Source organism: Pristis pectinata, chromosome 23 (genome assembly GCF_009764475.1).
Source record: "Pristis pectinata isolate sPriPec2 chromosome 23, sPriPec2.1.pri, whole genome shotgun sequence".
NCBI lineage: Eukaryota > Metazoa > Chordata > Chondrichthyes > Rhinopristiformes > Pristidae > Pristis > Pristis pectinata.
In genome coordinates, this window is record NC_067427.1 from 18,197,552 (window position 1) to 18,441,344 (window position 243,793).

General features: G+C 41.8%; 2 protein-coding genes and 1 long non-coding RNA gene across 12 annotated transcripts; 2 read left to right on the forward strand and 1 right to left on the reverse strand.

Annotated features, from left to right (window-relative positions):
• Positions 1-102,656: 102,656 nt before the first annotated feature.
• LOC127582243 (uncharacterized) lies at positions 102,657-201,289 on the reverse strand. 3 transcript variants are annotated; one of them, XR_007958088.1, is made up of 6 exons: positions 200,992-201,289; positions 200,101-200,515; positions 192,937-193,015; positions 183,246-183,450; positions 123,866-124,006; positions 102,657-102,802 (listed from the first exon to the last, which is right to left on the reverse strand). It is a non-coding gene; the product is annotated as an uncharacterized LOC127582243 (long non-coding RNA). The 3 variants fall into 3 exon arrangements; XR_007958087.1 differs by lacking the exons at positions 102,657-102,802; positions 123,866-124,006 and adding an exon at positions 182,127-182,316; XR_007958089.1 differs by lacking the exons at positions 102,657-102,802; positions 123,866-124,006; positions 192,937-193,015 and adding an exon at positions 182,127-182,316.
• On the forward strand, positions 178,761-220,516 carry asb6 (ankyrin repeat and SOCS box containing 6). Of its 6 annotated transcripts, XM_052037387.1 has the most exons (8): positions 208,187-208,279; positions 208,978-209,066; positions 210,174-210,347; positions 211,087-211,262; positions 211,832-211,938; positions 214,781-214,889; positions 214,987-215,073; positions 218,510-220,516. In XM_052037387.1, exons 3-8 carry the CDS (start codon positions 210,226-210,228, stop codon positions 219,190-219,192), a joined length of 1,284 nt encoding a protein of 427 aa, XP_051893347.1. In that variant the 5' UTR covers positions 208,187-208,279; positions 208,978-209,066; positions 210,174-210,225; the 3' UTR covers positions 219,193-220,516. The 6 variants fall into 6 exon arrangements, with proteins under 6 accessions (XP_051893348.1, XP_051893342.1, XP_051893346.1 ...); XM_052037388.1 differs by lacking the exons at positions 208,187-208,279; positions 208,978-209,066 and adding an exon at positions 178,761-178,775; XM_052037382.1 differs by lacking the exons at positions 208,187-208,279; positions 208,978-209,066 and adding an exon at positions 208,003-208,100 and having other exon boundaries at positions 210,146-210,347.
• Positions 220,517-226,719: 6,203 nt separating this feature from the next.
• ntmt1 (N-terminal Xaa-Pro-Lys N-methyltransferase 1) lies at positions 226,720-238,351 on the forward strand. 3 transcript variants are annotated; one of them, XM_052037152.1, is made up of 4 exons: positions 226,720-226,848; positions 231,239-231,450; positions 232,668-232,920; positions 237,384-238,351. In XM_052037152.1, the coding sequence occupies exons 2-4, from the start codon at positions 231,289-231,291 to the stop codon at positions 237,638-237,640; spliced, it is 672 nt and encodes a 223-aa protein (XP_051893112.1). In that variant the 5' UTR covers positions 226,720-226,848; positions 231,239-231,288; the 3' UTR covers positions 237,641-238,351. The 3 variants fall into 3 exon arrangements, with proteins under 3 accessions (XP_051893112.1, XP_051893111.1, XP_051893110.1); XM_052037151.1 differs by having other exon boundaries at positions 226,823-226,958; positions 237,384-238,292; XM_052037150.1 differs by lacking the exon at positions 226,720-226,848 and adding an exon at positions 229,739-230,168 and having other exon boundaries at positions 237,384-238,292.
• The last annotated feature ends 5,442 nt before the right edge of the window (positions 238,352-243,793 follow it).

A 243,793-nucleotide genomic window follows, 5' to 3' on the forward strand; every position in this document is an offset into this window, starting at 1 on the left:
AAAAATTGTCACACATTCAACAAAGATACTAAATTTTGCTTACATTTTGCTCTTTCCACTTGTTGCAGATCTTTAAAAACTCCAGCAGGACACTTACCCCTGCCTCAGTAGAATGTTACCAGGAAACATTTACAGGAGAGGTTAGAAAAGCTGGGATTGTTAAAATGAGATTTAACGGAGCATTTGAACTCATGAGTATTTTTGATGGGAGGGTAAGTAACCCAAAGCCAAAAACATAAGATAAGATAGTTTCAAAAAGATACAGAAGTGAAAGGGGGAGAGTTTTATTTACAAAGCAATTTGGTGGAAGCAGATTCACAGGTATCTTTTAAAAGGATTTTGGTTGTATCCTTAAGAGAAAATTGCACAGCTATGGAGGAAGAAAAGGGAGATGGGACTAAATGTGCTGCATCTAAAGAGTGGGCACAGACACAATGAGTGGAATCACCTGCGCTCTATCATTCTATGAGTTGAGGCTGATCCTCAGATTGTTGAAGCTGGTTTCTCATGTCAACTATCCTTTTCTGCTCAATATTTTACGAGTACAGCAACTCTAGATCCATGTTTCTTTACCTTTTTCTTGTGCCTCTGCTGCTTATGCTGCAAGTGCTCTCCAAGCTACTCTCACAATTTGAATGTCTCCCTGTGCCTCAATGGCCACAGCTTGCACAGGACCTGAGGTGTTGTCTGAAGAGAACACACTATATCTTGTACTTTTCTGTTCAACATTCTATATTTGCTTTGTTGATTGCTGTTTTACCATGACTGGGTGTGTTGACTGAAACCTGTAAGCTGTCTTTCAAGTTCACCTTCAGCCTTTTTGCTTGCACTTTGCTGAGGTAGTGGCTCAGACTTTGCCAGACTTTTTTCCCACCCCCAGACTCAGAGTTAATTAGCAGGCAAAGAGCTGCAGCATGCATGAAGAGAGAAGAACAACAAGGGTGAGTATTACAGATAGAACTGATATAGAGGAGAAAAAAGAAAGAAATGGGAAGATGAGAAATAAAAAAATAAAGTGAAGAGGTAGGAGCAAAAATCTGAAAAGGGAAAGAGAGCAAAACAAAAAAGGAATTGAGCATTTTATTCCCAAAAATATACCTTATAAAATTTGCAAATATATATTACAGGACATTAATACATCACCATTCACAAGATAAGATATATTGTTTCGTTTAGTTACAAGATTTACTTTATAACAGTATAACAATTTTCTTTTCACATGCATTCTATGAGCAGTAAGTCAAATTGGATTTTACACATGTTTCAGCTCCTCAGTGTGCAGTGGGCTGTAAACTTTGGCCTTTCTATATAGAGCCTTTGCAGTGGCTGCATTAAGCTTCAGCCTGTCACTCAACATGTAGTCCTGCACGGATGGAGCAGGTTTGATCTGGATGAATCTTCAGACCCAGGGCAGATTAGATTCAATTGGTGATGATCTTGGACAAAATCTTCTAATCTATATTAAGCAGTGAGATGGGTCACCAATTTCCAAGTCCTGATGCAGGGTCTCGACCAGAAATGCCAACAATTCATTTCCCTCTACAAGTGCTGCTTGACTTGCTGAGTTCCTCCAGCAGCTTGCTTTTTACTCCAGATTCCAGCATCTGCAGTCTCTTGTGTCACCATTTTCTCATCTCTTCCCTCTTCTTTAGTTTGTAGATGAGATGAGTAACACTTCTTCATGGATCTGACATACTGCCAGCCAGTAGTATGGTGCTGAACACAGGCCTGGGCTGACCCGGTCCCACAGAGCCAGTAGAACTCAACCAGCAAGCCATTGCTGCCAGGAGTTTTATTTGTCAGGAAGGAACAGGTAGACCTAGTCATTTCCTCCAAAGTTAGTGGGCTGCCGATTCCCCTGCATTCTGTCATCTAAAACCTTCAAAGAAAATGACAGGAAATTCCAGGAAGAGGGCATTTTTAAACGATTTACGATACATACTCAGTCTGAAACAGAAATGGACCCTGCATTTACTCATTGGTTCTTCCTGCTTACTTCCTTAGGTTCAATGTGAGAATTTTTTTATTATTTATAATCCAAGACCTGAATGCCTTCAAAAATATGTTTTTGTCTTGGGAAACACAAGAAGAGTTCTACTGGTCCATTGTTGTCCAAAATTTTAGACATTTGGGAATCCAAATATGGATAATTGCATTTTTAATTAGTAAAATAAAAAATGCAGTAGGCTTCATAAAAGGACATATGATCTCATTCTTCTGTTACCATTCAACATTTAATTTCTGTGCATTTGTGGGTGAAATGAGGAGGAGAAAAAGCTGAGTCTATGAGTTTCTTTGTGTATGTATATTTTTCTTTCTTCATTAATGTTTATTGGTTATTTGTTAACATGCTTTTTATCATGTGTGAAGTACTGGACTTCATCAGGAAAACACTGGCAATACTGTATGAGTGAAGCTGTGGCTATGGTCAGTTATGCAAGTCAAAACACCCACTCCAACCAGCAACCAACTCAACTAGCAATGCACAGCTCCAGCAGGGCAAGTCTAAATGCAGAGCAGGAAACAGGTGTGAGTGAAGAGCAATGTGGAAGGAAGATGTTAAGATGTGCAAGGTGAGTCTGGATGAAGAGCAGAGGTCACGTCTGGCTTGCTAGTGGGGCCTAGGTCTGGAGTGACTTATCTCTGCATTCACTCTGATGAAGTCCACGCACAGCTCGCAACTACTGCAAAAAAATCTCTAAGAAATATGTCCTGTGCTTGGTAAAATCCTGCCTAAATTCTGAACCTTGGTCGAAGAGAAAAGCTGCAAAACTGATGATAATTTTTTGTTCTGCAAATATTCTGTAAATATTGCTGCTTCATGGGAACCGATGCAGAAATGAAGAGGTGTCATTGTGATATGATAGACCAGTTCTCAACATCTGCATCTGGCTATTGTAGGAACAGTTGTATCTGTATCTTTCCTATTCCTACCGCAAATATGCCATAGTATTCAGAGGTTTGTTATGTGCATGAACTCCCACACATCAAAGCCACATTCAAATCTGTTCAAAACAGCATCTGTATACAAAACAGATTTAGTTTTATTTATAACCTTTGCTCAGTATATGTATCTGCCTACTTCTTTCCAGTGTGCTTCCTTTTGGTGCCAGTTACAGTGTTTGAACTCTTAAATCCAATCAAGTGCATCTCTGGGGGGGCTATCTAAATGACCAGAGTGGATGAAATGAGTGGTTACAGTGTCCCAGTTTGAACTCCTTGGGACTGAGGTGCTATCCATCTTATGGCCACTGAGCACTGCAATGGATCTCATCTTAGATTCACTTCTTGTACACTGCTTGGACAGCATGCAGTGTACAAGCACATGTGTGAGCATCTGAGGAACTGGCAAGAGGAAACATAGATGTTGCTTCCCCATAGACAGCACTTTATATGAGCACATTTATTCTGCACAGCAACTATGTCTGCAGGCGTGACTGGGCTGCTCTCTGGACCTGTTGGGTTTGAAGCAGGAAGGAATGGGTCTTTTCATCTGACAGCTCTGCATTTCACGACATTTTACACTCCATTGTCTGTATTATCACTCTCAAACTGTCACCATAAACCCATTGACCTCAACTTGTCCCCACAGCAACCTTGGTCTCACCCTGTCACATATAGAATCAGAATCAGACTTGTCACTGACTTGTATTATGTGAAATTTGTTGATTTGCAGCAGCAGTACAGTGCAAAGACGTAGTCCCTTTGTCCAAAGTATCTCTTCCCCCACCTTCTCTGCAACTTGTTTTTCTCTCTTTCCTGGTTCTGTCTAAGAGTTTCTGACCTGAAATGTTAAATCTGTTTTTATTTCAGGATTTTTCATCTCTTTGTTATTTGCTCTTTGGATGTGATTGTCATTGGAAAAACAGTTTAATGAACTTCCCTAATTTGCCTTGGAAAAGCTGTGTGAGCAACATTCAACTCTCAGACTGCTTTTAGGAAGGCAATTCGATGATTTTGACCTAGCAACAGTATGCCAATTTTTAGATCAGGATAGTGTATAATGTGGAGGGGAACAAGCAAGTTCTGCCATTCCTTGTGCCTGCTGCGTTTGTACTTCCTGCTGGCAGAGATTGTGGAAAGTGCTTTGGAGACTTGCTACAATGCATCTTGTTGATGGTAGACACCACAGTGAGAGTGCCAATAGTGGAGGGGTGAATATTTAGATTATGAATGGACTGTTAATCAAGCAATCAGCTTTGATCTGGGAGTCAGATGGTAGTGGTGATGACTGTCAAGTGAATATAGTTGGACTGTTTTGTTAGAGATTAACATTTTCTGGCACTTGCATGGAGCCAATGTTACTTGCCATATATGAGTTGTCCAGGCCTTGCTGCATGCAGACATAAACTGCTTCATTATCTGAGGAGTGGAAAAGGAACTAATGTTGTGCAGTCATTAATGAATAGTTCTGACTTCGTGAAAAAGAAGAAATTTGACAAAGTGGATGAAAATGTTTGGGATAAGATTGTCCTGCAGAAATCTTTCAGTTATCTTCAGGGGCTGCAATCATGAGCCCCCAATGATCAAAACCATCTTTCTTTGTGCTAAATATGACCCCAGCCAATTGAGAGTTTTCCCTTTGATTCCTACTTACTTCAGTTTTACAAGGACTCCTTGATGACACAGTCAGTCAAATGTTGTGGTTTCCCTTTTGTTTTCAATTTTATCAGTGTTTGGGCAAAGACCTGCTAATCTCTTGATATAATAGTCTTAACCTGTAGTCTTCAGCTGCAGGATCCACAGTGCTCTTGAAACCATGTGGCCCTGGCAGAACTCAAATTGGACATCATCTGGCATCCAAAGCTTCAATGGCAGTGGCGGAGGCCCAGCCAAGAGGGGTTCTTTGGTTAGCAAATGCTTCCAAACTAACTACCCACCAACCCATGGAAGAGTGCGGTTCCCACATTGGCTTCGTCAGTCACCTTGGAGCCCACAGAAATGAAGTGTAAGCAAATCATCCTTGATCATGAGGGACTGAGTGAAAAGAAGACTAAGGAGTATATTTTCTGGAAATTTTGATTGGCTCCTCTTACTGTGCCTGGCATGGGAGGTTTATTAAACTTTCCCTGGCATTATGTTATACATTGGGTCATGAAAATATTATTCATTGTTCTACATGTGGTGCATTTAGTATTGGCTGTAAAAGAGTGACTGTAGCTTAAAAGCTGGAATCTCATTAAACAGTGTCATGGAATCAGATACTAGGATTTCCAGTGTCCCATGTTGTAAGGGACGTCCCATAGCTGAAAGGAAAGTTTACTATCCTATTGCCATTGATTTCATGCCAACTTTCCTGTAAAACCAATAGAGGCTATGGGCCAGGAATCATCAGTACAGCCACCTCGCATGAAAAGGAGCAACTTTTAACATCGTCACATATTTAATACTGATGAGCCGGAGGAGCACTGTGGAGGCTGCAGTGGAAAACTTGGGTAAGGATTATCACATCAAGATATTAACAGGTAAACAGAGGAAAGGATTCAGTATGTTCTCAAAGACTTCTTGAAAAACCTTCTTTGAAAAAGCATCCCTGGCTTGTGACTATCCAAAACGGAAGAGGAGCATTGTGGATGACATTGAGAATTGAAGGTCTATTCTTTGAGACCACACTGAAGCTCAGCATAAATGACAGAAGGAACGCTCCACCTCTGAAACTACCTATCCCTAGCCCTGGCAAGCACCTTCTGTTCCACTCATGGTAGCTTCCCCACCAGCTTCACCACTCACTTCAATCCACAGACCAAATCATCATTGATTCCAAGGACTGACTAATAGAAGAGACTTAATCAGTTGTAAAGCTCTTTGGAATCTCCTGAAACTGTCAAAGCAGCTATATAAACACCAGTTCTATTTTATTTCTTTTTTCCTGTGTCTTGGATATTTAAAGTCATCCAATATTATTGCCCTATTGCTTGTACAGGTAGTTCTGCGATAATGTGATAGTTACGTACCTAAGAAACCTCACCTTAAAGAAAGTTACGTTATAACAGAACAGGCTATAGTTGCACTCAAAGCACAGATTTAAACAGATTTTCCTGATCACAATTGCAGTATAACCAATGCGACCCGTGTAACGCAAATAGTGTTCCCTAATCTATCAATCATGTTACAACCAATTCACATTATGGAAACACAAGTTACAGCAGAACTACCTGTACACTTATCTGTGAACTGTCTCAGATTTGCTCTTTCTTATCACCACTGGTTAGTGAAAATTGCATGGAATTTTCCTTATTTTTCAGTGCTCTCCTTACAGATTCTGGCATAAGCCCCAGAACAACTTTACATTTAGTTCTGGAATAGAATCTGTTACGAATAAAGCTACCATCCCTAACTTTCTCTTCCTGTTTCCCCTGAAAATGTTACAGCATAAGCAGGAGTATGTTTCTAGTTCTGTCAAGACCTATGACATCTTTAATAGTTATAATATAATTTTCCTTATAATGGTAATGCATTGAGTTCCTCACTTTTGAATGTTTTAGCATTCTTTCAAACAAGCCACTCAATCTTTAATTCCAGCTTTTGAAATATTCATCCTTACTTTTTCTCCTTGTATTTTAATTTTTTAGTTTTTTTATGCTCCGGGTTCTTTAAATTGCCCATTACCTCATGGTCTTTAGGCAACATTTTCCTACTATTTCAGTTATACCCTGCATTATTCCAAACTGCTTCTCCTTTCTTGTCTCAAAGTTAAACTTCCTCCTTCCACATTAGTTTAAAACCTGTTCTGTACTTTGCTAACTGTCTCACCAAGGACATTAATGCCACTTTGATGCAGCTGAAGGTTATCAGTCTGGTTCCAGGACTCATCCAGATGTCCCAAGGCTGTGACTATACCCCAGTACCAGGACTTGTGCATTAGTCTTGAAATCATGCATTGATCCAACTAATCTTACTTCTCTTAGCCTCTAATACACAGTATAAGAAGCAATCCAATAATTACCACTCTTGAGGTTTTGGTTTGTGAGCTGGTACCTTACTCTTATACACAACATTGACTACTTTTCAAAGGACTTCATTGACTATAAAATGTTATGAAAGAGCCTGAGGTTGTGAAAGGTGATGAATGAGTGCAAGTTCCTTTGTTTATTTAATTATTTCATTCTCTCATTCTTTCTTTTACCTTGCACTGAATTTAATTTACTCAGTGTATATCCAGATTAAGAATATAACCCTGATTCTAGAGTGAAGCTTTTTACCGATGCTACAACGTATAATATTAATCTGTTATTGGGACTTGACTGGCTTCATTTACAATATAACTAGCATTGTTCCAAAATGAAACTATTCCATATCAAGCAAATTGTAAATGTTATGACAGATTGCAATTGCATAAGAAAACGTGAAGTCTTACCAGGAAATCATCTCACCTTTTCTTTCTTATCCTCTATTTAAAGTGTGAACGTAGTGGGATCATTTGAATAGCTCTGCAACATCTCCCTCAAGTCTTCATTCTTCAATGATTGTCACAATCCAGCCTGAGAAATCTATATTAATTAGGCTGGGGTTGGAAGGGATTTTTGAAAGTTAAGTCTAATTTAGCTGTACAGTAAAACACACAAAAAAAGGAAATTACTTTGATGGACAAGGATTTACTCTAAGTATCTGCAAAAGACAGTCACAGGAGCAGAAATCAATTGATTGCCAAGTATTTATTTGGTTGCTGAGAATGAATTAACGTAGGAAGCTATATAAAAAATCTTTGAAGATGATCATCTCTGTCCGGTAGTACACTTAACCATAATACCTCAGAACAGCAGATTTCTCCCTGGTTACCTATATATTTCTTACGTAATATTTAAAACATCTGGTTTATATTGCAGTAAAAGTAGTTATATAAAATCAAGTTCTTTTTCTGATTAATCAACAGCATTACAATACATCAACTTAGTGCCCTTACTCTTTGCAAATTGGCTGCCATGTTTGCCTATATTGCAACAGCAATTACATTTTTTTAAAGTGCTTCATTGGCTTCAAAAAGCTGTGGTATGTCCTGAATTTGCAGAAGATCCTATGCAAAAACAAAATCTTTCTTTATTGCTTTCTTGTTAGGAAGTTTGTGTGGTTACTGGAGTATCTGTTTTGATGCGCTATTGTTCATAATTTGAGAGTGGACTGAGTGACAGCCAGCAATAATGTGATGAAGCCTCCAGGAATATGTCCTACTCAGGTTGGCAACACTAGTTAAAAGGAGTTGGTCTTCTGTGTTTGTATTCTGGCTTTGGGTATTACACAGCAAAGGACCAATGCATTGATGAGAACAATTCTTAAATTGCAGTGTCATAGTCACCAGTTACATTCTGCAGTACACAAAATGGTTGAGATGGTGTGATTGTGTTTCTTCCACTGGATGGTAAGAAGCTTTCAGGATAAAAAAGGAGAAAAGCTAGATTTTAAAATTGGTAATAATTATGGAGACATGCATACTTTTAGACATTTTCTGCTTTTTATTTAAATTACAATTTCTGGATAAAGGTTTTAGTAATACAGAATGAAAAGAATATGAAAGTTGGAGTTGAAAACATATACAATCATATAGGCAACGTATACCTTGTCCTAATTACAAAGTAGCCAAAAAAGCTAGCAGTGTGTTTATTTAGCTGCACATACAACCTTCGGATGTGACTGTAGGTGGCTCCTATTTAGTGTGTCAGTGATAGGATTGAATTGCAAGTGAGATGGGTAGAGGTAAAAACAGATGTAACTGTACACTGTAGAAGCATGCTAGTATTTCACCAGCAGCATTACGTCTGGGAAACAACTAAGCTGCAAATGTGGTTGTCCTATTTTTAACTGCCAGAATCTGCGGAAATCTCACTCCTAGTAATTTCAGCACTGGGGTGCGTTGTTGTAAACTATTTTATAAATCATGATCGTCTAGAAATATAATACTACATTACTGTGGAGCTGTGAAAATTGCATGATGAGCTTTGATTGTCCAACTGAAGGATCCTCACTAAAGGTATGATTACACTGGAGCAGTACAGCTGGAGGCAGAACACATTCCCTCCTTTGGCTGCGCTTTTCAATGAAAACAAGCTGAGATTTGGGGAACTGAAAGGAAGGATTTTGGTTTGCGAAACGGTTGCCAATCAAGATTGGTACAACATGATGAGCCAAGTAGCCTGTCCAGGGCTATACTGTTCTATGTTGTTCAACCCTCTGTTAGATTTGCCCTGGGAACTCCAGGAATTAAGGATTAATCTCCTGCACATTGTTGCAAACAAACCACATGATAAATCATAGCCACATTAATGAAAAAACTTCTGTAATTTCCTCAACATTTTTGTTTATTAGTCCTAAAAGTACTGGAGATGGGGAAAAGGCTGTTTGACCTGACGGCAGGCAGTGATGTGATGAAGCATTCAGGAATACGTCCAATTAAAGTTGGCAACTCCTGGATCTAAAGGGAGTTAGTTTCCTGTGTTTGTATTCTGGGTTCAGGTAATACACAGCAATATATTGTTAAGAACAATTCTCAGTGTGCAGTGTCAAAGCAGAGAAGAGTGCATGGAACTTTTCAGAGGTGGTCTGTTTTCTTGGGCAAAATGTCTTAATTGGTCATTCCACTCTCAAATATTTGGAGTGAGATTCACTCATCTTAATTCAGAAATCTAATCCCCTTTAAAATATAGAGACACAAGAAACTGCAGATGCTGGAATCTGGAGCAAGAAAAACAAACTGCTGGGGGAACTCAGCGGGTCAGGCAGCATCTGTGGAGGGAAATGGGCAGTTGAAATTTTGGGTTGAGATGCTTCATTTGGACTGAAGGATAGAGAGGAGGGAGCCAATATAAAGAGGTGAGGGGAAAGGGTGGAGCAAGAGCTGGCAAGTGATAGGTGGATCCAGGTGAGGAGGGGTGATAGACAGATGGAGTCAGGAGGGGGTGGAAATAGCGACAGAGACTGGGAGGTGATAGGTGGAGACAACAAAGGATTGCAGGTGATGGAATCTGATAGGAAAGGAAGATGGAATATGGAATCAAATAAGGGATATGGATTGGGCAGATGGGAACAGAGGGAGGGGACCCAGTGGGAGGAGTATGTGGGTGATGGGCAGATGGAGGAGGAGAAACAGGGTGATAGCAGGCTGAGCGGTGATTTTCCAGTTTCCAAGTTCTCCAATTTCAGGTGACCTGCTCCTCCTCTGTCCCTTTTCTCTCTCTTCCTTGTCTACCCAGTTCTTCCTACACCCACTCCAGCCACAACCCTCCCCCCCCCCACCACTCCCTTGTCACCCTGTTTCTTTTCCCTTCATAGGAGGAGCCTGTTTGACACATCATGCTAGTGTCAGCTTTTTAAAACAGCTATTCAATTTGTTCCACCACCTCTGCTCTTTACCCATAGTCTTTCAGATTTCTTTCATGTGTACATCATTAGGCCATGTGGAATTTTCTACCATCATCCTTTATAGAGGGTGGCAGAGGGAATTCCTTAACAAGAGGGGCCCCAAACATGCATTTTATTCCTTTACAATGATGCATTAAGAAAGTGACTCATTTCAAACCATCATCCTGGTTGAGTGTGCAAGATGCAGCCCTGGGTTAAAATGACATTAAACAGTGAATGATGTGAGCAGTCCCTGAATGTTATGGAATGTGCTTGGTTGCCATTTTAATTTACTGCATGCAAGCAGGGTTAAACTAATGACTTCAGTATCATAGTAAATGTAAGTAAAATAGTTTTCAGTTTAGTACAGCATGTTTGACTGTGGCTCATGCATTTGTCCAAGTGAAACATACACCACCGTGTATTTCAGTTTCATGTCCATTTTCAGTCTAGTTACAGCCCTGTAAGGTGGGTAAGTTTAGTTGGCATGCATTTCCTAGCACTTCAGTTCCAGAGATCCATGTGTGTGTTCCATACCTTCTCCTTTGGCAGTGTTTAATCCCTGATTTAGCAAAACAAGATGTGAGAAAGTGGTTAATAAGAAGGGGCAAACAAAATATCATCCAAGGTCCCTGCTTTTGCTCCTCACTGGGTACTCTTGCTGGGCTTGATGCTTCCTACCACTTAATGGCATTTCAACACTCACTCTAAGCTTTATAAAATTTTAGAAGCCAAGAGGGGAAGGAAACAAGGAACAATTTTTGACTTTTTTTTAAACTGTAGGCTCAGTTTAAAAGTAGCTCAGTAGCTCAGTGCTCTGATTTTCTGGCACAGGAACAAACTTGGAATAACTGACACAGCCAAAGGATTTTTGCAGCTTTGGAATCATGAGTATACCAGGAGGCCATTTGATCTACCAAACTTACGCAGGCTCTTAGAAAGAGATAACCAAGTAATTCCATGCCTCGACTCATTTTCCATGTGAATATTTTCGTTTTAAGGTACTTGTCCAATTCTTTCTTGAAAGTTGCTATTGAACTGCTTCTGCCGTCCTCTCACTTGTACCCAAAAATATGTCTGCTCCTCTCCTGTCTGGTTCTTTGGCCATTGTTATTAAGTCATTATTCTCTGGTCTCTGAGCCTCCAACCATTGGAAACAGTATTTCCATCTTTATTATATCTAGGTGATTTTGAATACCTTCATTAAATCTTCCTTCAGCCTTCACTATAGTGAACAATCCCAGCTTCTCTGGTCTCCCAGTGCAACTGAAGTTCTGCATCATTGAAACTAGAAGTTAAATGAAGAGGGCCCAACAAGGCTGTGACTTTTCCAACACAGTTCTGCCATAATTACAATAAGAGTCCAACAGAAGACTTGTAAAATAGCCCAGGACACAAACAGAGTAAACTCTGACTTATATTGGGATATCAAGGGTAGAAGATGGGTACTCCCAACACTGCAGTTCTCTTAGGTTTGGCTTCTCAGTCCATAAGACCAGAAGACATAGGAGCAGCATTAGGCTATGCGGATGATCGAGTCTGCTCCACCATTTGACCATGGCTGATTTATTATTCCCTCTCCACCCCATTTTCCTGTCTTCTCCCTGAAACCTTTCATACCCTTACTAATTAAGAACCTATCAACCTCCGCTTTAAATATTCCCAATGACTTGGCCTCCACAACGGTCTGTGGCAATGAATTCCACAGACTCACCACCGTCTGGCTAAAGAAATTCCTCCTTATCTCTGTTCTGTGGGGCCCAAAACTGCTCACAATACTCCAAATGTGGTCTGACCAACGTCTTATAAAGCCTCAGCATTACATCCTTGCTTTTATATTCTAGTCCTCTCGAGATAAATGCTAACATTGCATCTGCCTTCCTTCTACTGACTCAACCTGCAAGTTAACCTTTAGGAAATCCCAGGTCACCGTGCACCTCCAATTTCTGAATTGTCTGCCCATTTAGAAAATAGTCTACGCCTTTATTCCTTCTGCTAAAGTGCATGACCATACACTTCCCTACACTGTATTCCATCTGCCACTTCTTTGCCAACTCTCCCAATCTGTCCAAGTCCTTCTGCAGACTCACTGCTTTCTCAACACTACCCGCCACTCCACCTCTCTTTGTATCATCCGCAAACTTGGCCACAAAACCATCAATTCTGTCATTAACATATAACGTGAAAAGTACTGGACCCAACACTGACCCCTGGGAAACACCACTAGTCACCAGCCAACCAGGAAAGACGCCCTTCATTCCCACTCTTTGCCTTCTGTCAGTCAGCCAATCTTCTATCCATGCTAGTACCTTTCCTGTAATGCCATGGGCTCCCATCTTGTTTAGCAGCCTCATGTGTGGCACCTTGTCAAAGGCCTTCTGAAAATCCAAGTAAACAACATCCACTGTCTCTCCTTTGTCTATCCAGTCAGTGAATATATTTTGCACAATTGTGAGACCAGACCTACATGGCCACTAAATAGTGATGGGACATTCTGGGGCTGATTGGATTTTGTTGCAGCCTTGCATGCTACCCAATCCGGACAATCATGAAACGTCTACCCATTACACAGAGGTTACAACGGGAGCAGTATGATGTTCTTGCTGGTGGTACACCCATTTTGAGGTCTAATGGTCCAGCTTCAGGGACCAGTTAGCAGCCCTAGCTTTCTCACTAGATGCACAAATTCCCCATTTAGAACAGTTTAACCAATTGCTCCTCTCATCCTGTGCTCTTTGACAAGTTCTGCAGTGCATCCCAGCATTTTACATTAGGGTGCAGGCTCAATTCCTATTCACCCACACAGACTTTGGTTCCCATTGGGAGGAAGAGGAATAGGAGAGAGTTACAGGGTAGAATGAAGCTTTTTTAAAAAAATATTCACTGCACATTTATCCCTCTTTGGCCTTGGGAAGTAGGTTGTTGATCTTCATCTTGAACTCCCAGCAGGGAATTTGATACAACAGGAAGTGACGGTTAACAATCAACCACTTATTGAATGACTGGAGTCACTATAAGACCATAAGACAAAGGAGCAGAAGTCGGCCATTCAGCCCATTGAGTCTGCGCCATTCTGTCATGAGCTCATCCATTCTCCCATTTAGCCCCACTCCCCCGTTTTCTCACCATAACCTTTGATGTCCTGGCTACTCAGATACCTATCAATCTCTGCCTTAAATACACCCAATGACTTTGCCTCCACAGCCACCTGTGGCAACAAATTCCACAGATTCACCACTCTCTGGCTAAAGAAATTTCTCCACATCTCTGTTCTGAATGGGCGCCCTTCAATCCTGAAGTCGTGCCCTCTTGTACTAGACTCCACTACCATGGGAAACAACTTTGCCACATCTACTCTGTCCAGGCCTTTTAACATTCGAAATGTTTCTATGAGGTCCCTCCTCATTCTTCTGAACTCCAAGGAGTACAGCCCAAGAGCCATCAAACATGCCTCATATGTTAATCCTCTCATTCCTGGAATCATTCTAGTGAATCTTCTCTGAACCCTCTCCAACGTCAGCACATCCTTTCTTAAATAAGGAGCCCAAAACTGCACACTGTCACATAGAGGCCAGACTGAGCAAGGATGGCAGCTTTACCTCCTAGATGCAGATTAGTGAACCATTTGCATTTTATGACAATAACTTGTATTTGTATAGCTCCTTTACTGAGGCAAAATGCCTCCAAGATGCTTTACAGGAATGTTGTCTGTCGAAATAGAGCAAACGTCTCATTATCACATTTGTTTGATAAGATTGGAACCCCATGAATATGAACCCGCATATTTGGACACTGGTAAAGAGCAGCATGGTCTGATCAACTATGTCACACGGCTGAAGAGAGTATCATCAGTGACTTTGATAGTCATGTTCTAATGCTGTGGCATTGCTGGAAACCTGATCGGAAAGATTCAAGCTAGGAGTTCTGGGAAAGGTGGGTACATATTTGGGAGACCACAGCATGCCAAGGATTTTGGAGAGGAAAGAAAGATTGATAACAAGGCAGTAATTTACAAAAATGGAAGGATCAGGGTTTTTTAAGAGGAGAGGGTTATGACATCTATCATGTATCTAGATATATACACATGGATATAATGTGATCTGGTCAAACAGGAGTCATGTGATCAACCTGTTTCATTACAATGCAGCAAAGAATGGATTGCTCAGTCTATGGCAAAAGTTTGAAGTGTTCTATCTTGCAAATGAATTGCTACCATTCTTGTTATGTATATATACTGTGTATTAATATGTTTGTGAAGCTATTACAAATTGAAGGACATTGATGACTCTCAAGTTTTAGGTGAGGTTGCTGCACCTAAGCTGATTTTTTGCAATATTTTGCTGCAACAACTCATACAGGCCTGCAACATACAGGCCTTGGCCTGTTTGTCTGAGGCCTGTATGTGTATCAATGTGTATACCTAACACTGTAAGTCACAGAGGCAAGGACAGTGGCATTGATTATCAATGGACTACCAGATACGATAAATTAAGCTATGTCACAGTTGAATAGGAGTGGGACAACATTGCTGTCCTGACAGGTTACATTAGGAGCCTTGGCATTTATAACTGAACCCAAGGGCATTCAGCTCACCTAACGAACAAATGAACATACTGTTTAAAGTGAACAACATCATGGAGTCTGAGGAGAAGCCTATATCTTAAGGACTCAGATAATGTGCTCTGTGAGTGCAAAATAAGCAATACTCTTGATGGAAATTGGGTCAAAAGCATTTGGCACACTGATTAATCTTCTTGTGCCATGCCAGGCAAAAGATGTCTTGTTTAAAAAAAATTGGAAGACTACTGTCAAGCTGTTAGAGATAGCTGAAAGCTATAAGTTTGGTTCAAGGAGCCAGAACAGGGAGATAAAATTAGTCAGTACATTTTTCGTTAAAGAACTTATTCTTGCATTACAGCTCTGGTGCCGTTTTAGATTGTGCTTAAGCAATAGTTTGTTCATGGACTGGTGGATGAATGAATTCAATCAAATGTATTAAGCACACATGTATGAAAGACAAATCATGTTTGGCAAATTTACTTGAAGATGTAACGAACACCATGGATAAAGGGGAACCAAAATATGCAGATCATTAAGGTGCCACATAAAAGAGTGTACAACTTCTATACTGCACTAGTTAAGAGGGTACAGGGTTATGGTTAACATATTAGCAGGGACAGGAGTTTGGCTAACTAACAAAAAGCAGAGAGCTGGGAGAAATTGACCCTTTTTGAATTGACGGTCAGTAATTAGTGGGTTGCCACATGGATCAGTGCTAGGCCTCAACTACTTATAATCTATTACTAATAACTTGGATTATGGGATTGAGTGTACTATCGACAGATTTGATGATGATACAATATAAGTGGGATAGCAAGTTGTTAAGAGGACAGAAGGGGGATGCAAATGATATAGATAGGTTGAGTGAGTAGGCAACAATATGACAAATGGAGAATAAAGTAGGAAAATATGAAGTTATCCACTTTGGAAGAAAGAATGAAATAGCAAATTGTTATTTAAATGGAATGAGACTTCAAAATGTTATGGTATAAAGGGATCTGGGAGACCCATGACATGTGTATCAATGAGAGTGCATAACACAGTAAGTCACAGAGACACGGGCAACGGCATTGATTATTACTGGACTACCAGTTTTACTAGACTGTCACTATGTCACTGTTAAATAGGAATGGGATAATATTGCTGTCCCAATAGGTTCCATTGGGAGCCTTGGCATTTATAACTGAACCCAAGGGCCATTCAGGCATGCTGAAAATTTGTACATATAATATTTGATTAGGAAGGCTAATGGGATGTTGACCTTTATTGAAAGGGTATGGAGTATAATAATAAAGTTTTGACACAGCATTACTTGGCTCTAATGAAACCACACTTGGAGTACTGTTTTAGTCTCCTTATTTATACTTGCATTGGAGGCAGTTCAGTGAAGATTCAGTTGATTGATTTCTGGGATGAAGCATTTCTGGGATTGATATGATGGATACCAAGAGGTCGTTACCTTAGTAAAGGTATCTAGAACCAGGAAGCATAGTTTCAGAATAAGAGGTCACCGATTTAAGATGGAGATAACCAAGAATTTCTCCTCTCAGATGGTCATAGGTCCAGAGAACTGTGGAGGTAAAGTTATTGAATATATTCAAGGTGGAAATTGACAGACTCTTAAACTGCAAGACAGTCAAGGGATATGAGGAGAGAGTGGAAAGTGATGTTGAGGCTAAGACTGGATCAGCCATGATCTTATTGAATGGTAGAGCAGGTTCAAGGGCAAATGGCCGACTCCTACTCTTGATTCTTCTGATCAAAACCTGACTTTTGAACTTGCTTTGTTGTTGGAAGTAGTATCCAAAAGTGCTAGAGTATTTGGCCCACCATAAACAAATGACATAGCTGTAGCCCAAAGTCAGGGAGCAATAACAAAATCCAAGCCTACAAATCAGAGTTCAAAGGGTACTGATGAGACTAGTTCAGTCATTTCCAGTCATTGTAATGGCCAGCTTTCAGCACAGTCTTTTCAGTTTGGAACAGCCAAGTGTTTGATTGGATAAAAATAGCCACATTTTGACAGCCTGCAGATCTAACACTATGACAAACAACAAAAGCAATGTTATTGGCAATTCCATGCAACAAGAAGGAAGACCAAATTGTTTGAAACTTCATGCAGGTAATGAAAAGCTCTCTAACTGCCCCCACGGACCAGATGACCTCTACAACTTTTCTTCACATCATCTCTGGTCTTAACCTTTCAGAGATATTCCTTTGTCCTATTCATCTCTACCCAGCCCCACGCACCCCCCCCCCCACTCCTCTGCAACTTAAAACTAACTTGTTATATCTCTTTCCAAGTTCTAACAAAGGGTCTTTGACCTGAAACATTAACTTTCCAGAGATGCTGCCTGACCTGCTGAGTCTTTCCAGCATTTTCTGTTTTTATTAACAAGAAACTGGAATTGAACTGTCTGTATGCCACTGGAAGTCAAGGTCCTTTAGGAGGGATGTGAAAATACAAAGAGGATGCTAAAGTGGTTCCAAGAACAGGGATTTCAGGTATGAGGATAAACGAGAGGATCTGGAATTGTCCTCCAAGGAGCAGATAATGTTGAGAGGGAATTTGACAGAATTAGAAACTGAGGGGAAAAAGAAAAGGAAACAAACTTAAAGTGATTGGCAAAAGATCTGGGGTTGACACAAAGAAAAGTTTTTTTATGCAGAGAGCAGTTATGATCTGGAATGCACTGCTTGAAAGTTGGACATGCAGATAGACTGTCATATTGGATAATTATTGGAAGATAAAAAACATTGCAGTTCTATGGAGAAAAAGTAGAGGAATGGGACTGACTGGATTGCACTATAAAGAGCTGCAAAGAATGACACCTGTGTTGCAAAGATTCTGTTCTATGAGAGGGGTTTAGGTAGAAAGAAAAAAAGCCACGGGTTATCTTTACATTCCAGGATGGCACTGGAATAATGACATTTTTGAGAGATGAGTGGATGATCCAATGATGCTTTATGTGGTTCAGACTGATCTGTTTGTGAATGGTTAATCCAGTTGCCTATTGTATCCACTCTTCCTTTAGGGAAGTAGAGATGAGGCCCATACCAGGGGAACCAGCTAGAATGTAGGAGAATAATGGTTTTCTGGGGGTTTGGACATCAAAGTTGGTGGTGAAGGTGTAATTGAGCAGATCAGCAGGGTGCAGCTTGTGATTTGGGAGAAAGTTTTTTTTGCTAAAGTGGACTTAGAAAGAAGCCTGTGACAAACCAGCTTCATGGGCACTTCTACTGATCTCAGGTTTTTAAAATTGAATTCACATGTTGTCATGATAGGATTTCAAGTCACAAATTTCTGTGTATTATTACTATGAGGTCTTTAAATTTTTAGTCTAGTAACACAATAGCCTAGTATGGCCATGTTCCCGGTATGGCTTTTATATTGCCATTATTTAATTCAGATCCCAGGGTATTGAAATTGTGAATGGGGACTGGCAAAGTAAATAGTACAAAATCCAGCTCCTGGCATAGAGTTCTGAATCTGAGTCCATGCCTGTCACCGGGATAAGAAGTAGGTTTTTACAACATATGCCAGGAGCCAGTCAAGTGGAATGCACATTAAATAGCATGTCTATAAAAGCAGTTTGTCATTAATGGTGAGTGAGGTTTAGACTGAACCCTACTTAAATCACTCCCACTTTTCTGCAAGAATTTGCATTGAACTAGTAGCTTTGTCATTCTAAATGCCCCAGGTCATTTCACAGAAGCATTATCACACAATGATTGACACTGAGCCACATTTGGAAGCACTAGGACAGGTGACCAAATGGTTTGCTAAAAAGAGGTTTTAAGGATCATCATAATGGTGGAGAGGTTTAGGGAGGGAATTTTAGAGTTTAGGCCTAGGCAGCTGATGGCATAGCAACAAATAGTGGGGAAAAGGAAACTGGTAATATGTAGGAGAACACATGACTACAGAGATCTTGGAGGGCTCTAGGCAAAGATGAGAATTTTTTAATTAAACCTTTGCAGGACCAGGAACCAGTGTAGTTTAGTGAGAACAATACACATACCAAAACCATTACAATCTATGTAAACTTGATTCACAATCAATCTGATTTCCCTCTTGTGAGATTGCTGACATTGCTGGGAAATGGTCATCCATGGAATGTGTATTTTACCAAAAGTTATTATTATTACTGTAAGCCAGTGATTGAGGCACTGCAGGTATCGTTAACTGAGTATTGTTCCTACCCTCATGTCTGCAAACTTGCAGTAGGAATTATTCACTAGTGATTAGGGTCGGGAAGCCTGACGGCTAATTTCTTTCACCTTCTTTTCTGGAACTGAGCCTATTTGTAGTACCACATTCGCCACTGACTTTAATTACAGAAGACCTTAGAATTTTATCTGGAATCCTACGAGACTGGTACCAAGTGATCCACAATGATTGCGCATCTTTCCCATTATTTGCTTTATTCTCCCTACAGCAGAAACTTCAACACCTGCAGGAAGATAAAACCCAAAAGCTGAGGACAATTTAAGAGAGGGCCTTGGCTCAATACAAGAGGTTCCATCAACTGCATTCTTTCCACATAAAATTGCTGCCTCAACTCAATACAGACGAGGGAGTTTGAAGCTTGGTAAGTTTACCATGTGATAATTCATCTTTGATTACCAAATACTCTCCACACAGCCAGTAGAAAGTAAATGTGTGGCAGCCCAGTTTCCCTAATCAAGGCCTTAACTGAAGTGCTCTGTTTGCATCATCATTTGAACCTAGTGTTCAGCAGCAGAAATTAATGGGAGACTGATAACCTAATTGCTCTCATCTTAAATGTACCAGCACCTACCTCCCCACTTGGAGCTAAATTAGCTCCTATTCAGATCATGCTGGCAGACAGAGCAGCTGTGGACTAATAGCTTCTCAGCACAAGGCCAGGATTCAATACTGAGGCTCCATCATGAAATTCTGGGAATGGTTTCTTTTTTATTTAAAAGATGTTTACAAATTTTTACAAATTTATTTTTCACAAATATGAAGTTAACAATGGAAATTTCAACCATAAATGCTTTTCTTACCTTGATTCATATTAGCTTTTCTAAGATTGTAAGCAAATTACAGAAAGGATTAGAAAACAGATTGTATTGGGCAAAGAATAAAATTATTGGATAAAAAGAGAAGCAATAAAAAAAAGGAAATGACAGCAAACATGAGGATGTATCCCACTAGTCACAATAGATAATCCTCTAAAACAGCAGGAGATCATTTGGCCCATCGTGCCTGTGCTGCCTCTTTGAAGGAGCTATCCAATTAACCCCATATCTCTTTCGCCATAACTCTTTTTTTTCTTCCAAAATATGATTCAATTTGTTTCCACTGTTCATTCAAACGATGTGTTAGGTATGATAATGAAAAAAAGTTATCCTCATCTCAACATTTGCCAATTATCTCAAAACTGTGTCCTCCAATCATTGATCCTTTTACCAGTGAAAACAGTTTTTCCCCTTTTACTTCAAAATCCCTCATAATTTTGAACATTTCTGTTAAATCTCCACTTACAGAACAATTCTAGCTTCTGTAGTTTCTCCAAGTGAAATGGAAGGAACCAGGTTTACTCTATGATTGTCCACAGAGGCGGTTGATTTGGGACAGATGCACGTGTGGCCACTAAGAGATATGGATGATACTGAACGACAGCTAAGATGTTGACGGCATCATAACAGTATGGGCTAATTTGTCAGAGTGAATATCCTTCCTAATGTCTAAGATCAACATACTGGTTGAGAAGTGTTTCTCTGAGTTCCTCAATATTAAGGGGTCCCACCCATGCACCTGACCATGACAGTCACAGAGCCCCTAATCTGCAGAGCTACTCATCTGATTTCTAGGACAATTCCTAAAAGCCCTGATGTCATCTGCCTACTGCTGGAATTCCCACTAGTCAGCCAGATGATTAATACCATCTGGTCTTGGCCCTGTGTCAAGGAGGAGGCAATTTAGTTCCTTAAGCCTGTTCCACCATTCAATGAAATTGTGGCTGCTCTATGATTTCTCCATCCACTTGCCTTTTTCTGCACTGAGTAGGGTTTGCAGAAGAAAGTTCCAAATTTTTAATACCCTCTGCATTTAGAAGTGTTACCCAACCCCAGGGTAGGTTACTTTGGTGCTTTCTTTCTGGGTATCTTAACAGCCATTAGGAAATTCATCCTTTTATTTTTCAGCTGGATTTTCATTCTCTGAAGCACTTATTTTCCACGTGTAAAATTATTCCAAATGATGTCAATAGTAGTGCAATATCAAAATTGACCTGCAGTGAGATTTTCAATGAGTGTTCTGAAAACTAATAGTTCTGATTTACTTTATAGCAACAGGTTTTCCTAAATCCTCGTCTTCTGAAATCATACTATTTAAAGAGCCAACACTCAAACTGCAGCCTTTGTCCTCATTGAGTTCAGTAACCTCCTACAATCACATGTAGACTGACTGTTTTCCCATGGAGACCAGGGTCACAGTTACTCTCAGTTTCCTAGCCTCACTATTATTCCAGGCTGCCGCTGACCTCTGCCAGAACTCACAATTTGCTAATCACAGTTGCATTTTGAGGTCAACCAAACTCCATACTCAGAAAGAGAATCATTTATTTTTCCTTTAATCCACAGGAGCCGATAGAATAAGCAGTTATATCTTCCCCAAGGTCCTGGCATTCATATCCTTGCACAACCCTCCCTGGCATCCTTCCACAAAGAACATGGTCCCTGGGAGTGCATATCATGGTAGATCCCTTTAAGAGCTGGCTGCAAAGACTTCAGCAGCTGGGCTAAATACTTACAACTATGAGAACTTGCATTACATGCTGAAACCTACAATATTGGTTTTGGTATGGTGTTACACGGGAAAACCTGGCCATGTTGTTCTGTCAGTATCACAAATTAAGTTTTTATTCTTTATGCGACTTTCATAAACAGATTTAGGTTAACTGTAATGCTGTTTTAACACAAAAAAAAGTACAAGGAATTTCTAAGCCTTTGTTCCTATCTACTGTATCAATTCCTTTTAATATCTTGAATGGAACTTAGTTGACAGTGCAGGAAGTACATAAATCTGTGCTCGTGCCTAATTATCATCAATGTAGCATCCAGCCAGTATCAACTGTGCTGTTTATTGCCTTATGGCACATCCATAGTGCAGTTCTGTGAGTAGCCAGCACCATTTGAAGCTAGCTAGTACCGAATGAAGTGACGCCTACATCTCTTAAAGGGGAATGTCATTACCTGTAAACTATTGGTGTGGGGGGAATGCTTCAGGCCTAACAGTCAGCACGAGATAGAGAAGAATATGTAGATAGATCAGGTCCTATTTAAGAAACCTTGGTGGGGTGCTGCCATGTGTGCAGTAGGTGGTACATGCAGCCACCATGGTGCATGAGTAGTGAAGGGTTGAAATATTTGGGGTGGTGAATGAGACGTCATTCAAACAGGCTGCTTTGCACTGGTTGATGTTGAGCTTCTTGTGTTGTTTGGGTTTCTTATCCAGGCAAGAAACAAATATTTCATTGTAGTTTTAACTTGTACCTTGTAGCTGATGGAATAGCTTTGCAGAACAGAGTTGATGATGTGGCTGCAGCTCATGGGAGATCTCCTCCATCTACTTGAAAAAACTGAGTTACTGCAGTCAATGCTCTGAGCAATGTACAAAGGGCCTATGCTCTTTAAGCTCTGGCAGGAAGGGCTTTCTTAGCCAGAAACCTCCTTCTCCTCATCAGTCTTCCAGCAGCCCAGTCCTCTACCCATCATGTTGGAGGCCCAAGGGAATGCTCTCTAAAGCAAAAGAATTCACTGGAAATTTTAGTTCAGTCCTAGCCATAGCACTCTGCAGACTGCAGAGCTTTCACCACATCTAACGATTCATTAGCATGGTTCTATCAATTATCCTGACCTTCTATTCAAACACCAACAAACCTTGGATTATTGAAGATCCTTTTAAGTAATACAGGCTGTATTTCTTAAACAGTAGATTTCCCAAGGATGTTTTGTACATTATTCCAGTGTCGTTTAGTAGGGCACTCATTTCAGCACTTGACAATAATTCATATCACAAACACTGCATACTTTCACAATGTATGTACTATGCTATCCAATTTGTTGAGTAGTGTGAGTTGTGCTAAAAATATATACTTGCATGAAGCAAAGCAACACCCAAAGTAGCATGAGAAATTGGCATTATGTGGCCCAATTTCACAGCCACTTATTTTTATTGCCTTTGTGAGTTTCTCTTGGGTGTTGCTCATATGAGTATCCCAGGGATTAATTATCAATTCTTGGAGAATCCAGCACAATCCTGGATGGTTATCATTGCCTATTCAGGAATCAAAGTTGTAATCTCCTGGTGTGTAAGGCATAGTCATACACTGGTTTACCCAAGGGAGCCTTGTCTGGCATGTTTCTGTGTTGATGTCATATACGTCTCGTATGTATATACTGAGAAAGAAAAATTGTCAGAAATATAGATTACAAGCAGTGGAGTGGGACTAATTGGACTGCTCTTACAATGAATTGGAACTGGCACAATGGGTTGCATGGACACCTTCTGCCCTCTGTGGTCTTATGTCAATTTCTAAATACTGAACATTTGATTGACTGATAATAAAAACACTTAAAAGCTTAGCTCTTAACTCCAACATAGACTGTCTTAGCAGGAGCAAGTAAAGTAAGAAAAGATGTTCTTATAAGATTATGTAAAGCAAAATAGAGATTAAATAAATAAAATGCAAAAAGGGGATAGATGAAAGGGATCAAGAAAACAAGCAGTTTTCAAAACAATTTGATATGTTGTACTTTATGCCTATTTTTGTAGCTTAGTGTTAATTATAAAGTAATTCTGTCAGCTATAATTTTAAAGTGATTCTATTTCTGTAAAGTTAGCATTCTATCCATCAGAAAATTCAGAATAGACTGGGAATCAAGTCCTGGACTTTTGGATCTGTGTGTGTCATTTTTTCCCACTAATTAGCACTTTCATTCACTTGGCTACTTGGAGCTTCCTAATTGAATACTTATCTTAATTAATTGTATAATTTGCAGAAACATAGTGTGGGTTAGACATTTCATAAGGTACAAAACATGACAGATTGGTCTCGTAGACTCTTCCAGCCATTCAACTGTCTCTGCATTTCTCTAATCTGGGCTCTTGTGCTTCCCCATTTTTCATTGCTGGATCTTTGGCACCAATGAGTTCAGCTACATAGGTCCAAAGCTCTGGAATCCCTTCCCTTAAGCATTCTACCTCCCTGTCCTCCTTTAAGATGTTGTTTAGAAACTGCTTCTTTATCCAAATGTTTGGTAACTTGCTTATATGTCTCCACTTACAGCTTAATGAGTCACAGTCTTCCAGTACCTCACCCATGGCTAAGAAAGATGCAAAAATCTCTGCCAGGACCCCAGCAATTTTTTTTCCCTTGCTTCCCACAACGTCCTAGGGTACACTTAGACAGGCCCCGGGGATTTATTCGGTTATATATAAGAAAAGATAAGATTTCTTTATTAGTCACATGTACATCAAAACACACAGTGAAATGCATCTTTTTGCACAGAATGTTCTGAGGGCAGCCAGCAAGTGTCGCCATGCTTCCAGCACCAATATAGCATGCCCACAACTTCCTAACCCATACATCTTTGGAATGTGGGAGGAAAGTGGAGCACCTGGAGGAAACCCACGCAGACACGGGGAGAACGTACAAACTCCTTACAGACAGCAGCCGGAATTAAACCCGGGTCACTGGCGCTGTAATAGCGTTATGCTAACTGCCACGCTACCGTGCTGCCTCACCTATCCACCTTTATGCACCTTAAGACCGCCAACTCCTCATCTTTTGTAATATGGATGTCTCAGGGCATCACTGTTCTCTTCCCTGAATTCTCTACCTTCAATGAGCTTCTTCATAACAAATACAGATGATAAATATTCATTTAAGAACCTTGCCCATCACCCGTGATTCCACTCGTAGATGACCACACTGATCCTTAAGGGGACCTATTCTTTCCCTAGTTAACCTTTTGCTCTTAATATATTTCTAGTAAAGATTCTCTTATCTGCCAGGGATACCTCATGTTTCCTTTTTGCCCTCCTGATTTCCTTCTTAAGTGTACTCCTAAATCTCTCATATGCTTCAAGGGACTTGCTTAATCCCAGCTGCCTATCCCTATCATATGACTTCTTTTTGCTGACCAGAACCTCAATATCCCTCGTCAGCCAGGATTCCCTAATCCTGCCACAATTGCCCTTCACTCTAACAGGAACATGTTTACCCTGACCTCTCCCTATCTCACTTTTAAAAGCCTCCCATTGGCCAGACATCTCTTTACCTGCTCACAGTCTCTCCCAATCAACCTTTGCAAGTTCTGGTCTAATGACATCAAAATTAGCCTTTCCTGAAATTTAGGACTTTAACTTGCAGACCAGTCCTATCTCTTTCCATAACTATTTTAAAACTAATAGAATTTTGGCCACTGATCCCAAAGTGCTCCCCCACTGACTTCAGTCACTTGCCCAGCTTCATTTCCCAAGAGGAGGCCGAATGTAGCCCCATCTCAAGTAAGGCCATTTACATATTGCTTGAGAAAACTTTCCAGACACTTAACAAATTCTACCCCATCTAATCCCTTAGCACTGTGGCAGTCTAAATCAATATTGGTGAAATTAAAATCACCTACTATTATAACACTATTATTCCTACAGCTATCTATATGTATAGAAATATCTCCCTACATACATATTTGTTCTTTAATTCCCACTGAATATTGGGGCCCTGTAGTACAATCCCAACAAAGTGATTACTCCCTTCTTATTCCTAAATTCTATCCTCTCTAAGTACTGTCGTGATGTTCTCCCTAATTAAAAATGCAACTCCTCCTCCTCCTCTCTCACCTCCACCTCTATCACAACTGTAACATCTGTACCCCAGAACATTGACCTGCCAGTCTGCCCATCCCTCAACCATAATATCACAACCCTATGTGCTGATCCAAGCTCTGAGCTCATCTTACTTACCTGTCAGGTTTCTTACACTAAAATAAATACAGTTCAGCCTATCAGACCTTCCTTGCTCCCTGTCCTGCCCCTGACTGCCCTGCCTACTGGACTTGCTTGTTTCAACTTCTATATTTGCCTCAACCTACTCATTTGCCTACTACTATTTTTGCTCCCACTCCCATGCTAGACTAATTTAAACCCTCCCAAGTAGCTCTAGCAAACTCTCTTCCAAGACACTTGTCCCCCTCCAGTTGATGTGCAACCCATCCCTAATGTACACATCACCTCTGCCCCAGAAAGATCTCAATGGTCCAAGAACTTGAATCCCTCCCTCCTGCACCAGATCCTCAGCCACGCATTCATCTGCTCTATTCTTCTACTCCTACCCTCACCAGTGTGTAATTTACCATGTTCCAGACATTAAGTTTATTTGTTGTTGTTAAAAGATTGCCCAGACCCAACCTGTTGTTGATGGAAGGACTCTGCAAGGACTGTTAGCCTTGAAGAGCAATTTTATTGCTCACTACAAATAGTGACAATTGCGACGAGGTATAATGATCCTTATATATGGTGACTACAAACAAAAGTATATCTTTGAAATCTCTTATCGTGTGTTTAGATTAATGTTGTCACATACAACATAAATTCTTCATTCAGTTGAATGAACATATTCCTTCTCTACAGTTTAGATTGGATAGTGATACAGCTTTACATGAAATTATCAATGACTTAGATGTGTATTCTTAGGTTTGTATTAGCTCATAAAAATAATCCCACAGCAGGTATAATCCTCATTTCAAAATACTAGGAATCACTTGTATTGGGGCAGATTTCATGATGACATTGTTATCAATATTCTATTGTATTGTTGAAAAAGCTCTCTTATTAAGCGTCAATTTTAAGGCAGGCCAGGCATCAAGAAACTGATACATTGTGAAAGTAAATGTTGATTAATCTTGAGTGGAGCGTAAAACCTGCATTCCAATAATCCCATGTTTCCCACCCAACAAATTAGGTTAAAATATTAGCAGGCTTCTGATTATTGGAGGTATCACAAACTTCATTGTGTCCTTTACCACCATGCAAAATAATGGAGTTTCAGAATTACTGGCTAATTTTTTTTCCTCCTTACCCTGCAGGTATGGAAGCAAAATGAGGTGGCACACCTGCTACACCATTTGAGATTAACTCACAGAATGAACTGGAAATTGAAGCTGCCTTTGTCATATTGCAGGAGAGCAGTCACACTTCTTTGTGGCTTGTCCCTTCTTTCTTTAGAAATGCCTCATGTCCAAGATCTGGTGCATTTTTTTTCCAAGTAATGTCCATAAGGATGCCAGACTATTGACAGTGTCCTGTGTTTTCTGGGTATAGTAAAACTGATGATCTGGCACACTCAGGACCTTGGTCATGGTGGACTAGCAGATTTCCAGACTATAGGATATTATTCATATTAATACACCAACACTTTTTTTACTCACTTATTTTAGATGTTACATTGTATTATAATAAACTTCCCAGTGAACCCAGTAAATTTAAAGGGAGCATGGAAAACAGGATCCTGGTCAGTTTGAAGAGAGTATGGAAAATGGAGCCTCAGTGAACTGAATGAGAACATGGGAAGCGAGACCCTTGTGAGTGGAAAGGAGTGTGGGAGATGGGGCCCATGCAAATCAGAAGGAAGTGCAGGAACCAGGTCACTGGTAAGTGCAAGGGAGTGTGGGAACCAGGGCCCATGAGTGGAATGGAGTGTGGGAACTAGGGCCCTGGTGAGTAGGATTGTAGAAAATGGGGCACTTGCGAGTTAGATGGCAGTGTGAAACTGGGGCCCCAGCAAGTCAGAAGGGAGCGCAGGAACCGGGACCATGGTGAGTCAGAGGAAGCATCGGAATCAGGGCCCAGGTGGGTGGAAGGGCAGCTTCAGAACTGGTGCCCTTGCAAGTTGAAGTGGTGAAAGGAACTGGAGCCCTGGTGAGTGGAAAGGGAGTGTAGGAACTGAGGTCCTGGTGAGTCAGAATGGAGCACAACATATATTACCCAGTGATACAGATGCCAAGCCATCAAGATTTCCGAATAGTTGGATAGCAGATTATTGGAGCCATAAAGAAAGAAATCAAGAAAAGGGTCTTTGGAATCTGGTCACAGTTGGAATGTGCAGTGGATTTTTCATAGTAGGTTCCTGCAAACAGTAAAGTGATAAAGCTGATACTCTGTTTTGATGTGTTAATGGATAAATGCTGCACAGAACATGGGGGGGGGGGGGTTAGGATTTGCTTCCCTTTCAAAACAGGGCCATGGAATCTTTTATATCTACATAAGAGAGCAGACAAGACTACGGTTTAATATTTCCTCTGAAACTTGACACCTTTGACAGTACATTTGGGAATATTAGCCTGGATGATGGGCAAATATCCTTGGAACTGCACCCACAATGTCTTACTCAGGTGAGAGCACTACTCATAGTTGACTTAACTATTGTCCTACATGAGCAGGGTAAACTATCATGAGCAAGGGTCAGGCCAAGTGATAAATACTCGGTACTGACACTGGGCCCAAGACTTGAGCTTTTTCTAGAAAATGGTAACATTTCTCTTCATCTTTAACGCTTGTCAGGTCTTAAAGTACAATTTTACAACATTATCATTTCTCTAATTTTTTCTGAGTTGTTCTGAACTTAGGGATATTGCTTGAAAACTTGCTTGATATCCTGAAGACCTCTGTTTCTTTTGAGTGCAAAAAATTAAATGTGGAGAAGATGGTTTCACTTGTTGTTGAATTGAAATTAGGAGCCATAAATATAAGTGCTAATAAATTCAATCAAGAATTCGGGAATCGACCTCTTTACCTTGAGGATGGTGTATAAGATACACTACCAGACGAAGTCATTGAGACAAATAACATCAAATAATTTTTGAGGAAATGCTCAGTAAGTACATGAGAGAGAAAGGGATCGTAGGATAAGGAGACAAGATGAGATTAATTAGGATGGAGTATTAACAAGAGCATTGACCATTTGCACAGAATAGCCTGTTTCTTTGGAGTAAATTTTATGTGAAGCATGTGTGTGAGGACACTGTGAGGTTCATACAAAACAACCTTTAGGCAGGTGCAGATCCTTGTGGAACCAAAATCCAGAAAGAGTTATAACTTTAGGATGAGATGGGAGGTTTTTAGAAACATATTGGCGCAAGGTAACAATCCAAAATATTGCACAAGGTATTGAGTCTTGCATAATTGATCCAGTCTATGGTTGTTATTTTGGGAAAAACTATGGAATATATGTGTAGTATAACCTGTGTGTTGCACATGCCCAATGTGTGTGGAGTATCTAGAAGTGGGTTAAGGCAGCTGTTGTGATGGAGATATTGTGTGTTGATCTATCGAGGAGCATGCACCATGTCTCCTGTATGAATGAAATGCAAAAGCCATCTTGTTTATAATTGTGATTCTACCATAAACATACTAACTGTATCTTCTGAGCATATACACCTAACAAAGCAAATCTAGATAATGCATCTTTGGAAGTCAAATACTAACAGGACATATACTTGACTACCTGCTGTACACTATAGACAGGCAGAAATAACGAAATGAGTAAAATTATATGTTAGAAACTATAGCCTAATTACAAATAAATCCTATAGTTAATTGCTATCTGGCTGAAGGGGGTTTGCATGGTGACAAATAGTTCCAGGTGAGAAAGGATAGTGACAGGCTTTCTTTCTCTGCTTTTTCTATTTTGGCCAACACATTTTGGCCAAGACATGCCAGATGCAAGGCTTCCATACATACAGAGAGATACACTGCAAATTTTCATTTGTCAATGTGAGTTCCTGGTACTGTCACCCAACTGGTGATTTTGTGGTAATGGGACAGCAAGTATGAAGCATAATTTCATTGTCATATTGACATTTAGCCTTGATTGCCATTGATTGTACTTCTGATAGTTAGAGTGATTCCATCACTAAGTTGCAATTCTTCCTAATATATGCAAGTAAGTATTAGAATTATTTTTGTTCATGGCAACAACACTAGGAAAGAGGAAACTTATAGATATTTAATATTTTCTTTAATCAGAGTAAAAATTCTTGGACCGTATCTAAAAGCTGTGGAGAATAGAGGATTGAGGAGGAGGGAGATTTCAATATTAGGGTAAGTGCAAGATATTATTTGGGTTTAGCAAACGTCAATCCTTTGATCAGGGGACAGGCATGGTGATTAATGAGACAAACAATTGATCCCAGCACTAAAGAAATACTTGATGTAAGGATGAAGCAATAGTTTCAATGATCTCAAAAGTACAACGTTTTTCATTAAGTAGAAATGATTAACCATGTCTCTAGGCCAACCCAATATAAATTGAGATGTGCACGCCTGCAGGTACCCCAGCCAACCTACAGCTTCAGGAGTGTCATTTGGTATAAGGTGAATGTACCCAGGCGAGACTGTACTGGACTAAATCAAGATTAGTTGCTTGTTACTTTTAAGTACGTTGGATTTCAATAAGTAAGCATCAATTTCTACAAAACAATGAGATAATTTCCCTAGCTGCCAATTTAGTTGATTGAAGGGAAGAACTGGCATTTAAATCCTTTATTTAATATGCTGAGGTTATCTCTATACAGAATTCTGAACGAGTAATCTACAAAATATGATTTCAGATCTCACCATGGCTACTGAAATCTACAAATGAAAAGTTGGAAGCAGTAAAAGTGACCATGAAACTATAAGGATCTTTTTGGTTCAGTAGTACCCTTAACCTGCTACTTGTAAAGTATTTCTTAAGATTAGGCAATGTTGTAATGTAAGCAAACAACACGGCCAATTTGTGTACAGCAAGCTCCCACTGACAGCAATTCCCAGATAATCTGTTATGTTGACATTGGTTGAACAATCTGGGACATATCTAGAATAGAAGAATTGCTGATGGAGCTAGATGTTGAGTGCAAGGAAGCTTATATGGAGCATCATAAGTAACAGAGATCTGTTGGGCTAAACCACTTGTTTCTGTGTTGTAAATTTTCATATATTTAATATTATTCTGACTGTTACCTTCTACATTAATAGAACGGAAAATTGAACCATACGTTATGTATTGTTTCAGTACATCCAAAAAGGCTTTATTTCTTCTCTATCCTATCATGGTTCCCCTATTACCTATAAAATTGCCAGAGTATCCTAACAACGACTATGTTTACCACCCATAAATTTCTAGTGCCCCAAATATCTCTTCTTGGCATCCACGTTCCCTCCTGTTTATTTGCCCCTGGGAGACAAGGACAACAGCAGCTCATTTGTTACATACAGTCTTTAATGTAGTAAAACATCCCAAGATGCTTCACAGGACCATCAGAAAAAAAAGTTTGATGGCAAGCCACATGAAGAAATATTTGAGCAGATGACAAAAAGCATGATCAAAAGGATAAATAAAAGGAGCACTGAAAGAAGGAAATAAGAGGTGGAGCAGCATAGAGATTTGAGGACGGAACTCTAGGGCTCAGATCCTTGGGAACTGAAAGCACAGTTATCAGTGGACTGATTAAAATGGAGGCTGTTCAAAAAGTCTGAGTTATACAGATATCTTGAAGGTCTGTAAGATAGAGGTAGAGAGAATGCAGAGATGTTTAAAAACAGTATCAAAATTGAGGGATTGCTTTACGGGGAGTTAATGTAGCTCAGCAAGTTCAAAGGTGATGGATGAATGAGACCTGAGTCAGAAAATGGGGAGGAGGGGTTTAGGTGACCTCAAGTTTGTGGACGGGAGAAATCAAGTTGAGCAGGAGTGTAATGGAGCAATCAGGTCTGGATATAACAAAGAAATGGATTTGGGTCTCAGCAGGAGGTGAGCTGAGGCAAGATCAAGCAATATTATGAAGGTGGAAATAGGTGCCATCAATGATGCTGTGAATTTTTGTTGAGAATTTGTCTAGGGATCAAATATAATTTAAAGCTATGAAGAATCATAGATGCCAAGGGACAAACAGTGTGCAACACTGGTACATTTAGAAGTTCAACTGAAGATCTTAATGGAAAGATTATTTGAACTTGGTAATTATGTAACTTTGGTAGGATCCCATTAATGATGGGATCCTACCAAAGATCTATTTCATCACTGTAGTAGAAATAGAAGCCTGATTGGATGAATTCAAACAAATGTTTCGGTGAAGGTGAGCAAAGCTTTGAAAGGCTTCAGCAGGTACAAGAACTTTAACAACAGTGAAATTTTCCCATATATTCCTGTCCACATTTATACATGAACTGCATCACTATTACCAGATTGTCTGGTCATTTGTCTCTTTGCTGTGGCAGGATGTTGATTTGTGCAAATTGATTGAAGTATTTCCTGTATCAAAACACAGACTGCATTTCAAAAGGACTTAATTGTTTTGCACATCCTGGGGTTATGGAAGTTGCATCTTTATTTCTTTAACTGTAGGTAGGCGTGGGTGGCTGGGATAGTGGTCTGCCAGGCAATGATCCCTGGTGGTGGGGGGAGGGCTGCAATAGATGCACTTACATGTTACCAGAGGTCTGCTTTTCCTTAGTCTGCTCATTGAGCTCACAAACCATGGCAGCTCAGCTCCCCTTGGATTTTTCACAGGTTGGTGTTCTTTTTAAATAAAAACTATTGAAGCCATTGCATTGTTTGGGAAGCTACTTTGCCATAGAATATTTTGGGATGAAGAAGATGGAAAAAGAACAGCAGAAGAAACAGCAACATTAAGAAAGTTTCTTGTTTAAACCTCGCAAGCTTATTCATCCCCATTGTGATTTCAGTAACTCCCCTCCGCTCAGTTTGCTTAATGATGTCATCAGGACTCATTTTTTTGAGAGAAATATTTGGAAGGTTAGAAAAGGGAAACAAAAATTGCATTATAAGTAAATCCATTGTAAAGTTTGTTTCTATTCAGAATTCTGGAAAATCCTACATACAAGTGCAAGAGGAATACCTGCCTCTTTAAATTACCTGTTTCACAGTGAATGATCCGTAGTTTACAAAGCATAGAACTCAACATACTGGTAACTCCCACCCCCATATCACCACTACCCTTTTCATTTTGGTTAGGACGGAAAATGGGCCTGTGCTTGCCTTATTCCCCTCCCCCGTTATGGTTCAAAGGAGTGCTAGGCCTCTGTTGCTTGGTAACCACAGATCCTGGAGGCCCAGGAGGAGCAGCTGGAGCAGGTTTCAGGCAGCGCTGATGTTCTCAAACCCATGTCCCTCAGGATCTGCTGCAGTCTGGACGGGCAAGCTGGCTGAGCAGGACTGACAATGGGCATTAGGATAGGTACCTGCATGTAGTGGAGCAGCTTTTAAACACTTTTTTTAAAAAGAGAAGCCATGGTACTGCAATATCAATGAGTTACTAGACCTCCCAGCTACTTATTTATCAGTGTTGTCACAAAGTTACCCTCCACCAATTCTCTTCAGTATTTTTCCTCCCATATTTGACTTTCAGGTCAATGTGTGAAGCTCGGAGGGCTGCCAACACCCAATAGTACCTTTCCTGAAGGTCTTTGAACAAGAAACTAAATCGAAAATAAACTAGTAAAAGTTGTCCTAAAAGTGCATGTTAAAATAAAAATTTATCCTTAGATATGCTGTTAACCACACATCACCTCGGACTGAATAGACAACATTCTGAAACCATCTAGTGATAAAATGCAATTTGAGCCTGATATTCTGCAGAGATTCTTCAGGTTTCTTGCATAATTTTATAGATTTTATGGCTGCTAACACTGTTTGTCAAGGGCTTTCTTGACAAAGTTAAGTTGTGAGACCAGAAGAGCTACAGAATCTCATGATCATTCTAGAAAACATACTTCTTTGGTCTTCAGGGCTAATCACGTAAAATAATAGCAGCTGCCCAGTATACTCTGCATCTGAAATTTGATTCCGTGAAGGAATTTCTAGCCAATACTCTTCACTAGAAATTGAATTGTGTAGTGTCATTTCTTTCAGCACAATGCAATCCAATTTTAATTTTACCCAGATGTGATGTTTTCCAGGTAAAATGGCAGCAATCTCAAAACTGGATCAGGCATTTCCGGTTGTGATCTACGTTGACACATCCAACAACTTTCTAGCATCAAATGTGCGCCAAATGACCACACAATATTTGCAACACCTAATTCTGCCTGTAGCAACATAAATTGGAGCTCAAAACTACACACTAAGACCATCATAGAGATTTCACTCAAACTTGCAAGGAGCCCTCAAGCTATTTAAATAGGCATTTTGCTGATATCAGGAGATCTGACCAGGCAGCTTTAGAACTGATAGGTGACTGCTCAGTCACTATCCACATTGTTGGCATTCAGATCCCTCTGCTATCCTGAAGACCTGAAGCTGAGTCTGTTGACAAACGAGAATGGTGCTCACTGTCTTCAGACTTCTCCTTGGAGTCAGCACCACACAGTCTGAGCAAGACCCTGTTCATGATGAAGAACGGGGATGGCTCTGCTTCTGCAGAATAAAGACTATTTACCATTTCCCTGTTTGTGTAGGAGGTGGTGAGCACATACATGGTATCTATCTCCTCATGTAATAGACTAATCTGTTGACATGCAGCATCTCTCTGTTCATGGGGGATAGCAAGCTCTTCATGTGTAGCATTCCTTTTCTCCCTTGAAACTGTGAACTGTCCTTGGGTAGCAACCCATTGTCCTTTATTTGTTCACTCGCAATTTATTATTCATCCTTAATTGCTGCTGAACTGAGGAGGCAGTGAGGAGTGAACTACATTGGTGGGTCTAGACCAAATGGGTAAGGATGGCAGAATTCCTTCCCTCAAGGACCTTATTGATTCAGGTGGGTTTTTATAACAATTTGGTAGCTTCACAGCTCTTATTCTCTTCTTAGAAAATCCCCGCTTTGGTTCTGAGGTGACGGTTAAGGTTTTGGGATCTACAGATTCTACTGTGTGTGGGGAAGAGGGTGCCTGCCAGTGTGGGTAGGTTGGTAATTTAGGAGCTGGTGTTCCCCTTCCACTGACTTTTCTTGGCTTCCACATGCTCCCAACGAAGAGATTTGACATCCTTGATGTTTCCCTGGATGCTGCTTCTCCATTTTGAATGGTCAGGGGCCAGGGATTCTCTGAGTTGATGAGGATGCTACATTTTTTCAATGATGCTTTGAGGATATACTTGAAGCATTCTCTCTATCCTCTTGGTAATCTTTTCCCATGACAGAGTTTGGCGTAGGGTGTCTGTTTCAGGAACAAAAATAGAAAGGTTCTTCACAGTTCCAAGTGGTTGATTGAGCCAGAGGCTTTTGTTAGATCAAAAGAGGCAAGGCATGGTAAACAATGCTGCTCCCTACATTTCTCTTGGAGTTATTGTGCAAGTGTAAGTCCTACCTGCTGTACCTCATGATCAACAGAATCCACACTGCTGCTCGGGGATGAATCAGATGGGTTTTTACAACAATCTTGTATATTAATGGTTACTGTTACTGAGGCTATTTTTTTCCAATTCCAGATTTACTTTACTTACTTGAATTTAAATTCCGCAGCTCCTGTGCTGGGACTCGAACCAAGTGTTTGGTCAGTGGCCCAGAAGTCTGGCTGTTGTTCCAGAAACTTAAGTGGCATCTCTGCTTAATGAGGACATTAAGCTGCACCCTGGTGGCATGTCACTGTTCAGGCTGCTCATGTGGCGGTTACCAGATCTCTCACTGGATCAGCATGAAATTGAAATTGAGCAACATGGAAGCACTAAAGCTTTGTGTGGCATCTGTCTGTGCCTCCACAGCAGCTGCCAACTGAATTACTGTGGAGGCTTGGGAAGGATTCCTCCATACTTTTGTCATCTCCTGTGTTTGGTGAGGCAGACCTGACCAGCTTTTTGTGCATCCATATCCACATCAGCCTTGTCATGAAAGCATCCCTAGTGTGGTCCTCACCTGAGTGCTCTGCAGCAATTACAGATCTACTGACTCCAATTCCAGTGAGTCCCTGAAGAAGATTCCCTACAACACACTCCAAACTGCAGTTCACTTGTGCCAAGTGTATCTTCCTCTGACATGAGCCTTACTCTAGTTTTATCTGCTCATCCTTCATGGTACCTGCCTCTGAAGCAGTACCATGGGCTGCCATGTGCAATAATGCAATGTGGTCCTCATCAACATGTCCGTCCTCCTCTCCCATTATGTCTCCCTTCTGCCCCAGCTACAATATGGGCGGCCTAAACAGCCCAAATGTAAACAAAGCAGGAAAAGAGAGCTTTGGAAAGAATAAAGTAAGGGAAACATTGATGTCAAGGGAGCAAATCATAGAACAGGAGGCCAATAAAGGTGGTAAACCAAAAATGAGAGGAAATCTACAATAATCCTGTGAGTTTAATTCTGTACAGCAATGGACAATCTCCACAGTAAAGCAGGGAATTAAAAGCAACCATGTGTTGGAAAGACATAAGAGGGATCACTAAGACAAGGGTACAGAAAAATAAGGACTAGAAATTAAACATAGCAAGGTATAACATATTTAGAAAAGATAAAAAGAACAAAATGGTGGGGTAGCAATACTTAATAGAGATAACATAATTGTAGCAGAGAAAAAAGGCACAGCTGTAAGGAAGACATTCAAATCCACATGGACAGGATAAAAGATAATAAAGAACCAAGTATATTGATAGAAGTAGACTACAGACCACCTAATTGTAGAAGGCAGCTACAAGAAGAAACCTGCAGACAAATCAAGGAAATGAGTTAAAATTATATTAATTGGACATGAGATTGGTAAAGGAGGAAAGGGAGTGGCATTCCAGTAATGTGTGCAGGATACTTTTAAACCCAATAGACGAAAAGCTCAACAAAGGAGAATTTACTCATAAAAGAAAGGTAAGAACAGAAAAGCAGTGGAATATCTAGACAATAGGGACCATAATATACATTTTAAGATGATAATAGAGAAACAGATAGGTATGATGAAAAGAGTTGATTTTTTGGGACTGAGAATAGAACTCAGGAAGATAAAATTAGCAACAATGTTAGCAAACAGTGATGTAGAACTATAAGGTATCTTTATTAGTCACATGTACATCGAAACACACAGTGAAATGCATCTTTTGCATAGAATGTTCTGGGGGCAGCCCACAAGTGTTGCCACGCTTCTGGCGCCAACATAGCATGCCCACTGCTCCTAATCCGTACATCTTTGGAATGTGGGAGGAAACTGGAGCACCTGGAGGAAACCCATGCAGACACGGGGAGAATGTACAAACTCCTTACAGACAGCAGCCGGAATTGAACCGGGGTTGCTGGTGCTGTAATAGCGTTACACTAACCGCTACGAAATACAAAATCATTATTTTGCCTTGGTATTTACCCGAGAGATAGACATGACATTGGATGATATGAGTAATGAGATAAGTATATTTAAAATAGAAAAAGAGGAGATATTAAACAAAATAATCTGTTAAATAGGACAAAGCCCCCAGAGCAGATGGATTGCATCGACACATTTTAAAAGAAACTGGGGAAGCGATATTTAACAACTTGTCAGAAAAAGATAGATTGCTAGAAGACTGCTGGACAGCTAACATAATAACTATACTTAAGAAGGGAGATAGGACATGAGGAGGGAATTATAGGCCAGTCAACTCAACATAAGTGGTTGGAAAAATAATGGAGTCCTTAATAGAGAGTGAATAGAAAAGCAACTAGAAATAAAAAGTAAAATAATAAATAGCATGAATTTCAAAAGGGAAAATCATGCTTGATTTACCTTATTGAATTTTTTGAAAAGGTAAAGGGGAGAGTAGACAATAATAAGGCAGTTGATATAATTTATTTCGAGTCTCAAAAGACCCTATACCTCAAGGTACCCCATAATGTTAGAAAATGCAGAGTCTGTGGATGTATCTGATTGGATTGTTAGCTGGCTTTAAGATGGAAAGTAGATAGTGGGAGTAGAGGGGAGCAGTGGCAGAAAGTGGGTAGTGGTGTTCAAGTAGTATTAGTACTGACACTACTGCTGTTCACAATTTGTATTCATAACAAGACTTTGCTTTCAAAAACGCTATTTTTAAACATGTGGATGATTCCTTATTGGGGCGTTTAGTCAGCACTGAGAAAGAACAAGAAGTTACAGGAAGACATTAATAAATTCACAGAATGGGCAAATAACTGACAAATGAAGTTCAACAGGAACAAGATTTTAAAGCTACTATGTTGATTAACAGACAATTGCAAAAGTGTTGATTGATACAACGGTAGGTTGTTCTATCAATGATAGGATTACTTACAGCAGGAAATTCAGTCATCTGCTTTTAGCAGAAAGCAGAGAGAGTCTTAAGATGTACTTGGGTGAATTACTGAAATTACTGGGGCAAATACAGTGTGTGAAATGTCATAATGGCCAACAACAAGAATTGCCAATAGTTATAGCTGACTACATAGGTGACCGATGTTACAAGGATTGGTTAAGAAGATTAAGGCTCAGTAAGAAGAATGTTTTCAGTGCCTATGAGGGTATTCTGAAATCATATTTGGAAACATTTGTTTTTAAATATAATGAGATCTTTAAAAGATACCTACACTAGCATTACTGGTATATATACTACAAGGTAGATCTATATGTGCTACAAGATATGTAATATATGATGCCAAACCAATATATTGTAAACCTTGACCTATACCATATTTGTTAAAAAGTCAGCTGGGATAAAATTTAGACAAACTAGAAAAAAGAGACTTGGTAAAAATGGCTCGTAGTAAATGGGCACCCTCAGTCACATGGTACCCAAGGCTGACACAATCTGCCGGAGGGACTCAGTGAGATGAGTAGTATCTGTGGGGGGAAAGGAATTGTCGACATTTCGGGTTAAAACTCTGCAAAGTCGACAATTGCTTTTCCCGCACAGATGCTGCTTGACCCGCTGAGTTCTTCCAGCAGATTGTTTATTGCTTCAGGTGGATTATAGAAACATAGAAGAACTACAGCACAATTCAGGCCCTTCGGCCCACAAAGCTGTGCCGAACATGTCTCTACCCTAGAAATTACTAGGCTTACCCATAGCCCTCTACTTTATTCAGCTCCATGTACCTAACTAACAGTCTCTTGAAAGACCCTATCGTATCCGCCTCCACCACCGTTTCCGGCAGCCCATTCCACACACTCACCACTCTCTGAGTAAAAAACTTACCCCTGACATCTCCTCTATATCTACTCCCCAGCACCTTAAACCTATATCCTCTTGTGGCCACCATTTCAGCCCTGGGGAAAAGCCTCTGACTATCTACCTGATCAATACCTCTCATCATCTTATACACCTCGATCAGGTCCGCCCTCATCCTCTGTCTCTCCAAGGAGAAAAGGCCAAGTTCCCTCAGCCTGCTTTCCGCATCCCAGGCAGCATCCTTGTAAATCTCCTCTGTACCCTCTCTATGGCTTCCACATCTTACCTGTAGTGAGGCGACCAGAACTGAGCACAATACTCCAAGTGGGATCTGACCAGGGACCTATATAACTGCAACAATACCTCTCGGCTCCTAAATTCAATTCCCCGATTGATGAAGGACAATACACCATATGCCTTCTTAACCACAGAGTCAACCTGCGCAGCCGCTTTGAGCGTTCTATGGACTCGGACCCCAAGATCCCTCTGATCCTCCACACTGCCAAGAGTCCTACCATTAATACTATATTCCGCCAACATATTTGACCTACCAAAATGAACCACTTCACACTTATCTGGGTTGAACTGCATCTGCCACTTCTCAGCCCAACTTTGCATCCTATCTATGTCCCTCTGTAACCTCTGACAGCCCTCCAAACTATCCACAACACCCCCAACCTTCGTGTCATCCGCAAACTTACTAACCCACCCCTCCACTTCCTCATCCAGGTCGTTTATAAAAATCACAAAGAGCATGGGTCCCAGTACAGACCCCTGAGGCACACCACTGGTCACCGACCTCCACTCAGAACACGACCCTTCAACAACCACTCTTTGCCTTCTGTGGGCCAGCCAGTTCTGGATCCACACTGCAATGTCCCCTTGGATCCCATGTCTCCTCACCTTCTCCATAAGCCTCGCATGGGGTACCTTATCAAACGCCTTGCTGAAATCCATATACACTACATCTACTGCTCTCCCTTCATCGATGTGCTTAGTCACATCCTCAAAAAATTCAATCAGGCTCGTAAGGCAGGACCTGCCCTTGACAAAGCCATGCTGACTATTCCTAATCATATTATGCCTCTCCAAATGTTCATAAATCCTGCCTCTCAGGATCTTCTCCATCAGCTTACCAACCACTGAGGTAAGATTCACCGGTCTATAATTCCCTGGGCTATCCCTACTCCCCTTCTTGAATAAGGGAACAACATCCACAACCCTCCAATCTTCCAGAACCTCTCCCGTCTCCATCAACGATGCAAAGATCATCGTCAGAGGCTCCGCAATCTCCTCCCTTGCCTCCCACAGCAACCTGGGGTACATCTCAGCTGGTCCCGGTGACTTATCTAACTTGATGCTTTCCAAAGGTTTCAGCACCACCTCTTTTCTAATATCTACATGCTCAAGCTTTTCAGGCCGCTGCATGTCCCCACTACAATCCCCTAGATCCTTTTCCATAGTGAATACTGACGTAAAGTATTCATTAAGTACCTCCGCTATTTCTTCCAGATCCATACACACTTTCCCACTGCTGCACTTGATAGGCCCTATCCTTTCGCATCTCATCTTCTTACTCTTCACATACTTGTAGAACACCTTGGGGTTTTCCTTAATCCTGCCCGCCAAGGCCTTCTCATGTCCCCTTCTGGCTCTCCTAATCTCTTTCTTAAGTTCCTTCCTTTTAGCCTTGTACTCTTCCAGATCTCTAACATTACCTAGCTCTCTGTACCTTTCGTATGCTTTTCTTTTCCTTTTGACTATATTTATTATAGCCTTCATACACCATGGTTCCTGTATCCTCTCGTGACTCCCCTGTCTCATCGGAACATGTCTATGCAGAACTCCACACAAATAACCCCTGAATATTTGCCGCATATCTTCTGTACTTTTCCCAGAGAACATCTGTTCCCAATTTAATCTTCCAATTTCCTGCCTGAGAGCCTCATAATTCCCTTTACTCCATGTAAACGCCTTTCTAGTCTGTCTGTTCCTATCTCTCTCCAGTGCTAACGTAAAGGAGATAGAATTATGATCACTATCACCAAAATGTTCACCCACTGAGAGATCTGACACCTGAGCAGGTTCATTTCCCAATATCAAATCAAGCACAGCCTCTCCTCTTGTAGGTCTATCTACATACTGTGTCAGGAATCCTTCCTGAACACACCTAACAAACTCCACCCCATCTAAACCCCTCACTGTCTGGAGATGCCAGTCGATGTTTGGGAAATTAAAATCCCCCATCACAACAACTCTGTTATTCTCACACCTTTCTCGGATCTGCTTCCCTATCTGCTCCTCAATAACCCTGTCACTATTGGGCGGCCTATAAAAAACACCCAGCACCGTTATCGACCTCCACCCACAGAGACTCCGTAGACAATCCCTCCACAACGTCCACCTTTTCCGCAGCCGTGACACTATCTCTGATCAACAGTGCCACTCCCCCACCTCTTTTGCCTCCCTCCCTGTCCTTCCTGAAACATCTAAAACCCGGCACTTGAATCAACCATTCCAGCCCCGGAGCCACCCCAGTCTCCGTAATGGCCACCACATCATAGCTCCAAGTATCAATCCAAGCTCTAAGCTCATCCGCCTTGTTCACAATACTCCTTGCGTTAAAATAGACACATCTCAAGCCTGTCTGAATACTTCCCTTCTCTATCACCTGCCTATGGTACTTACTCCTAGCTTTCTCTATTAGACAGTCAAACACCTCTTCCCCAGTCTCTCCAGTACAGATCCCACCCCCCAACAATTCTAGTTTAAACTCTCCCCAGTAGCCTTAGCAAACCTCCCTGCCAGTATGTTGATTATGTGACAGCTATAAAGTGACTTTCAACTAGGCAATCAATGCCGAGCAATACCCATTGCTGATATCTCAAGATCTTTATGTTCAATTGACAAGAGCCAAGTTTTTCCTGAAGTTGGATTTGTCACACGCATACACTCTGTTAATCAGATTTAAAAAGAGTGAATAGTACCTCACTTTAAATACACTTGAGAGTCTGTATTCTTATACAGGATGTATGGAGTCTAGTCCTCATGAAAAATCTTCTAGTTGACTGTGGAGAAGATCCTACAATAAAATATGTTTGATTTCTCATTTTTCCTAGTTCTGATAAAAGTTCGTTGATCTGAAACGTTAGCTATTTTTCTCTTTCCATAACTGTTACCCAGCCTGTTGTGTATTTCTGACATCCCCTGTTTTATTTGAGAACCTACAAACTCTTTAAAAAAAAGGGAATGCTCGAACTACCAAACTGTGCACATGTACTGTTTTCCAAGAGTACAGAGGTACCATTACCAGCTTGGAGGTAGTCAAAGCAACCATTACAGAGAGTCCATTTCAATTCTTGTCAGAAAGGCAACATCATCTTCTGGTTCCTATTGTCACACACTCGAAATAGGCTGCAGTTAGACATATAGTTGAGGAGGTGAGATAGTGCTTTAGATCTTGTGTCCCTGAGGAATTGGTATCAGTCAATGGACTGTTCATATCAGTTATTTGAAGGCTCCATGATATGCAGTGCTATCAAGCATTCGTTAATTCTCCCGTACCATCTGACCTCTAATGATATAGCCATTTCAATGATTTGGGAGCAGCAAACAGGAGTTCTCCTTAACTCTTGCTGATTACGTGTTTGCATCCTGTTTAAAACAGGCAGAACACCAGCCAGCAATCACTCAGGATGGCCTTGGCAGCCTTTCAGAATGTGAGAAAAGAATGGTCAAAGGGAAGTGAGGAGAGAAGTTACAATTTACCTAAAAGTTTCCATAATTCCAGTAATTTTTGTAAAGAACCAGACACTCTGTGCAGAGAATTCCCAGAGGTAAATAAGCATAGGCTGAAACACCTAGAAATGAAAAGTGTGAGTGGGGTCTGTAATATTATGAGAGGTGTTTTAGGGTAGACATGGAGAAGATGTTTTCACCTGAGGCTTGATTATGACCTGCACCTGATTATGCAACCCATCAGTTTTAAAATTCTCATCCATGATGTCAGGCCTCCTGAACTCTCTAAACTTTTCTAGTTCTGCAGCTCTTCAATTCTAGCCTCTTGTGCTTCTTCCACTTTAATCATTCCACTTTGGTGGTCAGAGCTTTATTTACCAAGGCAGTATGCTCTGGAATTCCCTCCCTAAACCTTCATGTCTCCTTATCTCCCTTTGCTTCTTTCAGGTGCTTCTTAAAATCTCCATTTGCTTTTGTAACCCATTATGCTCTGTGTCAATTTTTGTTTGATTAAACTACTTTGGCACATCTTGGGAAACTTTACCACATTAAAGATGATATAAATAATTGTTTATGTTCCAATGAGAGATCATTATTATAGAATCGTACAGCACAGAATCTGCACCAACCATCAAGCACCCATTTGTATTAAACCTACACTAATACCACTTTTTATTTTCCCATATTCCCATCAACTTCCCCCAGATTCTATGAATGGCCCATTAACCTAACAACCTGCACGTCTTTGGGATGTGGGAGGAAACCGGAGTACCCAGAGGGAATCCACACAATCACAGGAAGAATGTGCAAACTGCACACAGACTGCTCCTGAGGTCAAGAGTGAACCTGGGTTGCTGGAACTCGTCTGAAAAGTTCTCTCTCTCTCTCTCTCTCTCTCTCTCTCTCTCTCTCTCTGTCTCTCTCTCTGTCTCTCTCTCTCTCTCTCTCTCTCCCCCCCTTCTCTCTCTCTCTCTCTCTCTCTCTCTCTCTCCCCCTCTCTCTCCCTCTCTCTCCACACACAGATTTTACCAGAACTGCTGAATAAACCCAGCATTTTCCATTGTCTTTGTTTGTTATTTTATTATTAGGGAATTACAGTACTGGGAGGTATAGAGATTAGATACTAATAAATCCAGTATAAATTCAGAAGAAACTTTTTTTATCTGGAGAGTGGTTACATTGTGGAACCAGCTACCTCATGTAGTGGTTGAGTCATATCACGTATATGCATTGAAAAAGAATTTAAGTAAGTGAGGTAGTAAGAATAAAATAATATGTTGATAGAAGATGGGAAGTTGCTCGTGTCGAGCATAAACAGCATGAACATGGCATAGTCGGGTAGAATAGCCTTTTGTTTGTAAATTCTATGTAACACTCCTACTAATTAAATTAACTTTCAGTTAAGGCAAAATATTACAGTTACTATTGGAAACTTTACACCTGACAAACCATGTACCCATTCAATTCTTCAATATATGTGGTGTGAGGCTACAAAGGGGGGTGGGATTGGAAGAATACAACATAGTAGATGGGTTCTATGTTTCAGTTTGTGATCTTGTAGTTTGTGAGGTTTCCACCATGAATAAGAAAAAAAAGAAAGATCAAAAGCTACTGCTTAATCTTAAAAATGTATCGCTTCCTGATAAATGTAAAGCACAGAATGAGAAAAGGCCATTTGGGCCATCAAGTCTAGTCCATCTGAAATCTTGGCATGCTCTATAATACCATGGCTGCACCCACCCTTTTAATCTCCTCCACAGCCTACGTATAGTTTATTCTTTCATGGACACTTTTGACATTTAATCACCTTCTACAGTCCATATGCACTGTAGCCTATCATGTACTCCATTCAATCAGTTAACCTCTTTCTACTAGTCTGTGTACTCTATCCATCCATTTTTTTGTTCATTAGAAGGATGTGGACATGGCTGGCACAGTCATCATTTATTGCCATTCATAATTAACCTTCAGATGAGTAGCTTGCTAGGCCATTTCTTCAGAGGGCAGTTAAGGGTCAAACTGTGTGTCTGAAGTAACATTTAGGCCAAATCCATTTTCTTCCTTAAAGCAAATTAATGAACTGAATGTTTTTTTTAAATGATCCATTTTGTTTCAATGTCACCATTGCTGATAATAGCTTTCAATTTCAGATTTCTTTTATTCATTCAGAAGTTGTGGGCATGCAATTTTAAATTCCCCAGTAAAAGTAAAGCCAAAAACTGCAGATACTGAAAATACTCAGCAGGTCAGGCTGCATCTATGGAGAGAGAAACAGATTTAATGTTTCAGTTAACATTTCCAGAAGCTATTATTTTATATTCTCTGGATCCTTAGTATGGACCTCTGGATTACTAGTCCAATAATTTACACTACACTACCATACCACAATCTTGTCTTTTTCTGCTGTCTGTGTACAGTCAGCTTTATTACAGGCTCAACCCATCTGTTCCAAAGGAATTTGGTTTTGTCAGCTAAGGAGAGTAGTTTGCCCAATAAAAGTAATTGTCTAAATTCAGGTGTGACAGTGGCGATACTATTTTAATAGTATGCACTCACCATGCAAATAATTGCACTTCACACACATTTAATTAACAAATATTTGCCACTGTTCAGTAACCAACAACAGTCTTTTTTTATTTACAAATCAAAAATACAATTAGCCACATGTGGCTAGCTGTTAATTGAACAACATGGACCTTGGGGATCATCATCTGGGACTGCGCCTGGGTGCACAGTTTATCCAATAGTGAGACAGGCAGCTAAATAAAATATTGAAAGAGCCACACTTCAGCCACAGCTGCCAAGAGCACGCTGTTTGACCAGCCTGGTCATATAGTTAGAATGGAGATATGGAATTTCCATATGTTGACTCTGGCTGGAAGTAGACCACACAAAAGAGTACAAGTTAAGCTTAAAGCCTCGCTCTCAGAATGATAATTAGGACCTTGAATAATCAAAAAGATCCGACTCAGACCATCTTGTTTTTTATTACATGATCTAATACTAAACTCATTGCCCTCTGACAAAGAAGTAATTGAAGTAAAAATTAGATTTGCAAAATACGATGTTGACTTACTTTCATCCATTTTACTATATTTCACAATAGAAGAACATTATCTTTGTAACAGTGTTCAAAAACTCAGGACATACCAGTGAAATACTTATGAAATATAACATTGTGTATGCAGCAGCCAATTTGTGTACAACATGGTCCCACAGACAGTTATGTGACATTGCTATTGATTGGTTCAAGGATAAATATTGGGTAACTTCCTTCCAATTTTTCAAATATTGCCATGGGATCTTTCACAGTCACCTGAAAGGACAGACAAAGACTTGATCCAATATTTCACCTGTAAGTATTCTATTCATTTATGGTTGGAGGGACACAAAAAAACATTTAGGCCTCTTAATTCGAACCGGCTCAAGGTTGACTCCTGGAAACAGGTAGACGGAATGTCTCAAACTAGGGAGCAGGCAGTGAGACACACTCATGCACAGAGTAAGGCAGTAAACAGTATAGGAAAAGTAAATCCAGAACATTACTTCCAACTAAACCATGATTTTGAGATAATGTGATTCAAATTCAAACTAGTAAGTAGCAAATTTAGGCTGGATGTCCAGAAATTCCTTTACCCACAAAGATTGATCAACATGTAGGATAGACTTCCAAGTTTTGGAATTGTTCAGGAAACGTAGACCATCATCAGGAGAATTGTAGGGCCTTTCTGGATGCATGTGTTAATTTGAGCTTGGAAGTATAATTGCTGTGACATTGTTTTGGAATGATAGTTGGGATTTTTGAGAAGTGACATTAATTGAGCAATAAAGAGCGTGGGAAAATAAGAAGTCTTGGAACAAGTCTTGCATGCAGGGGTCCTTCTGCATGAAGATACTATCAAAATTAACAGGCAGCTACCCTCACAGAAGAAAATGTACACGATAAAGCATGAAACAATGATTATCATTTTTTAAAACACATCCTTGGAATTTGTAAAGGGGATGCAGGGGTCTCTGTTAAAATTATAACATGTCAGCTTCTGCCAACAACTCTAGCAAAACTGTGGAGTCACAAGAGACTGTGGATGCTGGAACCTGGAGCAAAAAACAAACTGCTGGAGGAACCCACACACTCCTTCCACTGGGTCCCCATTCCTGACTCCTATCCCCACCACCCCGGCTCCCTCCACTGTTCCCATCTGCCCACCACACCTCCCTTATTTTTTTTTACGCTTCACCTTTCCTTCTCATCAGATTCTATAATCTGCAGCCCCTTGTTGTCTCCACATCACCACCCAGCCTCTATCGCTATCTCCACCCTTCCTTCCCCATCTGCCAATCAACCCCACCTCACCCTTCCCCTCTTTATACTGACTCCTTCAGTCCAGATGAAGGGTCTTGACCCAAAACGTCGACTGTCCATTTCCCTCCATAGATGCTGCCTGACCCACTGAATTCCTCCAGCAACGTGATTTTTGCTAGCAAAACTGCGGTTAATCCTTGTGACTGCTTAGGTGCATCAGTCTATAGCTGGGCCATAAGAGGTGTTCAAGGTAGCCCAACGCGTCGAGTTGGAATGTTCTCATTAGATTCTCAGCAGCCTTCCACCTTCCCAACTTACCCACAAAGAGTGATTGAGATGAGTAACATAAATAAGGAGAGGCTAGAGAAACACCAGGGGAAATAGAACAGAAATCTATGTTGATAGGGTGGGATGAAATTAAACTGGTCAGTTTCTGTGCTGTAAACATCTGACAAACTACCTGCCACCCCCTCAGACACCTCCTGCTGTATCTGTGAAGGAGGTTGCTGTTGCCACATTGGCTTCAACAGAACTCAGTAAACTGAAGCAGAAGCAAGTCATCCTCAATCTTGAGGCACTGTTAAGAAGAAGAAGAAATTCAATGTGTTCTTTAGACATTGGGGAAACGCTTTGCGTGGGCCATAGGATTGGGAAACTAGAAGACAGCCACTATAAGTTTGCGCAAGGGCGATTCATAGTTATCTCTGATAACTATTGGAAATGAGACGATGGTTTATTTTTATGATCTGCACCTCCTACTTTGCTTCATTCTGCCCATAAGGAAAATTATACAGCTATTCTTAATAGTATGGAGGACTGATACAGCAGTGAACTACAAACTGATATTGCTTTGGATATGTAATGTCAGCCTGAAATGGTGCTGATGTCAGCCTGAAAGGAGTTTATTGTATAAATACCAAGAACCACGATGAACCTGACATCCACAGCCAGTCCTGTTCATACCCTGGTGCAAGATACAAGTTGTAAATGTAGCATTTGATGTAGGCATTGCTCCTCCCTGAAGTTCTGCTGATCTCCTGTGTAGTACTGAGAGCCACCTCCCCCTTGTTCCAGCTCTTCCTGCTCTCTCATGCCTTCCCTGTTGCTCCTTGCCCATCTAAAACCTGCAAAGGTAGGCTTCCTGTATTCTCTGTAAATGCTGTAAACGTTGCTATAAATCATCCAATCTCAACAATCAAAAATTATTTTTTACAGCCAGTAAGCTCCTGGGAATTGACTAACAATCTCAAATAACAAATCAGAAATCAGCCTGCAGAAGTAGATGAATCCTTTGAATAGCACCAAAGTTAATGAAAAGTCCTGCCTGCCAATTGGTTCTAAGATTTTCCTGGTAAGTTTATCACATGCTAGAGGCATAAGTCCATATCAGAAAGGAAGTCTTTCAGCAAAACAACAGATTAGCCATTTTAGTAACTCTGGTGTATCTGCAGGGCAGCCTGATCCAATATAGTGAACAGCACACTTTTAGCTTGTAACAAATGTGCCACTTAATAATAATGCTGGGGCATGACGCCTTCACATTTCTTTTCTATCAATTCCAGCAGTACATTTGTGAGTAAATTTAAGACCTATAATGGTGTCAGTAATCCACTTGATCATATGGGTATCAAATCCAAACTTTTTGACATTCAAGTTTGCACACTTCTTAACAACAATCACTAGATATTAAATATTAGAACCCTTACTGGTTGAATATTTTCCCCTCCCAGCCAAGCCCAGCTAAATTCAGACAAAGAGGTGCTGACGATGGCTTAGTTGGTGGCAATGTCTGATGAGACACAAAGTTCTGGGTTTAAAGCCCCTTCCAGGGACTCAAGGCTGACATTTCATTGCTGTCCAAAGGCGATGATGTTTTTCATATGAAATGTAAAATCAAGACCCAAGACCTCTTTGGCCCTCTCAGGTGGACATGAGGGGTCCCATAATTCTATTTGAAGAGTTCCTGGCCTTAATTAGCATCTTTCAAAAATATTATCGGCTCATTATCTCATTGCTGTTTGCGGAAGATATGTAAATTCTTTTCTGTATTTCTCTACACTACAATCATTACTGCACTTCAAAAAGATTTCATTTGCTGTAAAGCTCTGTGATATCGCAAGGTTGTGAAGGATGCTATATAAATGCAAGTCTCTGTATTTCCTGGGTCATTATTGTTCAAATTGTCTGCTGGATTTCCTATGTTACAATTATGACAACACTTCAAAAGTTCTTTGGGACATTCTGAGGACATAGAAGACGCCATAATAATGCAAGTTCTTTTCTTTCTAACCACCTCATCTAGTTTCCATTTTTAGATGTTGATATAAATCAGATTTTTTTCCTTCATACAAAAAGGTGAAAATAAATGTCAATTCAGCTACAGTGTGATCCCCCACCAAATTAATTCCAGTTCCAAAATGGTGGTGGAGAAAATTTGGGAGAAGGCATGTAATGAAATAATTTGCAACTTTTAAAACAACCACAGCAATTTGAAAAAGAAAGACTCAACATATACTTTTCAACAGAGACTGAACTTGAAATCAGAAAAGTTTTAGCGTATGCTATGTGGTTCCTTTAAATAGCATAGTATTCTATTGGAGTTGCCTAGAAAAGCTGAAAGTAAAATATTGACTGCTGCTGAAGCAATAGTGTGAAGAGAAGGGATCAATACTGTGTTAAAATGCCTGAAGCATAACCCTTGTTCTAAATGCTGTCTTATCTTGCTGCTGCTAATCAAAACCAGCAGGCTTGAGAAATTCTCCCAGGGAATGGATCCAAACATTTGAAAAACACCATGAAATATCTGGCCAGTATTTCTGGAATATTCAGTGGTATAAAGTATTTTAATAACTAATGACATTTGTTTTAAAAAAAGATGTTTTAATGTAAAAATGTTGAAAAATGTTGACAAGGGTTGATATCTAAAGGGTAATTTTGTGACTATGTGCCTCCTGTAGGGATTATCACCCAATGGCAGTGTTCTCTCTATCATTTTCCAACCCAACATTGGGAACACAGTGACCTTAAGAACATCAGTGCAGTACTGAGGCTGCACTGCTGAAGGCAATGTCTTCCAGACAAGTCATGAAACAGAAGCCCTATATGACCCCTCAAAGAAAAGTAGGGGAATTCTTCCCATTGTACTGTTCAAATTTATCCCACAACAAGTATTTCTAAAAGCAGATTAACTGGTCATTTGTCACATTGCTGTTTGTGGGACCTTTCTGTCCAAATTGGCCACAGCATTTCCAGCATTAAAATGTACTTAATTGGCTGTTAAACATTTTGCACAAGCTATGAACATGAAAGGGCCTAAACATATGCAATGTTCTTTTTTTCTAAATGGAAAAATACAGTATAGCCTAATGGGTAAGGTCACTGTCCATGCAACAGCAAATCACAAAGACCAGAACTTCCCATATTCTGTGTCTAAGTGTAAGTGCAAGAAATTGACTGGAACCAGAAAAATATTTGGTATTTGGTCTCAGTGCCTCTGATCTGGGGGAAAGGAGTTTCAATCAGGGTTCCCACTCCCGAGTTCTTTCACATGGCTCTGCTGGAAGAAGCCTGTCTTCAGATATTAAGGAATGGCCTCTAGAGCAGAAGGGCCATGCCTACCTAAAATCATATCCTAACATGAATCATCATGTAGACACTGTATACAAATTGGCTGCTGCAACACCAGCATTACAACAGTGACTCCACTTCAATAATAACTCCATTGGTTGTGAAGCACTTTGAAATATCCTGATGTTGTGAAGGACACTGAATAAATGCATGTTCCTATTTCTTTTATTAGCAGCAGAATTAAAAGGAATCAAATGTTAGAAGAAAAGCATTTTTTAATTGGCAAGAAAAGTTTTTTATTATCAATTTTTAAAATGTTGACATATTTCCTCCAACCAAATTGGCAAGGGGAGAAAGCTGCAAAAGAGAAAAGGCTTCCATTGTTTTTAATGGACCATTTAAAATCTGTTTTCATTTGTCTGTACTCATCTGAATAAAGGGAATTAAATATAACACTCCCAGATCTGAAGGAATCTCCAAGATATTGGTCTAGCATTGCAATGGATCCTCTTTACATCCTCCATAGATGCATTGCAGTGATTCTAATAGGAGGACAGAAATGCAGGACAATGGGAAGAATTCCCTTACTTTTCTTTGAGAGGTCATCAGGGCCTTCTATTTAATGACTCGTCTGAAAGACATTGCCTTCAGCAGTGCAGCCTCAGTACTGTGCTGATGTTCCTAAGGACATTGTGTCCCCATTGTTCTGTGTACAGTATTCAATCTACTTTTTCTGTGCATAGAATCATAGAATTGTACAGCACAGAAATGGGCCCTTTCGGCTCTCCTCACCCATGTCGACCATGATACATATTTCCACTAACCCAATTTGCCTACGTTAGGCCTGTATCCCTGTATGCCTTTCCTGCCCAGGTACCTGTCCAACTCTTCAAATCTTCAGGTTTAATTTTCTCACAAATATGAGAATTATTACAGAATTTCATAGGCATTGAGAAGATGTTTTTACACTTGTATGTGAGCCCAAAATTAGAGATCATAAATATAAAATAGAAAAAGATTTATAATTATATAATGACATCACAAAAGTACTGCACAACCAATAAACTACTTCAGAAGAGTATTTACAGAAGAGTATTTTCAGAAGAGAAAGTAGTGGACAACTTGATAGCAGCAAACTCCCACAAATCGATAATGACTTTTTTGCAATGTTGATTGAGGGGTAAATATTGGTCACATAAATGGGAGTAATTTCCTTTCTCTTAAGAATAGTACTATGGGTTCTTTTATGTCCACTTGAGGCAGCACATTATCTCTGTGTTTAAAATCACATGTCATCGCAAAAAGTGCCATCCCCAACTGCGCAGCCCTCCTTACGAATGCCATTGGAGTGTCAGCCTAGATTTTTGAGCTCAACTCAGGAAAGTAAACCTATAACCTTCTAAGCACAGTGAGAGTGCTACCAACTGAGCTACAGTTTGACACCCAAATAATTGCTAATAAATTCGATAAAAGAATTCAGAAGGAATTTTACCAAGCGAATGATGAAAATGTGGAACTCATTACCACATGGTCTGGTTGAGGAGAAGAGCATAGAAATATGCAAAAGTCAGAAAGATAAATGAATCTGGTGACTGTTTAGCTGAAGAGAGGTGAAGGAAGATTACTTAAAGGATAAACAGGGGTACAGACCAGTTTGATCAAATGTTGATTTTCAGTATTGTAAATTCTATATAATTCTGCATATTACACCGTGAGAGTTTATTTCAAAATAATGGGAGCCCCCTATGATTGGCCAATACATTACCCACTGCCCCCAATGGCACTTAGCTTGGTTTCACCAGTCTATCCACCCATCAGCCCTCCTGCTGACAGCAATCAATTGTGTACTAAACTATTGGTAATAGTGTCTCCACTGTTTGTAAATGGGTCAATGCATCGCCCAGGGTTATAATGAGCCTAGTCCTGAACTAGCCGAGAGGGTCAATGCGTTGGCCAATATTGTGCTAAGCCTGATCTGCGATAACCTATTTGTGATGACACATTTGGCCTCAGTCCTTCCTGGCTTAGTAAGAAAAACTCAGCCAGAGTTCCTGATCGCTGTCCAGTAGTGAGTGTGGTTGCTGTTGGTGGTACTTTGACAAATGGAGAGCATAGGATCAGGCTTGAGCATCAGTGCTAGAAGTGAATTGGATATTGGAACAGAGAAACATTTCAAAATTTGCAAATAACAAAGTTGGAAATGTGGAAAACAGTGTAGATCATGACAGGTTCAGATGAAGTAGACAAAGAAAAGCTGTTCTTATTAGCTAGGGATTACAAGGACCAGGGATTTCCAAGGTTTGGGCTAGAAGTACCAGCGATGTGAAGAAGAACTCAACAAGTACTAATGACCATGAACTCACTGCATAGGAGAGTGGTGGAAGAGATGATGATCAATAATTTCCGAAGGAAACTGGGTAGGTACTTGAGGGAAATATACTAGCAGGGCTGTGAGGATGGAGCTGGGGAATAGGACTGAATGGACTCCTCTCCTGGGAGCTGCATGGACTTGATGGCCAGAAAGGCCTCCTTTGCGCATAATGACTTTCTAACTGTGATGATTTTCATTCTTTCATTAAAGCACTGATAACACAATAAGGACTTAATTGTCTGCAAAGACCTTTGCGACAAAGGACTTTCAAATGGTAAAAACCTTGAACAGAGGCCTAACTAGTCCCCCTACAGCACCACTTTCTTTTGCCTGGCTGAAGATGTTCTTACATTGAACACTTCTTCAACTCAGCTCACTTTCTCCAAGTTAAAGGTGTAACGATAGGAACTTACATGGGCCCAAGCTATGCCTATCCTTTCATTGGATGTGGGGAACACTGCCAGTTTCAGTCCAATTCAAGCCCCCGCCTCAACTTTTTTCCATTACATTGATGACTATTTAGTGCTGCTTCCTACATTCATATAGAACTCAAAAACTTCATTACCTTTGCTGCCATTTTCCACTGTGCTTGCATTTCTACGTGGCAAAGCATATCTGTCTCTTCCCTTCCCCTTCTTGACATCTCTATCTCCATTCCAGGAGACAGACTACCAAGATCCATTATAAGCCCATTGTCTCCTGTAGAAAAAAAGAAACAAATTTGTCTGCACCTTTCTGTTTCAATATTTTTTCCTTTTCTGTCTCCAAATGCAAGTGTTTAGAGTTGTTGCTACTTGAGCTGACCCTATAAAAGACATCCCCCCTGTTCTCTCCACTCTTCCCTCTTTCTGCATATTAGCACACTTGCTTTCTTACTTTTCCAGTCTGACGGAGAGTTTGTGACCTGAACTGTCAGCTCTCTTTCTCCCCACTCATGCTACTGGGAACTTACAGCATTTTCTGCTTTTGTTTTGGGTTTTTAGCATCTGCAGATTTTTGCATATGTATAAATGGAGTTTACTTCTATTTTTTCATTGTAATGGTCTATTGACCTTTGTTGTCTTACCTAAGGCATGGCCATCTTGGTAAAGTGCCAAGAAGAGGAATCAACACCATCAGTAGTGGAATGGTTGATGACTGAAAGAAAAGTAAAACAGGAGTTTGGGTGTGAGGGGTCTAGTGTCCATGTCTGAAGGTGTGGAAGCTGATGCTTCCAGAAACCATTGTGCTAGAAGTATATGGATTTGTCTGGATGGCAAGGAGTAGCTGCTGTAGAGCAGGAAGATTCGGCACCACAGTGGAAAGATTGTGACTGGCAGCGGAGGTTTCTGCAGTGTGGGAGCTCAGTGGAATGAATCCCAGAAGGATAAGGACATGTGGAAGATTAATACTCCATTGTGATGTCTACAAGAGCTGAATAGCTTCCAAACACTGAGTAGATTGCATTTGAAGAATTCCCATACGTATGATACAAGGTCGGACTTTCTATAGCAGAGATGATAACAGTGCTTCATGTTCTCCTTTCTGACTTCCCATTCTTTGTCTCAGATTTATCTTTATTGGGATTCTTTCCTATTGTGTGGTTTTGTCTCCATTTCCTCCAAATGCAGTGATTATAGTGAAGCTGGTGCAACTCGTCCAACCCAGTTATGAAGTTCTGCAGCTGTTGCCTTCATTTGTCGACACAAGTCTATGCAGGAGGTGGATCAAAGGGTTTCATAGTTTCCCTTGATCATCTGAAGTAAAAAACTTCCCTTAGAAACTTTCAGGCACATTACTGTGTGACATATGATACTTTCGATCAAAGCATATACCCAGCCAAGGGAGAAAATCATAATAGCTTGTTTTTATTCTGGAGCCAGGCCATTCAGGAGAGAAGTTAAAACAGAAAGACTTGCATTTATATTGCAATTTTCACAACCTCAGTACTCCCACCCTCACCTCCCACAATAAGTACGAAGAGTTTGTGGATAACTTTGTCACTAAATATTGAGACCATTTAATCAGATGATTATCCTTATCCTCTCCCTTCCCCTAGCCCACCAGAACAAACTTCTGAGGTTCCCCATAGCTCTATCCCCAACCTCACATGTTTTTCTGATCTTTCTACTGTCTCAACTCATTCCCTCTCTGAGCTCATTTCACCCCTCAGCTTTTCTCTTGCTCCTTCAATCAACATATACAGCAACTGAACCTTCCCATAGTCTGAGTGGCTATACTAATGAAGCAGTTGCATTTAACAAGATAAAACAATAGAGGTAGGAATAGGTCTGTCAGAGCCTGAAGCCATTTGAGAAGATTGTGACTGATTTTCTACATCCACCATACATTTAGGTTGGTCTCTATTTGAAACCATCCCTTGTGGTGGGTCTTACAATGTATAATGAAGCAGTATTACTCTGGAACTGGGGTTGCTAACTCTGATTGGATAACCTCAGTGGTTTCTTCACATGGTCATTGACCTCAAAGTGCCTCACCATGCCATAGTCATTGGACTTCTGACACATCCATCCTCACTATGCAGCAGTTGGAAAGTGAACTGATTGTTAATCACTCAATTGGATGATTCTTAACCAGCTGTCATAAAGCCTTTTACTCATCTCCAATATTTATATAATAATAAAATGAAAATATTAAAAGAAAATACAATAAAATGCATGTAACTGCCCCTCCCCCATGATTGATTCCCTTGGTTGTTGTGTTGATTAATCTTCAGTTCCTGGAGAGACCAGGACAATCCTAGAGGGTTGACAACCCTATCTGTTCCTCTGCTACTAACTGTGGAACAATTATTCATAGCTCTCAACTTGACGTGCTTGCAACAGGGACTTCTGCAATCCTACATTCTCAACTATTGATCCTAAGTGAAGTACAGTATAGTGAGACAATCCAGCCAAGCAGCTCGATAATTCTGCCTATTTATTGATCACAACAAAGGGCCCATCAGTACATCAGGATTCCCAGAACAGAATCTGGCTCATCCAGCTCATGAAAAGCTCTTTTATTATTTCTGTGTACCTTGCAGTGATTCTTTGTATATTTCCCATTGTGTGAATGCAAGAGAATATTAACTAGCATAATGAAAGTGTCTGCATATTTTGAACAAAAATTAGAATAGGAAATGCTTATTTACTTTATACTTCTGTTTTCTCTCCTCCTTTTCAGAAGGAACTAATGTGTCAAGGCACTGGTTCTGCAGCTGCTGACAGCTATCGGGTACCTCACTTTCTAAATGTGTGTGAAATGGTTTGCGAGTGTCATTAGTCCATTCAGTCCTGAGGGTACAACCAAACTGAAGCAGATCCAAAAAAGAATGACATTGCACTTATATAGGACCTTTCATGATCTCAGGATGTCTCCAAATAATTTACAGCCAATGAGGTTCTACGTTTATGAGATGTTTATGAGGTGACACGAGGAAATGAGGGAACCAACAATTGTGCAGCAAGGTGCCACAAACAGCAGAGCAATGCTGACCAGATTATTTTCCTTAGTGACATTGGTGGAGGAGTGAATATTGGCTGAAATGCTAAAGAAAATTCCCCTGCACCTTTGATGTTAAAACCTCAGGAACAGATTTTATTTCTGTGCCATTGGGTAAAATTGAGGAAAGCAAATGAGCAGCCTGCTTTCCTGATTTTTATTTACATTGAATTTATGCAAAATGGTGAAGTAAAACTGGTTTGTTATCGTTTGCAAAGAGCCAGCTTCTACCTTTCAGGCAGAATGCATCTTGTACTGTGCACATAGTGAATAACGAACCTGTCAGTATTTTTCTTTACGGATTTTCTTGCCTTATCTCCCAGCTATAAGAGCATTAAAAATGGCTAAGCAAGTCTGCTGTACCATTCAGTAATTTCATGGCTGGTCTTCCACCTCGACTCCAAGAATCTGTCAAACATATCACCAAAAAATTCAAGAAATGCTCAGCTGGTAAGGCAGCACTTGTGGAGAGGGAGAATTAGCATTTCAATGGCTTTTTAGCAGAACTGCCTAATAACTCCCTTGACCTGTCTGAACCATTAAGTTTGTTTCTCCCTCCACAGATGCTGCCTGGCCTACCGAGCATTTCCAGCATGTTCTGTTTTTATTTCAGATTCCCTGTTTCTACAGTATTTTATATTATGGAGGTAAGTGGGCAGTCACACCCATGAGAGTAGAGAAATCCAAAGATTCACAACCTTTTCAAGAGAAAAAATTTCTTCTTTTGGAGATCTTATATGTTTTTCTGACACTGAAAAGATTTGAGACTGAGACAGTGACCCTTAATTCCAGTCTCCCCTATCAGGAGAGACCGCCTACCGATAACTAACATGTCCAACACCTTTTCATTCTTGAAGTCTGGGACCAGGGAGTACACCTCAGGAAATTATTTGCCTTCATTCCCAGTGCTCCAAACATTGAAGTAACCCACATGAGTTGGATGTCTTCAAATTCCCATGATGCACACCTACGCTAGGAATGCCAGATTGTGGGATTGACCCTGCAGTTCATCCAACTGGCCATTCCTCAGATATTGGTTCTGAAGTTAGCACTGTTCCCTTAGGTACATTTACAGACAAAGTAAAGCTCCGTCTTCAAATTTCTGTGAAACACTCCCATGGTAGGTACAGCACAAGTGAGATAAAGAATAAAACTCCTACACTGTCCCATTAAACCCTCCCATGGCAGTTATAGAATGAATTAGATACAGAGTATAACTCTCTCTATGCTGCCCTATCCAGCAGGGTAGCTACAGAATAGTTTAGATATGAACTAAGGCTCCTTCTACGCTCTTCCATCAATTTATCTTAATCTTCCCAACCCTCTTACATTTACAAATTTCTAGTCTCTGAGCAAAACTGCCAAGTTGTGCTGAATGATGGACCCCGCCTGCCTAAACTATCTAAATTTAGGACTTAACAGCCAGGTTTTTTTCCATCATCATATTGTAGTTTGAAACATAGTTTCTTGAAGACAGAGGACATTTAGAACTCACTGCTACCTTTTCTTTAGGTCTTTTTTCAATAATATACAGATTTTACTTTAAGTGAGGGTGGAGTGATTCATAGTGAACTTATCTGTAGTCAAATAGCTTGCCAGAAACTAGTGGTTAAGAGTAAACTTTAACCAGAGTATACCTGGTTTGTTCCCAGTCCACACTGAGTTACCTGACCTCACTGGAGGCATTGGCAGGTTGATACAATTGGCTTCAATACTTCTGAGCAAGGAAGAAATGAAAACAGGTCGGGTTTAATACCTGAGCACAATATAATCACCAATATGGGACCAGTGTAGTTTAATAGGGTGGCCAAGGAAATATGGCTCAATGGGAAGGAGTGGAAAACAACAGCAACAATGAATAAACTAAAGAAACAGGCATCTGTTCAATTATTAAAAGCCCCACTCTTACCCGCAACTTCTTGTCTGCTTTTAAGGAAGTTTTATGCCTGAATGACATTATCAGCACCATGAACACAAAGATAGGCTTCTACTGGTGAATTGTGTTCCCTGTTCAGTAGGAAGGAAGCACAAAGAGGTTTTTTTTCAAATGAGTCACCAGGGTATTAAATCCTAGCTGGACACAAATTATTTCCTGGCTACAAAGTATCACTTGGGTGTAAAATATCCCAAAGATATAAAGCATTACCTGAGCATAAAATACACGTGGGTGCAATGCAAGAAAGTTGGGCAGGCAAGATTGCACACTGCTTGACTTCTGTGTGAAATGAAGAATAAAATTCCTTCAGCATTTGTTAGACACAGTGTATAACACCCTTTAGTATATCCCATGAAATATTCTTAGGGGAGGTAGAATATGAATTAGCTATAGGGTAAAATCCTTCTGCACCATTCCCATCAAAGCATTTAGCTGCTATGTGTCAGCCATGGCGCATTTGTAGGGATTTTACTTCTGAGCCAGAAGGTTTGGATTCAAGTCCTAATACAATGACTTGAACACAAAAATCCAGGCTAATATCCAGTGTGGCACTGAATGTTTGGAAAGGGCTAGATTTAGATACAGTCTGATCTCAGGTGGATACAAAATATCTCAATGTGCTATTTTGAAGATAAGGAAAAAATTCCCTGATGCTTTGACCAATATTTATCCCTCACTCACTGAGAAAGAAACTGTCTATCTGGTCATTATCACATTGTGGTCTATGGGATCATGCTGTGTGCTAATTGGCCACTCCATTACAACACAAGATATACAAACATACCATATTTTGAAGCCTTCGGGACATTCTGTGGTTGTGGAAGTCTCTATTTAAATGCATGTTTTTATTTTATTTTTAATTCCATCTGTGCTGCATGGGTATAATTCTTCCATTTCTCCTAGCCATTCTATAACCATTCAACAATTTAAAAAAAAGAGAATCTAACTCCTTTATAACCCTTCAATTCTCCCTACCTGAGTTTCCAATCCATTCTAAAGCTTAAGGTTTAAATTCAATAAAGTTTTCTAGAACAATGGGTCACAATCTCAAAGGGGTTGGCCATTTGGGACTGAAATGAGAAGAAATTCCTTTGTCTAAGGGGTAATGAATCTTATCCAAGAGAACAGAGTTGATAAAGTTAGAGTTGGTTAGATTTTTGGATATTAAGAAAACCAAGGGTTAGTGCAGTGAAGTGCTGCTGAGGGAAAAGATCAGCCAATTGAATAGCAGAGGAGGCATGAAGGACCAAATGGCCTATTCCATTTTCTGTTTAGTATATTCTTATGTTCTCTTGATATATCTATAAATAAAATTTTAAGAACAGCTGCTTAGATGAGACATACTTGGGTTCTTGTTGGGTATGTTAATCTCTTATAGTGTGGCTATAGAATGTCTGGTAAAGGGAAGGGGGATGTTACATTGGTGTGGCATGGACCAGTTTTATGATATTCAAACTGGAACACATGAGTGGCACAGTGTAAGAGAGCTTTACTCTCTGTTTAATCTGTGCTGAAACTGACCTGGAGCAATTTGGAGGGCTGTTGCAGAGGTAGTTTACTCCATATCAAGTCTATGCTGTACTTGTCCTGTGAATTTTGATGTATCAGTCTGGAGTGAGCTTGGGTATTTGACGGTGAACATGCCAAATTCAGCCCACAATCTATCCTGTGTTGATGTTACCTCAGCCAGGACTGATTGGAGTGATGTTATAATTGGCCTTTGGGATAATCTAAGAAAATCCAGTCAGGTGTCCCTGTATAACTAGACTAATGATTTTAGTGCCCCTAGACTAGGAAAATAGACAAAAGCAAGTGTCATGCAATTAATTGGTAATCAATGATCTCTGATAGAAAGGTGGCTTGGATTGAATTTAGCTGTGATGCCCTTGTGGTTAAATAGCCCACTGGTACTATCCAGCTTCATGCAATAAGAGCACCCAAAGCCATTTCTAAGGTAAAGTGAGTGCATGCAGGATAGAAAGGGAGAATATTTGTCACAAGGAAGAGAAATAAGAAAGTAAAAAATACAACACATTTCTCTCAACTTCCTTCACATACAACAGAGGCTATAGCAATGTGCAATATTTACACGGAAATTATCCTTTTAAAGTATTTTTACATGTTAGTCAGAGTGAGGACAAAGGTGGGCTGCAAGCTTTAGGTTGGGAATGGAAAATGAGGCTAAGTTTAAGAAACCACCCGTGAGAAAATCAGTGGGCCTGTCAGGAGAATGCCATAAACAAATCTGGATATGTTACTGAGACCATTTCTGTAAAAAGCCTTTAGCTGGAATTGGAACTCCCCCCTTTCCAATCCAGCACAGCTCTGGCAACACCTAGAGGATTGAATGTCACAAGAAAAGAGAGTCAGCCTGAATCACTCTTGGCTAACGGGCAGTGGTGTTAATTGTTTTATTGGGCTCTGAGAGCTTGTTATTTAGCTGTGCAAGGGCACCTTGTGCTGCACTGATGGAACAGCAGGCTAAACATCCATCCTTCGCAGTCCATTGCACTGTGCAAGTAATTCAGGGGCTGCGTCAGTAGGAAATGTAGGTGGTTTCATAAAGATTTAGTGTAATTCCACATCCGTTATTTATAAAGTGGCGAAGGAGCTTCCCTGATGATTTTGTGAATAAATATGTGGATGTAAACTGTGCACATCAAAGATGTTCAATTCCTGACCATTAAAACAGTCTAAAACTGCATTCAGAGAATCGCATAGGACAGAAGGAACTGTTCAGCCCATTGTGCTTGAACAGGTTCTTTGATCAATCTGTTCATCCAATCCCAACTCCTCCATCTCCTACCTGTTTACTTTTTCTCCTTGCACCCGGAAACTGTTTCCTATTCAAGTACTTATCAACTTCATGTTTGTAAGTTTCTATTGAATCTGAATCCACCATGCTATTTAAAGAGTGTGTTCCAGTTCGTAGCAACTAACTTGTGCTTTAACACAGACATTATCTTCCCCACAGTTCTTTTGCTAATTATCTTAAATCTGTGTCCTCTGATTACCAACACTCTTACCAGTGAAAAGAGTTTCAAAACGGCATAATTATATCTTGCATCAATGCTGTAGGAAGAACAGCTTCTCTAGTCTTCCAGATAGCTGAAGTCCCACTATCTATGTGCTCATTTTGGTTTGATGTTTTATTACTATTCATGCATAGGATGAGCATGTTATTGGCAAGGCCAACGTGTGATGCTCATCCCTTATTGCTCTTGGGAAAGTGGTGATGAGTAATCTTGAACTACTGTGGTCATTATGGTGAAGGTATTCTCGCAATACTGTTCAGTTGAAAATCCCAGGATTATGATGAATGGAAATATATTTACAGGTTGGAATGTGTGATCTGCAAGGGGAACGTGCAGGTGTTAGAAATGAAAGAAGTTTTGGCAGTTGTTGTATATTGTAAATAATACACACTGCAATCATGGTGCACTGATGTGGAGAGAATGCATATTTAGGATGGTGTGGATGCATTGCCAGTATAGTGGGTTGCTTTGTTTAGGATGGTGCTGAGGTTCCTGAACAGGCAAGTATAGTATATTCTATCTCAGCCCTTGTTTGTGCCTTGCAGATGGTAAAGAGGGTTTGGGATGTTCGGATGGGAATCATTTACAACAGAATTCCTCATCTCTAGCCTGCTCTTGCAGCCACATAGTCTCTGTGGCTGATCCAGTTAAGTTTTTTTAAAATTTTTTAGAAAATATTTATTTACAGCATGGTAACAGGCGCCTTCGGCCCAACAAATCCGCACCGCCCATTTTAAACCCAAATTAACCTACCCATACGTCTTTGCAATGTGGGAGGAAACCAGAGCACCCGGAGGAAACCCATGCAGACACAGGAGAACGTACAAACTCCTTACAGACAGCGACGGGAATCGAACCCCAATCGCTGGCGCTGTAATAGCGTCGCGCTAACCACACAAAACTACATTTCCAGCCTCAGAGAGGCATTGACATCCATCCTAAAGTGTAACACCCAGTAAAGGTCCAAAATCTATCTTAGATTTGGTTTTAGGGTTCCAGTGCTTGGAAAAAAGTTCTATGAGAAAGTGTACACCTAAAACTGGTTTAACCTGCTGCCCAATGGTACATAGAGCAATTTAACAAATGCAGGGATCTAGATGCAGTACTGCAAGAACTCCAGTGGTCTGATATAGGAGGTCAAGATCAAATACTATACCCAACCAATACTATATACTACCAGCCTTGGGTTCAGCTTATTTCATGTATTTCCATCATTCATCTTCCAACTATTTTTGTCAATGATGACTCATACTTAATAACTGCAGTACCACACCCTTGCATATTTACCTCTGCTTCAAGCCTCATAACCATGTGTTACAGCTTGCATACATTACCAGCTGGTCAATTATGGATATGCATATTTTCTTTGAACACTTTTGCTAGATATAAAAATATTTCTGGAAATAAATATAAGGTGTGTTACTGATAAGTAGTCATCCAATAAGTAGCAGAGTCTTTTTATTTTGAGTGTAGAACAATGGTGTTTCACCAGATGACCAAGGACATTTGTGTAAGGAAAGGCAGTTAGAGGAAATATGTTCATCCAGGCTTTGCAATCCTATATATACTATTAAATATTTTATGAACCCAACCTTTTTATTCTGGTCCACAGAATTTAAGATTCTCTTAATTATTGTTCTTTGAATAAGAACTATAACAGTTATACAAATCTTTCTCCTTTGGCGAGTTAGACTGCATAACATTCCGATTTGCCCTAGTACAGAAGTAAGCACACTGACTCCTAAGTCTTTGACATTCAGGTTAGCTGAAAGTTACACCAATTCCACATTAATTGTTCCAGAGTCATGGGTGACTTCAGTGGCACTGCCACTGAGGTTACCTAACCGTATTCCCAAAGAGAGCCTAACCTACGGGAACAATGAACATTTTAGATCCATTTGACATTGACTCAATGTGATCAACTATTTAATTCCCAATTGAATAAAACAATTGAATAAATTATTTTAAAGACTGTGTTATGCTCATTGGAATCCTTGACTGGGTACAAATATGGAAAGTTTTTTGGGAAAATGCCACCTATGTCACCAGGATTACAATAGATAATTAGTGTGGAATTGGTGTAACTTCCAGCCATTCTAAATGTGATGACTCGAGAGCCAGTTATGTTCATCACTGCATAGAGAAAGTTGAAATGTTATACAGTAAGCAACAACAGACTAATTGGCAAAAGAGAAAGATTTATATTTCTCTAGCATCTTTCAAGATCTTGGTCCAACCCTAAGCAATAATTCTTTTGATTACATGTGTAATCACTATTGTATTGTTGAAAATGTGATAGCCAATTTGTGTGCAGAAAGCTTCCATTGACAGTAATGTGATAATGACTAGATCATCTCTTAGTGATGTTAATTGAGGCATACTCAAGAACTCCCCTGCTCTTGTTTGAAATAGTGATTATAACTGGGGAAGGTCACATCTCTGGTGAAATGCTCATTGGGAATTGGACTGTGCACTTTCATGCACGATTCACCTTAACATGTCTGTTGAATCACAGCCTAGGAATTGAATCCATGGTTGTCTGTTTTTCATATGCAAACTACACATAAGTATGATTTTACCTGGGTTAGATCATAATGGTGATTGTTTCCAGGTTAAACTGCACTCACTGGGATATTTATCCGGGCACTTCGATCTACAATTTATCGTCATGTATTGGACACTCTCCAGCATTGATTTAATATCTAATGACATCACAAGCTATGCACTGCACATTTCCAAAATTGTGGACATAAATAGGAGTTTTTGGGTGCAACCCACTACTTTTGTCAAACACTCACAAAAGAAAAAGGAACACATCATGCTGAGATCAGCACTAAGACATCAGTTAGAGGGTCTGCACTGTGACATTGATCTCTTACATTCAACATCTCCCACCAGTGTTCAGACTAATGGAAACTATATCACTGGTTTTCCCTTCACTACTTGCAGACATTTTATAAAATCACATCAGCGCTGCATGCTGCAATCTCCACCCATTGATTATCCAACACCTTGGAGTGGGGCCACTCACAGCATAGGACTTAATTGGGGCAGACCATACCACTCTGTCCTCCCCCACCCACCACATTTTCCCTCACCTCCCTGGTAGCCTTTTATATAGCTGCACCAGGAGGACTATTCAGAGAATTACTTTAAGATCTAACACTTATCCCAAAGATCAGCATAGCAGCTATGAATGTTTAGCGCAGCTGCCAATGTGAACAATGTAGGTCCCATTTTAGCACACAGTTCTATGTGCAAAGCATCACAACAGTGTTTTCACTGGATTCTTGACCAATTTCACAATTTTTTCTAGAAGTCTGTTTTGGCACCAGCAGCATACATGGCTCATGATTACTGCACCAAAGGAGACTGATATCCAGTTTCAAAGGACAGTTTTCCTCCTCCCGTCTGACTGTATCACCTGCTTGTTGGAGTAAACTTCTTTAGTAAGCATTGGCCAAGATGCTGGTACTCTTGTGACAACAGCTATTCAACTGCTGGGCATCAAAGCTGAGTGCAAGCCTGTCTTTACTCAGTGTTAACTTCACTTAAATGTAGAAGCTATGACCAAATTTCCTTTCTTAACCTGGACTATCGTAGCCTTTTTTCCTTCTTAGCCTATGTTTAAAACAAAATAACAACTAATGGAGCCCTCATTCCTGTGGCCCCTGTACCCCTTCTCTTTCCCCTACCCTGCCCTCAAGACCTACCCACCTCCTTCCCTTTATTCCATGGCCTACTGTCCTTTCCTATCAGATTTGTTCTTCTTCAGCCCTTTGCCTCTTCCACCTATCTCCTCCCAGCTTCTCACATCATTCCCTTTCAGCCCCCTCTCCCACCCACCTACCTTCCCCCCTCACCTGGACTCACCTATCACCTGCCTGCGTGTGCTCCCCCTCCTCCCCCTACTCTTTTATTCTGGCTTCTGCCCTCTTCCTTTCCAGTCCTGATGAAGGGTCTCAGCATGAAATGTCGACTGTTCATTTCCCTCCATAGATGCTGCCTGACCTGCTGAGTTTCTCCAGCATTTTGTGTTCGTAGCCTATTTTATTTGCAGCAAATATAACTATAGAACCAGGAACCTCCCTGCTCTGAATGCCCAGCCATTCACTGAATAAACTCTCAAAGCCATCAGCTGTGCCATTAACAGATGAATGTTTCAAACAAAAAAATAATAATGATTAATGTTTAACATCCTCTTATTTGCTTTTGGCTTGGTAGCTGCCAGCACAAAACATTCAGAGAGTGGTGTGTGTGTGTGTGTGTGTGTGTGTGTGTGTGTGTGTGTGTGTGTGTGTGTGTGTGTGTGTGTGTGTGTGTGTGTGTGTGTGTGTGTGTGTGTGTGTGTGTGTGTGTGTGTGTGTGCGCGTGCGTTTATACGTGTGTGCTTGTGCACATGCATTCTGAGCTCCAATGTCAGGGGATGTCCAGCAAATGAGTTATGTTGCTTCATGAAATCTCACTGCAAAACGTCTACATTTTAATCAGTTTAAAAAAGATCATGTTTATATTTCAGGACATCAGGACAGTCCAAAATACTTCGCAGCCATTGAAAATCATGGTAAATTCAGTCTTTCTTTCCATTGATAAAGGAGGAGTGGAAATTTGGGTTTTCCCATTGATAAATTCTGAAAAGCACGTGCTGCAATCGACCATATGTAAAAAAATGATAAAAAGCTATTTGGTTAATCACAATTCTCTTCATGTTCTTTGTAATGCCAGAAACTAAATTAACAGACACAGGTGAAGTGACAGGGTTTCTTAAACTCTTCTGTAATCCCTGAATCTTCACAGTTAATGATTAATTCTCTTATAGTTTCACTGGGCTAAATCCCAGCACCATTGTCCCTGCTTGCCAATTATTGTATAAGCTAAACTCTTATTTTGACAAAGTATGAGAATGCAGCGGAAACTGAAAATGAAGCAAAGGATTTAAATCATCTCTTTAGGCCAATGATGTCTCAAGGCTAAGGAAGGAGTTCAAAATAATTTTGGGGAAATAATCCGAAAATTGCAAGAATAAGGGGAAAGATCTTAAAGATCTGATACAGACCAAGATCTGAATGGTCTTCTCTGCTGTATTATTCTTTGATTCTGCCAAGGTTTTCCAACAGATTGGGAAAATGGTGTAGGAGGGAATATGTTGTTTTCAGGTGGGGACACATTTGGAACTCTAGCTTAAAAGCAAAATTACATCTACTGTCTGTCTCAGACAAGAAGAATGATCTTTGAAAGGGCGAGTGTTTGCAAAAATTTCATCCCCAAAAATCAAGATGATAGTAATCATTCCCTAATAAATGGAGAAGCCTTTGGCCCAAAACTTTATTTCAAGGAAGTAGAAGAAACTGCATGTTATATTAAACTCTTATAAAATACTATTTTGACCTCAGCAGGAGTATTGAGCAGTACATTTTAGAAAAGATGTAAAACTTTGGAGAGACTACAAGATGGATTTACTAGCATCATTCCAGGTGTAAGGAATTACAGACCTCTGGAAAAGTTGATGTTGGTATTCTTAAAACGGAAAAAACTAAGAAGAGATTTGAAAGAGGTGTTAAAAGTCAAGAAGGGCTTAGAACAAATGAAGAGAAGTTGGCTCCAATGTTAGAGGGCTGATAACTCCAGGGGTTCCTCTGTTGTTCGATTCTTTGATTCTGTTTTATCAAACTGTTGAGACTGTCGAGGAAACTCGGCAATGTGGGGGGGGGGGGACAGTGGTTGTTGATTATGTTAAGTACTCTCCCTATCATTGCGATTGTATAAACTATCTTTAAACTTTACTGCATCAAAATGGCACCAACTCTTCACTCATTTACCCCAATGCACCCAGAACAGTTCTATCCCTCAGCCTTCCACTCATCCTACAACTGTCAGGCTTTAAAACTACAAGCTTTGTGATTCCCGAACTGTCATTTCAGTGGTCCTCTCTTTTCAATACTAGTAGGGCTTTACCAAATCTTAGTGTGTCACAGGAAATTTCAGTAATAAAAATAATTCCCCTAACACCAGAGGAGCTTTTCTACCAAACCCATTATTTTTGTTGTAAGAAATGGATCAAGAAACAAAGAACTTGGCATTTTAAGAGCAAATTAAATGCCATTTAAGGCTTAATAACCTGGCAGTTTTTTTGATGGTGTATCTATGGTGTTGGGATGCACTGTCATTTGCTAGAAATGCACTGCCATCCATACTTGTAAAACCAGATGAAGTCAGTTCAGGACCCTTGGCTGAAACAAGTGTCATCCCCTTCCCTCACTCCTGCCTGATGTCGCCTATGCAAAAGTGATCAGCTTGACTGGCCTACTGCTACTAGAAAATGTGGTTTGCATGCAGTGTAACCAGTGTCCTTTGAAAGACCAGTATGGACTGCAACCAAATGGGTGTGCTTGTTAAATAAACTCTCAGGTGAATGTGGAGCCAGGATGTGCATGAGTGTTCTTCCAGCAGGTGACGTCACTCAGAAGCGCACGGGCGAATTAAATAGCAGACCATCATATCCAGCGGGCAGCGTCGGAGCGGGCAGCGGAGTGAGAGGGAGCAGAGTGGGTTAGGCTTTGGCTCAACGGTCTTCGGCAAGAGCGGGAAAGAGGCGAGACTAATAGAGAGGGGGTAAGTTATTAGTTTATTTGTTGAACTCAGAGATATTCAGCAATATGCATCTGAGGTTGGTCTTATGTTTGGAGTGTCAGATGTGGGGACCCTGGGAGACTAACAGACTCCCCAATAACTACATCTGCGCAAAGTGCACCGAGATGCAGCTCCTCAAGGAACGGATCGAGAGTTTGGAGCTGCAGCTCGATGACCTTCGGTTGGTTAGGGAGAGCGAGCAGGAAGTAGGCAGGAGTTATAAAGAGTTTGTAGACAGCACCTCTGTGGCGGTCCCCCTCAAAAACCGATATCTCATTTTAGATTCGGTTGGAGAGGATGACCTGATAGAGGAAGACCTCAGCAACCGGGACCTTGGCACCGTGCCTGGTACTGTGGTCCAGTGGAGGAAGCGAAATGCAGTGGTTATTGGGGATTCTATAGTAAGGGGTACGGATAGCAGATTCCGCGATAGCGACAATGAGTCTCGGATGGTGTGTTGCCTCCCTGGTGCCAGGGTACGGGATATCATGGACCGGGTCCAGAATATTCTGAGGGGAGAGGGTGAGCAGCCAGAAGTCTTGGTACATGTAGGTACCGATGACATAGGTAGAAAAAGAGAAGAGGTCCTGAAGGAGGAATACAAGGCATTAGGGAGAAGGTTGAGAAGTAGGACCTCAAGGGTAGTAATCTCAGGATTACTACCTGTGCCACGTGTCAATGATAGGAAGAATAGAAAGCTCTGGCAGATGAATGCGTGGCTGAGTGACTGGTGCAGGGGGCAGGGCTTCAGATTTTTGGATAATTGGTACCTTTTTTGGGGGAGGCATGACCTATTCGCTAAGGATGGGTTGCACCTGAACTCCAAAGGTTCCAATATCCTGGCGGAAATGTTTAATTTAGTTGTAGGGGAGGGTTTAAACTGATCTGGCAGGGGGATGGAAACCAGGATGTTAGGTTACAAGATGCTAAGGTAAGGGAGGAAGTTTATAGAAACAAGTCCAATGAGGATGGCAAGAAGGACAGGCAGGTGAGAAGTCAGGATAATTTGCTGAATAATAGAAGTACAACAAATCAGGATGTTAGGATACAGAATGTTAGGATAGGGGATGAGGTATATAGGAACATGTCTAAGATTGTATGTAGTGAAGGTGGTAAGAAGGATAGACAGGTGGAAAGTCAGGATAATCTGCTGAACAATAGAAGTACAACAAAATTAATAGCAGATACCGGGCTAAACGTACTATATTTAAATGCACGTAGCATTAGGAATAAAGTAGATGACCTAGTGGCACAACTACAGGTTAATAAATACGACATTGTGGCAATCACCGAGTCATGGCTTTATGATGGATGTGATTGGGAACTGAATGTCCAGGGGTACACAGTGTATAGGAAGGATAGGCGGGTAGGCAGAGGGGGAGGTGTGGCCATGATGGTTAGTAGTAATATAAAATCAATAGAAAGGAAGGATATTGGGTCAGAGGAGGTGGAATCCTTGTGGATGGAGCTAAGAAATAGCAAGGGTAAAAGGACAATAGTAGCAGTCATATATAGGCCCCCTAATAGCAGTCAGAAAGTGGACGATAAGTTGCAGTTTGAGATAGAAAAAGCATGCCAGAGTGACAATGTGAAGATAATTATGGGGGATTTTAACATGAAGGTGGACTGGGAAATCCAGAATGGCGGTAGAACTCAGGAGAGTGAGTTTGTGGAATGTCTAAGGGACGTTTTTCTAGAGCAACTTGTTGAAGAGTCCACCAGGGGATTGGCTGTTTTGGATTGGGTGCTGTGTAATGAACCGGAGGTGATTAGGGAACTAAAGGTAAAGGAACCACTGGGAACCAGTGATCACAATATGATTGAGTTCAGTTTCAAGTTTGAGAAAGAGAAGCTGATAACCGGTGTATCGATATTTCAGTGGAACAAAGGAAATTACAATGGTATGAGAGAGGAGTTGGCCCAAATTGATTGGAAGAGTAAGCTGGCTGGAGGGACGGCAGAGGAGAAATGGAAGGAATTTCTACAGGAAATAAGGAAAATGCAGGATAGATATATTCCAAGAAAAAAGGTTTTGAATGGAAAAAAGGCACAAATGTGGATAACGAGAGAAGTGAAGGCTAAAATAAAAGCAAAAGGGGCGGCGTACAAAGAAGCAAAAATTAGTGGGAAAACAGAAGACTGGGAAGCTTTTAAAACCTGCAGAGAGAAACTAAGAAGGTCATTAGGAAAGAAAAGATGAATTATGAAAGGAAGTTGGCGGATAACATTCGAAAGGATACTAAGAGTTTTTTTAAATACATAAGGAGTAAAAGAGAGACACGGGTTGATATAGGACCAATTGATAACGGTGCAGGAGCTATTATAATGGACAATAAAGAGATGGCAGAGGAATTGAATGAATATTTTGCATCGGTCTTCACCGTGGAGGACATCAGCAATGTGCAGGTTAGTCAGGAGTCTCACGAAATGGAACTAAGTTCAGTTAAGATTACTAGGGAGAAGGTGCTAGGAAAACTAAATGGGCTAAAGACTGATAAGTTTCCCGGACCAGATGAGGTGCATCCCTGCGTTCTGAAGGAGGTGGCTTTAGAGACAGCGGAGGTATTGGAGATAATTTTCCAGAAATCGATAGATTCTGGCATGGTTCCAGAGGACTGGAGGGTCACAAATGTAGTTCCGTTGTATAAGAAAGGTGGGAGGCAGCATAAAGGAAATTACAGACCTATTAGTCTGACGTCAGTGGTGGGAAAATTATTGGAATCTATCCTCAAGGATGGGGTAACGGAATACCTAGAGGCACAAGGCAAGATAGGTCCTAGCCAGCATGGTTTTGTGAAGGGAAGATCCTGCCTGACCAACCTATTGGAGTATTTTGAAGAAATCACAGGTAGGGTGGATAAGGGAGAGGCGGTAGATGTTGTGTATTTAGACTTTCAAAAGGCCTTTGATAAGGTGCCTCACAAGAGACTGATTAATAAGATGAGAGGTCATGGAATTACGGGTAGGATAACAGAATGGGTGGAGCATTGGCTGGTTGGCAGGAAGCAAAGAGTGGAAATAAAAGGATCTCGTTCAAAGCATGGAAGTACAAAGGGACTTGGGGGTACTCGTGCAGGATACCTTAAAGGTTAACCACCAGGTCGGGTCGGTGGTAAAGAAAGCGAATGCTATGTTGGCATTCATTTCAAGAGGTATAGTGTATAAAAGTAAGGAAGTGTTGATGAGGCTCTACGGGGCACTAGTGAGGCCTCATTTGGAATATTGTGTGCAGTTTTGGGCCCCACATCTTAGGAAGGATGTGCTGACGTTGGAGAGGGTTCAGAGGAGATTTACGAGGATGATTCCAGGAATGAAAGGGCTTACGTATGAGGAGCATTTGTCGGCTCTTGGACTGTGCTCACTGGAGTACAGAAGAATGAGAGGGGACCTCATAGCGACTTTTAAAATATTGATAGGAAAGGACAGAGTAGATGTGGCTAGGCTGTTTCCCTTGGTGGGTGCGTCCAGGACCAGAGGGCACAATCTTAGAATTAGAGGGTACAGTTTCAAAACAGAGATGAGGAAAAATTTCTTTAGCCAGAGGGTGGTGAATTTGTGGAACTCCTTGCCACGTACAGCAGTGGAGGCCAGATCAGTGGGGGCGTTCAAGGAGGAGATAGATAGATATCTAAATAGTCAGGATATCAAGGGATATGGGGATAAGCCAGAAATTGGGATTAGGTTTTTTTTCCCCCATTCCCCATTTCTTTTTTCCCTTTCCTTGGAGCAGACTCGATGGGCCAAATGGCCTGCTTCTGCTCCCTTGTCTTGTGATCTTGTAATCTTGTGATCAAAGACCATAACCTGGCCCCTACCAACTATTCTCCAATGTTTCAAATTATTTACCCTCTGCAGTCATCTGCCTTCCCATCCAAGACCAGGCTGAGAACTACAGCTGTCTTTGCATAGAACTGAATTCCAAGGCCAATTTGCATGCAGCCTGCAGACATTCATTTACATGAAGCCCAATTTTTGGGCAAACACATTAGTTCCCTACTACCAGTTTGTGCCTGAGGGAACCAATTTATAGGCTGCTTCGTTTGGGAAGGGATGGTTACAATTCAAAGCAGTGTTATCTCTTGTAGAGAGCAACTACCTTTTGTCTGAGGACAGTGGTCAGACCGCAGCTGGCCATCTGAATGACAATCCACTGTGCACCTCCTTGGTACACCGATGCCTGATGGTGGGTGTGGTGACACACCAAAGGGAGAGCAGAAATTTAAACTAATGTAATTCCAATTTTATCATAAATGGGCTGTGCTTTATTTTGTAGAATTGAAAAATATCACCACCATCATCACTATGTTTTGTACCTATGTTTCCCAAAATATAATGCCCGACTGTTATTGGCGCATAATGTGTTTCATTATTTTTGTAGATATTTTTAAGAAGAGGATAAACTCCTGTTAACTCACAGCCTATGGTCTGGAGTTAGTAGAGTCATCCCATCTAATTCCAAGCACAAAGGTAAGATCTTTCTTGCACTGCTTTCAGTCATAAAATGTGGATTGTGTTGAAAGTTCCCTGTTGTATCTTTATTTTTGTTCTGCTATTTAGCTCTTTGAACTTGAAGAAATTAAATGTAAAGAACATCAAAAAGTGAAAATTGGGGATGACCTCACCGAGGGCTTTAAAACTGTGAAAGGGTATGTTGGGGAGATACTCTTTAGGGAGGTCCTAAACTAGGAGCCATAATTATAAGATAACCACCAATAAATCCAGTAAATGAATAAAAAGATGTGCTTAAATGGTGAAATGAAGTAAGGCGAGAGGTTAAGTGCTTGCAATGGACCAGTTGTGTCATTTTTTTTATTGCAAATTCTATGTAATGCCTCCTTTCAATTGAATCATGCTGCTTCTTATACCCACCTTTATTCCATTTTCTTTAATATTGTGAACCAACAGAAAGCAATTGATCATGGACTTAAAAATTTCAGTTGTCCCTACCATCTGCAGGCTTTCACAAAAGAGAGTTCAAGATTTCTACTATATTAATAAGCTGCTGAAATGATGATAATTAAGTTTTTCGGATCACTTACAATGTAATTCAGTCTGGCATAGGTTAGAGACTAACTGCAATAATTAGTAATCTGAGTAATAATAAGCAAAGTCAGCTAGGAAGGGACAGAGTTTATTGGTACCAATGCAGGAGTAAACAAGGCACTTCAGGAAAATAATAGTAAGAAGTTAAAATGAAAGGTATTGTATCTCAACTCAAAGCATTCATAACAGTGAGAGACAAAAGGCAGACAAGATAGAAAAGGGTGTGAGGTGGGCCGGAGAGAGGGTATAAAAGAGAAGAGGTGGGGGTTGGAGTCCTGGTGTAAGGACAGTAGTGAGGAATGACCTTAGCCTAAAAAACAGGAGGCAAAATGATGGAGATAGGGCAAAAATCATTAGTTGGATTGGTGTACACTCTGCAACAAAATTGGAGACTGAATTGATAAAAAAAAGTTTATACCTAAGGAGAAAAGTTAATACAATGATCATGGGAGACTTTAATCTCTTGCAGGCTAGGCATTTCAAATTGACCAAAGTTGTGTAGAAGATGAATTCATTGAATGCAGTCAGGCCTCTTTTTCGATAATACATAATGAAACCAAGTATGGAACATACCTCACCTTGTGTATGGAGGCAGGGTTAATTAGTCGTATCTTAGCAAGGGATTCTTGGTGGTGGGGTGGGTGGGAAACGAACTTTGTATTCAGTCTAAAAGAGGCATGGATTAGTCAGAAGCAAGAGTCTCAAACTTTAATAACCCCAATTATGTTGGCATGAGGGTGCGTAATGTAGGATAGATTTGGAAATTAGTTTAAAAAGTTTGGCAATGGATAAGAAAACCAAATATTTAAAAATTGTCAACGTACAGTATATGCATTCCATTGGAAATAAAGACTTCATGAGAAGACTGATCCACCTGTGGCTAACTAAGGAGGTTAAGATGGCACCAGATTAATAGGGGCTAATAATGTTATTAAGAAGGGAAGTAAGCCTGGGGATTTTTTCTTAGGAAGTAGCAACAAGTGACCAAAAAATGGCAAAGAGGAGTTCATAGGGTCATATAGCCCATCTCGTCCTTGCTGGCAATCAAGCACTAATTGGAATATGAAAGTAAATTAGCAAGGAATACAAAAATCACCTTAAGACACTCTAATTGTGTAAAAATGAAGGGAGGAGAAATTATTATGGGGAAAGAAATGGTTGAGGCATTAAACAAATATCAGTCTTAATAAAGGCAGCAGAAATGGAGAGGAGCGGAGGATTTAATGATAGTGTGGAACTTAAAAGTAATTAATATCACTAAAAAAAGCTGCTGGAGAAGTTCAGGGAACTAAAACTGGACAAATCCCCAGGTGCATATTGCCTATATCCTAGTGTCCTCAAAGAGGTTGTTGAAAAATTGAAATAACATTAGTGATGAACTTCCAAAATTCCCTAGATGCTGAACAGTCCCATCAGATTGGAGGGTACCAAATTAAGAAAGGAGGAAAAGAAGTAGATAATCCTGGACTAGTCTGCCTGACACCTGTTGTCAGCAGAATGCTGGAATACATCATAGGGGTGTGGTAACAAGGGATTTAGAAAATCAGAATAAGATTAGGCTGAGTCAACATAGTTCTGACAAATCTAATAGAATTTTTTGAATATGTAAATAGCAGGGTAGTCATGGGAGGCCAGTGGGTCTAGTATATTTAGATTTTCAAAAAACATTTGATAAGGTAGTATACAAAAGTTGTTACATAAAAACAGCTCATGGGGATAGCAGTAACATATTATCATGGATATGTTGGTTAAAAGACAGGAAACAGAGAGTAGAAATAAAAGGATCATTTTCAGGTTGACAGATACTAACTCTTTGGAATTCCCTAACTCAGAGAGCTGTGGATGATCATTTTCTCAGTATTTTCAAAGCTGATCTTGATAGATTACGGTGGACCAAGGGAATCAGAGGACATGGAGATCAGGCAGAGAGTGGATTTAAGGCACAGGATCATTCAGGATCATATTGAATAGCTGAGCTGTCTCGAGGACTGCATTGTTAGAGGGCCAGTACGGAGTGATTATTGCATAGTCAAAGAAAGTTCTGCAGTGACAGAGAAGCAGTACTGAGGAGTACCGCAGTTCTGGAGGAAAAATACTAAAAGAACACTGCATTGACAAAGGCATCTCACTGAAATATTGCTGTCCTGTCAGGTGCCCAGTAGTGAGACATGCCGTACCTTTGAAGGGCCAGAAATGAGGTACCAATCGCCTTCAAATATGCAGTATTGAGGGAGCATTGCTCTGTTATAAGGTCAGTACTACTGCAGGGCTACAGAGAGGGAATACTGAGGAGTGGCACACCGTTGGAGAAGGCATTGCTCTGTTGTCCGAGCCCCTGTACTTAGGGTTGCTACATTGTCAAATGCAGATCTGAGGGAGTACTTTACTTTCAGAGGGGCAGATCTGAGGGAGTAGTGCACTAATGGATCGGCAGTACTGAGCCACTGCTGCACACTGAAACAGTGCTGCACTGTTGGAGATGCAGTACTGATTGAATGCTGCATTTTTGGAGACCCAACACAGAGGGATTGTTGTACAATTGGAAGTGAAGCACAAAGGAATGCTGTACTGTCAGATTAACATTTCGTAGGGAGTGCTGCACTGCCTTTCATCCAGGATGTTAAACAAAAGTCCTTCTACCCTTTCAGTGTAACACGAAAGATCCATTTCGAGGAGCAGAGAATCGTTGCTGGTAGTTATCCCTCACCCAACACAATTAAAATAGATCACCTGGTCCTAACTCAATGCAGTTTGTAGGATCTTTCTGTGCTCAAATTGACTGGCATTTATCTACAGACTATACTGCATAGGTACTTCATTGGCTCCAGAGAGCTTTAGGATATCCTGAAGTCATAAAAAAAACTCTCCAAATGCAATTCCCCTTATGCTGAAGCTAAAATATTTGGCCACAAATGAAATAGCTGCTCAGATCAAGAATCAGAGAACAGAGGAGATCCCAAAAGATGCTGATACTGAAAGGGTTAATAAGCATTAGCGTTCAAAGCTTTCATAGTGAAGATGCTGCACTGTCTCACTAATTTCATAGTTTTTTTATCCTGTCTCACTAATTTGTGTTTTTTGAAGAGGCAACTAAACATACATGGATGAGGGCAGTGCAGTAGATGTTGTTTTCATGGACTTTAGTAAGGCCTTTGACAAGGTCTCACATGGTAGACTGGTCCAAAGATTAGAGTCCATGGGATCCAGGGCAAGCTGGCAAAGTGGATCCAAAATTGGTTTAGTAATTGGAGGTAAAGGGTGATGGCAGAGGATTGGAAGTCTGTGACCAGTGGTGTACACAGGAGTCGGTGCTAGGGCCTGTGATGTTTGGAATATACATAAACAACTTGGATGTCAATATAGGAGGTATGGTTAGTAAAGCTGGTCATGTTGCACACAGGGAGGAGGCTTGTCTAAGGCTACAGCATGACATAGATCAGCTGGAAAGTTGGGCAGAGCAATGGCAGATGGAATTTAATCCTGACAAGTGCAAAGTGATGCATTTTGGGAGAGCAAACAAGTCCATAGATTCCAGAAAGTGGCAGCACAGGGCGAGGACGGTGAAGAAGGCATGTGCGATCCTTGCTTTCATCAGCCATGCTGGGATGTCATGTTACGACTTTTTAAACCGTTGGTTAGGCCACATTTGGAGTATTGTGTGCATTTCTGATTGCCACACAATAGCAAGGATGGGATAGAGTCATAATGTCATAGAGTCATAGAGGAATACAGCATGGAAACAGGCCCTTTGGCCCAACTCGTCCATGCTGACCATGGTGCCCACCAAGTTAGTCTCATTTGCCCGCGTTTGCACCATATCTTCTAAACCCCTCCTGTACATGTACTTATCCAAATATCTTTCAACTATTGTTGAGTGTGCTGGAGACAGTGCAGAGGAGAATCACCAGCTTCTCTGGATTGGAACACTTCAGTTATAAGGAGAGACTGGATAGGCTGGGTTTGTTTCCCTGGAGCAGGGGAAGCCAAGAAAGGACCTGATAAAGATATACTAAATTATAAGGGAGATAGATGGGTTAGATGGTAAGAATATTTTTCCCTGGTGGAGATGTCTAAGAACAGAGAGCATAGATTTAAGCTGAGAGGTAGGTGATTTAGATGGATCTGAAGGGGAATGTTTTTCACATAGAAAGTGGTTGGAAACTGGAATCCACTGCCTGAGGAGGTGTGGAGGCAAGTACTCCCACAACATTTAAGTAGCATCTAGACAAACAGTTGAATTGGCAAGATATAGAAGGCTACATGTCTGATGCAGGTAAATGGGATTAGTGGGTGTAATGGTAAGGGTGGGCCGAAGGGCCTGTTTCTGCACTGTACTTTGTGACGCTAAGTCTCTATATGGACGATTGTACTACTTAATGTGATATGGGAGTCGAAGAATTCACCAGTTGGTGGTGAGCTATGTGATTATGGGGTGAATATAGAACTAATTCAACTATTAAATCACCTTCTGTCAATTATTGCCATAACATGAAGACAGAGCACTCACAAACAAGCAGTTGGCCAGGGTGTAAATATATACAAGTGAGGATCAGCAGGGTGTAAGTTTCTGTTGAGCTACAGTAACAAATGGGGAAAATGAATAAGCAGCAGATTTACACCCCAATTGATTATTCTTCTGCAAAAGCTATCAGCAGCTGATTCGATATTGACAGATTACAATAAATCCCTAGAACATTTTATAGAGCTTGTTTCTTTAAGGCAGCAAGGGAATAAAATGGGACAGGCACATAGCAAGAAACAGTAAATTGTTGCCACTTATATTGCAGCCAATCAAAGTTTCACCTGTGGTAATTTCACTATGCTTTGTGTCGTGCAACAGAAAGAAAAAACACATCTCACACTATTCCTGTTCATTTAACAGACATGCAGAGCACAATCATTCCTGTAAGGTTACAGAACTGGATCAATCCAGACAATTGCATAAGAAGATGATTTAACAGGTTTAGAAAGAAAGGGGGACTCTTGGACTGTGAGACAGCAGATTCAAAAGCCTCTATACACACCTACAGATCATTCATTGTGTGAGACTGCAGGAAGTCTTTGCATTAGATCTCCCTCTCGCATTTAATTTCAGCCTCTGCAGCATGCAGAAAAAGGTCAATTAGCCAAAAGATTATTTTGTAACATACAAGCAACTGCCGGTGAAGTATTTAGCATTTAATTTTTTTTAATTAAATTGCATTTGTGCTTATAAAATTGATAAAATTTGTAACATTTGTATGGAGGATTTTCTTTGCATTTCTCACACTTTGTTCTCTCGCCTTCTTCCTGGGAGTTGTGAGAGGCAGTTCCACATTTCTAGACCATTCCAGTATTTTATTCTTCATATTATTCAAGGCCAAGGGAGAACACAGCAGCCCATCTTGTTGGTCTTGTTCATGAAGCACTCCTTGCTCTACTCCAACAATAACAATCTGGTTTTCTATAATGCTTTACATAAAGTATCCAATTCCCAGTCACCCATCTCTCCTTGGACTTGCTATCTACATTGACTTTCAGTCCAGCAATGCCTTGATTTAAAAAATCCCATCCCCAAGTTTAAATTTCTGCATGGCTTCACCCTACCCTGCCTTTGAAATCTCCTCCAGCCCTACGAATCTCCAAGATTGTTATGCTCCTACAATCCTGGCCTATATAATATTACCAATAATAATTTCAATCTGCCAATCATTGGCAGCCATGCCTTCAACTCACTCAGCCCTCAGCTCTGGAATTCCCCCTAACTCTGCCTCTTCAACTCTCCTCATTTTAGATGCTCCCTTAAGGCCTAATGTTTGGGCTAAGCCATCTGCCATTAGTTCTAATGTCCCCTTATCTCACTCAGTGTCAAATTCTGTTTTATTATGCTCCTATGATACAGCTTGAGGCACTTTTCTACAATTTAGACATTAAATGAATGCAAGTCATTGTCAGGGTTTAAGAAGGTACTTCTTTCTTTCAAGTGAGTTCATTTTAAGTTCTTAGCCAGAGATTTCCAAACTGCAGCCGGGAAGCCACTGGTAACACCCAGCTATGACAATACTACACGCAAGGCCACGGAATACAGCCCCTTTCTACTTAATATATCTTTCCAACTGTTTTGTACTATTTGTGTGTTGTGGGCCAGGAGGCTTGGGAATAGACAGTTCTTAGAATTGTTGATCCAAAATTAGAATGCTGGTATCTTTCCATATAACCAACTTCAACAAAATGTTAAGTTTTGGGATTGCTAATGTCAGAAGGTCAGAGACCAACTCAAAATCCATTTGACATTCTCCAGTGCAGCACCATCAGAGGTGCTGTCTGTCAGATGAGATGTTAAACTAAGGTCCTGCCTGCCCTCTCACATGGATATGAAAATTCCTACAGTACTATTTTAAAGAAGGGCAGGTGGAGTTCATCCAACTGCTGTCTGTCCTATTGAATTTCTGTTCAGAAGAGAAAGTCTCTTGCCTCTAGTCTTGCCTGAGGTTTTGTTCATTTTGTTCAATGCCCCCTGGTTCAGGGTTGACAGTCTCCTACTATCATTGGCACCTCTTAAAAAAAGCAAGATCTTGTGCAACTTTTCATTTTGATTTGTGGACCAAGTCTATGAATCTTTCCTCACATCTAAAGGACTCTGTGTCTGGGGTCATCTTGTTTTGTTTCTTCAAACTTTCTCCAGTTATTTAATGTCATAATGAAATTGTAGATAACTAGAATTACAGACAGTAGGCCTCAATTTTCAAATCTGCCACAGAGAGCTAACCCACCACTGGCACACACTGGAAAACTGAAGTCATGAATTTCACAGCTTTCAAATGGGACCCAAGGGGGTTATGTCCCTGGGTACAGAGATCGACAGATTTTTAGATATTAGTGATTCAAGGGAAATGGAGTTAGTACGGGAAAGTGACGCACAGATAAAAGATCCGCCGTGGTCTTATTGAATAAGGGAGCAGGTAATGAAGAGCTGAATGGATAATTCCTGCTCCTATTTCTTATGTCCTCACCTTGTTAATGAACATGTCTGGAAAATTGGCTGCACCAATCAATGACTTCTAACATTTGCCATTGTACTGTTTCTCCCAGTCAACCTTGTAAGTGCCTTTTCTTTTCAAGTCGACCACTGATCACCATTCCCTCTAAGCTACATTCCCCTCCTGAAGCCTTGAGAACAAAATCTAGGCTAACACATCCAGTGCACTGAGGTTGCTGTGAGGGTATGCTACTGGGAGGTTATCCAAAACTTGAAATTCTACTGCCTGTGTTCTAATGTGCACCTTGCTGTTCACCCATCATCTCTATGGTTGCTGGCCCTGGTTAAGTAATATCTTGAATTTAAAATTCCCATCCTAGTCTTTGCTGTTGTACTGTTGTAATCTTCTCCAGCCCAACACCTCTCCTAGATCTCTGATCTCCTCCAATTCTGGCCTTTCAAACATCTTCAGATTTATTTCTTTCAGCTGCTGAGGCCTTAGGATGGACAGTTCAGTTATGAGGAGAGACTGGAGAGGCTTGGTCTGATCTTCCTGGCAGAGGAGGCTGAGGGGACATGAATGAAGTATATAAAATGATGAAGGGTATAGAAAGGGTGGATTGCAGGAAACTTTTCCCCATATCAGATATAGATAAAACTAGAGGACATGGATTTAGGGTAAGGGTGAAGAAGTTTAAAGGGGATATGAGGGGGGCCTTCTTCACCCAGAGAATGGCATTCCTGGAATGCACTGCTAGAGAGAGAGGTGGAAGCAGAGTCACTGACATCATCATGTCTAGATGAGCACTTGAATCACCTCGCCATGGAAGGCTATGGACCAAGTGCTGGGAGATGGAATTAATACAGAAGGGTGCCCACTGGTTGGTGTGAATGATTTGGGCTAAATGGCCTGTTTCCATGCTGTACAATTCTATGACTCCATAAAACCATCACAAATAAGGACTGGTTGAAGGTCAGAGAGAGATGGTGAGGTAGATGTGGGTATTGTAAACTACAACTGTAACCCAACACATTAGATGATATGGCCAAGGGTCAGAATGCAGAAGAGAAATAGAAGGAAGCCAAAGGAAGCTCTGTGGGGATCCAGAGATAACATTGCAGGAGCAGGAAGAGACGAAATGAAGTGGAAATAATGTAAAATACATACAGGTGAACAGATGTTTAAAGAAAAGAGAAAAACAGAGAGAAGAAGAGAAAATGACAAAGGGTTTGTGAAACCAAAATGCATGCAATTCTCAAGAAGAACATCCAGGATAAAACAGTTTATCACAATGGCACACCTGCAGTAGGATTCACCATTATCACCATTGATGCAATGTGTGCAATCCACATACTGGGCATGAATGCCTGTAGCAACATTCTGATTACTTTAACGGTAGCTCATAGCCCCACACCATCAGTATGCGGAAGGATGAAAGTACCAATACATACAAAGAGCATCAGTGCTCAGTTCTCATTCAAGTTACCCAACACTCTGATTTGGATAAATATTTGCATTCATTCTTCATCATGGATCAGAATACTTTCCCACACAGCATTGTGAGAGTAACCTAACCACAAGGAGTGCAGCATTTTGGGGAGAAAACCCACTACAACCTTCTCAGGAGAACTAGAGGCGGACAATGAATATGAGGTCCTGTCAATTTTGCCCACAGCCCAAGAGCAAATCAAGTTATCCAAACTCCTGCTGGTTAGTCCTTGATCCCTGCTGATAGGAGTTTGAATGTGGACTTTGGATGAAAGAACTCCAGAAGGATTGGCAATTATAAGGCTTTTTTTGTGACCTCAGGATGTCCCAAAAAAAATACACAATGAACTACTTTTAAACTTGAGTTACTATTGTAATGTAGTTGAGCACTGCAAGTAATGTAATAGTGATTAGAAAATCTATTTTGGTGATGTTGGTTAAAGGGTAAATATTAACTGGGACACCATGGAGATATCCCATGCTTGTTTTCGAAACAGAAGATAGGTCACAATGATCATTAACATCTCATTAAAAAGCAATGATTCCAATTTTGCAATGCTCCCTCAGTATTGGAAGTAACATCCTGGATTCTGAGCAAGAATGGCCTCGGCTGAATAGGATACTGTTGCACTATCTTGATTTATACATGAAGAATGAAGGTTTAAATGAAGGACCCATGAAAAACCTGTGCAACCATAGCTCAACTACAGTTAGTATCATCAGGAGAGGAAAGGGTGTAAAAGTGGAGAGAGGAAGCCAATCCTTGAATTTGCTGGAGCGGCAAGATAAATATATTTATGATGAAAAAGCCTTTTTTTTATTTTTGCTGCTTTTCCTCTGCAGAGACATCAGCCAGCCGCTTGTTGGTTGGGTTTTTAATAATCATTCTTGTCCTGGTTTCCCGTTGCCATCTGAGCCTGCCTCTGATTCCCAGAATGCCAGGGTAAAAATAAAAATCTATGAAAACCTTTCAAGGGGAAAGGCCATCTCCTTGGCAACGGCTGCTTATTGGCTGGGGCGGCGGAGGCTTTGTGCTGTGTAGTGTTGGCAGGGTGTCTGGGAGCAGTGATTAATGAGGCAGGGATGTCAGATCCAGAGGCTGAGCGTGAGGCAGCAAATCCTGTTTTTCCTGAATGGTGCTTTTGGTCATCGCTTTTGTTTCTGGTTGTTTTGAGTGCCACCTTAAAATGATTAAAACTCTCCCGCACAGAAGAAAAAAACAAACCCCAAAATGAAGTGTTAGTTCAGCACAAATAATGTACCAATCTGTGTGATAAAACAGAGGGGTAACCTGATAGAGGTCTTTGAAATCAAGAAGGGATGCAATGAGGCAGATGCAGACAAGGTATTTCCATTTGTAGGGGAGATTAGAACTGGAGTGGGGTTAGAGGTGGGGTCATACCAATAACAAAAGGAAAATACTACAAATGCTGGAAATCTGAAGTGAAAGCAGGAAAAAGAATCTGGAAATATTCAGCTGGCCAGACAGCTACTGTGGAGAGAGAAGCAAAGATAATGTTTAAGATTCATGACCCATTTCACAATAAAAGATTGTTATTAATAAATCCAATGAGGTGCTCAGAAGAAGTTTCACCCAGAGAGTGGTGATTGTATGGAACTCACTGACACATGGATTCAGTGAGGTGAATAGTATGGATGCAAATGAGGGGAAACTAGTAAAGTGTGTTAGTTGAAGGATATGCAGATAATGTGAGTTGAAGTAACAAGATGATGTTGAGGGGGTTGATGGTGGAGTGTGGGTTGTGGTGGGTGGGTAGAGAGGGGGTATGAAAATGGAGGGTGGGGAGGCTCTTATGGAAATTACTTAAACACTGTGCTGTTAATTCCATGGAACATGACTCCAGATTGTTTCCTCCTTTAATTTACTTCCCTTTCAGCTCTTCTCTTCTCACTACCCTGAAGTGTTGATCAACAGGCAGCAGTGTTCCACTCAAATTCTTCATGTGTTAGTCCTGGCTTTTCAACTGTAGGAGATACCGTGATACAGTCTTTGCTTTTATTCTACATAGGTGGCATCTTCTCTCTGCCACTAGTTGATGATTAGTCAGAGTAAGTCTGTCTGATTTATTTCCTTTCCTTTAGCAGAAGAAGTAATGGCAATTTCAGCCACCAACCACATCAGCTGGCTTAGTGTAGACCGGAGATTGCACCTGCTTCTGATTCCAAGGTACTTGCAGGAGCATTATCAAACAAAATTTGACATTGAGCCACATTAGGGCTGATGATCAAAAGCTTGACCAAAGAGGTAGATTTACGGCACATCTTGAAGGTCAAGGAAGAGGTGAAGAAGTAGAGAGGTTTGGAAGGGAAATTCCAGTTTTCAGGATCCTGACAGCTGTAGGTATGTCCACCACTGGCAGAATTCAGTTTCAATCTCATCATTAAAAGCCAGAGCTGTTTGTAACAGATTTATTTGAACAGCTAAAAGTTTCAACTTCCAAGGACTGATAGTATTTTGGCAACCTGTCTCCATTGCAATGCCAAGGGAGCCCTGTGCTGCCAGAGGTGCAGCTTATCAAATATGATCTGAAACCAAGGTCCCGTCAGCACTCTCAGGTGGCTGGTGCAAGATTTACCACTGTTGACCTTACCATTGCCAAGTTCAAGAGGAGGAAGCAGGGCCAGGGTGTGGAAAGGGGGCAATCAGTCTGGTTTCCCATTATTCATTATAATCCAGTGAAAAGTGCTCATTTGGACATCAGGAGAGAACTGAATTAGTGTCACCTAGGACATCTTCCAAGGTCAAATGCTCAGCAGGATATCTTGAAACACAATAATGAAAGGAGCCATTTGGCCCAACATGCCTGTGCCAGACCTTTGATAGATCTATCCAATTAGTTCCATAGGTCTACAACGTTCTTTCTTTCAACTATTTATCTAATTTCCTTTTGAAAGTTACCTTTGAATCTGTTTCCACCATTCTTTCAGGTAGTGAGTTACAGATCACAACTTGCTGTGTTAAAAAAAACTCTCATCTTCCAACTAGCTATTTCATCAATCATTTTAGGTCTGTGTTCTCTGATTATCGACCTTCTGACTAGTAAAAACAGTTTCTCCTTGTTTTATTAATTCTCCCTTTAACCTCCTCCATGCTGCGAAGAATTGTCCTGGTTTCTCTGGTCTTTCCACTTATCTGTAGTCCTTGATTCTCAAGAAGGCTTTCTCCTGAAAGAAGGTAAAATAGATGAGTTCTTTGACAAGTGTCAAGTATTTATAATGCTGCGGCATAACCTCAGAAAGACTTCTCCCATGTTGAATATGCTCTCACACCAGCTTTCTTGGAGCCAACTGTAACTTAGGAGAAGTCACCTCTGAGAAGGAGAAAAATAAGAAAGAGATACGAACTTAACATGCTTTCTCAACCTACGGTCAATTCAAAAGTACTACTGAACTGTAGTCACTGTAATGCTAATTTGCACACAGCAAGCTCCCGTAAACAATAATGTAATACTGACCAGATAATCTTTAATTATGATGCTATGATGGGCGGTCCATGGTTGTTTGCACACCAGACCTCAGATTCCTGAAATATGCACCCCACTCCGAGCTCCACTGTGGCAAGAAATTTCCAGCAGGACAAAGAAAGTATTTCAAGAATGCCTCAAAGCATCTTCAAAATGGTGCAACCTCCTCACCGACACATGGGAATCCCTCGACCAAGAACACTTAAAGTGGAAAAGGAGCATCCAGGATGGGGCTGAGAACCTCGAGTTTCTTCACTGGGAGCAAACAGAAGCCCAGTGAAGATGGTGGATCACACCATCTCCCATCCTACCTGCCCTGCTGCCCCACCTGTGATAAAGTCTGCAGATCTCAAACAAGCTCATCAGCCAACTCAGAACCCACAGAACTGGGGTGGAAGCATGTCATCCACAATCCTAAGAACCTGCTTCAGAAATGATTCTTTCTTTGTGGTGCTGAAAGAGGGATAAACATTGGTCAGGACACTGGGACAATAATTCCCCTGTCTTTCCTTCGGGGAGAAAGAGAGAAAATTATAATCATGAAAGATCCTGCCTTGAGTATACTTTTCTTTTGCTTCATGAATATTAATACTAATTTCAAAGCGATTGACTCATAGAATCTTCCAGCATAAAAGTAGGCCATTTCACCCATCATTTAAGTATGCCAAAATTCTTTTCGTATAAGCCACCTGGTTAAATTTCATTTTTCTGCTCTGTCTTTTATCTTTTAGTTACCCACCCACTCTAATCCCAGTGTCCTGCACAATCCCCACATTCTTTAATATCTCAGAAACTAATCCCAGTCTCCTGCTCATTTTCTGTATCCTTTAACATCTCAATCTAACCCTTGTCCCCTCCTCACTCCCCATACCACTTAATATACGACCCAGTCTCCTGCTTAGACCCCACAGCTTTTAATTTCAGTCTAATCCCACTTTCTCCAGATCGACAGCCCCTTGGTCCAGATACTCCTTAATAGCTACTCCTTCCCCACTCAGTGTAACCCTAGTCCCCTCCTCACCCCAAACTATTTAATCCCAATCTTCTGCTCTTTTTCTGAATCCTTGAATATTTCTTTATTCTTCCCCCAAGAAATTGTGTAATTCCCTTTCATGAACTCTGCTTCAATGATGGTTTGCTCGAGAAAATTCCACATGCAAACCACCCTGTGTGCCAGCAAGAGAATGTGCCTTTGAAGCAGCAGCTTCTCAGACTGACCTACATAAGTCACATCGAGAATGTATTACAAAAAAATAAAATTTACTCAAAATCCCTTCAGGTGCCTCACTCTCTTTTTAATATTCACACCATAGATTCAAAAATTGAAATTAATTAGATGAAATTGAAATTAGTTGGTTATTTGGTTGAGATTAAAATCAGTCAGTCCTGAATACCCAGGAGACACAAGAGTTGTCGCATTGTACAACATTCCTTACCAATACTGCCCTTATCATCTTCCACCAATAAGAGTCAGATTATTTTTTTTCTTTTTGCTCCTATTATCTCAATTCATTATCTAAGGATCAAGCCTTGAGCTGAAGTCTGATTTTAGGGTGTTACTCAGGTAGTCAATGTTCATTCTCCTGGACCAACCACACAAAGCTGATGCTCCTGGAGCAGGTAAGAGGCAGGGTATTCTTGCAAATGACACATTTTCCACAGACTCTTCACACCCTACTAGGCACAGATCAGGAGTGTAAAGGATTACTGCTCTGTTGTCTGGATGAATGTGGTTGCAACAATATTCAAGAAGATTTACACCATTCAGAACAAATCTACTTGATCTGTATCCCATCACTATCTAAGCAACTACTCTCTCATCACCAGTGTGTCCTATCTACAGGATACACTAAAATTTTGCCAAAGGTTTCTTTAATAGCAACTCCACGATGTTCTACTAGGATAAGGATGGCAGGTTCATATGAACCGTCAAGATCCATGCAGTCATTGAGAAAGAAAGCTCACCATAATCTTCTCATGAGACAACTAGTAATATGGAATAACTGCCGGCTTTTCCAGTGAATAGATCTCTCTAAGAATAGGTGAACCTCGACAGCATTGGCAGATGATTCCAAAGAGAGAAGGTCTGATAGTGCAACACTGCCCAAATACTTCACTAGAACAGCCCCCTGCTTTTGTGCTTGAGTGTCCTGAGTGCGGGCTGGCACTCCTAGCCTTCTGACTCTGAGGTATGAGTACTATACACTGAGCAAGGAGCTCTGTATGGTTCACTTCCAGCATGGATGATGGAATTCCCAGCTGATCAATCAAGGGCCGTTGTGGAATTCCAACTGATATGGCTATGACTTTAAATGCCATTTTTATTTTAATATTGAGTACGTATATCACTATCTATACTGGCTCACTATCTATAGTCACCCGAGTACTACTTGGTGTCATTTGATCCCTGGCTGCTGTTACTGGTTCTTTAAAAAGTTAGTCATCTGAAAGAACTGCCTTACACCACCAGTTGAAGTCCATTACCTGATTGGTTGAGTTTACACTGCAAGTCAAACAGCCTAACCTCCAAACTATAAAATTTTTATAACTAATAAGTGAAAGCACTCACAGAAAATGGAAAATGAAAGATATACAATTAATTTAATGCCAAGTTGCTCACACCAGTGCCAGGCCATGAATTCCCAAAAATCCTGAAGGCCTGGCAACCCTAAATGCTCCTCATTAGAAAAAGGAGCAGGAACAGGCAATGTGCCCCTTCCAACCTGTTCCTTCACTGAGATCATGGCTGATCTCCTACCTCGATGCTACTTTCTAGCACTATCCACATATCCATGGATTCCCTACTGAGCCTCGCAGTCCTTCGGAGTAGAGAATTCCACAGGTTCGTTGCTCCCTGAGTGAAGAAATTTCTCCTTATCTCAGCCCGAACTAACTTACCCACTATTGTGAAACTCAACCCCCTGGCTATAGACTCCTCAGCCAGGGGAAACATCCTTGTATCAGGCCCGTCACGCCCTTTACGAATTTTGTATGTTTCAGTAAGATCTGACATTCTCATTGACACTGGAGAATACAATCCCAGTCTGCTCAATCTCTCCTTATATGGCAAATCTGCAATCCCTGGAACCAATCCAATGAATCTTCACAGCACTCCCTCTATGGCAAGCACATCCTTTCTTGCTGAAGGATACCCAAATGGTGGACAGTACTCCAAGTGCGGTCTCGCTTTTCTAGTGCTGCAAATGCTAATTCTGTTTTGTTTTCTTTGGACCAGGCATGCAATGATGATCTTGTCTCCTCCTGAGAATGAAAGATAACTATCCTGTGAGGAGCAACCCTTTATCCTCGCTCTGTTAGGGGAGCAGGATTTAAACTCCACTCCAAACTGTCCCAGAGAGAGGAGACCAGAGCTCAACACTGAAACCAGAGGGTTTCTCCCATTTGTTGGGTGTCAATCGTCACTCTCACTTAATGTATGGGCTGTGGGACATCATAAATGCTATAGGACTAAACGCTGTTTTGGCTAGGATAAAGATAATTACAACTGTAATGGGTCCATCATTGTTCTCCCTGTTGGACTGTTAATCACATGAATCCTTCCACCATTTCAACACTGAACTCCCAGGGAAGAGAATGAAGATGCCAAAACAATTATCCTGCATCTAGTTTCCATCCCAACATTAAAATATGGGCTGTATAAATGATTGAGTGAGTAAATATGCTGCCCTCATGGAGTTAATTCAGGTTGTGCTGCATGTGGGGGGGCTGCAGTACCTGTTCTGAGGGTTGAGGAGCGTGTTCTGTGGTTGCAGTGCGTGTACTGGGAGATGCACTGCATGTGTTGGGGATTACGGCGCATGTGCTGCAGACGTGCAAGAGTTGCAGTGCATGCGCTGGAGTTGCAGTGCATGTGCTGCAGAAGTGCTGCATGTGCTGGAGTTGCCCTCAGGTCCCCTAACCAAAGGAGAAGAAAAGTCCGCTTACACAAGACATTTAAGGATCAGGTTTCTATTGACTTTAAACTCATTCAACAAAATTGAAAGATATAGTAAATTAAAAAATAAACAGCATCCCCACCACATCCCACCTCCCTCAAAAAAGCAGTTAACCCCAAAATCTGAAGCATTAGTCTGGAGATTGCAGCCTATTATCACTGCATTCTCTCATTACTTCAGCCTAATATGTTCCTTCTTGTAAAAATTGTGTATAATTTATTTATGTTTTTCATGTGAATGCTGCTTATCTGATGCCATGTGCCTGTAGAGTTGCTGCAAGTAAGTTTTTCATTGTACCTGAGCATATGTGGACTTGTGCATATGACAATAAACCCGAGTTTGACTTTGACTAATGTTCTGTCTGCTCAGATTTCTGAAGAGGAATCATGAGCCCATGACTTTTGGATTGGAGACAAAAGGGAATGCAGATGCTGGAATCTAGAACAAAAAACAGAATGCTGGAAGAACTCAATGGGTCAAGCAGCATCTGTGGAGGTAAAAGGTGTAAGTTGACGTTTCAGGTCAAGACCCTGCATCAGGACTGAGAGGGGAGGGGAAAGATTGCCAGTATATAGCATTACCAAGGGAGACAGGGTAGAGTGCTGGGATAAAGGCTAATAGGTAGAACCAGATAGGTTAGATGGAACCAGGTGGGAAGAGGAGATGGGACAAATGGAGAAGAAAACCAGGTGGATAGATGAGTGTGTGTGGGAGGCGAGCACTGGGGGTGTGGGCTACCTGAAATTGGAAAATTCAATGTTCATACCATTGGGTTGTAAACTACCCAAGTCGAATATGAGATGTTGCTCTTCCAGTTAGTGTTTGGCCTCTCCATAGAAATGGAGAAGGCCGAGGACAGACAGGTTAGTGTGGGAGTGGGACGTAGAGTTAAAATAGCATGCAACCGGAAGCTGGAGATGGTGAGAGCACCAGCACCTCTTCCAACCTGGTCTATTGCATCCGGTGCTCAAACTGTGGCCTCCTCTACATTGGTGAAACCAAACATTGATTAGGCAACTGTTTTGTGGAGCCTATGTGTCATCCTACACATTCACTCCCTTTGCCATTAGCTGCTGTGTGTACAATCTACAAAATGCATAGAACAACTTGCTAAGGCTGCTTTGATACCATCGCACAAATCTGCATTTCTACTATCTGAAGGAATTAGGGAAGGAGATCATTGGAAACGCTTCCTTCTGCAAGTTGCCCTCCCAAGATAGGCCACATTGTGAGCACCGAATGCAGTAGACCAGGTTGGAAGAGGTGCAAGTGAACCTCTGCCTCACCTGTTTAGGCTCCTGGATGGTGGTGAGGGGGGTGGTGAAGGAACAGGTGTTACACCTCCTATGGCTGCAGGGGAAAGCGCCAGGGATGGGGAGGGTTGAGCGGACCAGGGAGTCCTGAAGAGAGCGACCCCTGTGGAAAGCAGAAAGGTAGGAAGAGGGAAAGATGTAACTGGTGGTGGGATTGCAATGGGGCTGGCTGAAATATTGGATCCTGACCCAGCCTGGGGCAGTCCAATCAGGGTAGTGGTGCAGAGTCAGGAGGGGATAGGAAAGCAAACGGTGAGTCCAAAGGAGGTATAAATGAGATTAGCAGAATTGTTATCTGAAACTATTGAACTCGGTGTTGATTCCTGAAAGCTGTGAAATGTTTAATCCTCAAGTTTACAGTGAGCTTCATTGGAACAGTGTAAGGGCCTAACACAGACAGAATCAGAAGTTCAGAATCACTGTCATGGACTTGATTTTAATTCGCTATTGGATTGTGAGCATCCCAGCATTTACGACCTGTCAATTGCCCATGAAAAGGTAAAGATGAGCTGCATTCTTAAACTGCTGTAATCCTTTGGTGAAAGTACGACCAGAGTGTAATTGGGTAACGAGTTCCAGGATTTTGACCCAGGGACAAAGAAGGAAGGGCAATGTATTTCTAAGTTGAAATGGTGTGAGTCTTGGGAGGGCAGCTTGCAGGAGGAAGGGTTTCCATTCATCTCCTTCTTATTAATAGTAGAAATGCAAGTTTGTGGGATGGTATCAAAGAAGTGTTGGCATGTTGCTTTGTGCATTTTGTAGATTGTACACACAGCAGCTAATGGCAAAGGGAGTGAATGTTTAGGATGGCAAATAGGCTGCCAGTCAAGCGGGCAACTTTGTCCTGGTTGGAGTAAAGATATATGAGTGTTGTTGGATCTGCATTCATCCAGGCAAGTGGATAATATTCCATCACATTCCTGATGGACCTTGTAAGAAGGTAGAAAGATTTGAGACCTTGGCAGGGGAACCACACGCTGCAGCATAGCGAGCAAGTGGGAGAGGATACTCCAGTAAGTGCAAACACTGTTGGCGTGGAAAGCGAGGGCAAAGGAAGTAGTATGGAAGTGGTTCTAGAAAGGAGGGTAAGGGGTGCAGTTGAGTGCAGCAATCCAGGAATTGCACTAGATATGACTAAGAAAACTGTCAGTGACAATAAAGAGGAATCCACAGTTGAGGAAAAAGACATATTGGTAGCACTAGAGAAGCATTGTGCAAACAATTTCAGCCAGGTTGAGGAGGGCAGTGATAGCTGGGTTACAACTATCCAGAAGGGGATTGGATATTCTGATAATCTTATACTTGATTAAATTTCCCCTTAGCTTCCTCTGTTCCAAAGGAAAGAAAAAGCTTTCCAATCTTTCCTCATAATTAAAATTCCACAGGCATCATCCTTCTAAATTTCATCTGTATCATTTTGAGTACTATCACATGTAGTGCTGCCACTCGAATCCTGTAGTGTGGTGGCTAGAATGTACACAATGGCCTTACTAGTCTTTTGTACAGTTCTACCGTGCCTTCCTGCTCTTATATTCCCATGCCTTGGCTGATAAAAGGCAAGATCCCATAGATTTCTCAATGCAGAAAAACTGAGGCAGGAGTTTTCAATGAAAAGCTCTGGAGACAATAACAGCCAGAAGGAGGAACCCAGGCAAAATGAGAATTTTGGAGGATAGGCACCTCTGTGTGAAGGGAAACTCCTGGACAAATAGTGGAGCAGAAGGGGAAAAGTGACAGATTTAAGCTGAAGATTCATTGTGTGAGTAGCTAAGGGAATGAAACTGTGGTCTGTGCTGAGGAGCAGTTGTTCACAGTCAAAGACGATAATGAAGTCACAGCTAAGGATAAAATTGAAGGAGGGATGAGGTCAGAGGACAGTTGAGGAGGAAGAAGGATCTGGAGGAGCATTGGTATTCAAGAGTTATTGAAGAAACCCTCTGAATCCCACACCCTGCTTGTATGATCTTATATCTTTCTCATCATTTCTCCATTTGTTACACTTCTTCTGATAAAGATATCTTCCATTCCAGTACTGCTAATATGACTTCCCTTTTTCCTCAACTGGGCATTCCCCTCCACTAAGGTTGACCAGACCCCTGACCATAATAGGGTCCCCTTGTCCACACCTCTCAAACCACCAGTTTCCATGTTCATTTGATGTCTCCACCATTTCCATGACCTTATACTTGACAGTACCACCAAACACCTCACCCCTTCTCTTCCAGCATTCCAAAGGGACCATTCCTGTTGCGATGACTGGGTGCATGCCTATGCAACCCATTCACAATCCTTCCCCTTCTCTTTCATATGGCACAAGCCCCTTTGCCCTTCTCATCACCCAAGGGCCCAAACACTCCTCTTGGATGATCTACTTCATTCCATTCATTATCCATATTCACTGCTCAAGGTGAATCCAGTTGGGGAAATGCAGATTGGGTGACACTTTGTAGAACTTCTTTGCTGTATCTCTAAACATGAACCAAGCTTCCAGTTACCTGTTACTATAATTCTCTTTCTTGTATTCATTCTAATCTCATAGTCATTGGATTCCAAAGAAACTCAATGTCAGCTTAGAGAACAGCACCTCATCGTTCGACTGGGGACATTATGACTTCAACGGTTGCCACTGAATTCAACAACTTCATATCAGGATTCTGCTCTTCATTTGTACTCCTTCTCTAGTTCCATATTTTCTTTCCTTGACCCATTGCTCATGGTCAGAAAGGGCAGTCAAATTACAGCAGAGGATGAGATCAAAGGATGAGATTTACGTTCTGTCATCCCTTTTGTCTTTTACTTCCTTCTGCCTCCCACCCTCACACAGGACTTCCTTTTGTTCTTCCCTTCACATTGCTCCTTTTCTTTCACAGAGTCTTGAAAGATACAGCACAGAAAGACTCCTTCGGCCTAATGAATCCACACTGACCATCAAGCACCCATTTTGATGCAAATCCTACCCTGATTTGTTTTATTCCCCCTGCTTTCTCATCAACTCTCCCCAGATTCTACCATTCACCTACACTAGGGGCAATATACAGTGGCCAACTAACCTACCCCCTTGCACATTGTTGCACTGTGGGAAGAAACTGGAGCACCCAGAAGAAACCCACATGGTCACAGGGAGAATGTGCAAACCACACAGACAGCTCCCAGGCTCAGGATTGAGGCAGCAAATCTATTTATTGTACCTCAGCATTTGCTGACCTGACATATCTCAAACTTTCTCCAGTTCTGACACAGGGCGATCAACCTGAAAGGTTAATTCAGTTTCTTTCTCTACAGATGGCTTGCCAATTATTTCCAGCAACCTCTGGTTTCATTCTTGAAGGGTACAACTTCACCACGTATTTCCTCACTACAACACTACCTGCTACTGTCCCTTAAAGTTCTTCACCTACAGAGCACACTGGGATTTTAAATTGCAAAATAGATCATAAAGTTATTTTAGAGAAGTTCTCCCTGGTATGCTGGCCAGTATTTATCCCTCAATTATTGTTACTAAAGCAGGTGATTTGGTCATTGTCACACAACTGTTTGTGGAGCTTGCTGTGCCAAAATTGACACTTTATGGGATCTTGCTGTGTACATATTCCTACATTCTAAAAGACCACCCTTCGAAAAAAATTACTTAATCAACTACAAAATATTTTGAGAAGTCCAAAAGGCATGAAAGGTGTTATAAAATGCAAACATTTCCTTTCTTTAAATAATCTGAGTCCAATTTGCACTTCCTACCAACGCCCTAACACTACAGTCCCATGACCTTCCCAGTAAGTTTGGCAGTATATTTGCCAACTGAACCAAAGCAGCTCAGGAGTAAAGGTATGAACAGCAAGGCATCATTCAGACTCCCTCAGCTCCATCACTGGCTATTGTATCCATCATGATCCCTCTGTATATGTTGCTGATAACCACCTATTACTGCATCTATTGTAAGGCCCACAGTGACTATAGCTCTGTTACAAAGCATGCAGCTCAGAGTCATCCAGTGTTGATAGTCAGCTGAGTGGCAATGTTATTTTTTTCCCCCAACACAGTGTAATGAAAGCTGATTTGAGAGAGAGGGCAGGTTGAGTCAGAATCCAGCTCACGTGAGTGGGAGGATGATTAGTTCTGTGCTTCTCGCAGCTGCCGTCAGTAGCTTGGAGTCAGAACCCATGGGAATATCTCCATGGCAACTTGCTGTCAGTCAGTCTCCGTTCATGATGTAAATTATTTTTGAATTTTATTAGCGCATATTTTTTAAAAAAATACAGAGTAAGGCTTGTTTCTCACTGGCAAAGTCCATGTGTCAGAAATGATTTGAAAAATTTAAATCGTTGTTTTATTGTTTTAGAGAACGTTTCAAAGCTCGTGCAGAGCACTCAGTGTTATGCAAATTTGGAGGAAATGTGCATTGCAAATGTCAAAATACTGAAATTGTTGAGCAATCTTTACTCCTAAGATATGTCCCAGGGATAATTTTACATATTTTACACCTGCAACTGCAATATAAGCAACTTTTTTCTCTGATGGTGCAGTTCTACTTTATAATTTTTCATATAAAAAACTCGATGCAGTATTCTCAGATTGATTTCAGTGATCTGATTTACTCCCCCACCCCCGAGACTTTCATCTGATTTCAAGCTGATGTCCTTAATAATTTTCTTGCCCTCAAATCTCACAAAAGCTGGTGTGTGATTGTGCAATTTCCAAAGCCCTCTTCCCAGTGTCCACTGATTTCGGACAAACCGATGTTCACAACAGGCCATCCTGATCCTGAATCCTCCACCTATGCCCAGCAGGAATCTCTGCATATGTCCATGAATTGGAAGTTTAATCCCAGTTATCTAGAGGCCAATGAAAAAGCGAATGACTTCCATTTATTCAGCACCTTTTACAACCTCTGGATTTCCCAAAGCACTTCACCATCACTTAAGTTCCCTTTTGAAGTGTAGTCACTACTATGTGTGGGAGGGCAGCAGCCAGTTTGTGCATAGTGCAATCCCCATCGACAACAATGGGATAAAGACCTCCTAATCTGATTTGAGGGATAAATATTGGCCAGAACACACGGAAAAATTACCTTGCTCTTCTTCAAAATAATGCCTTGGCATCTTCTGCCTCCACTTGAGAAGTTGGTTCCACATCTGATTCAAAAGATTGTACCTTTGACAGATAGCACTCTTTTCAGCACTGCACTGGGGAGCAAGCATGGATTATTTGTACAAATCATTGGAATGGAACTAAAATGTATGACCTTCTCACTTGGAACTGAGAGTGTTACCACTCAGCTACAGCTAATCAGGGTCCATTGTACAACCATTAGAAGATTTTTTGACTTTATGCAATGGTGTGAAACTTGTGATAGCTCAGTTTCAGTGAGAATAAAGATGCCAATTCACCATTGCCCATTTTACTGTCTCACATAAAGTCAGAATTGCCCTTAACAACGCCACAACTGCGGTCAGTGAACAGCACAAAATAGTGATTGAAGGGTACAAGTTCTGTGTGATAGTGGGAGTGGTGAGCTCTGCACATAACTCTTGACTAATGCTGCAATGAGGAACAGTCTGTTGGTGATGTCTAACCCCTCACACATCTGTCCTTTGGACTAGAAAGGTGATTTGTAGCTTTGTATCTGCTTTCATGGGTAAATGACCATCGGTTGTGGCAATGACTGGCAGGGGTATTCATTTTGACAGAGTTAGGTGCACATTTACTTCACCTAATTTTTCCTCCATATGGCAGGCTCAAAGGTGGAGGATGCAAGGCAAAAAGCAGGAATAGCCAAGTCTGAAAATATCAGAAGTCTGGATAGAGCTGGGCGATGTAATGCAGGTAAGTGGATGGACTCAGAGGTGGAGGGGATGTGGGATCCCTCATATTCTTTAGAGATTGAAGTCTGGTGCTTTTACCCTGTATGTGACTCCAGAACCACAGAAATAGCTCTTAAACACCCTCTGAAATGACCTAATCAGCAGAAGGTTGTTGAAGGAAGAGTAATAAAATGCTGAGCTTGCGAGCAATGTCATATCCCATGAATGAATGAAAAAAAAGGAATCTCAGCCCAGGGTCAATAAAGGGCATAGTGGTTGCAGTGTTCCTGATCCACCCTTAGCTTTCTTCTGAGTTGGATAATCCCAGCCAGCAGTAGCTATGCCATGGTTTGTCTGCATTCATGAGCTAGGGAGGCAGAAACCAGCCAGGTTTCCCTTTAGCAGCAACATCTCACAGAAAGCCTTTCTACTCGGGCACGAAAGAAAGACAGGCTTGGGTTGAACAACGAAAGCAGCCACCCGATGCCAACTGCCAAGGCTCACAAATGAAGAGCGGCTGAGATACTGGAAGGTTAGTTGAGCAGCAAGACAGCAAGGAGTCAATGCCTTCCAGAGGAGAGGGGGTGTGGGAGGAGGTTTGGCCGCGAACAATTGGCAAAGAAGAAAAGAGTGCAGCTGAAGAACAGAACTCCGGGGCCAGCAGGTTCCAATCAGGCTGACTGGCGGTCTGTTCTTCAACAACACTTGCATTACTTGCCATATAAGGTAAAATATGGGGTTTGACTCCATCACCAAATGGAGTGCTTTTAAATACTTGGACTGCCGTACATGCAGTAGAGGCTCGTTCCATAAAATAACCAAGCAGGCGAGCCAAAGTTGCAGTGAAGATCTGCTGGGAAAGACATAGAACCACTGTGAGAAGCTTTGTTTCTTTGTGAGAAGCTTCTTCCTCACACACATTCTGTTAACCCTTTATCGTCCAAAGGCCAATAGCAGTTGACAGGCCTTCAACTATTACTATTAAATGAAACAGAAAATTCTGGAAGTACTCATCAGGTCAGGTAGCATCTGTGGAGAGAGAAGCAGAGTTAACATTTAAAGTTGATTACCTTTTATCAAAAACTATTTGAATAATAGTATCATTTATCTTATATTAGAAAATTATGTCAGGGTGCATGTTGTTAGCAAAGTAAACTCATCTTGCAGTCAGTCTCACTGCCCACAAATCCCAGGCAGGTGTAACATATGTCTTTCCTCTCTAATCTCTGTGTTTCTAATCCCACCTCTTTTTCTTCCTTTAAGAAGTTCTATAAAATTTTTGACCCATCTGCCCTAATATCTCCTCATGTGGCTCAGTGCCTGGCTTTGTTTAATAAACCATCAGAAAATATCTTGAGACCTTTTACTATGTTAAAAGTGGTGTATAAACATAAATAATGGAATGGGTAGCAAAATGTTACTGAACTAGTAATCAAGAAGGCCAGCTAATGATCTGAAGACTTAGAGTTTACACCGTCCAAAATTGTTGTAAAAATACAACTTGTTCAACAATGACCATTTAGGTAATGGAATCTGCTGTCCATGTACAAACTGCACTGTGTGCATTCACCTCAGCAAAGGAAGCAAACTATGTTTTCATGCAGTGAGACATGGATAACTTCTATGCCTCCCAAGTGCCACCCAATGATCATCTCAAGGAAAAGACTAAGCATGTATCTTTGACATTCAGCAGAATTATCATTGCTATATCACCTACATCAATATTCCTGGGTTCACCATTGACCAGAAGAATAACTGGTCCAGCTGTATGTATACCATGGCCACAAGAACAGGTCATAGCTTGGGTATCCTCCAGCAAGTTACTCACCTGACACCCTTAACCCTTTCCACTATTGATAAAACACACCTTCAGAATGTAAAGGAATACCCTCCACTTGCTCAAACTCCAATAAGACTCAAGAAATTTATCATCATCCAGATCAAAACAGCCAGCTGATTGGCACCCCATTACCAATCTCCCATCTGCAAAATGCCCTGTAGTTACTCACCTATTGCTACTTCAACAGTACCTCAACTACCAAGAGGAACAAGGGGAGAAGGCGCACAGGAACATCACCACCTGCAGTCACCCCTTGAAGTTTGCATGCCTCCTGACTTGGAAAAATAACATTGAAGTTGACTATAGATGTCATCAAGGAACCATAGTGAAGTTGGAGTCAATGGGGGTCAAGGGAAAAATTTCTTATGGCTGGAATCATGCAAAGTAAGATGTTTATAGTCAGTGGAAACATATCATCTCAGCCCAGGACATTGCCACAGGAGTTCCTCAAGGCAGTGCTTTAGGATCAAGCACTCAGCTTCTTTATTAATAGAGGTGCATGCTGATAATTGCAGTATTCAGTTCTATTCACAACCCATCAGATAATGAGACTGTCAATGCTGCATCTAGCATGATCTGAACAACATTCAGGATTGAATTGATAAGTGGTAGTAAAATTCACGCAACACAATGCCAGGCAATGGCCATTTTTAACAAGTGAGAACTTACAATTGTCAGATCCCTTACCATCAATATCTTGGATGTCACCATTGACCTGAAACTTAACTAGACCAGCTACATAAATGTTGTGGCTCCAGGAGCAAGTCAGAGGCTGCACTCAGCTGCAGGTAATTCACCTCTTGACTCCCCAAAGCTTTTTCACCATTGACAAGGCATGCCACAGTGCATAAATATGTAAAAACTCAAAGGTCAGGATTCAACCGTATTGGGATTACGCCTAATTTAGTGAATTTGGGATTACATGGAATTATAAAGAAGTTACAATGTAGACAGAGGCCATTTGACCCAATCATTCTCCGAAAGCAATTATGCTCCAGATGAGCTTCTTCACACCTTACTCTTATCCTACAAGCATTCTTTTATTCTTCTCTCCCTCAGCTAGCCGTCCAGCTTCTCCTTAAATGCATCTATACTATTCATCTCAGATACTATTTTTAGTAGCAAGTTTAACATTCTCACCACTATCTGAGGTAAGATTTAGATTTCTGAGCGACTATTTTGGATTTGTGGCCCTTTGTTTTGAACACCTTTTATGTGGAACCAAAGTCACTGCATCCACTCTTTCAAACAGTCAGGTCACCTTTCATCTCATGTCAATGTTTTTTCCAGTTTACCTTCCCTGGTTCATAATAAGCTTTTTTTCCCCAAACTATTACTTAAACCTTCATCTTACTGAGGTATCTCAATAATGATCTGAAACATGTTCTGACATAATACTGTGAAATCCTATTGAAATTGTAATTGACGAATGAAAAAGATTTGACAAAACAACACAGTTACCTCTTGGTTAACTGCTGCTCCAACACAGCAGTTCAGCTGTTGTCCCTTGGGAGGGTGGCGGAGGGGCGGGGTGGGAATGGGTACTTTTAACCAAGGTTACCAAAAATTCTGCTGGACTAGACAGTAGTTTAACACCCTGACCCATATTACTCTACACTAACTTCATTGGGAAGTAGATTGGATGGAATCTGAAATTTTGATTGCATCTGATGTAGACCTGTTTTTAATCTAAAGAGCAACTGGCCAGTCTATAGAATATCCTCCCTCAGAAAGTGGTGGATGTTGTTGTTATTGATTCACTAAAATGCACAAGAGATTTCTTTCAACAAGTACCACTTCAGGATATAGTATATAAGTAATTTAACACATGTTAAGTGAAGCATGCTTGGAAGGAACAGGTGGCTTTGGACCCATGATTGTTAAAAGAATTCACCCCTGTACTCTTCTCACCTCATGTCTGGATCAGTTTTAATCTAATCAATGGAGATCGATTGCTATGATTAATCAACAACTCCATTATTGTATCTTGTGACAACCAGGATGGTAACGGATGGACCTTGATCTATTATTGTTTAGCAATTCTTGAGCTCAAACATACCTTGATCTCAACCAGACTAGCAGTTGGGGGCTTCAATTTACCTTAATGTCTCTGGGCTGAGGAAGAGGAAGTTAGGTCCCCACTCAGAAATCCTAAGTGGTGATGCAAGCTTGGAAGTACATTTGTATGGATTTTAGATTAAGACATCTTCATGTGTCATCCTCCATCCAGTCTGGTGCCATCCACTGCCTGGACATAACCAATGAAGAGGTGACAGGATCAACTACCCTAGCTGAGCAACCTATGGAACCATACCCCAGCATAACGCGGCACATTCAGGATACAAAGAGATAACCCACAGAGGAATAACTACTGTAATTCTGGACAATGAATGGCAACAAACTTTCACAACTTCATAACAGTACTTTTGAAGTGTAGTCACCGTTGTAATGTCGTACAAAAAGATTCTACAAAAAGCAACATGACAATGACCAAATAATCTGTGTAGTGACATTGGTTGAGGTTCAACTACTGGGTGAACTATCTGCTCTACTTCAAGAATGTGGCATGAGGTTTTTTAAACTAATGTTGGAAGATAAACAGAGCCTCAGTTTAAGGTTGTATCTGAAAGGCAGTACCTGTGATAATGTAGCTCCCCCTCAGCACTGTGACTGTGGGTTGAAATCTCTGTAGGTGGATTTGAACCCATGACCAAGGCGAGAGTGCTGACAAATGAACCCAAAACCAACATAAGTGTGTGAATTAACATCTGTAAGGTCGATGCTTACTGAACATGAGGAAGTAAATCAGGTTTTATAGAAGGAGCTATTCACTCGAGTCCTTTGATGTAGTTTGGTTGCTTGTATACTTCCCCAGACCACCAAAGCTCCTCTCTGACACATTTCCTCTGATGAGTGGAGGCACAGCAGCGTCTCCACTTCTTACGGCGGCTGAAAAGGGCAAAGCTGCCCTCCCCCACCCTCACTACATTCTACAGGGGTACCATTGAGAGTGTCCTGACCAGCTGCATCTCTGCCTGGTATGGTAACTGTAACACCTCAGACCATAAGTCTCTGCAGAGAATTGCGAGTACAGCGAAAGAGATCATTGGAGTACCTGTTCCCTCCATTTTGGATATTTACAATACATGATGCGCATGTAAGGTTAATAGAATTATAGATGACCCTTCTCATCCCTCCCACGACCTATTTGTCCCACTGCCGTCTGGCAAGCAGTACCGGAGCATCCGGGCCAGAACTACTAGATTGCTCAACAGTTTTCTCCCCCAGGCTGTCAGGCTCCTGAATACCCTGGTAGACAAATGCCGCGTCAAAAGCTCTGGTTTGCACAACGGCGTATAAGAAATTTGGCTGCTGCTGAACATGTTTATACAATGAGTACAACACACTGAGCTTGTATTTCTCTTGTCCAACTCAGTTTTGCACTAACTCTGCACTAAATTTGTATTTTGTATATACCGTTTTTTGCACTATTTGTACTTGCACTATTTTTTTAAATTTTTTTTTGTCTTTTGTTGTGTTTATTGTATGTCTTCTGTTCTATGTATGTCCTCTGTTGTGTGAGTCTGGGGGAAACAACATTTTGTTCCGCCATGTGTTTTTATAGCATGGATGAATGACAATAAAGTAACTTGAACTTGAACTTGAACTTGACCCAAGCAATGTAGTCTTATTTCTTCACATGAGGGCAGCTTGTCCTTAAGTCATCCGTTTTCAGATGAAAAAGGGCCAAAACATTGCAAAACTGTACTGTTTAAGCAAAGGTATCATGATTAATCTCTCAAGTACCTCTGCAAAAAAAAACCTTCTGAGGGACCACATCAAAGGGAGTGCACCTATAATTCATTCTTAAAGTGAAGCAATACACTGGGTAAAGAGGGATGAAAAATATCAAGGATTCCCATACCTATAGAGAAAGTTCTTGTGTTCAAGTTCCCCTATGGCTCACCCCTCCTTATCTCTATGACCTCTGTCAACCTTATATATCTCCAAGATCTCTGCATGCCTCTATTTCTGGCTTTTTGCAATTCACCTATTTTAATTACTTTAAGTTGGTTGTTTGCTTTCAGTTACCAATGTCCTAAGCTCTGGCATTCCCTCCATAAAGCAAATGGCAACATCTTCAACAGAGGATCTCAACACATTGGGAGGCGAGAAAAGGATAGTACCAATTATTCAGTAGGTTCCATATTCAAGACCCACTCCAGAGATTTGAGTACCTAAACCAGGCTGATACTCCATGTGCAAATATGGAGAATTGCTGACTTTTAAGGAGGATATCAAGCTGAGGTCCAGTCAGGTGAACTTAAAAGCCTCGACTATTTTGGAAGACCAGAGCTTTCCATAGTATCCTACCGATAACTGAAAGCATTGAAGCATATAGCCTGATCATTATGTTCTGGGGGAGATTTTTACTTCTGCAACTGGCTGCCACATTTACTGTGTTATAACACTGAGTACATTTCAAAAGTATTTCATTGTCTGTAACATGCTTTAAACTTTATGAAACATGTTATATAATTTTGTCTTTCTTTGCATTACCAACTTTCTCTCTAGTTTGCCAATATTTGAGATGAAATCTTCACTTATAAAAAATTGCTTGAGGTACCTATTGACATCTGCGACCCCCCAATTATCTTACAGCCAAGTCCTTGTATGAGTCCAGTTCTCAGCGCTTTCTGCCAGGGCAGTTTTCCTTACCTCATACCTGCATCTGTCATTGGTTAATTGATTGCTGTAGTTAATCAACAATCACGTCGTTGCTCTACCAGTACGTTAGAAGACAACCAGATGGACATCAATTTTACTTTATCCAGCCATTATTTTGTCACCATGTGTGTCAGCACCTACAAGAAAGAAGGGCACAGTAAAGAGCTGAGTGCCCAAGAGTCCAGCAGTTGAGGATGTCCCATTTCTACACAGGGACTGAGGACTGAGTTGTTCTGCCTGTGATGGGATTTCCTTTCACTCAACCATCCCACAAAGAACAAATGTAGAGTCCCTAATGTAGAGTGAAACCAGTGCACCTTTTGCTGACAGTGAGGTTATAACTTTTACTTTTTTTATCGATCTGTGATTTGCATGGGGTGAGAAGGAAGCAAAGATTAACAATGCAAGCGTAAAATCAAAATGCTGACACCCCTGTCCCCTTAACAAATCAAAACAAACACTAAAGTAAGGATGCGAATAGCAACTGATTCAACCACAGTTCACTCATATTTATTGTCCATCCCTAATTGTTACTGAACTGAGGAGATTGTTAGGAGTCAACTACTAGTAGGTCTGTGGTCACATTAAGATAGGCCACACTGGACAGATTGCCTTCACTAAAAAACATTAGTGGGTTTTTCCAACTATTAAATAGTTTCCTCGTCACAATTTCTGAAACAAGCTTCTTTTTTGAAATGTATTTGATTACTTGAAATTAAACTCCTTAGCTGTCATGAGGGATTTGAACTTTTGTCTCTGGATCAATGCTCCAGAACTCTCACTGTTACTGCAGTGTCATAACCCACCACATTACCCTACCTCTAACAACAACCACAGTCAGTTATATGGTGTCTCTAAAGTAGTAAAATCTTACAGTGGGTCTAATTGAGGGGTACAGTATTTTTCAGGATAGATAGGGGACATTCAGTCTTTTGTGCCTGTATCAGTCTTAAAGCTATCTGATTGGTTCCCAGTCCCTTTCTCTTTTCCATAACTCTGTAACTTTTTCTCTCCAAATCATTTTTCAAGCAGTGCCTGCAGATCGTGACAATTCACTGTGTAAAAAAAATCCTCATATTGATATTGGTTCTTTTACCAGTCACCTTAAATGTAATTACTGACCTCTCTGCCACAGGAAACATTTTCCCTCTATTTCCTCTGTCAAATCTCCATTTAACATAGGGAGAACAACCCCAGCTTTTCTAGTCTCCACATATACGAAGTCCTTTCTCCCTTCTCTTCCTCAGTAATGTCTTGACATCCTTCCTAATGTCCAGAATTGGACACAGTACTCCAGGTGAATCCTGGCCTGTGATCTTAAAAGATTCAGCAAATTTCTAAGCTTTTGTGCACTATGCTTCTATTAATAAAGCTTTTATTGACATGCTTTTATATCCCATATGCTTTTATAACAACCTTGTCTTGCCACCTTCAAAGACCAATCAGTTCCTGAACACTCCTTAGAATTGTCCACTTATTCTCGCTACCAAAGTGTATCATTTCACGCTACTCGGCATTAAATTTTATTCACCCCTTTGATTGCCCGTTTGACCAGTCTCCTGAAGTCCGTTACAGTCCTCATCATTCTTCACTACGTATCTGAATTTCATGCCATCTGCAAACCTTTAAATTATGCCTGTATATCCAAGCACAGGTCATTAATATTTATCAAAGAGAGCACAGCTCCCAATACCGACCCTTGGGGAACACCACTGTATACATCACTTCAGTCTGAAAAACAACTGTTCACCAATACACAGCTCAGTAAGTACAATGTTTTTCAATGTCGGCTGTATGCCGGGTGGGGAGGATGAGGGAGGGCAAGGGAACAGTCCCTCAAGCAGCATCATTTCCTTCCTCCTCCTCCCCTTCCTCCAAGTAGGCTGAACATTGTGACATTCCCAAGGGAGCACCGTAGAGCGGACAGCTTCAACTACACTCTCACGAAAATCACTCACAAAAATGCACTCATGAAAATCTTGCTCCAACTGCGCTCTCAGGAAAATCACTGTACAATAATGTACCTAATTGAGGAGATTACATTTCCACAGGAACAAAAGGCTATTTATCCCTTCAAATTTGCTCTTCAATTAAATCATAGCTGATCTGTTTCTTAACTACATATCCCTTGAAGGGAGTTTGAGATTTCCACCATCATTTGTGTGAAGAAATGCTACCCAATAGCAGACCTGAACAACCATGCTCCAATGTTGTTTTGCCCATTTCTACAGATTCATCTGCCCAGTAGGAGTTGTTCATCTCTATCTGCCCTATCAAAATCTTTATTCATCTTAAACATCTCAGTTGGCTTGCTCCCTATTTTTCCACACTTGCAGAAATACCAGCCTGGTTTATGTGATTTGCCTTTGTACTTTAAACCTTTCAGCAGCATAGAAACATAGAAGATAGGAGCAAGAATAGGCCATTCGGCCCATCATGTCTGCTTTACCATCAATACAATGGCTGATCTTCCAGCCTTTTCCCCATATCCACTGATGCCTTTTGATTCCAAAAATGTATCTATCTCCTTCTTAAAAATTCAGCAACATGGCCTCTATAGCCCTCTGTTGTAGTGAATTCCACTGGTTCACTACTCTGGAGTGAAGAAATTTCTCCTTATCTCTGTTCTAAATCTCTTGTCCTGTAATGTGAGACCGTGCCCTTTCATTCTAGATACACCAGCTAAGGAAACACCATGCTTTATCCAGTCTGAGTAGCCCTGTCAGAATTTTGTAAGTTTCAGTGAGGTCCCCCCTCATTCTTCTGAACTCTAATGAAAACAAAGACAGCAAACCTAATCTCCCCTCAAACAGTAGTCCCAGCATTTTGGGAATCAGTCTGGTGAACCATTGTTGCTCTCCCTCTATGACAAGTATATCCCTTCTTAGGTAAGGAGACCAAAACTGCACACAGTACACTAGGAGTGGTCCCACCAAGACCCTATATACTTGTACCAAGAAATCCGTGCTCCTATACTCAGATCTCTACTATGTGGGCCAACGTACCTTTGGTCTTCTTAACTTTTTGCTTTTCCTGCATGTTTGCTTTCAATCATTGTTAAGAACATTCAAGTCTCTTTCTATATCAATGCGTCCCAATCTACACCATTTAAATAATGCACCACCTTTCTGTTTTCCTTACCTAAGTATCCATGTCATATATAGATAATATTTATCTATGCTATATTGCATCTGCCATGTTTTTGCCCAATTACTCAACTTGAAGCCTCTTTGCATCCTCCTCACAATTCATAAACCCACCCAGTTTAGTGTTGTCAGCAGAATGAGAAATATTATAATCTCTTCCCTCATCCAACTTGTTGATATATGTTCTGAATGGCTGAAACCCAAGTACGGTGCCCCACTAGTTGCCACCTGCCACATCGACAAAGATCCATTAATACTTTTTTCTATCTCCTGCCAATCAATTCTCTATACAATTACATTACCTCCAATACCATGCAGTTTAATTTTATGCACTAACCTTTTATGTGAGACTTTATCAAAGGCTTTCTGAAAATCCAAGTACACCACATCCACCAATTTTCCCTTATCTATTCTACCAGTTTCATCCTCAAAAAACTCCAGTAGGTTTGTCAAACAGAGTTTCCCTTCCAGAAATCCATAGTGACTTCGCCTAATCCCTTTGATATTTTCCAAGGGTCCTGTTATCTCATCCTTTGGAATAACCTTTAGCATTTTCCCCAGCACTGATGTTAAGCTAACAGGTCTGCAGTTTCTTGTTTTCTCAGTCCTTCCCTTTTTTAAATAATGGGGTTACATTTGTCACACTTCAGTCTGTGAGAACGATTCCAATATCCACAGAATTCTGGAAAATGATAACCAATGCATCCACTATGCTACTTCCTTTGGAACTCAGAGGTGCAAATTATTAGGCCCTGGGGATTTATCAGCTTTCAGTGCCATTAATTTCTCCAGCATTATTTTTTTACTAATACTAATTTCCTTTAGTTCCTCATCTTCACTGAATTCTTGGTTCACTACTATTCCTGGAAAGTTACATGTATTTTCTTTATGAAATCGAAACCAAAATATTTGTTTAATTGCTCTGCTATTTCCCTGTTTCCATTATGAATTCTCGTGTTTCTGACTGTAGGGGACCTACACTTGACCACTAATCTTCTTGTGTTTACATTAGATGTCAATGCATTGTGATGAATCTGTGTCTACAGGTAAGATCCACAGGTAAGATTGAGTTCTAGGATTACTTGGTCCACACCTGGACCAAAGAGCTGAACTCCAGAAATGAGGTGAAATTGACATCAAGGCCATTATTGACCGAGTGGGACATCAATGATCATTAGTAAAGTACCTTCACCCAAGGTCTGCAGAGGTTCAAGATAGTGGCTCAACACCACCTTCTTTCTCAAGGGTAATTGGGGTTGGGGAATAAATGCTGGCCTTACCAGCAATACCCATCATTTGTACAAGCTTTTCTCTATAAGAGAACAACGCGGAAAGAAGCACTGCAGCACATCAAAACTATATGAAAGAACCACCCTGTCTGCTTCAGTTACAGTCCTTTCCCCAGATATCTAAATTCTTTAAAATTGAAAATCAGAAACTCCAGTAGTGTAGCATTCACTCAGAACTGCACTAAGACTATCAGACTTGATTTGCATTATCAAGTCCTTGAAGTAGGACTTGAACCTATGATCTTGTGACAGGCAAGCAAGAGAGCTACTGCTGAATGCAAACTTATTTCTGCACAAAGATTGTTCCTCAGAGAGAGTGCTCACTGCCAATGTAGTATTGAAGGCCCACGGCTCAACTTGCAATCTTCTATTATTGAATCTCAACCAATAGTATGTTTTTTTTCATGTATTCACAGGATACAGAGGTTACTGTCAAACCCATCATTTATTCTCCATCTCTAATTGCTCCTTGAGTGACTTACTAAGCCACTTAAGAGGGTTAGTTAAGAGTCAACCATGTGGATGGAACTGAAGTCACATATTAGGCTAGACCAAGGTCAGCTAGCAGATTTTCTTCCCTGAAGGATGTTAGCAAAATAAATTGTTTTTTATGATAATCTGATGGTTTCACAGTCACCATTATTGATACTAGTATTTTATTCAAGAAGGGAAATATTGGCCATCCTCTGCAAAGTACTAAATTGAGACAGAGGAGGGCTCTGATATTACTTAATTTTTTTTCATTTTATTTCATTTTCAACTTTTAGAATGTTTACACTTTTCTTCAGGAACATAGAACAGTATGGCACAGGAACAGGCCCTTTGGCACACCACGTCTGTGACGACCATGATGCCAAGTCAAACTAATGCCATCTGCCTGCACATGGGTCTATATACTTCCATTACCTGCCTGTTCATGTGGCTGTCCAAATACATCTTAAACGTTGCTGTCATATCTGCTTCCACCACCTCCCCTGGCAGCACGTTCCAGGCACCTACTTCTCTTTGCGTAAAACAACTTGCCTCGTAGATCTTCTTTAAACTTTCCTCCACTCACCTTAAAGCCATGCCCTCTAGTATTTGACATTTCCACCCTGGGAAAAAGACTCCGGCTCTCTGCCCTGTGTCTCTCATACTTTTATATGCTCCTATTAGGTTACCACTCAGCCTCCAATGCCCCAGAGAAAACAATCTAAGTTAGTTCAACCTTTCTTTATAGCTAATACACACTAATCCAGGCAACATCCGGGTGAACTTCTTCTACTGCCTCTCTAAAGCCTCCACACCCTTCCTGTATTGTGGTGAACAGAGAATGCACACAACACTCCAAATGCGGTCTAACCAAAGTTTTATACAGCTTCAACATGACTTCCCTACTTTTATACTCAACTGCCTGACCAATGAAGGCAAGCATGCCATTTGCCTTCTTTACTGGATTACAGATATTAGCCTCAGGCTTACTATGACTGGACTGCATTTGATCAACTGAGGGGTATCAGTGCAAAGTATTCAGATTTTTCTTTTCACTCTCAATGACCTTCAAGGTTTTTTCTGAGTTTTTGTGCATTTCCAGGGCTTTATGTGGCTGTGGGACAAGGAGGGGATTGTGACTGGTAGATGCAGGGGGAGAGCAATGTGGATGTAAATAATCAAAATCCTCCAGTCGTCGAGTGTAAACTGGATTGCTAAAGCTGGATTTCCCTGCCTGTCATTTTCAAAGACTAACAGTTCAGTACAGAAGGGACGTGCACCCCATTCACACTCAGCACCCTTGATACAGGAGGGACCTGTACCCCAGGGACAGCCAGCCCCTTTAGGAAAATTTGGAGTTTTACCCCAGGGTGTGGCCTGGATTGGAGCATTACAGCTATAAGGACAGACTGGATAGACCGGGTTTATGTTCCCTGAGGCAGAGGAGGCTGACGAGAGACCTGATAACGGCATATAAAATTATGAGGAGGATAGCTGGATTGTAAAAATCCTTTTCCCATGGTGAAGGTTTCAAAGACAAGAAAGCATTGGTTTAAGGTGAGAGGTAGAAGGTTTCGAGGGGATCTGAGGGGAATTTTTTTCAAACCCAGAGAGGTTGGAGTCTGGAGTACACTGCCTGAGGAGGTGGTGGAGACAGGGACTGTCGTGACATTTAAGAAACATCTTGACAGATACTTGAATCGCCAAGGCACAGAAGGATATGGACCTAACGCATGTAAATAAGATTAGTAAAGGTCAGTACAGCAGGTAGCATTAATGTGGTGGGCTGAAGGGCCTGTTTCTGTGCTGTACAACTCTATGATTTTATGAACGTCACCAGCTTCTGAGTAGAGGATCAGAATCCCTGTGAGAGGCAGCATCTTCAGCGTAGTTGAACCGCAGTGAGGGTCCACGCCTTCAGCTGGGGAGAGAGGGAAAACATGGAAGATGAAGGGAGAGAAAGGTCAAAATATTCTATCACATTATTTTTCCCCCATCTGAACAAGAATTTCTCATAGAATCCACACTTTTTGCTTTGATTCATTCTAAGTGGGGGAAAAAACTTCGAAGCTTGTGCTCCTCTTAATTTCTCCTCTCCAGGTAATACCTAACACATGGGTTAAAGATGGAAAATACCTCCCAATGTTTTTCTAATCTTGTGACTGCTTGAGGATCAAGGGTATTTGGTCAGGCAGAAGGTTTTCCTCCTCTCCTGAAAAAGAGGGATTGGTTTAGGTTGCCAGCTCCTGTTGGGCACATTCCTGGAGGTTTTATCACATGATTTCCCGCTTCCAGCTGCCCTGCCTGGTCAAGCAGCCGTTCGCCCACCATCTCCAATATTTTTGGAACCACTAAAAGTGTTCAAAAGAAAATAGGAGAAGGAAACACACTGATTAATGCTCATAGAATTTTGCTCTTGGGTCACTTGCAGTGGTATCCAGCAGCTTAAAATCCAGGAGGCTGTAGGACAATGACTGAGGTGTTGGCAACCCTGGATTCAGGTGGGGGGACAGTGCTTGGCAATTGGTTGGTGAAATTCCTTTTAAATTGTGCTGATGGCTAATGTACTTCAGCTTTAACAGTAGACAAGGCAGGTGAATATTTAGAAATGACTAAATGAGGCTCTACCGGCATTTTTTTCAATTTAATTAACCCTGCCAGCAGTCAGTGAGCCAAGGCTGCTCTGCCCTCGCTCTCAGTCCCGGCTTCGGAAGGGCCTCAATGCTTTCGGGCTTTTTTTTGCTTTCTTTCTCTGACAGGCGAAGGGAAACAGACCTCCTTGAGCTAACACGGTTGCTATGGCAACGGGGCAGTGGTGAACAGGAAACAGCGCAAAATAGAATCTCATTCTGCTGAAGCCTGCAGTAGCTGCTGCAGAGCCAGCTCTCCCATGACAGGAGCTCAGCACCAACTGAACCCGTGATTAAGTCTGGAGCCTGCATGAAAAAAGACTGCAGTAGATGCTGAAGGCGGCTGGGGGTGGAATGGGGGAGGACAGAACCCAAGCCCATTTTGTAATGTTGAGTGTGAAATTTGAGAGTGCAGTTTTTAAGTTGCCAACCCTCAGCCTAGCCTTCAGAAACAATTTTAGAAGATAGATAATCTGAACAGGCTGGGGCTCTTTAGAAAAGTGAAGTTGCTTAATAAAGGTCTTTATAAGACCAGGCTTCAATGTTTGGGGAGGAGGGGAGATTCCAAAATGAGATCATTATATAAGTTGGTCACTTAAAAACTCCAAGTTGTAAAAATGTTTAACACCACCACTTGGAGTGTTTGAGATAAATAGTGTACTTTTAAGAGGTAGCTAGGTTAGTACACAAGGCAGAAACAACTATAAGGAAATATTATCGGTGAAGGACAAAGTAGGAGGAGGATCATGTGAAGCATAAGCACCAGTTTAGACTAGTCTGGCCAATTAGTCTGCTTCTGTGCTGTAAGATCAGTGTAATATCAGAAATTCTTCTTCTAATTCTTTATACTCTTCTGGCCCAAGACAAAGTCATTCTACTGGACACGGGAGTCTCTCTACATTGTAGGTAATTCTACCCAAGGGATGGTGGGTGGGTGGGAGGGGGTGGATGATGGGGCACATAGCACATTCCCACCCTCCTGTATACTCCTTCACCACCCACCATGCTGCCAAACTTGCATTTTGCAAGGGAAGGGATAAACCTCTGTCTGGTCTTTCTCTCTCTACCCCAGAGGCACTGACCTCCATTGAGTTTCTACAGTGGCACACAGGGTAGACTGGGGACGGAATCCTCAGATGATCTGGTATCAATGGGGACTAATGGAAGTGCCATAGGCTCAATCTTAGAGTCATATAACACAGAAACAGGCCCTTTGGCCCACCATTTCCATGCTGACTATCAAGTATCTATCTATATGAGTCCCACTTACCAGCAGTTGGTTTGTAGCTTTCTATCCTTGGTGATTCAAGTGCTTATCTAGATACTTAATAAATAGTGTGAGCATACCTCCAGCACCCAGTCAGGCAGTGCGTTCTAATACCACCACCCGCTGGGTGAAAAAGTTCTTTCTCGGATCCCTTCTAAACTCCTACTCTTATCCTAAACCCATGCCCTGTAGTTTTAGATACCTCTGCTGTGGGGAATGGTTTCCTACTATCTACCCTATCTATGCCTCTCATAATTTTGTATACTTCCATCGGGTCCCCTTCAGCCCCTTCCGTTTCAAGGAAAACAAAGCCAGCCTATCCATTGTCCCTAAGTAACTGAAGCATTCCACCCCAGGCAACATCCTGGTGACTCTCCTCCGCACCCTCTCCAGTGCAATCTACAGTGTGGCAGCCAGAACCGTACACAGTACTCCAGCCATGGTCTGACCAATGTTTATAAAGTTCCACCATGACCTTACTGCTCTTATATTCTATGACCTAGTTACTGAAGGCAAGTATCCCATATGCCTTCTTCACTACTTTTTCGACCTGTGCTGCCATCTTCAGATAACCATGGACTTCCACACCGAGGTCTCTCTGTTCCACAATACTCCTTAAAGCCCTACCATTTTCATGTATGTCCTACCATTATTAGTCCTTCCAAAGTGCATCACCTTGCACTTATTAGGATTAAATTTCATCTGACATTGCTCTGTCCATCTTACGAATTGATGAATGTCATCCCATAGCCTACAACTATCTTCCTTCCTATCAACAACCCCACCAATATTGTTGCAGTGATTTAAGTACATTTAAACAGTTATGCACAGTGAGCACCACTGCTAAGCACTGGCTGTGGTAGCACAATAGTTATGTTACCATGTTGCAGTCCTGATAAGAAGTAGTGCTTAAATCCCACCTCGCCAGAATTGCAAGTAAAAATATGGTATCAGTAAAAGTGACCGTGAAACTGTCAGATAGGTGTTTAAAAATTCAGCTGGTTCAATAGTGTCCTTCAAGGAAAGAAACCTGCTGACCCTACGCAAGCTGGCCTGCATGAGACTCCAATTAATGTGGTTGACATTTAACTGCTCTGTGAATTGGCCTCATAAGTCACTATGTTGTGGCAACCAAAGATGGGCAATAAATGCCAGCTTCACCAGTAACATCCACATCCTGAGAATGAGCTTTTAAGAAGTGCGTTCAGTAGTGAAAGCCATTGTAACAGCTGTTGTATTGTGCTGTGTGGTGTATCTTTAAATGTGAACATTCAGTTCTCTGTGAATCTAAGTAAATGTTCATACTGTGATCCTGATTGGAGAGTCATGTGGTGTGCGTGCTTTGCAGCAATGTAACGTTGTCATAAACAGTCAGTCTACTAGTTTAAAGTCTCAACATGTAAATGGTTTAAGTATGCTGCCCTGCAAATAAATGACTGTGCGTTGGATACATACATAGGTAGACACTGTCTAATAATGCCCTTGTGGCGACATTACAAATTAGAGACTATTATGTAGTTTTCCTTTGAGATTATAAAATTGGTTGGAAGATATTGATGTCTGTCACCTAGTTAGTTTTAGACATTTTAGTGGCACCAAAACTGATTTATCATGGTACTTTTCTGCAACCACTTACATAGAATTTTATTTTTCGAGGGGCTCCACGTTTATTGACAAGAATGCATAACGGAAAACAATGGTGACAAGGATCAGTGATGTTGACTAAACCAAACTTAGTCGTGTTACTGTTGAATCAGAATGAAACATGGCTGCAAACTGGCTGTATGGGATAAAAATCAAAAAAACTGCAGGTGCTAGAAATCTGATGTAAAAATATATATTAATTAAAAATGCTGGAAACACTCAGCACGTCAGTTAGCATCTATGGAAATAGAAACAGAGTTAAGATTTCAGGTCAAAGAACCTTCACCAGAACCAATGAACTGTCTATATTGGGAGACTTGGCATCCATGACAAAACATGAGTACACCAAGCATATAGACATGTTCATTAAACAATATCCTGAAGAAGAAAGTTATACCATGAGTGTCTAAAATGATATGTGAGTGTTCAAAAGAGCAATGCTCCTGATGCACATTGGGCCAGAGGTGTATGGTGTGCTGACAAATCTTCCTGCACCCTGACAGGAAAAAGATGTCTTGTTTAAAGATTTTTAAAAAGCTAGAAGATTGCTTTAATCCAAAGCCATTAAAGATGGCTAAAAGATATGTTTGTATAAAGAGCAAGAAGTAGGGTGAAACAATTGGTTCTTTAAAGAATTTAATGTTGCATTACTAATATGTGGCTTTTTTCGATAGTGCCTTCCATGAGAGGTTTGTGTGCAAAGTGGTGAACAAACTCAGTCAGTACCTGGCATTTGAAAGTGCATGTAAAATTGCTGTGTCAATGCAAGAGAATTTCATCCACCACAAAGGACTGATATAGATGCAGTCTGTTATTAGAGAGCAGTAACAAAGTTCAGGGCTACAAAACAGTCCAATATGTGCTGTTGAGACCAGTTCAGTCAGTTGCTATTGATACCCCATGTTCATCACTCATTGCAGACTTGTCACTTTAGAACAGCTGACTGTTTCAATTACAAGTAAAACTCATATTTCAACAGCCTGCAGATCCAACAAAAGAAACTTCAGTGACAATTCGAAACAAGAACAGAAAAGAGGAATTCATAATCTGGAAGTTCATTCAGACAGGTATGAACTGGGATTGTACAGTATCCACATGCAAGCAGTAATGGCAACAAACATTTTCAAGTAAAGATTAACAACTGGTGCTTTGATATGCAAATTGATACTGCTGCAGGATCATCGATGATGATCTGCATCAATGACACACTGCAGCATGTTCAGCTGGATACCATTGACGGACAGTGCTATCACAATGAAAACCTACTCTGGTGAGGTTCTGCAGATATTAGTGCAAATGGAATGCAAATACAGCTATGCATCATCATGGAAAACCATGAATAAAGGCCCACCGTAGTGGTGAAGGAGTGGTTGAGACAACTCAAGCTACTGTAGCTGAATGCGACGCGCTACGGAAGAACGACACGGAGGCAGAGAGTGCCAAACTGAGAATCTTTACTCCAATAAAAAAAGCACGCCAAACTCTCTACCCAAGCGCCCACACGACCCACGGGGCGGACATGACGTCAGAACGTTCCTGGAAGGTCCGCCCTGAATGGGTAGTTCAAAACGCACTTCCGTGCATGCGCCCGTGGCTCCCAATGGTGGTTCGAGTCCCGCGTGTGCAGGCCGCCACACCACTTTGGAAAAATGTTGAACAGGCATAATAATTTTTTTTTGGAAGCAAGTACACATGTGCAAAGACAGTCCATGGAAAGCCCAGACCTGTCTCAAATGCTCTAAAAAGTCAGGTTGAGAAGGAAGTGAAAAGATGACAACAAAATTGTGTGCTTCTCAAAAATGACTAGAGAGTCACCCATGCCAATATGCATTGAAGTGAAACAAATGTAAGATTTTGCAACAAGAAGTGGTGTACTTTGGTTTGAATGTTGATTTTAGTAGTCTGCAACCAATGAAGGAAAATGTAGAGGCCAGCTAAGCCTGAAAATAAAACAGGCTTATTTTCCTGGAAATGCTGCAGTATCATGAGTAATTCCATTCAGATCTTGCAACTGTGATCAGACCACTGCATCACTTGTTGATAAAAGGATGTGAAATGGATGTGGAACAAGGAGCAACAAAGTGAATGTGGTGAGTGCAACAAAAAATGCAGCAAGTGAAACTCTTCCTCTTCATTGAAATATCACAGGAGTTGAAGCTGTGATATGATGTCAAATATAGGCGCAATGATAAACCACCTGTTGATCATGGGCAAGAAAAGCCCACCATTTTCATTTCTGACGCTCTCACAGGAAGCAAGCATATTAATGAACACACTGAGAAGGAAGCACAGAATTATGTTTGGAATCAAGAAATCCCATCAGTTTTCACGAGGCAGATCTTTAACTCCAGTAACAAATCATAAGCCACTAGTTGTGATATTAGGTCCCAAATCACCACCACTGTAGCATCAAGGATACAATGATGGGCATCAAATGGGGTAGTGGAGTGATGAGAAAGAATTTGGCAGAACTTCAAACTAACCATACAAGAATAGTCAAAATGAAAGCAGTGCAAGATGCTTTGTTTACTGGGTCTACTCAGACAGTGACCTCGAATCATGAGTAATCAAATGCATTCTTTGCTAAACTTGTAAGAGGAAGCCACCAAATAATCTTTTGCAGTCAAGATCATGGCTGACTAAACTTCTTCAGAGAGAATAAGTGGACTTCTGTGCTGATTGATAGTCACTTAAAGTGAATTGAAGTGAAGCACGTCAGTTCACTTACCACAATGAATGCACAATAGATGAGTCAATACATGCACAGCACAGCCTACGTGAAGAACTCATTCCTCACAATGACTCCCAGTTTCAGCCAACTCTGATTGTAAGCTCAATGAAACAGAATGGTAGCAAACATACCCTTGTTCCTTCACACCAAGTGTTGCGGGGATATTCAAAACTCAGCATGAAATGGCACTTGGCAAAGACAGTCCATGGAAAGTCCAGAGGGTCAGGTTGAGAAGGAAGTAAATAGACTAGAACAAAACTGTGTGCTTCTGAAAAATGACCCAAAAAAAAACTGAGAACAAACCTGAGCCTTTTTCAACCAAATCTGACTTCTAGAGTTGAAAAATCACTATAATACTAATCAGGAAGAATGCAGTTTCAAGCAAAACAAGCCCGTCCATGTCCTCAGCCCAACCTGCAAGTTGAGCGTAGACAAGTGAAAGACGAGAATGGTAGCAGAGGCTTGTGGAGCCAAGAGATATTTCATTGCATTTGGTGACAAAATCCAAAGTGTTCATGGAGATCAAATGATCTCTGCTGGAGGTGAACCAAGTGTGGATGGTGAATAATTCGATCATGAAGTTGTGTTCAAGTCGGATACAGCACAGACTTCAGGAAGTGAAGCACCAAATCCAAGTATGCTTGACAAGGAAGGAAATAGAATCTCCTTTGTTCAAATTCAGACCTGCACAGTCCAAAAGTTGATTCAACACCAAAACCTGTAATGAGATCACAAAGACTCCAAAAACTAGTTGAAAATCAAAAATGCAGATGAAGGGAATCTGAAATAAAAACAGAAAACTTTTTTATCTTTGATTGGAAACCTTAGCTCTGTTTCTCTTTCCATAGGTGCTGCCTGATCTGCTAAGTGTTTCCAGCATTTTCTGGAACTGACTACTGGACTAGATTTATAGATTACCAGATCATAGAATTAACATAGAAACAGGCCATTCAGCCCAACTCATCCGAAATTGGCCAATTGACATTTTACGCTGGGTTTTGAATATCCTGGCAACACCTGATGTGAAGGAACAAGACTATGTTTGATACCGTTCTGTTTCATAAACTTTGCAAGGAGGGTATTAACCCCATTGTCCAGCACTTGGTCCATAGCCCTCTATGCCTAATCGTTTCAAGTGTTCAACCAGTCAGTTCTTAAATAGTGTCAGCAACCCAACCTCAACCACTGTCTCAGACAGTGCATTCCAGGTACTAACCACTCCCCCTCATATCTCCTCTGAATCTCTTCCCTCTTGCATTAAACCTATGTTCCCTAGTTTTATCTACCTTTGATATGGGGAAATGTTTCCTACAGTCTACCCTATCTCTATCCCTCATATGTACTTCAATCATGTTCCTTCATAACCTCCTCCACTCCAGGGAGAAAAGACCTTCTTCTCAAGTCTCTCCTCATAAGAGAAATACTCTATCCCAGGCAACTTTCTGGTGAAGCTCCTCTCCACCCACTCCAGCATCATCACATCCTTCCTCTGCCTTGGTGATCAGAACTGCACGCAGTACTCCAGCGGAGGACTGATCAAGGTTTTATAACCTCCCTACTTCTGTATTCAATGCCCCAACTAATGAAAGCCAGTATCCATATGCTTTCCTAACCATGTTGTCCACTTGAGTTTCCACCTTCAAGAATCTGTTGTTCATTGTTGTGTATAATGACACTGCAGTAAAACTGATCATCTGGACTCTGAGGACTTTGGTGGTACTGGACTGGCAAATTTTCCAAACTGTTGGTTATTGTTCCTATTAATACACCAATGCAATTTCAGTTCACCTTTTTATAGATATTACCCACTAGTAAAATAACATTTCCAGTGAATCAGTGAGTTTAAAGGGGGTGGGAAACAGCACTCTGGTGAATTTAAAGGGAGCACAGGAAACAGGGCCCTGGTGGGTTTAAAGGAAGCATGGAAAACAGAACCCTGGTGTGTTTAAAGAGAGTACGGAAAACAAGGTCTCAGTGAGTTTAATGTGAGCATGGAAAACAGAGCCCCAGTGAGCTTACAAAGGGAGCATGGGAAACAGGGCCCTGGTGAGTTCAAAGGGATTGAGGTAAACAGGGCCCTGGTAAGTTTAAAAGGAGCGAAGGAAGCCAGATATCAAACCACTGGGATTTCTAAACAATCAGATAGCGGAATATTGGAGTACTTGCTCTTCATCCCCACACCCCATGTCCTTGACCTTGCTTTTGATCACCTCATTATTATTTGTGAATCAGTGTCATTATACAAAACAAGTGGAAACTCAAGTAGACAACATGGTTAGGAAGGCATATGGATACTGGCTTTCATTAGTTGGGACACTGAAGACAGAAGTAGGGAGGTTATGATCCAAGTTTATAAAACCTTGATCAGTCTTCAGCTAGAGTACTGCGTGCAGTTTAGAGGAAGGATGTGATTAGTATTATCTCCTCATGTGATTCTGTGTCAGATTGTCTTTGATAATTATTGATGTGTAACAGTTTACTATGTTAAAGGCACTATTTAAATGCAAGTTATTTGATGTGGAAAAGGAATTCTACCTTTCCAGTGCCACTCCCAGGTAAAGAAGGAGGGAATGCAGAAGGAGGAGCATCTAGCTGCAGAAATCTTTGCTAATTCATCATGATGTTGATTCAGGGAACAAACCTAGCCAGGGTGTATGTCGCTGATAAAATGCAAGATTATGCATGTGACCGAAGCCAGTATAGAAACAGGATCAGTAGCAGCGATCTCAGCTGGATGGGACAAAAGTGGGATGAAGGAGAGAAAAATGCAACCTAATCTATTGATTTTCATCATATACATAATTTATTTAAACTCAGGAATTGGCAATTTGAAAATTTGTGGGAGACACAAATTGAGGGCATAGTTAATGCTGCAGAGGAAGACAATAATTAAGAATCAGGATAGGCTTGTACATTGCAAATTAATTTCAGTAAAATGTGAGGTTTTCCATTTTGACAGGAAGACTAAGGAATACATAGACTGCATGAATAGGGAGAAAGAAGGTAGGTAGAAGAGCAAAGGAATAAGTGGCTAAATATAGCAATTCAGGTTGCTAAAGCCATAAAATGCAAGCAAAGCATTAAAGAGGGTAGATGTAGAAAAAGATGTTTTCATTTGTGGGGGAGGCTAAGACTCAGAATCATAAATGATAATAGTGATAAATCTAACAGGGACTTCAAGAGATTGGTTAGAACAGAGAATGTGCCACCATAAAGAGTAGTTAAACCAAAGGCATAAATAAATTTAAGGGGAAACTAAATAAATACATGAGGGGAAAAAGAATGAAGGACTTGCAGATACAGTTAGATAGCCGGATAACCCATTCCAGTGCTGTAGGATCTGTCAAATTGCTGGTACACAAAGTGAGTTCCTAGATACAGCAAAGTTTTGCAGCATCCCATTAAGTAACGAAAAGGGCTATTAAAGAATTTAAACACAAAGACAATAATTTTAATTTGGAAAACTGTGAGCTAAGGTAGAACCACAAGAGCAAGTTTAACAGGTGAACTAGACTCGGTATAGGATAAAGTACAATCTGCAGAATTTTACATAAATTTGAGTTCATAAAAGGTGAAGAATAGGTTGACCACATGCCTAGCAGAATATCTAAGTCTGATTGTAATCAGAATCAGATTTATTATCACTGACTTATATGATGTGAAATTTGTTGTTGTACAGCAGTGATACAGTGCAAAGACATAAAAATTACTATAAATTTCAAAAATAAATAAATAGTGAAAAATTAAGGAAACCATTATACAAGATGATAAGAGGCATAGATTGAGTGGACAGTCAGAGACATTTTCCCAGGGCGAAAATAGCAAACATGAGGGGCATAATTTTAAGGTGATTGGAGGAAGGTATATGGGGTACGTCAGAGGTTACACAGAGTGGTGGGTGCGTGGAACACACTGCTGGCAAAGGTTGTGGAGGCAGATACATTAGGGACATTTAAGAGACTCTTAGCCACATGAATGACAGAAAAATGGAGGGCTATGTGGGAGGGAAGGGTTAGATAGATATTAGAGCAGGATAAAATGTCAGCACAACATCGTGGGCCGAAGGGCCTGTACTGTGCTGTAATGTTCTATATTATAAAGGTATAACAAGGTAGTGTTCGTAGGTTCATGGACCATTCAGAAATCTGATGGTGAAGGGGAATAAGCTGTTTCTGAATTGTTGAGTGTGAGTGTGATAATGGCATGGATGAGGGTTGACTAGTACGTAAGCTGAGACGAGGGTAGATATTAATGGAGGCAGAGGTAGGTAAGCTTCATGATGGAGATGAGATGAAGTTCAAAGCTGAAATGAACTGAAATCAATTATCAAGACTGTGAACAGTCTGGTTCTAGCAGGGACAATTAGTGGAGAGGAGGATGGATTCAGGATTAAGATAAGTGTTTCCTTTTTTTTAATGTTTAACTGGAAGAAATTGAGGCTTGTCCAAGACAGAATGTTGGATATCTTTAAAACCTGCTATTTGGTCTAGATTTCCCTATGAGCCTTGACATCAATTTTACGACAGCGTTCCTGTGAAGTGCTGTACAATGGTTTGGTATGTTAAGGACACTATATCAATGGGTTATTGTATTTATAGGGTTGTTTTATTGGTATGACAATATAGAAGAAAGTTTATTCTATACTTAACTCAAACAGTCCTACCTGGGAGGGTTAACAAAACAGTATAGAGAAAAATTAACTCTGTATTTAATCTACATTGTACCTGCATGGATGTATTTGACGGGACATTGTAGAGATAGTTTTGGTCTTTAGTTTTCACAAGCTCTTTTTTCTCTAAGATTCCTCTATATAAACTTTCCTACCTACATTCATTGCTAATCATCAACTCACGTCCCATAGTTTAAGTTATGAGGGGCATAGATAGAGTCATTAATAAGAGTTTTTTCCCTATTGCAGTTATCTAAAACTAGAGGGCATTGGTCTGGGGTTTGGATAAGAGGCTTAGAGGGGATTTGAGGAATAACTTTTCACCAAAACAATGGTTGGAGTTTGGAACACACTGCCTGACTGTCAGGAAGTGGGGTGGAGCACGTGCCCCTATATTTATTAATGGTGCTGAGGTGGAGATGGTTGAGAGCTTCAGGTTTCTAGGTGTAAACGTCATCAATAGTTTGTGCTGGTCCAACCGCATAGACGCAATGGCCAAGAAAGCTCACCAGCACCTTTAGTTCCTTAGGAGGCTAAGGAAATTTAGCATGTCCCCGTTGGCCCTCACCAATTTTTATAGATGCACCATTGAAAGCATCCTATCCGGATGTATCACAGCTTGGTATGGCTACTGCTCTGCCCATGACTGCAAGAAATTGCAGGGAATTGTGGACACAGCTCAACACATCATGGAAACCAGCCTCCCCTCCATGGATTCTGCCTACACTTCTTGCTGCCTCGAAAAAGCGGCCAATATAATCAAAGACCCCACCCACCTGGACGTTCTCTCTTCTCCTCCCTTCTATCGGGCAGAAGATACAAAAGCTTGAAAACAAGCACCACCAGGCTCAAGGACACTATCCCACTATCTTAAGACTCTTGATACTACCTCAAAGTACTTATGTTTTTGAAATGATCTGTATGGATGGCATGCAAGACAAGTTTTTCACTATATCTTGGTACCTGTGACAATAATAAACCAATACCAATACCAATGCTCTCACAATACTTAAGATGTATATAGAAGAGCACTTGAATCACCAATGCAAAAAAGGGTATGTCCCAAGTTCTGGTGAATGCGATTAGTATAGGTAGGTGCTTGATGATAGGCATGGACATGGATAAAAGAGCCTATTTCTATGCTGTATGACTCTATCCCCTGCCATTATTTCAGTCATTTCCAAGGCCATTTCATTAGATTCCTCATAACCCACACTCCTCTACTCCCTTCCCCACTTCTTTATGTGTTTTGACTAGAAAAACCTGAGCAAATTTGCTAACAAATTGCAATCTTGACTGACCTACTGAGTGCTCCAGTTTTGGCTTTCTGTTCACTATGATGCAATCAATTCACAATTCCCTGGTCCCCATTTTTTATACCCTCACCTATTAAAACTATTGAGCATACAGAGGAAAGGGGAACTAATCTGTGCAAGATTCAAAGGCTGCATTGATCTGTGTGTGGTCTCAGGCCATAATGTAGACGTCAGTCATTGATACCATTACCTCAGCACTGCCCAATACCATTGCTTAAATGCTTCTATCAATGAAGATGACGGAGTCAGCCCTTCACTCTTTGACACAGTGAGGAGGTGAATTCCATCGTCTTTCCATATGTCTAATTGGAAAGATGAAGAGTTCAAACTCAACGTCAAGCTCATGGTTTACGAAGTGCAGTAATCCTCATCTTCCTCTACAACCTACAATCGACATCTCAAAGCACTGGAGAACATAGAACAGTACAACACGAGAACAGCCCTTCAGCCCACAATACCTGTGCCAACCATGATGGCAAATTAAATTAAACCTATCTGCCTGCACGATCCACATCCTGCATGTTCATGTGTCTGTCTAAATGCCTCTTGAACACCACGATCATGTCTGCTGCCATCAGCACTCTGGCAGCACGTTCCAGCCACCTACCACTCTGTGTAAAAGCTTACCCCCATTTCTCCGCCCATATCTGCAACTGATCTATATCCTGCTGTATCCTTTGACAGCCTTCTTCACTATCCACAGCTCCACCAATTGTTGTGTCACCCGCAAACTTATTGATCAGCCCATCTACATTTTCATCTAAGTTATTTATATGTATCACAGACAACAGAAGCCCCAGCACTGATTCCTGTGGAACACCACTGATCACACCCCTCCGGTCAGAATAACAACCCTCCACCACTACCCTCTGTCTTCTATGGCCAAGCCAACTTTGAATCCAATCTACCAAGTCACCATGGATCCCACGCATCTTAATCTTCTGGATCAGACTTCCGTAATATACATTTGTCAAATATCTTACTGATGTCTACACAGACAACATCCATTGCCTTCCCTCATCAATCATCCTTCACTCCTCAAAAAGCTCAAACAAGTTTGTAAGATGTGACCTGCCCCACACAAAGCTATGCTGATTATCCCTACTAAACCCATGCTTTTCCAAATGTAAGTAAGTCCTATCCCTAAGAATCCTTTCCAATAGCTTCCCTACCACTGATGTGAGGCTCACTGGCCTATAACTTCCTGGAATATCCCTATTGCCCTTTTGAAACAAAGGAATAATATTGGCTACTCTCCAGTCCTCTGGGACCTCGCTTGTGGCTAGAGAGGATAAAAGATCTTTGTCAAGGCTCCAGCAATCTCCTCTCTTGCCTCTCTTAATAACCTGGGATAGATTCCATCAGGCCCTGGGGACTTATCCACCTTAATGTTCTTCAATAGACCCAACACCACCTCCTTCTTGATCCCAACATGCCCTAGATTATTACCATAGCCCATACTGATCTCACTAACCTCCATATCCTTCTCCTTGGTGAATACCAATGTGAAGTATTCATTTAGTACCTCATCCTCTGGCTCCAGGCATAAATTCCTTCCTTTACCCCTGAGTGGTCCTACTCCCTCCCTAGCTACCCTCTTATTTTTAATGTATGTATAAAATGTCTTTGGAGAAATACCACCAACACTCTTTCGGCAAAATCCTCCAGATCCATTGGAAGGATAGACAAACTAATGTCAGCATCCTGCCTCGGGTCAATATTCCCCCACATCAAGGCCCCAGTAACCATTAGGTTGGTCACATTGCCCACGTGCCTGGCATCTTATTCCTGAAACATGCACTTTGAGCTCTATCATGGGAGGAGAGTTCCCACATGACAGGGAAGCACTTCAAGGATATTCTCAAAGTCTCAATAAACACATTCACTGACTCAGGGGAATCTCTGGCTTGTGACTGCTCAAGATGGAGAAAGAAGGATCTGTGAAGAGACTGAGCACCTCACGTCTCTATGAAGGGGAGGCGCGGAGACCATTTGCAAGTAGCGAAGGAGTATACAACAACCCAAACAACAACTCACCAGCTCTGTCAAGTACCACCTGCCCCACCTGTGACAATGTCGGCAGATCTGGCATAGAGCTCTTCAGCCAGCTCAGAACCCAGAGAAATTGAATGGAAACAGGTTGTCTTTCACCTCAGAGGACTGTATGAATTGGAAGACCTGTTTGGGTAGAATAATTTGGAATTTACAACACAGAAACTGAACATTTGGCCCAATTGGTCTGTGGTAGTTTTAATCCCCATCTCATCTTCCACTCACACTCACAGCATTTCTTACACTTCCTTTCTCTCCCATGTGCTTAACTTAAAAATATCTATGTGATTTGCTGCAACTGCTCCATGAGTAGCAAGTTCCAGATTCAGTAGGGTTGAGAATTTGGCTCTTTTCTCATCTCTCTCCTTCCCACCCAAATGTAAACTCTTATTATGTGATTTCCTTTTCTATTGCAGAATTGCACTGAGCAGAGATGATGTCACATGGAAGAACACCCACGTTAGACCACCAGGGTACCAGAGTTTTTTTAACTGTTTGCTTTCATTGACTCTTCATTCCTCTATTGAGCGCCAGAGTCTTTGAATTTATCCGGAGACTGTGTTTTGATTTCAAATCATGTTTTAAGTTAAGTTTCCTTTTTAAACTGATGCCTGTGATTCTGTTACTGGTGCTTCAGCCTGTTACAAGTTCAGTGTCCTCAGGGGTCAGTGGAGTTCGGATGTTCCTCACTGTGGAGCTATCACTTGGAGCAAGTCTAAACTCTGACACTGCAGAATTAATCTCAGTCTCACAGCCATCGTGCTGTTGGACCTTGCAGGTTGATGGAAAGAATCCAGAATTCAGTCAAGAGCTACCATTGCTGATTGCCATCCAGTGACCACTGTTGGAAACTTAGTAGGAGAGAGAGAGTGTGTGTGTGTGTGTGTGTGTGTGTGTGTGTGTGTGTGTGTGTGTGTGTGTGTGTGTGTGTGTGTGTGTGTGTGTGTGAGAGAGAGAGAGAGAGAGAGAGAGAGGGAGCTTTCTCTTTCTTATTCTCTATAAGGGCTGTATCAGTGGTTGTGTATGAATGGGTATGAAGGTTTGCTTGTGTATTAGAGAGTATAGATGTTCATAAAGACTGAGGAGGAGTACAAGTGTGGACAATGTAAAAGGGAATTACAATCACTGGTGAATTCTCTGTTCCCAGCAACAACCCAAACATCTTTTTTGGGAGGAAAACCACATCAGGGTCAGCATCCAGCAATTTCAGTATAAAACACACATGTTCACAAGGGGGGTCTGATGAATAGATTAGAGATTTCTACCCTTCCTGTTCCCACCAAAGCAGATAGTGGGAGCTGGAACAGAATAAACCTCAAACAGACAAAGTGGAGCCAAGAATACCCCAGCTATAAATTGCTTCGGTGAATGAGAGAAAGAGGAGAGCTTGAATTTTATGGCATAAATTTTAATTGAACCTTTTCTTTCAACCCCTTACCCAACCACCTCCCCACCCACCCTGCCCCACCTCTTCATTTGCATGCTGTGAGTGTAATCTCCTTTGAAGTCAACAGCTTGAAAATATATGGCACCTTTCACAACTTTAAGATGTATCAAAAGAATTCATAGCTTATGAAATGATCTTGATAGGCAGTTGCTGTTGTGACAGAAGAAGTGGAGCAGCCAATCTGAGTGTAGCAAGATCCCACCAACAGCAACATGGTAACCGCCAGGTAATCTGTTTCAGTTATTGGTTGCTTGGTAGGTATCCACTCTGGCTATCAGGGAGCAGTCCACTGCTGATTGGAATATTGATGTGGCATCTTATACATCAACCTGAAAGGTCAAATGGGCGTTTGTTTTACTCTCATCCCTAGCAATGCAGCACGCCCTCAGTACGGTACTAAGATGTCGGCTTGACTATGTTCACACGTCTCTGGAACTAGAGTTGAAATCACAATTGAGACTCAGAGGCAAGAATACTACCCACTGAGCCACTGCTGATAGGTTTGGGATAGGTTAGGTTAAAATTATCTGAAAAATTATGTTCACTTCTTACAACACACAAAATTCTAAATTAAAGTGCCTTTTGTGTTTGGAGAAATTCATAATTTCCCTTCATGTTAAGATTTACAAACTGACAATTTTCATCAGTTGTAGGCACTCCCTCACACTTTGCTTCCATTCTGTCCTGAATACAATGGAAGCAGGGGCATGTGTAGGAATCTAAAATTGCCAGAATTTGGTGGGGCATGGGCATGAATCCTTAATATTATGGGAAAATTTGTGGGCCCCTCCATAACCTCATGTCACATGTATTTTGTTTATAGGATTCTTGGGGGGACCAATCTCCCTACTTGCCTCACCTCACACCTTTTCTTGAACGACCACCAAGTGCAACATTGCAAACAAGATATTCATTTCCTCAATCCTGCTCCAGCATTGGATTAGATGTTGATGTTCCTCAGTTTTATTTATCTGCCTTTGCTCCGTATTCTTGAATAACCTTACCCAACAAAATATGTCAATCACATTCTTGAAACTTCCAATTCATCTTCTGCATCCATGGTATTTGTGTGAAAGAGAATTCATGATCTCTACTATTCTTATGTGAAGAACTACTTGCTGATTTTGGTCCTCAACAGCCTGACTCTAACTTCATGAGGTCATGTTCCCCTGTTCTGAACTCCCACATCAGAGGAAGTTATTTTTCTCTGTCTACCTTATCAAATATCTTAAATCAGTTTAAGCAGCTTAATCATATCACCCCTTAATCTTGTAAATTCAAGGGTACATGGCAAGTTTATGAAATCTATCCTTATAATTTAATTCTTTTGGAAATGTTTCATTGGGTGAATTTGTGTGGAACCCCAAGATATCGGCATGTTGCTTCTCCATGAAGGGCATCATCAACAACATCAACAGCAACAGCAATTTCTAATCCAACAGCAACTTATATTTATACAGCAGTTTTAACAAAGTAAATCATTCCAAGGTGCTTCACAAGAGTGTTATCAAACAAAATCTGAAATTAGTCCTCCTACAGAAAGACGATTAAAAGCTTGTTCAAAGAGGTAGGTTTCAAGGAAGATCTTAAAGGAGAAGGAGGAGGCAGAAATGTTTAAGTGGGCAATTCCAGAGCTGAGGACTTGACAACTAAAGGCACAGCTAGCAATGGTGGAGCAACTAAAACCAGACAAAGGGTCTGAATCATTAACTCTGTTTCTCTTCCCACAGATGCAGCCTGACCTGCTGAGTATTTCCAGCATTTTCTGGTTTAATTAAACCCAGGGATGCATAAGAGGCAAGAAAGAGAGGAATGCAGATATCCCAAATAGTTATGGGCTGATGAGGTTACAGAGATAGGAAGAGGTAAGGCCACGGAGGGATTTGAAACAAAAAGCTGAAAATTTTCTACTTGAGATGTTGCTTAATAAGGAATCAGTGAAGGACAGAGAGCATGGGGTGATGGGACTTGCTGAGGACGCGAGCAACCAGTTTTGGATAATCACAGTGTGTTTCAGCTTCAGACATGCAACCAGGTTTGTGGCAGGGATCAAAGACAGTGGTTTCTTGTCTGCCCATAGAGAATATTTCTACTTATCCATAAGTGGATGTAGGGCCAACAATTTGACATTGGAGGTGGTGGAAGAATGGAGAGAGGTGGCAGAGCTGGGTAGTGACAACATGTGGATGGAATCTGTATTTTCAGATGATGTAGTGAAAGGACCACATGTGGATAGATAATATGGGAGGGACCAAGGATTGATCCATTGGTCGATACCAGAGGTAATGGAATGGTAATTGGAAGAGAAGCCATTGCAATGGCTCTGATTAGATAGATGTGAATAGACTAGATAAGACATAGTCAACCATTACAAAAGCTTTAAATTAAATTAAATTTTTAAATATTATTTACAGCGTGGTAACAGGCCCTTCCGGCCCAACGAGTCCATGCCGCCCATTTTAAACCCCCATATTAACCTAGCTGTACATCTTTGGAATGTGGGAGGAAACCAGAGCACCCAGAGGAAACCCATGCAGACACGGGAGAATGTACGAACTCCTTACAGACAGTGACGGGAATCGAACCCCGATCACTGGCGCTGTAATAGCGTCGCGCTAACCGCTACGCTACCATGCCGCCTTAGATGGGATCAGTTCCAGCATGGACTTCCAGGAAATATGGACATGGACTTGGGAGGTAAACAGCATGTTCAATGAATTTGGAGATGAAGGTGTGGTTCGAACTGAGGTGATAGGTTCTAAGAGCAAAGACGTTAAGGATTGTTTTTTTTAGGAGAACATTGCTGATGGCAGAATTGAAGAAGAATGGGATACTATCTAAGGAGAGAGAAACATTAACAATATCAGTTAACATGGGAGCCAGGAGGGAAGGTTTAAAGTTAGTAATTTAAGTAGAATAGGAATAAGGGAACAACAGGTGGGTCCTGTGGACAAGATGAGCTCAGAAAGAAACTAGAAGAGATGAGCTCTAAGGGGACAATAGAAAGGAATTGGAGAAAGATGCAAGCCCAGGCAGGAATTCCTCAAGCAACATGGTTCAAAAGAGTTTACCAGAAAACAGTCAGAAGTCTGGCTGATTTTTCCTTCACTATCCAGGGCAACTGAGGTCAATTACGATTTCCATAATTTCACTTGTGACTACTTAAATTAATTAACTCAACACAGATTGAGAATGGAAGCACCTTGTCTGTGGGACTCACCAGGAAGTGCATTCCTCAGTGAATGCATAGTAGGTGACAGAAAATTACTTGAATACAAAAGTAAGTGTGTACAATAGACCTAGTTATAATTCAGTGGGTAGCACTACTCTTGCCTCTGTGTCAGAAGGTTATGGTGCTTGAGCCCCAATCCAGGCCAACACCCCCATGCACACTGGGGCTGTGCTACACTATTGGAGATCAGGTATTTAACTGAGCCCATTAAAATGGACTCAAAAGATCCCACAACATTATTTGAAAGAGGTGTATTCCCTGGTGACCCGGTGATTTGTACCTCAATCAACACCACGGAGACACAGATTATCTGCTCATTATCACATTGGAGCTTGTGGGACCTTGCTCTGCACAAATTGGAAACCTACTTCTGACATTACAAGGGTGACTAAACTTCAGAAATACTTTGGCTGTAGAGTGCTTTGGGTCTCCTGAAGTTGACAAAGATGCTCTGGAAATGCAACTCTTTTGTTGCTGTCTTTTTACCGAGCTCAGCAATTTCCAGAATGTTCCGGTACATGTGGCTCGCTCTTATCCTTTGGGTCCTGAATTGCTAAATTTATGCATGTTAAGAAGGTGGCTTGCCTCATGCCAATTAATTAGCAAAATAAAAATGAAGCCCTTCATACTGTGCCACATCAGGTTGTGACTGTTTGTCCCGAGTTCAAACAATGTCTCCTGCAGTGTAAGAGCATCATACAGTGTCGTCAAAATGCTTATTTCTACTGCGAATTGTTGCTTTATATAATAAAAATGCATCAAACACTGTACAATACTGTAGGATAATGAGCTATGCAGTTGCATTTGAAGTGTCAATTTAATATTTATGCAGGCTAAAATCTAAAAACTAGTATCAGTGAACAAGTGGGAGAGTTTAAAATTAAGTTAAAGTGACTCCAGAAGCTCATTTCATCCTCCTGAGAAAGAAAGATGCCCATGCATCACATCTCTCAGACATCCATGATAAACTGTAGTCACAATCATTGTGTAAGTAAAATTTGGCAGCTATTTCATACAGAGGAAGATCCCATAAACAGAAAGTGTCCCCCACCTTGTTTCAAAAGTGCCACAAATTACTAATGCTCACTAGCAGGAAGTGGCTTCTTTTAATGTATCATTTGAAGAGTGGCATACCCTTACCACTGCATTCAAAGTGTTGGCCTGGATAATGAGCTCACACACTGCCCTTTAACCTTTTGACACAGAGATAAGAGTTGCTAGCAAATGAGCCAAACTGACAGGCAGAGTTTTCTCCTGTGATGCTCTCTTGGTCTCAGGCAGATTCTGTCACCTCAGTAGCGCTCTTCAGGTTCCTGTACCACAAATCCAGTGGAAAATAAATTCCACAGTGGTCATTTGAGAATTTGAATTCTGTTTGAATAAAATCAAAATTAACAAATTGGGACTTTGAAGCTTTCAGATTACTGTCAAAATCCAACAGGTTAATTAATTTTCTTCAAGGTAGTAAATTGGTTATCTTTACCCTGTACAAACCTAAGCATGATTGAGGTCCCAACCCAATACAAGTGACTATTAACTGCTCACTGATGTTATCCAGCAGGACCATCAGTTATATTAACCTGGAGACACAAGAGATTCTGCAGATACTGGAATCTGGAGCAATACACAAAAAGTGCTGGAGGAACTCAGCAGATCAGGCAGCATCTATGGAGAGAAATAAACAGTCGACATTTCGGTTCATCAGGACTGGAAAGAAAGAGGGCAGAAGCCAGAATAAAAAGGTCGGGGGATGGAGAGGAGCACAGGCTGGTAGGTGATAGGTGAGTCCAGGTGATAGGTGAGTCCAGGTGAGAGGGGGAAGGTAGGTGGGTGGGGGGAGGGGGGAGATGTAAGAAGCTGAGAGGTGATAGGTAGAAGAGGCAAAGGGCTGAAGAAGAAGGAATCCAGCAGGAGATGGCAGTGGACCACGGAATAAAGGGAAGGAGGTGAGGAATAGCTGGGCAGGTCATGAGGGTGGGGGATGGGGAAAGAGAAGGGGGGAGGGGGCCACAGGAATGAGGGAAGACAGAGGAGGGGGCAAAGAGGGGAAGAAAAGGGGAGAAAGGGGGGGGAGGGGTTACTGGAAGTTAGAGAAATCAATGTTGAGGCCATCAGGTTGGAGACTACCAAGGCAGAATATGAGGTGTTGTTCCTCCATCTGCATCTGGCCTCAACACAGCAGTAGAGGAGGCCATGGATAGACATGTCAGTATGGGAGTGGGGTGTGGAACTGAAGTGGGTGGCCATCGGGAGATCCTTGCTTTTGTGGCAGACGGAGCAAAAGTGCTCGACAAAGCGGTCACCCAATCTGCGTCGGATCTCACTGATGTAGAGGCCGTACCGGGAGCACCGGATGTAATAAATGTCACCCCCGGATTGACAGGTGAACTTATAGTTATATTAACCTGCTGTTCTATCACCAGCTTCTCAGGGCAGCTATGATGGAGCAATACATGCCTTCCTAAATCACATCCTCAGAAAAAACACAAACAATGGGTAGCATCACTGGGTGTTCACACATCAGCACTTTGTAAAGGAAGTGTCCAGAACATGAAGACTGATTTATTTTTCTGGCGCAATTAAATCAATTGGAGACTAGGTTTGAGGGTTCTTCCAGTCTAGATAAGTAAAATGATCAGCATGGATGTGGTGGGCTGAAGGGCCTGTTTCTGTGCTGTATGACCATATGACAAGTCCCTGGGAAGGTGAGGTACTGCCCTATTGAGCTGAGGCTGAAAGAACAGCCCACAAACCCTTTGCTGAGTACCACATGAGGCAATCCTTTCTACCGACTAAGACACGAGAGGAACTAGCAAGTTGCAAATGAAATATTTATTTTCCCATCCAGTGATCCAATTGGCTGAAAACAGAGTCTGAATCTTCAGATACGGTCTGGGTTCTCTTCTGATGTTCAGACTTTTGGGTTTGGTGGGACTTCATATGATTCTCATTGTGCAATTACATTCCTGAGAGTCGTTAGTCAGAACCTTGACTGAGGCTTGGAGACTCTGTTATATCTGCATTATCTTGCCTGTGTCTCAGGCTGTTCGATCAGACTGCAAAGTGATTTCTTTGGTCTCTCGATCTCTCCTTTTGTTGTGGTTTCAGAATTTTGAGCCCAAGAGCAATCCTGCATCTAAATTACAACAAGCTGACAGTCTTTAAGTTGCCTCCAAGATTGTTGTAAATTGGAAAATGCTTGTATAGCAGATTCAGCTGTGTTAAACAACTGATATTTATTTTTTTTCTTTGTTTCTTGTTTTTTAATGCATAGAATCCTTCAGCAATGAAGGAGACCATTCGGACTCTTGTACCTGTGGCGCTTTTTCAAGTAATCTCAAGGCACTACTCTTTCAACATACCTCTCTGCAATTATTCTCACAGTCATATATTTATTCAATTCCCTATTGAAAGTTATTATTGAAGCTGCTTCCACCACCAATGAATTCCGGATCATGATGACTTGCTGTGTGAAAAAAATATTCTTAACTCCCCTCTGGTTCTTTCGGCAATTATCTTAAACCTGTGTCCTTTAGTTATTGGCCCCTGTCAGTGGAAATGTGATTTTGAACAACTTTATTACATCTTCTCTTAATCTTCTCTGGCACCATCCATTTCCTTAGTCCCCCCACTGTACCCTGAACCCATCACATATTCCATGCTGCATTACACATTACATTGTTGTTTTGCTACCATTTTTCTCAGTGTTATTCATAAAGCTGCTAACTTCCTGTTAGGTATAGTGCCACGAGCATTGCCTGTATTCCCTATCACCACATACTACTTAATCACAAGTGAGTCCTGATGGTCAGTGGCAACTGTTGTTCAAGCAGAGAGGGATGTTGGCCACTTCACGTTTCACATAATAATATAGAGCAGAAACCTGAATTAATATCTCATTCTTAATCCAGGTGCACCGAGGCCAAGTTTAGTGACCCTACTACTGCCCCAGCCGAGGTACCACTGGGATTACAATTTTGTCTCAGAAAAGTTGCATTTGAAAGTACAGCTTGGAAAAACATAACAGACCCACACACACAACACCCCAAAAAAGATCATTTGGGAAGAACTTTATCAGGTGGCAACTGTGGCTAAGGAGGGTGGGGTAGCACTCTCACTTCTGTGTGGAGGACCAGCGGGATGGAGTCCCAGTTCAGGGATTTAAAAACCTACTCTCAGAGGGATGTCTCACTTTGTGGATTTTATTATCTCAAAGAAGAGCAGGGTACGTAGCTTTGATATGTTATCCAATGCTTATTACCTCAACCAACTCTGCTAAAACCAGAGATTATTTGGTCATTATAACATTGCTGTTTGTAGAACCTTACCAGCCTTTGTGTTGCATGTGCACGTTGTCATCAAGCTGACCAGAGAATGGGTTAACAGGTTCTTTTCAACTCCTGTCATCTATCAAGGGACTGCTTTCTCATTTCTTTTTTCCCCTGTAGCATAGCAGCAGCCTCTTCATGGAGTGCATCTGGGCAGATCCAGGCGAGCAGCTGAGCCTTGCGAATGGGTCCTTGCCTAAGTCAGCAGCAGATGGATGGGGGTTTTGTGCATTCAACTCATTTAGTTAATGTCTAATCTATCAGCTAGAGGGGAGATTTCTCAGTCCCTCTGTGTGTGTCTGTGTGTGCTGCTCTGAATACAGGCCATGCACCAAAACATAGTGTGTTATAAGAGGAAAAGATACGAGCAAACAGAATACATAGCTGTTAATTTTTTCTGTTAATTCAAGACTGAGGCTTTTACCTCTCAATATTTAACATCATTCTCTTTTATAAAAGCATGACGGTTATTTAGAAGTACAAAAGAGATGGGAGATTTAAAGAAAGAACTTTTTATTTAATCGCAGGATATGGAATGTGGACATATCTGGTAATGTCTGCATTCATTGCCATTTGTTACTGCTCCTGAACTGAGCAGACAGTTAAGAGTCACCACACTGGTGGATCTGGGCTCACATTTAGGCCAAACTGGATAAAGACAGCAGATTTCTTTTCCTGAGGGACGTTAGTGAACCAGATGGGTTTATACAACAATCCGGTGGTTTCATGGTTACCATTATTGAGGCTAGCTTTTTGTTTAGATTTCAGATTTATTTAATTATTTCAATTTAAACTCCCAGCTGCCTTGATGGGATTTGAACTCACATCCAGAGGTTTTACTGCTAGTCTAGTGACTAGACCACTGCACCACTGTATCCACTTGCATTTATGTAGTGCCATTCACAACCTAAGGATATCCCAGAACTTTAAAGCCAACAAAATACCTTCTAAAGTGCAGTCACCATTTTTTTCAATATTGAAAATGTGTGCACAGCAAGATCCCAAAAACACCAAATAATCTGATTTGGTGATAAAAAATAGAGCCAGGACAGCAGAACTTCCCTGCTCTTACCATCATTCCATAGAAGCCTTTATAACAACCATGACAACGGACAGGACTTCAATTTGAATGATCACCTCTGACGATGCAGCACTCCCTTAGTACAGCATTCCGTTTTTTGTGCCAAGTCACCAAAGCGGGACCTGTGCTCACAACCTTCTACCTCAAAGGGAAGAGCACTACTAACCAAGCAATGACCAGCATATAACTTTAAGAGGAAGATCAAAGGGGTTGCAAACACAATTTTTTAAAAGTGACAGTGTCAACTCATCAAGTGTATATAATTCCAGGAACTTTACGTAAGCAAAAGCAGTGAGGTTCACTACCAAAGAGGTGCCAAATACTGGTTGAACATTGAATCTGGTTTTGGGTACTCTGCATAGGGAGAGAAATGGTACCATGTATATGGTACCTTTCAGGATATGCCAAAGAGTTTGCGACCAATTAAGTACTTTTTGAAGTAGAGTCACTGTGGAGCCTTGCATCCAGAACCTTCTGGTACAGAAAGCAAGTGTGTTACTGACAGTGTCACAGTTGACAATGTAATAGGAAGGATGTCAAGACCATAGAGAAGGTGAAAAAGTATAAAAAAAGAAGTCTGAAATGTGAGGCTTTAATTACGAGCAGAAACTGTGGCTTTTTTCATTAGTGCAGAGAGAGTTGAGAAAAGATTTGGCAGATGCTCAAATTCATGAGAAGTTTAGATAAGGTAAGTAAGAGCTGTCTAATTTAGTCCCACACCCCAGCTTCTTCTATTAACCCTGCAGATTAGTCCTTCTCAAATATATGTCCAACTGTTTTTTATAAATTCCTATGGGTTCTGATTTGACTGTTCTTTCAGATTGTGCATATCATAACAACTCCTTATACTAAAAAATGTTTTGCCTATAATTGTTCTGTCAATTATTTTATCATTATGTCCTATGGTTACCAATGGAAAGATAAGTGGAAGTAGTTTCCCAGTTTTTCCCTGATTGCTCTAGCAAAATACTTCCCAATTTTGAATACCCTTATTAGATTTCCCTTTAACCTTCTCTGCTCTAAGGAGAGCAACCACAGCTTCTCCAGACTCTTCATATTCTTGCTATCATCCAGGTAAACCTCTTCTGTCCCATTCCAAGTTCTTGACATTACTTCTAATGCATGCCACATGGAATTGAACATTAAGTTCCTAAAACTTCCAATACTTATATAACTAACAGATTAAAATATTCAAAGTCACTAAAAAAAAGACATACACAATTTATCTTAATGCTACTGTGATATTCTTTAGGCATTGTTTGAATCATTGTCACAGTAATCAAGGCGATCATGGAATGGTGCCATACCAGGGCCTAGGTTGGTCCTCTCTGCAACAAGGTAAATCAATAATATACCTGAACCACAATAACACGAGAAGATTCCATAATGTTTCTTGTAAGATGTCCGTTTCCAGAAATGGAAAGGAGTTATAAATAATTCCTACTGCCCTTGTGAACCAGATGTTTATCTTGCTCCTTTTTTCTTTGCCAAAGAAGTTAAGCTGGATCTTCATAAATCAGAGCTTAGGCCCCAAATGACATATTGTGTCCTTTGCTGGACACCACACTTCATGGAGGTATTAGGGGGGAAGAGGAAATTTACTAGCTCAATCCTTCAATTATTTGGAGGTACATAAGAATGTTTTTAGAACAGAGAAGGTTAAGATATGACTTATTAAAGATGTTAAAAATTATGGTAAATAGGGAGCCACTATTTCCACTGTCAGGAGCATCAGCAACTAGAAGACATAGATTTGAGAAAACTGGCGGAAGAATCAGAGGAGAGATAAAGATAAATTTATGTACGTAGCAAACAGTAATGATCTAGAAATGCACTGCCTGAACTGGTAGTGGAGGCAGATTTAGTTATAACATTCAAAAGAGAATTGGATACATATGTGTAAACCTGTAGGACAACGGGGAAAGAACAAAGGTTAGGGGATTAATGGATGGCTCTTTGATAGTACTGACATGGACAGTGGGCCAAATGGCCTCTTATTCTTTATGATTACATGTATTTATTTGCTTGGTCTTAGCTGGTTCTGTTGGAAGACTACCCCACAAATATTGGGATTAATGCTCCTTCTCATCCTTGTGCCAGTTAAAGAAAGTAATGCTGAATAAAAAGGCCTCCAAATGTGGCCTTGTTGAAATTTTTGACAACAGTCAGGAGCAATGAGGAAATTGCATTTTTCAAGAAGGACAGAATAATGCTACATGGTTCTGTCAAACACCCAGGACACATACAGCAAGGCTAGACACCGAGTAAAACTCCCTTTGTACAATCACACAGTGTTTTGCCTTGATTCACACAGAGCAGGATTGTCCCATTGAGATCCTATCTTGGTGTCGCCTGATCACTACAGAGCATTTGACTTCTTTTTTCAACCTAAGTGATACTTGTGGAGTTTGGGATTTGACTGCTGACAACAGTTTCTCAATAATAAAGAGCTCATTGAGCGATGTCAATGTTGACAATGGATAAAAAAAATCAGAATTGCCCTCCTTGCTTGAATTAGTTTTGCCAATGCTAGTTAAAAGAATACCTAACTCTCAGGATCTCTCACCTCCAACTGCCCCACAGAGCTTTCTATCTCTGACTGCTAATAGGTTTAAGTAAATGTTTTAAAATGCTTCACATCTTTATGATTTGCTTATAGCAGAGATTGATCCTTGATTACTGGAGTCCCCAGGTACTACTGCAGATATCCTGGAAGTGTATAGAAAATGTAGGAGTGACATTAAAAGTGAAATTGGGAAAGTGAAAAGAAGGGATTGAAAAATATTGTTAAGTAAAATAAAAAAAATCCAAAGATGTTTTCAACATTCTAGCTCTTTGTGTTAGAAGATAACTAAGTTAAGAGCAAAGGCTACTTTATATTCAGAACTAACACGTGCAGAGGATCTGGGTAAGCTCCTTAAAGAATACTTCATTGCTGTCTTCACAACAGAAGGTTCATGCTGATGCTGTAGGAAAGATGTGAAATATTTTATGGCATAGTAAGAGAGGAAGTACTAATGAGTTAATCATCTTAAAAGTGGATAAATCCGCAGGCCCAGATGAAATACATTCCAAGTTGTTGAAGAAAGCAAGGGAAGAAATTGTGGAGGCTCTGATCATCACTTTTCAATATCCTTGTCTGAAGGAGTGGTGCCAGAGGATCACTAATGCCCTAGCGTTGTTTAAAAAGTAGGAGATACATTAATTACAGGTCAGTCACCTTAACTTCAGTGATAGGCAAGTTACTGAATTCAATCCTGAGGTATCGAATAAACCTTCATTTGGAAAGACACAGATTAATCAAGGAACTAAGTGGGTTGAGCAACATTTCAGGTCGAGACCCTGCATCAGTACTGAGAGAGAGGAGGAAGGATAGCCAGTATAAAGAGGAGAAGAGAAAAGGTGAGACAGATATGTGGACTGAGGAGAGGTGAAAAAGGTGAAGGATGATGGGCAGATGGAGCTGAGAGGGGGAGGGGTGAAGTTTGGAGACAGAGGCAGGTAGGTGATGGGTGGAAGCAGACATGAATAAAAAGGCAGATGGAACTCAGTGGCAGAAAGCAAAGGGTAAGCAAAAACAGGTGTTTTTTGACCAGTGGCCTTCCACCAGGGTCCATTCTCGGTTCCTTGGTTTTTGAAATATATAGACTTAAATGTAGGGAGCTTGATAAGTTTACAGATGAGACAACATTTTTCTGCAGTTTTGACAGTAAGAAGAAAAACTTCCAAATGCAGGAAGATATAGATGAGTTGGTCAGTTGGCAGTGAGGTGACCAATAATATTTATTCTTGAGAAGCATGAGATAATGTAATGGTGGCGGTGTTACATGGTAAGAAGAGCACACAATAAATGGGGGGATACTGAGAGACGTTGAACAGAATGTCCTCGTGGTAAAGCTACCTAGACCAATTGATAAGGTGCGTAAAAGGGCATTAAAAGGCCTTTCCTGTATTGCCAAACCATGAGAGCTGGGAGGTTACCTAGAATGTTACACATAGCTTGAGTCCTGTGTACAGTTCTGGTCACCACATTGCAGGAAAGATGTGAATGTCCAGGAGAGCATGCAAAGATTTATGAGGATGTAGGCAGAACTGGAAGATTTTAGCTACAAGGAAAAATCTGAAAATGGGTCATTTTCTTTGGAACAAAGGTGACTGAAAGGAGACTTAAAAGAGGTGCATAAAATTATGGGGCCTAGAGTAACTGGGAAAGGTGTCAAAAACAGGCAGATTAATTTTAAGTAATTGATAAAAGTATTAAAGGAGAGATAAGGAAAAGTTTTCACTATTGGGTGGGTTTGGCACTCTACTTGAAAGGGTGGTTGAGCTAGAAACCCTCATCGAATTTGTAAAGTGCTTGGGTGTATAGTTGGAGAACTGGACCTGCAGCCTATGCACCAAGTGCCGGAAGGAGAGGTGAGGTTGGGTAACACTTTCTCAAGTAGAATGGACACCTACCGAAAATTTTCTACAATCTTAAGAGATTTGGCAACACTAATATTAATATGGGTGACAACATCCCAATCTCACCACATCACTCAACCTTCAACTGTCCCTAAATGATCAAAATGCTTGTCTAATATCCTGTAGTGTATGATCAGAAGTCTCTTTCCAGTTAAACACCAGGATGGCCAAAGTCCTGGATTTCAGTCCCTGCCACAACTTTAGTTTTCTAAACACAAACTTCACCCTTCTCTCAGCAGCTGTCTGAGACTGAACCAGACTGATTTAGTGTGTCTGACCCTGGGATGAGCTTTGGAGCACAGAGCGTGCCACCAGTGAAACCACTCACTTACACCTCAATCAACTCTGGCCCTGCCTCATCTGCTGCAGAAACTCATCAGTGCCTTTCTAATCTCTAGATAGCAATTCAAAATGTACTCTTCATTGAGCACCTATCTTCCACCTTTCACAAGTTGAAGTTCATCCAAAATCCTGATGTGTACCAATTCCTATTCACTTATTTCCTCTGTGCTCACTGACCTACATTGTTCCTGGTTGAGCAACAATCCCACTTTAAAAATCTGTGGCTCATCCCTTCTTGACTTTGTAACCTCCTCCTTCTGCCCTCCATTGAAACACCTTGACATGTTTTCCTACATTTAAGATTTCAGATAAATGTAAGTTGTCTTAAAATGAGAGTGTAAGTGAAAATAGAACAGGAAGCCACTTAGCCCTTGGAATTTGTTCCAACATTCCATGAGTTCAAGGCTGATCTATGATCTCCCTCCATAAAAAGCTTTGGCTTTTTATTTAAATCTATCACTCTCAAATCTTAAGTACATAAAAATTAACATAGCATCAACTGCAATTTATGGAAGAGTGCTGCAAATGTGTACCATCCCATGTGCAGAAATGTTGCCCAACTTACCCTCCTAACATTCTGGCACTAATCTTTAGGCTTTGGCACCAGCCCTGAGCTTCCACACCAGTGGAGATGGTGCAAGTGTGCCTTCAGTGCAAATAAAAACTCACTGTACATCAAAGATGCAATCTGATTTTTGTTTAAATTTCAAAAACTACAGATCCCAGTAATAAATGTATTTTTTTTCCAAAAAAGAATGCAAAATTCTCAGGCATTGGAGAGACTTGAGGTCTTCTGGATTCAGCTCAGCAGCAAATCGCTGTTGTAATAAAACAAAAATGATGGAAACTCTCGGTAGGCCAGTCAGTGTCTGTGAAGAGGGAAGCAGTAACATAGTTGATGATGGAATTGTTTAAACAAAAGTTCATTTAAACTTAAACCCTGTTTCTTTCAGTGAGTTTCCAGCAGTATGTTTAGTTTGCAGACTCCCAGCATCCACAGTATTTGCTTTGGTGCTTCAACCTTCCAACCTTGTGCCATGTTAACAATCCCAGCACATAACAGCAGCAAATTAAATCATGTTTATTTTCCCCTGGAATAAGCTTTCCACCAGGCATTGCAAAAAAGAGTGACAAACACCTGACAGTCGGTCCTCCTCCAGCTCCGTCCAGCTCATGCCACAAGGGCGGCTGGTTTCAGCTCGCAGCCGGGCTCCAGTTGGCTGAGCGCACGGAAGGAGTTAAAGCGAGAGGAGCCGCTCCCGCGCTCCTCCGGCAGCCGCCAGCAGCCTCCTCCCCCGGGGAATAAAGGTCAGCGCGCGAATGATTAGTCAGAGCTCCGTTGCCTCGGCAACCGCGTCACGTGCCTGGACCGGGCACCCATCCAGCACAACAAAGAGCATGATTAGTCATGAGAGATGGAATTGGAGGGCCCAGCAGCCGCTGTGTTTACTCTTTAAAAAAAGAGAAGAATCGCTTATGCAGCCAGGCCCAGAATGTGCGCTACCATTTCAATTCACACTCTCCCATTTTTATTTTGTCAGAGCAACATCCAACCGTCCTTTATTAACCCCTTGAGGACTACAACAGAATTGGAGGCAGCGCCATCCAGTTAGAATCTGAGGAATGTAGAGGCAAGGAGTTGCAGCACTGTCCTCCCTGTGCTGGCTGTTCGTGGCTCTGTGCATTCCTCTATTTATAGATGTAAAACTGCACTGGAGAGCTTGGGACGGCTCACAGTCAGATCGGGGCTCTGTTCATCCCTTGCAGATTCCAGGGACTCCAGAAAGTATCTGGAAATTTAGCCTCTTTTTGGCGTGGGGGTTGTTTGGATGTCTTGAGGTCACGATTTTCCAATGCTTTGATGAATTTCTAGTGGTTTTCCAAACTTCTGGTGGTCTTGTGATTTTTTTTTCCCTTCCAGTCCTTTGGTAAATTTCCAATGGTTTAGTCAGTTGCAAAAGCTTTGCAGATTTTGGGGTAACTTGGTGATTTTTCTAGTAGTTTGATGTGTTTCCAAAGGCCTAGTGAGATTCAGGTGGGTGGATGATTTCCCAGTGGCTTGGAGAGTTGAGTGGTTTGTAGATTTTTTTTGACAGGTTTGGCAAAATTTTAATGGTTAGCTGACTTTTTATAATGGTTTTCAGTTTTTAAAATGTGGTGAGTTTCCGATGGTTAAATAAATTCTACTTGGTTTCAGTTTTTCCAATGGTATTGTGATTTTTCAGTCAGTTTGGAAAATTTTGATATTCCAATGTATGTCAGATTTCAGTTGGATTAACAAATTTCTGATGGTTTGGTAAATTTCACATTATTTTCCCAATTTTCAAATTGTTTTGGTGAGTTTCTGATATTTAGTGTGTTTTTGTTGGTTTGCTTGTTTATTTTCCCTAATAGCTTAGAAAATCTTCGCTGGTTCGGTGATTTTTTTCTGCTAATTTGGTGACCTTGAGTTAGTTTGATGAGTTTCTGATGACGTGCATTATATCAGATTGTATGTTTTAGATTTTATTCATTTTCGCTGATTTGCGGCTCTTGGATTGAGACAACTTTTTACCAGTAATTTGAGTGACTTGGGATGTTTTCAGTTATTTTAATTCTTTTGTTGCTTTGATGTGTTGTAGTGGTCTGAATGGATTGGTGTGTTTTGAATGGTTTGGGCTGTGAGTAGATTGGGTATTTTAAGGCTTCCCATATCCTAACACACTAAGCACTGTTTACCTTTCACTCCAGTGTACCCCAATTCTCATCTTTGTATCTTTGTCTTGAAATCCTTCTGTAACTCTACAACTCCATCCAGCTCCCCAAGGTTGTTGTGCATCTCCAATTCTGTCCTCTTTACATCCTGAAATTCAGTCACTCCGAGTTGCTGGCTTCAGCTGCGAAGGACCAAAGCTCTGGAGTTCCCTCCTGAAGACTCTCCACCTCTCTCTATTTGTAAGATTCTCCATAACCTCCCTCCCTCAAAACTCAGTGCCCTAATATCTTAGTGACTATGCACAAATTGGAATTAGTTTATTATTGTCATATGTACCAAGGTACAGTGAAAAATGTGTCAGGCATACTGTTCATATAGATCAATTCATTACAATAGTGCATTTAGGTAGTACAAGGTAAAACAATAAGAGTGCAGAATAAAGTATAACAGCTACAGAGAAAGTGCAGTGCAGGTAGACAATAAGGTGCAAGGTCGTAACAAGGTAGACTGTGAGGGCAAGAGTCCCATCTTATTGTGCTAGGGAACCATTCAATAGTCTTATAACAGTGGGATAGAAGCTGTCCTTGAACCTGGTAGTACGCGCTTTCAGGCTTTCGTATCTTCTGCCCAATGGGAGAAAGAAGAAGAGAGAATATCTGGGGTGGGTGGAGTCTTTTATTACACTGGCTGCTTTACCGAGGTAGCGAGAAATACAGACGGGGGAGGCAGGTTTCCGTAATGTACTGAGCTGTGTCCACGACTTTCTGCAGTTTCTTGAGGTCACGGGCAAAGCAGTTGTCATACCAAGCTGTGGTGCATCCAGATAGGATGCTTTCTGTGGTTCATCGATTAAAAACTGGTGAAGGTCGATGGGGACATGCCAAATTCCTTTAGCCTCCTGAGGAAGTAGAGGTACTGGTGAGCTTTCTTGGCCGTGGCATCTATGTGGTTGGACCAGGACAGGCTATTGGTGATGTTCACTCCTAGGAACTTGATGGTCTCAACCCTCTTGACCTCAGCACCGTTTATGTAGACAAGAGCATGTGCACTGCCCCCCTTCCTGAAGTCAATGACCAGCACTTTTGCTGACATTGAGGTGAAGGTTGTTGTCATGACACCATGTTACTAAGCTCTCTATGTCTTTCCTGTACTCTGACTCATCGTTATTTGAGAGATGACCCACTATGGTGGTATCATCTGCAAACTTGCAGATGGAGTTAGAGCAGAATCTGGGCATACAGTCATGGGTGTATAGGGAGTAGAGTAAAGGGCTGAGGACGCAGCCTGTGGGGCACCAGTGTTGAGAATAATTGTGGCAGAGGTGTTGCTGCCTATCCTCACTGATTGCGGTCTGTTGGTCAGGAAGTCAAGGATCCAGTTGCAGACGGAGGTGTTGAGTCCAGGTCTCAGAGTTGGTGATGTGTTTGCTTGGAATTATAGTATTGAAGGCGGAGCTACAGTTAATAAACAATAGTCTAATATAGGTTCCTTTATTGTCCAGGTGCTCCAGAGATGAGTGTAGGGCCAGGAAGATGGTGTCTGCCGTCGACCTGTTTCGGCAGTAGGTGAGTTGCAGTGGGACGAGGTTGTCTGGGAGGCTGGAGTTAATGCGTGCCATGACCAGCCTCTTGAAGCACTTCATGACAGTGGATGTGAGATCCACCGGGCAGTAGCCATTAAGGCACGTTACCTCATTTTTCTTGGGTACCGGGTTGATTGTGGTCTTCTCAATGCAGGTGGGAACCTCAGATTGAAGCAGGAAGAGGTTAAAAATGTCTGCAAATACCCCCACCAGCTGATTGGCACAGGATCTGAGGACATGGTGTGCATCAAATGTTATTTGATGCCACTCCTGGAAAGTGTATTTGGATAGTTAATATATTATTTTAATCTATTCATTTTCTGTGATCAGTACATCGCTGACAATCCCAGCAATTATTGCCCATCCCCAATTGCTCTGAAGATTGTAGTGAGCCATCTTCTTGAACTGCTTCTGAAGAAAGTCCCACATTGGTGCTGGGCAGGGAATTTCAGGATTTAGTCTTAATGACAATGAAGAACCAGAAATATATTTCCAAATCGGGATGGTGTGTACCTTGGAGAGGAACCTGCAACTGGTGGTGTTCCCATGTGCCTGCTTCCCTTGTCCTCCTTAGTAGAAGTTGCAGATTTGGGAAGTACTATTGATGTAGTACTGCATCCCCTGTTAAAGATTCTAGTTGTTATTGTTTCGACTCGATTGGTGTGTTTGGAATTGTTCACTTTCTGTGAACTGGGATGTTTTGGAAAATTTAACTGTTCACAATGTTTACATGATCTGGATAGTTTTGTTTTGTTTTTGGGTGATATCTATCTTAGTTACCTTGGAAGATTTGATCCTTTTCAATAATTTGGCTTTTAGAAATCTTGACAACCTTGTGTGCTTAGTGCTTTTGTTAATTTGGAATATTTTCATTTCCCTATGAGCTTGGGTGGTTTAGATAATACAGATTTTTGCAAAGATTCCATGATGTTTTGGGTGGTTTGGAGTTTTGAATGTTTTGGGATATTTATGACAATGATTCCTTTAAAGGAACTTCATTAGTTTTAAAGTAAAAAACCATGTAAAATCTTGTTCTCTCCTTCTTTAAATGTACATTTATACCTTGTGAAACAAAGCTGGACCTTTAGACCTAGACTGCTCATACACAGCCTTTAATTGATGGATCAATGGAAAGGACTTGTGTTAGTACTATTTAAGTTACCTACCTTATTGCACGTGGGCAGTGACAGAGATGTATTTCATGACTACATCTTATTGAAATTAGCAATGCCTGGAATTGAGAGGTGTGGAAAAAGGAAAGAATCTGCATTGCGAACCTCTTTTGACAACCTTGGGATCCCAAAAGCACTTGACATCCAATAAAGTGTAGTCACTGTTGCAAAGTGGGGAAAAAAAACATTTGCACACAAGATGGATGAGTTTCTCATCGATGGTAACTGTTGGTCAGGGCACTGGGGAAGATTCCCCTGCCCTTTTCTGAAATAGTGGCATTGCATCTTCGACATCTGCCTTGGTTTAATATCTGCTCCAAAATATAGTACCCCTGAGATTGTTGCACTTTCTCAGTACTTTGTTGGAGCATGAGTCTGAATTGTGAGCTTCAGAATATGAGAAATAGAAGCAGTACTCGGCCACGTAGCCCTTCATATCTACTCCACCATTCAGTAAAATGATGGCTGATCTTTTACCTCCACTCCACTTTCCTGCACTAATCCCAAACCCCTTGGTTCCTCAAATACCTAAAAATCTATTTCTAGGCTGAATATACCCAGCAACTGAGTCTCCACAGCCATAGAGAATTCCAAACATTCATTACCTTAAGTGTGAGGAAACCTCTTTCTTAAATAGCTGATCCCTTATTTTGTGACTGTGATCCCTGGTTCAAGATAGCCCACCCAGGGGAAACATAATCACAGCATGTGTTCCCACAAGCCCCTTAAGAATTTTGTGCATTTCATTGAGATCGCCTCTCATTCTTCTAGTCTCAGTCTGCCTTATGTCTCCTTATAAGATAATCTTCCATCACAGGAATCAATCTGGTGAACCTTCAATGCAGCCATTCTGTTTGGTAAAATTCATATTGACCACTTAAATGTTTGTAAAAGATATCTTGAACATCCTTTTCTTCTTGGTATATCCTTTCTGAGGTAGGGAAACCAGACATGTTCATAATGTTCCAAGTGTAATCTCACCAGGACCCTAAATTTATTGCAGTCTTAGATCTTCTTATAATAAAGGCTAATGTACCTTTTACCTTCTTAACTGTATACAAGCAGGTTAACTTTCAGTGATTCATGTGCAGACAGCCAGGTTCTTCTATATGCCAACATCTTTCAATCTTTTAACATATTTAAAAATTATTTTTCTTATTTTTTAACGCCATAGTGAATGACCTCACATTTTTCCACATTATATTCCATCTACCATGTACTTGCCCATTCACTTAGCCTGCTTATGCCTCTTTGAAGTCTCTCTGCATCCTCCTCACTGCTCACGCTGACCCCCAACTTTGCATCGTGAGCAAATTTGGATATATTATACTTGGTCCTTTCATCCATATCACTAATATAGATTGTAAACAGCTGAGCCTCACTCCCCCGCCGTGTTGCAGTCCCTGTGGCACCCCACTGATGCAGCCTCCCAACCTGAAGATGACCTACCTGTTTTTTGTCTGTTAACCAATCCACAATCCACACCAGTATATCCAATCCTACGTGCTTTAATTTTGTTTAATTCTCTGGAGTAAGCCTGGAACCACAATCTTCTGACACTGATAAGTATTTGGGACATTGAACCACAACTAAAAGCATTCTGGAGGTGGTCTGGCATCTATGGAATTCATTCTGATTCTGGAACCTCAGGGGAGAAGGAAATTATGGAAAATAAAATGTTTTTCTGATGCATTAATTATAACCAAATAAATTTCAGTTGTCCTGTGTTAAACATGCTGTGCTTATAAATCCAAGTCACCCCAGTTGTGTCACACCATGCTGCACAACCAGTAGAAAGTAACTTTAGGTCAAATTGAAAAGATGTTCTTAGCAAACCACAGAAGTGTTTTTTTTTCCTCTCTAGTTTGACATATAGTACAAAGTGAACTGTACTGTGGGCAAACGAGGTGGTTCTGGTGAGTTTGTCTCGGTCAGCTCCGGATCTGTCAGGCTTCTTTCAGAGTCTGTTTGTTATGAGGGTTGGTGGCCTTTTCCCCTTTCGTTGCTGTAGAGCAAAATATCTTCAGTACAGTTGACTCCAATTCAGCAAATGCACGAGAGAGCTGCACTTCCTACACACTGGGTCTCCGGGCTGTGCTGATGGACAGGAATGCTGCCTTGTGTTTTGTCAGTACTGTTTTTCCCAAAACCTTTGGTACACCATCACCTTCAACTGATACTAACCCTAAATCTCTTCTTCCTCTCTACCTCCATTTCCTCCTTTCAGATTCTTCCTTGTGCAAGTCTATGGTCAACAGTGTAAAAATTTCTTCTTTGATTTCATGTTGGGATTAGGAAGGGGGTAGGCAGATGGAACCAGATGGGGGAGAGGATAGGATAGGTAGGCCAAGGCAGAAGAAATTCAGGTGGATCAGTGTGTAGGTAATGGGCAAATGGAACCATGTGGGGAGGGTAATGAATCTAATGGGGGAGGGGGGTTAATGGAAAGGTGAACAAAGGGAGAGAGAACCTAGGTGGACTGGTATGTATGGGAAAGGAACACGGGTGTGGGTTACAGGTGCAGTCAGGGAAACAACCCTTAATATATAAAATGGTGTTAATCTGGAACTATCTCCTCAAAGAACAGCTTTGACCAACCCCAGTTTTTTTAATCATTCTACTATAGCCTCCACATCTCTAGTTCCAAAGCCCTAAGCAATAAAATTCCCTCTCTAACTTCTCCACTGGCCTCTTTCACTTTCTTCCTTGTTACATAAACCTACTTCTTTGACTAAGCTTGTATTTTATTTATATTATTTGATAATATTTCTGTGAAGTGCCATGGGAAAATTTAAAGGCATTAAATAGCGTGAGTTGTTGTTGTTGAGTTAGACAAATATTTGTTAGCTAAGGGTATGGAATCAGGTTGTTACTGATCATCTATGATCTAACTGGCAGATAGTTTTATCTTGTTCCCATGCACTACCTTGAGACATTCCTGTCTATTTCTTTCCTGTTTGTTGCTAAAGTATATGTGCTGATCTTTGCATATGACAAATTTTCCAGCTATAGAGGAAACAGGGCTGAACCACGTCTCAGTTACCTCTAAACCCGATTGTGCACTGGCCAGGGGTAATTTCAACCTTCTATAAACTTGATTTCACTCCAGGTTCTGTTGCCTGGATCCTGGTTTGGTCCCTGTGAAGAATGTGCACTCTGTGGGTTCTTAACACCCATTGCAGGATGTATAGACTTATCCACATGAGACATGAGGGGCTCAAACAAAGTGCATGTGGTTTATTCAAGTGCTTTCTGTAGACTGACTGTCTCTGGAACTTTCTGCAAGCATTGTTTGCAATCCAGAGAGTAGTTAGTCACATGACACAATCCTTAAAGGGTGAAAGCCTTAAAGTAATAATCATTGTGCACAATCAATATTCCATAGACTACATTTTTTTAAAAAAAAACAAAAAATTGATTTGGCATATTTACAAATTTTATAAGTGTAGCCAAATCAGCAGTTCCACACTCTGTGTCTTCACAGTGGTGCTGATGCTACTTGTGTTGATGTCGTAGATTCATCAGATATCGTTGAAGTAGCCTCCATTCTAGACTTAATGATGTCGATTCACCTTGACTCTTGCTAGAAACATCACATGTTGACTACTCTTGATCAATAGTTGGACTCATTTCAGAAACATCTTCGATCCTACAGTCTTCTGCTATTTTCCCAGAAATCACTCGCAAGGATTAAGTGGTCAGTGTGGACTTCAAAATTTCTCTCCAGTTTTTACGAGATAATTACTTGATCTGTATGCTCCGCATTTCCTAATATCTCATGTCCAACCTATCGAGAAGTCTCAATGCACAACCTCTGCATTCAGGCTGAATCTCTTTGTGGCTTCGGTCATGATGCTTTCCCTGTTTTAGTCACCTGCCCTCTATTTACTCTTACAAATTTGCTAGCTGAGACATGACTGCATTCTGAGTCTAATATTCATTAATATTTTATCAGGAGTAGTCCTGTTGTGGCTATAGTGAAGTGTGGCTATAACCTTTAGCCAAGAGCCAAGAAGGGAAGTGATTGATTATAGAGAGGCAGTCAATGGCCTGTGGAAGGACAACTTTTCAAAGTTGTCCTTCCACAGCTCCTCAACTGCAACAATGTTCTGGATATCAGCACCCTTGGCTCCACCCCACACCAACCTTTTCGGTCCATTTTGTCATGACTCCTGACCAACAGTTCAGTCATGAATTCACAAACTCATTGTCCACATCTGGGAAGAGGAGGATATACCAGGTGAACTCAGATGCTGTAGTCTTAACCATCTTCAAGAGAGGAGACATCAGACTGTAGTAACTACAGAGGGGTACCCTTGTGTCTGCTACAGGGAAAGTCATTGCCTGGTCCTTGTTAACCTCCTCCCAGTGGATGAAGATCTGCTCCCTATAGTGTGGTTCCATTCGCCTAGTGGCACAGTGGACATGATCTTCACTGGACATCTCCAAGAAAAGTGGGAGGATCACTATACATAGAACAGTACAGCACAGTACAGGCCCTTTGACCCACAATATGCTGAACTATATGAACACCTCCTCCGTGATCAATCTAATCCTTCCCTCCTGCACAGCCCATAATCTTCATTTTTCTTACTTCCATGTGCTATCTAAGAGCCTTTTAAATGTCCCTATTGTATCAGCCTCTACAGCCACCCCTGGCAGTTCGTTCCAGGCACCCACCGCTGTCTGTTTAAAGAATCTACCTCTGACATCTCCCCTGACCATTCCTCCTCTGATCTTAAACAGATGTCCTCTAGTATTAGCTATTACCACCCTGGGGAAAAGGTGCTGGCTGTCCACTCTATCTATGCCCCTCATAATCTTATACATAGCCTTTCACTCTTCAACTAGGAGGTTCAGTGGAACACTCTCCTCAAATTCAGCTGCCCCTAGAAATTCATTTCAATCTTGTGTTTGTTTTCTAATGACATGCAAGCTATTATCACAGTCAACAGGTCTACAACAGTGCCAATCTAAAGAAAGACCAGCTTCAAACAACCAAACAAAGGATCAATGCCCCGACACTTTTTTGCAATCATTCTCACCAAAATGCTGCACCTCATCTCTCATGAACTTCCTGCGGGAGTAAATCTTCAGAGTTAATGAGAAACTCTTCAGCCTGTTGCAGCCACAATCCACAACCAAGATCACCCAAACGTTGGTCATTGAGCTGCAATATTCAGGCCATGGTTGTGTTTGCACTCTCCAATCCATTGACTCATTCACTGAAGTGGATGAGAGGATGGGCCTTACATCATCTGCAAGATAAAGTTCCTCTACCAAATGTTTTTTTATTATTTCAAAAACAAACTTTATTCAAAAGAAAATATATACAAGAAGTACAAAATAACAGTGCATGACTCTCTCTACATTCCTAGTGTCGTTCAGTCTATACTGTTTCAGTCACAGTGTTATTGGTTCTTTACCTTGGTAGTGTCAGCACATTTGTTTACAGAGCACCATTGCCACTCATTTGGCCTCCTGGGGCAATACAAACTACAAGTGTTTGAGAGGCTTCTACACTGGATTTAGCTCCTCAATGTCTACAGTGCCTTCCCCACAGAGCCTTTGCATTGGCTAAACTGAGCTTCAGTACATCCCTCAGCGTGTACTCCTGCAGCTTTGAACGTGCCAGTTGGCAGCATTCCCTTACGGACATCTTGTGCCGGTAGACCAACAGAATTTGGGTGGACAAAAGTGTATCTTTCATCAAGCTGATGATTTTCCAGCAGCACTTGATGTCTGTCTCAGTGCTTGTCCCTGGATCAGAGAGCCCTCTGCTACATGAACTGTGACAAAGCATCCTTTTCCAGACCTTTGCAAATGCACATTCTTCAAAGAGATGGGCAACTCTCTCATCCTCATGCCAGCCGTCCTGAAGGCAGCATGCGTTGGGAGTGAGATTCCAACCATATTGGAAGGATCTGACAGGAAGGGCCTGTCTCATGGTGCTTGTTGGTGAGTTCTGGTGATGAAGCATTCTGCTAGATGGTTTGGACAGTATGCTCAGGGAACCACCGCACAGGACCTTCTGTGCTGACCACAGCCTGGTGGACGTGGTCAAAGATGTTTTCTGAAAGAACTTTTCCACAAAAGATAGGTAATGCAGCATTGTCCAATTGACTGGGACATTGTGTGGCAATGGGGCAAGCCCTGTCCTTCACAACACCAGGGACAGGTAGAAAACTGTACAACACTGCACTCTGACAAAAATATTAACGGCTGGAAAACTTGAACCACCTCACGTATCTCGGCACCATAACCTTTGATGTCCCATCACAGCCTTTATTTGATTGAGGAAAAGGGAATTTGAAGATTAAGACCTGAGACCTGGTGTAAACTCATGGTCTACCAGGCAGACTCTATCCCTGCCCTCCTTGTGCTTCTGAGACCTGGACTACCTGCAGCAGCCACTTCAAAGCATTGGAAAGATATTATCAATGTTGTCTCCACAAATTCTTCCAAATCTACTGGAAGGAGAAGCGAGTCAACGTCAGGGTCCTCTCCCAGATCAATATCCCCGACATTGAGGCTCTAGTTACATTCAGTTAGCTCCACAGGACAGCTGTCATTCACATGCCTGATACCAGATTCCCCAAAACAGTCATGTGAAGAAATTAGCTGGTGAACATAGGAAAGTATTCAAGAATATGTTCAAAGCCAACTTAGAAATAAAGCAACATCCCCACTGACTCCTGGGAACCTCTGTTCAAAGTGGAGAAGGAGCATCCAAGATGGTCTTGAGAACCATTGACAGCACAAAAATTGGTGGAGTTGTAGATAGCGAAACAGATTGTGAAAGGATACATGGGGACATGGATCAGTTGGAAAGTTGGGTGGAGTGGTGGCAGATGGAATTTAATCCAGACAAGTGTCTGGTAATGAATTTGGGAACTTCAAATACTAACAGGACATGTACAGTAAATGGCGGGGACCTCAGGAGTGTTGCCTTCCAAGTGCAAGTTCTTAGCTCACTTAAAATGGTGACACGGGTGGATAAGGTAGTGAAGAAGGCATTCGGCATGTTTGCCTTCATAGGCATTGAGTATGAGAGTTGGGATCTCATGTTGCAATTGTACAAAATGCTGGTCAGGCCCCACTTGGAATATTGTATACAGTTCTGATTGCCACAGAATGTCTGTAGCATTAGAAAGTGTACAGAAGGGATTCAGCAGGATGTTGCCTGGAATGGAGGGCTTTACATATCAGGAGAGATCGGATCGGCTGGGTTTATTCTCACTGGAACATAGGCTGAGGGGTGATCTTATTAAAGTTTGTAAAATTATGAGGGGCAGAGATTGGGTACATAGAGTCTCCTTCCTGGGGTAGGGGTGTCTAAAACTAGAGGGCATGGGTTTAAGGTAAAGGGGAAGATATTTAAAGGAGATGTGAGGGGCAAATTTTTCACACAGAGGGTGGAGGTTATATGAAATCAGCTGCCAGCGGAGGTGGTAGAGGCTGATACAATTATGGCATTAAAAGACATTTGGACAGGTACATGGGTAGGAAAGAAGTAGTGGGATATGGCCTAATATGGGCAAATGGGATCAGAGTAGCTAGGCATCACATACAGCATGGAAGAGTTGGGCTGAAGGGCCCACTTCTGTGCTGTATAGCTCTATGACTTTAAACTCAACGTTATGCATAAACAGTGGAGAGAACGGACCACCCCGCAACTCGCCATAACAAACATCTCCTGACCATTTGTGGAGCAACTCATACTTGATTCCAAGGTACTGCCTAACAAAAAGAAGAGGGAGAAATACTGTGAATCAATATTTCATGGTGACTTTCAACTGACCTTTCATAACCTATTTCTTCATTGTCTCCTTTATTGCAAACTGACCTTTCTGCTTCTCCATTTGAAGCAGGGTAGCAAAGAGAAGTAAATTAAAGCGTTATTCCATTGCCCTCATGAATTTTTCAAATTGAAAGAATCTAAACCATGGACCTTTATCTGATAGGACTTCTTCAGGACATCTGTGTGGAGCAACACTGGTTCTGCCCTTCTATCATGCACAGTCCCACAGACTGTACTTCTAGCCATGTAAATGGCTATCAATTAATATTTAAGAAGTTGTCCATTCTTTTTTTACAACAATCCATCCAGATCCAGTGGAATGATGGAATGGTCTTGTGTTGAGTTAAACCAGAAAATGCTGCAAATACTCAGGTCAGGCAATGTGTGGAAACAAAAACAGAGAGAAGACAAGTTAGTTTTCAGTAACAGAGAATGTGGAGGAGGGATGGACAAACAAAGGGAATATCTCTGCTAGGCGTATGGTGGCAGATAAAATCCGATTATGCTTCTTTGTCCCTTCCCCTCTCCTTTCAGCATTTTGAAGTGATCACTCCATTTGCAATTCCCTGACCGCTTTTCCACACCCCCACTAACCAGTGCCCATTTTGTGGCACTTACTGACGCAACTGCAGAAATTCCAGCTTTGGGTAATCCACTCTCTCTGTCTGCCTGTATCAGAATTGGCCATTTCTGCCAGTCATCCATCTGTGATCTTGGCTCAGTTCTTCTCTCTCTATTAATCCAGCCTGGCCTGTCGGGCACATCCCTCAGGCTCACTACTAATAATACATAACTCAGACAAAGAAGCATTATCTGATTCCAGTTGCTACATCAACTCACCTAGTCTCGTCCTGTCAGCGATATTCTGTTTGTTTTACCCATCTCTCCATCATCTTCACTGCAACTGAAAACTAACATTTTCTCTTTCCCCATTGTGATGAAGGATTTCAGATCTAAAATGTTAACTCTGTTTCTCTTTCCATAGGTGCTGCCTGATTTCAGATTTCCCACAACTGCAGTTTTTTTTATTTCCACATTTGGAGTTGTGCTTTCAGAGTTTGTGTTCTACAATCTGGGCTTACTGCGCACCTACTGGCTAGGTCTTCCATACTTTGGTCAATGCTAGTCCAAAAGACAAATCCTCTATCCACCACCTTCAAATTCACTGTCTCCAAAGTGTTCTGCATGGACTTCTTCCTTAATTTCCCTTTGCAGGTCCTTTGGCATCATTACATTATACCCTCACTCTATTCATGCCAGATCTGTGGGCGATTCATAGTGTCTTCAGTGAAACTAGTTCAGGTTTTCATTCAAACTTGAATCTACCCATCCATAATATATATCCATGCACTTGCTTCAAAACAGGGTCTTTCTGTGCAGTTCAAGCAATTTCTACTGCTGTGATAGGGAAATAATCTTTTACCACTGGGAGGGCGCAAGTGTTGTTCTTCAGGATTGTTGGGGCTTCTTCACAAGATGATCTCGATAAAGCACCAGCTCTGCACTCATTGTCATAGTTATATTGAGAAAAAATATTGCTCATCTTTCTTTAAAAGCAGTGAAATGGAGTCACCACTTTGTCAACAACTGGTAGAAATCTAACTTAGAATTGGATGGAACTGATGCTCAGTAATATTTTCAAGTTTTCTGGTGATGGTCTTAACTTTCTCCTTAATTGGCTGCAGCCCTGTTTCACCTACTTTCAAACTAAAAGCCCTTCCTCTGGCACGAAAGCACATTTGCTTCTCTTAAATTTCACATAACATTGATGAAGTCTTCTAAACATTTTGTTAATTCTCTGAAGGTTTTCTACCTCTGTGCTTGTTGCAACTAGAATGTCATCCTCTTGGCCTAAACATTGCTGGGCCTATTGTAGCATCCTGACCATTGCTGCTTGGAATACTTCAGGTAAGGATTTTACCCAATGCAATAAAATGATATCAAAGTTCAACTGCTCGAAAATGTTAATTGCCAAATTGAGTTGGCTGTCTTCATTGACATGAAACTGGACGTACGTATGCGACAGACCCACTTTTGTTCTTATCAACTGGCATACCAATCTTGAGATGTGCGATGGTGTATTGCTGATCATCTGCTGCTTTTTAAGGGTCACTTTATGATCTCCTCAAAGCCATGGTTTTATCAGGCTTGGTTACCACCTCTGAAGGTGTCACCCAATCACTCTGTGCCACTTTCACCAGTGCTCCATGCCACTCAAGTCTGTTTATTTCTTTATCTGCCTGGGTTTACACCAGATCAGCTTGCCATTTGTCTTTTTTTAATGTTTATGAACTTTGTCCCCTGATCCCCATTTATAAATTCTTGAACATCACATTGTTCCAGAAGTTACTTAAACTGATGTATTGATGCTAAATATATTTTCCCAATCAATCCTAGAGTGTTTCAACCAACCAGTTATTAGCAGAGTTGCCATAATCGACCCCTATAATATTGCCTTTTGCCCATTATAGAGAATTATACATTCCATTAGTCGTCATATTCTCAGGGTTTTGTCTGAGTACATTCTCAACTGTAATGTGCTTCCAGCTAATGGCATCTGACGTCTGGTTATATGTGTCCCTTCCCCTGGTGGAGCTGTCTGTGGCTGTGTCAATATTCATTCTCGCATTATTCATTCACCTCCATGTTGTGTAAACCTCCCTTCTGTAGCTTATTTACTGTCATTGTTTTCCATTGAATGGGGACATTGCTTGACTGGCACAGTCTGGGCTTGTGTACTTTGTTTAACTTTATATACAGAGATCATGTGCCCCTGGTTTCCACAACTGAAACTCCTTGCTGTTCTGAACTGACGTACTTTTGCTGAATAACTCCCATTTCAATGGAAGGAGAAAATCTCAGCAGACCCACTTTTCACACCACTCATGCTCACATGACTCAGACCCATTAATCCATGGATTGTGTTTACACTAGCAGTCTGTGCAGGCTATAATTCCCTCACATTTTCAGAGGTAATTTCCATAAGATATAGCTATCTTGCATGCCCATTCAATCATTAAATCATGTCTGTTGAGTAACTTAGACTGGATGTGCTTATCCATTAATCCAGACACAAATTTATCTCTTAATGCACAATCCAGAAACACCCCAAAGTTGGAATGCTGCGACAGACCTTTCAGAGCAACCTAATGGTTACTAATTGTTTCTCCTGACCTCTGGTTATGGGTTCATCCCATTGAGCTGATGCTGATTCTTAGAGCATTCCACATTAAAGTTCCCTGTAACCTATCCTCCCCCACATTCCCATGGTCAATAACTAGGGTAAGCCACAGTTCCATGTAGGATGTCGCAATGGGTGTTCCCTACTGTTCTGTGTTGGGACCTCCTCTTTATCCGTTATGTAATTGATAGATGCAGTAAACACTGAGTTAGCAAGGACAATGAGTTGTGAAGTAGGGTATAAGAAGCTATAGTGGAATGTGGGTGATGTGCAATGGTAAAACTTTATATCAGTGCAGAAGCTTGTGGACTTCTTTGTCACTAACACTGAGATTATTCATTCAGCAACCTCTGCTGGTTCCCTCCCCTACCTCCATTAATCCTTGCCCACCAAAAGAGACTTCTCCACAGGCCTACTGCCCTGGCCCTGAACTCAAGTCTTGCTTTAATTTTCCTCCCGTCTTCCAAATCAAATTTTTGGCACTCTCATCCTAACAGCTTTGTGGGATCACCTTTATCTTCACAAGGAAACAAATCCTGGCCCCAGCACTGATGGCCATATCCCAAGAAAAGTTTTTCTTTAATTTTGTGTTTGTGGGATCTGCATCTGCTGCACTGTTTGCCTGAGTAATAATTGTGGTTGTACTTTAATTTGCTATGTGGTGTTACATAAAATGCAGTTCTTCATAATCCACACACTTTGTAACTTGTACACTGGTTGTGTCATTGTCCAGTCGTTAAGGAACCATCATTCATGCATTGACCTATGTGGTGAGTGGCACCAGGTACTGGGCTGCAGTTGTCATCACAACCATGCCATCCTGTCCAGTATCCACCCTCCAGGATGGATCAATATTTATCAGGAATCCTGATTTCCCATTGCCCTCCTTCCAGCGTCCACAACTCCTCCCCTAGCCTGGGAGCATTGATTCCAAGTTCAGTACCTTATATTGCGGCCTGCACTGCACAGTGTACATGCCTATTTATTTAGTCATTTGGGAGCCTTGTGGATAGTTCCTCTCAACCATAGGCCACACTTTGAACTCTGAGTCAGAAGATCATGGATTCAAATCTCACTCCAGCAATTTAAGAATATAATCCAGACTGACATCACAGATGGGTCTAGGAATAATAGTAGGTGATTTTAACTTCCCTGGTATAGACTGGCACCACCTTAGTACCAAGGAATTAGATGAGGCAGAATTTGTTAAGTATATCTAGGAAAGTTTTCTGAAGCAATATATAGATGGCCGTACTGGAGAAGGGGCTGCACTTGACCTCCTCTTCGGAAATGAGGCTGGGCAAATGGTTGATATGATGGTGGGCAAGCACTTTGAAACCAATCACCATAGTTTTATTAGTTTCAAGATAGTCATGGAAAAAAACAGGACCGGTCCTAAAGTTAAAATCCTAAATTGGAGGAAGGCTAATTTCAATGGCATCAGACAGGAGCACTCAAAAGTTGATTGGGAGAGATTGTTTGCTGGTAAAGGGACGTCTCACAAGTGCAAGGCTTTTAAAAGTGAGATAAGTAGAGTTCAGGGCCAACATGTTCCTGTTAGAGTGAAGGGCAAGGTTGACAAGAATCTTGGTTAATAAGCGATATTGAAGGTCTGGTCAGGAAAAAGGAGACGTGAGCTACAGGCAGTTGGGATTGTGAGTCCCTTGGAGAGTATAAGGGATGTAGGAGTACACTTAAGGAGGAAATTAGGAGGGCAAAAAGGGGCCATGAGATATCCCTGGCAGATGAGATAAAGGAGAATCCTAAAAGATTCTATAAATATATTAAGAGCAAAAGAGTAGCTAGGGAGAGAGTAGATCCCCTTAGGATCAACACGGTAATCTGTGTGTGGAGCCACAGGAAGGTCTTAACTGAATAGTTTTTGTCTGTATTTACCATGAAGAAGGACATGGAAGCTGGTGAGTTCAGGGGAGAGAACGGTGATATCCTGGAGCAAATCAACATTACTCAGGAGGAGGTGTTGGAGTTCCTCAAAAGCATAAAGGTGAATAAATTTCAGATTGGAGGCCTGTGACCAGTAGCATACCACAGGGATCACTGCTGGGTCCTCAGTTGTTTGTCATATACTATGATTTGTATGAGAATATAGGTGGCATGATTAGAAAGTCAGCAGATGACACTAACGTTGGTGGTATCGTGGACAGTGAAGAACGTTGTCTGAGGTTACAATACTAGAGTTGTATAAGGCTTTAAGGTTGCCATACTATACCACCAAGGAAGGATATAATGAAGGTAGAGAAAAGATTCACCAGGATGTTGCTGGGAGTGGAGGGCTTGAGTTGTAAGGAGAGACTGCATAGGCTGTGGCTGTACCCTGGAGTGTAGGAGGGTGAGGACTGGCCTTCTAGAGTTTATAAAATGATGAGGGGCATAGACAAGGTGGATAGTCAGTCTTTTTCCAGGGAGTATAAAACTAGAGGGCATAGGTTTAAGGTGAGAAGGGAAAGATTTAAGGGGGATCTAAGGGGCAAGTTTTTTGCACAGTGAATGGTGGGTATATAGAACGAGCTGCCAGAGGATGTGGTAGAGGCGGATACAGTTACAATGTTGGAAAGACATTTGGACAGGTACATGGATAGTAAAGGTTTAGAGGGATATGGGCTAAATGCAAGCAAATGGGACAAGCTCAGGAAGGCACCTTGGTCAGCAAGGATGTTAGGCTGAATGGCCTGTTTCAATGTTACATAGAACTTAGAACTGTGCAGAACAGGAACAGGACCTTCGGCCCATGATGTCTGTGCTGAACACAATGCTGAATTAAATTAACTTTCTTCTGCCTGTACATGGTCCATATCTCTCCATTCCCTGCATATTCATGTGTCTAACAGCCTCTTACCACTATTACTGCTTCCACCACCAGCCCTGGCAGCCTGTTCCAGGCACCTACCCCTCCGTGTAAAAAAAAATTGGCCTGCACATCTTTAAACTTTCCCCTCTCACTTTCAATGCATGTGCTTTAGTACTATTTCTACCCTGGGGAAAAGATTCTGACTGTCTGCCCTAACTATGCCTATTCTGACTATCTACCTTCTCTATAACTCTATGAATCTATGATATTAATCAAATGGGAAAGTGGGCAAAGGAACAGCTAATGAAACTTAACTTGGTTAAGTGCAAAGTGATGCTTTTTGGGAATTTAAACCAGGATAGGATGTACACAGTGAATGGCAGGGTCCTGGGGAGTGATGTTGAATATACTTCCTTGGAAGTAGCAACACAGGTGATGAAGGTGAATGGCTTATCTTCCTTCATTGGCTGAGGCATTGAGTACAAGAGTTGGGACGTCACATTACAGTTGTACAAAACGTTGGTCAGGCTGTGTTTGCAGTATTATGTGCAGTTCTGGTTGCCACACTACTGGAAAGATGTGATTAAGCTAGAGAGGGTGCAGAAAAGATTTACAAGGATGTTGTCTGGATTGGAGGGCTTTAGTTATAAGGAGAAATTGGATAGGTTGGGTTTGTTTTCCCTGGAGCAATGAAGGCTGAGAGGTGACATTAGAAGTATTTGAAATTACTAGAGGCATAGATTGGGTGCATAGCCAGAGTCTGTTTCCCAGGTAGGGGTGTCTAAAACCAGAAGACATAGGTTTAAGGTAAGAGGGAGGAGGTTTAAAGGGGATCTGAGGGGTAAATTTTTGACAGAGTAGTTGGTATCTGGAATGAGCTGCCAGAGGAGGTGATGGAAGCAGGAACAGTAACAACATTTGAAAGGTATCTGGACAGGTACGAGAATGAGCAGGGCATAGAGGGATATGGAATTGATGCAGGCAAGTGGGATTTGTATAGATCGGCACAATTGTCAGCATAGACACAATGGTCCAAGGGGCCTGTTTCTACAGTTCTATGACATCTGCAGTGCAGTACCGACAGAGGGCTGTACTGTCAGAGTTGCTGTCTTCTGATTGGATGACCCATTAAATGAAGGTCTGACATCTCAGGTGGATGCAAAGGTCCCACCACAGCTGAAAATTAAAGAAAAGCAGGGAAGTTCTTTCCTAGGGGAGAGGAGAACACCTTCGCTCTGTCGCAAAAGCAAGGATCTCCCAGTGGCCAGCCACTTCAATTCCACACCCCGCTCCCATACTGACATGTCTATCCACGGCCTCCTCTACTGCCACGTTGAGGCCAGATGCAGTTGGAGGAACAACACCTCATATTCCGCCTCAGTAGTCTCCAACCTGGCGGCGTCAACGTCGATTTCTCTAACTTCCAGTAACCCCTCCCCTCTTCTCCCTCCTTTTTACTCCCTCCTTCCCCCCCTTTGTCTTCCCTCATTCCTGTGGCCCCGTGCCCCCCTTCTCTTACCCCTTTCCCCACCCTCATGACATGTCCATCCATTCCTTACCTCCTTCCCTTTATTCCATGGTCTACTGCCCTCTCCTACCGGATTCCTCCTCCTTCTTCAGCCCTTTGCCTCTTCTACCTAATACCCCTCAGCTTCTTACATCTCCCCCAACCACCTACCTTCCCCCCTCACCTGGACTCACCTATCACCTGCCTGCGCGTGCTCCTCCCCCTCCCCCGACCACCTTATTCTGGCTTCTGCCCTCTTCCTTTCCAGTCCTGATGAAGGGTCTCGACCCGAAATGTTGACTGTTTATTTCCCTCCAATAGAAGCTGCCTGACCTGCTGAGTTCCTCCAGCATTTTGTGTGTGTTGCTCCAGATTCCAGCATCTGCAGAATCTCTTGTGTCTCTGTTTGTGATAGGGTGAAAGGCAGGAAAGTTAAAATGACCGAAGAGAACTATCAGTGTTCTGGACCAGTCTTCATAACTAAGAAAGATCATGTGATCATTGTCATGTTGTTTGTGGGATCATGCTGTGTACAACTTGGATGCAGTGTTTCCTACATTAAAATAGTGACCACATTTTAGTAGGACTTCATTGGCTGTAATGTATTATGCGACATTCTGGGGTCGTGTCAGGTGCATTATAAATGCAAGTTCTTTCATTTCTTATTTATTGCAAGTTTTTCGCTTTGAGACTTCCGTCACCATCAGAAGCTGGGATCTGAGCTGGCAGGCTCTCAATGTGCAGTTCATGAGATGCAGGGAGCAGGGTGGGTGGGGGAACTGCAGCCTAGTGAAGTTTGGCTGGTAGCATAAGGCAAGCTGCAGCAGTGAGGCTGTGTGAAAGAATAGAGAGCAAGGGCTCTCCTGAGAAATCAATTTATCAAGTCCTGCTCCATAAGCCCAATAAAGAACTTTGTTGTCAGAAATTCTGTTCTGTGTAAATCAGCTTCTGATATCCATTAGTCTCAGAGAAAAAGGTGGATGTTAATTCTTTTACACATTTCTTTTTGTTACTTAAATCTTGCAATTTTTGTTTTATTTCCCTGGGTCTTTGTCTCTTCATACGTTTTCATTTTTTCCTCTCTTCCTGACGAGTGTCTGTGAGCTGTTGGCGCCACTCGTCTGGAACAGGCCTGACAGGGTTTGAATTATGGAAGAGAAGGCGGGGATGAAAGGCGAGGTGGTGACTGAAGCCGTGCAGGCGGGGGAGGGGAGGGCGAAGGAGAGGGTTTGAGAAAAAGACTGGAGAGAGAGAAGAGAACTGGGGAGAGGATTAGAGGCAGTAAGATAGTCTAGAGAAAAAAAGGAAAACAAAAAAGTGTATGTGGGAGGAATAAAACTGGAGAGCGGATTTGAGAGGAGTGGAAAGAGTGAGCATGTCTGAAGTGCAAAAATGAATGTACGAGATATTGAAAGAGAGACAGGGAGTGAGAGGAAATGGAGACGGGAGAACATTTGAAATTGAAGGAAGAGGCTGAGAAAATATAAAAAGAGCAACTAAAAACTGCAGAGGTAGAGAAATTGGATAAAAGGGGAAAGGAGATGGGATGAGAGAGGGTGTGAAGACAGACTAACGGAGGAAAGGAATGAAAGCAAATGAAAGAGAAAATGCAGGCAAGGGTTTGTGCGGAGAAAATTCTCCTTCCACATGTTCTTACTCATTTTATTTTCCTCGTATTTCACATTCAGGGGATAGGGACAGAGGGAGAGAAAGAGATAGAAAGACAAAGGGATGATAAAGATACAGAAGATGAGAGAGTAAGAGAAAGAAAAGTAACCTGCATCAATGTTCTGCAATGCATTAAAATGCTTACAAATACAATGCTCAGGAATAGTCTTCAACCACGAGATAGTCACACAGAAATGTATAGGATACCATGTATTGCATTCTGAGTTCCAATACACTCAGTGTGTGTACCCTGTGTAATCCTGGTGCAATTGTTAATCCCCAGTGCAAACAATTTCTTCACGAAACACCCTGCTTCTTGAATGTGCAATGACACAAATACAGAAGTAGATTCCAGTGTAGATTTCAACAAAGAATTGGATGTTTTGTACAAAAAAAAGTTACACCATGGACAAAGAGTAAGTGAGACTAATGGGATAGCCGTTTCAAATAGCAGGCACGTGCACATAGAGCTGAATGGACTCTTTCTGTGCTGTAAGACTATGATTCATCAAATCTTGATAATCTATAGAAGTCATACCTTAAGAGAAACAAAACTGAATCTGTGTGGGTGTGTGTGTGCTTGAACATGGCAGTGTTTGGAACAAGAATTTTCAAGTACTCCAGTGAAAGACTTGCATTTATATAGCCCCTTTACATCCTTTTCAGAATACCCCCCCCCCAAGTACTTATGGCAAATAATTACTTTTAAGATTGTATTAGTGATGTAGTGAAATGCAGAAGCCGATTTGCACACAGCAAGGTCCTTTACATAACAATGAGATTATGTCAATTTGTTTTTTTTAATGTTGATTGGAGGTTAAGTATTGGCCAGTAACTTTCCTACACATTTCCAAAATAGTGCCACAGGATCACTTATATCCACTTGTGAGAGCAGGCACAGTCTACGTTCAACACCTCCTCTGAAAGACCACACCTCCAATGCTCTCCTGGTTCACAAAATTCACAAAGGCAGCTCACCTCCACCTTTGAAAGGACAACTAGGCATAGGCAATGGTGGTCTTACCAGTGATGTCCACATTCCATGAAAGAATAAACATACCAGACCAGGTAGAATAAAGATTTGAACCAGATTAAAGTTCTGGGTTCAAGTCCTACTCCAGAAACTTGACCAAACAATAAGGGTGATCCTGGAGAAAATGGTAACTATATGGAACTTCTTACAGCAGAAAGTCACAGTTAATAGTACAGATGCATTTTAGTGGAGACTAAGTCTGTAAGTGAGGGAGAAGGGAATAGAGGATATGCTGAGTCAGATGTGAAAGGATGGAAAGGGTTTTGAGTGGAACATAAATGTTGGCATAGATTTGTAGCTATATATGCTATGTAATATGTAAATGTGGGAAACTTTTAAGAATCATAAACATTTATTGTTGCTTTTCCCTAATTGCCCTTGAGAAGGTGCTAGTGAGCTGCCTGTGTTGACTTCTGCAGTCTTTGTCTTGAAAGTACCCTCGTGTTGTATTTAGATGAGCTGGAAGTTCTAGTATTCTGGCCTAGCAATGACAAAGAAATGGCGGTACATTTCCACCTAAGAATGGAATACGACTTGAAGGGAAACATGCAGGTAGTCCTATTCTTAATCACACTTATTAGATGGAAACTTTAGACAGTAGCCATAGATATCCTTGGATTGTTTGATGGGACAGTGTGGAGGGCACTCTGTTCTGCTGTCTAACCTGTGATGTAACCATACAAGGAGTGTTTGATGTGACCTTTTAGAAGAAGCTTTACTCCATAGCTTGTCTGTGCGGTATCCTTCAAGAAGTTATTTCCTGGTGAGAGGATATTTCCTTTCATAGGGAAATTTAGAACTGGAGGTAATGTTTCAGAATAAACGGTCAGCTATTCAAGAATCTTTTGAATTGTCTTCCCCATAGGCTGAGTCATTGAAAATATTCATGGCTGTAGGGGTTCTAGGGATAAGGCACGAATTGAGGCTGTGACATATTGGATAGCAGACAGCAGACTCCGGGGCTGTGTGATCAACACCTGCACCTATTTCTTATATGGGACAGCACAGAGGGAACTTCTCTCTGACTCACTCTCAATCTTATTAGCCTTGAGAGCTCACGGTGTTGGCATATTGGAAGATGGGCATTAAAGGATCGATACCTAAACATTAAAACAGTTCTGATTAAAGTGACTGAAAATGTTAACTCTGTTTCTTGCTGCGTAGTCTGCAGAGCACTTCCAGGCTTCTGCCAGTCTTCAAGGGTGACCCTGAGTTTTCAGCCTGTTGCTTTAATTCTGACCTCTCTGTTTTTGGCTTATTATAACATTTCAATGAGGCCAAATGTAAGCTCAAACGATAGCACCTCATCATCTAACTTGGCATATTACGGCCCTCAGCATTAAGTTCAACAATTTCAGATAGCCAGCCCTTCCAGTTTGTATCAGAACTAGTTAATTCTGATGAAAGGTTATCTAACTTAACTCCATTTTTCTCTCTCCACAGATGCTGCCTGACTTGCTGAGCATTTCCAGCATTCCACCTTATTTCAGATTTTCCAGCGACTATGGTGTTCTGTAACTCACAGAACTGGCATTGTTGTTTTCTTCTTGTTCAGCTCCTTCTGTTTGCATCTCTGCAGATAATTCTGCTGCAGTTAACAAGCTTTCACCACCCTCTCGCAGCCAGCGCCACAACCATCTGTGTCATTCGGTCTCTCTTGCTCTCCAACCTACCACAAACCTCCTCTTTGTTCTCTCCAGCACTCCCCCTTCTCTGCAACTTCAAACATGCTTGTTTTCTGATGTATTCTAATTCTGATGAAACATTGATTCTGTTTCTCTCTCCATAGATGCTGCCTCATCTGCTAAGTAATTCCAGCAGTTCCTGTCTTTATTTCAAGATTTTTTGGGAATTTTTTTTCAGATTTCCAGCACTCTCACTATTTTCCTGAGTGCCAGTGGATGAAGCAGAAAGTCATAATTGAGGAAATTCAGTTAACATAAGAGGACACAAAACATCATCTGAAGATATCAAAGTGATTTCAGTTCTGCAGATGTGTTTCCCACTCTAGGGTCTGCCGTGTCTGGTTTGGAACAGAGTCCTTAGGAGCAACACAATCCCATGTAACACACAGAGGCACAGTACTTAAAGCTGCTGCGCACAAATCTGGTGACCCAGGTTCGATCATGACCACTGATGCTTTCTGTATGGAATTTATGCATTCTTGCTGTGACTGTTCGGGTTTCCTCCAGGGCTTTTGGTTTCCTCTCACATCCCAAAGTGTGCTGGTAGCTTAATTGGCCACTGTAAAGTGGCTCCGGATGGATGGCAGGAGCATTAGTGGGGAGTTTATGAGCAGGTGAGGAAAATAGTTTACAGGGAATTAATTTGGGAATGAGACTAGTTTGAATGCTCTGAGAGCTGGCATTTGACTCAATGGGCTGAATGGTCTCCTATGCTGTAAGGAAGCATGAGAACCTTATTCTGTGCTGTTAGCCATTACCATTCTGATTTTGGAGGAGATTGGGTGTCCAATAATTGGCCTCCATGTCACTGGTTAAGTGCTCCTTCCACTAACAGTTACCTCATAACATTCCCTGGACAGGGAGGTTGTGCAGGAGCTATCTGGTGATGGAATCAGCCTGAGATATGATACCTCATAGAGCCAAATAGTCTGTTGGTGTTCACACCCAGAATTCTGCATGAAGAACGGCCTCTATGAGAATCTATTCCAGAGCACTTTCTGCAAGGGAACCATTACAAGTCAGTGTTATCAGGAGACGATAAGACCTGGAGCTCAGTTACTTTAATGGCCTTCAGGAGTGGATGGGACCTGAGTCTCAGTGAGAATGGACACCTTTACATTGCAGAGACAACCTGTATCCCTTTTCCAGAATGAAAGGGACTACGACTCCTTTGACCTGTAACCACGTTGGTGATTTTGTTAACTGTTCTCTTTCCTCAATTCTCCCTCCCCCTCTTCAAATCTACTGTCATCTGAACTCTCATCAAAAGAAAACACCTTTGAGCTCTCCTTCCTGAATCCAGACTTCCTCTCCAAAATTTTTAACTGAGGTATTACCTCCCAGATCTCTGTTCCACTTTCCAATAACTCCATGTGCTTCTGTCCTTGCCTCAGAACAAAAGGAATTCTTTCAGAAGTTACAAAGTTTGTTTTACATGATGAGCATCGAAGGTCAACTTCCATCCTATCCTTCAACCTTTCATCAGCCATTGACATGGTTGACCACGTCATTTCTCCTCCATTGGTTCTCCACCGTATCTAGCTATGTGGCAGCATACTCCCCTGGGCCAATCTATCCATCCAGATAATCATCTGCAATGGCACCTCTTTAAATTCCCACAGCTTTATCTTCGGTGTTCCCCAAGGATTTATTCTCAACCTCCTTCTTCTCTCATCTCCGCACTACTCCTTGATGAGACTATCCAAAAATACTGTGCCGGTTTTCACAGTACATTGATAGCTCCTGGTCTGTTTGGCTAATTCCTCTCTGGACCCCTCCACTGTGGACTGCTTGTCCAATCTTCAGTACTGCACCAGCAGAAATTTCTTCCAACTAAATATTTGGAGGATTGGTTTTTTGATCTCTGCCACAAATATAATTCCTTCCCCTTGGCAGCTGCAGTAGCTTCACACCAGATATCCATGCTGTAGCTGAATCCATCCAGTTCCAGTTCCATATCATGGTATGACTTAGTCCCTGCCTCAGCTCATCTTTCGCTGAAACCTCCATGCATGATTTTGTTGCCACCAGACATAATTCACTCCGAATCCACCCTCCAAACGTGAGGCCATGCAGCCTTTGCTAAGCTTATTGTGATTACATTTTCCTACAATACAGCAATGACACTGCTTTGGAACATCCAGAGGTTGTGAGAAGCCCCATCCCAGAGAGCTGTGGATTCTGAGTCAGTTAGTATATGCAAGGCTGAGAGAGGATTTTAGATTACAGGTGAGCCGAGGTTCATGAAAATCAGGCAGGAAATGGAGCTGAGGCCAAAGATCAGACCAACCATGATCTTATTGAATGGCAGGGCAGGCTCAAAGGACTGCACAGCCCATTGCTGTTCCCAGGACGTGTTCTTAGAAATGTAAGTCTTTATTTTAACATGCACTGTCTTTGCTGACCTCATTGGGTTGCAGTTAAGGAGTGCCTTGATTTTAGAAATCCAATCCTTGTTTTCAAATCCTCTCCCTATTTTTGTAATTTCCTCCAGTTCTGCAGCCCTCGACATACCCATGCCTCTCCATTTCTGGCCTCCTGATCATTCCCAGATTTGCTCCAAAATTGGCAACTGTGCCTTCAGCTGCCAGGGTGCTGGGTTTTCAAATTCACTCCCTAATCTCTCTGAATCTACTCTTCTTGCTCCTTTAAAACTGCTTAAACCTACTTCATTTATGAGTGTATTGATCATTTACATATGTGGCTCAATATCCTATTTTGGTTTGATAATGTATCATGGAGTGCCTTGGGCTCGTTTACTAAGTCACTATATGAATACAAGTGGTCATTGTTGTTGTGGAGGGGAAAGAGTTAAAAGCTCCAGCCTCTGTGAAGTGCTAGTTTTTCAGAAAAGGAGGCTGCTTATTTAACAGCTGCTGCAGTGGTAGTGCAGATAGGTTTGGTAGGAGAGCTGGGTGAAGCTGTGGAATAAATGTTCCTATGAGCTGGGAACCTTGGAGGAGCTGGGAGTGAAGGATTGAATTCCCCAGAGTCAGCTGTGTGGCTTGGTAGAGGAAGCCTGGAGCAGTGAAGCAAGGATGGCTGTTTCACAGAAATTTCAGTTATTTTTGTTACAGGATTTTAAGCCAACAAAAAAAAAATGAAGCTGCGGAAAAAGGAAAAGGGAAGAGCAAGGAAGGGAGCAAAACTAGACATTGAAACATTTTAATTTTTTTGAATTTGTTCACAGGATGTGGCATCACTTGCAAGGCAAGCAATTCATGTACGTCTTTGAGAAACTGCTGGCAGGCCACCTTCCTGACCTGTTGCAGGGTTTATGGTGGTTACCTGACAGTGCATGTGTGAGGAGGGCAGTGTTCCAGTATTTAAACCAAGTGATAAAGGAACAGTATCACACTTACAGGCTTCAATAGTGTGTGACTTAGATGGGAACTTGCACGTAGCGGTGGTGCCATGAGGCTGCTGCTGTTGGTCCTTCTGGTTGGTAGAGGTCATAGGTTTGGAAAGTGCTGCCTTGACAATTTGATGCATTCTGTCTGGTAGGTGGGTCATACTGCAAGCACCATGCTGTGGTGGTGGAGCAAATGAATGTTCCGGGTGGTGGACGGAGTGCTTTCCCCCAGATAGAGTCGAGCTCATTCTATCACCCACCTCACCTGGGCTTTATAGATGGTCTCAGGAGTCACCTTTCACCAGATACCTAGCCTCTGATGGACTTTGTAAGCACAGGATTGATGTGGCTGGTGCAGATAAGTTTCAGGTCAATGGTGAACATCCCCCCTTCACCTGAGATGTTGATTTTTCGGGTACATGGCAATGGTATTGCCACTGAATGTCAAGGAGAAATGGTTCACCTCCCTGCTGTTGGAGCTGATCATTACCTGGAATTGTGTGGCACAAACGTTATTTTCTCATGTTTGTTTCTTATTCAGCCCATTGAGTCAATGCGGTTCTAAGGAAGCAATCACATCAACTCTATTCCCACACATACTTCCCTACAATGACCCTGTCCTCATACATGCCTAGTAACACCCCCTTGATTCTCCTGCCACACCCCTAGTGTCAATTTACAGTAGCCAATTAACCAACATGTCTTTGGGATGCGAGGGAAAATTGGAGTACCAGGAGAAACCCACGCAGTCACTGGGAGAACATGCAAGCTCCATACAGACAGCACCAGAGATCAGATTTGAATGAATTTGCCACTATTTTCTGTGCTGAATGTGGTCTGAATCTTGCAGAATTCTGGTACAGATTTTTTTCATGATCTGAGCAGGTGTAAAAGAACATGAACATGCTTCCGTCATTAGCAAGTATCCCGCCATCTGACATTGTGGTGGAGGTGAAGTCATTAATAGAGCAGCTTGAAGCTGATAGGCCCCACAAGATTGCCTTGATCTCAGGGCTAAGATAACTAATTTCCAACAACCACACCTATCCTCCTTTATACTATGAACACTCCAGCCATTGGAAGGTTTTCCTATTAATTCCTATTGATTTTGTTTTCACTAAGGCAAGGCCAATCATTCTCATCCCAAACGACAATCTGCTGGAGGAACTCTGTGGGTTGAGCAGCATCTGTGGGAGGGAAAGGAATTGTCAATGTTTTAGGTCAAAACCCTGCATCAGGACTGAGAGGCTTGTCAATCAATTCCTTTCTCTCCACAGATGCTGCTTGACCCGCTGCGTTCCTCCAGCAGATTGTGTGTTGCTCTATATTCCAGCGTCTGCAGTCTCTTGTGTCTCCATTCTCATCCCACTTTGGGGATCTAGCTATTTTGTCCATATTTGGGCCAAGTCTGCGATGAGTCTGGAGCTGAATAGTTCTGGCAGAACCCAAACTGGGCATCACTGGGGAGGTGATTGGTGACCTGATTCTTCTTAGGCAGGGTCAAGGAAGATGTTTTATGCTGGTTCTTTGGGGGTTGATGAGGTCATCATGCAATCCACAGACTGTGCTGCTGGTGGGACAGGCAGCAGAGTGGAGGGTTAGTTTAGGAAGTGGTGTGCTCCATTTTCACTGGGTTTCCAGATGAAGAGACTTGAGGTTCTTAATGCAGCAACCTGATTAATCAAAGAAAGGCATCAATAACAATTAGAGACACAAGAGTCTGCAGATGCTGGAATCTGGAGCAACAAATAATCTGCTGGAGGAACTCAGCAAGTTGAGCAGCTTTGGTGGGAGAAAAGGAATTGTCAATGTTTCGGGTCAAAACCCTGCATCAGGACTGAGAGTGGAGAGGGAAAATAGCTAGAATAAAGAGGAGGAGGGCTAGTGGTGATTGGTGGACCAAAGGGGTTGAAAGATGAGGACAGATCAAGCCAGACAGGGGAAGGGAAGGGGTTTTTCTTTGAGGAGAACATTGACGAGGGTAGTCTGCTATATGTAGTCTGCAAGTATCTTACAAAGACTCTTGATAAAGTCTTGCATAACAGGCTGATGGGAAAAGTAAAATAAACCCTTTAAAGGAAATTGGAAACTTTCATCCAAAAATGACTTTGTGTTTGGAAGCAAAGGGTCAACAGCTGTTTGTGCATCAGGAAGGCTGCTTGCAGTGAGGTTCCACTGTATTCTTCATTGTTTCTTTTTGTTGTATGTGTCAGTAATTAAATATATAAGCCATGATTAAGAAATTTGAAGATGATACTAGAATCAGCCATGTAGTTGATAGTGAGGAAAAAAAACTAATGACTAAATTAAGACTGGTCAGCGGATAGAAAAAACAATATAATTCAATCCAGTAAAAATTGAAGTAATGCGCTTGGGAACAGCAACAAGGCAAAGGAGTACAGAATAGATGGAGTGGTTCTGAGAAATGCAAAGAAAAAGAGGGGCCCAGGAATGCATGTCCATAGATCCCTGAAATTAGTAGGGCAGACAGATAAATTGGTGAGGAAGTTAAATGGGGCACATTCTTTGATTATCTGAGGCATAGAATTGAAGATTAGGGAGGTCTTGCTCAACTACGTAAAGCACTTGTTTGGTCACAACTGGAATACTGTGTACATTACATGAAGGATGTGATAGCAGTAAAGAAGATACAGAGGAGGCTTCTGAGAATGATGTCAGGGCTGGAGAATTTTAGCTATAAGGAAAGATTGACCAGGCTGGAGTTGTTTTTCATCAGAAACGTGAGGCTGAAGGGAGATCTAAGTGCTTTATTTAATGAATTTTCCAGGATGTGGGTGTCACAGGCAAGGCCAGCATTTGTTGGTCATCCCTGACTTCCCTTGAGAAGCTGGTGGTCAGCTGCATTCTCCAGCTGCTGCAGTCCATCTGGTGAAGGTGCACAACAGTGCTGTTGCAGAGGGAGGGCCAGGATTTAGGCCCACAGAGGAATGGCAATGCATTTCCAGGTGAGGATTGGGCGACTTAGAGGGGAACATGTAGGTGGTGGTGTTACTATGCACCTGCTGCCTTTGTCCTTGGTGACAGAGGTTACCATCTGGGGTTCTTATCAAACTCATCTCCTTAGGTGAGTATTTTGAAAATTGAAGTGTATAAGATACTGATAGGCTATGAAAAAGTGAAGGGAAGGTCTGGACAAGAGGTAAACAACTACGACTGATACTTTTAAGGGAATGGGTAGAAAGTTTAGAGATGACTTGAGGATGATGGAGGTCTGGAACTCATTGCCAGATAGAATGGAAGAGACAGAAACCATTAACACATTTAAGAAGTGCTTGAAAAGGACAAGATGTGTCAGTAACTTCAGACTATGGAGCAAGAGATGGGCAATGTAAATAGGCAGGATAGCACCTTTTTGACCATTAAAGTCTTGATGGGCACAGTGGCCTTCTGTGCCACTTTTTTGTGATTCCGTCAATAAATGCCTCCTGGTAGCACTATCAGCAAAGCCATCTGCTACTTTGCTGATGATTGAGAGGAGACTGGGAGCAGGTGATTAGCCGGATTGGACATGTCTTGCTTCTGTTTGATACCAATTTAACGTAGTCAGATCTTCACCCATGACTCTTTTCTGAATATGAGCAACAGAGATGGGCTCCTGCAGAGACTCGGTTAGCCTGGGCCTCGGTTACTGATCTGTGCTGATTTAACTAGACAAGGAGAATGATGTGAGAGTAATATGGAGTTAAGAGCAAAATTGCACCTGTATTGCATAGTGAGTGATTCTTGTTGGTAGGTGCACAAATATGTAAATCCAATTGGCTAAGTAGCCTGTTGAATATCCAGGATCATACATGCCTGAATTCTCAGAGAATGCCCTCAAACCATCCACTAGAAAATCTTCAATACCTTTGTGATCTGCAAGGAAAACAATGGCAAACTCACACACATCTCCTCACAGTTATAGTTATACATATGTAAACACACACACACACTCCCCCGATATACAGACACCACATTCATAAAACCGCACACATATATAACCTACGTAAACAAGCATGCATATACATCCACACATATCCATGTGTTCACATACCCACATATAGCCACATGAACACACTGATCCAAAGTTAGAGCATTTATTAGTTCATGCAAAGGAAAAGAGAAATGAGAGAAGAGCCAAGGAATGGAGCAAGGAATGACTGGGCACCAAAGAAAAAAAAGTGACAAATAAAGAGGAATGCAGAAAGAAGAATGGAACGAGAAAGGAAGAGGGGAAGGAACGTAGAGAGAAAGGGAAGCAAAAAAGAGGAGCAGCAAGAGAGACAGTGAAAGGAGAACAGATAAAGGGAAAGATAAAAAGTGAAAATGGAATGAGCAGAAAAACTAAGAATGGAATGACTTCAACAATACGTAATTTACCAGATGAGATATAATTCAGACATAAAAGTATTCCACACAGGAAGAAAGTTGACAATACTTCTCATCATGATTTAGTTGAAATAAGTAAGGGGCTTTAAGTTAACTCAGTACTGTTCCGTATCCCTACACCGTAACACCATTTGATTCTTTATCTAATGATTGTGAAGTAGTGTCATTAAAATTACAAGAATGTGAAACTTTACATCATGACCAAAACAGGCTACAAGTTAATCCATGACTTACTCAAGCAACGTAGGGATTTATTCAGACTACATCCTGAACCTATTCTGGTCACTAAGACACGAGGGAAGTTTTTGCCTGAGAACCACCTTGCCAGGTGAGACTGCACAGGAGACCTCTCAGTAAATGGGTGAAAAAGGTACATCAGGGACTATGGGGATGATTTTAACTGAGAGTGCATTTGAGGTGAGAGGGGAAAACCAACCCTTAGGGTAAACTCTGAGACCACTTTAACTCCAAAGTTTAAATATTCCAACTCTATCTGCTGCACAAAGTTAATGGGAACAAAGTGGGCCAGCAGGCTGGTAAGACAATTGGGTTTGGAAGCCAAACACATGGAGGGCACAAGGGAACAGTTTTAATCCCAGGAAGGGTGTTGGTGGAAATGGTAACATGGGGGAAGAGAAGTAAGACCAGGGCTGAGGAAGGCTCAAGGAGGGGCCCCAGTTGGGAAGGAACACCACCCTCTCATGGCCCACAAGGATTCTGCATAAAAATAAAATGTTTTAACATTGTTTGGCCTCCTCTGGTCTCTGCCCACAGATTCCTGCAGTGGTGGATCCATAGGGATTGGGTATTCAGTGTGGGACAGCTAGTAGAGCCACTGCCTCACAGTGCCGGAGACCCAAGTTCAACCTGACGTTGGGTTTTATCTGTGTGGAGTTCACATGCTCTCCCTGTGACTGCATTTTCTTCCAGGTGCTCCGGTTTCCCCCTACATTCCAAAATTGACCATGTTGGTGGGTTCATTGGCCACTGTAAATTTTCCCTAATGTGTGAGTGAGGAGTAGAGTCGGAAGGAGGGTGGGAAGAATAAAAACTGGGATTAGTGTCGGATCATTGCAAAAGGGTTGGTGATGGTCGGCAGGGACTTAGTGGGGCTGAAGGGCCTGTTTCCCTGTCTGACTCCTGAACTTGTGAGAGAAAGTGACATCACTATGTTGATGAGATCACCAGGCTGGGGCTCCTCAGTGTGATGTATCCTTCAAGGTGGTTTGAGGAATGGAGATGGAGCATTCAGGATAGCAATGAGAAGCTTGAGTCAGTTCGGTAAAAAAGCCAGTGTAAACAGTGGAAGGAGTACAGCAACTCCCAAACTACCCAACCACCTGCCCTGTAAAGCACCTTCTGCTCCATCCATGGGAGAGTCTATGGATCCTACATTGACCTCATCAGCCACCTCAGAACCCACAAAGCTGGACAGAAAGCAAGTCATCCTCAGCTCTTGGGGACTGCCTGAGAAGTGGAAGATAACAAAGAGAGACGTTTTTCATGAGTCTGAATGGGAAGCGGATGCATTGCAAGACACACAGATATGAGTTGAAAAGGTAACGAAGGGAGAACCCAAAGGACACAAGGAGAACAGTTAAAGAATACAACAGCAGAGAAGAATAAAGAAAATGAAACATGCAACAGAGAACAAAGGGCAGCTGAGAAAGAAAGGAAAGAGATTTCGAATGAATTGGACAAAATGGGGAAATAAAGGGTAAAAGAAATTTATTGCAAATTAGCATGAATGGAAAGAAGTCTGGTCAACATAACAGTGTTTCTTAGTTTGATCTTCTGTGAAGGTGCAACCCAGTGGGGTTCTTAAGTGACTAATGACATGTTTTGATGACCTACGCTGTACATTGGTTCAGAGGTATTGGAACATACACAAGATAAGATACTACATCTGCTGATCTAGGCCAAGGACAACATCCTGAATTAGTATTTCTGGCATTAAGAAGCTGAATATCAGATATGTCCTTGGTCCACATCTCTGTCCTGATTTCAGTCAATGGACTTGTTTAGCGCACACAGCATCCGTTGCGAAGTTTCAATGACCAAGTAGCCTGCAGATTGTCATTGTCAATCTCCCACACTCTTGCCCATGCTACAAGAGGACTGTTGGGTTCCCTGGAACTGTAGCCCCAGCAAAACCAAGTGCAATTTATGAAAGGGAGAGGGAAATCTACACAGAGAAAGAGAAAAGGTGAAGTGAGGAATCTGCTTCTTTTCTGTGATTTATCTTAATTGTGTTTGAAATATCACTGACTTAGAAAAGTACATTTACCCCAAATATGTTTTGGTTGGATCAAACATCTAAAAAGACAACCAGAAATTTACAGTCCCATGTCCCCTAACCCAATGGGTCATTGAATCAGCAGCTTGACCACATCAAAATATGGACAGCATTGAGCTAACACGCTGAGAGTTTGCTGCTGCCTCCAGCTGAGACATGGCTCCAGTTAGACTGCTTAATGCTGAGCATCCAAACCAAGTCACTGAGAAGTATTCCATTCATGGGGCATGATTTACAGTCACATTGTTTTAGATTGTTTATGGGTGTCCATGTAACAAGAATGAATGGGAAGAGGCATGGGGGGTTTGGGGTTTCATACAATGGGAGCAAATGGGAAGATATTAGGTCCATTGGGATTCCGTGTCCTGGAAGTGAATGGGAAGGAGTTTGACCATTGGGATTCCATGGAAGGTGAGTGAATTGAACCAAGGCACTTCAAAAGGAGAAGCAGTGGAAAAATAAGACCTAAGTGCACAGCATCCTGATATAAACCACTTACAATGATTTAATGTACGGCTAGAGTTTTAATATATAGCTGAAAGAACGGTGGTGATGGAGGGAGGGGGAGGAAGAAAGAAAAATGAACTGGTTTAGAAGTTCCTGAGTGGGCCGGCACTGCTCCTTAATTCTTGTTGAGTTTCCCTTCACTTCAAATAGTTGTGCTTGACTGTTTCGTGCTGGCAGTAATTGCAGCCTGTCTAGACACTGTCTGGAATGAGGTTTAGGGCCTCTTTTCCTTGTTCTCAGCCTCTGGTAATTTCTGCCAGTTCCCGGGATCCAAGGAGCAAAGGTGAAAGAGTAGGTTTCAAGCTGTGGGAACAGAATTTTAAAAAACCCTCTCTGCTGCCCGGGTTTACAAAGAATTTTAACCCATGAAGTGCTGGTTTCATGACATGATTTTTACTGTATTCTCCCAGTCTTCTCAAAGTGATAAGTTCCAGTGGAATTTGGTTCAACAGATACTGACTGCCCTCTGATACATCTGCCTCAACAACAACAACAACTTGCATTTGTATTGCACTTTTAATGTAATTAAACATCCAAAGGAATGTTGTCAAATAAAATCTGGCACCAAGCCACATCAGGGGATATTAGAACATGAGATCAAAGTGTTTGGTTTTAAGGGGAACCTGAGGAAGCAGAGAGTTTGAGACAGGGAATTTCAGATTGTCCAAAAATAGCTGTTCTTGTGTGGAGATGATGATGACTGTCAGCAGAAGCATTAGCCAGATGCCGTCTCTAGCTCAATGGGGACAAGCCTTTTTGCCTCAGAATCAAATAAGTTATGCATTCAAGTCTCTTGAGCACATGATCCAGTCTGACTCCCAACACTGAGAGAGTGCAGCACTGTCAAGTGGTCATCTTTTGCATAAGAGATTAAAGTGAGGGTCCTCTGCCATCGTAGGTAGATGTATAAGTGTTTTGAAGAAGAACCAGGAAGGGTTGTCAGGTAGGAGGGGAGTTTGGGTGGTTTCCCCCTGTACCTTGGCCTGTGAGTCTTCACCTAACATCAGCAAAAACAAATGAACTGCTCAGTGATTTCATAACCTTGTGTATGTGTAGTCTGCATAAATTGGCTTCTCTATTGGCCCACAGGCCGACAGTGACTGTACTAAAGAAATTAATTGCTCTTAAAGGTCCTGATAATATGATATGGTGAGTTCCATTTTGCTTCATAGGGCAAATTACTGGTGGCAACAAGGAGGATAAGTCATGACTAGTTTCCCCAGCCATAAACCATGGCACAGAAACCCCAGACTGAAGTCAGTACTGAACAAGGTTGTAACTGAAACCTCTGGTTTGTCTGGCACCACATGAACTGCAGCAGTTCAAGAAAGTTACCACTTTGCTCTCAAGAGCAGCTGCAGATAGACAATGTGCCAATTGAAAGATACTACACTTGATTTGTTATTTGTAATATAATTCCTGATCAATCCTATTTTGCCAGGATTGCCCTGGCCAGAGAACTCCTTGCCTTGTGTTCACAGAGCTCCTGATTTTAGTTCACCTTCCCTCATGGCAGCAACTTTTCCCTTGGTTTCTGAGCAAGTTGGGGCTGTTTCAGACATTTGATGAGTGGGACTTGGGCTACTTTGCTGGATTGGACCTCAGCACCAGGACCACATGGAGGGCAATGTGTGTTTTTGCTGGGCACACCTTGGTCCACCCAAATCCTAGGTCCCTGTCCAAGGTCCCTCTCCAAGAGGTTGGAGTCACAGGAACTCTCAGTTCTGAGTACCTCTACTCCCTGATTTTCTCTTGGATCATCATCAGGACAACAGCCCTTTTGGGCACAGCAAGGTCCCACAAAGACCAACGTGCCAATAACTGGATAACTATATTTTCTGTGTTTTGAGTTGAGAGATAACTGTCAGCCCAGGACACAATGGAGGTCTCCCTGATCTTCTTCAAAATAGTGTTGTGAGGAATCTCCTACTTCTAAAGGCCTCCAACAGTGCTGGTATTGGGACTGGCAGTCCTGAGTATAGGCTCACGATTTTATTATTGGAAGCAATATTGTGTCTGAAATTAAATTTAAATATGAACATATGAATGCATGCTTAAAAGGGGCAAATGTTCTTGTCGGCCTAACTCGCATCAAGTCTCATTCACTAATCACCCTGTATGCTCATTGACCTACACTGGCTCACAGCAGGGCAACATCTCAACTCACAATCATTCTGTTCAAATCCTTTCATGCACTGGGTTCCATCCCCACCTCAAGAAGCAAAGATTTCTAAATATGAAATAAAAATAGAAAATGGTAGAAATATTCAGCAGGTCAGGCAGCAATGGTGGAGGGAGAAGCAGAGTCAATGTTTAACTTCTGATAAAAGGTTATTGAGCTGAAACATTGGTTCTGATCCCCTCTCCACAGATGCTGCCCAATCTTCTGAGTATTTCCAATAATTTTTTTATTTTGTTCCCTATCTCCAGAGCGCCTCCACCCCCCGCCCCCGCACTACAAGATCTGTGTATTTTCTAATTCTTCCCTTCTGGTCTTCCTTGCACTTCCACCATTCCACAACTGGCAGCCGTTCCTTCAGCCCTATGATGTGAAATTTCCTCTGAAACCACATTGCCTTGCTACCTCTCTCTCCTTTAAGTTTTTCCTTAAATCTTATCTCCTTGAATAGTTTTTGGTCAGGTGTCCCAATATATCTCATAGCTTGGTATAATTTTCTTTGCTAATGCTCCTGTGAAGTGCTTTGGGAGATTTTACTATGTTGTAGGTGCTTTACAAATGCATGTTGTTGTTATAGCAGTGACCCAAATTTTAAGCTGCAATGCAGGGTGAAGCTTGCTGTCTGGTCCATTGCAAGTACGCAGCTATCAGTTCACAGGAGATCCAGACCCAGACACACCTAGTGCTGCCCAGTGGAACTACCCAAGCATGCCAAGTATTGGAATGGAGAGAGACTGTTACCGAGTACACCAGTTCTGATTAAAACTCCCGAGCATGCTGCAAAAATAAACACGGTAGGTCAGCCAGAGTTGTCAAGTGTCACGTAGTCAGCTTCAGGCTGAACCAAGGGGAGTGTTGGGAAGTTTGCCAGGACACTCCCCGGAGTGCAGTCAGTGTGAATGACACAAGGGTGGGTAACAGTATCAATGGGATATCACAGAATTCACTCACTAGCCAACCGGGGGTGAGTTACTCTCTGGGTTTAACTGCGACTTAAAACAAAACAACCTGCCAGCTTGCAATTAACATCAGCATGATTATCCCTCCGACTACAGTCTCTCTTTGTTTCTATCTCTGCATTCCTTTTTATTGCTGCTGATCCATTTTAGTTCAGTGCAGCTTCTCCTGCCACCTCCCTGACACACTGACTAGCTGTAACAACAGAAACCCGGTGTTTTTAATTCCACATTTACTTCCTTAATGCAGCTAGTATTCAAGTGATGTGTACTGTTACCTTCAGACTCAACTCTCCTGGCCAGTCTCCCACCTCAGCTCATCCTAGACTTGCATCAAGTCCCCATTCACCCTTTTGCTGACCAACACCAGCTCCTGGTCTGGCGATGGTTCAGATTTAAAATGCTCATCCTTTTCTTCAAGCCCCTTAATGGTCTCCAACTTCTCTATCTCTCTCACCTTTTCCAGTCCTACCACCTTCTGAGAGTTCTGTGCTCTGAGAAATCTGGTCATTTGGGATTCTGTACAATGATGAAAGGTCCTGGATCTAAAATGTTAACTGTTTCACTCTGCACAGATGCTGCCTGAGAGTTTCCAGCATTTTCTGTTTAAATTTCAGATTTCCAGCATCTGTAGTTTTTTGATTTTCCCTTAAATTAATTGGCTTTGGTCCAATGGGAGTGAATGGAAGGGTTTCGGGTCCCTGGTGGTTCTGTACAATGAGAATAAATGTGAAGGGGTTTGGGTCCATGGGATCCTGTGCAATGAGAGTGAATGGGAAGGGGTTTGGGATTCTGCATGAAGAAAAGGAATAAAATGAGGTTTGGAGTGTTGAGATGATGAACCAGTTATATGGAGAGACCAGAGAAACTGGGATTGTTTTCCTTAAAATAGGAGAGGTTGTGGAGATATTCAGTAGAAATGCTCAAAGATTTTTCTGCTATTTTGTTGCAGGCTCCTCATGAGTTCTTCCTGAAATGGTGGAGAGCCATGATACCAGGGGTTGTGCATTTCCAGAAGGATTCTTGGTGCCTGAGGGGAGCTGTGAAGAGTAGAGGAAACAAAGGGAAGCGGTATTGGACGACATGAACCCAATCCATGGAGAGCTGTTGGGGAGTGGTGGAGAAGGAGTAATCTGGAGTTGGGAGAGTGGGGGATATATGCAGGAATGAAGAGGAAGAAATCAGTAAGGTAGGTTGGACAAGGCCTCAGAACACATTGAAAATAAAGACAAGAATCCAGAAAAGGTGATGAAGCTGGTGTGAAGCCTTTATAGTTGAATAGCCAGTAATTATTTTGTAGACCTTGCATGAAGTTTGTCCACTTGGATGGTCCATGACGGTGAATACTGCCCCCAAGACTTTAACCCTGCAACAAGGTAGCATCTTAAGCAATTAAGGAGGATTGAAATATTTCTCTCCTGCCATTTAAAGATGGAACATTTTTCAGAGTGTAATCTGCCAATGTTATTTTTGGATGCAGAAATGCAAGAGGGAGGCAAACACAGAAGAGGCTGAGCTGAGCTTGGGTTACGATGACCCAGGTCTCTGTAGCCACACTATCCCTCTCACTACACGGCAGTTTAAATGGAATGTTGGCTTTGCTGTCCATTAATTTTAATGGAGAATAAAATCAGGCCTTTTCTGCACGGGGCAATGGGGAAAGAGCAGGTGCAGTGGAACTCATTGGATTTTTTTTCAAAGAGCTGGCACACAGGTGATGGGCTGAATGGTCCCCCACTGTGTTGTATCAGTAAAAAGCTGCCTGCATATTTCAAACTCTCTCCATTACAAAACAGGACCTTGGTTTATGTGAAGAGACTGGGTATGTTGCATTTGTTTTCCTTACAGCAGAGAAGGTCAAGAATACAAAGATTTAACAGGTATTCAGAATTATGAGGGGTTTGAATAGAATATATAGACAGAATTCCACTGGCAGGAAGGTCAGTAACTAGGCAGCACAGATTTTAGGAGATTTTGTTCTACATAGCAGGCTGTTATGATCTGCAATGCACTGCTTTAATGGTTGAAGCAATTTCAAACACTAACTTGCAGAAGGGAATTGGATATTTTTTGAAAAGGAAATATTTGCTGGCTAAGAGGCAAGGACTGGATGGTAGGACTGAATGGAAAGATCTTTCAAAGAGTCATCATAGGTACTGTAGGTTGTTGTATCAGTATGATTCTAACAAAATGACCTTAAAGCTAGCTGCAGATCTCCTCAACTAACTAAATGCATGGTAGAATAGATTCTTACCGTTTACCCTATTTATGCCTCTCTTAATCTTGTATATCTCTATCAGGTTATACCTCAGCCTCCTTCACTCCAGGGAAAACAAGCCCAGCTTATCCAATCTCTCCCCATAACTAAAGTCCTCCAAACCAGGAAACATTGTAAAGTGGTAACATAATGGCCCAACCTTTATATTCTTTACCCTGACCTATGAAGGCAAGCATGCCATATGCCTTCTTCATCACCCTATCTGTCTGTCTTTCAGGGAACTGTGGACTTGAATCCCAAGGTCCCACTGTTCATCAACATTCCCAGTGCCCTACAGTTTATTCTGTATGTCCTACTCCTATTTGACCTGCCACTTGTTGGGATTAAATTCCATCTGCCAATGCTCTGCCCAGTTTTCCATCTGATTTATATCCTGCTGAGGCCTCAGACAATTTTCCTTGCTATCCACAACACCACCAAATTCCATGTCATCTGCAAATTTACCAATCATACCTCCTACATTCACATCCAAGTAAATAAAATATAACACAAACAACAAAGGTCCCACCACCAAACTACATGGTACACCACTGGGTCACAGACTTACAATCAGAAAAGCATCCTTCCACCACTACCCGCTGCCTCCTATCACCAAGGCAACTTTGGATCCAATTAGCCAACTCACCTTGGATTCCATGTGCCTTAACCTTATGGACCAGCCTACCAAGCGGAACCTTGTCAAATGCTTTACTAAAGTTCATATAGACAATGTCTACCACCTTGTCTTCATCAATATTCCTATTTACCTCATCAAAATCTCAATCAAATTAATGACAGAATTTCCCACACACAAAGCCATTCTGCGTATCCTGATCAGCCCCTGCCTTTCCAAATGTACATAAATCCTATCCCTTAGGATTTTCTCCAGTAATTTCTCTACCACTGACGTAAGGATCACCGGTCTGTAGTTACCAGGCTTATCCCCACTGCCCTTCTTAAATAAAGGAACACAATTAGCTATCGTCCAGTCTTCTGGCACCTCAACTTTGGCTAACGAAGATGCAAAAATCTCCATCAGGGCCCCAGAGATCTCCTCCTTTGGTTCCCATAGCAAACTGGGATTGACCTCATCTAGCCCTCGGGATATGTTAACCCTTATGTGTCCCATGACATCTAACACCTCCTCCTCCTTAATATTGATCTGCTCCAGATTATCCTCATACCTTCCCTGAAGTCCCTATCTTCCATGCCCTTATCCTTGGTGAATATAGATAAAAAGTATTCATTTAGGACCTCACCCACATTCCCTGGCTCCACACATAGATTACCCCTGGGACCCACTCTTTCCCTGGCTACCCTCTTGCTCCTGATATACTGATAGAATGTCTTGGGATTTTCCTTAATCTTGCTTGCCAAAGATGTATCATAGCCTCGTTTTGCCCTCCTAATTTCCTTCTTCTCTCCTCCACAGACCAAATCTCTCAAGAGACTCCCTCAACCCGTTTCCTATACCTGCTGTATGTTTCCTTTTTTTCCAAACCAAACCTTTGCTATCCAAGGTTCCCTAATCTTGCCATCTTTGTTCTTCTCCCTTAATGGAATATGCTGGCCCTGAACTCTTAGTAACGCTCTTTTATTAAACTCCCATTTGTCAGCTGTTGTTTTACCAATCTACTCCCAATCTACTTTTGCCAGGTCCTCTCTTATGCTCTTGAGATCAGCCTTCCTCCAATTCAAGACCTTAACTTGAGGACCAACCATATGCTGTTCCATAACTACCTTAAAACTTACAGAATTATTGTCACTGTTGCCAAAGTGTTTCCCCACTGGCACTTCCACCATTTGCCCAATTTCATTCCCTAAGATAAGGTCAAGTACTGCCCTATTTCTAGTGGGACTCTCTACATATTGTCTCAAACAACTTTCTTGGACACACAAATTCTGCCCCATTTAAACCCCTTGCACTAAGGCAAACCCAGTCAATGCTGGAAAGTTTAAATCTATAATCCTATTGCTCTTACACCTTTCTGTAATTTGCTTACACATCTGTTCCTCTAATTCCCACTGGCTCTTGAGGTCTATAGTATAGCCCCAGCAAAGTGATAGCCTCTCTCTTATCCCTGTGTTCTACCCATATGGCCTCATTGCAGGATCCCTCCAAAATATCTTCTCTATTCTGCCATTATGTCGCAACCAAATCAGACTGGCAGATAACCATAAGTACGTCAGTACCTTCAGAAGAGAGCTCAGCTCATGTCTTAATGCAAAAGAATTTCACAAGGAGAATTGTTTTTATTACCAATGGAAATTTGAATCTGCCAATATAACTTCAGGAAGCGTAATCCACCTCCGAACAAAAGAGAGAAGTGGTTCGGTCAGGATGACCTGAACTAGAAGTGAATCCTTCCAGACTGACAGTGTGATTGGAGCCCTCACCCTGAATCAATCAATGTGTTGAGGGATGTTAAACTTGCATCTGGAGGCAGTTGTGATCACTGAGGAAGACATAGACCTAAAACAATTAAAGATTGTGCCATGATTAATGGAAGGATTTGGTAATTCTAATCTAGAGCATATAAATTGAAATCCCGCTGTAGGCAGCTTACAAATTTGAATTCAATTTTGTTTAAAGATCTGTAAATAAAAATTTGGTATTAGTTTAAAAAAAATGTGTTGGGTTGTTTTAAAAACTCAGCTGACTCCATGATATCTGGTAGGGAAGGAAACCTGCTTTCCTGGCTCAGTCAGGGACTATGTGTGACTCCAGACCCACTGATGTTAATTGCCCACTTAATTGTACAAACTGCTTCCAGGGAAGACCAACACCAATTTCTCAAAGCAACAAGGGAGGGGCAATAAATGCTGGCCTTGCTTGTGACATTGATCGATTCTCCTCGCCCTATCTCTGTAACTCCTCCAGCCCCACAACCCTCCAACGACTCTGGTCTTTTTATCGTCCTTACTCACTTTCCCCAATCACTATCAGCCATGCCTAAAACCACAAGGACCCAATACTCTGGAGCTCTCTGACTCTGCATCTCCCTCTACTCCTTTAAGACGTGTTTTAAGCACTATCCCTTTGACCAAGCTTTGGCCACTTATACAGGTTTTAGTGACAAATATTGTCTGTTAATTGCCCTGTGATGATTTACCATGTTAGGAGCTGCTTTATAAGCGCAGCTGCTCAGTTCCTGCCCTGTGCTAATTTGGATGGTCATGGCAGAGCAGATGTGGGGGACCACAGTTAGCCTCAGTGCCCTCTGGTGAAGGGGGTGTGGTGAATCTATCAGCAAGACTACCTGATCTTGATTATAATTCAGTGACCCTTCTGGAAAGTACAGTGATTGGTTGAGGGCTAATTTGGTGTAACTCTGAGGGTAAATATCTCTTTTATTCACACAAAATGAACCATTGAGTGAGTGCTCGGTCTGAAACCTGTACCTCAGTGAGAGATGGCACCTTCAGTGAGAAGTGGACCGGAGTCCCAGTGGGAGTCGACACCTTCAGGAGAGAATTGGAAACGTACGGCAGGGTGGGTCACCACCTTCAGCAGAGAAGGGCATCAGAATTCTCGTGGGAGACATCATCTCCACGAGAGGAAGAAACCCTGTGAGAGTCCGAACCTCAGGAGAAGAGGGAATAAAACCTGAAAGGAAAAGATGGTAGTTCACTGAATGAGAAAAAAAACGAACAATTTTACAAAATAGAAATCACTTCACTCAACCAGTCAAAAACATATTTTTTCTACTAGTACCCGGGTCTTAATGTGAGGGACTTGCTTCTTAATCACACACAGATGGTCTGAGTTGCCACATTAGTTTCACTTGGCCACTGAGCTTTATTAAATGTTAGTTTTTTATTCTAATCTTTAAAGTACAGGTTAGGGGAGATGTTCTGTAATGTTCCGTTCCCTGATCAAAAGGAAGCAGCTTTCAGAGGTTTGACAAAAGCCTGAGACAGAAGGGATGGAGGCAGAGCTGAGCCTGTAATCAGACGCTGTAACTCGATATACTGCTGCACACATCCCACCCCAGAGGGGATTTTCCATTACACAGACACAGCAGAATGTGAACACTCTCTCACTGCTTCCTGCTCCTCCCCTCCCCCTCCAACTCACAGAGTTATATTGCTGCTGAGTGATTGCAACCTTTGGTCAGACTCCTCCCACTGTCCCCCCAAATGCGTGCACGCGCACACACACACACACACACACACACACACACAGAGGCACAGACACACATACACCACACACATAGTATACACACACACACACACACACACACACACTGAGGCAAGCATAGGGACACACAGACAGACATACACTGAGGTGCATACACATACACACACAGACACGCACTGAGGCACATGCAGGCTCACTGAAACACACACACACACAGACACACACAGAGGCACAGACACACATACACCACACACATAGTATACACACACACACACACACACTGAGGCAAGCATAGGGACACACAGACAGACATACACTGAGGTGCATACACATACACACACAGACACGCACTGAGGCACATGCAGGCTCACTGAAACACACACACACACAGACACACACACAGAACCTGAGAGAGAGAGACGCACACACATGCATACACAGAGGCTGAGATGCACATACCCTGACACACACACACTCTCACAATGAGGCGCAGACAGACGCACACATACAGACACAAACAAAACACACACACTGAGGCACAGACACATAAAGTACAGACACACAGACTGAGACACAGACACACACATGCACACACACATGCTGAGGCAAACATAAACACACACTCTGTGGAAAGCACAGAGATCCATTTGCAGACAGACAGACATACATACTGAGGCAAGCACACCACACACACATGCGCACGTACATTGAGGCAAACAGACACAACTGAGCTAAGCACAGAGACAAAGACACAGACGGACACCCACAGGCAAGCGCACCCACACACACACACACACACACACACACACACACTGAGGCAAGCAAGAGGCATATACACACAGGAAAACACACACACACACACATATACACACACTCAAACATATACAGGAGATATAGTTATATATGTATACATAGAGAGAAGCTCATGCACAGTTATAGACTTGACCTGAACATGTAGATACACACACATTGGCATACACACACCTTGGATACATAAACCCAGACAGACCCACTAGCACACTAAGTGCAGGCAGACACACATCTATAGCCACATACTTATGGACACACACATGGAAACACATATACTTAGGCAATACACACAAGCTTCTCACTCAAGAGCAAATTTGCATTTAAATAGATTGTTTAATGATTCATCAATAGGTGTGCAGAATGTGGACATCAGACCAGGACAGGAGAGACTGTGAGTGACTTAGTCAAAGCTCTGAGATGATTTCAAAAGAGAATGGAGAGACAAAGAGGTTTAGGGTGGGAAGGTCAGAGAGGTGGTGACAGGAGGCTGAAAGTCTGAAGCCCAGAGCGGGGTGATGAAGGCACAATACAGTGCAGGCCAAATGGTCTGTATGTTGCTGGACCATAGAAGAGGGCTAGAGGAGGTTACAGGGAAGGGGTGAGGTCATGGAGGTACATCAGACAGAGGTGAATGTGTTGGGTTAGGATGATGAGTTGCCAGTGAGGAGTTATTGAGGAGATGAGACACTGTGATACAGGGAGCAGAGATTTGCTCATTTGCATTTACAGAAAGCAGGATGTAAACAAAGAGAACGTAGAAGGAAAGAATGTACATATTTACAAAGCATTTTCAGGACTTTCCAAAGCACTTTCTAGACAATTGAGTATTTTTGAAGGGTAGTCATCATTGCAGTACAAGCAATGCTGCAGTCAATGTGCATACAGCAAGTTCTCACAAGTGGTAATGTGATAATGACTAGATGATTGGATCTAAGCAATGTTTGGCTGGGGGAAGAACGATTAACAGGACCACTGAGAAAACTTCTCTGTTCAATTTGAAATTTTGGCTGTGGTATCTTTTACATCAGCGGAAGAGCTGAGGGAGCCCCAGCTGCACTACTTATTCAGATGACGGCATCTTCAATTCTCGAGTATTTGCTCAGGACAGACCTGGAAGAGTTGGCTTGGACCCTGGACTCACATCACGTGACTGGAGGGGGCTTCATGAGCTGCTGACTGGAGAAGAGGGTGCAACTCACTGAGCCCCAGTTTTGATGACAAAAGGGTGATTAACAGTCTCCAGTGGTGGAGGGACAGAGATGGGGCAAGGTGAAAGTGATCTGTCTTCAGTGTGAAGGATTCTGGTATCAGAATTGTGTGGAACAGCCACTCACATGCAGTGTGTCATGAGGAAAGGTTTGCAATCAACAGCAAAAAACCCAGAAACTCAAGATTTACCAAAGAACTCAAAGGGACATTCATAGAAACAAAGGTTCATGTTGAAGGTAGGAAGAGGAGTTTACCAATATAGCACACAGATTCTTGAGTTTTTAAAACAAAAACATCGAGCAAAAAGCAAGGAAGTTAAGCTAAACCTGGTTAGGGCCAAGATGGTGTCTCAGCTGGGGCACAGTCGCATGGTGGTTAAATTACTGGATTAGTATGAAGACGGCAGTCGATTGATTCGGAGAGGTAAGTCGCACCACGACAACTGGGGAATTTAAATTCAAGTGATGAATACATCTGGAATTAAAAAAGCCTGTATCAGTTATGGAGACCATGAAACTATTGGATTGTTGTAAAATCCCATTGGGTTCATGAATTAATTTCAGGGAAGGAAATCTGCCATCCTTTACCTGGTCTGGATTACATGTGACTCCAGACCCATCATTATGGTTAATTGGGGAGTTAAGGATGGACAATAAATGCTGATTTTGCCAGTGATGCTTCTATAAATTAAAAAAAGAAATTCTGGTCCAACACTTTAGGAAGTGTGTCGGGGCCTTGGAGAGGATGCCGAGAAACTCCAGCTATCTGGAGAAACTGAATTTGTTCTCTGTATAGAGTGTTCTTGTTCTTGGATAGAGTGTTCACAGTAATAAAGGGTTTAGATAGATAATAAGGAGGAACTGTTTCCACTCGCACAAGAGTTAAGTTCCTTGAGGATGTAACTAGTAGAATAGATAAGGGAGAACCAGTGGACATGGCGCATTTAGATCTTTAAAAGGCTTTTGATAAAGTAGCACACAGTAGTCTGGTCAGCAAGGTTAGAGCACGTGGAATTGGGCTAATATATTGGTAAGGATTGAGAATAGTGGGAATAAATGGGTATTCCTCAGGACGGCAACCTGTGACAGTGGTACACCACAGGTGTCAGAACCTGGGCCCCAGTCACTCACAATCCATATCAAGAGCTGGGCTGATGTGGCAGATGGAACACAATGTGGAAAGATGTGAGGTCGTCCACTTTGGTGCACAAAACAGCAAACGGTATACTTTTCAAATGGTGGGAGATTGGGAAGTGTTGGTGTTCAAAGTGTCCTTGTGCACGATTCACTGAAAGCTAACATGCAGATGCAGCAAGTGATTAGGAAGGCATTTGGTACATTGGCCTTTATTATAAAAGGATTTCTGAGTACTCCTTCCTGCAATTATATGGGGCTTTGGTGAGAGCACTCCTGAAGTGTTGTGTACAGTTTTAGTCTCCTTACCTAAATAAGGATGTACTTGCCTCAGAAAGATTCCATAAAGATTCATGGACTGGTTCTTGTGGTGACAAGTATGCATTTGAGTGACATTGAGTAGTCGTGGCCTGTGTTCTCCAGAGTTTAGCAGGATGCAGTATGATCTTATTGAGACTTACAAAATTCTTACAGGCTCAAAAGAGTGGATGCAGGGAGGATGTTTTATTTGCCTGGCTGAGAAGTCTACAACCAGGGTCATTCTCAGAACAAGGGCTAGCCATTTTGGTAAATTGGTAAATTGGTTTATTATTGTCACATGTACCGAGGTACAGTGAAGAACTTGTCTTGCATACCGTGCATCCAGATCAATTCACTACAACAGTGCATTGAGGTAGTACAGGGTAAAACAATTAGGATTAAAATGAGGAGAAAATGAGAGGGTGATTAGCAAAAGAACAAGAGACAGCACTGGGAACATTTTGTAAGTGTATGACAATGTTCTCAGGTTATTGACACACACTGGCGCGTTTCAGACCTAGTATTGGTGGTGTTCATCCGTGAGTTCAAATTCCTTCATGGGCTTAGTCCATCTCCAGTCCTACAACCTCCCCAATCACTGCACTTCTCTGGCCTCTTGTATACCCATACTTGTTCACCCTACCATCAGCAGCTGTGCCTTCAGCCTGAGGTTCTGTTATTCCCTCATCAAAGCTCCTGACTTCTGCACCTCTCTCTCCTCCTTTAAAATTCTCCATGAAACTTATCCCTTTGGTCATCGGCCCTGATTGTAGCTCAGTTGTAGAATTTGTCTTGTTACATTGCAGTGAAGAGCCTCAAGACCACATTACCCAAAGACATTATATAAAAGCAAGTTGTTCACGTAATTCATAGCTGATTTCCATGGTTAAGTGAGCTATGGTGTGTAGGGAATGGGTAAGGCAGATCTTTGGTTGCTCAGTTGAGTTTAACTTGTGAGAGCCCAGAAGGAGCTGGGTTTAATCCCTCTGCTATCTCAACTAGGAGGTGGTAGAAGCACTTAACTTGGGCAGTGCCTCAGATTTCGGTTCCTTCTCTTGATGTGCTGAGTGGGATAACATCTGCACAAGAAGGGCTAAGAAGAGCAGAAGCAAATTCTTAACGAAACCAAGATATAACAGGTAGAATGCAGCATGGAATACACTGTAGGGTGATTGAAGAGCAAAGGAACTGGAGAATGTCAGAGAAGATTAAGTGTTCAAAATTATCAAGAATTTGATGCAGAAAAGGAAACTGTTCATACTGCAAGAGGGTTGGTAAACAGAGGATGCAGATTCAGATAATTGGCAAAGGAACCAGAGTGGAGCTGGGAACATTTTTTATGCAGTGTGTTGTTATGATCTGAAATGCTCTGGCTAAAAAAGCAGAAATAGATTCGGCTGTAACTTTCAAAAGGGAATTGAAAATGAAACACAGGGCTATGCCGAAAGGGCAGGAAAGTGGATTTTTTATCAAAGTGCTGGCATTGGAATGATGGGCTGAGTGTCACATAATTCTGCAATTCTATAGGATCAACAGAGGAATGGGCCATTCGCCCCTCAGGTCTGTCCCACCATTCGATTATCTAGTGGCTCATCCGACTCCAAGTCTGGCCCCACAAACCCTAATGTTCTTCTGTAACAGGAGCTAATCAACTGAAATTGTCAACTGACTTCCAGCCTCAATACCGGGAGCTGTAGGTTAACACTCTGTGTGAAGATATTATTCCTGATATCATCCCTGAGCAGCCAACCTCTAAGCTTATGTTCCATTGTTGGACTCTCCTATTCACAATAAAGTCTTATACAAGAATAATTCTTATTGTTATTTGCAAGAAAAAGAAAGAAAACCAGTAGCAGAGACAAATATATATATACTGAGGTAAAAGTGGGAGAGAATTGAAGTGAATAAGTTTATCTCCACAACATAATAAGTCATAATTACCAACAGGATCTGGCTTCTAATGTTTATCCACCCTCCAGGGTTTTGGTGAGAGTAGAGACAACTGTTCTCCCACATAATGCCTGCATGACACCTGTACTTTCAGATCTATAAGCTGCTTAATAAGTAGTGCGCCTGGTTGCCAGAGCGATCGAGGCTCAACTATCTGCTCTCATGGCTGGCTCCTTCTGGAGGATTGAGTTGCCAATGCTGATTGGGTTTATTCCGGGAGGTTTCATCACAGGAAATGTGCAGATGAATTGAAACTTGGAACAGTAAGAAAGACAGTGATAGACTTCAAAAGGAGGTAGACAGGCTGTTGGGAAGAGCATACACAGGAGATGAAATTCAACACTAAAGCATTAGGCAATGCATTCTGGTAGGCAGGCCGATACAAACCACACTGTACAATTTTAATGGGGTTGAACAATAAAGAAACCTACGGGTTTGTGCACAAATCTCTGGTAGTAAAGGTTAACAAAACAGTTAACAGAGCATATTGAAGGCAGGAATTATAAATGGAGACGTAGATTACAAAGCACAGAAATTTATGCTAAAACACATATTCAACTCCAGTTGGACATTGTGTGTATTCCTGGCCAGCACATTTTGGGAAGATCATGAGAGTGGTTCTGGGAGGGAGATGTTACAGTTACGTGGATAGAGCAGAGAAGCTAAGGTAGTTCCCCTTAGAGCAGTGATGGGGTTGATGAAGTTTTTAAAATCATGAAAGGATTAGATAGTGGTTAGAGATGACTGGAGGGTCACTAAACAGAGAGTATAGATTTAAGATGATGGGCAAAAGAAGGAGATGCTGCATGACAAACATAGTTTTATACAATTTAGATGAGGATTGGAAGGTGCTGCCTGACAGGGTGGTGGGAACAATAGCAGCATTCAAAAGAGAAAGATAAATAGTTCAGAAAAAAATGCAGGGATTCTGGGGAAAGAAAGGAGGAGTGTGACAATAGTGAGCTGCTTTTCAGAAGAGCTGAGCAACATTGATGTGCCAATTGGCCTGCTCTGCACTCTACTCTTGCATGTTTATCTTCTCTCCCCTCATTTTGTGCCACACCCTCACTACAATTCCCACCAATGGTCTGTACTGGGTGTACTGCCTTCCTGCAGCTCATCCAGGAGGCAGATGGCTGGGTTGCAAAGCTGGCTTGGCTCTGGAGAACAAAAATGACTGCATACAAGGCCACAGCTGGTTGATGGTCCGCAGGATTCAAGAAGATCAGGGATTGTGTAGAAGTACAGTCAGGAAGAGGAGAGCAAGGGAAATGTCACTGGTGGGGTGGGGAGAGGAGGAGGTACCTAAGAGATAATGAAAGAAAAAAGACCTGCATTTACACAACAGCTTTCCTGACCTCAGGGTGCCCTGATTTGTTCTTCAGGCATTGAAGGACTTTCTAATTGTAGTCATTGTTGTAATATAAGAAACCCAGCAAGACTCCACAGCCTTGTGACAGTGATTTAATGATATTGGTTGAGGAATAAGTGTTGGTCAGGCCATCAAGGTGAATTTCCCCACACTTCTTCAAAACCATGCCCCTGAGATCTTTTACATCCTTTAGCACATAGACAGGGCCTCAGTTAACTGACATCTAAAAATTGTCATTTCCATTAGGGCTTCACTCCTTTGCGTCATATGCTGGACTTTCTGACATTGAACTCAAACCCACAATACGGGCAAGAATGCAGTCCACTGAACCACTGCTAACTTGGAGATTGTGCTGGAGGAGATCATGGAGGGCGGGGTTGTGATCTGGAGAGGAATCAGTGAGAGATTGTGGAGTGTGCAATTGTGGTGGAGAGATCTCTGGGAAAGATTGCAGCTGGACAGTTTGCACAGAGAGAGAGAGAGAGAGAAAGAGAGAGAGAGATATTATGGGGAGAAATTTGCCGGAGGAAATTTCACAGAAGGAATGATTGTGGTACAAGAGATTGAGGGGAAGAGGTCTCTTCAGGCTAAGATTGTGAGAGCAGGTTCACGGAGGGGTGGGCAGGGTGATCAGAGGTGAGAGGTTGTAGGAGAGATGATGTTGGGAAAGGTGGTGGTGGCAGAGAGATATCAGGGAGATTAAAGGGATAGAGATGGTGGAGAAAGATCAAAAAAGAGCTGTTTCAGAGGGAGAGATCACAGGGAGGGAGGCCAACAATTTAAGAACGACGTGCATAACATGAACTGGTCACTGTACTGGAGGCTTTGATGGAGGAGGTGGGGCTGGGCAGCTTGAGACAAAAGTTGCAATCACCCCAAAGTCACACCTGCAGCTTTTAAGCAAGTTGAACTGATGTTAGCTACTCAAGAAGTTGGGCCCCTCCTGATACTACAGCATTGTAGATGCTGTCTGAATGCTGAAATCACAATAATTAAAGGTCAGGTGAATTTCAATTCTAACTGCACTGGATTGAACCAGCACAGGTTAATGGCAAATGACAATCACTGGCCTCTCTTCCTCTGCACCATCTCCTTTGCGATCTTTCCCCATGATCTCTATCCTATGAGGAGAGATTGAATAGGATTAGCCTGTGTTTATTGGAGTTCAGAAGAATGAGAGGTGACCTCATTAAAATATTCCAGATTCTGAGAGGATTAGACTGGGGAAATGACAAAAGGCCGTTTCCTCAGATTAGAGATGTAGAATTGGGAGGTAAGGGTAGAGGATGGGGGGAAGGAAGGGGATAGATACATCAGTCAGGGTATTGAGTATAGGAGCTGGGACATTATGTTGCAGTTGTACAAGTCATTGGTGAGGCCACACTTGGAGTATTGTGTACAGTTTTGGTCACCTTGTTATAGGAAAGATGTGGTTAAACTGGAAAGAGTGCAGAAAAGATTTATGAGGATGTTGCCAGGACTAGAGGGCCTGAGATATAGGGACACGTTGGCCAGGCTAGGTCTTTATTCCTTGGAATGCAAGGGAATGAGGGGCGACCTTACAGAAGTGTTTAAAATGATGAGAGGCGGTAAGATGGACGGTAACAGTCTTTTCCCCAGGGTAGGGGAGTCCAAACTAGGGGGCGTAGGTTTAGAGTGAGAGGGGAAAGATTTAAAAGGGACCTGAGGGGCAACTTTTTCACACAGAGGGTGGTGAGTATATGGAACAAGCTGCCAGAGGAAGTGGTTGAGGCAGGTACAATAGTATCATTTAAGAAGCACTTGGACAGGTACGTGGAGGGGAGGGGCCTGAAGGGATATGGGCTGAACGCAGGAAATTGGGACTAGCTAGGTGGCCACGGTAGTCAGCATTGACTCGTTGGGCTGAAGGGCCTGTATTGCTCTGTGACTCTTTGGCTCTATGACTCATAGTCTCAGGATCGAGGGCTGGACATTTGGGAAAGAAATGAGGAATATTATTACTCATAGAGTTATTTATGAAATTCTCTACCCAGGGGCTATAGACACTCAGTTGTCGAGTATTGTCAAGGCTGAAATCAAGAGATTTTTGGACTCCAAAGAAATTAAGGGCTATGGAGATTGGTTAGGAAAGTGGATTTAATGTGGAAGATAAGTTATAATTTTATAGAATTTCATTCTCACTTGAGAGCCATTTACCTGCCTCCTGATTTCAGTTCTTCTGATTACACCAAATGTGCTGTATTTTGAGACAGCCAGGATATTCCCCAGGAACACCCTAAATAGGACATAGGAGGAGAGAACCATAAGCCATCTCCTGATAACCTGGATGCCGTGCCACAAGCAATTCACTGACTTTGGTCAAGATCAATGAATACAGCAAATACCATATTCCCCCTATTGCATCATTTGCTTCAGATGTTACTCAATGCACCACACTACCAACACTCACCTACCAACAACTTCTCTATTAATCAGGGTTTATGTGCTTCACCACAGCCTTACACACTTGACACGATTGCAAAGCTCACACCCACATCTCATAACTGCTTAACAATCAATCAAAAAACATTGCAGGGCACTCAGTAATACATTACCCCCTCTCTTGCAGGAGCAAGTGACAGATACCTGGGTGAGAAGAACTCCTGACACTAGAGCTGGATGTGATGCTGGAGTCTGTCAGTAATGGGGTGAGACCAGTGTAAATGACAGCATCCTCACACTTGGTTCTCCTTTACATATATCCCACTGCACCTCTTTAACCTCCCAGCAGTGCAAGTAAACACCTCTTACTCCATTAGCATCCTTATGGACCCAATCATCGTACAACATCATGCCACAGTTTCAGCTTGCCTACAGCACAAACAGCAGCCATCTGAGTGTTGCCGTGGATGCCAAGGCTTCCACCATGGAGCCTCAGCCTCTTGTCATTAGGGCTGTGGATACCAGTGTTCAAAGGAGCTTGTAGGTTGAAAGGGAGGAATCCACTCACCTGTGCTCCAGTTGCTGAGGCATCACCCTGGTTTCACAACTTCATGGAGCATGAATCCTCTCTCAGGAGGACAGCACTTGTGATCTCACCACTATTCTATTGCCACCTCAGCACACAAAGTGTTGTAAGAGGAGGAACGTCCAAAAATGAAATTTGCTCATGTGGCTAAGAGTATGGCTGAGGTCCCAACTTGGTGAAGTACATCACTCTTCACCAAGGAAGAAGATGCTTCTGGTGCCTCAGCAAAGGAAAATGTAATTGGCATTCAGGTTGAGTTAAAAATTGATAAAGGGGAGGTTCCAGAAAGGCTAGATGCACCCAAAGTGGAAAAATCACCTGGGTCCAGATGGTGGCATCTGTGTAGCTGCAGGAGAAGGAAGGAAATTGCAGAGACCCTGGCTATAATCTTTCAGACATTGATAGATTCAGGGGTGTTGCTTCAGGAGTGGAAAATTACAAATGTTACATCGATGTTCAATAAAGGGCGCAGGGATAAACCCAGAAACTGCACACCAGTCAGTTTAACCTCAGTGGTGGTATTGGTATTGGTTTATTATTGTCATGTGTACCAAGATGCAGTGAAAAGTTTTTGTTTGCGTGCCATCCAGGCAGATCATTCCATACATAAGTACATAGAGCATCGAGGTAGTAAAAAGAAAAAAAACAGAATGCAAAATATAGTGTTACAGCTATAACAAAAGTGCAGTGCAGGTAGACAAATAAAGGGCAAGGGCCACGGCGGAGTAGATTGCAAGATCAAGAGTTCATCTTTAGTGTGAGAGAGCTTGAGAAACAATAGGATATCACTTGCAGACAATTGGACCAATATGGATTGAAAGTCAGCATGCTTTTGTTAAAGGCAAATTATGTCTAACTAACTTGATAGAGATTTTTGATGAAGTAACAGGGGGGTCAATAGGGGAAATGTAGTTGATGATGTAATATTTAGGGACTTCCAAAAGGTATTTTACATGGTGCAACATAATAGGCTTGTCATCAAGATTAAAGGCCATGAAATAAAAGGGGTTGCAACAGCATGAATAGAAAATTGGCTGAGTAACGGGAAACAGGGAGCAGCGGTGAAAGGTTGTTTTTAAGGTGGAGAGAGATATGGAGTTCTGCAGGGCTGCTACTAGGACCACTGTTTTTCTTAATATATATTAAAGATTTAGTCTAGCATGTAAAGACACATATTCCAAATCAGCAGATGATACACAACTTGGAGGTGTAGGGAACTATGTTGAGGAGAGTAATAGATCTCAAGGAGTCATGAAATGGGTAGATAGGTGGCTGCCGAATATTGCTGAGCTCCTCCAGAGTGGAGCTGACAGCAGAATTGGTGCTGAGGCACATCCACAAAGGCAACATACAAAGTGATGGAAAAGACCGGTCTGTTCCATCAACTGTGTGATGCTTTTGTGGGTGTGGTTTGTGCACCAGAGTCAAGCCTGCTTCCAGGATACAGGACCTGCATGCAGTGCTGTGGATGGTTGCATTGAAGAAGCAGAAATCTTTCTCGTTGTGGTTTACCTGCAAGTTGACATATGGCACCTGCAATATGGCCCGAATGAAGTCAATGGCATTCTGCACCATAGTGAAACCTGTGATCCCTGTGAATCCATATGCTTACTCCACCTGCTGGTCACTGACAAGGGAGAAAGATGTGTCTTCAGTTGTTTAGGAACAGAGCACATCTGTGACATACTTTATGCAACAGACTGCGAATTGTTGTAATATCTCCAGCTCCGGTCTGGATTGAACCCAATAAATATAACTTGATAGCTAGCTCTCCTACTGAGCAATTAAGAAAGTGGTTATCAACCTGCAGTGTGATTGGCTGGATGATGTGGCATATGTCAGCGATGATGTCCTTACTGAAGGCTCCATTAGGAAGGGTCCTTCCTATCAGACCCTGCATCCACAACCAAAGTCTCATCACTGCACATTGCCACCTTGGTGACTGTACTGGGTTTGAAACCAACATCCAAATACTTATAGAACAAATTTGCCATCCTGCACAAGTTCATAACAGAGGATTGGGCACTCTGTGGGCTGTCCCCATGCTCATGTACTAAGGCAAACATCAATTGCCAATGGAAGATTATCAGTTCCAGTTAATGATGCCCTTTGGTCTGCCCAGACGTGCTGATTTCCCAGTGCAAAGAGCTGTTCACATCAGATGGTCCATGATCCAGGACTACATGCTGAGGTTGCACTGAAGCCAGGTGCAGCTGTGGCAAAGCCTCTATGGAGGAAGGGCACAATGTACGGCCTTCCTGCCATTGTACATTGAAGGGCTGAAATCCCCTGGCCTGTTCATTCAAGGAATGTACGTAAAGAAAAATTGATGATATATTGATGTAATATGAATGTAATGATATGGTTTGAACTGAGAATGGAGACATTTTATGAATAAATTAATATATTTGAAATTAAATATTGGTCTTCTTGTGCATTTTTACTTATTGAGGTCATGCTAGAGGACTTCTCCTTGAAGACGCTTGGTAGAAGATCAAGATTCCTGCTCATCTTCCTCCTCCCTCTTCCAGCAGATTGCCCTGTTCTGCTAACTCTCTGCTCATTCTTCCTGCACTTTAAGAAGAATGGCTGTTAAAATATTACGTCTGGGCACAAATGTTAGTTCAAAAGTCCAGGCAAAGTCAGCCCTTGGCACACCATTCCACACCTCTAGCATCAGAAGGCATACACTTGTTGATTTGAAGCAATGCTCAGTAGAAATGGATCAGCCACTACCCTGTGGGTACTTGCTGAAGCCTCTAAAGAGTGCAGGTGGGGATGGGGAGAGGGTCCTTCCTGCTGCTGAATGCTAGCACCTCCAAGCTTGTTGAACACATGACTTTGCAACATTGCTGAGTTCCAGTCTGACTGGCTTTGCGGGCTGATTGAAGTGATGATCTGCCTACTTATTGTGTTTCATGTGAGTGACGGTGTTGTGCAAGCTGGCACCCTTCCCAATCCAGGGCTTGCTGTGAATTGTGTTTTGAATATGCACCCACACATCTACAGCAAAATTAGACATAAATCGACACCCATGTGTATCAAAGTGCTAACCCCATTCTCCAGTAACCAGACTGTGGGTCTACAATTTTCTAACGATTCCAATAAATTTTCTCTTACAGCAGCTTCTTCCTGGAAAGTAATCTTCAGTTCCTGGAAATTATAGAACAATCTTGGCACATAACCACCCCACAGTAGGAGGAGCACATACATCTTATGCCGTTGTACTCTCTGCCAGTAATATGCCTCGATTTGATATTGTGACTCAGGAGAGGCACTCTCACCGCTGAGTCAATAGATCATGGTCTCAAGCTCCTGTTCTGGAGACGTGAGCCCATAATCTGGCCCACTGCTCCTGGCGGATTACTTTAGAAGGATGGGTGCTGAGGAGTACTGAACTATCTAAGGGTCAGAACTGAGGGATGTGGCACTGCAGGAGGTGCTGAAGTTTGGATGACCCGTTAAATTAAAGTCTCAGCAGCATCACTAAAATATAGATCATCTCGTTGCTGTTTATGGGAGCTTTTTGTACATGGGTTTTATGCAGCATTACTAAAATGAGTTCACTAGTCATAATTGTCATTGGGAGGTTCTTAAACCATGAAAAATGCTGTTAAATTGCAAGCCTTTTTAGCTCTCTTTTCCATGTTTGGCAGTTGTGGCTCAAATGTAATGAATTCTTACACTTTCCACCTTGTTGCTTGTCTGATGCTAGCAAGGGGATCCATAATCAGAAGAATACCGGTCAAGATGATTAGCAGAAGAAGCAATGGCAAGAAGAAGCCTTTACTCCTCAGTGGATTGTTCTGATCTGGAATGTGCTGCCTGAAAAAGTAGTGGAAGGAGATTCAATTTCACCTTTCAAAAGCAAATTGAAATATACTTGAATAGGAAACATTTCCAAGGCTACAGTTAATTGGGACTATTTAGATAACTCTCACAAAGGGCCAGGGCAAGCATAATTTGTCAAATGGCCTCTTTCTGCAATGAATGATTCTATCATTCCATGTGGAATTCAATCCAAATATTCCTTTAACTTGTATGCATTCATTTTTATTAAATCCACTGAAGGTGGGCTTCAGTGAAGCTGGTTCCTCAGAATGAATCAGGACCCATCTGGCCCTCAACAGGTAGAAGGTGTCTTCAGTGTGAAAATGGGGCTTTAATAATCTTCCTTTATATCTCACGTTAGCCTATGTATCAATCACTAAATTTTAGAACTCATTGTTTGCAAAATACTTTAGCTTCTAAAGATTAGTATTTTGTAATGTCAGTCTTCTTTTAACTTTTCATGCTTATTCTTTCACTCCTAACTTGCATTTCCTAGCCCCACTATAGCTTAATTCGTGAAGCTAACCAATTTTACATTGGATTTATCAATTAAGGTTGATTTGTCGATTGGATGAGTGGAGATGATAAGCATAAATGATAGAGGGATTCTTATTCCTCTTTTACTGGGGTTATGGTCTCAAAATAAGGGCAAACCCATTTAATAGTGAAATCAGGGAACACTTATTCACACAGAAGGTAGTGAATCTTTGGGACTCTCTTATCTAAAAGACAGTGGTTACCTCATTGCAACAGTTACCTGAGCCGTCATCCATTTCATCTGGAAATTTACAGGAAGGTGATGTACAAATCTCCAGAGAAGTGGTGGAAAAATAGACTTAATCGTGTCCTCGTCCTGATGACTATCTTTGTGTGTGGCTGCATCAAGCTGTGTGTTGCATCTAAGTATACAAACACCAAGGGCCATTACATGCTGAAGTTCCACCCCTGCTCAAGGTTGCAAAGGATGGGCCTGGACTGTTGCTGCAGAGTGTTCCATTCAGTTGTATTGTGCTGCACCACCTGTCACTTGTAGAAAGGTTTGTGCAGAAGAAAACCTTTTGACCACAAGTCAATCAGGCAGTGGTACACCGGACATTCTCAGAGCGCTCTCAGGAGAAGACAGATCCTGTCTTTTGGTTATTCAAGCAGACCGTCAAAGTCATTTGGCAGAATGTCTCACCACCAGACCTTTCAAATAAGCAGTGAGACTTTATTTGGCTGGTGATGAGAAGGTCCCTCCCCATAAGAATCTTCATGCATAGCTGGAATCTCAATGCCACTGTGTTACCCTCGAGGTACCTGTGCTGCAGATGACACCATCCTTTATCTACTTCTGGACCATTTGCCAAGAGGGTCTGGAAAGGGATGCAGTGGTTTACAAGAAGATTTATCATGAGTAGCTGCATAACACAGGACTCTAAGCTCCATGGGGTGTCCACAGAGATGCACACAGAGACTAAAATCAACTGCTCATCCACTCAGTAAAATCTCATCCATTCAGTAAAATAGACACTTTGGTCTGCCCAAAACCTGCTGATCTTCCAGTGCAAGGAGTTGTCCACAAATGAATGCTGCACATCGGCCCATTCCTATACACTGTTGGAAGCCACTGCAAAGGCCACACAGTATGGGCTCCTCCCACTGCTGTACACTGGAGGGGCTTTGCCCTCTGTAATAACTAATCAGACATTGCTGATATAGAATGTTTGGGTCTGTAAAATGAATGCAATGTTGACATAATGTAAATATTGCAAGCAAATGTATTGATATTCTTGGTACAGTGAACGAAGACAATGCAATGTCCTTAACAGTATAACAGTATATTCTATGAATAAAATGTAATTTTGGAATTAAATAAAGAAATGTAAAATGGGGCTAAGGTACAGATCAGCAAGGATCTAACTGAAAGACAGAACAGCTGTGAAAGTTTAATAACCTTCTCCTGTTTGTGCTGGGGTTACATCCATGGGAAATCCCAATCAGTGGCCCCAGCACCTTAACATCATTTTCCAACCTAGTGCCAGGTTTCACCTTGGTCCTTCACTGCGTTCAGATTCAGAGAGAGCCTCTTGTGAGAAAATTTATCAAATATGTTTTGGTAATCTAGATAATAAATTTCTCAATGAGAATGTTGAGTAGACATGTTGCTGAACTCAGGAGCAGGTATACTTTATTCAGAGTGTGACTTACTCCCGGCATTCTACAATCTGAATATGACTGACTCACTCCCAATGTCCCTCACTCCCAATGTTCCGTGGTCTTTTGTATAATTTATTTCAAGAGTCTTTAACTCTGTAGGACTCATTCCTCAGTATGTGGTACTTTGAGATATCATATTCTCATACAACATAGAAGAAGGCCATTCAGCCCATCAAGTCTATTCCAGGCCTCATAGTATTCCCGTCAATCCCATTCCCCCAGCTGTTTCCCAGTAACCTGTTCTCTCCAACATACCCAACTCCTCCTGATACTGCTGCCACCCACCTACACTCGGAGTAGTTTACAGTGCCCAATTAACCTACCAGTCGTCTTTGGGATGTGGGAGGAAACCAGACCACCTGGAGGAATTCAGGTCACAGGGAGAACATGCAAACTCCACACAGGCAGCACCGGAAGTGAAGGTTGAACCCAGGTTGCTGGAGTTATGTCCCAGGAGCACTAACCGCTGTGCCACTGTGCAGCAGTTTAAACCCAAACAAGTCTGTTGCTGGAAGTTCAGATGTATTGAGTTACCACACATTGTTCAGCACCACAATGGCATCGCTGGAGTTACAGAGTGGTTATTTGACTCACTGATGGAGGGTGCCGGGAAGCACGAGATTATCAAGAGACCGGGCAAACTGGGAAAGTGGGGTCTGCACAGGCTTCATCCAACGTCATTCAATTAATCTGGAGGATGCCACCAACTTCCATGGCGTCTGGCCAGAGTTTGCCTGCCTGTGATTTGAATGAGAATGTACAAAAAATTCATTAAAGGCAAGAAAAGAGCCACAGATCTATTCACAATCACTCTGTTACTGCAAAATAAAGACTTGCATTTATAAAGCTCCATGCACTACCACAGGCCATCCCAAAGTATTGTACAGCCAGTTAAGTACTTTTGAAGTGTAATGTAATGTAGGGGAATGCAGCACCCAATTATACACAGCAAGGTCCGACGAACTGCAGTTGGATAAAAGACTAATGAAATTTCTTCCCTGATCCCTTAAGGCAATCAAATATATCCCAGGAGTAAGCAGTAACTGGTAATGCATCAGCACACACAAACAGCAACCCTCTCTCGCAGTACTTCCCAATATCATCCTCCCTCAGCAAGTTTTAAAGGGCAATGATGTATTTGTACTTCACAGGGTCACACACTTACAGGCAAATGCAGTCACACACTCAGGCACACAACCACTTTTTGCCTTTACCATGTCCACCCTTCGTTCCCATTTAACATGACCGTTTAATACTGCAGCCTTTCTCGCTGTTTCAGTGTTTCTTGCTCCCTCTTAAACTCCAAACCTTACACAACGTTCCTCCATCTTAAAATTACAGGGGGGCGGGGGGGGGGGGGGGGGGGAAGAGAAAGGAAGAAAACCACCGGGAACGCCAGAATTAAACCAGGAAAGTGGAGAAACAGAAAGAGACAAAGAAACGCAGGCTGAAGGTGAAGGGAACAGAAGAGGGATTAGAGGAGAGGGAAAGACGTGGGCAGAGAGAGGCAGGCAGACAGAAAGAGATGTGCCGAGTAAGAAATGGGCAGAGAGCCAAACGAAACAACGGGAGAGAGAATTTGAGAAGCGCAGAGATGGGTCGAGAGAGATAACCTGAGGAGGGGGGAAGAAAAGTTTCTAGAAAAAGGGTTGGCAGAAGAAAGGTACAAGGTGAGAGGGGAAAATCCCGCAGAGACTCGGTGACGAGGGATGGATGTCAGGACACAGACTCGCGTTGTAAAGACAGTATCGAGGACTTTACAGTTTTATTATTTTGAATATTTTTTTCTCATTTTAGAGAAGTTAGCTTCTTCCGCCGATCGACCGATGTAAATGTGCCCTTCACTGTCCCAGACCCAATCAGCCCGGTGTGTGTAAAGTTCCGGGTGGAGCGAAATACCTGTGTCGGTACCAAGCACCGATCATTGTAAATCAGCTTAGTTAAGTTTCGCATCGCGAACCGCAAGATCAGGCAAATCAGGCAAAGTTTACAAGAGCAAAATAGAGGAATTTTCAGAAATGAGAACCAGCAGCTTCAGTGGATCAATAGCGACACCTCCTGTAGGAACCGCGGTTAGTGCGGGAAACTACTGCGGATACCGGGGTCTGAAATCCACGCAGAAAACCTTCGGCGCAGAAGCTCGGTCCTAGCTGCACCGTTACCCTGTTTGTTCAGCTGTGGTCAGTGCACAACGTGCACGCTAGTTGGGATTAACTCTCTGGAGTTGGGTTTGAGCCGATTGTCCAGAGGCTGGAAGCCGGACAAGCTCAGACTCCCAGTGCAACAGCGAGGGAATGCGACACCATCAGAGTTGATGTCTTTGTGCCCCCGACCTCGGCTCTCTCAGATGTGGAAGGTCACAAGGTGCAGGTGCGGCCGCTGCCCCGCTGTTCAACCAATGCACGGGACAATGACCTGATGTGAAGACGGGAAGTAACGGAAACACTCAGCAGGTCGGGCAGCATCTGTAGAAAGAGAAACTGTTAACGTTTCAAGTCGGAGACCCTTCACCAGACCCGGAAAAGGGAGGAAACAAGCTGAAGTTGCAGAGAAAATGCTGGATGCCCGGATAAAACAGAGGGAATGTCTGTGCTAGGTCATTTTTCTCAGCGCTATTTTTGGGATCTTGCTATGTGCAGATGGCTTATGATGTACTTTACTACAGTGATTACACTTAATTGTAATTTAAAAGTAATCAATTGGTTGCAAAGTCCCTCCGAATGTGAAAGAGAATATAGAAATGGAATCTTCAGTGGGGTGGGCAGGATTGACGTTAATGCCTGGCAGTGGGAATGTTTGGCAAATGAAACCTGACCAGTGATCAGGAGAAGCAGATTGCCAACCAAAATATAAAATATCAATCTAAATAAAAGTTTAATAGAATAAGATAAAGTTTAGCTAAAATATAAGATGTTAATCGCACATTAAGAGGGGTGTGGCTAAAATTCTTGAATTTAACTCCGAGCTTTTGGGTTTCTCGAACTCCGGGACCCTCACAACTAAAGCCCGCTGGGGCAGGGCAGCCAGCGCTGGACAGAGGCTGGGGAACCGGGGGTAAATGCTGCAGCTTCGCACCTCCTCTCCTGAGACACTTTCTTCACTTGAGCAGCGTTGATTCTTGGCAAACTCTGGGGAAAATTTGGAGGAGATTACTGCCAAAGTTGTCAACTTCAGTGTACAAGTTCAACACTTTTGGATCTGCCCACAGTTAGCAGGTCGCTGTGAAGACCTCAGGATGGGCGCTGCCTAGTCAGCAACGCCATGGCAACAGAAGAGGAACGAATGGACAAGGGGAAGCAGAAGGCTGCTCCTGACCCACCTGCACAGCCACACATGACAGAGGAACAGACGGTTAAACAATACATAGAGGCAGTTTCCTGAATGTCAGCAGCTCAGGGATTCAAGCTATGCCAAGAGATGATAGCAGATAACCAACTTAGAATGAGGGTTGCTGCCTCTTGTACCTGGTGGACATGGTAGAGAAAAGTACCACGTGCTCCAATGTCTACACTGCAGGATCACTTGTAGGATTTCATAGCTCATAGCCACCTTAGGCTGATAACATGTTTGCAAAGGCTGGTACCAGTGAGGTCAGACAGAATGAAAGGACCTGGGCTTTGCGGTTCTGCTTGTGCAGGGGAGTCATTGGATGCACTAATGTGGGTACAAAAGCACTCCAGACTAGTCTGGAGTATTCAATATTCCAGTCCATTGATGTTCTGGTCTGCAGTCACGGGAAGCTCCTTCTACAGGTCCGTTCAAGATAGCTAGGGTCACCTGCAGCATGCCACCCTCCCTAATATATTAAGTAGAGTCGTGGAGTACAGAAACAGGCCCTTCCACCCATCATATCCATACTGACCACCAAATACCCTTCTATATTAATCCCATTTACCATCACTTGGTCCGTAGTCTTCTATACCTTGGTGATTCAAGTGCTCACCCAGATAATTCTTAAATGTTATGAGAGAACCTGCCTCCACCACTCACTTAGGCAGTGTGTTCCAGATTCCGGTCCTCCAACGAGACCTGGGGTTGGTTGCTTGAAGTCAAGGACACCCACAGCAAACATGGTTGGTGACCCCAATGAGGAGCCCAGGCAGTGAGGCACAGTAACGTAGCAGTAAAACCCACCTGTACACTAGAAATGTTATTGAGCAACCACTGATGCGGGACACTGTAAATGTGATACAGGTTTCTGGCAAGGCCTCCACTATCCACCAGCCCGGTTGTCAAGAATGAAGATGATCTGCTACACATGCCACTCCAACACTGCACAGCACCAGGAGCTGGTCACACACACCACACAAGACTCACCATCCTCAGACAAGGAAACAGGAGGAGGATGACAACATAGAGTTGGAGAAGTAGAGCATGTTGCTGCATGGGATGCCTCGGTTGCACTCATAGATCCTGTTACCCTCCACTGTGCATCCAGATGAAATCTAGATGGCAACCTCTCATTGCCTCACCCCTTGCCACCATAAATATGTCTTGATCCAGATGAATGGCCTCGACCCAAAACATAGACCATCCATTGTCCTCCACAGATGCTGCATGACCCATTGAGTTCTTCCAGCAGCTTGTTTTCTCGCTCTAGATTCTAATATCTTCTGTCTCGTGTGTCTCCATAGACATGTCTTGTACAACCCCCATTACCATCAATCCTTACCAAACCAAACACTAGAAGGCCACTTGCCATTCAATAAGCATAATTACTGTGGATCATGAAGTTATGTCTAAGGAACTCTCTTAATGCATTGGGTAAAACATTCATGTGCATACCCTTGTGGCAATAGAAATCTTCCTCTCCATGGAAGTCCTTGGTGGTGCAGCCTTCAGTGGAGGTAAAGACATGCTGGTCAGCTTGCTGCTCTTACAGCTGAGGTGCACTTTTCTGGCATTCTCTGGGTTTCAGAACCCATGACTACCCTTGCATGGACTCCTTTACCTCCACCTGTGCAAGGCAGACTCAGCCTGTGGGACACTTGATGGCACATGGGGTTCTGCTGAGAGAGAGCTAGGCAGTAGGTGAAACGGGGAAGCTCTTTTTTTGGAGCCCACATTGTAGGAACATAGGAATAGGAGCAGGAGGCCACTCGGCCCCTAGAGCCTGCTCCACCTCTCAATAAAACCATAGTTGTTCTGATCTTGGCCTCAGTTCCACTTTCCTGCTTGTTCTCCATAATCCTTGACTTCCCTATGGACCAAAAGTCTCTCTCTCTCTCTCTCTCTCTCTGCCTTCACTATACTCAAAAACTTTGCCTCCATGGTGCCCTGAGGTAGAGGATTCCACTGATTCACAACCCTCTGAAAGAATAAATTCTTCTCACCTTAAGTGGGTGACCCCTTATTCTGAAACTGTGTGGTTTATCTCCAGATTTACCCAGAAGTGAAACATCCCCTCATCCCATAACCATTATTCTGATGACCCTTAGTACTCCCCCGATAGTAAGGAGCTGCTGAGCACTTTACTGAAAGACACAAGTCACTGATGGCTAAAGATGAGATACCTGTCATCTTATGAAAGTGTGCAACCCTGTGGTCAGGGCCATCATCTCCCACTGGACTGCTGTGTTTGACATTCCCTCCTCTTTCCATGGACAAAGACTTTGTCACAAAGGCCAGAGACACCTTGCCCTTCATGTTTGAAATGGGCCCTTACATTTTCTCCAATAGTGTTGCATAGTGGGGCTGTGTTGCATGTTCTTTGCTGATGCTGCACAGGATACAACCCACAAGGTCCAGCAGAGCTTGAACATACTGCACCTCTGAGGTAGACCTGCTACTTTACCTTAGGGTGGCACGGTGTCGCAGGTCGTAGAGCTGCTGATCTCAGGTGCTGTCTGCGTGGAATTTGCACATTCTCTCTGTGACCGTGTTTCCCCTGGATGTTCCTCCCACATTCCAAAGGTGTGTGTGCTCGTTGCTACTTTAACTGGCCACATAAGTTGCCCTGAGTATGTAGGTGAGTGGTGGGGAGTTGATGGGAATGTGGAGAGAATAAAAATGGGATTTATATAGGATTAGTGTAGATGGATGGTTGATGGTCACCACAGACTCACGGGACTGAAAGGCCTGTTTCCGTGCTGTATCTCTCTGTGACTCTCTCTGACTCTGTGAGCTGACTGTCATCTGGTCTGCCTCAATTATGATGTGTGAGACACAAGAGAAAGTTTGGCATTATTTATGCATTGCTGCACTTTTCTGAGGAGGTGTCATCACCTGCTCCTGCTACACATGTTGAGGGATGAGTGTATGACTTGGGATTTTAAAGGGATAAATGTGAACTTCTAAATAAGGGTACGTGAGGTTTTCATTTTGTGTATGATGACCTTTCACCCTTACGTCACTGGATGAAGTAAAATTCTGTGAGACTCCCATCTTCCTCTGTCTAATTACCATGCATTCAGATGTCCTGCTTAACTCCAGGGCTTCCTTTTCAGTAGGTGCTAGCAAGATGGTGGAAGGAGGGGTCCCTGTGGTTCTGTGCTTTTTGTAAGGAAGGGAAGAGACCTCTGTGTGAGAGTAATGGTATATGCTGACAGATGGATGGATATTTGATGATTATAAGGGGGAGGTGTCATGTTACATAAAGACAAAGTTGAATGATGATGGTGTCTGGACAGTTGCAGATCAAGAATCTTACTCAGCAAGGAATGCTAGGTCATACATGTGGTGAGTGATGAGTTGCACAGAAGTTAGAAGGTCTGATAAATCTGTAAGTGAATGTGCCACTATGTTTTCCTTTCATGATCTGGTGAGGTCATTAGTAGCACTGAATCCGTGAACGAAAGAACCACACTCCCAACTTGTGTAGCCATCTCCTGCTGTATTTCCTTAATCTTGCCTGCAGGTTCCTTCCTCCCACTCAACAAGATGTCCCTGCAAGTTCTTACTCCTCCCCAGTGTGACATCCAGCAAGGTATTGGTGAATCTAGAAGTTGCCATAGAACTTCACATCTCCACTTTATTGTCATCTTTTACAAGACAATTCCAAATTGCATCAGATTTCATGCTTGCAATTGCCTTTTGGTAACGGTAGAAAAACTGAGCTGAGAACCTATCACACCTAGAACTTCATCATCACACACAGGAAACCCAGAAACGGTAGTATGATGGCTGAATTAAAATTGCTCTAACAAACATGCTTGTTAAAATTTGGGTCTCTGCCCACCCCGATATCCCCCACCATTCAACCACTCAAACTGATAGGCCTCATTGTACTGGGAGTCAGGTCAATCACTAATCTCAGTAAATATTCCAAATGCTGACCACTACTAGCAATTGGTGGGAACAGGAAGTAAAAGCAGGTAGCCAGTGGTGTTAGGCTGCCAAGTAACTTGTTTGGGGAGGGTTGAGTAAATGGAGAAACTGGGCAAAGAAGGCAACTTTCTGGTGTATAATTAGTCATAGAGTCAGACCCTTTAGCCCACCAAGTCCATGCCAACCATCAAGCACCCATTTATATCAAATCAAGCACATACACTAAACCTATTTCATTCTCCCCACATTTCCACCAACTTCCTCCAGATTTTACCGCTCGCGGGCACACTAGGGGCAGCTTGCAGTGGCCAAGTATCTTGCCAAAGTTTTTGAATGTGGGAGGAAACGGAGCACCTGGAGGAAACCCACGCAGTCACAAGAGAATGTGCAAACTCCACATTGACAGCACCAGAGGTTAGGATTGAACCCTGGTCGTTGGAATTGTGAGGCAGCAGCGTCCACTAGTTGTGCCTCTGTGCCACCCAACCAACCTTTCCAGTCTGTATCAGAACTGGCCAGTTCTTATGAATGGTCATCGGTCTATACCTCAGTTCAGTTTCTCCCTTCCCTTGGATGCTACTTGACCTGCTGAGGTCTTCCAGCATTTTCTTTTTATATCAGAGTCGAATTGTTCGAATCAGTTTGGATTAACTCCTAGATCCGACATCTTTTAGTTGTGTTTGGAAACTTTGCTCACAACATCACAGTGAATGTTTCTGGGCTGAGTGTCAGCGGAATATCAAAGACAATTTTGAAAATGTCAGAGGAAATGTTGAAGGTGGTATTATAACATTTAAAAAACATTTGGATAGGTACATAGATAGGGGAGGTTTAGAGGGAGATAGGCCAATCGCGAGCAAATGGGACTACCTCCGTTAGACAACTTGGTCGGCACGGACGAGTTGGGCCGAAGGGCCTGTCCCCTGTGCTGTAAACTCGATGTCCGACCGCACACAGACGTACACAGGGCGGAACAAAGGTACCCGGAACCTTTGCGGCCAGATGGCGGAAGTGTGCTCGCCCGGTGGAATTAGTCGGTGCATGTCCAGTGGCGAAGGTGAGTGAATCAGGTCCCGAGTGAGAGGAACGGTGGTGATGGCGACGGCTGGAGGGTCCTGGTTATCGTTGGTGACCGCATGGAGGGTCCTGGTTATCGTTGGTGACCGCATGGAGGGTCCTGGTTATCGTTGGTGACCGCATGGAGGGTCCTGGTTATCGTTGGTGACCGATAACCAGGTCTGGTTATCGTTGGTGACTGGATGGAGTGTGGGGAGAAGTGCCCTAAAACCTTTGTGTGTGGGGCTGAATTGTCTGGAGATGAACCCGAGAGGAAGGGAATCTTCAATTACATTGATTACTTTAAGCAGAGAGGCAGGGAATCTGAATTAATGTTCTTCCCCAGACCTAAACTGTGGAAGCTTCTGATTTTGAGATCAGTGTTGTAGGTATAATTGAGTAAACCACCTCAGTCTGCTTGCTGCAGACATAGATTCCCTCACTCCCTATTCTCCCTGGATGTGTCCAATTGAAAATATTCCCATGTGCCACGATGCCGTGACACTTGGTTAAAGCTCCTGCATGTGTGTCCATTGTTACAGAATCAACCTGAAGTTTAAAAAAAGGAGAAATAAAGATTTGTATGTATAAAGCGCTTTTTCTCAACCTTGGGAAGTTTCAAAGTATTTTACGGCCTTATTAAGTACTTTTGAAATGTAATTACTATTGTAATGCAGGATGTAAACACAGCAAGTTCTCCCAAACAACTAGTAAGTCGGCTACTGACAGAAAAAAAAGACTGTAAGCTGCTGCTAAACCACTAAACCCAAATTTACAATATGGCTGGGTTTTATCACTGTCCTGCAGGCTATCTCTGCAATGCTTTTTGTCAGTGGAGGTTCTATCTAATGCTGAAATCTCACTCTTTTTTTCTACAGTTGTATAGAATTGTGAGTGGTGTCAGTAATCCTCCATAAAGGGGCAATCCATGCCCTCCTGTGTGCTTCTAAATTATGGATTACCAATGGTGGGTGCCAGCAATGTTTTCCGCAATCCCCCAGGATAACCAAATCAACAACAACATCTTCTCCCAGGCCAACATCACAAAATTGAAACCCAATTACATTCAGCTGGCTCAGTGGAGCAGGCAATGTTGCTTGCATGCCTACAGTTTCCCAAAACAGACACTATTACAAGCTCTGTCATGCAAGGATTACTGGAAAGAAATGGAAAAAAAATTAAAGGATTTTCTCAAAACCCCCTTTAAAAGTGCAATATCCCAGTGATTTGTAGCCTGTGGTCACTTAGTGGTAAAGGAGTATTTGGGATGGTATTTGGAGTATGCACCCAAGCTATTTGCCACTGGCAGAGTCTGTGGGCCGCACGTTTAGACATCAGCCATTTCAGAACCCACAGAACTGGAGTGGTAGCAAGTTATCCTCAGTCCTGAGGGAGTGCCTAAAGAGAAGAGTGTCACTATGGGAGGGATTAAAGGACAATTTTAAGCTGGGCTGTACTCCCCAAAAACAGTTCTTTTTTTAAACATAAGAAATGAGAAAATAATTAATCCATACAGCTTCTCAAGCCTTCCCTGCCATTTGTTTAGATCATGGTGCATATGATCTTTAGCCTGGGTGTAGCCCTATAATTGCTGGTTTCTCCCTGGTTCCAAAATCTATTTCAGCCTTGAATATACTTAATGATTCAGCGCTGTAGCTATCCAGAGCTGACAGTAACAAAGATTCACAACCTTCTGAGAGAAGAAATTCTTTCTCAGATTTAAGCAGTGGACACCTAATCCTGAAATTTTACCTCACAGTCCCAGACTTGTCTTTTAGAGAAATGACCTTGCAGTATCCACTCTGTCAAGGCCCCTCAGATCTTTATTCAATGAGATGGCATGCCCTTTCCTAAGTTTCATCTCCTAATTGGGCAGGATTTTTAAATCTTTTTTTTGGTCTTTCCAAATTTGCCTTCTGAGGGAACTGTATATTTTGATGAACAAGATGTCATGTCTGAATATGGAATAGGTTGGATGGGCCAATTGGAATTGCACCATGTGTATGCTTCAATACTGCTACTTTAACTGTTTCCTTCCTTTCTTAGGTCTTAACTTTGTTTCCTGTTACTGCAGTGCAGAGGATGACCTTTATATCAGGTTCTGCTAACGGATAGAGTTGGAGACCATGCCTTATTTGCACGGATTTCGACGAATTATCTTTGAGTATCAGCCTCTGGTCGATGAAATTCTTAGGGTTGTAGGATTACAGGAACCAAACGGGGAGGCTGGTGAGGAAAGTCGTACCAGGTGAGTTAATAGACCCATGCGGTTTGTGTTGAGGAGTAGGGAGGCTTCCTGGACAGAGTAAATAGCTTCATAGTTTTGTTGCAGGCGTCTTTATTAGAAATGTCGGCAATTTCATTAAATTCTCTCAACATATTTTTTTTCTTAAATTCTGACAGTTGCTTGATAAAGCTCCACAATATCAAAGTGAGTCATTAAATTGAGCCCCTTTCTGCCATCACAGGTGGATGCAAATGACCTATGGCCCTATTTTGTAGGAATTCCCTCCAATGTACTGGATCCAACACTTAACCACCGTTAAAGTCACTAATAAGTTTTCTCATTACTATATGTGGAACTTGTTAGTGATATATTGGCAGCCACATTTCTTAAGTGTAAACAGGGTCTATTCTTCAGAAACTACTTAACTAGCTGTAAAATGCGAAGGAATGCTCTGAGTTCTTTGCGAGGTCATTAAAAAATTTTAGATCTATGATTGCTAATATATTTGTTCAGTAATTGGATAAAGGTTTACAGAACTAGTGCAAGTAAATGCACTTACCAACGGATCAAACCTCTGATGGAATAATCTTTAAGACATGGGGCTGAATGCCATCTTCTGTCCCCAAAATAGGTGTTGAACTGAGTGTTGGTATTTAACATGAGGTGTCCCAGGTCCACAATACTTTACCTGGTGATGTGATTTTCCTCTGTGCAAGATTTATCCTGACTTCCATTTTGATGAATGCTTCTGTGGTTACAGCGAGATTCCTGTGACTGCGACAGACTCAGTGGCACTGCAAAGACTGCTGGAGAGGGAGGCACAATCACCCTTCTACGAGGAAGCTATCAGCTATGCGTTGTTCAAAGTGGCTGAGGCAGGTCTGGTCACTGCAGCTGAGAAACTGCTGACACATGGAGCTGACCTCAACTTTGAAGGTTAGTCTCGATCCTAAGAGCAGGATATATTTAAAATATATTTATGTTGTTTGCCTCAACCCATGTAGTAGAATTCCCATTTCCAAGCACTTGGCCGGTAAGGTTTCTCATGAATTAGTATTGAATTTATTAGTGATAATTCTATGTGTGTGGCTCCCAGTTACGAACTCCTCACGTGGAAACAATTTCTTTATGTCCACCTAAGAAACGTATTGTTTACTTCCGATTACACTCTGCGCTAATCACAAAAATGGTAATTTAATAATATTAAAACCTCTAGACTGGTTACTTCTTAGCACTGGCTTTTCTAGTGTGAGAGCACTAGGCTGTTTAGTGTTTCCTTATATCTTAACTAATGGAGAGTGATCTTTAGATGTTTTTACCCTCGTGGCCTATTGCTGTGGCCATTGAACTCCTTAATCTGACCCAGCCTGTTCAGGAGAGATTTTTGTGGTCAGCATAAAATGTAATCAAAAGTAAACAGTAGGTTATAGTTGGGTAACATGATGACTGATTCTGCCTGGTGGATCTTTCTTTAATGATGGAATGGTCTCTTGTGTTTTCAATAGATCCTGTTACATATTACTCAGCCTTGCATGTAGCAGTCCTGCGCAACCAGCCTGACATGGTAGAACTGCTAGTTCAACACGGAGCAGACATCAACAAAAGGGACCGGGTAAGGGAGAGACCAAGAGCTGTCACGAATATAGGTCAGAAATATCTAATTGCTGACTCGTTCATCTCTCACATTCACTGACCTACAATGACTTCTGTTTTACTTCCTCAGTTTAAAATTCTCATCGACCATTTTTAATCCCTCCATGGCCTCTCCCTTTCCTGTATCTGTAACCTCCTCTAGCCCTAAACCTGCCAAAGATTTTTTTGCTCCTTCAGTTCTGAACTCTCAGGCATCCCTGATTTCCTTCTCCTAACCACCAGCAATTGTGTTGTCAGTTGCCAAGAAAGAAATTCTCTCCCTAAACTTGCCTGTTTCTCTCTCTAAGATGCTCCTTAAAGCCTATCTTTGTCCAGTTTTTTTTTGCACCAGTGCTAATACCTCCATCAGTGGCTTCGTATCAAATACAGCTAAATCACTGGCCGTGGACTACCATTGGACATTTTATCACATTGATGGCAATATATAAATATATTTGTTATTTCAGTGGTAAATTGAATCAAAATGTTAAACTCCAGAGCCCTCTTGTCAGATTGAAAACCAGCCATTTCCTATGGTCCAGCTCACTAACACCCAGATGGGTCTTGACCCAAAATGTTAGCTGTTTATTTCCCTTCACAGATGTTGCCTGACCCACTGAGGTCCTCCAGCAATTTTTGTTTTGCTCCAGATTTCAGCATCTGCAGTCTCTTGCATCTCCATGGCTGATCTATTTCAATCCCATTATCCCGCTCTTCCCTTATGTTTTTACCTTTTTGTTCAGCAATTTATCTGTCCCTGTTTCAATATATTCTGTGACTTGACCTTCACAGCCTTCTCTGGTAGATAATTCCATAGGTTAACCACACTGAGTGACAAAATATGCTGTGATTGTAGACACCTCAGCACAGGGAAATATCCACCCTGCATGTCTAACACTGTCAGAATTTTGTATGTTTCAATAAGATCTGACATTCTTCTAAGCTCTAATAAACACAGGCCTTGTCAACCCAACCTCTTTTCATATAACATATCCACCATCCCAGAAAATAGTCTAGTACACTTCTGCTGCTCAGCCGCTGTGGTTAAGTAGACCAAGACTGCACAATACCCTCCAGGTGTGGTCTTACTGAGGCCCTGTGTAATTGTAACAAGACATCCTTGCTCCTGTATTCAAAGCCCTTTGCAGTGAAGGCCCATATACCATTTTCCTTAACTGTTTGCTGAATCTGCACGTTTGCTTTTAGTGGCTGATGTACAAAGTAACCATGGTTCCTTTTGTACATCAATCTCTTCCCAATCTATCACCATTTAAATAACACAGTCTTTTTGTTTTTCCTACCAAAGTGGATAACTTCACATTTATTGATGATATAATCTATCTGCCATGTATTTGTGAACTTATTCAATATGTCTAAATCTCTTTGCACCCCCTCAGAGCACTCAATCCCACCCAGCTTCATGTCATTCGCAAACTTAGAAATATTACATTAAGTTCCCTTGTCTAGATCATTGATATAAAATTGTGAATGAGCACTGATTCTTGCATTACCTCACTAGTCACTGCCTGTCCCCACTCTCCGTTTCTGTCACCAATTATCAGTCCATGACGGTATATTTACCCTCATCCCATGTGTTTACATTTTGCACACTAACCACTTATTACTGGACTTCATTTAGGCCTTCTGAAAATATAAATGCACCACATTTACTGGTTCTCCTTATCCATTCTACTAGTCACATCCTCATTAAAACCTCCATTAAGTCCGACAAGTACAATTTCCCATTCATTAACCCATATTAACTTCATCTATTTCTGTTGATACTTTTAAGTATCCCATTGCTGCATCCTTTATAATAGACTCTAGCACATTTCTCTACTACTGACTTTCAGCTAAACAGTTTATAGTTTCCACTTTTCTCTGTCCTTTTTTTTAAAATGGGAGAGAGAAAATTGTCACTCTGCAGGAATGGTCCCATAATCTCTAGAATTTTGGAAGATGACAACCAGTATATTCACGGCTATCTATTTTAATACTCTAAGATGCTGATTATAAGATCCTGATAAGTTATCAACTTTATCCAGCACTGTTGTCTACTAATACTAGTTTGTCTACTTGTCTACTAATTCTTTTTCATTAGACTCTTGACCTTTATATTTCTGGGAAATTATCTATTCCGTGAAAACAAAATCAATGTTATTTGTTTAATTGCACCTTCATTTCTTTGTTCCCATTATAAATTCTCCAGTTACTGACTGTCTTCACTAATCTTTCTCTTTTTGCAAACATAAATGAGCTTTTATAGTTTGCTTTTATGTTCTTTGCAAGTTTTCTCTTGGACTCGATATTTATTCAATTAACCTTTGTCATTGTCATTAATCTTACTAGGAGAGGTTTAATATGATCATTGTCAGTGTTGTATTCCCCCAGACCATGGACTAAAGTTTGTGGGGCGGAAGAGGTTGATGAATACCTGTAACCCAGGATAATGACCTTGCTCAGTGGATTGTAATGTTGCCTCTTTGACATGAGTCAAATCCATTCCAGACTTTGGCTAGTGCTCCAGGAGGAGGCAAAGGGAGTGCAGTGCTTTTGGAGTTGCTGCCTTTGGATGAGACGATAAACTGTCAGTGAATATCCTCTCAGGTCAATGCTGAGCGGTTTGATGAAAAGTATTTAACCCAAATTATCACGTTTCTATTTGGAAGCTTGCCATTTGCAAAATAGTTGACACATTTTCCAACATTATAACACTGATTATGCTTAAGTAACAATTGGCTGCAAAGTGTTTTGGGACATCTTAAGGGTGGGACGGCACCATATAAATATGGGTTTTATCAATGTCCTTTCCCCTGGTGCAGGTTCACAACAGCAGCCCACTAGACCTGGCGAGTGAGGAGGTGGAACGTTTGCCGTGCTTGCAGCGGCTTCTTGATCTCGGTGCCAATGTGAATGGAGTTGACAGGACCGGTTAGTCACCTTTCCTTCATTTGTTTATTGTATTTTAGAGATTTTGTTTGCACTAACGCCCACAATTTATGCGTTATGTGTTTGTCTTCTCTGTCAGGAAAATCAGCCTTGCTGCATGCTCTGGCCAGCAGTGATGGAGTACAGGTGCATAACATAGACAACATCAAGCTGCTCCTTGAAAGGGGTATGATAACTTAACTTCTACTACTTTCCCTCACTTCTGAGATGCAAACTGTTACTGTTCTAGTCAGTGTTGGGGAGACTCTCCCACTCCACATTCTGGGGTGCCGTGGTTAGACTTTGACTCTGACCATGGATGGGTGGTAACCCAGCCCTGATCTCCACAAATGGGCACCCTCCATGAGTTACAAGTGAGGACTCTTGAGATCCTTTCTCTTCCCTTCCCCTTTGGCCAACAGATAAGTTCAGGGCATTGATGTCAGTTAAAACACTAGTACTATTGCCATGCTTGAGATCATTTAGACCATAAGATAGAGGAGCAGAATTAGGCCATTTGGCCCATTGAGTCTGCTATGCCATTAGTCATGGCTGATTTTTCTCAACCCCACTCCCACCCCCCCTTCACCCCGTAACCCTTAACCCCCTCACCAATCAAGAACCTATCAATCTCTGCCTTAAATACACCCAGTGACTTGGCCTCCACGGCCCTCTGTGACAACAAATTCCATAGATTCATCACGCTATGGCTGAAGAAGTTCCTTCTCATCTCAGTTCTAAAGGGATGTCCCTTTATCCTGAGGCTGGGCCCTCAGATACTAGACACTCCTACTGATGGAAACATCCTCTTCATGTCGTCTCTATGCAGGCCTTTCAGTATCACGTAGGTTTCAATGAGACTCCCCCGTCGTCCATCTGAACTCCATCGAGTACAGGCCCAGACACATCAAACGCTCCTCGTATGTTAAACTTTCATTTCTGGGATCATTCTTGTGAACCTTCTCTGCACTCTCCCCAGGCCAGCACATCCTTCCTTGGATATGGGGTGCAAAATCACTCACAATATTACAGATGCATTCTGACCAAAGCCCTATAAAGCCTCAGCAGTATATCCTTGCTTTTATATTCTAGTCCTCTCGAAATGAATGCTAACATTGCTTTTGCCTTCTTTACTACTGACTCAATCTGCAAGTTAACCTTGAGGGAACCCTGCACTAGGGCTCCCAAGTCTCTTTGCACCGCTGATTGCTGAATTTTCTCCCCATTTAGAAAATAGTCTACACCTTTATTCTTCCTGCCAAAGTGCCTAACCCCACACTTCCCTACACTGTATTCAATCTGCCACTTCTTTCCCCACTCTCCCAACCTGTCCAAGTCAGATTTGGGGTGATCTAGTTTATAAAAGGCACCCACTGAACTCCTTACTCTCTGGCATTAGAACCAGAGACGGAGTTGCTGAGAACTACTTAGAGTAGTGTTTCTGAGATTTGTTATCTGCTTGGACTCATAATCCCAGATAATGTGTTTTAGGAATCCTGAGAGATGAGATGCAGGTCTGCTTCTGGACCCCTGGAGTTCCATTTTATTGCTGCTGGTCTGGAATTGGGGTCTTGTTCCTTAGTCATAATGGCATGTGATGTGAATCCATTTGGCTGAAGGTGGGAATCTTGGGAGGAAACCAAAATGGATCATCACTCAGCACTTCTAGGTGAACGTGGTCGCAAATGCCTCAGCATTGTCTTTGACACTCGTATGCTGGGTTCTGCTATTGTTGATGATAGGATGTTTTTGGAACCTTCTTTCTTTAACCGTTTAAATGTCCATTACTATTATGACTGCAGAGCTTTGATCTGATCCGTTGGGTGTAGGATCACTTAGTGTTGTATCTTGAAGTGTTGTGACCGTTACAGGGAATGTAGCAACCAATTAGCACACAGTGAGTTCCCACAAAGATGTAGAATGGCAGGTGTAGGGGTTGCTGCCAGCAAGATGATTAGACTTGCAGTTAGCCAGAGGATCTTTGGATGGGTGGAGCTGTCCCCCAATCATTTGGTGTAAGGTTTTGCAGAGTAATGAATTTCAGCATATTTACTAATCTTGAGGATGTGGGACAATTACTCCTCGGTCAGGCTGAGGAAAACTCAGTGCTGCTGAAGTTGTCAAAATATTTCAAAACTAAAGCGCTCTCATTCCATTCAGGCTTGTGCTTTATTGAAATGGCCAGAATTCCAGTTGAGACTCCGGCAAAAGGAGTATGAGGAGGTCATTCAACTCCTTGAGACTGTTCTGCCATTCAGTTAAATCATGGCTGATCAAGGCCTCAACTTCATTTACCCACCTCTGCCAACATCACTTGATACACTTAGTCATGGAAGCTTTAATTGCCCCCCACCATCTATAAACTTACAGCTTAGCACTATAGAATCCTTGAAAAAGTGCTTCGGAATTTCACTTCTGAACACTGGCATTAATTTCAAGATTGTCTTGTCATTCCTCATTTCCTCCAGGCAAAATGGTTCCTCTTAATTGACCGTTTAGAACTCTTTTAACATTTTACATTTATGTTAGATCACTCAGTCGTCTAAACTCAGTGGAATATAAGCTCTATGTATGAGGTCTGTCCTTGTTATGTCTCTTATTCAAGTATTACAAGTTCATTCTGGTGAATTTGTGCTCCATCCTGTAAAGCCAATATATTGTTCCTGATGTACAGTGGCAGAACTGTACACAGTATGCCAGAAAGAGTCTGAATAGTTTTTGTACAGCTTAAGGATGATATTCTTCCTTTGTATGCCAGTCCCTTTTAAGGTAAAAGGGAATAGTCCATTAGACAATGATCAAAAGCCAGCTTCATCCAAGGGGACATGACAACCAAGCCCTGATCGCCACAGATAAGGAACTTGCAGGAATCACAAGTGGGGACTCTTGAGATCATTTTTCTTCTCTTCCCATTTAGCCAGCAGTTAAATTCAAAGCACCAAGTCAGTTAAAGTGCTAGTACTATCGCTGTGCTTGAGATCGTCAGACTCCACAAGAAGCAGGGGTGGAACTTGGGACTTCCTGATATTATTTGTGAAGTACCACATGAGCAGACAAACTATCCTTGATGCATGATCTTGTGTGTTTTAAGCTCGGGGATATTTCACTATGCTTAAGTTTACACGTCGTAAACAAACTTCATTCATCCTGTATCAGTGGTGGCTTCATGGATGGTTCTAGGTTCAACCCCAGAGACTGGAGCACATAATCTAGACTGACACTGTTTTATGAGGAGGCCCTGCACTTTTGGTGGTATCACCATTTCATATTTCAGAATCTTTTGAATGAAATGTGAAAGCAAGGACCCATCTGCCCTTTCAGATGGCTGTAAGTGATTTCATTGCTTCTGTTAAAAGAAGAAGAGAAGTATTTGCTTTGCTCCCCATACCAGTAGTTGGACTTAAACTCATCCCTTAACCAAGATCACCAAAATATTATCTGCTCACTATCACATTGATGTTTGTGGGAATTTACAATGCATAAATTGGAAATCGAGCTTTACTTCATTACAACTGCCACAATACTAAGTATTTTATTGTCTGTAAAGTGGTTAGGGATGCTCTGAGCTACTGAAGGTTCCAATCTGAACTGTCGAACTTTAAGATTATGTGTTTGCCTCTCAGGTGCAGACGTGAAAGCAATCATGATGGATGGTGACAATGTCTTCACATTCATTGTCTTCCTTCTGGGTGAGACAGAAGGTAGAGACCAGGAAGAGGCTGAAACCCTCAGGCGCTTCTGCTTGCATACCACCCAGCTGCTGCTTGCCCACTCTGCTAAACCTGATGCTTGTCAACCTGAGGATTCCCTCATCTACACCTGCATTAATCAGTTTGAAGTCCATCTTCCAATCATACAAGTTCTCCTGGACTCTGGAGCTTCCAACCATTGTCCCGACCATGGCCCTTCCTGCTGGTCCGGATTCACACTTCTCTTTGAGAGACTGCGCACACTACTAAATGGACCAGAATCTGGAATTACACATCGAGAAGCCTTGCACCGAGCAGGAGTGGCCTTGGAGCTAATGTTGGGCAATGCAACACGTCCCTGGCTGCCTCTAGGCTGGGAAATCAAACCTACAGCCTATTCCATCTACACAGACCAAGTACTTGCATTGTCCAGGCCCCTGAAACTACTGGAGCTTTCTCCAGCCTCACTGAAGCATCTGTGCAGGGTGGACATTCGACGACTTCTAAGACCTGTGCCTTTGGATCCTAAGGTGAAAGCCTTGCCTCTGCCAGACCGATTGAAGTGGTTTTTGTTGATGGAAAATGGCAAGGATGAGGAGGAAGGTGTGCAGCAATAATGACAGAGGGCAACTTGGCAGTGATTGAAAACTAGTCATTGTCTGGGGCAGGGTTTTGTTTTTACAATTTGGGTCTGAAATGGATAATTTTCAGAACCCAGCACCATTTGACTGCTTGAACTGATTTGTGATATGGGACCACAAGCAGATTTGTGGAGCAAAGTGGAGAAAAATGTCCCCCTGCTGACCTTTGTACTCGTTGTATCTACAGATGGACTAGTGACATCGAGACATGGATGATCAGTACTGTACCACAGCTTGCATTGGCCGCTGTGCCAGTTTGGTGACTTTAATTTTTCTGCAGCAACAAATTGAAATCTTAACTGGTAATCTAAAAACTTCTATGTTTTATCTAAGATTCCATGCTTTATATGAGAGATTCGACGTTACACTTTAAATTCTATACTTAACCAAAAATAATTATGTGGAGTAATTCCCACAAGTATGCTATTCCATTGTCTTCCAGTTCAAATGATTATAAATGGGAAATGTGTGGGCAGATGAACTATCCAGTACTGAGAAAGTTGAACTTGCATTCTCACAATTGGACTAAACTGGTGCTCAGTGCCAGGGCAGTGGGGCCAACAAGAATTGTTGGAGTCCTGTCCTTTAGCTAAGACATTAAACTGAGATCACATCAGTCCTTTCATTGGTCCTTCATCCATTCAGAGCATCATGTGTCTTTGTATCTGTCCTTGTTAACATTCCAACCAGCCACAAAAATAGGTCAACATCTTTGGTGTTAATGAGATCTTGCTGTGCATAAAATGTCTGTGTTTTCCAACACAATTACAAGTTTCTGAACTGCAAAACCAAGTTGCTGTACGTGGCACTTTGCTTTTATACAGCACTCACCATGTGTCAAACAATCTGCTGTAACAAAGATCTATTGCATAACAGGCCAAATGTGGAAATATCCAAGTGAGAACCCAGCAATTTGAGTAGGAATGAGACTGTAGAAGGACTTGAACTTCTCCTTACTATGTATTTAAGATGCTGGAAAGACGTTCTTCTATAGTTCTTTCAGGTGTGACTTCTATCTATTGTTCTCATAGGAGTTAAATCACCAAGGCTCTGGCTGGCTCATCTCTCCCATCCTGTGGGTGGTGATGGGATTAGACAGACAAGGGGTATACCTGCCTCTATCACCCTTTATCCTGTATGTTGTCAAGTCTACAGGGAGACCACGTTGCAATAAATGTACATTTGCAAGTGCAAAGAATGTTAAGCAACCTTGCCTTTCTGTTGAGGACAGTGAACATTTGTAAACTCAATGTCAGTAATACACATTTCCCAAATGAAGACAAGAATTAGTTTAAATCCATATGTTGTGTGTTGTCTTGACTTGAGATTTTTCAGTGTTTTAGTGAATAGTGAGTGGTAGAAGGGAGCAAAATGCTACACATTGAACCTCTCAAGCCTGGTGAGGGAGCAGTTTTCTTCAATGCATAGAAAAGGAAAATGAATTATCCTTTTGCCATCAACTTCTGTTGTGGTGCAGATTGCAGGGGTTGGGGGGAGATGTGAACTTTGGAGGGGTTGTGTACTCAGATTAGCCAAGTCCTGATGGTCTTGGCCCATTGCTGATAGCAATTGACGCTTCAGGGTACCGAGCAGTGCTCTGGGTGATTGGTAATCCAGATGGGTATATTGCCAACAGTTATACTCCATTATCAGGAAGAGGTGGCCACAAAGATGGTGAGTAGTCTTACAGAACAAACCACTGCTAAGATGTGTGCTCTTGTTTCAAGGCACCATATATGAGACAGTATCACCTCCCTGCCAGATATTGACCCTCAACTGAAGTTACTGACTTCAAACACTCAGGAGAATAAACCAGACAGAAACAATTAATGTATTTTTTGATTTAAATGGAATTCGTTGAAAGCAGATATCGCTTTGGTAAAAGTTGACTTTTAATTATCATTTCCAATTGTTATGTGAATGTGGGTCCTCTCCTGTCTTTCAACATATCGACAGTTTTCAGGCAACACATTGGTTTTCCCATCATCGGTCTCTGAACATAGTGTCAGGGAGATAGTAGTGGCATGGAGGTGAGGAAGGAGAAATTTACTTTGCTTTTTCATAAAATTTGTGCATATGTACACAAAAATCAGAAATTGCAGCCAGAATTGTTTCAATCAATACACTTCTGATGATACTCAGTGCACACTCTTAGAAAAGACTTAAAAGCATAGACTGGAACCTTTTAAAATATTACATAAGGATTCTGGGGTGGCCTTGCAGTGCAACCTTTCCCCATAAGTACTTTTTAGGATGTTCCACACTTCAGTTTCGCACACAACATGCAACTGAACCTTGGAGATTATCAGCCGGCATCACTAAATCATGGACAGCTGGAAGACCACCATGTTTTGGGCAGACAACAGGGCCTTTCTCACTGGGTTAATGGTCTTCCAGCTGCAGATGATATCTGTCTCATCTGTCCTGGGGAATGGCCATACAGCACACAATACCATGTTATTGAGGTGTTGTGAATGAAACGGACCAATAGCAATTCACCTCCCTCTACACCTTTTGTGCCAAGGGGCACTTCATCAGGAAATGGATGATTGTCTTGCCCCTGCTGCAGTCTTGAGATTCCAAGGAAATTCAAAGATAGTGATGAGGAGAACCATCCTTGTCACTATTCAGACTAAATATCCCAGTGTCATTGGGTCAGCTCCAGAAGAGAGGCATTTTGCCAAATGGTATTGATCCCTTTTCCTTCAGGAACATTTTGGGCCAATCAGTGTCTAATGGATTTGTGGTTTTCCTAGTGATCTGCAAACTTCAAAACGCCCATTGCAGTCGGCAAACTGGTTATGAAAACTGGGGGGGGGGGGGGGGGGGGGGGGCGAGGATGTTATAAATTAATTCAAGATATTGGTTGATTTACAAAACTACAGCTGAAATTAAAAGGTCGAGAATATAATGCAACATTTTTGAAAAGGGAAAAGAATGGAAGATTGCAGTAGTTGGTGAATTGTTGAATGGAGGCATAAACATGGGATGCATACTGGATAAAAGTCTAAAGAGTGAAGAATGTTTCTGATGTATGGATGTGTTGAGACATGGAATCAGTTGCATTATTTACAGTATTTGAGAGTGAATTAGGTGGACACGGAGCAGCTAAATTGGAAGGGACTGCTCCAGTTAGAATGCTGGCTAGGCCTAGTACGCTAAAATTTCAGAGCTCCGGCTTTGTAGACTCCATGTCAGAGCATCCCAGTGTCAGGCTGTGGTAGCAAGAGAAAGGTTTCAGTGCTGGCAGGAGAGACCTTCTCCCATCTCTTCCTACCCTCCATCCTATCCCATTCTGTCTCATCCCTCCAGACCAGCTGAAAACAGCAGTTGCACAGTTTCATAACTTAAAACTTTTTTTATTTTTAAACAATGATTAACAAAAGGAGCAGGCATCATGGCCCTTCACTTCTCCAGTCACCGTCAACAGCTGAAGTTAGAGGCAGGTGCCTGTGGACAAGGTACAGATACCAGGTTCTATGTCAAGCTAATGTTACAACTTCTTTGAATTCTGTCCTCTCTTGGGAACTAATAATTCAGCCCTGTGGTCTTTATTCTGTGCTTCTTATTTTTTATGCATTAAGCACAGTGTCTGGAGCTCTTTGTCACTCTCTGTTCTCAGTCTCTTCCCTTTACCCACTCCATCTATCCAGGAACCCTGTTCCCGCCCCCTTGTGGCTACAACCTTGTGTCAATGTGGGGTGACTTAGCTTCACCTGAGAGCCAGACTGCACAGCTGTGCATTGGACCACCACCGGCATCTGGAGTTCTGTCAGCCACGTGGTAGAGTGCCCAGGCAGATACCACTGTCCACCTTCTCCTCCGTTACCACCAACCTAGCTCATTTTGTCCTTCATGCACATAATTCCGTACAGCTAAAGTCTTTCATGACAACTTTTGAGAAACTTTGAGGTAAGGATGACATGATGGTCAGTGAGATGCCCCACAAAATACAAAAGAAAATACATTTTCTATACATCAAATAAATCCTTACAATTTTCCCAAATATTTTCACCACCCTGTGCTGCTCTATTAAATATAAGCAAAGCAAGTGTCATCAGGGGTAGCATTCTATGTTGTAAGTTTGAGTCACACAGCAGAGACTCCTGGCTGACTCCCAGTATAGATCTGAAGGGGTACTGCACTGCTGAGGTCTTTATTGTTTGCATGTAATGTAAAATCTGCCCATCTACGTTCTTGGGTGGGCATAAGAGACCCCTTTTTCATGATACTGTTTGCTAATAACTTGCTTGCTTGCTTTGTTTGGTCACCTAATATGTTTAGTAAGTCAATGTATGTGGCTTGGTATCAATTTTTGAATATTGGCTACTAGTCTTGTAACTTGACCACTACACTACCAAACCCATTTAATTCCATTTGTTTGGTCTATAATTGGGCATGGAAAGATCTGATCTGATGAGGAGAATTTTTTTTTAATGTTTATCTAATACCAAGCAAGGGGCACTAAGTTGAACCAGTGCCTCAATTAGTACTTGGTGGTCCATTTGTGTCACATTACCAGTCTGGAACACATTGAGTTAGTTAGTCCTGGATAAGGGTGTGAACATTGTCAGAGGCAAACAAAAAAGGGAGCAACCAAACAAAATCAGCAAGGGTTCCAACTCTGGACGTCAATTCTTCGAGCTAATGCTAGAAAGTATAAAGAGAACATTAGGTCAGGATCCATTTGTAATGTCCTTCTGCTTGAACAAATTAACTCAAGTGAATCTTTGCAGAAACATCTTGGAGGAGTTGATGCTGAAGATGTGACTGGATGGCTAATTCACAGCAAACATTCTGTTGACTCGGGAGGATGTTATTCTAGTATTCCTTGGCTTTGAGTAGAACCTGTCATTGTCACTAATTGCTTCTGCAATCATGGTGTACAGTTCCGGCTTGGTCAAGGTAATGGATTACTCTCTTAGAGTTGAGGGTAGTGGAGAAGGGGAGAAAAATTAGAAATAAGCAAGCTGTTGTGAGACATAGGTATTTAATGCAGGATTACTCCACAGGTAAATCTCAATCAAGGGCTCAAAGTGCAACACATCAAGGAGGAAGAGCACTGAAGATGAGTTGCAATACATCTGGGTTTGGAAGCCTGTGTTTGTAGGAAAGATGCAAAACAAAGGGAGGTGAGCTTCAGTTGATGAATATCTCAGTGCATACTAGTTGTTTTCTGGAGTTTATCCAAGCACCCTGTGTGTGAGCAACAACCTTCATATATATAGATAGATATAGATATATATATAGATAGATATAGATATATATATATATATATAATAGGATTTTTACTGGCTAAAGCATCCAACTGCACTTCACAAGTGTATTATCATGCAGAGTTTAACACTGAACCACTGAATGGAAAATGTAAGAGAGGTATCCAAAGTAACTAAAGAGGTGGTCAAAGAGGTTTTAGGGAGCACCTTAAGAGTGAAAGGCAGAGAAGTTTGTGATGAAGATTTCAGAGCTTAGGATCCCAGGCAACTGAAGGTGTGGTTGTCATTGCTGGGGCAAAGGAAGTGGAGGGGGCAAACATTAGAAATATAAATTGATCTCTGGATATGAGGCTGAATCAAGCAATTAATCATTATAGTGGCCCAGCTGTGTCCTATTCTGTCCTTTCCTTTAAAACCAGGAAGGTCTCAGATTTGATTTTTGGAATGTGGCACTTTATCTATTCTCAGCAACATCACAATTTTTAGCAGCATTCTTGGTCAAAGAAAAGGGAAAATAATCTGCCAAGATTTCTTTTTGATATCTATCGATTAAGTATGCACCTGCAGTCATTGTCATTACAAGTAGGTGTGATGGCCACTAAATTTGAAGAGTCCACTTGTCATTGGTCACTTAATAATAGTAGATTATATAGTTTCTTATTCTATTGTTTTTGCCACTATGTGGTGCATGAAGTTTTTACACATCAAAAGTAGAAACTTTTTTTTGAGTAAATACATAGCCATTTTCAGCATCTGCCTGCAGAGGAGAGTTGAACTTGTACAGCATGGATAATCCCTTTGGGTGCTCGCTGCCCTTTTAAAATAATCCTACATTAATTCCACATCTCAATTTATGCTACTTATTTATACATCAGAGACAATCTACAGTGGCATATTAACCCTAATGTGCTTTTTTGGGATGTAGAAGGAAACCAGAGCACCCAGAGGAAACACAGATAGTAATAGGAAGAACTTGCAAACTCCACACAGAAGGCTCCAGAGGTCAGAAATGAACCTGAGTGGCTGGAGGTGTGAGGCAGCTGCTCTATTAGCTCTGCCACTGTGCTGCCTGAAAAATTGAAAACCTAAAATTAAATAAGATTCTACATTTTGGATCTGCAATAGATCCATTAACAGATGATAATGAAACCAGTGTTGGTAAGATCAGTCAAAGGATGAGAAGCTAACAAGTGAAGAAATAAGTGTGAAAGAAATCAAGGAGTTTTCATACTGGGATTGCCAAAACAAAGGAACAGATGGAATTTGTAGCCACCGTGGACTGGGATGAGTCAACTGGAATAGTCTGACTGTTTCAACAGCTGCGGCCCTGAGATAAACCGGGAAGAGTCTACAGCTGGGCTTTGAAGTTGAAATCTCTGGAATTCCAAGGTTACATTGGGAAAGCTCCCACCCTGTCTGCTTGACATACTTCTCAAAGAGGGGAATATGTTCAGACTGTAGAACTTTAATCTTATCAGAGCAGAATCTCTTGGGGGCCTGATTTTTTTCAAAAACTTTAAAGAATGGTTTTATATTGAGTTATCTAATCACTCTAAAGGAGGGACTATGAATATTCAACTGGGATAGTCATGCCTAGGAGAGTAGAGCAGGAAGGTAAGGCTGTGTTAAAGGAGGTGGAGGTTTTGAAGGGAAGGGAAATAGATTAGAAAGAAACGGGGGGGAAAAAAGAACGAATGTGAAGGAAGCTATTGAGATTAGACCCCCCCCCCCCAGCTAATTTTCCCCTCAATCAGATATGGGCATTTGTTTTGGCGCACTGACCTATTGCTAGCCTGGCAACAGGCCTCTGAACATCAGAGTCACGGGATCACAGAATCCAGGCCAACGTTCCAATCCAATCCAATCCAGCTGCAATGCCAAAGATGAGGCTTCTACACCAACTGAGATGGCAGGAAGAGTTTTAATTTGGGTTCTTAAGGTCACTATTTCGAAGTTGTGGAGGGAAATTCTCCCCAGGTTCTAGGCCAATACCTACGCTCAAATATCACACAAAGCAATCATTTGGATGCTGTTTGTGGGATTTTGCTGTCTATAAATTGGCCGCCGTTTTTCCTATATTTACAGTAGAGCAATTGGGGGGGGGACACACCATTGGCTGCTATAACTTTTGGGGCGCATTGCAAGGGTGAGTCTGTGTGTCACTTTAAACGAACGGCCACTCAACGGGCGCAGAACATGGACCCATCTCCGCGACCAAAGCCAGCAATGCAATTAAAGTGATGTCAGAGGGACGCGTCGCCATTAGCAACCGAGGCGGGTACGCGATGACGTCACGGGGAGGGGACGTTGCTGCCGGGACGGGGACGGTGGCGCTCCGCGTGGAGTGGCCGTTAGTTCAAAGTGAAGGAGTCGGGAGCCTGCGGCCTTCAGCGACACGCCGGCGCCTCAGCACCAGGTCTGTCGGGCGGGGTGAGCGGCGAGCGGTCCGGGCAGGGGCATCGGGGTCCCGGGTGTCAGAGGCTACGGGCCAGAAGGTTCTGGAAGCAGCCGGCAGCTGTGGGGCGGGTAGGCTGTCCCTTCACTCCCCCCTCCGATCCCCCACCTTCCCCGGCGGGTCGTCCTCGCCTCCCTCCGCTCTCCCCCAGGCTGAGCCCCCCCCCCCCCCGCTTCTCTCACTCCCCTGTTGAGGGTCTTTGCCTCTCCCCTGCAAAGTGATCAGATTGGCGACTACAACACTTGTCATTTGGAGAGAGCCACAGACCCCGAGCGATTCACCTCTCGCTGCCCTTCCCACCGAGGCTGCTGAGGTGAGAGCTTTCCCAATATAGCCTTGGAATTTACTGAGCTCCAGTTTCGGAAGCAGGCTCTTCGCCATCTGTCTCGGTCCACAGTTGCTGAAGCACTCAGACTATTCTGGGAATTGACGTGTCCCAATTCGCTGGTGGCTGCAGATCCTGTCTCTTCCCATCATCCTGTGAATCCTTCCTAGCGAAAAAGAAAACTGCATTCGTTTCACTGTGTTCCAGTTGAGGCTTTAACTTAACAACCGCTGATTAACCTTCCTAACGCTCCACAAGGAAATAATTTCATTACTGTCTGTTTGATGGATACACTGCAGCCCTGCAATGCACAGATTTAGTTTTCGTTTAATTTTCTCCATGCTGTATGAAATATAATCAAATAACTGAATGGATGACGGACATTTTCACTTTACATGTCTTCGCTTCCTGTAGCAACTCCCATTTCTTTTTAAAATAATTACTACTGCTTCAGCACAATTTCTAGCAATTTTAACTGAAAATTCTGCAGAAATATATGTTTTGTAAATGTTCTCTTGCGACTTTATTTCATTGATCTCATTTATCGGGACATGACCAATGACCCAATCATAAATCCTGATTATCTGTCACACCTTAAACATCTTGATTCTCGTTTCAGAAGACCTATGATATAAGATCGTCATAACTGTAACAATTTGTTCCAGTAAAATACTCATATTTAAACACTATTCCATTGTTTATATCAATCCTCACCATCTGCAGTCTCTCCCCTCTAGGGTCTGATTCTGCCCATCTCGCACTGCTGTACCTCATTGCTGCCTTTAGGTGCAAAACATTATTTTCCAAAAGTCAGATGAATTGACGATTAATAAACTAATTAGCTGTTGGAATGTCACCTTCACATTAGGTTTGCCAAGCTGTATTTGTGCATGCAATCTGTAACGTTAATATCCATTCCAACATGGTAGTACTGTAATAGGAAACAAAATGGGAAAATGCTGGGAATACTTATCAAGTCAAGCAGCAATTTTGAGAAAGAAATAGTTAATGTTTTTGGGTCCATCAGAACTGGAAAAATGTTTTAAGTTGCAGAGAGGGGGAGAGATGGAGCAAACAAAGGGAATGTCTGTGATAAGGTACACACAAAGGTTGTCCAGGTGACATAATTGCTTTCAGTGCCGCCTAAGAAAGGGAAATGAATTCTTGTTAATCATAACAATTCTCCTGGAGGAATGAAATTAGCAGTAGATGAATGACAGTAACAGAGAGAAAAATACACTGGAACTCTGAGGTACAGATCGGGCAGCGCGTGTGGAGAGAACCAAAATGAGTTAATGTTACTGGTGGATGATCTTGCATCCGAATTGGCCAGTACTGACACAAATATTAAAGAGTGATTATCTGATATTGTTGAATTAAATATTGATTCAAAAGGGCTGCAATGTTTTTAGATGGAGGATGAGGTTCTGTTCCTTGCGCTCATATTGGGCTTTATTGGAATGGTGTAATATGCCAAAGACAGAGGTCTGAGTAATATTGAGAACTAAAGTGGCAGGCACCACCCTTGTGGTCACGTAATCCCAACATCTGCAATAAGTTCACAGACATCCACAACCATCTTGACTACATCTCCATCCGCCCTGCTTCCTGTAAGGATTCCATTCCATTCTTCCAATTTATTCATCCCATCTGCTCTAATAATGAGACTTTCCATACCAGTGTTTCTGAGACATCTTCCCTTTTAAAGGGCTCTCAATCGTATCTCCTCTATTTTCCATGCTTCTGCTCTCCTCCCAGCCAGAACAAAATAGGGTTCCCCTTGTCTTTGCCTTTCACCCCACCAGCCTCCACATTCAACAGGTTATCTTCTGTAATTTCCACCACCAAACACCTTGTTTTCACTCCCCTTTTCATGGCACTGTCCCCTGCAACTGCCCTTTTATTTTGTCCCTTCCCCACTATCCAGGGACCCAAACTGTCCTTGCAGTTGATGCAACAACTCACTTGCAATTCTGCCAGTTTAGTGTATTACATTGTGTGACCATTTTGCAGAACAGTCTGCAAGGGTGATCCTGAGTTCCTAGTTGCCTATTGTCATCACTTTCCATTCCACTCTCATTTTGACCTCTGTCTTTGGCCGCTACACTATTCTAATAAAGGCCATTTTGAGCTTGAGTAATGGCACCCCATCCTCATGTAGGCAGATAGTAGCAACTTGAATAATCAGTTTTTCATATTTTGTATTGGTTCACCTGTAACACTGTTGGTTTTGTTCAATCATTTGCTGAGTACTTCTATCATTTCTTGATTTTATTTCAGATTCTAAACATCTGTAGCTTTTTGATTACATATTCATGTAGGACAGAACTAGTCACATTCAATAAATGTGAGTAGATGCCCATTATCCTTGCCCCAGCAGCAGAATTCCCAATGACATTCTGTGGAATGAACTGGCCTTTGGGTCATAATCCTTTGGACTTCAATGCCTTGGCAAATCTTAAGTGAGATAAGATGATGCTGGGCATTGGCACAGACAACTAGAAGAACTACTAATGATCAAGGTCTTTGGAGGCTGACAGTTCGAGAGGATGTTGGAAGAGTCAAGGAGAAATGGAAAGCTCAGTTGGCTGAGGATGTGGTCCATAGGAAAGAGCCCAACATACTTTGCACCACCTCAGCCCACTAGCTTCATCTGCAGCAAGTGTGGTAGAGACTGCCATACCATTAAGGAACTCTTAAGCCACACCAGAAAATGTTCAATGTGGAGTTGACCATCAAAGCGCAGACCATCAAAGTGCAAACCATCATTCTACAGGGAGAAAAGATGTCACTTGAATTGCCATTTAGTCAATTTCCCAGTTGTGTCGATTTGCTTTTGATTCTATGAGCTTCAACTTTAAGCTACCAGATCGTAATGCCTTTTGGAATTCATAAATAATATCCACAGACTTTGCCTGTCCTTTTTGCCTTTAGTCACCTGTACAAAATTCATCAGGTATGTTCCACTCTTTACAAATCCACGCTAGCTGTATCTGATTAACTCAAGAATTTCAAGGTGTTAGGTCACTCTGTCCTTAATTCTGGACTCTTGAAATTTTCTGACAGATATTTGGTCAATGGCTTGTACTTTAAAAATGGCGAGAAATAAAACACAGGGTGATCTGTGTAATTTTTCTAATTGAAGAGTGCTTGAAAGAACTTTGCTGATTCCATCTCTATAGTCTCCCATTATTCTGATCTACTTTCAAAATCCTGGGAAGGAAACCATCTGGTCCCTGAAATATGTTATTTTTAGTGCATTTAATTTTTTCATTTCTGTTATTTTGCTTCGCATAATTTTGGTGAGTTGGCATTCTTGATACAGGATGTTATGCATGCAATTCTCTGCTGCAAATACTGACAATAATTATTCATTGTGTCCACTATCTCCTTATTTTCATTATAACTATCAGTTTTTAATAGATGCACATTACTCCTGGCTAATATCTAATGTAAACAAAAATATCTTAGTTGACTTATGCAATTTATTTTTATGTTCCCTTTTTGTAGCTCCTGCAATCTGTTGTCAGTTTTTGCTGTTCTTTATATGTCTCCCAGTTGTCAAAATCTGTACTACCTTTTGCAATTTTACCTACTATTTGTTTCAGTTTTGTTGGTTTATTGCTTAAATCATTCATGTCCCCTTGAGTTGTGTTGTCATTGAATAAGATCATGGCAGATCTTCTACATCAATTTAACCTTCCTGTCCTATTCCTGTAACCTTTGATTTATTTCTCAAAATGGCTTATTGTTGTACTGGCAGTACTGTGTGCTGCACAATTATCCTGTCTGTGCTGCTTCTTAGTATACTGAACTCTCAGTCCCTTTGAGGTTTCTCAGTAAAATGAACCCACACTTTAAATCTGTTACCACAGCTTGTATTTGAGGGATTTATATAGTTACGGTTAACGTAATGGTCAGCACAGGCATCATGAGCCTGAGAACTTGTTCCTGTGCTGTACTGTTCCATGTTTTTTCCATGTTACTTATCATTTCCCTTTCTCCTCCCCTCTTCCCAATTAACAGGCTTCTAGTTTTATCTCAATTTTCACCTGATTGAGTTAGAACTCTGCATTATGACTGCTGAGGTGATTGGTGATGAGGAAGGATTCTACTCTAGAGCTAAGAAATACTGGAAGAATATCCCTCCAACAGTGGATGGCATGTTGGGAGGATATGGGCATATCTCCAGCATTGACATCAATTCCTCCAAGAAGTTTCTGCAGCGGTTCATTGGGGTGAGTCTCCATGATCATCTGTGTTAATAGGTTTTGCATGTTCTTGTAAGTTTATACCTACAAATCACTTTCTCCCACTCCTTCCCCCGTTGCACTACACCCCCTCCCCACACACAAACAAAAACTGTATGAACTTCTGGCTTTCGTGACTGCAAACCAGCCTTAATATGTCTCATTTTGGCAAAAACTTAGACTGACAAAATGTGAATTTAAATTGCCCCTGGAGAAATAGTGTTAGGACAAATAATGGGAATCGGGTAATCATAACTGAATAGAGCTTTCACTTTGGACATCATCAAATCAAAAAATTGTGGCCACAATGCTTACATTCCTACTGGTTAGGTTACTTTCCAAGCTTCTGATAATTCCTATGCTCAATTACAATGTAGTGTCTCCCATGAATCAGTGTATTTACTGTATCCCTAAAATAGCCAATAAAAATGGAAATGCTGGAAGAACTTGGCCAGTCAAGCAGCATCTGTGGAAAGAGAAACCAGTCAATGTTTCTTGTCAGCAACTCTTCCTCGGAACTAGGGGGAGAGTGGAGGGTTTACAGTTTAAAACAGCTGGGGGGAGGAATGAGATTTAGGGCAAAAGCCTATATGGTGATAGGTTAAGACAGATCAGGTAATAAGGAGCATATGAGTACTGACTGTTAGCAAGACATTCTAAAGAAACGGGGGAGAAAGGCAGTAAGTATGATAATGGGAAACGTTGAAAGAGTAGTTTACCTGAAACTAGAGAATTCAGTGTTCATTCCAGGCAGTTGCAAAGTCCCCAAACTGAAGATAAGTTGTTGTTCTACTAGTTTACTTTGGGCCTTACTATAGCAGTGGAGGAGGCTGCAGAGAGACAGGTCAGAATGGGAATAGGAGTGTGAGTGTGATTGAGACCACATTGTGAACTTTGCAATTTTTATCCTTTAACCAATTTTTTTTTAAAGAAATATCTATTTGGTAAACTTGTTGTGTGCAAAAATGTTGCCTGGTTTCCTAAATTGCAACAAAGTCTACACTTTTTTTTTAAAAAAACAGCTTAATTGTATGCAAAGTATTTCTGGAGATATCTTGCTTGATCTGCTGTCTGCTTCCAGCATTTTCTGTTTTTCTACCACAAACGCTGGTTGTTGCAACCCCAAAACCGCTAGAGATTCACATCTATCACCCTACTGGAGTGTAAGATGTCCTGCAGTTCAAGCTGTTTTCCATTCTCAACAGGAAGGATCTGGGAAGGCAGGGACAAGCTGTGCGCTGGACTGCGGTGCTGGAATTGGCAGAATTACCAAGCGATTGCTGCTGCCCTTGTTTAAAGTTGTTGACATGGTGGATGTGACAGAGGGTTTCCTGGCCAAGGCCAAGACCCACCTGGGGGAGGAGGGCAGTCGTGTGGGCAACTACTTCTGCTGTGGTCTGCAAGACTTCATCCCCCAACCCCAGCGATACGACGTCATCTGGATCCAGTGGGTGATTGGTATGTTATTGACCAAAACTGTTAGGGATGGGGTTAGAATAGGAAAATTGAACTTGGGCTACAAACTCTATTTTAAACAGAGAACCGTGGAAACCTAGAAGGTAGAAGCAGATATAGGCCATTGGCCCCTTTGAACTTGTTCCACCATTCAGCATGATCAGCTACTTCAGTGCCCTGTTTCCATCTTCTACCCATATCCCTTGATTTCCTTAGTATTAAGAAATACATCTCCCTTCTTGAATAAGTTTAATGTCTCGGCCTGTACTGCCTTCTGTGGTAGAGAATTCCACAAGCTCACCACCTTCTGAATGGAGAAACTTCTCTGTTCTAAATGGCATACCCCCTATCCTATGGCTGTGACCCCAGATTCTGGACTCTCCAGCTATCACAAACATCCTCTTTGCATCTAGAAAATCAAAAGAAAAGTTCAGATGCAAGAAATCTGCAATTTATAAAACCGAAAATGCAAAAACACTCAGCAGGTCAGGCAGCATTTCAGAATTAATGTTTCAGGTAGAAGACATCTGATTTGAGCAAGAGAGAAAACAAGTTAATTTTTTTAAGTTGCAGAGAGGGTGGGGAGGTATGGACAGGACAAAGGGAATATCTCTGAAAGCAATAAAACAAGATGCTGGAGAAACTCAGCAGGTCAGGTAGCATCTCTGGAAGGAAATGGACAGTCGGCGTTTTGGGTCAAGACCCTTCATCTGGACTGAAAGAGGGGATACAGTCAGTATAAAAAGGTAAAGGGAAGGCAGATGAAGGGTTTGGACCCAAAATGTTGACTATCCATTCCCCTCCACAGATGCTGCCTGACCCGCTGAGTTCCTCCAGCATTTTGTTTTCTTGATCCAGAGTCCAGCATCTTCAATCTCTTGGTGTCTCTAATATCTCTGAAAGGGTTGTCCTTGGGTTGCCAAGGGGATAATGTGTATATGATGTAATCTAGTTGATAGGTTAATGAGGACAATTGGAGAGAAAGAAACGTGAACAGGAAAATCAAAAAGTTATGAAATAGGGGCATTTAGAGATATAGAGAGCATAAACAAAAGAATGTAGAGGCTGCAAAATGCAAAGCTGTAGGAAATGCTGAAATGCACAGCAGGTCAAATGGTGCTATTGGAGAGAGAAAAACTGAGCCAGTATTACGGATGGATGACCCAATTCTGACAAAAATAAAGCAAATTAAGCAAAGTTATAGAATTTAATATGTGCCCAGACAGAAGATGAGGTATTGTTCCTCAAGACGACATTGTACCTCATCATGACAATGCAAGCACCACAGATAGTCAGAATGGAAGTGAGATGGAGAATTCAAGAGGAACAGACAGCTCATAACAGAAAATGAATATGTAGGTTGCTGTGTTGACATTTGTTTTGTGGTTAAAAGCTCCTTAATCTGTACTGCAGAGAAATTCTTCTGAGCTTCCAACTTGCTGAGTGTTTCCAATGTTCTCTGTTTTCATTCCCTATATCTAGTCTATATAGTTCTGTTAGAAAGCCATATTTCTGTCTCATTTTTTAAATCCCATATCCACATTAGGAATGGAAACTGTTTGTAAACCTGTCATACTATAATTATGATTTCCTATCAGTGGTGACACTGGCATCTTCACTAGTGAAAGCATGCAATTGCAATGTAACCATATAGGACAGTTTGGGAAGCAGAGAAATAGTTGGTTGTATTTCTCTGCAATACAAATTAAGAAGCTAACAGCTTCAAAACATGTTCAGCAAGGCAAGTTACATAGCCAGTTTCTTTTATGAATATGGCCATCATATTCAGTCAGTAGCAGTCTTGCCTCTGAGCCCGAAGTTTGAGAGTTAGTATCCCACTCCAGAGACTTGAACATAAAACCATTGTACTGTGATAATCCAGTACAGGTAGTATTCCATTATCAGAAGTGCTGTCTTGCAAATAAAATAAACCAAAATCCAATCTATTCTAAGACACTATAGCATGATTGTTCTCAACAATAATTGTATGTTGATCTGCACTAAAATACAGATTATCTGGTTATTGTTACAATGTGAGAGCTAGCTGTGTATTAGTTGACTGCTACATTTTCTTCACTACAACAGTAACTACACCTCATTGGCTTTGGAATGTCCTTGATATTGTGGAAAGAGCTATATAAATACACTTTTTACATAGGTGTTTAAAATGGGAAGTGAACATTCATCTGATATCTTTAATGTATTAAATAGAAGTTCTGACAGTTCTCTGACCACAAGTCACCAGCTTTCACTATACATTTCATGGGCACTGGTGCCTCACTACACTGAATGTTTGTTGTCTGAGCTTAATGGGGTAGAGCTCTTGGCATTTAAAGCATCCACATTTAAAATAACAGGTCACTATAACACCCAAACATTGAATGCCATTAGATGTTTCTGTAAACAATCTGAAACTTGTCTTGTGATTTGTTTCATGCAGAAACTGCTGTAGTTGCAGCAGTTTGCTTTTATTTCATATTACCAAGATCTGCTGTATTTACTCACCAGCTTGCACTTACAGTGCACCCAAGTAAGGACAATCATTATAGCACCTCTAAGAGCCAATAACCTTATTTTTTCTGGTCTCTTCAGTCTGGGGTTACATTTGTAGAAGTAAATTTGTAAATCATGCCTCCAATGAATGGTGCAGACTGTTATCATAGAATTGTGCAGCAGCCTCCCACCACTTCCCTGCCATGACCCTGAACATTGAGTGTAGTAGTTTATTGGGTAACCAATCGTCCAGACTCAATCCTCTTCTCATTTGGTGCTTGGCGACTCTGTGTGGAGATCACAGGATGACAAAAGAGCATGGACGTGTTGCTTTGAATGGAGACGTGGCAAGATTCAGTAAAGGGGGGGTTGTTGATCCTGATTGCCCCCTCCCAAGCTGAGATGATATTGAGGTTTATACCTCAGTAACACATTGGAAAATGAAATAATCAATGGATGTGGTCAGTTATCAGTCTAGACAGTGTGGAAACAACAGGCTGTTTCTAATCTTTCAACTGTTAGTTACATCAGGTCAATAGCTTGCTTTTTAAAGAACCAGAGATTGCAAAAACAAAGGGAAAATGTTAAATCTTTACAAATAAAACATTAGTTAGGCCTTGAGTACACTGGTATCTTGCTTAGTACTCAGGTTTCTTTATCAAGAATGAAAGTGTTAATGGAATCAGTGCTGAACAGGGTTACGATAGCATTATAAATGCTGCTGTGTTGGAACCTGATGCAAACCTCTGACTGTCTGCTGCTGTGCCAGGAGCCTGGTGCAAATCCAGCAATGAATCACCCACTAGGAACCCGGCGTGGATCCAGAAATGAGTTTGCCCACACACTGGTGTAGAGAGGCTACCTGTAAGGCCCAGTTTTGTTTGCGTCTGTGGGAGCCGTCTGGCTGCTTGGCACTGAGATGTACGGCTCAGAGCTAACCCTGGCCAGCATAAAGCGGCAGCATCTGCTCTCCCCAGCCCGAGGTTTTACTGGGGTAATAAGATCAATGGTGTTGTGCTGTTAACCAAGGAAAGGTGGAGACAGCTAGTTCCTTCACATACAACTGGACGTGATGAGAGAGATTGTAGGATGCAGCTGATCTGTCCACACATGGAACAGGTGCTGTCAGTGCCCATGCTGGCCAAGGTGAAGCCCTGATCCCTTCATTTCAGCAATGAGTGACCATACTGCTTGCCGTAAGTCACCCAACATCATTCCTCACAGCCTCTCCACACCAAGCAGTGGGCACTTCATTATTTGAAGAACACCAACTGAGGTTTTGCACCAGATTCCTGGCAGAGCAGTGTGCAACATCAGGAAGTGTTGGGGTCCACAACAGGTTCCTGGCATAACAGCATGCATGGAATTTTTTTTAATGCAATGGGATATTATAAAAGTCAGTGCTCTGCAGGGTGGTGCTAAGTGGGGTACTTGTGTATATTGTCCAATTGTGACTGTCGCACATTATAGATGTCAGTGTCCTGGTGAAAGTGCAGAAATGATTTGCTGGAATGGCACTAGGATGAAAAGCTTTAATTTGTAAGGAGAAACCGTAGATGCATGGATTTTCCATGGTTTGGGAAAGGATAAAGGGAGATTTAAAAGGTATCAAAAATTGCAAAATTCTTTAAAAGGGTAATAAGATTCCAGTCGCAGAAGTATCTGTAATAGGAGCGCACAACTTCAGTTTAATTGCCAAAGGAGCTCCTGTGACTTTACACAGCAAGCTCTTATAACTCAGGAACGCAGTGCCTAAAGGAAGCAAATTTAATAACTTTGAAAATAGAATTTAATAAATACTTGATGTGGTGTAAATATTACAAGCCTTTGGAAAAGAGCATGAGGAAGTGGGACAAATGGCCTCCTTTTGTGCTATCATTATAATTGTATGAATATCAACTAGGCTATGAACCATTTTAATGTAGTCTTGACAACTATTCTGTAACTTCCAGTCTCTCTTGGGCTTGTTGCAGGGCACCTGACTGATGACCACCTTACCCAGTTCCTCAAGAGGTGCCAGAAAGGTCTTAGGCCAAATGGAATCATCTGTGTGAAGGACAACGTGAGCCAGGAGGGTGTGATTGAGGACGAAGTGGACAGCAGCGTCTGCCGAGACCTGGACTCCCTGCACACTATTGTGCAGCTGGCAGGACTCCAGGTGTTGGCAGAGGAGAAGCAGGATGACTTCCCCGATGAGATTTACCAGGTGTACAGTCTGGCTTTGAGGTGAAGCTAACCTTATCCACGGGTACGGGGAGTGGGTTGGTGAAAGGGTAGAGTATCTAAGGGGAGGGGAAAAGTATAAGAGTGGGACACAGCTCTGGGGCTTTGGGTTTAATTGAAATAAAGCACAGTGAGGAGACTGCAGACTGAATTTGACTTTATTCTTGAAAGGCAGCTCCCACTATCACCCAAATGAATGAATCTGATGATCAATAAACTCGGGACAAGTACTTAAATGCAGGATGCTGAGTCACAGCTTCAGAAGATTAATGACCATAGCTGGAGTCCGATTAGCTGCAACTAATGACACATAATGTTTCTTCAGAACAGTTTCCAGAGAAGAGGAAGAATGAGGATGTTTTAAATATCTGAATTCAGTTTGGCACCTAGTATGAATGGGAATCAGCAGGAAAACCTTGTCTGCTGTTTCTGAGAGTAGAACAGCCTACTCCAGGACTAAAGCCTATAATCAGGCTACTGCCACATAAGAGTGGCTGAACTTCAAAGTAATTAATTCTCTCTCACTCACACTTCCTCCTTCCCTTGCCCCCTAACTGGCCCTCTTTTGCCCCCTCCTGCCTTCTGCATTTGACCAAGCAGTGTGTCATGTTAGGAAAGGCATACAAACCCCATTTTGAGATGCAAGAAATCTCCTTCCATTTTCAGACAATGCAATTCATCAGATATCATAATTTATTAAATAAATTATTTTTGTGTGAAGTCTGTGTATTTTGTCATTCAGAATTGCCTTTTTGGTACAGGACTGTTGGGGACAACAAGACAAGAATCCTCTCTTCAGTACTTGCCTGTAATGAAGTTTTATTTTTCTCTAATGCAGAGCTTGTTTGTTTATAGTCTCTTCAACTCACTCAGTATTAAACATATCTCTGGCCAGAGGCTGAGGAGGGTTTGAGTCAGAGGCTTGAAGCCTTAATTCAGGATGACACTCTTGAAGCCTTAATTCAGGATGACAAGGCCAAAGCAATACTGAAGGGTTGCGCTTTGCTTGGCATATATTCTTGCAGATAAGACCAAGGGCCTGTTTATCCTATCATTTGGGCACTGTTAGAGGATTCCTTAGTGATTACTGACACATTAATGGACTTTTAGTCTGGCAACAAAAACTAAGTATGATTCACAGATGTATTTTTTATAGTATGATTTATTAGTGAATCATTTAAACTCCAATTATATGAATGCAAATAATAACTTGTTCCTTGGCTCCAAATATCTTCGAACATTCTTTGATTTTGGAATAACAAGTCAGAGTGAGCCATCTCCAAGACCTGTCTAGTCTCATTGCCCTGACCTGCAAAAGAATCAAAGTTAAAGGAGACCTGGTTCCTCTACCAAAATATAACTGTTGTCTATGCCTGTTTGTACATTTAGCTGATACAGCAACTTAGCCATTTCAGCTTTGCCTTTCAGCTCCAAGCTTTGTTTATATTACCCAGATACTTTGGCTAGAGGTTTATCCCATTCCCTACATATGTTTATATGGAGTCAAGATTGAGTTTCCTTTCTCTCATGTTGCTCTAGGACTAAAATGAAATAGATTGATTTTAAATCATCATGCATTCTAACTTGCACAAAAATTCCATAGCATTATTTTGTGTTCCTTGTGAGTTCCCCCTGGTTACCTGGCTAATATTTAATTCTTCTTCTTGGATGGTTCAGGTAAGTGGATCCAAGGGGAAAATCAGATTCTCATTGTAGAATATCATATTCTGTGTAAGAAGGGTTGAAAATCCTAGAAATGTATTTTATACAGTGTATAAGATTCTGGAGCTCCAGTACCTAACAGTGCTGTGGGTGTACCTTTATTCCATGGACTACAGCATTTCAAGGTGGTAACTCACTTAAAATTACAGGATATTTAGAAATGAAGCACTTCCCCCAAGTGGCAGTAGATAGCACCAATCTGCTTCTGTCAGTCAAGCTCCGTGATGAGACTTTGGAAAATGTGGAACACTTTCCGTATTTTCATTGAGGGTAGACATTTATGATGAAGTCAACCACTGCCTATAATGCACTACCACTGTCCTCAGCTGCCTGAGGAAGAGAGTGTTTGAAGACCAAAACTGCAAACCCAACATCAAAATCATAGTTTACCATAGAGCAGTAATCTCCACCCTCAGCGGCATGGACAATGTACATAAGCATCTTTAAGTGTTACAGAAATACCACCAATGCTGTGTCTGACAAATCTTCCAGATGTTTTGGGAAGGTAGGTGAATCAATGTCAACATCCTCTCAGACCAGCACTGAAGTATAGATCACAATTGATCTATTCCATTTAAGTGGGCTATATTTTCTGTATGCCTGACTTTTGGAGTCTGGTACAAGTCTAATATTTAATGGTGTTGCCATGGCAAGTGATCTTCAGGAGGAAAGAGAAAACATTTCAAGGACTTTCTCAAAGTTTATTGGGAAAAATTGCCACATGAATATTTGGGAGTCCCTAGCCCAAGATTAGTCAAACTAGAGAAGCATTTGGGACTTTCCTAATGCACATAGAAGTCGAATGCAAGTAGTGCTGGGAACATACAACAACTAAAACCATTCATCCATGTGCCATGTGCTCTAGCTGCAAGAGCATGAACCAATTTAAGTCAGTGGGTGCATCAGAAATTTTGGATGAGTTTAATTTTTGTTCATTACTTCCTGACATTTTTATTACCAAAATGACAACTCCTCCCCTGACACTGCTGCCAAACTGGTGCAGCAGTGTTGTGGCCTAAGCTGTATCAAGGAATATGAAGCAACTAAAGTTGAGGTAGCAATTCAACCATGAGCTAATAAATTAACAGAAGAAACTTATGTGGATGAATGCCCTACCTTGTTCCTGTACGTGATTTTTTTTTCATTCATTCTTGACATTTATTGCCCATCACTCTTGAGAAGGTGGTGGTAGGTTTTTGCAAACTAATGGAATTTTCATTGTGCTGGTGCTCCCACAGCATATGTATTTGGTCGGAAATTCCAAAGTATTGGCCCAGTGTTGAAGGTAGTGGTATGTCTAAACCAGGTCAGTATCTGACTTCTGATTAATGGTAGTTTCACACCATTGCTGCACCAATTTGCCAGCAGTCTCATGGGAGGGAGGAGTTGTTATTTTGGTGACTAAAATAATAATAGAAGTCAGAAAGTAATGAATAAAAATTAAGCTCATCCAAACCTCCTAATGCACTTGCTGACTTAAACTGGCTCATGCTCTTGCGGTATATTTAATAGTCACATCTTTGTGTTCAAATACCTCTGTTAACTCACCCCTATCTATCACCAACAGTTCTCCACTGGATTCTTGTACGTTTCTTATTTTCATTTCTCTGCTGTTGGTGGTGACCCTTCTGCTGCCAACTCTAGAATCCCATTCCCAACCCTTCCACATGTATTGGCATGCTTGAAATCTATCGCCTTGACCAAATTTGCGGTACTTGTTCTAATTTCTCTGTGTGCCTTTTCAAATATTGCATGATAATGCTCCTATGGAGCACCTTGAAATATTTTATTTTTAGAGGCATTATGGAAATCCAAACTGTTTTGAGATGCTCACTACCCATAATTGTTAACTTCTCCAAAGTATATAACCAAGCTCAATTTTGTATTTATTTTCTTTCTAAAAAGCTCTTGAAATCTGGGGAAAGAGCACAAAACCTATTTCACTGTTTTTTTCATTTCCTGGCTGAATTGAGTTGATTGAAGAAGAGACTAGTTTTAAAAGCTTGAGGTTTGTCTAAAAAAAACTTTCGGTGGGATCTTGCACGGTCAAGTAGTTTTGAGGATCAAGATAGTGCTTATCTGTACCAGTGTTGAGATTAAGAACACCAGCACATGTTTGGTTTTTGTTTTCTTAAGTGTGACGCATTTTAAGTGAATCATCTCTACAGTTTCATCTGATTCTTCCTTATGCCATCCAGACTATTGAGAAAGTGGTTGGAAGTCATTTTTTGTGCAGATGTGAAGTGATTTAAATCAGCTGTTCATGTTGGAGGCTTGAAACAGAGATTGTACACGGTTTGTGTTTTGAGGGAGAGGACTGGGGTCAATTGAGTTGATGGGGAATAGGGGTAGATACCATTCTATTTGGAAGCAGCTGCATAGCAATTGTAAAAGGACTCTAATCTTTTGCCAACTCAGTTTGGCACTGTGTAATGCATTCTTAGCATTTGGCTGATAACTAGCTGATTATTCCAACAAGACTGATACCGGTGTAAATGCCCCACTGAGCTGATTCTAGAATTGGTGGAAGTTTGTTAATACAAGTTTCAACCATCATCACTTCCAAGCTCCTCTCCAAGTCATGTAAGTCATCCTGAATAGGATCTATTCCTGCCATTCCTTCATTATGGCTAGGTCAAAATTATGGAAATGCCCAGCTCACACATCTGATGGCTTTGTGGAATCACCTTTGCTGCTTAGACACCAGTAGTTAAGGCAGCTCAGCATCAGGAGTAAATACCAGCAAGGAACAAAACCAAAAAATGAACTTTTTAAAGAATTCAATCAAAACATTTGAATGACTTTGTGAAATGACTGGATAGATTTTATGCAGTTTGTCATGATGCACAATGGCTGTGATGTAAAATAGCTAGAATATCATAAAATATCTACCGTAAACTGTGTTCCTGTGGTTTGTACATAAATTGGCTGGCATATTTCTTTCTTTGCAGTAGTTAAAAATAAAATGAAGCAGTTTGGGACAGCCTGAGATTGCAGGTCCTGGTGGCATAATCTTAAAATTGTAGATAGGTTTTGAGGAATGAAGTCACACAGTCTTTCTAAACACAAGGGGTAGTGGCAATCTGGAACTCTTTATGCGAACCACCACACCCATGCCTCCCCTGCTTAACCGCCCACAGAAGAATTGGTTTTGAGGGAATATTGACATTTTCAAGACAATGTTTGATAGCTTTGCACCTTAGGTCACTCTATAAAAACTAAGGCAGGTAAGTGGAGTTGAAGTATATATCAGCTGTGGTCCAGTTGGTGGAACAATCTGTGGACTGAAAGCCCCCTCCTATTCCCAAATTCTGAGGTGCCATCCTCCAACCTGTAATAAACAGCAATATGCATAATTTCAGCATACTTATAGTATGATGCATAATCATGGGGATCTCATTCCATGGAATCTCAGGACCCACTTCTTAACCTTCCAGGTTAGGCAGATTTTTCCCAGATCTCAACTTGATTGAAAATTCTACATGTATATCTGGTTCTGACCAGTGCTTCATTCTGCTGCATTATTACCTAATTTAGCTATTCACATAATTCCAGCAGCCCACTTATGTCACCACAAGAGGGCAGTAATCACCTCACTGTCCCAGAACCAGTTCTCAAGGTGAGCTGGCCAAACAGCTCTGACTTCTCTGAAGGCCCTCTGCACAGCAGTAACATAAGAAATAGGAGCAGGAATAGACCATGAGGCCCCTAAGCCTACTCTTCCATTCATTAACATCTTTGCTGGTCCCAGCTCCACTTTCTGCCTGTTTGCCATACCCTTGATCTCCTGTAGACCAAAGAAATCTGTCCAACTTGGCCTTGATTATATTCAACAATTCACCCTCCACCATTTCTAGGGCAGAGTGTTGGAACATTCATGAACTGCTGAAAGAAGAAACTCCTCATCACCTTCACCTGAAATGGGCAAAGTTTTTTTAAGTTGTCCTGGTTCTAGATTTGCCCATGAAGGAATACATCCTTTTACTATTTACCTTGTCAAGTTCCCTCAGAATCTTAGCTGTTTTCATAACATCACTAAATTCCAATGAGTCTAGGCCTAATCTGCTCAAACTTTCCTCATGACAACCCCTTCAGCCCAGGAATCAACCTCACAAACCTTCTCTGAACTGCCTCCAATGCAAGTTTGACCAAGAGGTCAAACTGTACACAGTACTTTAGATGTGGTCTCACCAATGCTTTTTTCAGTGTAGCGTGACTGCTTTTATACATCCCTCTGTATCACAGCATCTCTCACTATTTAAATAATAATCTGCTTTTCTATTCTTCCTACCAAAGTGGATAACCTTCAGCCACATTGTACCACACATGCTAAGTCTCTGCCCACTCACATTATATCTTTTTGTACATCCCTTTGTTTCCTCCTCAAAACTTGCTTTTCCACCTAACTTTGTACTGTCAATCAATTTGATTACAGTAC

Bases quoted from the DNA above. Each gene is read 5' to 3' on its own strand.
- asb6 (XM_052037388.1), top strand. From the start codon at position 210,226: ATGCCTTATTTGCACGGATTTCGACGAATTATCTTTGAGTATCAGCCT. The intron at 214,890-214,986 runs GTTAGTCACCTT...CTTCTCTGTCAG, and splicing joins GAATGGAGTTGACAGGACCG to GAAAATCAGCCTTGCTGCAT. The intron at 215,074-218,509 runs GTATGATAACTT...TTTGCCTCTCAG, and splicing joins CAAGCTGCTCCTTGAAAGGG to GTGCAGACGTGAAAGCAATC.
- ntmt1 (XM_052037152.1), top strand. From the start codon at position 231,289: ATGACTGCTGAGGTGATTGGTGATGAGGAAGGATTCTACTCTAGAGCT. The intron at 231,451-232,667 runs GTGAGTCTCCAT...CATTCTCAACAG, and splicing joins TTCTGCAGCGGTTCATTGGG to GAAGGATCTGGGAAGGCAGG. The intron at 232,921-237,383 runs GTATGTTATTGA...GGCTTGTTGCAG, and splicing joins CTGGATCCAGTGGGTGATTG to GGCACCTGACTGATGACCAC.